The 247,501-nt window shown below is 35.5% G+C and overlaps 5 protein-coding genes and 4 pseudogenes across 22 annotated transcripts; 6 read left to right on the top strand and 3 right to left on the bottom strand.

Annotated features, from left to right (window-relative positions):
• Positions 1-33,222: 33,222 nt before the first annotated feature.
• Positions 33,223-33,340, bottom strand: LOC118606044 (annotated as a pseudogene).
• Positions 33,341-56,487: 23,147 nt separating this feature from the next.
• Positions 56,488-90,978, top strand: REL (REL proto-oncogene, NF-kB subunit). Of its 4 annotated transcripts, none has more exons than XM_016129643.2 (10): positions 56,488-56,630; positions 65,985-66,127; positions 68,279-68,427; positions 72,748-72,839; positions 79,804-79,944; positions 81,041-81,145; positions 81,253-81,465; positions 82,010-82,078; positions 82,205-82,276; positions 83,376-90,978. In XM_016129643.2, exons 2-10 carry the CDS (start codon positions 66,035-66,037, stop codon positions 84,152-84,154), a joined length of 1,713 nt encoding a protein of 570 aa, XP_015985129.1. In that variant the 5' UTR covers positions 56,488-56,630; positions 65,985-66,034; the 3' UTR covers positions 84,155-90,978. The 4 variants fall into 4 exon arrangements, with proteins under 4 accessions (XP_015985129.1, XP_015985128.1, XP_015985126.1 ...); XM_016129642.2 differs by having other exon boundaries at positions 56,619-56,841; XM_016129640.2 differs by lacking the exon at positions 56,488-56,630 and having other exon boundaries at positions 61,207-66,127.
• On the bottom strand, positions 60,039-149,308 carry PUS10 (pseudouridine synthase 10). Of its 7 annotated transcripts, XM_036224160.1 has the most exons (19): positions 148,873-148,893; positions 147,098-147,141; positions 145,861-146,001; positions 143,202-143,465; positions 142,390-142,476; positions 119,941-119,975; positions 116,648-116,759; positions 114,363-114,424; positions 114,026-114,071; positions 111,835-111,899; positions 110,370-110,455; positions 109,170-109,295; positions 104,625-104,681; positions 103,690-103,766; positions 103,541-103,596; positions 102,435-102,552; positions 98,319-98,461; positions 95,832-95,931; positions 60,039-61,211 (listed from the first exon to the last, which is right to left on the bottom strand). In XM_036224160.1, the coding sequence occupies exons 3-19, from the start codon at positions 145,984-145,986 to the stop codon at positions 61,065-61,067; spliced, it is 1,707 nt and encodes a 568-aa protein (XP_036080053.1). In that variant the 5' UTR covers positions 145,987-146,001; positions 147,098-147,141; positions 148,873-148,893; the 3' UTR covers positions 60,039-61,064. The 7 variants fall into 7 exon arrangements, 6 of the variants coding, with proteins under 6 accessions (XP_036080053.1, XP_036080054.1, XP_036080051.1 ...); XM_036224161.1 differs by lacking the exons at positions 147,098-147,141; positions 148,873-148,893 and adding an exon at positions 149,223-149,308; XM_036224158.1 differs by lacking the exons at positions 147,098-147,141; positions 148,873-148,893 and adding an exon at positions 149,026-149,182.
• Positions 149,309-149,393: 85 nt separating this feature from the next.
• Positions 149,394-166,594, top strand: PEX13 (peroxisomal biogenesis factor 13). 2 transcript variants are annotated; one of them, XM_016129647.2, is made up of 4 exons: positions 149,394-149,554; positions 159,057-159,751; positions 162,583-162,708; positions 164,851-166,594. In XM_016129647.2, exons 1-4 carry the CDS (start codon positions 149,463-149,465, stop codon positions 165,147-165,149), a joined length of 1,212 nt encoding a protein of 403 aa, XP_015985133.1. In that variant the 5' UTR covers positions 149,394-149,462; the 3' UTR covers positions 165,150-166,594. The 2 variants fall into 2 exon arrangements, with proteins under 2 accessions (XP_015985133.1, XP_036080055.1); XM_036224162.1 differs by lacking the exon at positions 149,394-149,554 and adding an exon at positions 150,831-151,102.
• Positions 166,595-167,183: 589 nt separating this feature from the next.
• Positions 167,184-229,302, top strand: KIAA1841 (KIAA1841 ortholog). Of its 5 annotated transcripts, none has more exons than XM_036224154.1 (22): positions 167,184-173,205; positions 181,090-181,248; positions 186,988-187,171; positions 187,929-188,022; positions 190,130-190,368; positions 193,238-193,296; positions 198,136-198,296; positions 200,754-200,840; positions 200,948-201,058; positions 203,084-203,207; positions 205,587-205,739; positions 206,574-206,618; positions 212,345-212,490; positions 213,242-213,341; positions 214,280-214,312; positions 215,163-215,262; positions 222,872-222,963; positions 224,009-224,037; positions 224,116-224,189; positions 224,634-224,722; positions 226,485-226,576; positions 227,442-229,302. In XM_036224154.1, the coding sequence occupies exons 2-22, from the start codon at positions 181,099-181,101 to the stop codon at positions 227,476-227,478; spliced, it is 2,199 nt and encodes a 732-aa protein (XP_036080047.1). In that variant the 5' UTR covers positions 167,184-173,205; positions 181,090-181,098; the 3' UTR covers positions 227,479-229,302. The 5 variants fall into 5 exon arrangements, with proteins under 5 accessions (XP_036080047.1, XP_036080046.1, XP_036080049.1 ...); XM_036224153.1 differs by lacking the exon at positions 167,184-173,205 and adding an exon at positions 176,437-176,615; XM_016129634.2 differs by lacking the exons at positions 167,184-173,205; positions 206,574-206,618 and adding an exon at positions 176,438-176,615.
• On the top strand, positions 185,837-185,955 carry LOC118605633 (annotated as a pseudogene).
• LOC118605619 lies at positions 196,583-196,698 on the top strand (annotated as a pseudogene).
• Positions 224,796-224,915, bottom strand: LOC118606028 (annotated as a pseudogene).
• A 3,289-nt stretch (positions 229,303-232,591) lies between the features above and the next one.
• On the top strand, positions 232,592-243,541 carry CUNH2orf74 (chromosome unknown C2orf74 homolog). 4 transcript variants are annotated; one of them, XM_036224165.1, is made up of 5 exons: positions 232,592-233,075; positions 241,445-241,509; positions 241,870-241,971; positions 242,072-242,234; positions 243,073-243,541. In XM_036224165.1, the coding sequence occupies exons 3-5, from the start codon at positions 241,940-241,942 to the stop codon at positions 243,241-243,243; spliced, it is 366 nt and encodes a 121-aa protein (XP_036080058.1). In that variant the 5' UTR covers positions 232,592-233,075; positions 241,445-241,509; positions 241,870-241,939; the 3' UTR covers positions 243,244-243,541. The 4 variants fall into 4 exon arrangements, with proteins under 4 accessions (XP_036080058.1, XP_015985136.1, XP_036080057.1 ...); XM_016129650.2 differs by lacking the exon at positions 241,445-241,509 and having other exon boundaries at positions 232,592-232,884; positions 232,974-233,075; XM_036224164.1 differs by having other exon boundaries at positions 241,445-241,971.
• Positions 243,542-247,501: the final 3,960 nt, after the last annotated feature.

Raw genomic sequence — 247,501 nt, forward strand, 5'->3', positions numbered from 1 at the left:
TTCCCACCTGCCCGTGTGGCATCTCTTACAGACCTCTCGGACTTCACATAGTCAAAAACGGACTCCCCCAAATGTGTTGCTTTCACAGTTGTCTTCATCCTAGCAAACGGCAACTCCACTCTACAGTTAGGACTAAAAAATTTTGATTCCTCTCTTTCACCCAGTTGTCTTATCAGCACCTCCTGTCAGTTTCACCATCATAGGGTGTCTAAATTCAACTCACCAGCTTCCAGCACCTCCTGGAAGACACCTGCACCTCTCACCTGGATTATCACAAGAGGCTCTTTATCATCTCCCTGCTTCCACACCTGCCCACCTCCAGCCAGTTCTCCTGACAGCAGCAGAGAGGGTCTTTTCAAATGTAAACCAGATCATTTCCCTCTTCTGTTTTAAAACTTCCCTGTAATGCCCACCTCAGAGTAAAAGCACAAATCCTGACTATGACCCACCAGGCCCTGCGTGATTCAGTCTCCTGTCAGTGACTGCTCTGATTTTTAAAATCGCTTTTTTGGATAGAATTCACATAGCATATCATTTACCTAAAATGTACAATTGTGTGGCTTTTAGCATATTCAGAGTTGTGCAGGCATCATCTTAAAAAACTTCAGAACAAGTTCATCATTTCAGAAAGAAATCCTGCACCCCCTAGCCACCACTCTCCAGTCTTTCCCTCCTAGTCCTAAACCACCTGCCTTCTGTCTCCATAGATCAACCTGTTGTGGATATTTCCTATAAACCTCTCTGATTTTATCTCCTGAAAACCCCTTTTCCTCCCCCACCCACACTCCCTCTTGACCCCTCCCCTAACCCTCCCAGCGCACTCCCCTCAGGGCCTTTGCACTCCATTGCCCTCCCCCGAGACCCATTCTCCCCAGATCTCTGCACAGCCATGCTCTCCCCTTTTCCCCTCTTCATGTCTCTCCTCAAATGCCACCTTCTCAGGGAAGCCTTCCCTGACTTCCACACAAAACAGCACTCCCATTCTTCCCTTACCCTCATGCTCTGCTTAAATTTTTCCATGTCATTAATCATTATGTATAATATATATTACAATATAAATCATAATTATATACATTATATATGTTAAATTGTGTGTGTGTATGTACACACACACACACACATTATTTTTTAATTATCAGTGTTCCCCTGCAACCCATGAAATATAAATTCTAAAGGCTGGGGTGTTACCACTTTTGTACCCTTGTAGCCTTGAACAGTACCTGAAAATATACCCTATAAATATCGTCAAGTGAATGACAGAAATAGGATTTGAATATGAGTGTGTCAGACTCAAATCCTATACCCTTGATCTCTGCAGATGTCAGAGAACAGGAATGATGTGAACAGGTGGCAAAAGGCAGAAAGGTCCAACGACAGTGTCAGTGTGGTGGATGCTGAGGTACGTTGCTCAGGTCTCCCCTGAGGACAGTGTGCTCATTACCCAGCTGCTGGGAGTGCTGTCAGCCAGTGGCTCATGGCTGCATCTGCAGGGCTTGCCCTGGCCTAAAGAGAGCTGCCTTGCCCAAGCCCGCTGGCCCTTTCCAGAGCAGCCTGTAACTAATGGTCAGTGAGGGTATAAAGCCTGCCCAGGCTCCAATTTTAAAGGGCCACCCTGGCTGCAGAGCTCCCTGTGGCATTTGCCGAAGCCTTCGTTGTGACAGCATCAAAGTTGAAGTTTCCTCTCTGTCCATTCTGCTTCCTCCCCCCCCCCACCCGCCCCCACCACCTGTTGATCGAAGGAGCACTCCCCAATATACTTTGTCTACACAAATCTCTATTGCAGAGCCTGCTGCTTGAGGAACTCAACCCCATACTCAGAATAAATCATCCAATGGCTTTCAGAAAGGTCAAAGGATCTTGGGGAAATTGGACACAGAATAAGCTGGCCCTCTGAAAGTCACACCTACAACCCAATGAACTAGCCCATCCTGTGTTAGAATGAGCCTGGCTCATCATATCCCTTTTAACAAAATGGGAAGGAAGAGAATATGGTGTGTATGGCTCTTGTTCACCTCCACGGCTCTGGAGCATCCCTCATGTGAAAGCAGCTCAATTTCTTGGCCAAGCAGACCAGAGCTTGGGCTCCCTGTCTGTGCTGTGACCTCACCCGGTTGAGTTCATGAGTCATCTGCTCAATCAAAATTTCCTCTTAGCTCTGTACCCTGCCCCCACCCCCAAGGACAGTGGTTATCACCACCTCCCCCTTCTGGAGCATGGCTGCTGAGTGGGAGGGAAGGGGAAAGCAAGTGAATCAAGAAATGACAACCCCAAGGGGGCAGCAATATCCCTGCCTGAAGTCTAGAGAGGAACAGGCAAGAATTACTCAAATTATACTTGCCTGTTATGTTAGCCTTTTAGTTGAATCAGGAAATAGAAAGTGGTACCCTTCCTCATATGGGAGCGGCTTGAGGGCAGGGATCAGCTATAAGTAATATTAAAGGCCAATGCTCAGAGGAGACTCTCCAAGCTCTGTTCTGAGCACTTTGTATTTATTCACTAGTTTATGAAGTAGCTACAATTATTATCACCCCCATTTTGCAGATGAGAAGACTGAGGCACAGAGAGCTTCAGAAAAGGCATAAAACTTATGAAGACCACACACATTTTAAGTGATTTTGGCTATTGTACTACACTGCCAGTGTGTGTGATTCAGGACTGAAGTCAATGCCTGGTGCTTGGTGGGGTACATGGTCCTGGTGACCCTTCTCACACTGACCACATACCCCAGGAGCAAGCAGAGGTGAACTGCACACCAGAAAACTGGGTACAGAGAACACAGGTTAGGGAGAACGGCAGGGGCTTTTCTCAGAACCCCCCTTCTTCCTGCCTGGTGTCCAGAGCCCGTGTGTATCTCCCCTTGGCTTGATTCATGGTGTCTGCTTTCTCTTTGATGCATTCATTCTTTCCAGATTTTTTACTTTCTTTCCATTTGCTCACAAGGGAAGGTCTGCTGGGGCGGAAACATCACGCATGAGTTAAAGGAGAACAATTGGTGTTGAGGTGCTGAGGAAGCCTTGAGTGTGGTGGCTGTATTGTGGTTCCTGAGCTTCCTCCATGCAAGATCTGATCTGACATGACGCCCAGCAAGGCCGGAGACGACATTCATCACTTCCTCCCTCAACAAAAGGTTCTAATAAAAGAAACTTTTCCTCTCATGGGCCAGCTGGCCACTGAGTTTATTGGAGCAAGATTTCTATAGTCTGGTGAATTACTTGTCTTTTCAGAGTATGATCATGTCCTCGTATCTACAAGCCCCGGGCCCTCCCGACACACAGGAATTTAGCTATGTTTTCCCTTGGGCATCTCTGGATAGTATTGCAGACTCCCAAGTTAACCTCCTTGACCAGAAGGCAAGGTGATACCCTTAGGGTCCAGATTTTGGAGATATAAGAACATCTGTATTTAGCTGGACCAATGTTTCTCAAGTTGTTTTCATTACCAACCCCTAAGGAGACTTGTCAGATACTGTTTTCCTAATAAATCGCCCTTCTCCCCATGATGTTACGGTATCTCAGCATATCTCAGAGCCACAAACCATGGTAATGGCTATTTTTCACACACCTAACATCACCCGTTGAGAATACATGAGCTACAACAAGCAACTGAGTTCCCTGGTTTGACACCTTCTTCCTTTTGAGTAGGGACTGCTTGCAAAAACCCTGCCTCACACTGCATTTCTTGCTCATGGTTGTATATAAACTCCCATCTACTTCTCATTGTCAAACCTTAAGCCTGAAGCAATTTCATACCTAGGTAATTATACAAGAGAAATTAGTGTCTATGTCCACCAAAGGACCAGCACAAGAATGCTGATAGCAGCTTCAATTCATAATGGCCAAAAGCTGGAAATAACCAAAGTGGTCTTAAAAAAACAGGTCAGTAAGTTAGGATGTATTCATACAATAGAATATCATCAGCAACAAAAAGGAACAAACTACTGCTATGCATAAATTACAAAAACAATGTGAATGAAAGAAAACAGACACTATCTGATTCCATATCTAAGAGATTCAAGAACAGCCAAAACTAGTTCATTGTAATAGAACAGTAGTTACCTCTAGGAACACTTAAAGGGAAATTTTCTCTATCCTGATATGAGTGATTAATACACAGATGTACTCAGGTTAAAATGTGAATATTTTCATAAAAATTCTAGCTATACATTTAAGATTTGGACACTTAAGTCTATGTAAATTATACCTTAAATTTTAAGCAAGTATTTGAAAACCCCCCCAAAATATTCAGCCAGGTATGTGCCTGGTTAAGATGCAAATTTCAGGGTTTCATCCAGAAACTTACTCCATGGAGCGGGGCTGAGAAACAATCTTATCCAACACCCCATGTAATTCTGATGCAAGTTGTCCTGGAACTACACTCTAAAGACCCACTGGTCACGAGGTTCAGCAGAAGGTGTTTACTGGCTCCATTAGCTTCTTGGTACCTACCTGTTCCAGTTCCATAAACCTAAAGAACTTGGAGCGAATGGTATAAATGTAGCAAAATGTTCCTCAAAAGCTGTGAGGAATGCAACAGAAATAGACATGTATGTCCTATCAGCTTAAATTGAATCAACATGCAGATCAGCTGGCCCTAGAAGTAAAGGCTGTAATGCTGGAGGTGAGGGAAAAAGGCAAAGAAAGAGATCCTTAGACTAAACAGTACTCAATTGCTACAGTTGAGTACTCTGGTCCCACCCAGCTCAGCCTAAATCACTGTGTAGTGGAAGGCAGAGAATAATATTTGGACCCCGCTACTATCTCCTCCTGTGGTGAGCTGTGCGACTATGGGTAAATTACTTAACAGCTCTGACCTTCAGTTCCTTCTCTATAAAATGGGTATAAAAAGATTTACGTCATTGGGTTGTTGCAAGGATTAAAAGAGAGAACAAAGATAAGAACATGGTACCATACGTAGGAGAGGAAAAAATATTTCCTTTTACCCTCTTAGGTTCTTTAATTGAGGCCTCAAAAATTTGAATAATGAATGACAGATTAACAAGAGAAAAACAGTTTATTAATATGTGCATTGCATATATACATGGGAGCACCCAGTGATGAGGAACTCAAGGGGGTGGTTAGAACTTGGGGTTATATAGCATCCTAATGAAAGAACAATACACTTTTAGAGAAATGACAGGAAAAGGAAAAAGACTTAGTTTCTAGGGCAGCAAATTGTGAGAAGGCAAATATAAGGGGTAGTTAATGGAAGATACAGGCTTGTTAGTAAAATTTGTTATGTAGTTTCCTCTGGTGCCATTTCTGGGCTGATAAGTGTCTAGAATTGTCTCCAGTGATTAAACTTCTGTCCTTCCTGGTAGAGAGGGGAGGAGGGCACCTTTAGTTATTTCTGTCCTGCTTTTAGGCAAATAGGAGACACAGAGAGCTTTTCTTGTATCTGCTTCTTTTCAATTGTTATCAGCTCAAAATAATCCTTATGTCAATGTGGCATATTTTGGGGTGGCATATTCTGCTACCATTCATTCATGTCTGGCATACAGAAGGAGCTTGATTTTCTATTAGTTTCAGGTGTACGGTATATTGGTTAGACATTTATATAATTTATGAAGTGATTGCCCCCAATTACTCTATCACCCATCTGGCACTACACATAGCCATTACAATACTGTTGACTATATCCTCCATGCTGTACTCTACATCCCCGTGACTATTTTTTAACTACTAATTGGTACTTCTTCATCCTCCATCTTTTTCTCCCAGTCTCCCAACCACCCTCCTCTCTGGCCATCACCAGATTGTCTTCTGTATCTGTGAGTCTGTTTTCATTTAGTTTGTCCCTTTGTTCCTTAGATTCCACATGTAAGTGAAATCATCAGAAGGAGCTCCTTAAGTGTGGCTTTTTTCTAATCTTTCCTGAAATTTAAAATTCCTATTTAAACTAGCTTCAGCCCCTTGTGCAGACATTAAATATTTATTGGGCACTTATTTTGTGCCAAACATTGTGCCAGGGGCTGGGGCTGGAGGGAAGAATGAGATGTAGACACTCATAGTATGGGGTGGGTTAAATAACCTGGGATGACGAGTACTGGGGATATACCCTGCACAGTGCAGCATCCCCTGACCCCAGTCTTCAGGGACTGGGACAGCTGCTTAGAGTTTCCCCAAGAAGAGTTTAGGCAGAAGAAATAGAACTTGCTAGAAAAGGAAGTGATGAGGAAAAATAAAGCCCTGGGGTGAAGAGTGGTCTAGCTGTGTAAACTCTGTGGGTTCTCTTTCATGAGGCACGTTAATTCAAAAGACAGCATCTGGCAAGTCTCTCTGTGTCAGGTCCTGGATCAGAAACAGTGAGAATACGAGGATGACTAAGACAGTCTGTGCTCACAGGAGACTGAATCAAGCCCTCCCCAATCACTAGGGTGGTGGAAAGCAGGGGATTTGAATCACACACACAATCTGTACCTGTCCTATGGTGCCGACCAACTGCTGGTTCTCAGAGGGGAGGGACAAGGTCTTGGTTGCCTTTACTATTTGTCCCCAGTGCCTGGTAATAGTCTCTGACGATGGCAGGGTCAGCTAGCAGTGCTGTTCAGCCAAGTCCATCTACCTCTAACACCCTTAAATTACATCATTCATGAGGTTCTGCTTCTTGAAAAGTAATTGCCAGGAAACATTCATGAGTGGCGGAAATCACACTCCATCTCAGGTGGATTGGCAGCATCTTTTTCCAGCTACCTCAGGCAGGATTCAAAGGCCACCATGTCATTTATTTTTTTCAAGAAAACTTGTGATTCTCTGTGAAACTGGGTAGCTTCTCTAGGGCTATGAGAATTGGTTCCTGCTCAGTGTGGCATGGCAGTAAATGTTTTAAATTGGCACTCTAAGAAAAAGACGAGCCTCGATTTGTTTGCCAATTTCTCTGACATAAATACTCCCACTATGACCAATTTTAAGCTGCCAATGTGATGTCACCGAATGTGGAGCTGGGAAGAGGTGTGTACAGTCAGCTCTGAAAGCGGAAAGGAGCTTGCTCTGACACACCACTAAGTTGTATTTGACTTGCACCCTGAAAAATGACTTACCAGAATGACCTATGAGTGTTATCGCAGTGATGAATGACAGTGTGTTCTTAAAAGCCAAAAAGCATTGTTTGAAACACCTTGGGTACTAGAGAGATCTGCACTCAGAGCTGGGACCAGGCCCTGGGAACTGGACTCTATTCTTCTCTGGACCAGGCCACCTTCCACATCAAGTCCCATCCTTTCTCTGTCCAATCACCTCCTACCCATCCTTCCATTCTCAGCTTGAGACACTTCTTCAAGAAAGTCTTCATAACAACCCCTCACCACTCCCTAGGTCAAATCCTCCTACCATGAGCCCTCAAAGCTCCACCCATCTCTCCTTCCTGGGCTTGTCAGAGGTTAATGTTAAATGATGTTGGTGTGGTTATTTGCTTTGTACCTCTTTCCCTCTAGACTAATCTGCTGTAGGGCAGAGCCTGCTCACCACTAATCTCTCCCGAGCACATGATAGGAGCTCAGAATATACTTGTAGGACAATGAAATGCATGATGTGATGAAGTAACTAAACCAAAAGAGCACTAACACAGGGCAGAGCCAGAAACTACCTTTCAGGATCACCCCATGGCACTCGATCTCCCACCTTCAGTTTCCAGGTTTTCATCTCCAGTGTCAATTTAGCCACAGGGTCACCATCTAGTAGAAGAGAAAACTTTCCAGCTCAGATGAGGAGGCCCTCTAGCCATGGGCCACCATTAGTGCTTCACGGCTTGTGTATAAATTAGATAAAGATCTTTCCTTTGGCCAGATGCAGCCCCAAGGACTCTTTGATTGGCTAGAGGATGCTTTCTGGTGAAGAAAAATGCCCTTCTCCCTCAGACCACACAGCTTGGTGGGCAGCACCGGGACTGAATTTCAGCCCTCAGCCCAGCATCTTCGTGTAGTGCACAAACTGCAAAAGTGTTCATAGTATCCCTTCTGGCTTAGCTTCCTCAGGAGCCAGCCTGGGCAAGATCTAAGAGCAGAGTTCCAGGCAGAGGAAACAGCAGCGCCAAGTCTCTGAGACAGGACTGAACTCAGACATTGAGAAATAGGAGGCCAAGGTGGCTGAAATGCAATGAAGGCCGGAAAGAATGAGAGGGTTGCGAGGGAGAGAAGGGAATCAGAGAGGCAGCAGGGACCAGAAATGGAGAGGCTTTGAGTTAAGTGAAGAGTGTATATTTTAAGTGCTTGTTGAATCAAATGGAAATCATAAAATTGGATAAAACATGGTTTTTCATCCTTATTGTCATTATCTATTGACAATGAATAGAGAACAGACCCTAAAGGACTGTACCAAAGGTCATCCCCTTATCAACTCAGGTTTGGGAATCAAGTCCTCTCCCAGGGCATGCAGGACCTGAGAGAACCCTCCTTCCTCCACTGTCCCCTCCAAGGAAGATCAGGTTATAATAAACTTCAAGGACGGCCTTAGAGGGGTAGACATTTGTTACATGTATGTATCTCCTTGTCCTTCTTTTGGGATTGTTCCTTCTCCTACTCCAATCATGTGATTTTAATGGGAGCTGCCATGTTCTTATAGACTCTGCTCTTGGCCACAGTCCAGAGGTAGAAAATTGGTCCTAAGTTGTATGGATGGGAAAGAGAGGTTCTATAGAAAGAACTGTATGGGGTGATCTGATCATAAATTTCTAACTGGGCAGGTCACAGTGTGCAGTCACGCACCAGGCATATAAATTTTTAGTAAGAGTTTTATCTGTACCTTAAGCAAGTCCTGTCCATGTCTCTGTACAGCTAGTTAATACACCTTTGAAATGCTTCTTTTCAGACCCTTTTCTAAGACATAACCACCCTTTAGAACACATTATCTTGTTCCCATTTTTCTCGCCTGCCCTCCTTAACTTCAAAAGCATAAAAGAAACTGCAAAATTATTATTCTCTAGAGCCTTTGAGATCTTGCTCCCCAACATATGTCATCAGATTGGCTCAAGTAAATTTATAAACACTGTCTACAGGGTTGGATGTTTTTTTTTGTTTTTGTTTTTTTACATTGATGGTAGGAAGCTAAACCAGTCAGAATTCTCTCCTAGGATTTTAAAAATATGGACCAGAGGCCTAGTTCATTCAGTCAACATTTTTCTTTTTAGGGTGAACACTTCTTACAAAACTGTCTAGGTGTTAAGGATACAACGTAACAAGAGAGGAGGACACAGTCGCTGCCTGCATGGAGCTTACAACCAAGGAGGGACAGATAAAAGTCCCTCCCACTAGATTGTAAAATTCCTATAAGGACAGTTACTACAAAGAAGAGGCTGGTGGTGCTTCAAGAACCTGTGATGGGGAAACTGACTTGGTGAAATAGGTCAAGGATGGCTTTCCTGCTGCAGTGATGACTGAGCTGAGATCCAGGCACTGGAAATGGCGTGTGAGACAAGTGGCAGGAGAAGCATGGTGAATATGTGCAGAGAAGACGGTGTGACTAGAGATAAGAAAGAAGGGTGGAGCCGGGTCTAGTACCAGATGATGACGGAGGTACAGGTCATGATGTGTTAGGATTTGTGTTTGAGTCTAGTTATAGAGACCTAAAATAGGAGTGGCTTCAAAAAGACAGAAATTTATCATTTCTCACTTAAAAGTTGTCTACAGATAGAAATTAGGCATCTTTATTCCAGGCTCCTTCCACCAGTACTCTGCCATTTTTCGTGCTATTTTCGATCTTCAAATTGTCCTCATATTCTCAAGATGACCACTGCAGCACTATCATATCCATATTCCAGGCAGAAGGAGCAAGGCATAAAGGCAAAAATGGCAAAACTTCCAGCTGAGTCTGCCCTTTGTAAAGAACTTCCCTAGAAGCCCAACTTAATTCCTTCTATGTCTAATCTATATCCATCCCTGGCAGTAAGAAAAGCTGGAAATATAGCCTTTTCACTGGGTACATTGCTATTTCCAACAACTTGGGGATTTGATTAGTAAGAAGGGGCAAGTTTCAGATGCCTTTGAGATATCCAAGAGTAGATGATAGGTAGGCACTTGGATATACAGGCCTAGATCTTGGGGAAAGGTCTGTGGTAAAGAACAAATCTGTGAATCCTCAAAATAGAGATGGTGATTAAAGCTGTGGGCATGATTGAGATCTCTGGGGAAGGGGGACTAAGAGGACCTAGGAAATAGCCTTGAGAAACTCCAACACGTGATGGCCAGTGGGGGCTGAGCCTTCCAAAGAGACAGAGAGGGATGGAAACAGACATGAGGCTGTGGGGAGAACCCTTATCTTCAGGGAAAAAGCAAGCCTCCATGCAGAGGGTCAGCCAGAGAGAAGGACTGTAGGATGGAAAAGAGGGAGGAGGGAGAAATGGATTCATTGGTTCCTTCACATCTGATGTCCTGCCCTACCTCCGACTGAATTTTTAAACCTTCTTTGTTAAGTGAGACTTCCAATAAACCCCCCTTTTTTTCTATGTCATTTTGAGTCTGTCCCTTGATAGTTTATTAGTATAGGCAAATTGAGGCCTAAGGGGAGTGGAAAACAATTCAATCTACTGTATCATATGAAAGGGGGAGCAGCTCTTGATTTTAAATGAGCCTCAGGTCTCTTCGGCACTTTTGCTGGGCCCACTTTGGAGTGAGTCCCAAACATGAGTTTTCAAGGTCAGATCTTGTGTCTTCTTAATGCGTGGCTCATAAAAGGCTTAATTTGTCTGAATAAATACATATTGTTTGAATGAATAAATATTAGAACCACATGGCATGCTCATTATTCTAGTACTCTGGAAGTCCTTGGCTTGGTCAGCATTGTGTTCATTTAGTCATTCGATTGGTGAAAGTTGGGTTTGTTTAGTCACTCACCCCCCTTCTTCTCCTCCATGCAATCACCCTCTTAATGACCCCAAGGCAGAAGCACTACATCATACATTTTCAAGTTACTGTGACAAGTAGACCCAATGGCAACAGAGAAACAAGCAAGGATAAAGGCTCATTGTTAACGTTTCTGATGACAATATGTACTTGAGGGTAGGAACAGCCTATGTTCCTCCCCAAAAAAGTATTATATAAATGACATTCCTTAATATTCAAGGTGATGAATCAACGAATTATCTATATGATAATTCGACAAACATAAGTTGTTAACCAAGCTCTTTACCTACATACCCAAGAGGAATAGCAAAATCTGATCTGGCCAAGTAGAAGGAGGAGTTTTAAGTAGCAGGGAAAGGGCAAATAAATCTATTGTCCATTTTTTGGTAGGGGGATGGGGAACTGATAAAACATATCCAACTTCCACAGACTCTGAGTCCTCTAGGTACTGGTATAAACAAGAATATGAAACACACACACATCTTTTCTATGAGGCAACTAACTAATCCAATATGTGCACATTCACATTAGCCATAAGTTCTCCAAAGTTCCTTCTCCAATCCAATTGTACATACAGAAACCATAGTCTCTACCAGTATTTGAAACAAACATGGAAAATAACCCAGTCCTCACCCATTTCACAACAGGAGGTCTTAGAGATGGGCATTTTAACTCAGGCCAGTCTCAGCCACTGAAATATTACCTGTCTTTGCTTTTTCTCTTGAGAAAGAACTAGGAGGAAACAGGAAAATGAGCATTTGATTCAGGAAGGGCAATATACAGTACTTGTCAAACTGAAACATTTTTATTCTAGGAAGAATCAGTCAAGAACAAATGTTAGATTTCAAACTGGATCAAGGTTTAATATAACTGGTGGGTAATTGTCAATGAGAGATTTTCTGGTTTTGAGAAGTCTTATCACCATGCATCATGCTTGAGTGAAATGTCCACACACTTCGAAGTCTTCATTTGCAAAGTTTTGACATTAAACCCTTTTTTACTTCTCCCTTAAGGGATATGAAGCTGTTGTTTGCTCTAGATCAGTCACTGAGTTACGTAAAACTTATCTACCTCTGAATAAGCCACCTTACTCCTTAGTCATCCTGAGTAATTTTGTTTTATGTTAGCAGTATATTAGTAATTTGGAGGGGGGAAAACCTAACATACAACTTTCAAGAGCCTAAATCATTCCCCGATAGTAAATTGGGTTCAGTAATTCATTCATATCAACCTTTCTATGCCGAAAGGATACATCTGATTATATGACTAGGTAGTCCCTTAAACACTACCTACTTTTTCCCCTGGGAGGCACAGCTGGGCTTCTACCCCAAAATGTCTCCCTCCATCCCTTTCTACCAGTTTGGGTGCTCAGAACTTGCTCCCTCCCCTGTTTAAATAATAACTCCTCTCAGAAGAACCTTTACCTTAATTTGATTTAAAGAGGGGAGGAGGTGGAGAGGACAGGCTTTCTTTGGTTAATATTTCCACTCAGACTTCCTGCTAAATACAAAATCACTGCCTCAATCTCCTCTTTTCTCCTGAGGCCTCCAAACCTTTGCTTGGAGGGAGCTTGCAAAATTATCTCAAAAGCAGGATGGGAAGCACTATTGTATCAGTTAAGGGCACAGATACCAACTGGGTGGCCCTGGGTAAGTTACTTTAATCTCTCAGTGCCTCAGTTTCCATATCTGCAAGATAAGGATACTAATGGCACTCACTCTATGTACCTAAGGTATTAGCTATGATAATAGTTATGATTAACTGTCTTCATTCTTCTCTCTTCTGATCCAGTGAGAATGAACTTTTCAGTTCCCTAAAACTCTCTCCTGTGTATCTCTATGTCTCTCCCTCATCATGAGCCTTTGAGAATGCTATTCTCAATTCCTCCCCACAATTTCACGTTTACCTAACAGTCAGGTTTTACCCTTAGATATTAGCTTTCTCCCGGAAACTGTCTTTGGCCAGCCTAGGGTGAGTGCATAAGTATTCCAGCCACACCCTACATTTCTCTTATCCAGCACCTATCACACTGAATTCTAAGCGCCAGGTTAGACTAAAATCCTGAGGTCAGGCATTGTATCTATCTTGTCCAAAGAGTTGGCATACAGTTTTGGTAAATATTTGCTGAATGGTAGGGAAGCAAAATATGCCACTCCAAAATGTGTCTCTCTGGCATGAGGATTATCTTATTTTTAAGAAACAAAAGACTCAAGTAGAAACTTTGACCTTCCCCCTTACTAAAAGAATTTAGATGGAGGACATGCTCCAGGAAGAGAACTAATACCATAGGTAACTGTAGTATAATATAAACTACACATGGTGGGGGAACTCGGCCGGCCCTGAAGATCAGCATCCACTGCGTCCTTCAGCCTTGGCACAACGTAGCAAACATTTGTTTACCAAACATTTGCTTTTCCATCTCCATTTGACTTGTTTTTCTTCCCTTTGACGTCCCAAAACACTACCCTCTTCTCCTTAGCTCAAGATAGCATATAAACCTCAACTGCTTACCTTGCCCTTGGGCCCCATATTCTTATGGGAACCCTCATATGTACACACCTGATTAAATGTGATTTTCTCCTGTTAATCTGTCTCATGTCAATTTAATTCTTATATTGGTCATAGGAACCTAGAATAATAGAGGAAAATGTCTTCTAAATGCATGGGTGGCACCTGATGTGGGGCAAACTTAACCGAAAGGTCCTGGCCACCTGACAAACAGCAGCAGCAAGGCAGAGTCTTACCACATCCACCTCCTGGATTTCTGCCTGCAGGGTCTGTTGGAAGTCAGAGCAGTGATTCTTGGACCAGCCAGAAGAACCTAGAAGGGGAGAGGAAAATGTTTTCTTCCCTGACAGAATTAATGAACCAATAGATGGATGGATAATGTCAGACAAAGGCTTATTAATAATACCAGCTTATGGAAATTCCTACAGACGTATGAGTAGAGAGGGTATGAAAATGGAATTACCCAGAGAAGGGATCCCTGCCATCAAACATAGATTAGTGCTCAAATGTTACCTTTTAAAAATTGATGGCATTTGATGACAGCTCAAATCTATTGTTTCATTTAACTTTATCTCCACAGATGTAATAGTAAAATACTGTCAGGACAACAATACCAAGAAGTTTCTTTTAGGTATTTTTTTTTTTTTTTTAATTTTAGCAGAGGACAAACAGGAAGGAAAAACAGGAATTGAATCCCCTAGCATGTAGTCATGTGTTTCTGTTTCTCAGAGCCTTGGTTACAGTGAAGAGGTAAATGACATTTAGATATGAAGCTAGTGACTTTGACTCAGTCTCTGGTGAAAGAGGGTATTTCCATTTGGTAATCATTGCTCTAGAAAGGACAATTGTGTGTCGTCATTCTGCTGAACAGAACTCCAGCCCGAAGGAATTTCCCTAGGAGCCCTGCTTCAGCCATGTCCCTGGCCCCTGGGAAGTATTTGTCTGGTCTCTGCCCAGTCCTGAATGTGAGGTCATCGCCATCACCCTTACTATTCAGGGCACTGTGCCAGGCACCGAGAAACAAAAGCGTAAGAGGTGGACATGGTGCCCATTCAGGATGGAGCAGAGGGGACTCCAGGACACAAGGTCAGGGAAGGGAGCAAGGCTTTGCTCATAGATTAGGTGACTGGAGAGGCCATGAGGGAGAAGAGATGGCCAAACTGAGGCAGTCTCTCTTTTAACAAGCTGACAGCGAAGTGAAGGAGGCAGATGAATCATAAGTGTGTTAGTGATGCAGGGTGGACCAAATGCATTTGTAGGGGAAGGAGGCAGGAAGGAGGGAAGGCCGAGTTATATAACCCGGGAGGGGATCATTAACAGAGTAAAGTGCAGTGGAAAACAGAAGGAAATCAAGATGGAAGAGAAAACTTGGTTGAAAGGACTTTTTTTTTTTTTTTTTTTAATCTCCAAGACCCAAGGATCAAAACAGAGAGAGATTTCCAGGGACAAGAGAAGCATCGGGAATTCATGCTGGAGATGGGCAGTCCTGGGACCAAATGCGGCACTGTGACTTGGAAGACGTTAGAGGCCTCTTTATACTCTGGTTTCATCATCTGCAAAACAGGGTTATTGATACTCACCCCGCAGACGAAGCTTGTATATTGCATCAGCCCTGTGCGTGTGGCGGCTGCATAAATGATAGCTATGATTATTTTGTTACTCATCTCAAGAAAGCAGGAGGCAAGGGCAGAAGGGAAACTGGAAGAGGTTCAGGGAAAGTGAGCCATCATAAGAATAAGACACATACACAACCAAGAGGTAACTGGAAAAAAGGCCAAGAGGCAGTGAGGGGCAGGCTGAGGTCAGAGGGCTGGAATTTGGGGCAGCCTATTGGTAACTCTTGGACTTAGACTCGTAGAGCTCAGCAGCCTGAGAGTGGGATCAGCATTTTCAAGGTGTGGATACCTCCACCAACATTCCTTTGACATTCCTGATGTTAAAGGAAGTGGCTGATTATTTTAGTTTTAGGGAAGCTTTTGATCAGGATTTGCACAACAGTGTTTCTCTCCAGTGCCTGCAATCCTCCTGCAGTGTTGAGGCCATTTCCGGCCCCCTCTTTGCGCTGTTTCTCACACAGTGGCCCCAGAACCAGGGTTTCACCACTGTTTTAGTTAGAGCCACTACTTGCCTTTGCAGGTGTGGGGAGATGGGAGTAGAAGTTACTAAGGAAGGAAGAGCCAGGTCTATGCCAAACAATGGTTTATGGGGGAGACCAAAACTATAAAGTGCCTTTGAGAAATTACCTTATACTGTTTGCTAATCATTTCATTTTGACAACTGGAGCTGTCAGTGACCTGAAGTAAAAGGAGTATCCAAGAACAGGATTTCTCAACAACAGTACTACTGAAATCTGAGGCCAGATACTTCTTTGTTGGGCGAAAGGGGTGGGGCTGTCCAGTATATTGTAGGATATTTAGCAACATCCTACTACTAGATGCCAGTGGCAGCCCTCACCACTCCAGCCCACTTATGACAACCAAAAATGTCTCCAAGACATTGCTAAATGTCTTTTGTTATGGAAAATTATCTGTGGCTGAGAATCATTACCCTAGAAGGACAATGATAATCCTGAAGTAAAACATCCTAGTACCTACATTTCACCACTTTGAACTCAGCTGTGGTGATCTCTCCTAACAGTTCTCCAGGGACCTTCTTCATTATCAAATCCCCTAGCTGTTGCATCCCTTCGTCTGGCAAGGCAGAGCTAAATGATCACCAAAAAGTAAATCTGAAAAGCAAGAGCTACAGAAAGAGAGAGGCATTTCATCAGGAGCAGTTCTAGTTTTATAGAGCCTGAAACTTCTATAATTTGGGAAGACCATTTATGAACATTAATGCAAAATTATAAATACGAAATTGCTAGGGTTCTTCTTGGAGGTTTGGAAGAGGCTGGGGCTACATGAGGGGCCCTGAATCTCGGGCTTCATCAGTTTCACCACGAATCTGCTTCTACACATCACACAAACATGATTCTTTGCTCAGTTTTCTTCTGTTGCCTGAACTTTCTCCCCCATATTATGTCAGATAACCCCACATATAACAACCAATGTGTTTTTCTCTTGTAAATAAATTGTTAAGACATTGTCCCTTTTCCTTTTTATTTTTTTTTTCAGTGATTGAAGGTGAAACCATACTGCTTTCTTTCAAGGAGGTGTAAAGTTGACTGAGACTATGTAAAAGAAGTCATCTAGATCTTAATTTCCTAGCTATATGGAAAATGAAATTGTTCTTATTAAAATAGCCTTTCTTCAAATTCTTGTGACTTACTAAAAATGATCATTAACATTTCCAGTTGGTTCCATTTTAGTTTTGGTCAGAGTTTCTTCTGAACTGAGTTTCACTCACAACTTTGGTGACATTTATCCTTCACTTCCTTTTTCTGATACCTTTTGGGACTGAGGCTAAGGGATATGTTACTCTTGTTGGCACAAGTTTCTCTCTTTGGGTAAGACTGGCTGAGACCCAATGTTCCAATAATGTCAATAAATCATGTTTTCCTTTTCAAAGCACTTTTATATTTACTCTCATTAATGTTATGTGTAACAACCTCTTGTGAGTGCAATATAAACCAGGCTTACTTGGGAATTCAACAATAAATAAAGCCCTCTCCTCACCCCAAAGAGGCTTATAGTCTAGTAGGAAGAACACATAAATCTATATAAACAATAATAATAGTAATGGTAATAATAAAAATTTGAGCTTGTGCTATGTTTCTATACTGTTTAAGAACTGTACTAACATTAATTCACAAAATATTAGGCAATACCTGATATATGTTGTAATGACAAATAACAAATAATGTGATCTGAGGTCAAATTGATTACAGCTGTGGTAGAGGGCTGCCAGAAAAACTTCATGGAGCACGAGGAATTTGAACTGAGCCCTTGAAATCACTGTGCTTTATATAGGCAGAGATGATCCGAGACCCTTATCAACCCCTTATCACACAATATTCAAGGCTATTTACAATAAAACACACAAACAGCCACAAGAGAATTGTTAAAAAACATAATTAAATTAAAAAGATCACTTAAGGAGAAGGGATTTCTGCAGGAGAGAATCTAGCCTAAGAATATTTCTTAGAATTCAGGTCAAATCTAAGTGTCCTGGTAACTGAGGTATAATGAGTTTCATAACTTCAACTTCTTTTTAAAAACCTGACAAGACACATGCACTTGCTCTAAACTCTAAGAAAATTGACAGGATAAAACTTGAATTTAGGGGGTGGTGAATAGCAGTAGAAATTGTTTTCCGCAGATACAGAAAGGTCTCTTATGTACTTGTTTCTCATGCTTAAAATATTGTCTTGTGATGGCATTTCTGTGGGGAGCTGAGAAACTGCAAACTAAAAATGCACCTTTCTGGTGTTCTAATTCGAAAAAATCAGGGGAGAGAGCCTGGAACAGTGCTTTTCAAGCTCTCCTATGCATCCCAGTGGCCTGGGGATTTTCATGCAGCTGGCCTGGGTTGGGGCCTGAGGTTCTGCATTTCTAACCATCAAGAGGCAAGGACTTACAGTTCTCAAAAGTGAGCAGGCATCAGAATCACACACAGATGGCTGGGCCCCACCTCCTGAGTTCTGATATAGAAGTTCTGGGGTGAGGACCAACAGTTTGCATTTCTTTCTTTTTAAAACCACCTTATGGAGGTATGACTGACATACAAATTTAACATATACAACTTGATGAGTCTGGAGATAAGTATACATCTGTGGACCCATCACCACAATCTACGCCATAAACATACCCATCACTTCCAAAAGTTTCCTCCTGCTCTTTATTATAATTGATTTCTTTGGTAATAGAAGTTTGCATTTCTACTAAGTTCTTAGATGATACTCACGCTGCTGACACCTCCCTCTCCCACCTTACCACCACATTTTAAGAACCACTGGCGTAGAACATTTCTCATTGAATGTGAGTGGTCCCTCCTGGACCTTGCTAGAAAGTTGGGAGGCGGGGGTAGAGAATTCAAGATGAAACCAAGATGGGCCTGCCAAGCAGGTATTTTGTGAGCGTAAATGAAAAGGAATCCGTATGCTTTAGATAGTGAAGATAACGACAGCTAGCATATACTGACATTTTCTATGTGCACTCAACTAAGGGTTTAACTCACATTAGCTCACTCAGCATCTGGTACGAGCAGCAGAGTTGGTATCTGATGTGTAGCTGAAGAACTGGCCTTCAGGCTGTATGTGTGCCAGGGGGTAGGGTCCCATCTCTGCGCTGCTGTGGTCTGCAGAGGTACCTGCATGCTAGGCCAAGCCATCTCTCAGGAAACACCTTTAGATCTGGACAAGCAGTCACCAGAGGCCTGAGTTCTGCTTCATAAGGCTTGCAGGAAACAACCAAAAGAATTTGGGGGCAGGTGTTAACAATTATCAATCTCAACCACAAAAGTACCTGAATATAGAACAGAGTTTATCAGGCCTGGCCCACATCAGAAGCACCTGGATGATCAGGACCCATCTGGAGGGAGACATTTTTAAAAGTTCCTCATCCAGGGTTGAGAACTACTGGTATAGGTTAGATTTGGGGCAAGATAAATGGGGGACAAAAACCAAAATTATCGAGCAAATCATCTATTCCCAGAATGGATCTCTTTATGGAGATTATGATTGACACATAATTGACACGCAAAGCGTTTGCCATATTGGCCAAATTGGTTTCTGTGCTATTCTTCAGAGAAATTTCAGGACATCAGAATCATCTGGAGGGTTTGTTAAAGCAGACTGCTGGCCCCAACCCCAGAGTTTCTAATTCAGCAAGTCTGAGGTGGGCCCAAGAATTTGCATTTCTGACACATTCCCAGGTGATGCTGATTCTACTAGTTCCAGAACTTTAGTTTCTTTGCTATTAAGACCTAACATATAGAGAAGGATGCCTGTATTTCATATTTTCTACCTTGTCTCAGCCTTCTTTTTTTTTTTACTGGAGCTAAAAAAAAAAAAAAAAGGCAAACAATGAAAACACTGAAATCACTCATAATCTAAAGAGAAACCACAATAAGCAGCAGCTTTTTTCCCTATACAATAGATATGTATATTTATAGATTTTCTTTCAGAAATTATGACAGTCATATTAAGAACATTTTGCATCTATATATTTATGCATTCTATGTTTCAATGTCCCTTATATCAAAATCCAGCCAATGAATTTTGCCTTGAGTTTACAGCTACAACGAAATTTATTTCTTTTGATAATACCTTGAATATTTTTAATAAAAATAGTTTCAGAAAAGCTACATCTAACTATTGAAATAAAAGTTAAAGCAACTATAGCTGCGTTAAAATGCTATTTAGGTTGAATTCTAGAATTATTCTTTTGGTAAAGCCACTGAAGAAATGTTAAAGTGTAGGGTTTCTACCTACAGAGCTTGGCCCATAAATGTATTCTGTTTAAAACTCAGAGTCATGATCAAGAGATATTAAAGGTTTTTATTATTTATAACCCTTTTCTCAATTGTGTAAAGTCAAGAAAAGCAAAGATTAAGAGTGGAGTGCATGTAGAATTTGCTTGTCCTTCACATGTGGGACAAAAGTTAGAAAATCAGCCTAGACCTCTGGGAAGGGGATGGCACAGCTCTCAGATGATGCTGTATCAATTGTGGGCTAAAATACGATCTATTAAAAAGAAGGGAAAGAATTAAAATAACAACTTAGGTCACGAAAATACAAATGAAGAGGCAAAAATCTCCACAATGGGACAGGCAAATAAAAATAATGAAAAGATGCAGGAACTGTTCTTCAATAGTGAACTTGAAATTAAATTCAGGAATCACTTCGTAAGGGAGGGTGGCTGCAGGCAGTCCCTGAAGGCTGGTGTTCTTGGTGGGTCTCCAGTCACTGCAGGTGAGCAGCCTCGTCCTCACCCCCAGAGGGCCATTCTTGCTGTCAGTCATCTGCACACAGGATCCTCCAACCTTCTTTTCACCAGACGGCAGCGTCCTGCCCACAGCTCTGAGGCACACGTGGTAAGCACCCAGACACACAGCCATAGGTCTTCCTTCCTGAAGGAAACACAGCAACAAAGGTGAAGGGCAGTGTCTTCAACCCTGGGTGCACTCCTGAAAATGCCCCTGCCAGGGCTTCACCCCCAGGGATTCTGATGTAAATGGTCTCAGACAGGAACTGGCGGCAGTTTTGTTTTTGAATTGTAGTGAAATACATAGACAAAAAGTACACAGATCATTAGTGTGAAGCTCAGTGAAGTATCCCCAAAATGTATTTTTTATTTGTATAAACATCATTGAAGTAAACACACATGCAAACATTACCAGTAACCTAGAAGTCCTCCTGCGCTCTCCCTATATCTACCCATTCCCTCATCTCCAAAAGCAACTTCTATACAGGCTGTGACATCAGAGAGATAAAAGATGTTCATGATTTTCTAATATCTTATGTTTTGAGGAAAATCTTTTATGTCAGGCTCCTTTTACTAAACATTGTATCTGTGAGATTCATCCATGTGGTTGGATCCATAGTTTGCAAAATTTCAATACTGTTCAGTATTCCATTATACAGATGTACCACAATTTATTAATTTACTTACTGTTGATGGGCATTTGTGCTGTTTGTAGTTCGAGCCATTGCAAATAATACTGCTGCAAACATGCTTGTACACGTCTCGGTATAAATTGCACACATTTCTCTTGGGTATAAACTAGGCGTGCAATCGCTGGATCATACGGAGGTGCTGGTTCAGCTTCAACAGATGCTACCAAACTGCTTTCCAAAGTGGTTGCACCAGTTTACACTCCTGTCAGCAACATTCGTGAATTTCAGTTGCTGGACATCCTAGCAGGAGAGCGGTACTTGAAAAGTGCCCTGCTGGACATCGGGTTGAGAACCACTGCTGCCATCTATGTCTCACACTTTGGAAACAGCATATGGTACACATATGGCTGGAGTACCGGGCGCATGGGGGATGTGGGGTAATGTTTTCACAACCACTCAAGCAGCAGACAGGACAGATATTTTTATTCCCATTTTGCTAATGAGGACACTAAGACTCAACATACATTGACTTGCCAGAAGTAACAGCCATACAGCAACAGTCAGGACTAAAACTCAGGACTTCATATTTCCATCCCTTTGTATGTCCCAACATACAATATACCATCATTCATTAGATGTCCAATGTATAGAGATTTGGGGCAAACAAGACACCAAGGCCCCTTCTCTATTGCTCTTGTCCAAGGGTTTAAGAAACAAAGACAGCAGAATGAATCAGGCTTTGCCCACAACTGAAGTCTATGGTCATGGCTGTGAGAAGCACACACACTCTTCCTTCGAGCAGGGATGGAGGAATGGTCAGTGCCCCCTGGAGCAATATGGCTTGAGCTTATTCCAGACAGACAAGGCTCTGACTGTTCACTCTTCACTACCCTCATCATTGGGTGACCTTGGACAAGGACTCAATTTCTCTGAGTCTCAATTTCCTCAATGGTAAAATGGGAACAAGACACTATTCAAGTAGAGCATTCCTATAAAAGTTTTTATAAACCAAAATGGTGTAAAAGGAAGAAGCAATTACCATTAATTTATATGAAAACATTTTTGAGCATTCCTAGACCATAAATTCAACGCATGCCCAATGTCTTTATTTCTTTACTATGATAAAAATGCTTAATTACATCCAGTTTTACATTAAGTGTAACACTCTTACAAGCTCTCTTAGGCTTTTCTGATATCTTAGCCCTTAGACACAGGTCAAAGATACAGTAGCTTGATGTTGAGTGCGGTTACCAGAGAAGGATCTTGGTAGTGCCACTGTTGCTGCTTGGAGTGAGCCTTTTATTCATAAAAGCAAACATCTTTGGATTTCTTTTGGGTAGCATAAACAGGTACAGCACTAATGTAGGTCTTTCATAATAGCAAAATGGTGGAACTTAGGAAAGCAGTGAATACCTATAATATGTACCCCACATTTTAAAGCAGGGGTCTCCAACTTCTGGGCTACAGACTGGTACTGGTTCATGGACTGTTAGGAACCAGGATGCACAGCAGGAGGTGAATGACAGGAAAGCGAACCAGAGAAGTTTCATCCATATTTGCAGCCAGTCCCCAGAGCAAGCATCACCACCTCAGCTCCACCTCAGATCATCAGGCATTAGATTCTCATAGGGGCACCGGTCCCTGGTGCAAAAAAGTTTGGGAACCATTGTTTTAAAGAATGAAAAGCATATATAAAAACCTAATAAATGTAAATATTCAATACAATGTAGATACTCTTAATATTATCACATATAGCCCATTAGCCCCGAATCTTCAGTTTTTCTCTTTCTACTGAATGTTTTTCAAAAAGATATTTGTACATTGATGTTCACAGCAGTATTATTCACAGTTGCCAGGACATAGAAGCAACCCAAGTATCCTACGATAGATGGTGGGATAAAGAAGCTGTGGTACATATATACAACGGAATATTACTCAGCCATCAGAAGAGATGAAATACTGCCATTTGTGACATGGATGGACCTCGAGATTATCATGCTAAGTGAAATAAGCCAGAGAGAAAAAATCAAAAACCACATGACATCACTTATATGTGAGATAAAAACAACAAACGAACAGGACAAACAGAGACTTACAGACATGGACAACAGACTAGTAGTTACCAGAGAGTGGAGGGGAGCAGGTAGGAGGGAGGTAGATGGGGTAAAGAGGGTCAAATATGTGGTGATAGAAAGAAATCTAACTATGTAAGGTGAACATAAATGCTATATGTGTGTGTGTGTGTGTGTGTGTGTATGCCTTACTGTTAAAATTGTACACCTGAAACTTACTGGATTTTGTTTACCATCGCCATAAAAAAATAAACAAACAAATAAATAAAACTAATGGTCTTCAAAGCATTGTTTGGACCCACTGACTGCAATTCTTCCTCTTCATTTGTTCTTGAACCTTTCCAACAAGTCTTTCACTCCCATCACTCCACTGACAGAATGCTTTTCAAGGTCATCAATGACTCTGGTTTTGGAGGACTGTCAGTCTCACCTTACTTGCTCTACCAGCAACAATGAGCATGGTCAATTTCTCACTCCTCCTTGACATATCTTCTTCATTTGCCCTCCGGGACAGGCACCACACTTCTTCTAATTCTCCTCCTATCTCATTGGCTGGCCCTTCTGTATGTTTAACTTGTTTCCCCTATTACCTCCACCCAGTCATAAATACTAGAATAGTGGTCCCTAACATTCTGGTGTCAGGGACAGGTGCTCCTATGAGAATCTAATGCCTGATGACCTGAGCTAGAGCTGAGGCAGTGATGCTGATGCTCTGGGGAGCAGCTGCATATACAGATGAATCTTCTTTGCATGCCTGCCGCTCACCTCCTGCTGTGCAGCTCAGTTCCCAACAGGCCACAAACTGGTACCAGTCCATAGTCTGGGGTTTGGAGACCCCTTCACTAGACTGTTCCCAGGACTCATGTCTTGGATTTCTGTTTTCCATATACTATAATTTCCTCAAAAACTTCACCATGTCTTGGCTTTAAATGCCACCTATTCATTGATAATTCCCAAAAGTTTATCTCCAGCCCTACCTCTACCCTGAATTTCAAACACAGATCTGACTGCTACCTGGCCTCTCCACTTGGATATACAAAAATAATTAGAATGTAAATTCCTACAACTGAATTCCTGATCTTCTCCCCATCCTGCACTCCTGAAGGCCTCCTTCTCAATTCACAGCAACTCCTTTTTTCTAGCTGCTCACGTTCAAAAACCTTGATGTTCTACTTGACTGCTTGCTTTCTCATACCCAACAGCCAATCCATTAGCAAATCTTTTTTGACTCTATTTTCAAAATATATCCAGAATCTCACCACTCCTCACCACCTCTATTATTACTACCCTGGTCTAAGACACTTTCATCTTTTCCTTGGATTATTTCAGTAGCCTCCTAACTGGTTTTCGTCTTGTCCTTCACAGCTTATTCTCAATACAGCAAACCAGATCATGTCACTGCTAGGTTTAAACTATACAGTGGTTTCCCATCTTGTTCAAAGTCAATCAAAGTACTCATAAAGGTCCCCTACAATTCCCCACCCACACCTTTCTCCTGCCTTTGGCCTTTGATATTTGCTCTTCTCTATGCCAAGAATGCTTCTACTTCAGATATCCCATGCCTCTTCTCCAAATCCTTCAAGGCTTTATTTAACTATTACCATCTCAGTGAGAACTTCCCTAACCACCTACTTTATATTGCATGTGCGTGTGGGTGCACACATACACAACTGTTGTTATTTATCTTGTTTATTGCTTGTTTTCCCTGGTAGAATATACAGGGCACAAGGACAGGATTTTTGTCATTTCAGTTCACTCCAATATCTCCAGCACCTGGAATGGTGCTAGCTTATAATACAAGCTCAGTAAATATTGACATAATGAATAAGTTAGTCCCTACTCACAAACAATAAAACAAACAGCCTTGGTAAACAAGATCCTGATGGAAACCTCCATTACTTCTTTGGCATGAGAGAAATATAACTTATTTGAAGGGGGAAATAGCAGTGGTTTTCTCTTTTATTTTGAAAAGTTCTATTTAACAAAGACTAGCCATGTTTGCCCAGTCATCCTTTTCTAATCTTTAATATGCCTTAATGAAAATGAGAACATAGAGAAGAATGGGGAGTGGGAGCCTAGGAGAGGAAAGGGGTAGGAGAGGAGAAGATAACAAATGAAGGGTAGACGGCTCCATGGAATGCATGACCCATAGGACCTGGACTTGCCTTGGGTCTTTTCTGTCTCAACTAGGTCCTGAAGCAGGTTTTCCACCTGCATCTCTGCTCTCCAGTCCCTCCCAGATTCATCACTCCTCCTAACCAAAGAATCCTTCTGACTGGTTGCATCACTAATGAAGCTTTTAGTATCCTAGCCTCCCCATTTAAAATTTCCATCGTACAATGGTATGAGATAAGAAAGAATACTGAACTATTTTCAGCCAGCATAAATACCATTTCTCCCATTAGAGGTGGGAGAGGATGGAAGGGGTGCTGACCCCCCCGATGCCTGACAGGGAGGGGACAGTTTGCTTTTCTTAATAGCATACTTCGGTGATAACCAAAGGGCCAACTACAGTTCCCCAGCAGGAGCAGTTGGAAAAAGCCAAAAGATGAGGCAGCCACTCACCTGCTGCAACATTTGCTCTACTCTGATTAGGGCAGCTCTTCCTTGGATTAAGGTGCTGTGTCTTTAGCAGTTGCCTATAGAAGTCCCAAATGTCCTGTAGAAGGGAGAGTCCAATCCAAGACAATCGTCTACACTTTCCAGGGCAGGAATACAAACGGAAGCCTACAATATGTATGTTTAAATATTTAAAAGTTATAAATCAAGCCAACGTACTGATAAAATATCATCCTCCTACCCTGAAAACAACCTGGAAGGCTGGATTCAAATTCAGAATTCTCAGATTCTTTGGACTTCTCTGCCAGAAGTGATGGCACATGAAGAGCCAGCCCCTGGCCCCCAACCCAGATCTAGGCTCCTTTCCCTTCCTAGCCTGGCTCCACCCACAAGAACCTCCTTGCATGTTCATGTGCTTACCCCAGGATGCACCTCCAAGATCTGTTCACCTCCCCAAACAGTTGCCCTTTGGCCACCTCGGGCTTTTGAGTACACTCTTCCATCAAGAGGACCAACACTGGGAATAGGCCTGAAGGAGAGCTGGGGCTCTTTGGGGTCTGAGGTTCTCAAAATATGAAGACGACCATGGGACCTGGGATGGGTCAAGAGGGCATGTTCTCTTGGCCATAAGGACTTCTCGCTCCCCTAAGAGAGACATAGCAGGAGCAGCCTTTTAAAGCGCAGTGCTTCCCAGTTCTAGGAAGTAAAGCAGAGGAATGAAAAGTACCAAGGGAGAGAGAAAGGAGGAATAGGTAGCCAGCATGAGATGCTGCCTGGGCAGGGGCTCACAGCGAGGAGTCCCTGGGTAGCCAGGGGCCCAGCCCAAGAGTCGGGGAAAGAAAAGCCAAGAGAGAAGAAATGGGAAAAAAGGTGAGTGGAAAGTGAAAAGGCACCAAAAACAAGCTTACTTTAGAATTAACATTGGGTTTATTTCTGTATGATGTATTTTGTTTATTTTAATTAGTTTCAAGTATACAGTACATTGGTTAGGCATCTATATAGTTCATAAAATGATCCCGATTGCTCCCCCCCTCCCCTGACCCTCCACCTACCAATGTATTCACGCTAACTGCATTCCCTATGCCATGCTCCCCATCCCCGTGACCATCCATCAGCTACTAATTTCTACTTCTTTAGCCCTTTACTCCATTCTCCCATTCTCTCAGCCCCCCGAAACCCCTTCCCCTGTGTCCATCACCAAATTGTCCACTATATTTATGAGTCCGTTTTTGATTAGTTTGTTCTTTTTATTCCTTAGATTCTGCATATAAGTGAAATCATAAAGTGCTTATCTTTTTCTCTGTCTGACATAAATACCTTCTAGGTCCATCAAAGCAATATCTTTTTCCATCTCCTTCCTTTGAGTCTGTGTGTGTCTTTTAATCTGAAGTGAGTCTCTTGCAGGTAACATATGTAGGGGTCTTGGTTTCCTTTCCATTCATACACTCTTTTAGTTGGAACACTTAATTCTTTTCCATTTTGAGGTACTTATTGATAGGAATGTAGTTGTTACCATTCTTTATTCCTGTTTTTATACATGTTTTTTCTTCTTAAAGAAGTCTCTCCAACATTTCCTGTAATACTGGATTGGTGGTGATAAATTCCTTTAGCTTATTTTTGTCTGGGAAGTTCTTAATCTGCCCTTCAACTCCAAATGATAGCTTTGCTGGATAAATTATTCTCGGTTGTAGATCCCGGGTCATCCTGTTGAATATTTTGTGCCAAGCCCTTCTGCCCTGCATAGTTTCTTTTGAGAAATCAGCTGCCAGTGTTCTGGGTGTTCCCTTATAAGTAACTATCTGTTTTTTCTATCTGTTTACTGCTTTTAAGATTCTTTCTTTGTATTTAACCTTTGACATTTTAATGATGATGTGTCCTGGTTGGGCCTCTTTGGATCCCTGAGTTTTGGAATTCTCTGAGCTTCCTGGGGTTTTATGTCCATTTCCTTCACAGGATTAGGGAAGTTTTCCATCATTATTTCTTCAAACAGCTGTTCAGCATCTCGTTTTCCTTCAGGCACGCTGATCAGGAGATATTTTGACCCTTAATAGTGTCCCATGTGCTCCTTAAATTATTTTAATAGTCTTGGCATCTTATTTCTTGCCATTTGCTTGCATGTCCTTGGCTTTCCCATCCTCTACATAGGGCATTAGATCCTTTTCTTTATTCACTTTGTTTATTCCATTTAATATACTTCTCATCTCAGATAACATGTCCTCCTTTTACAATTTCCATTTTTATGTTTATCTCTTTGTTGCAGTTCTCTACACTTCCCAAAAGTTTATTGAGCATCTTTATAACCAGTGTTTTGAACTCTGCATCTTTTAGATTTCTTGACTCCATTACATTTGGATCTCTGTTCGGTTCTCTCATCTAGTTTCTGCTTCTCTGTCTTCCCATTTGGCTGCTTTTTCATGTTTGTTTCTACGTACTCAACAAAGCTCCTAAGTTTCCCGGTCTTATTAGTATGGATTTGTGAAGTAGGTGTCCAGTAGCACAGCCCCGAGAGGGGTTCAACTGCAGGCCAAATTTATCCCAAGTCTCTACCCTTCCAGAGCCAACTATTAAGATTCAGCAAGCAATCCATAGATGCCGTGCTTATAGTTGCCTCAAAAGGCCACACTAGAAACTGAGGCCAGCTGCCTCCAGTGTGAGTCTAGGTGCTGCTCAGCAAGTAGCACCTGACTGTCTGAGGATATACCAGGATGTGGCTTGGGTGGGTCTGAGAGTTGGGAGGGGAGGAGTTTCAGGAAATCCTCTGGACAGAGCGATCTCTGGTATCCAGTTTGATGACATCACAGCTACTATGGCACTGTGTCCAGCTCTCTAGTAGGAGGGAGGGCTCAACAGGGAACAATGAATACTGCTGGCATTTGTATTCCGAGCAAGTCTCGCCTTGGCTCTCACTCCAACAATGTCTCCCTGTAAGTCCCTTGTGCCCCCTGCGCACAGCCGAATAGGCAGAGTGAGCAGGTCCATCACCACGAAAATCTGCCTGCGGACGCAGTCCCTTTAAGAGACTTCTGCCGTGGCTGCTGCCACGCCTCTGTTTCACTCAGCTGCTCAAGACCGGGCAGCCCCGCATCCTTGCCCCATCCTACCCTTCTGCCTTTGCAGGGTGATTCCTTGGACTTCTCCCTAAGTTGTATGGCTTGTTCATCTAGATCCCAGGTGATTTCTCCTTGTTGCTTGCTCCTTGTTTCTGTCGCAACTTTGAAATGGTCACCAAAGGAATGAACAGACCCTCTATCATCTACATTATTTGGGTTCACTGGTCTGTATGATATATTTTTTATTGAACTATTAATGTTACTCCCAGTTCATGGTACATTATCATCATATCATTAGGTAGTAAAAGGTCACTCTTGTTTTATTTATGTATTTATTTCCTTTCCTTTCCATCCTCCTCCTACCCCATTCCCATTGGCAACTACTCTAATATATTAAACAGTATTTTATATGTAGAGAGGGCCATCCTGGTTCTGCTCTTTTCATCTCTGGGTGTTAATAGCCCTGTATCTCCACCATGCTTGAACCAGAAAATCATTCTTCTGCATCGACCTACTAAGTGTCTTTGAAGTGGCATGTGTACTCTTTGTCTAGTACAAGACCTAGTTAGCTCCCTCCTAGGCCTCAGAAGAAGAACAGAACCATATTAAAACTGTCACGAGACTCTGCAATCCTAGATGCAAAGATCACTCCACCTTGGACTCCATACAAAGGAAATGCCAAAATCTCATTAGAAGTTATTTTCATCTATAAATAAGTCCCTGCTGTGTTTTGTTGTCATCAGGTTGTTTTGAAGCTTATTACATCCCAGTGTAATATTCTGTTTGCTAAAGAAGAGTTTGGCATAAATGTTATATGGTAGACAGAGTAATGTTTCTGTACTAATTTATTCTCAGGAAACAGTCTGTTTTAAGTTTCTGGCTACCACATGTATAATAATTTTGATTACCATACTTTCTCTTACACATATTATTTATCTCCTCTACCTAATCATTTCCTAACAAATCTTTGTCATTTCACTTACCTTTGAATACTAAAAACATGAGCAGATTTTCATTAACTTAAAGTTGTTGATTAATTGACTCCTAATTATAGTATTCAAAATTTAAATTTTTAAAATCTGGTTGATAGGGGTGTGTGTGTGTGTGGTGTGTATGTTTAAAAAATAACTTACATCTCTAAGTTTTTCAGAGGTCAATTTAAAATAAACTTTTAGCATCAACCCTACTAATTTTCCTTCAACAACAGATTTAATTCTTAATATAAACTTAACATACCTTTGCAGTAGTATGTTTTCATTTATGGAATTTGATTCCTATTATAAGAAAACACATTAAGAAGGAAAACAAACACCGAGAGACCTATGAGATCCTTAGCAAAATTGCCAAACACTCTCCCCTGTCCACTTCTTTTAGTTTTCCAGATATGAAGACATATGATAAGTGGTTTAGGAAATTGGAAGAGTGTGCTACCAGCAGGAGAAACCTTGATATTAACAAGTCTCTGATGGTAATAGTTCTATGGGATCGGTCAGAAAAGATTTAATTATAAATAAGATACTGTAAATAAGGGTTAAGTCTACAGGTATAAAAACTGTGTTCAAAGACCAGCTCTTGGAGAATATGAGCTCTGAGACTAATGATAGACGGTAGTGAGAGACCACTAACTGCTCTAGAGAAACACTCTCCCATCCTGAGAATCAGAGGCCAGTCTGTTACACTTTGAGGCCCCCTCACCATTAACCTAAAGCATGATTCTCCAGTGAACTAAAGGCCTGTCATTAGGGGATGGGTGGAACCACCGGATCCTGGTCAACTTATCAGATCAGGACTGAAAATACTTTGTCAATTGGTACTAAAATAATTTTGGCAGTGACTGTCAGAAATACAGGCAAACTCTTTCGGTGAAGAAGAGCCTTTGTCGTTTCTGCCCTAAGCGGGGTGTGGAGCTATCTCTGAACTTAAAACCAGAGCCTTCAGCTTCTTGTCCCAGCTTTGTAGGTGAATATATGACCTACTATCCTTCATTCTCTCTCTTGGGTACGAGCATCCTCCCATCCAGGGCTGCTGTTAATTCACACTGCATCTTTGTGCAAATTAGGAAAAGTATTCCAGACAGACAAAGCCCAAGGTACCCATCCTAGAGAATGGGGCGCGAGCTACCTACCCCTGCGACAACCTTCACAAACACATGCAGCTGTTCTTCTCCATCAGTTTTCAAATAAGCTTTGTCCTCCTTAAAAGCCTCTCACCCTGGACACCCTCCAGGGACTACCCCAAAGCTTGGCCCCACTTCCCAACCTTTAGTAAGGTCACCAGTAGTTTCAAGTGGCTAAATCTAAGGAACAGTTATTGTTCCTTGTTTTACTATTATCTCAAGAAACTCTGATCCTGTCAATCACTCTCTCCTTAAAATGCTCTTCCCCTGGCCTCTGTGGCACAACATGCTCCTGGTCTTCCACCTCCTCTCTTTCCCCTCTCCTTTCAGTTTCTTTGCCTGGGGCTTCCTCCTTAAAACCACATTTAAATTAGAGCCTTCCTCAAGCCTCAGCTCTGACCTTTTCATTGGTGCCAATGATCTTAAAACTATTCCCACAGCTAGAGAAAACCTTATGCTATCCTCATATCCTCCCCGGGAAGAAACGGTACCAGAGTACCTCTCCTGGTTGTCTCACCACAACTGACCACTCTTCTCTGAAGACCAAATAAATGAGCTGATTGGAAAGATTGGGGAAACATGGTAGTAGCTCTAGTGACAACCCAGCTGGCATGTTCTCCAGCAGACCAGCAGCTGGGGTGGAGAGGTTCAATTCAGCAAGAAGGTGTGAGGAATCCCAATAATGGCTGAAAATTCCAAGCTGCATTTTCCAATTCAACTTTATCATCAATAAAATTAATATACTGACCCCTAGAAGTGGTCTCATCCTTCCTCGTTGTTTCTAAATTCAGAGGAGGGGAGTTTGATTTGTTTCATCTCTACCCCCAAACTCCATACATGGCCCACAAACCAGGAAAGCTCAAGGAATAGGCACAAAGATAGGACTTTGGAAATTTAAAATACATCCCAAGAGAAAGATGTTTCAGGTGTGACTGGGATAGGAGGTGTCAGCATTTTAGTAAACACAGGACTTCTAGGTCCTTGACTGCTTTAAGACCTAGCAGTTTAATAAGATAGGTGTCGCAGGGCCTCAGCAAACCCAGGCCTTTGCAACCTCAACATACACAGGCTGTGCAGGCTTTTGCAAATTACAGATCTAAGCAGGTGTGCCCAACACGGGGATTAGCTGAGTCTTTCCATCATTTAAAACATGCAGAACTTCAGTGAACAAATTCTTTAGGTATTAGTAGTTGAGGAAATTTCTTCCTGCTCCTACCGTATTTCTCAGGCAGGAACAATCCAAAGGAAGCTAAGTTTCACATGAAACTTCCTGCAAAGGGAGTTCAGCTCCATCTGAGCGAGAACTGTGGTTCTCAAACTAAAACATTCAACAAAATCATCTAGTGAGGTTGGTATAAGTTTTCTGGGCTCCCGTCCTCAGATTCAGTAGGTCTGGGTTAAGTCCTATGAATTTGCTTTTCTAACAAGTTCCTAGGTAATGTAGATTGCTGCTGGTCTGAGGACTGCTTCACAACCGCTGGGTAAGTTGTGTGGTTTTAGCTTTAAGTACATTAGATCAACTACCTCAAACTTTCTTCCTCTTCATGTTATGTTGAACTGAATCCAGTTTGAGAGCCAAAGAGTGGAATCACCCTCAAATCCCACCACATGGATCAAAGTTCTCTCTAGATTTGTCTCTTAAGCCTGGCCATGACTTTGATCAAAGAATTGTAGATGGAGGTTCAGCAAGAGAGGGTGATGGCTTTTTATCAATGAACAAATACAGGAAAAGGGGCTCTTATTTGATAGGTGACAGGCCACCTTTTGAGGCATTAACGAAAATATTAGTAATCCAAAGACTAGAAAGGAATAGTAAAAAGCCTGTGCTGGGAACATACAAAGAAGAGCTGGACGGTTTAAAAACTAACAATTTTTTTTCCTTGACCAAACTAGCCAGACTCTTCTGAATTCTCTTCTCAACTCTACCCTGACTTTTGGGCTTCCATGTTCACTTCTGTATTTGTCCAGTTTTAGCAAGAAATCTGCTAATTTAGTTTAGCCAGAGCCCCCCATCCTTAATATCTGATTGGGTTCCTCACCGTCCATCATCTCCGAGGTGATGTCTGCTCTCTTTGGCCTGCTTTTAGTGAAAATCCTGTTAGGATGGTTTAGCTAGAATTCCCCGTTACCCCTGATGTTTCAGTAATTTGTCCATCCACTGACCGCACACCCCACTCTTTGGTTATACATTCCCATATTTCCTTGTTGTATCTGGAGTTGAGCCCGATCTCTCTCACCCACTGCAAATCCCCATTGCAGTAGTCCCTACACCTACCACAACGGTCCTGAATAAAGTCTGCCTAGTGTTCCTTAACAAGAGCCATGAATAATTTTTTCTTTAACAAAACTTTGATCTTGAAGTCAGAATGAGAGCCGCTAGAGAGAGAGAAAGATAAAGAGTCAGGCTGATATTTCAGGGGGTTGGTCGGCAGGGAAGCCCAGGGTTCAGCCAGAGATACGCTTTGTTGGTGGCTAGTGTCCATCCTAATTAGCCAGCACTAGGTCTTTCCACCACTGCCACATAGTGAGGAGGTTCTTTAAGAGACAGGTTTTTTTGTTTTTTTGTTTTTTGTTTTTTAATTTTTTCAAAATGCCTACAGCACCTCGTCTTCCTAGGTGGTCTCCCATCCAAGTACTAACCAGGCCCAACCCTGCTTAGCTTCCGAGATCGGACAAGATTGGGCATGTTCAGGGTGGCATGCCATAGACAATAGACAGGTTTTGACTGTGGAGGCCTGGCTAGTCCAATCTGAAAGGCAAAAGGAGATGTGCTCTGGCCTAACTGCTCTCAAGGAAGATACCTCTTTGTTTATTTTATTACTAGACTAGAAAGGGTGACTGAGATCCAAAAAACTCTAATAAAGGAAAATGAGATTTCCGAGAATAGACTGGAATGATCTACACCCTGCCACCCGACAGCCAGGGAGTGCAGTTCCAGGAAGCTCTTTGAGAAGTACCTTCTTCAAAGGTTAAAGAGTCAACAATAAGTTTAATTGGGGAATCACCCTTTAAAGACTACAACTGTTATACCAAGTAGTCACGCAACTATGGCCAGGTTTGGCAGGGAGGGTCTGGGAAGATGGGCATAGAATGTTTCCAGCATTACTAGTGAGTTTCGAGGTGGCTCAATTGCTATAGGAGAGAATGCAGGCATGGCATATGCCTTGAGGGAACATACCCAGGAAACTTTAGGAGTAGGACTTTCAAGGAAAATACAAAAAGAGGAAATGAATTGCAGGCAAACCAGGCAGGACAGTGGTAGAGCCCAGGCCTGGAGTAGCTGTTGGCCCAGCAGGACAACACCATCCATGAAGCTCACTCAACCCAGGGAGATAAACTAAGGTGGACAACATCTGTCAACAGCAATGTTTTTGGCATGCTCAAAACTTTATAACTTCACCTTGCTCACTGACGCCCACAAGACAGACTATAAGAAGTACATCAAAAAACAAGTGCTGACTCAAAAGAAAAGGGAAATAAAGAGGAAAACACTAATCAGTACAGCAAATGGCTCTGGCTGATGTGATAAAAAAGGAAATGATCAATTTAAGAAGTCAAAATGTTAAAAATGTGCCAGAGTCTTTCTAAAAAGAGAAGTGGAACAATGGAGGCAAACAGATAATCAATGTCCCACTCCAGTGGAAAAGATGGGACATAAGGATGGCCTCTGCTGCCTTTGACTCAGCTTTAATACCCAAGAGAAAGGCAGTGCTCTGAGGACTAGCATATAGCAAAGGTGGCTGTCCTCACCAGCCCCAGGGAAGAGCCTCAGAGACACCAGCACAAACAAATAAGTACTAAGAACCTTCCACTTGTCAGGTACTAGTCTAGGCACTGGGAGTTCAGCAGTGAACAAAGACCTCTGCCCTCATGGAACGTATATTCCACAGCAGCTTTAGCTGAGGAATCCACTATGAGTCATTTTCTAGATTAAACAAGTGAGAAAACTGCTTTAAAAGGCAGGCCTTACAGGCCTAAGACATTCCGGGTAAGAGGCAATGGCTCTTAGAGGGACTCAGAAACGCTTATAGTTAAATATTCAGGGGGTTTCAGCCACAACTTTGGTTGCTTGACATCTTCCACGGTGGGAGTATTTATATCAAAGAAACAGGCAAATTCTATAAATCAGGGCTTATTTCTTCCCCTCAGAAAGCCAGCACACCATTGCAATGACTGCACACAAGAGGAAATGTGAGTATGTCCTTGATTTGACAGAGACACAGGGGAAATAGATAGTAAAGGGTTTTAAATATACAGAATGAGGAAGAAAGGAGCTTTTAGTAAATCCTGGAGCACCATTAAAAATTTCTGAATTTTGAAAGAGGCAGGGAAGGTTTCAATTTTCAGATATGATGATAAACCTAGGCCATAATTAACCTCTTGATGAAAGACCGTGTAAAGTTCACAGGTCAAAACTATAGAAAACTAACATATAGGCTGAGATGTATTCGGACAAGGTGGATATCAACAAGATTTTCTTTCATGTTTTCTCAGTCCTCCCTCCTTCCTTTAAATTCTGCTAGGCCTCCACCAGGGTCTTCACTGGCAGATGCCCATTTCGTGTGTATGTCCTAGAATTCCAAGAACTTTTATTTTGATCAAAGTAGACATTCATCATGATTTTGGGCTGCTGATCATGTGAACTTCTCCCTCCTTAAGTGTCTTGGTGGGAGGCAGAGTCTACCTCCTGTTATAAAAGCAAAAAATGCCACTTACTTTCCCAGTTTCCCTCACAGCCAGCTATGTGACAGATACGCAGCCACGTGACCAAGGCTCAGTCAGTGAGACACACCCAGCCTGGACTTTGAATCAGGACTCAGGGATGCTCAAATGCAGGCCCAGGAGAGAATTCCCCATGACAATGGGCCCACAGCCTGGATGCTGACCACAGTGTCTTCGGGGGACCAGTTTATAGGTTATTCTACTCAAAGCCAGATTTTCCAGCCTTCTCTGCAATTTCCCCAACTGCCCAAAAGAACTATCAATAAATTCCTTCTCTGCTGAAATTATGTCAAGTTGGTTTCTAAAGCTCACAACCTAGGGTCAGTACCGATATAACTGGTCTAAATGCCCAAGAAGGCAGCAGATTTACTCAGGGTTTCTGAGTTTCTTGGGGTGGAGCTGGTGCTGGGTAATCCTCTATGTCCTGTTAACCCTTTGGACTCTAAAAGTAGAACAAAAAAGAGATTGTGGCTGTAACTGCTGAGGTCCCCACTCTTCCCAGGCACCGAGTGGGACCCCTGGGCTGAGGCTGAACAGGATGAGAGCTTGTGGAGGAGATATCTGCTGACACACATTCTGACAGCATCGATGCATGTAGCAGGCAATGACACCTCCATCCTAACAGCTGCCTGGCTGCTGGGATTGTAATATGAATCCCAATTTTAGAAAGGTTAACACATGAAAAAAAAATTCACATCTTAAAATTAATGAAATACTGTAATAGAAGGTAATTTGGGACACTTCAATTTTATTACCGTTGCATCATTGCCAAACATTGTATTGTCATATGTTTATATTGTCATTTGATCCTTTGTTTATCTTCTGGTAAACTAGTTGGACAACACAGCTGAGCAAATATAACCAAGAAAGAGGATAGTGATGAGTTTTCATCCTAGGGTGCAGTGAGTACTGATAATTTAAAGAACTGTTCCACTCCCTTTTCAGAGCCTTCTTGGAGCCAAGGCTAAACTACCCATCAGTGGTTGAAAGAGGGACTCAAAGGAGCAGTGGATGGCAGGGGATGAAGTGTGGAGGTTAGCCTCATAAAGGCAGGAGCAAGACAGCAGGCATCTGACCCTCACTTCAGGGAAGTTCACTGCCAGGACAGTAGAGTGACCTCTTTCCCTCTCTCCATCCCTTACTAACCATGTACCAGGCATGTTCTGATTGCCCATTCCCCACCCTTTTCTGACTGCTACAGATAGCATTCTCTGGCTTCCTGTGGGTTTGGTCCATGGGAGGGAGTTCAGAAGGTGGGAAGAGCAAGTAGGCAGGATATTCATCCACCCCCGGCACAGACTGCCCCCACCTCCAGGAAGTGAGGGCCATAGTTTTGACACTGGCTCCTTTCCTCTGCCACATTCTTGTTGGGCAGTGCCCGTACCTGGGCTACAGCTCTCACTAAGTGCTGATAAGAGCTCCCTCCACCTCTCCCTATTAGAATGTCCCTGTATGTAGTTCCTGGATGCTTGTACATTCCTTGTGGGTACCCTTGACCTTGCCCATGCCTCTGCAAATAATCCCTTTGCCACATTCCCTTAAATTACCTCTTTGAGTACACTATTTGTTTCCTGATGAAACACTCAGTCCTTTCCCCAGGAGCAGTGACTTACAGATAGCTTGGGTGCCTTTCTCATCTCTTTCTTTCTGGATCCGTGTCCCCTGCAGCAGCCACTCAGTCTTCTCTCCTATGTGACACAATCTTATTGTGCCAGGCTCAGTTTCTGCAATAGGGAGGCCTGCAGTGGGGATCAATAGGTTAAATTCAGGAAGAAGATATTAAAAAGTCTAGTTTTGTCTACAGATCAAAGCTGTATTCTACAATCCAGTTTAACTGATAAAAATGTTGACATTTTGATCCCTAAGATCGATTTCTCAGTTGGTTCTGAACCCAGAAGATAGGGGGCATTATTCATTGGTCTCCTTAAATCCCAACAACCACTCTCAAATTTGTATCTTCAGTTTCAAACCCATATAAGATCCATCTTATCGTTTCTTGAGCTGCTCAAATAGATCATCCACCCAAATGTGCCCTATTTTATTCCACTGCACTGCTTTCTACCCAACTGCTCATGCCAGAAACCTGAAAGCCATTCTTGACACCATCTTTTTCACCCTTACATATGCACATGAATACTGTAGAGCCTGTCTGTAAACAAATTTTAGACCATTCACAGGTCCATCATCACTGTTATAACCTCTGTACAAGCCACCATTAACTCTTGCTTGGCTCATAGAAACAACTTTCTAGAAAGTTTTAAGGTGGAAGCAAACTAAAGAGACAAAAATTAGCCCATTTTTTATAGTCTCAGATGTGTCCTGAAGCTTCCAGTAAGTCTAAAATACCTTAGAAACATTCATTCTAGTTTAAAAAAGCTAGAATCTAGCCCTTTTCTAACAGTAAGTGACATTTTTAAATGTCAGCACCTAACTAACGTATACAGGCCTTAAACCAACAAAAAAATACGTGTCTAAGTGTTTGGAGCCTTGGGAACCATATAGAGTGATGCTCTCTATTTGCTCCAGAGTTGAAAGTGTTCCCTAGGCTGAAGAATGAGCTAAACCTGGTGGCTGTAAATAACACATCCCTGTCCTAAGATAACATAATAAGGAGAACACCTTTGGGCCAAGTATCCTTCAGGGCCCTCTGCCCCAAGTAATTGCTATTCCAGGTTGAACTGTGTACCCCCAAAAGATATGTTCAAGTCTTTATCTTCAAGTCTTAACCCCCGGTACCAATAAACGGGATCTTATTTGGAAACGGGCTCATTGCAAATGTATTATTAAGATGAGGTCATACTGAATTAGGATTTGACTTGTATTCTTATAAGAAAAGGAGAAGAAACACAGACACAGATACAGAGGAAGACAGCCATAAGAAGACAGAAGCAGTGGTTGGAGTTATGCTGCCACAAGCCAAAGAACACCTAGGACTACCAGAAGCTAAAAGAGGCAAAGAAGAATTCTCTCCCAGCAGCTCTGGAAGGAACATGGCACCGCAGCGTCTTGCCTTCAGATTTCTGGCCTTTAAAACTGTGAGAGGATACATTTATATTGTCTTAAGCTACCCAGTTTGTGGTGCTTCGTTACGGAAGCTCTACAAAACTAATAAACCAGACTTTAGGAATTTAGTCCTCTACAGCAGACAAACTATGGTCCACAGGCGACATCCAGCCCGCTGTTTTTTTCAAATCTGCATATGATGTTTTCATGAGGCCTGTGAACTAGGAACTCTTTTTTTTTTTTCAGAAGAACTTTTGAAATCAATTTGAGTATCCAGAACATTAACTTGAAACAAAAGTGAAATGTTACCTCCCCAAAAAGAATTCCATTCTTCTCATTAGCATATCTGTATTACAAAAAAGCATCACAGTCAATTATTACTATATTTTAAATTTCATCATTTAAAAATGTGTGGAAATTTATTTTCTTGTTATATAAGTACCTATAGAACATCTATGAGTTTGCCTCTTACAAAACCTAAAATATTGTCTACTTGGCCTCTTATAGAAAAAGTTTGCTAAATTCTGCCCTAGAGGAATCTCAGCATTATCTTCTCATTAAGCATCAGTGAAAACATTTTAATTATGATAAAGAGGCTTGGTTTTTATGTTTTCATTTTACATTAACTTTTTTCTCATGTTACTATTTGAAATAACAGCTTTAACAAGATATAATTCACACACCATACAATTCACCCACGTAAAGCAAACAATTCAGTGATTTTTAGTATATTCAGAATTTTATGATCATCATCACAATCAACTTCAGAACATTTTCAGGACTCCATAAAGAAGTTTCATACTCACTGTACTCATTAGTTCCCAAGCTCCTCCAGCCCTAGGCAACTACTAATCTATTTGCTATAAAAGTGTTTATTCTAAACATTTTCATATAGAGTTGACCCTTGAACAATGCAGGGGTTAGGGGTACAGTCGAAAATCTGCATATGATGTTTGACTCCCCCAAATCTTAACTACTAATAATCTACTGTTGACCAGAAGCCTTGATAACATAGTCAATTAACACACATTTTATATGTTGTATGTATTATGTACGTTATTCTTATAATAAAGTAGACTAGTAAAAAGAAAATGTTAAGAAAATCATAAAATATATAGTATTTATTTTAAAAAAGTGTGTGTATGTGAACCCGCGCACTTCAAACCCGTGTTGTTCAAGGGCCAGCTGTACATTTTTCGTGTTACTTTTCTACGTTTGCTTTGGTTGATCTTAATTTTTATTCATTTTCGTTCCATATTTTATGACAAAAACAAAAAAATACCAGACGTGTGAGTTGTAGAAGGCTTAGATTTCTCTGAAATCCCTTTCCCATCATGAAATTGAGCCCACAGATATGACTCCTCTAGCTGCATGTCCTATATAAACAAAAAAATGTCCTGGACTTTCCTTTACAGAAATGTGACATGACTGAATGTCCTAAGGTCAGGACACTGTAACCTAGTGCACAGGGATCCTAAACCTCCCAGTTTGTAATTTTTGTAATTGTGATGTCAGAAATAAGCCCAAATACCTGTCATAGATTGTTGGTAATACGAATCTCTGAAATAGGAAGAAAAAGTGGTAAAAAGAAAATTACTTATACAAATTACCCTTGAGAAATACGGCATAATCTTTAAATATTTCACATTAACTAAAGTGAAGTTCTTTCAGTATCAAGTTTTAAAAATCTTATTTGGCCTCATCCACTAATGATTTGCTTTTATTATTGGTAATAAGTCCTCTGACTGGAAAGCACCTCTTCACCTTGCTTGTCATTGTAATTAGCTATAATGACTCCTAATGGGCCCTTGGGTTTTTTTCCTTACTCATTAAAGAGCCATAGCATTTAAATCGCCACATCCATTGTTCCGGTTATCTACTGCTGCATAACAAACCACCCCAAAGCTCACTGGCTTAAAATAACAAGGATGAATTTATTATCTCTCATGGTTTCTGTGGGTCAGGAATTCAGGAAGAGCTCCACTGGGTGGTTCTGCCTTTGGATATCTCATGTAGGTGCAGTCAGTGGCAGGAGCTAGAAGAGTGGGCACTGAGTGAGCTTGGAGTGGCTGGGCAACTCTCTCCATGTCAAGGGGCCTCAATACATGGTCTGTCTGTATGGGTTAGCTTACGCTTCCTCACAGCATGCTGGTCTCAAGGTGGTAATACTTCTTACATAGTGGTTCATGGCTCTAAAGCAGCATCCAGCAAAGCAGGCAGAATGTGCACCACCTTTTATGACCGAGTCTGGAAAGTCACATAATGTCATTTCCGCCATACTTTACTGGTCAAACAGTCACTAAGATCTGGCCCAGATTCAAAAAGAGGGGTCATGGAATTCACCTCTTCATGGAAGGAGGGTCAACGAATTTATAGAAAGTTCTTACAACTGCTGTTATTTATGCAGAAGACATTCTTTGGTTTATGCAATAATTACTTCGGTGAGAGACATTATTTCTCTCTTCCTTTTACTTCCTGTTTTCTCCTCTTTCCTGATCCCCTTAAAATGTTTGTAAATTAAAGATTTCAGCTCTAAATAGTTTACTTGGTACTTGTGTGTTCTGTAGATAAATTCTTACGCCAGACCCAAATATTTTCAGTTGTTCTTTTCTACTCTGCTTACTTCCTGTTTGGTTGACTTATTTCCTGTACTCTTGTCAAAGGGCTTTGTCAAAGTTGTAAACTTCCATTTTGGCCTAGGCACTGTGTTCTATTTCTGAATCTGCCAGTGGTCTTGAGCAACAGAATGCATAGAGTAACTGTTATAATACAGGAAGTGAAAATTAAAATACACCTTAATATTAATAGAATGCTCATTTTAAGGAAATACATATTTTAGTAGAGACCATTTTCCAGGAGCTGAGAACTCAGTCAATTCACCTTCTCAGTGGTCAACTAATCTGGGCCACTGGTTGGACCACTGAGGATCTAGCCCCAAATATCTTATTTCCAAGTGATTATAAGCCTAGCTAGAATTCTCTCTTTTAGGGACAGTTCTATCTCTCTTAAATTGTTTTGGGCTGCAAACAACACTAACCACAACTAAACTGGTTGAAACCATGAGGGACTATTTATTATCTCATATAACAAAGAGTCTGAAGTGAGATAGTTCCAACTTAGCAGCTAACCATGTCATCAAAAACTCAGATTCCTTCTAAATCTTTCTGCTTTAGTATCTCAGCATGTTGGCTTTATTTTTAACTCATGGTCCTAAAATGGCTTTTATAGTTCTATTGTTACATGCAGATACAGCAGTCCAGTGAATTCTTGGGTGTCTCTTCTTATGAATTAAAACATCTTTATTCTAGGATCTCCCCAGCAAACTTCCCCTCCTATTACATCGGTCAGAATTGTATCATTCCTAAACCATTCTCTGGCTGGAGAACAGGATTACCATGATTGACTTAAAAATGCACTTAGAATTTATAGCAGGATAGACTACCCAAACAAAATCATTCTATTAAAAGGGGGAAAGGGGAGAAAGAATGATAAACAGGGGGCCTTTTAATATTTGGATTTACTGTAATACAGAGAGAAATTCCCATCCCCTGAAGTTTCTAGATCATTAAATGGCACCACAATTAATATAGTTGCTTAAAGCAGAAACCTAACGTTTCTCCTTACCTGCATCTCCCATTTGTCAATTGCCCAAAGCCACTGATTAATTCAAGTACTTATCTTCTCTCTCCTCTATTACAATTATTTTCCCTACTAGTTGCCTGCCTCTAGTTTTGCAGTTCCCCCAATCCATCTTTTACAGTTGAGAGGGTAAGATTTCTCTCATGGATTAACAGGGTGTTGTTCTCACTGGAGCACAAATGCTATAAATGGAGTTGGATGCCACTTTTACTGTCTACTTCCTCCAACACGTGAAATTTGTTTTCTGGCTGCCCAAGTATGAAAGAGCTCTAGTGCAAGGGGGTTCAAGAGACAGATGTGAAACTAAGGCCAGTAGAGGAGATGGGATGACATCTGTTGCTACCATCAGCCTGATGACAGTTTAGAGTCATAGTAGAAAAAGTGTTAGAGCCCAAAGATGAAGGAATTGTATTCCTGATAACATCTGTTAGGGGCTTTGAGCACAGGCAGTCCTTTTAGAAGTCTCAGTGATAAAGTGTGACATAGTGTTAAATGAACGGGAGGTCTTCTGGACTCAGCAGAGCAGGAGAGAAGATTCCATGAGCTATTGTGTTCTGTCCCTCCTATTTCAGCACTACCTACCTTATCCTGAAAAGACAGATCTGTGTCTCCACTATACTCCTTGATACTGGGACATAATTTCTCCAATTTCTCCTTTATATATCTAGTGCTCAGTAGTGTTAGGAACGTGGTAAGTACTTAATCACTAATTCAACATTTATTAAGTTTAATTTTCATTTATATATAAAGCAGCCAATAACCACTTAGAGAAGTGATGTGTTTAAGATCATATCAAACGTCTGAGGCAAAAAAATGTATTAAACATATAACCAGTAATATGAAAGTATAATTTCATAATTTATAATATTGTTCTATAACTTTTAATAAGCACTAAATAAATGTGCAGGTTTATTATGAAAAAGTTCCATTCAGACTATGCAAAATTTGTTTACTATATTTTTAAATCAATTATAGTTTGCTGTAAAGATTAGATGAAATATTTAGATTATTATTAAAGTTAGGCTTGTCCTCAATCTCAGTTGTTAGATAACAAAACATGCCTTTTTTTCCCCATGCAGTAATTTAGAAAGCCCAATCTGCTCATAATTTCCTTTTTTTTTCTAACTTTCTCACTCCATGGTCACACAAAATCTGTTTTTTAACCTCATTAAGACCTACTTGGAACTATTCCCAGTTTCCTGGGATATCCATTCTCTAGCCAACTTCCTTCCTTAAAGAGGTACGAAAACTATGTAGCCACACAGGAAAATGTGAATAGTATAATATAAAGTTAAAAAAAAAAAGGCTACCAAATTTTATGTATGTACAGTATTTATGCTGTAGCCATATAAAATATGCAATAAAAATTATATGAGGATATACTCCAAACCATTACTCTTGGATATTTTTTGCACAGGGTTCGAGGGTGATATCATTTTAATTGAGTCTCATTTTCTCTGCTTCAATTTTTTATCATGATCAAATAATTGTAGAATAAATCAAAGCCTGCATATGGTAAAGCTCTGGAAGGGAAAATACACACACATACACTTATGTATGCACACAGGTGATATCTGTATTAATGAGGTAGAATTATAGGTCCATTTTCTTTTCTCCAATATTCCTTTAATATTTTATATGTGTACTTTTGATGCTATAATTTTAAAATAAAAATTTTATTAAAAAATTAAGGACTTTGAATATTAGTAAAGAACTTGTAAACTGGTTGGCTTGGCTTACTTTCTGATATTAAATTTATGATTTTTGTTTTTGTCTTAACATAATCATATTCTCTCTCTGCAGGCATAGTTATTTACCTCTTTTGGGGAGAGAGTTGTTAGACTTTGTACTTTTTTTTTTTTTTTTTTTTAGTAGTAGTATCTAATGCCCAATGGTGATATATTATCACTCATATCAGTACTGGAGTGATTCGATGTATAACAATTTATATTTCATTAGCTACTAACTGAGCATCTACAATACTCAGGGCAGTGTACTAACCACTATAGAGAATAAAAGATGAATAAGACACACTCAGTGCCTTTAACAAAAAAAAAGTGGAAGGACTGATTTTGACTTTTTCCAGAGATGCTGAATTGAGCACTTTTGGGAAAAGGGATTAAAAGATACAGAGCTTGTGAACGCTAAGCACTCCAGTTCTTAATAATATTCAAAGTCCTTAATTTTTTAGTATTTTTATAAGATTATGGCTGCTCGATCATATTTAGAAATGCAGTGTGGTATAGGGAGAAAAAATCCAAACTAAGAGTTTGGAGGTTTGGTTTCAAGTCCCAGCTCAACAACTACCTACCAGTTTGAATGTGGGCAAAGTACTTATATTTTTTGAGCCTCCACGTCTTCATGTGTAAAATGAAAGAGTGAACTAAATGATTTGTAGGGGTCCTTCCAACCTTAAGCTGAACATCTCTCTGTTGAGGCACATCAGAAACGTCATATGATTTTACGGTAATGATGACTTTATTACCAGTTCTGAAAAATGCTAATTCTAAATCCATACTTGTAAGTATTGGATTTCATGTTTGCGAAGCATCCGCTATTGTTATCACAGACACCTAGTACACCGTGTCATACTTCCAAGCAGTGCTATACATGCAAAACTAACATATAATACCATAGGACCCAATGTAAACATAACGATTAAAATGAAAAAGGCATTGTAAAAATGAATGTTTGATAACAAACAGCTTTTTAAGAGTTTTCATGTACGTTTTAGAGTTTTCATGAAATCTCTACTTTTTAGAGATTTCATTTCTCTGAGTGTTCACGAACCTAAAGTTTCAGTTCCTTAAATGAAAATAGGTGAGTGGGGGCAGATTTCTTCACAGCTATAGTTCATACATTAGGGACTGTCCCTTTCCCCTAAAATTTGCTTTAAAAATGGTGGTACATGGACTGGTGTTGGTGTTGGAGGGGAAAAAGGCAAAATTGATGATGGCATGATCTGGGTCTGCTGCCACACTACACTACTTATGAATTTTTGAAGTTAATCTATATATTTCAATTTTCCTGATAACAATTCCTGCTGTATCAGGAGTTTTGCAGATTGGAAATCTGGGACTTTTCTTTGACACTTGGTTCTCCTAAATTCCCTAATCTGGTTGGTCAACAAGGCCTGTAACTTCTCTGTAATATCTGTTGATTGCTACCCTTCTTCATTTTCACTTCATTTCCATGTTCAATATATCCTGGTCTGTTTCAGGCTCACATCTGTTTTACTGCAATAACCTCTTAATGGAGGCATTTTATGCTACCAGTCTGATTTTCCTGAAACACTTGCCTCCATCATAGCACTAAAGAACATGCAATATAAAACTAAACTACTCCCAGCATTCTAACCCCTTCATTGCCAGATTTTAACCTTATTTCTCTCTTTTTCTTAACATATACTCTTTTCAGGTAATATAATGCTAGCTGCTGTAACAGAGAGACTCAAAGACAATGGCTCAAAAAGAAATTCAAATTTTAATTCAATATGAGTTCCAGACTACTCCATGCAATCACATAGTTTCCTTCCATCTTTTTTCTCAATCATAACTTCTAGGACATTGTCCTCAATAACTAAGTTGAATATGCATCACAGGACATCTTTTTTAGCCCGAGGGAAGGCAAAAAAAGAAGCAGGCTCGCAGTATGAAAGTCTCTGCCTTGGAATGGGTGGGCACATATCTCTACTCAAGGGAAAGAGAGATAAAATGCAGTTGAGCAACTATTTATCAAGCTACAATTAATACAGAAAAAGAAGAGAAGTCAGCTAGCACTGTCTGCCTGCCACACATCCTCTGCTTCAATTGTCCGGGTCTCTCCAACGGTCAGTTTTTCTTTTTTTTTTCCACTTAACCAATGACTCCCGCCCTGCTTAAGTATTACCTCTTTCTGTGAGTTATACAGTCAATTTCAAAGAATGCTTCAGTATGCTGAAGAAAGTGGAAATGATTCCAGGACTCTTCAAAATTGATTTAGAGGTCCTAATTCTTGTTCTTTAGAGCTATCTTCCCCCCAACTTTTGTCTATTACAACCTCTTCAATTCAAGTGAATTTCAGGGGTCTCAAACAATACTCATACAGTAGGTAAGTGCAGGCATACCGCATTTTAGTGTGCTTTGCTTTATTGTGCTTTGCAGATACATTTTTTTACAAATTGAAGGCAAGACCCTCCACCTGCAAAAAATTATGAACCACTGAAGGCCCAGATACTGATTAGCATTTTTTAGCAATAAAGTATTTTTTTTATTAAGGTATATACATGGCTTTTTTAGACATAATGCTATTTCACACATAATCTCCTACAGTATAGTATAAAGATAACTTTTACATGACTGGGAAAACAAAAAATTTGTGACTCTCTTTATTGCAATATTCACTTTACTGTGGCGGTCTGGAACGGAACCCACAATTTCTCCAAGGTATGCCTGTAAACAGGAGAGTGGCAGTAGCAGGTACAGACAAAACCCAGTCTTAACAGTTGAGTCCGGCTATTGCAACCATTTGTCCTGACTTGCAGTAAGTACACTAATTGGGACTAGGCTGTTGTCTCGATAAGCCTTAATTTCTTGCAAAACAATGTTGTGGCCTAAACTGATGTAAAATATCTGCAAAACTGTGTAGCAGAGGGAAAGGGACATAGATAAAAGGAGTATCAAAGAGAAGCATTTGGCAGTGTTCATCTAGAATTCTCTGAGAGACACAATGAGTGAATCTGACCGACAGGATCACTCTGTTTATTAGAGAAGTGTGAAATAACTGCTTATGCACGTGGAATTGTTTAGGGAGAAGTGTACCAGTGTCTAGAATTTATTTTGAAATACATAAAAAAATAAATGGACGAAGTATAAAAAAAAGGCTAGATATGTGATAAGGAAAGTATAGTTAATTATTAATGATAGAATCTAGTCAGTGGGTATGTAATTGTTCTCTACAAAATTCTTTCAACTTTGCTGCATGTTTGAAAGCTTTTATAATAAAAGCGAGGCAGGGGAGGCCTGCTAACATTTTTTAATGCTTTCCATGTGTCAGACACTTTACATTAACGATTCCATTTAGTCCTCATTACAAGCCTGTGAGATGGTTACTACATTTCTATCCCCATTTTACAGATGGGCTAAACAAGCACAGAGAAGTTAAGTGACTTGCTCTATACCCACGTTTAAAAAGTGGCAGAGCTAAGATTCAAATCCAGGTCCATGTGGTTTGCAAAGCCAAATCCATTAGTCATGGCACAGGGAAATTCAATGGACTGTCACAGCCTCCATTAAGTATTACTCGAGATTTAATTTTAAAATTAATTAATTAATTAAAAGATTCTCTCACTCATTTTGCCTGACTCCTTATCAGTCTTCCTAGTTTTTCTGAAACAACTTACACCTGGGTAAGAAGTGCTCTAGGCCTAGCAGATGAACTACTACATACTTTGCTCACAAGAAAAGCTAGAATAGCAAGAATATACCCAACAGTATTATTCTAATTTTCAACTACTAATGGAATATTTACTTTCTTTGGTGTTATAAAGTGACAGCAATCAAATTTATTGCCAACAATACCACCATAATTTATATAACTTTAAAACATAAGTATACTAAATGAATATCTCTAAAGGTTCTTATTGGTCCCCTGCTGTCATTTAAGATTTTTTACTGGAACATGGTAAGCTGAGTATCATCACTCTAAAGTCAAGCTTGTCAAAATGAGTTCTGAGGGAAAGAACTCTTGGGATAGTCAATAAAAATGTGGATTCCAGGGCCCTTCCCCTACCTACTGAATCAGAAATTCTGGGAGTGGGATCAAAGAATGTGTATTCCAAACAAGCTCCCCAAATGATTTATGATGATCGAAATTTAAAAACAACCGTTCTAGATCACTGGGGATATTTTAGAAATCTGTGACCAAAAAGTTGGTTGTCACAAAGATTTGAAAGCATCTCTGGCATTTACTGCAGAGGTGGTTAGGGATGCTAGATGCCCTGCAAGGGCTAGTCTAGCAAAGCCAAGAGTTGTCCCCCATCCTCAAGACTTTCTAATGTTTCACCAGACATTCACATTCACATAGATGAAAAGTATGTTATAATAATATAAGCCTAAAACACAACTATGTTTTACACATAAACACAAAATACTTTTTGTGTGGATTTAATTAACATCAAATTTCCAAAGAATGCAACTACTATGTAAATCAAAGGAAGACTGTTTTATTAGAAAACTTTTTAAAAGTCGTAAAATCTCAACTCAGACAGCTTACCAATACAACACATCAGTATCAGGGTGCACTGGAGCACTTGCATTCAGTGATTCTATGTATAGGCACAAACATTTGAAAACTTCATTATGCCTTTTAACGCAGTCATGCCCAAGTGTGTAAGGAAAAACTCAGTTCTCTTATGTTTCAACTTTACTCTCACACTGCTACCAAAAGCACTGTTGATACCAGATGTGTGTTTTGTTTTATTTTCTCACTACCTGTGACACTACCTGGGTGTCTTACAATTTAATTCAATTCTGACACTATCTACCTGGAGGTAGCATCAGTTCCCACATATTACGGACTCAGTCCCAGACTGCCCCCCACTTCAGATGCCAGTCTCAAGTGGTAGGTGCCGAGGTTACTGACAACTTCTGTCTAACTTGGCTACAAGGTTCTCATAGCTGCCTTCCCTTTGGATTTGAATAATTTCTAGAACATGTAAGATAGATTATATCTATGAATTTCACTTCAGGATAGTAAACAGGATGTTACAAATACAAGTTATAAACGGTGGACACTGATCTGACAAGGCAGAGAACTACTGCTCTTGATACTAAAAAACATGTCTTAAACATAAAAAATCTTTTTTTTTTTTTTTAATAGTGCAGCGATGAAGACATTACATTCTTCAAGAAACAAACAAATCTGATTAGTCAATGTATATGTTCTGGGTCTATGACCTGAGAATACTAAAGAGTAAGAGTGATAAATAAAAAGTGAAATTGCTCTTTAAGAGATTTTTTTGTTGTTGAAAGAATTAAAAAGACATCTGTCATCAAATTAAATAGAAATAGTTATAACAAAATTTCAGAATAAAATCAATCACTGCGGTCCCCTATAGGCTCAGAAGGGCTAACCAAATGCAAAGTGTACAATATACCATACACAAAAGACAAGACATGGTGGTACGACATTCAATAATGCAACCAGACTCAAGGAACAAAGGCACTGATCTTTAGTCAGGATAATCCATTCAGCAAATATTGAACATCTGCCATGTGCCAGCCATCAGAAAGAAGAGAGTCCCTGCTTTCAAGGATTTTATAGTTTAGTAAGGGAGCCAGACACACAACCTGTAATTCAGTTGGTAAACAGGATAATAGATAAAATGCTGTTTTTTATGTTGCATAGACACTGGAGGTCACTGAGAGGGTTTAACCACTGGCTGACCCTCAAACGGGGCAATCGGAAGCTCCTTACCCCAATTCTGTCCTTGGAATGTATGACTAGCTCACCATTCCCACAACAGAAGCCGTTTCAAGAATGTGGCCTTGAGAAATAGGGTGTTGGTGAGACCATCTGGATGGTGTATGTGAGTGAACCATGTTACGGCCTCTATATAGACTTTTAAGATTCTGAGAGGTAGGTGCAGAGATCTTGCCTTGTGGCTGCCCAAGACAAGCCTCTTAAGTTCTTTTGCTTTTTAAACCTGCCACCTATCAATCTAGAGTGTTCTGCCTCTTTAGTCTCTCCTTGCCCTCTATGTACAGAGGCCAGTTCTGAATTTCACCTGGGGAACTCCAGAAGTTGCTAACTAACAACAGAGAAGGAACAGCCTATCTGGACAGGGAAATTTTAAAAGGATGAGTAGGAATGAACCAATTAAAGAAATGTGTGTTAGGCAGGGAGAAGGAGGGAAGTGGTGAGCAGGGTCTCAAGGTATGGCTGTGTAAGTTGTGTGCCCCTCAGGGATATAGTTATTCAAAAAGCTTTTCAAATATTTTTAAAAATTGAGATATATAACATAAAGTGCATCAGTCTTTATACACCAGTATAGCTCAATTTTTAAATATATGTATCACATGCCAAAGATAAATAAAGCTAGGCACTAAAGTGATAAAGATGAATTTTACTCAGTAACTATTTAAATGGAGAAGAGAACATAGTATAAACTGAACTTGACTTTGATTTATACTGAAATGACTGTGTGTTTTCAAGGGAGGAGGGTATAGAGGAGGGGATGAGTAGTCAATGAAGTAGAAATTTATAAAAAATGGGAAGGGGAGTTAGTCAATGTAATTAGGCTATCTGCATTTGTTAACTGGCATTTACTGAATGTAGGCTCCCACCCTCCTACAGAGACTGGGAGATAGGGGTCCTGTCTTTAGATTTTGGCTGGAACAGTAAATTCTTTTGGCAGCCTTGAGCTTTCCCAAACAGCAATCTAAAGGGGCTGAAGTCATCTTCTTAGGGATGTGGCCTCGAGCTGTTAGGAACTTTGCTAGTGTTTGTTCAACTCTCAGTATAGGGGTGGGCAAAAATAATTTGTACTGAGTCTACATTTGTTGTAGGTCAAAGATGAGGCCTAGTGGAGAAGAGGCTCAGAGAAGCCTGACTATAATTTAATCAAGGAGAAAGTCTTTGTCACCCACCAGCCAGATCAAGATATAAAATGTTTCTAGCAACTCAGAAGGCTCCTTTGGGCCACTCTCATCAATATCCTCCCCCAAAGGTACCTAATACTCTGCTCTCCATCGCAATTAGCTTTAGCTGTTTTTTGAACTTGATATAAATGTATTCACACAGTCTTTTCTGTATGGCTTTTTCACTTATGTTTATAAAATTTACCCATATTGTTGTGTGGCAATAATATATTCTTTTCATAACTGGGAAGAAATCCATAATATGAATTTACTGCAGTTTATTTACCTATTTTGCTGTTGATGAACATTTGTTTTCCTGTTGTTGGGTAATATGCATAAAGGTGCCTTAAACATTCTTGCCTCTCTTTTGGTGGAGATAAACACCTTTTTTGTGTTTGGTATATACACGAGTAGAGGCAGTCCTCGACTTATAATAACTTACAATTTTTTGATATTACAATGGTGTGAAAACGATGTGAATTCCATAGAAACCGTTCTTCAAATTTTGAATTTTGATCTTTTCTCAGGCTAGCAATGTGCAGCATGATATTCTTTTTTGATGCTGAACAGCAATAGAGAAATGACTTTGCCCAACTGTAGGCTAATATAAGTGTTCTGACAAAATTTAAGGTAGGCTAGGCTAAGCTATGAAGCTATGATATTCGCTAAGTTAGGTGTACAAAACGCATTTTCAACTTAAGATATTTTCAACTTACAGTGGGTTTATTGGGACATAACCCACCATAAGTCCAGGAGCATCTGTACTGTTGGATCATAGGCTATGTATATTTTAGGTTTACTAGATACTACCAATTTTCCAAGGTTATTGTACCAATTTATATTTCCACAAAAAAATTTTACAACCTCAGTAACATCTGGGATCGCCCTTTTAATTTTAGTCATTCTGATGAAGTCATGGCAATATTTCATTGCGGTTTTTACACACATTTCCCTGATGACTAGAGATGTTAAGCATCTTTTTATATGTTTATTAGTCACTTGGCTATCCTCCTTTGTAAAGTACCCGTTTAAGTCTTTTGCCCACTTAAAAAATTGGATGGTCTCTTTTTCTCATTAATTTGTGGGGTGGATATGAGTGTACCAACTGTGCCCTCTGGGAAGCAGATGCCAAAATGAAATGAGCATTGCAAGAGAGTTACTGGGAATAACATCTATGAAAGATAAAAAGGGAGAGTAAGAAGGAATAGGCAGGGAAAGTCTTCAGCTACAGGTCTGACACTTGTGAAAAGAAAGGGGGAAGTAAGGAGAATTGAATAGGAACAGGGTCAGATTGAGATGTATCTCTGAGAAAGCCTCGGCCAGCCCAATGGGGAGCTCTGACAGAGATTATCCACAGAAGACCTGCGCTGGCCAGAGACAGCGAGCCCTTGTACTACCGCTGTGCTCATAATTGGCAAGGTGCTTCCAAGGAAATGTGGCATTGGTTTAAAAGTTGAGGGAGATTCTCTCTAGAAGAGATCTGCGCAGAGTATCTTCAAGGATGCCACAGACGTATGTACTACAAGAAACCTCTTCAAATATATGGCCTGCCTTTTTTATTCTCTTAGTGGTGTTTTTTAGTTTATTTTAATTAAGTCCGATATATCTTTTCTGTAGTAGTTCTTAGTATGTAATGCTCAAGAAGTTGTTGCCTATCCCAAAGTCATGAAGGTTTTCTCCTATGTTTTCCCCTAGAAGTTTTATTATTTTACTTTTAACACTTAATGCCTATGATCTATTTTAAGTAATATTTTGGTTCTGGTGTAAGGTTTTCCAGAGTGATGTTTTCCATATTGATGACAAATTTGTCCCAGCATCAGTTAATGAAAAGATCTTTCCCCACAAAGAACTGCAGGGGAGACTACTATAAGCAAGTGAATGTTATAAACAAGGGTTTGTTTCTGGATTTTCTAGCCCATTGTTATATTTGTCTAAATTTGTGTAACTATCACACTATATTTATGTACTTTTATAATAAATCTGGATATATGGTACATTCTCCAGTTTTATTTTTCAATATTAGCTTAGCTTTTTTAGGATCGTTGCATTTCTGTATACATTTAAGAATCACTTTGTCAATTCCAACAAAAAATACACTGGGGCTTCAATTGGGATTCATTAAATCTATACAGATTAATTTGAGGAGAACTGACATTTTGATAATATTGAGTCTTTCAATCCACAAACATAGCATGCCTCTAGGAAGGAGCAGTCTAGGCAGAGGGGAAAGCATGAACAAGGGCATAGAGACAAGAAATTGCATGGCTTCTGGAATATAAGAGGCTACGAAACAGTTGACTTAGTTGTAAAGTACAAGGCATGGAGTGCAGAAGATAAGGCTGATGATAGAGGCGGAGGCCAGATTATGGAGGAACTTGTCAGTCATGTCCAAGAGTTTGGATCTAAGGCTAAAGGTTGGTTTTAAAGCACAAAAGTGTCATGGTCTGATGTGTAGTCATCATTCTGATTCATCAATCAGAAAAGGGTGTGAATAGGTTTGAATGGCTTTCAATAGGGACAAAAGTGTAGACAGGCATAACAGGAGACCATTCAAGTAGTTACGGTTAAATATGATGATCTGAACAAGAATAGTAGCACTCAAGATGGAAAAGGAAGAAATTCACATTTGATTTATAAAATCACTCGGACTTGGTGATTAGATATTTTGGGTTTGGTGGGAGATGGTGAGAAAGAGTCAAAGACAGTTCTCAATTTTCTAACCTGTATATCGGTAGATGGAGGTACAATACAGGAGTAAGAGTAAACTTGGGAAGAGATGTTGAGTAGGTTGAATCTGGGATGCCTATGATTCTCCCCATGGAGGTGGAGATATAGGTCTGAAAACAAGTGGACATATAGGTCTGAAGCCCAGGGAAAGATTCAGAATGGATATATGGTCCTGGGACCATGGGTAAAATCATGAGAATGGATGAGATTACCCAAGGAGTATGTGTTACGTATTTCTCCTCCACATTCCTACTCAGACTTAAATTTTCCTAGTTCTTTGTCTTATTTTTCATATTACCCATTGATATCCCCTGGGTTAAAAATCATATCAGAAATACTATTTACTGGTCTAAAATTACATTTACATTTATGACCACAAATTTCAAATGGACATTCAGTATAGCCAGATATACCTTATAAAGTTCCACTTTCATAGACCATATTTTCAGCTTCTCCTCTTCCTTGAACCTACCATTCCCTTGCTGCCCTCAACTCTGTTGAACTTTACCTTATACTTCACTATAAATATACGTAATATATATACACACACACGCATACACACACATTAGTATGTGTGTGTATGCGTGTGTGTGTGTGTGTATTTATATTTATAGCAGTTTGACTACCTCATTTTCATACCATCAAGTCTATCAGGTCCTCTGCATCTGCTGTCTTCCTTCCTGTTACTGCAAAAGTATCCCCATTCCAATCAACATCCAGGCCCATAACCTGTGCTCTAGATTTCTTCCTTTCTCCCTTCCTCTATCATCATCCATTTCTCCTCCACTACTGAGTCAGTCTCATTTTTACAAAAACGAAAGAAAATTTCAGTGCTAAAGACTGCTAGTGCTGATACCCACTTTCTTCTCTTCTTCCTGGGCAGACAGCTTAATTACATTTCTCAAATTATATTTCTCAGCCCCCTTGTGGAGGCCATATGGAAAGAGACTGTGACCAGAAATAATGTATTCCACTTTCAGACCTGGCCCATACAAATTTCCCATTCGTGGTTCTCTACTCTCTTTCCTTTTCCAAGGTGACTTTGAAGACCACATATTGGTGCTACAAGATTGGAAGCAGCTGGGTCTCTGGGTTACTCCTGGAAGAAAGCCATTTAACTCACATTGGAATGTGACTCAAATGATGAACTTTAGTCATGTTAACCTGTTGGGATTGCAGTTGTCAGTGATAGACCTTAGCCTAATAAAACTTCACATTCCCCTCCAGCTATTCCCCACTTATTTCTTTTAACACTCTTTGAAGAGTTGTCTATATACATTTCCATCATTCTCTTCTCAATTTCCTCCATTTCAGCCCTCATTCCCATCATTCCACGGATATGGCTCTTATCAAGGTCATTAACAACCCTCATCTTGCCAAATCCAAGGTCATCTCTTTATTCTCATCTTTTCCAATCTCTCAGCATCATTTAACACAGCTGACCACTTCTATTCTTTTTAAAACATTGAGACACCACAGTCTTCATTTTCCTCCTACTTTACTGGTAGCTCCTTTTTTTTTTTTTTTTTTTTAACCAGTTCTCTAAGACTTGGAAGATCTCAAGGCTCTTTTAAACTTTTTTTTTCTTTATCTGCACACTTCCTTTAGGTGGTATTATCATAAATGAAATGCTACTGACTCCCAAGTCTTTATTTTGACCTGGTTGCTCAGGCCAAAAATGTGGGCGTTTCCCTGATTCCTTTTTCCCCTCACGCCTATATCTATCTAATCCATCAACAAGTCGTTTTGGCTGTTACTAAAATATCTTACTAAATCTGACCTCTTTTAACCATCTCCTCCACAAAAATATTAGTTGAAACCACTTTTACTTCTCAACTACTGAAACCTCTTAACTGGTCTGCCTTCACCCCTGCCCCTAGTTTGCGAATACCAATTAAACATCAGTTGGAGTAAACATCTCAAAATGTAATCATACATCAATCACACTTAAAACTCTCAATAACTTTCTGTCTGCAACTGGAATAAAATCCATCCTTCTTACCAAGTGAGATTTCTTGTCTTCGCAATCTCTTTCGTACGGTTTAATACTTCTTCAATACTTTCATTCTTTTCTACTTTTCTACATTTTGTGGAAGATATTTTGGGTTGGTAGGAGATTTCAGGGTCCTCTTGTTTCTGCACTTGCAAGGCAAGCTAATTGTCCCCCACCTCATTTTAGACAGCAAGGGACAGTGGAAAGAGCATGGAGCTTTGGGGTCAGTCAACCCTCGGTTTAAACTGCTTTTCTTTTTACCAGCATTCTGAATTATGAACTTATCTTCTCTGAAGTATTACTTAACTTCTCTGAACCATGATTACTTCATCTACAAAATGATAATATGTCATATATGAGGTAAAGTGACATATATGAGGTTCTTAGCACATGAAGTAAACAAAGTTATAGATTAACATACTAAACTTTCGTTTCATTCCCCCTTTCCTCGTGGGTATCTCTGTCAAACCCCACGAAGTGTCTGCCCCACTAATCTTGAGCACACTGCATTAATGAGGCAACGAACTCGCAGTGTGGACCTTTAAGAGTTTAAAAAGTTTAACAGGTAAAGTACGTAAAGTTGACTGAGCCCTCGCAATTTAGGCATACAGAGGGAAAATGAGACTGCGGGGGTCCCCTATGCAAATACATGAATTACACAGGAATACTGGCGACAGCCGCTTCAGCACTTCCTCTCCAGAAGCACCGCGATGGTCGCCGGGCGCCGCCCGACGGCGCGGGGGCGGAGATTTGCATGTATGAAATCGGGAAGAGGGGGAACCACCCATCGAAAACCCCGTGTCTTAGCCCCCCCATCCGGAGAGGGCCGGCGTCACTTTGCCGCCCGGCCCGCCCCCAAGTACTCCCGAGCGGCCGACCCTCTCGACGTCACCGCACCCTCCTACCTGCTTCTGAACTTTAAACCACGCGCCGAAGAACAACCTGGAGGAGGGGGATTTCTCAGGAGCCCGAGGCTTTTGCACGCTGGGGACCATCACCTCCCGGCTCCCCGTGTTCCCTGCGCTCCCGAAGATCCCGCACTTCAGCTCCGCCGACTGGCCCCAAGCCCGCCGCAGCAACGGGGGCGACTGCGGGGGCGGGCCACGGGCGGGGAGCGCGCGCCCGCCGCGAGCACGCTCCGCCCCCCGCTCCCGGAGGAGACGGCGGGGTGCAGCGACGTCAGCCGTGGGAAATCCCCCTCCCTCCGGGCGCCGGTCTCCGCGTCCAGCAGGCGCTCGGCTCTCGCCGCGCTCCGCCCCCTGCTCCTGGCTCCCGTACCCTGGACCGGCAACGCCGGGTAATCCGAAGCGCGAGAATTAAGGGGGTGGGAAGGTGTGAGCCACAAACCAGAGGAGGGCGGGAAGGAGGAGGAGGCCCCGGGGGTGGTCTGGGGGACAGGGGGTCCCGCTGGCAGAGGACCGACGGGCGGGCTGACTGACGGCGGCGGCCTCCGGTCCAGACGCGCGGAGCCGAGCGGGGCGGCGCGGCGAGCAGAGCCATGGCCTCCGGTGAGTGTTCCAGGCGCCGCGGGCCGGGCCGGGCCGGGCCGGGCCGGGCCGGGGGGGAGCGAGGGCGGAGCTCGTCGGGGGTCTCGCTGCTCAGTTTCGGGGGCTCGATTTTGAAGGGGGGGGGGGGTGGGTAGTCTGTCTTTAAAGTCTTCTTTCTCATCTGGCAGATTGTCAAACTCTTCACCAGTAATCTGGTTCAGGGTTTGCGTGCAAAATCAGAGTCACGCTCTGTAATTTGATGCTGTTGTAATAGCCGGAACCTTAGAAATTCCCAACGACTTGGTTTTAGGATAGGGAAGAATCTGAATGAAGGAGGTCGAAGAATTCTCGTATTTCAAAGTTGATTTATATCGAATTGGTGGTTTTATATTTTAGATGGTTTTATGTTTTAGATCAGGAATGAGGAACCTTCAGACCTCAAAAAGAACTCTGCGTTTTTTAGTTTAATTTCATCAAATGCCAAGAGGTGATCGTCGTACAAAATGTGTGGCATTAAAAGTCACCTACCGGTCTTTTAATAGCTCTTAAGTGGAAATGTTGCTTCAACAAAGTGGGTAATTTTTACAGTACAGTCGGTACCTTCTCGTTTAGGGAGCAAAAATCGAGTGTTTTTGTTTTTGTTTTCCCTCCTCTTTGGAAAGAAGAGGAAAAGAGGAGTTTTAGAATATCCGTGTTTAAAATATGGATACTAATAAAAACAGCTTTCTATCACTTGATGTACGTATTTATTTTCAGTTAATGAGTGAATCTCTTGTTTTGGGAGTAAACCAGTTTACCAAATAACAACTTAGAGGGCTAGAGGGGGTGGAGTCTCATATATACAGCCATGGGTTAGGTCAAAAGGGAAATAAAGTACTGAGTTTGAGTAGGACCTTTACGGGATTCTGGCAAAGTTATTCATAGGCAGTGATGCTTACAAATTACTCCTTAACGCTGTGCTAGGAACCTGAAGAGGGGGACTTGTTTACGCTTGACCCGCATCCTCCCAACTCCCTGGTACTGTGACCTCTGTAGAAGATTGATGTCTAGCAGAGAAGAGGAAGTAGAAAGCTTAGAGGACTTTTTAAAGGGGTTGAGCAGAACAATGCTACAGCTACTGCTTGCTGTAGGCTGAAAAGGAAATTGGGGTGGTTCACATGACATTTGATTTCAGTTTGTCTGTGGTTTTTATGTGCGAATACAAATGGAGTTTAAAATATTACAACTTTCTCTTTACCCACTTCATTGACCCCCAAACTTTCAGATAATCTTTTAAATTCATAAATTCAAAGCTCGTTTAGATTAAAAGTGCAAAAATGACTTGAATTATTTGGTTAATTTATTGGTTACAGAAAGAGATTTTGTGAAAGTATTAAAGAATGGCAAGCATTATAAGAAAAAAAGGTCAGCCTGCTGGCAATTTAACCAAATTTTATTAATATATGGCATGAATGTAATACTAATTCTTTCAAAAGAGAGAAAAGAATTGACCATTCATATAGAGATTTGTAAGACCTACATCATTTTAAAATGTGACACAATTTAAACTTGTTTAATGACACTGTATTTTGTGCTGTTGTGAGGACTGATTTTCTAAATTGAAGGGGAAGAAGTTTTAAGGAATGGAAACTTTTATAATAATCATAAAAAGTTATTTAAATTGTAATTCAGTTGTTTGAGAACTGCTAAGCACAGTTTTAAAAAAGAGTCTCAGTGTACTTAAATGCTTGTAAAAACCTCAGAGAAAACGAATCACTAAATTATAAATTCCCACCCTATTTTGAAACAGTAATTTAACCAAGTCACAGAAAAAAGAAATGTGCTAAATTAGTTTATCATCGTCTAGTTTAGGTTCTTTTGTAGTAAGGTAGTATTAAAACCTCAAAAAGTATTTTTATTGATTACTAAGCCCTTAAGGCCATTTCTTCATTTCTCCCCGGATGTCATATGTAAATAGGTATGTGTAGTTGAATATGTGATCTGTATAACGTAAAAAGTAACCTCACAATCTCATAAGCAAATTACATAAGTACCATGAGTAACCGAGACTTTGAGAGAGGTGTGTGTGTGTGTGTGTGTGTGTGTATAATTTTAAATTATGTTCAGGTAAATCATCAGATTATTTAGGATTTCACAGTTTTGGTTTTATTAAAATGTCTTTATTGCTTTTTAAATTACATCTAATTCCAGCCTTTTGGCATGATTAATTAGAACATTTATGAAGAAAAATATTCCTAGACCCATCTAGGGTACGCATAGTTAGGCAATCACTACTCTTGTATATTTTAGTAAAATTAGTTATTTTGTGTTTGAATTTAAAACTTCTTATTGTTCCAGTAAAAAGTGCAAAAATGTTCTTGTGTGCACATAGCACTGTTTACTACTAAATCGCACTGTCTGTGGTAAAATGTGTTTTAAAATTTAGATAATTTATTACTAATTTTCTTTAGTATAGTTCTGCTATGTCACATAGTAGTAAGTACACAAAGAAATAGGTTTTGTAAACCTTACGCTACTTACCAACTTTGTAGTGTGAATTTCAAGAGAACTATTTCTCTTGAGTAAGGAGAAAATAAATTAATGTGTGATGCAACTTAAATTTTTAGTGGTAGAACTGGAAGCTGGAATTGATAGCTAAAGCAAATGACTTCTTTTTTTTTTTTAAGTAGAAGGCTACACACGTAAACATGAAGGCTGTTTCGGAAGTTCAACGCATGAAAATGTAGAGATAACAGTGGTATAAAGGAATGAAGGTGATATGATAGACACAGAGTGAAGAGAATAAGTGAATAAAATGACTAGTGAGGAATCAGATGCTGATTCATGATTGGGAGCACCTGGGGTGTGTGTAGTATTTCAAATACAATTTAAAGGACTCAGCATTTCCTTTTGTTCCATCTTTCTCTCATCGGTGTTCTCTGCAAGTGATTGTGTTTGTAGATAAATAGCCCAAATAGCTGCATGGGATTTACTTATACTAGAAAGTTATTTGTTTAATTCATATTTAAATAGGCATCTTGTAATATTTATTTATTTATATTTTATATTTTTAATGGTGCCATTGGTTTACGAAATCCAATAAGTTTCAGCTGTACATTTTAACTGTAAAGCATATATATATTTACACTGTGTGTTCACCTTTCATAGTTAGATTTCTTTTGGTCACCACATATTTGACCCCCTTTACCCTGCCTACCTCCCCTCTCTTCCCTCTGTAATATTTATTTTAAAATCTGGCAGTCTTGATTAAGTCAGATGATATGGCTTTGCCATCTGTTTGTAATTATTTAAATACCTGAAAAATCTAGGACAGATTTTAAATATTTCTTTACTTTTTCACTCTGGAAGTTAAAATTTTTCAACACTTATTCTTTATACTCACAGCAATGGAACACCTAGTAGTGGAATCTCTATTGCCAAAATCTTTTAAATTTTTTCTTTACTACCTTGTGATGCATATATCAGATACTCATCTGAAAATTTTCTTACTTGATTTTTAAGACCCAGTTGAGAGTCAGCCTGATATATTGGAATAAACCTGGACTTGAGCCAATGATGGACCTGGGTTAGTTTCATTCCAGTTCTGCTATTCTGCAATATAAAAATGGGACTAGCTACTGCAGCGTCTTGTGAGGAACAGATGAGATAATGCATGCCCATAAATGTTAGTTTTCTTTTGAGGTGGAACACTTTGGGGACACAAACCTCTAGGAAACAGGAACAACTAGAGACACTTGGCATTTACTGTTTAAATATCTTGATGATTCTAGAATTTTATGGAACCTTAAAACCTATATTAATAGACTAGGCGCTAGATAGAAAATGTGTCTTTCAAGAATATATAAAAAAAGAATGCTCGTTTACCTTTAAACAGTTTGAAATGGTTTTGTGTATGTTTAAACTAGGGGTGTAGAATTTGACAGTGACGTTTGGTTGCAGTATATTTTTTCTCCACTTAAATAATAGTAAGCATTCAGGGGAAAAAAAGTAAACCAAAAAATTACTTGGTAGATAAACCATGTGTCCTGCTGCTAACTTGATTGATACAACATCCTCCATTTGATTTCTTTTATACCGTCTATGTTAGTTGTTTTCTGTCCTTATAGGAGTAGGCTTAAGTTTTCTTTGCCCCTTTGTTAATTGCATTTAATTCTAGCTATGTTTGAAGTGGTAATTGTAAATTTTGATCATATTTAAGAAGAAATGGAAAACTCACCTCTGTCTTAAGTTAAAGAAGATCATCACTATGATTCAGTTGAGTTTCTAGGTTTAAGGAAAGAAGAGTAGATATAGTTTTCTTTTTCTCCAAAGTGAGTACAGCTGATATTTGGAAAAGTGCTGCCGGCTCCATTTGCTCCTTTGGGTGTCAGGCAGTCTGCTATCCAGTACCTCTGTGAGGGAGATACAGTCTCTAGTCAGTTATTCTCAGCTGTGGTATTGACACATTGGATTGTTATGATCATTTGTGTTTTAAGAAATGTTTTTGATAATGGTTAAATATTAATTTTGCAAACGATTTACCTTTTAAGTAAGAGTAATTGGAGGCTATAGTGTTTTGCCTCCTGCTTGCATTTGAATAAATTCTTTAAAGTAGGTGAAAAAGAGGAGTTACAAGTAGTCAGAATTCCTCTGCCTAGTTCATCCATCACCCAGCCCATACTTGTATGAATTTTTGGATTGCTTCTCTACATGTGTGCGTCATTGTTTCCACTTTGTGTTTTAGGGCAATGATTCTTAATCAGGAGTGTATTAGAATTACTTGGAATGCTTTTTCAGAAACATGTCTGGGCTTTAGATAGATCTGTGTTCCTATTCAGCAGGTCTCAGGTGGGGTCAGGGCATGTATGTTTTGAAAAAGCTACCTAGGTGATTCCAATATACAACCCTAGTATGAACTCTGTTGCAGGAATTTCACTGGATCTACATAGTCACTTGTTTATAACAACATGCATATTTTCTTTAACTAAATTACATTTATTTTAGGTTATTTACTGTATCAGTTTGTATTATATCGTGACTTTACCCTCAGATCCTTTTAAATTGTTGTTCTTTGAATTTGACACCATGGGATCCCAGCTGTCATATTTGCTAATGTCATGTATAATTTCATATAATTTTGAAATTTAGTTTTATTATCTGTAAAATGGGATAATAATTCCTGTTCTGTTTTTATGAAGATTAAAGTTAAGAGGATGAGAAATGAGAAAGTGCTTTCGAACAGTGTTATAATTACTCTAAGATTTTTTTCACTGTATAATTAATGCTGGTTCCCAATTCTAGCTATAAGGTTTTAGTTTATAATGTGCCTATTTCTGACAATTGATGATCTATTTTTGACTTTTATTTCAGTGTAATTTTATATTTATCTTTAAAACTTTTATTAGATAGGCACTATGTTTTAAAGTAACACTTTCACATAAATGTAAATAAAAACATAAATATATCTTTCAGACATTTTGCCTGTATTTCAAGTGTTGCTCTGGTCTGTACTGGCTTTTTATAATACTATTCAAAATATAGGTGCCAATCTAAACTTGCATAGTCTTAGTTAAAGAAAAGTACAGTAATTAACTTGTTTAGAACTGGTTCTGAAGACTTTCAATGCTTTTCAAAACTAGTGATTTGAAATAGTCTAATTTAAGAGTACTCATTTTCCCTCAAGTACCTGATTTATATTTTACCTTTTTCCATTCCATAGATGACAACATTTCAGCACTTTTTATCTTTAGGAAGAATCGCAGTTCAACATAGGGTACTGAGGAAGGAAGTAACTGGTACATTGTACTGATACATGATATAAATGATTTATAACTGGGAAGTTTTTATAAAACATAAATACAGATAAAGGGATCAGAATGTGAATGAATATGAGGAGTGTAAAGATGTAGCAATTCTAGTACCTACAAAGCACTATTTTTTTTTCCATAGTAGTGGAATCTGATAAGGAAAATTTGATTAATCATGAATATAGTTCTTCAGTGTTTGCATAACTTAAACAAAATTATCTGTATACAAGGCACTGATAAGTAAGATACAATTCCTGCCTTCCAAGTAGCTTGAAGAAATAAAATATGTAGCTTTTTTTCAAGAAGAAGTAGTTTTCCCTAACTTATAATTATTTGGAATAATTACCATAAACAAAATATGGTAGTTTAGAGGAAGTGGAGATTATTTCCAGCTGGGGGAATGTACACTATGACAATAAACTCCGTTACTTGGTTTAAGACTTTATACTAATAAAGGGCTTCTACAATAGGAAGAATAGATTTCAAGGTTTTTTTAAAGTACTTAATGTTATGTGATAACTAATATTTATGTCATTTTTATAATTTAAAATCTTTTTAAAATGTTTTATTTAAACTTTCAACAATTTTTTCTGTTTTCTTGTCTGTGGACTTTTTTTTATAAACACACATTCTAGTTTAAGGAAGTATTATGTAACCAATGAAATTATTTGAATTCTCACTATGAACCTGGCACTTTTATTCACACTCCTCCCCCAAAAGTTAGCCACTTACCACTAATGATGTCATTCTATATCAACTTCCCACCAAGACACCTTTAAATAAGTAGTGGGCAGGGATTTGTTTGACCTTTAGTTAAAACACATAAATGATTTAATATATCACTTAAAAAATACTGTTGAGTATTTTGAGCCACTGAGAGGAAAATGTACTTTCTTTTAAATATTCCTACAAGGATGTATAAGCATGTAAAATATTGAAACTGAAATGTGGATTTGGATTATTTGAAATATACAAAGATATATAAGGATGTGAAATTGAAAGTATTTATCTGCATGCCTTACATTTTTCAATAAAATTGAAATATTATGAACTTGATTGGGTTAAAGTCAGTTTTTTTTTCTGACTCTTTGTCTTTTGAATAAACAAATAGGTAATAGCTTCAAACACAAGAGTCTAAACTAAATAGAATAAAATTAAAGATGACAGGCATACTTAGTAACCCAAAGTAGAAACTATGGAGCCATCAGTGATGCTTTCTTGTAACCCTCATGTTCAGTCAGTCATCAACTACTGTCAGTTTCACCTTTTAAATAATCCTTCGTTCCTATTATCCCTACCGTATTCCAGACATACCCTTATCATTGCTCATGTTATTGCAACAGCCTCTAAAACTGATCACTTTGCTTCCTCTTTTCTCTTTGATCTGTTTATTGCCACCAGAATTCTTACTCAAAAATTCCAATCTGATTTTGTGATTCCCCTGCACGTGACCATTCACTGATTCTCTGTCACTCATAGAATGAAATCCAAATTGCCTAATGTACTCTGGCTTTTGGTTCTCTTTCTAAGGGTGGAAATGTACTCCTCTTCCATTGGGACTGTATTGTTGATTCTTAAACTCTTCTTGTCCGTTGAGGCTGTATCTCTGTACCGGCACAGCTTTGGACACCCTGTTCCCTTTCCCTACAATGCCTACTTATTTCCCTTCTCCTTCCCCACCTTTTTGCTTCATTAATTCTTTTTTTCCTTTGGTATATAGTTAGGCATTCCTGACTCTTTTGCTTTTATTGTCATTTTATGCAGAATATTGTTAGCATAAAAATTCAACAACTGTTTTTCTATAATCTAATAATTTCTGTTGTTTGCCTCACTGTTCTGTGAAATTCTTGAAAGAAGCAGTTGTGATACCATCATGGTATCACTATAAATCAAGAAAGCATCTGAAATAATAGACACCATTTATTTGTTATATGCATGACACTTGCTAGAACTTAACGTGTTATTTATAATCCTTAAAACAACCCAGTGATGTAGTACTGTTATATCCGTATTTTATAAAGTGGGAGATTTAAGAGATTTAATAACATTTCTAAGGTTTTCATTGTTAAGATTTGACTGGGTAGGGTTCAAAAGGCCTCTTCCTTATAAAACTGATAGGACCTACTGTTACTCTTTCTGAAGATTTGCTTGCATTCTAACAGAAGATAAGCCTATAGTCAAAAGAATTCATATCTAACTGTGGCAATTTAGAAATAACTAAAGTGATTGAGGGAGAGTCACCTGCCCCCATGGAAGTTCTCTTTAGATTTCTGAATTAAAGATACATTGTTAAGTACCCTATTTGTAAGCACACTTGAGTGTCTTTATTGAACTTTTTTCCACAATTTGGATGAGTGAATAAAGGTATATTTGTTTTAGACGGCTTTATTGACATATAATGATGTACAGTAAATTGCACATGTTTAAAGTATGCATTTTGATAAGTTTTGACATATACAATCTTGAAATCATCACCGCAGTCAAGATAATTTACATATCCCTCATTCCACAGAGTTTCTCCATCTACTCCACACTCCAGTTCTCAGGCAACCAGTGATCTGTTTTCTTTCATTGTACATTAGTTTACATATTCTAGAGTTTTATGTATATGCAGTCATACAGTATGTGATCTTTTTGGTCTGGCTTCTTTTACTCAGCAAAGTTATTTTGAAATTCATCGATGTTGTATATATCAGTTGTTCTTTCTAAAGATGAACATTTTGAATTGTATTTGTTATGGAAAGTAAGTAATTATTTTTTGTCCTCTGTTGTATCTTTAGAAAAAGTTTGGATGGGACTGAATGAAAATTCTGTGAGCCTAAAGTCCCTTCTGGAACTTGTTTTGATACACTATGTACAAATTTGTTAATATTCCAATGGAGATAGAAAAAATTTACATATCCTTCTGCAAGGATTTAAATGCATTTTCATTTTCAATTAGTAGCCTTTTAGTCCACTGTTAAGAGTTTAATGTAAAATCAAGCAGTTAAACCCACTTTTGGAGTATAATAATGTACTTCTGAAGACTTTCTTCTTTACTCCTCTGGGGGAACCCTTGGGGAAACTCTTCTGCTTGGTGTCACGTGAGAAGTGGATATATCTGAAGTGACTATCTCAGAACTTCACACTGGCATTAGTTATAGATATTAAGTGGTAAAGTGCTAACCAATGTATATAATTTGAATGACGTGGGTGAACAATGTATAGGAGCTCAATTAGATGGAAGAAAAAAGTGTCTTTACCACCCAATCTTGGATAATTATATTTTAACCTTGGGAGGGAAAATCTTTTACTCTGTTGTTTTGAAAAAATAAAATAAAATGGTTAAAATCTATTATTATTGCTATCCTAATCTCACCTCCTTTTTTACAATTTCAGGTGGGTATAACCCATATGTAGAGATAACTGAACAACCCAGGCAGAGGGGAATGCGTTTTAGGTACAAATGTGAAGGGCGATCAGCAGGCAGCATTCCAGGGGAGCACAGCACAGAGAACAATCGAACATACCCTTCTATTCAGGTAATTGACCTTTTTCCTCTGTGTGTCTCACTCTTGGTTGCTTCATTTTTTAGGTGTAGAAGTTACATTAAAGACCTAGTCTTTACACGGTCATCTCTGTTGGCTTTTCTTTTCTTTTTAGTTGATCTGTACTAGATAAATGTCTAGCACCATTTTTTTTTATAAATATAGTATGGGTTCTTTATCTCTGCGCATAGCTATACATTATTTGTTTGTTGTTAATCTAAGAGAGATTCACAGAGCTGGGTGTACATTGGCAGCTTTGGGATGACGGTTCCTTTCATGGAACACAGAACTAATGAGAAAAAGCATTGTCCCCTTCCAGCAGTGAGCAAAATTGTACTGTACGGTAAAAACATGGATCTGGGAACTCAATTAGAATTCTTCTTCCTACAATCACTTGGCTAATCTAAGTGCTATGGGAAAGGAGAATGAATATTTTTGCCTCTCTTTTCCCTACCTTATTGCCTAGCCTTGATTCCCTGGGTTCCTTTTTGTAAATATCGTTTTTTCATATTAGCATAAGGTTTGAATGTAGTTTGTGATCCAAAATGACTTTGGTGCTATACTGTTTATTTATAAAATATACTATGTTTATATTTGATATTAATATACTGTATTTCATTTGATTTTTAATGAATTTTTAAAAACTTTCAATGCCAATTAAAAATCTTAATGGCAGAGTGGATTTTGAAAAGTCATTTAACCTTTCATCAACAGATCATAATTCACTGTTTTATAACTAGATTATCTACAAGATTTATTCTATTGAACTTAAAAGGAATGCTAAAAAAAAAAAAAAAGAAATAAAAAGAAAATATGGTCTGTAAATAGTGCCACAGTCTTTCCTGATGATCCATAGTGTGTGTGATGGCAAATGCTTAGTATGTGTGGAGGGAGTAGCCCTCTTACACACATGGTAAAAATCAGTAACCAAAAGCAACACAGTGTTCCACGGCCTAAATGATCAAAATCAAAGTATGTGATAAAACTAATAGAAAAGTAAAATAAAACGGAAAATAAAAAATAAAAGGAATGCTAAATTATAGAATAAGGCAATGGCAAATTATGGAATTCCAGGCTCCTAATTTTCATCACATTTTTGGACAGCAATATGGATTTGAATTATCTAAATCCTTTTATTTAAATGTTAAAATGGGAATAAAAGGTAAATAAATAAACACTGTTCTTCTAATCTTTTAAGAGCAATTGTTAACTCTTTTCCATAAGTTAGCTTGTTCTATACATTCTTCAAACTATTTCTAAGATCTGTGTTCTTACCATTCTAGTAGGTTCCAGACACTTTACAGCTTGAATTCTACATTATCCTATCTTGCAGTTTTAAGTGGTTACCCTCTCTTTTATTCAGAAAGGCAATAAATACTTTCTGGTTAAGTTTAAATTCAAAATTATAGATTTTAGCACCCTCATACCTATAAAGCTACCCATTCTTACTTAACCACCTTGCTCTCTTGTCTGCCCTACACTGGTTTTTGTATTCCCTGCTTTGTGCTAGCTTCCAAACTAGACATTAGCTCCTCCTCATGCTCGGAATGTCCTTCCTTTCCCATGCTTAACTCTCCTCTTTTTTCTCATTGTTCTAGATATACTTATTATGGGAAAATTTGGTTTTGTGAACCTCAACCTGATTTGTTGCCTATTATACAGTGAACACTTGGGATATGCTTACTGCTTAACAAATATTTTTATGAAATGAAATGTAGTATATTAAATACAATTTTCATATGTATTGGTGTGGTGTCATTTCTACTATGGCTTAAGTATATACTTTGAAAAGATGTTTATGATATGACAGTGACTCTAAGAGCATGGCATTTAGTAACTTAACGTCTGTTTCCTTATGCTCTGTGATAATATTTTGGTATAATTTTACTTCTTTTTAAAAGGGAAATTAGCAGAATCAGATAATATCGCAAATTGAAATTAGGACAGAAAATAATATGCCCAGGAGCTGAGAGGTAGATACTTCCCCACTGGTTTTCTCTGGAAGGTTTCATCCAGACTGCAATTGCCAGCCAGTTGGACTTTACCCAGTGCTAGCTACATTATGTAAATTGAACTCTCATTTAGTATATCAGTTTTTAATGAAAAATATTTATGGATCATCTCTTTAATTTCCTCCCTTTTCAGATTATGAACTTTTATGGAAAAGGAAAAGTGAGAATTACATTAGTAACAAAGAATGAGCCATACAAACCTCATCCTCATGATTTAGTAGGAAAAGACTGCAGAGATGGCTACTATGAAGCAGAATTTGGACAAGAACGCAGACCTTTATTGTAAGTATACAGTCACAGACATCTTCAGGAACAGGATAAGCATAGGATGCTGTTTTCCTGTGTACACCTGTTATTTTTTAGTAGAATAAACTTAATTCCTCATTCTACTTAATGTACATTTAAATTTTCTTACTATTTGCATTAGAGGTACCCTTTTATTCTGAATTAGTATACATAAGTCATGATGGCAGTAGAAATACTTCTTTATTGTTACCTAAAGTAAACAAATTATGCTGTGATTTTTTTTTTTTAGTTTGGACAATTTATGAAAGGTTTTCTTAAAATTTTACTCTTTTCATTAATAGTTAAATTTAAAATTGCCAAATTTTAAGATCAACTGGAAAACTGAAATTATTACTTAGAAAAGGGCAAGTTATAAAATTAATATACAACAGTAGTTTTAGGATTTTTAAAAAAGTATGTAACACTTTTGGTGAGGCTGCCGGAAATAGGTCCATTCATCATGTTGGTGAGAGAGTAAATTAACAAAATCTTTCTGGTAGGCATTTTAACAACTATATAGCAGAAGTCTAAAAAATATGAATGTCTCTTAAACCAGCAATTCTACTTCTAGGGATTTATCCCCAGGAAAACAATTAAGCATGTTCAGACACTTAGCTATGGCGAAGTTCATTGCAGCTCTGTTTATAATGGCAAAAAGTTTGAAGCAATCCAAATAATAAACAAAGGAGGATTAGGATAAGTTAAATAGACTAGCACATCCGTGCAATGTATACCTATATAACCTTAAAAATAATATTGCAAATATCTTTGTGTAGAAAGATATTCACAATATGTTAAATAACAGGTTTAAAACAATATGTGATAATCTTTTTGTTTAGAATAAAATGTGTACATACACATGGTAATATATATACTAAGGTATTAATAGTAATTGTTTCTGAGGAGATAGGGTTGTGGGGTTTCATATTTTTCTTTTAACTTATGTTTACTTTATAACTCATTTTTTTTGTAATGAACATGCATAGCATTTAGGGAAAAATTAAGATAATTACAACAGGAAAAGAATAGTAGCCCCCATATATATTAATAGCAACCATTTAGAAAATATACTTTAAAATATTCCTCTTACAGTAGGAACACAAAACATAAACTATCAGTAGTATAAACTTGGTAAGAAATGTTTCTGTTTATATTATTTGACCTCCCTACAACATTTTATACCGTAGATCACTCCTGTCTTGAAAACAAACTTTCCTGCTTTCCTACTTTTCTGGCTGTTCTCTTTCCATCTTAGTTATAGGCAGTTAAATTTTTGGACTACCTGAATTATGTCGAATAATGTCCCACTAGTGTCCTTCTTGGCTGTCCTGCCTCTGCCCCCAATCTGAGATCTCATTAAGGATCACACATTGTATTTCATTTTCATGCTTATTTAATCTCCTTTAATTCAGAACAGTTGCCCAGCCTTTTGTGGTCTTTCATGACATTAATATTTTTGAAGAGTCTACATTGTTGTTTTGAAGATCATTGTTCAATATGGATTAGTCTGAATGGTTGCTCATGATGATGTTCATGTTACCATGAATAACACGAAGGTATTTTCATATTAACATGGAACATTTTGGATAAGAAATCTACAGAGGTGATGCTGCATTGTTCTCAGAGTACCTCTTCAGGAGCCATTTGATATTAGTTTTTTACATTAATGATATTGTAAAGAAAAATTTTTCCTTTTTTCCCCCTCCATTTAAAAAAAATACCACTAGAGACCCATAGATTCTTATATTCAATATTGACATTATTATTTTTATTTTCAAATTGACCCAAATTTGACCAATGCAAGCCCCTTCAAACTATTATCTGTCTTTTTGACATGTCCTTATATTTCCTTGAACACGTATTTACTTTCTGACACAACAAAGTGTTCAACACTTGAACTTTTCTTGCCCCAGCCCTGAAATCAAAAATTTTTACAGGGGCATACCTCTTTCCTCTAAAAATTGATCTTCCAGTGTACCTTATCTAATTGTTACTATAAAAGCCCTAAACATTGGTGTTATCTTTGACACTACTCACAGGTGCACACATTGAAATCACTAACAAGTACCTCTTAAATAGTTCTTGAATCTATCCACTTCTCTCAGTGACTTCCATCACTACCACATTACTACTATTGAGGTCTAAATGCCAGTTGCAAGAATAGCCTTCTGGCTGGTTTTTCATCAACTGTTTTTGTGCTGCTTCCTCCCCAGTATGTCTTCCATTTTGGCCAAAGTGATCTTTTTGTTTTTAATTTAACTTAATTATTTTATTTATTTAGACAGAGTGATCTGTTTAAATACAAATCTGATTGTCACATCCCTGCTTAAAACATTTCAATGGCTTTATGTGACTCTTGGAATAAGGACAACATTCCTTATACAGCCCACATGACCAACTTGTATTTTAAACCTTCTGTTATCCTGTGTTCTCCTTCAACTCTGTACTCTAGTCACAGAGGCCTTTCTTTGGGTTCTTGTGCTCAGTGTTCTTCTGTAGGGACCTTTGCATGTTCTTTTCCTTCTGCCTGAAGTCTCCTTAGTCTCCTCTTCCCCTAGTTTATTTCTGTTCATCATGTCACTTTCTACAAGAGAACTGATCAACTCTCTCTCATTATAGGGCTCCTATGACATCATGTATATCTCCTTTATAAAAGTTGTTATGATTTCAGTTTAGCATTTTGTGCATGTGTGATTACTTAGTGTCTGTTTCACTAGACTAAAGATTAGCAAATTTTGTTCTATAAAGGGCCAGATAGTAAATATTTAACACTTTTCAGGCCATATGGTCTCGGTTACAACTTCTCGATTCTGCTGTTGCAGCATGAAATCATTCTTAGACAATATATGAACAAATCAGTTTAGCTTTGCTCCAGGAAAATTTTACTTCAACGGGTAGTAGGCCAGATTTGATACATGGGCTGTAGTTGGCCAACCCCTGTACTAGACTGTGAGCTCCATGAGGGGAAGGATTATATATCCTCATTACTTTCCAGAGTTTTTGTTGTTTGGTAGAACTTGTCAAATGACTATTAATGAATGAATAATTGATTCAAGTAATGTCTATAATCCTTGGTTTCCTCATGTCGGAATTTCAAAATTCCCCACTACTTCTAATATTCTGAGACTAGTAGTCAAATATGATGATTCAGATGAATCAAAATCAAGTAGTATATAAATATATTAAAATAAAAGATTCTTTAAAAACTTTTGTCAAAAAAAAGAGAACCAAGCTAAGAATCTTTCAAAGAAATGGAATACTTTTGAGGAATAAGATTGTGGTCAGGATTTCAAGAAAAGATTATGAGTTCCAGATTTGTTTTTTAATTATTGGAGACAGAGGAAGGAAATGTCTAAGATATTTTAGGTGCCAGCAAAATCACAAGTGAATGTGAAGAGGATGAACATATGACAGCATGAGCATGGAGAGGGGCACAGAAGGCAGCAGCCTCCTGTGGCAAAGTGCCATGTGAAATTTGAACAACTAATTTATAATAATCAGTTTTGCTTCCTTATTCACACCCACCCAACTCTAATGATGTCATGGTTTTTCCATGTGGGAACAAGTATGACTGGTGGTGACAAGGGAGTTCCCCCAATCATCATCTGTACTACACATGCAAATTAGTAATATTTGTAGCTATTGAGAAGTTTTCCATAAATGACATTTTGAAACTTTCGTTAAATATTATTGTTAGTATCAAACATCTAATTTAAAAAAAACACTATTCAGTGCTTTGTTATGATGAGTGATTATTATAACTTTATTTAATATAGCATAAAATATCCTACTCCTACTAACAGTGAAGTCAGGCCTATGAGCATTTTTTTAAATGTAGACAAAACTTTTATGGGCTCAGCAAAACATACCTGGGCGCCTCAGCCTGTGGGCATGTTTTTACAACTTTAGCTTGACTTATCAAATATATAGACTTTATTGATTTGATAATGATTTTTTTTGGAGGTGAATTTTAGCTTTTTGGTGTCACTCTTCTGTTAATCTTCATTTACTTTAGTATATTTGACATAGGCATTTTAGAAAGATGTAATTATAAGATACTATATGCAAAAATCATGTAGTGGATATTACTTTTCTTTTAACAATTCTCTTAGAACTACAACCCCACTCTTTTTACCCTCACATCTCTATCATAGCAATTGGAAATGTATTTCATGCTTTACTATCTCCATCTGACAGTATAACTCTTCTTTGTTGGATATACGCTTGATACTTAAAGTATTCTTTAGTAAAAACCTCAGTTATGTGCTCTTGTGTTTAACTGTAATGCAGTTTGAAAGTTCTGTGTTTTTCTTCTAGTTTTCAAAACTTGGGTATTCGATGTGTAAAGAAAAAAGAAGTAAAAGAAGCTATTATTTCAAGAATAAGGGCGGGAATCAATCCTTTCGCAGGTGAGTATGTTTGATATAATCATTTTTATTATTTGGATATTGACTCATTTGTTTCTTAAACCTGTGTTTTAAAAGCTACCTTAAGTTCTGTGTTCTCCTTCTACTTGATGACTTATACCTATAGCTGAGGAATGAATTATATTTAAAATCTTTCACACTGTTGAAAAAAAGGATTCTCATGCAGATAAGGCTTTCTTATACCAGTGGAGAATGTCATTATTTTCTATGAAGAAACCTCCTCAGAAATATTCTGATTCTATTTCAATGTGGCCTTCCCTTTGCCAATCTGGCAGACAATATATACTCCCCTTTCCGAATATTGAGCAAGCACTGTGGTTATAAGGTATTAGAGTGCATGTAACTCAAGGGCATATTCAGCAGTGAAACTTAATCCCAATATGGAAGAAGAATAGCAATAGTAGAAACTATACAAAATATTTTCATATTATATTTGTTTATATGGATAGATATATAGTGTTTAGTGGATTTTGTTGGGGATGGCACTATCTGGTGTAGCACCTGGCAGCTATAAACACTGTATATTGTTTTTATAGCTAAAGGACTGCCGAGTTAAATGCTAACATCCTACACTGCAGTAGTCTCCTCGTAATGTCTTCTGCAGCTACTGAAGTATGTATAATACAGGAATTGAACAACTATAAAATTTTCAAGAATAGATTTTTATGTTATATCCTTATTTTTGTTTATTTGTGTTTTTCCTTGATATATAAAAATAATTTAAGGGGTATATGATAATTTAAGGAATATGCTTATAGACAAGTACTGTATTTTTATGAACCATAAGGTCTGTATCTTTCTCTAGGTCTCTATTTTTTATACTATTTAGTATAATGCAAAAAGCAAAAGTCTCCTACTTCTTCAGTCTTAACTCGCCAGAGGAGACTATTAAGTTTGATGTATATTTTTCTAGAATTTCCTTGACATATGTATAGCCATTTATACATATATTTTTTATATAAATGGAATTAAACTAATTTCCTATTCGACTACTTTTTTTTCCACTCAGGACTAAACATCTTTCCATGTTAGTACTTATAAATTTGTTATACTTTTTAACAGAGTATTCTATTGTTTTGGTAGACCATAATCTTTTTCTCTAGTCATCTATTAATGAACATTTATTTTCATCTTATTACAAAAACTCCACTAAGTATGTACTTTGAACTCTTTTGTGCGATTTTTTCCTTAGGATAAATTTGCAGAAATTCCTAGGTCAAGAATGCTCATTTAAAATTTTGATTCATTGCTTAAGTAAAAGGCTAAACAAGTCCATCTAAGTCTAGTTGCAGAGTCAAACAGGAATGGTGTAGTGTTAAACAAGATTATAAATAATAGCTACCATTAAGTACTTTCTGCATGTCAAGGAGTAAATTTTAAGTGTTTTATGTGTGCAGTTTTATTTTTCATTAACAACAGCACTGCTTCACAGAAGGGAAAACCAAAGGTTCGGTTACGTATGTTTCCCAAGGCGGGTACAAGTGACAGAGCTAGAATTCAAATCCAGATCTCCTGACTCTAGTGGAAAAGGCATTAAAAAGGAAGATGCAGGAATCAAGACGAAGTTTTGGGGGCTTTTTTGGGGGGTAGGGAGGAGTGTTTGTTTTACCAGTCCAGAACCAGGCATGATGTTAATAACAAACACTCATATAAGCACTTAGACTATTTCCTAATACATAATAGTTGTTTACATATTTTACTCCATTTAATTCTCTAACAACCTGTGAGGAAGTACTTTTATTATCTCTATTTTATAAATAAGGATATGAAAACATAGAAAATAGAAATAATTTGCTAACGGTCTTATAGCTAGCTGGTAAGTGGTAGAGCTAGAATTTGGACACAGCCTGGCTCCTAAGCTTCATGGTCTTATCTCTCCTATGTTACCTGAAATACAGATTTGGGGAAGAAACAATCCTGCCATTTGATCCTTCATAGTATTTGTGTTTTCTGTTGTTGTTCAGTTGTTTGTTTTTTTTAACATCTGTTCCTTCCCCTACCCCTTTTACTATATCCCTACTTTAGGAATTGATCTCATAATTTGAGTTGTAGTAGTTTTTCCTTTCATTAGAATAATCTTCCAGGAACAGTGCTTTCATATATTATTGTGATTAAAAAGTGGCTTCCTTAGTTTAAAAACTAAATGATCTTGAATTCAAAGTCTTCCACATGTAGCTTCAATGGATTTTTCATATCTCAGTCCATCTTCTCCATTTTTCTCACTACCATTGTAGGAATGTAAGCTTACATCATTTTTAGCCTGGACTATTGTTGATAGCCTCTTAACTTGTGTTCCTGTGTCTATTCTTGATCACTGTCCAAGAAGTTTATTCCAAAATCATTATGAATCATTTCAGAATTCTGTCATCCTTCAGTGGCTCCAAATAATCTTCAGCAGTGGTTCTCAATTTGAATGTGCATAGGAATTCCTTAGTACATTATTAAAAATGTGGATTCCAGGCTACATTCTCACTTAATTGATAGGTCTGGTATGGGGCTTGCAACTCTGCATTTTAACAAGCACCTAGATCCATGGTTCTTATTTGACTATGACTCAGACTAGGAAATAGATTTTATTCCTCTGTTCAATACATACACATAAACACAAAGATAAAAACCAATACTCTTACTACATATGATATACTCTGTTCTATTCCATAGTTTTCTATTTTTTTTAAGAAAATGCTTAAAATTAATTTTATGACCAATGAATCCCAAACTACAATTTGAAAATCTCTGCCCTATGTGATACCAATGCAAGTGATCCATGGACCATACTTTAAGAAACTCTGATCTACTTGCTGAGTTCAACTTCTCAAGCATGGCATTCAAAGCCCTTCATAATCTGATCCTTGTTTTCTATTTTAACTTTATCTCCATCTTTCATCCTCTGCCTCAACTTACTATCCCTCCTTTCCCTGATATGGAGTGCACACATGCACACTTTGTTTTTGCCATCTGAACTATTTGCCATGTTAAAAGAACCATGGTCTTTCTTGCCACTGTGCCTTTATACATGCATTTCCCTTGCATGGAGTGCCCCGATCTTCTTAGTGAATTATTTCTGCTTAGGCTTCCAGGTTAATGGTCGCCTCTTTCAAGCTTTCCTTGACCTTCCCAAGCAGAGTGAAGTATTCTCTCTCTTTTCCAAAAATGCTGTACGTATTTCTAATATGGTTTGCTCTAACTTTGTTTACTCTGACTTTGTTTATTTGTTTCTTCTTCACTAAATCCTGAGACTCTGGAGGGCAGGGACTGTCCTATATGCATCTTTGACACTTAGCTCACGTCTGGCACATGGTAGAGGCTTAATTAGAAATTTTCGAAAGAATAAATGAACAAATGAATGAACATACCTTGTTAGTACTTGTCTATCAAAAATATTCAAGTTGTTTTCCTTACTTGAAATGTCCTGAAAGCCTTTTTAGTTCTTTCATCCCAGGGCAATATCTTTTTAATTATACCATTCACTCACTCATGAAAAGCCTAGTGACATCTATTGGATTATTTAATTCTTCAGCATTTGCCTTCTGAGATGAATTTCATGTTCATTGTGGACAGGGACTATAATGGAACTTGTTTATATTTCACTTTGGCACCTAAACAATGTATTCTTATTACTGTTATATTAAATATCTATCTTCACAACTAAGTGTCTTGAGGCAATGAGTTTCCTACCTGTATACAGTAGAATACCCGTCTTAACTACTTTTGTGTTCATTTATTCTACAGGAAGGGGTGGGGCTGGAGGTTGAATTAATCACCAGTGTCCAATAATTTAATTAATCATCCCTATAAAATGAAGCTTCCATAAAAATCTTCACTGAAGGAGTTCAGAGAGCTTCTGGGTTGGTTAACATGCTGGGAGGGTGACATTCTCAGAGAATGCGTGAAAGCTCAGTGCCACTTCTACATACCTTTCCTTAGGCGTCTTTTCTATCTGGCTGTTCCTGAGTTGTTTCCTTTTATGATAAACTGATAATTCAGTATATAAAATGTTTTCCTGAGTTCTGTGAGGATTCTAACAAGTTATTAAACCCAAGGAGTGCGTTATGGAACCTTTAATTTATAGCCACTCAGTTGGAAGCATAGGTGACAACCTGGACTTGTGATTGATGTCTAAAGTGTGTGTGGGGAGGAACAGTCTTGTGGGATTGAGCCGTTGCACGTGGGATCTGGGCTAACCCCAGGTGGTTAGTGTCAGAGTTGAGTTAAATCATAGGACACCCAGTTGGTGTCCTTAGAGTTGGAGAATTGCTATGTATGAAAAGGCATACACATCAGAAGTGTTGGTGAGTAGAGAGTAGAGAGAAAAAGGAATGTTTTTCTTAGAGTTTCTTTCATCCATATCCTGGCCCCATGATTCTTCATGATCTTAGTAGTTTTCTGATGCCTTTAGAAGATTTTGGTTTCATATTTTGTGTACCTTTTTTAGTTCTTATGGTAGAGTTGGTCCCACTTACATGTGGGACCTTGCCATTACCAAAAGTAGAAACTCCCTTTGTCGATTTATACTTTACAGTTTTCTTCAGCAACTTATGAAGTGTCTAAATATTTGGTTGTTCAAATGCCTTTTCTTAATTCTTCAGTCAGGAAATGTTTAACGGATATTTATTATATGTAAGCTACTGTGTTCTATACTTAACAGAAATGCAAAGATGCATCTGACACCCATTCTACCTTCATGAAACTTAGCCTAATAGGGTAGAAGAGGCATGCATAAACATGTAGGATTAAAAAAAAAATACCTTTAAGTGTGTAAGAGAGATACATAGGTCAAGTGCTGCACTGACTTAGAGATATTCTTTCTATTTCAAAGGATGAGGTTAGGCTTTGTAGAAAAGAAGAAACTACGAGCTGGGTTTTTGTCTTCACACTGAATCCTGCTTTGCGTAAAAACAAGTATCAGTCATTCCTTCTGGTCAGCGATTTTTAAGCATGTGCAGCGATGTATATGGTGACTATATTACCATACATTGAAAAAATTCAAGATAAAATGCAATAAAAATTGATTTTTGAAGACCCAGATTGAATTTTCTTTTTAACGGAACAATTGTATGACTCAATGTTTTTCAACTTTGGTATGTTAACCAGTTTAGTTTTCTTTTATATGCTATTTTAAGAGATTTTAAATAAACTTTTATTGAGGTCTAATTTTTATGCAATTAGATCCACCCAAACATAGATGCCCATGAAACACCACCACAGTCCAGATAAGGAATGTTTTCACTACTGCCACAACCACTCCCACATTTCCTCTGTTCCCTTCTCAGTCAATTCTCTGGCCCCAGTCAACTATTAATTTGCCTTTTGTCACCAATTAATCTTTTCTAGAATTTTATATAAATGGAAGCATACTACATATTTTATATCTGGTTCTTTTTGCTCAGAATATTTTTGAGATACATTCATCATGTTGGGGTATATATCCATAATTGTATTACATGGCTGTCACAATTTATCATTTACATAGGTTTGTTTTAAAACTTGTCAGAAATACTTAGCTACTAATTTATTTTTTGTGTGTATTGGTTGCGTACCTTTGGAATTGAAAAACATTAATGTCTTTAAATTTATAATGCTATAAAAAAATTGATTTTGAAGACATAAACCTCTCATTGCCTACATAATTGTGCCAGTAGAGTATGCTGCTGTAATACAGGTGCTTGTATCATAACATTTGACTTCCTAGTTGTACAAATATGTTCTTATAGACTTCCTTCAAATGCTAAGTTTAAGAATGCTGACTGGGGAGGTGGGGGGGGGCCTGGTTAGTACTTGGATGGAATACCAGGTACTGTAGGTGTTAAAGAGAAAAAGAATACTGATGATGGGATAATTTTAGATCTAGTGGTAGCTGAGACTATGAATGTAATTTAAAAACAAAATTACTTTGTAGTTTTTAGTTATTGTCTGTACAACTAAAAAGTCTGAGTTTTAGCTTTTCAAATTTAGTATTTCAAATTTTAATATTTATTGACATAAAAATTTCCATGTAATTTAATATGTATATTTCACGCTTTGCAAATAATGGCTGTGTTACCATTTATTACTACAGCTCATGATAGGTATTCTTTGAAAAGGCAGTAATATTTTCCTTTGGACCTGGATTTCTTTCCAAATATCAATTTAACAACTCATTATATTATGTTCTTTGATAAAGAATGGGTTTTTATATTTTTTTATAACTAAAATTTTCCTGCTGTGGGGTTTGTTTTTTTAAAGCATACCAAATTTGTTTGTAAAATTTCTTATGGAAACTAGTTACTTTATATCATCTAGTATCCTCTTGGTATTTAATCCCTAAAATATTGATCTGAATTTTAGTAGATATCCCTTTTGTCATTTTTATGTAAAAGATATGTAAAATTTTCTAATAGAGCTCAGTTTTTAAGAGCATAGGCTCAAGATTTAATGACCTGAGTTTGAATTCCTACTCTATCACTTCTTAGCTGTGAAGTTCTGGACAAGTAATTTCATCTCCTTAAAATCAGTTGCTCATCTGTAAAATGGAGATGATAGTCATTCTTGTACAGGTTTAGTAGATAATCTACGGAGTTCTTAACGCAATGACTGGACTAAATACATTCTTGCTGAATTAATCAATGAATGCCTGTTCTCTGTTGTAGATAACCTGCAACCATTTTTGTATAAATTTGGTATTAGTGTTATTTGGGATTCTGCTCTAAGTTCTCGGTAACTGAGATAGTTACTTCCTGACCATGGCCATAACTTAGTGAATACTGTTAGGTAGTGACTACACGATAGATTAATGATAAAAGGCATTCTTGAGATTGTGTACCATTATATTTTTGTTAGTGCAGATTTGAATGCTACTCAAGGTTATTGGATATATTGGGCAGGGAGGAGGACCTAGTAGGATTTTAGGTCTATATGAATATTCTACATTCCTTTTATTTATTTATTTTTTTAATGCACCATTCAGTCCCTGAACCACAGCTACTTGACACTGAAGATTGTGACCTCAATGTAGTAAGATTATGTTTTCAAGTTTTCCTCTATGATGAACATGGTAATTTGACAACTACTCTACCACCCGTTGTTTCTAACCCAATTTATGACAATCGTAAGTACTTTATTTGCTTGTATTTGTAGCCTTAGCTTGATTTTTTATAGTTTAATTTTTTAAGTATTTTGGTAATTAGAAAACCAGTATATCATAGGAAAGATTCAAACATTCCTGAAGTAAATAACAAGAGTTATTTTCCTTCAGTAAATCTCCTCTAATGTGATTCTCCAAAGATAATCACTGTCCTCAGATACATTTTCACCAGTTTCTTCTTCATAAATATACAAACACATCATCATCATCATTCACACAATATATTTTTGGCAACTTTAAAAAAATCATCACTGATCTTTTTTTAAACTTTTTTTTCCTCTTAGCAGTGTATCTTGAATCCTTATATACCTTATTCTTTTCAGTAGCTGCATATTTCCTTACACAGCTATATCATAACTTTATTAAATAATTACCCCATTACAAGTCATTGTTTGTTTCCTTCTCAACTTTTTTTTTTTGCTCTATCAAATTGTACTGCAGTAAATATCTTGTATGTGCATATCTTGTGCAAATAGATCCCTAGCAGAAGTAGAAATTTTGGCAAGTGCTAGATCAAAGGATACAGAATGTTATGGTTTTAAAAAATTATGAAATTGCCTTTATATCGTGTGTCTACTCTTATGTATGATCACCAATGACATATGAATATACTTGTTTTGCATATAAAAGGATAGTGGGGCATAGGGCTCTAAAGATAGATTAGAGTATTCTTATCATAGAGAGCTTTGAATGCCAGGGAGAATTACTGGAATAATATTGGCCAGATAATAAGAATGAAAACTGCATTATTTAGGAAGATTAATCTGATAACGTTGAGTAGGATGGATTTGAAAAATCCGAATTTAGAAGCAGGAAGATTTAATGAGAGGACATGCCATTGCCTAGAAATGAAGTCGTAAGGCTTTGTAAAAACAGGTTGGGCAATGAAGTGTTAGAGAGGAAAGGGACAGATGTGAATGATTAATGTGTTTAGCATCCTTAATTCATACATTAAAGTTTTTATCTATTCTATAAATTGTTTTCCTAAAATTCTCTCCATCAAAAAGGAATAAAATACGTTACTAAGGTAGCAACCCATTAAAATATTTTTTATGTTTAGGTGCTCCTAATACTGCAGAATTAAGGATTTGTCGTGTAAACAAGAACTGTGGAAGTGTCAGAGGAGGAGATGAAATATTTCTACTCTGTGACAAAGTTCAGAAAGGTATTTATTTTTTTGTTTGTTTCATTGAATTCAGCATGTATTTTAGATCAATAGATACATTTTACTTTTTTTTTCCGTTCTTGTTTCTTTGATTTCATATTCACTAGATGATATAGAAGTTCGGTTTGCATTGAATGACTGGGAAGCAAAAGGTATCTTTTCACAAGCTGATGTGCACCGTCAAGTAGCCATTGTTTTCAAGACACCACCATACTGCAAAGCTATAACAGAACCAGTAACAGTAAAAATGCAATTGCGGAGACCGTCTGACCAGGAAGTTAGTGAATCTATGGATTTTAGATATCTGCCGGATGAAAAAGGTACTTCTTGGTGGTAATTTTTGATAATATTTCCTAACGTCAGTTCTGCTAATAACATTTTCTTGTAAGATAAAATACAGTTATGTTTTTTTCATAATTTGTTTCTTTTTCTGAAAGTTTTTAGTTGATTTTTGACTAATTTGTTTGCATCTCTGGATGCATCTGGAATAATTTCAAAGCTTCTAAACTGTTTATCAAAATTTGTTTCATATTTTGAGGGGTTTTTTTGGTCTTTATTGTGCCCTTTTTATAGATGGCAAACTTGCCAATCAGAGAGTGGTCTCCTTTTCTGCCCTTACTGCCTTAGTTGATGTTGTTGACTTATAGGTGTTAAAAGAAGGCGAGAGGAATATCAAACTTTTTTAACTAAGAGAAAATATTCTTAACTACTAACTTAGGACACACTCTGTAACACTTATTAAATCCATATTATATACATTTATTTAAAGCATTTTCTATATAGAAATAAAATATCTACTTATTAAAGGAGAAGAAGCATAATCCTATGGTGATTTACATGCTTTCCTGGTTTCTTTCTAACCAGATGCTTATGGCAACAAAGCAAAGAAACAAAAAACAACTCTACTTTTCCAGAAACTATGGCAGGATTGTGGTAAGAATATTTTGAATTGATTTGTATTTAAATAGATTTGGGTTTTTTTTGTTTATTCAGTTTTTCAAATTTTAACTGATGTTATTTTTCACATTATATTTAATAATGGAAAAACTTTTATCACAGCAGTTAATTTTCCTGAAAGAACTAGACCTGGTCCCTTAGGATCAACTGGAGAAGGAAGGTTCATCAAAAAAGGTATTTTATTCCCTATAGAGTATTCCTTGTGATCTGAAAAACCAGTGCTTGCCACGGTACATTGGAATCCATGCTTGGGAATAAACTGTTTCTCTGATGTTTTTTACTCCTACACATTTTTTCATCCTTTGAATATTGAATGACTGGATCTCAATTTCCAAAAGTCCTGTTGAGAATGGAGGGTTTGGGGGTTTATTGTTTGAGAAATCACATTTTGTTCATATGGTGATAATTTTACTAATTATAGTATGTCATGAAAGAAACAGTTTAGATCTGGCCAGTAGTCTGTCTTTATAAATAAAGTTTTTACTGGAATATATCCGTGTTCATTTGATTAGATACTGCCTATGGTTGCTTTTTTTGCACCACAGCAGCAGTTGAGTAGTTCCGATAGAGGCTATATAGCCCACATACAGCCTAATATATTTACTATCTGGCCCTTTATAGAAAAAAAGTTGCCAACTTCTGGTTGAGATTATTTAACCAGAGTTAATTAGAAGTCTTTTCCCCTTACATTCTTAAATCAGTGCTTTTTCCTGGTTGTATATATATAGCTAGCAGTCATATAATGTGTAAATAAACACAGAATCTTTAATTTTTTTTTCTGACTGGGAATTTGTAGTACCTACCTTAGTGTTATATCTTAATATATCTTAGGAAGTTAAATGGATTTTTCAATGATTGAAAAACAACCTTAATGAATGTTAACTGAAACCTTTAATTTTTTCCTAAAAGTGAAAAATATGAAGTGATTTTTGCCTATTTAGAGTCTCATTAACTTAAATTCTGCTATTTATCTTTCACTTTTAAAAATACCTTTATAGGGCCTCAGAAGCTAGATTTTTCATATTTAACTGGAATGAAATTATCTATGTTAAAATAACTTACCAAAATTATTTTATAGGTATTTGTAAAACAGTGGGTATCACAGAATTCCATTTGGGGCTCATGTAATAATTTTAGTGCTACTTAACATTTTAATTTGAAATGTTACATCAGTTTCCTTGAAACATTTATTAGTGTGTTTATGCAGTTTTTAGAATTAGTACTTTTTATAATTTTATTTCAGTTTTATAATAATGCATTTTCTCCCCCACAGAATCAAACTTGTTTTCTCCTGGTGCAGTTTTAACAGAAATGTCTGGGCCTTCAGGAGTTTCAAGTCAAGCAGAACCCTACTATTCCTCCTCTGTGTCCGGCTCAGGTACATTGTCCCATCATGCTCCAGCCATATCCTTGGGGATACCTCAGACTTCGTCAAGCTGGTCCTCGGCAGCCCACTCCACCTCATGCTCAGCCAGTGCAGATCCACTGAACAGTTTCTCAACAGGGACATTTTCCTCTAATTCACAGGGTATCCCATTTCTGGCAATGCGTGTCAGGAATGATTTGGATGCTTCTAATGCTTGCATTTTTAACAATACTAATGACATAGGCAGAATAGAAGCGTCTTCCATGTCACCAGCTGCCTTATATGGTATTTCTGATGCCAATATGCTGCCTAATTGCCCTGTGAATATGCTATCCAGTAATGATAGCATGAGGGACAGCAATAATTCGAGACTTATGAGTGTGGATCTTGAAAACCCCTCATGTAATTCAATGTTAGACCCAACAGACTTCAGACAGCTCCATCAAATGTCCTCTTCCAGTATGGCAGCAGGCGCCAGTTCCAGTACTACTGCTTTCAGTTCACAATCAAATGCATTTGAGGGATCTGACTTCATTTGTGCAGATAATGGCATGATGAATGAGTCAGGACCGTCAGACAGTACTAGTCCCAACAGTCATGGTTTTGTTCAAAGTAGTCAGTATTCAGGTATTGACACTATGCAGAATGAGCAATGGAACGACTTTGAATTTCAAGTTAACTTGTAAGATGTAAATGGTGATTCAAGATTTAAATCCTTTTGAGATGTTTGTAACCATTTATTACCTATATAGATAGTGCATTTTATATTTCTCTGAGAATTTACATAGGTTTTTTTGAGGGGGGCGGGGGGGCGGGGTAGTTGACGGGTGATAGTCCAAAAACTATCTGGGAGAACTGTAAAACCTTGAATATGTAGTGGATTTCTCTACCAGGAAGTCTTGGCTCTGGAGCTCCTCATTTAGCTGGCAGAGAATTGGTCAGGATATAATAAATGACAAATGCTCAGAGCTGAAGCCACCACTGAGAGGGATGAACTCATATCCCAACTTCCAAAAGGGCTGGAAAAAGTCCAGTATTTACAGAAGACATCTGCTTCAAAAGTAGATAAATGCACACAAACTGAACTTCTGGGCTATGATAACCTGTGGGATTCTACATGCACCAATTTAACCTCGTATGTATTTCAGCCTAGGTTAAATCATCGTTTGACCATAGGAGTGCATAATGAATCTGTGACATGTTAAATATTGAAATAATCAATTTTTCCATTGGAGAAAAAAACAACTTTGAATATGTAGAATACAAAGTTGGAAACTGTCAGAAAAGGATAATTCCAAAATAGAAATTTAAAAGAGTTTTACAGTTTTTTCCTTTGAAACATGGGGCCAGACTCTGTATGCGGTGGGGATACTGTCTTTAGATTCCCACACATTTCCCAGAACAGTGAACAGAACAGTAGAGCACAGCTCTAGTTTTTACAATTATGCTTTTTTATATTTCTTTTGTAATGTATTAATGTATTCTTAAATGAATTAACTGATATTTGCTATTAAGCAAATTTAAGGTGAAACCTGTAATGGCTATGTCATTGGAAAAATAAATTCCTTATTATTTTTGAGACCCATGGCCAAGGTGACCCCTAAGGGGTTTTCTGAGGCTTCCTGGAGTTTCTTAGATTTATATGTAAATCAGAATTTCTTTAAAATGCTAAATGAAACAATATGCTTCAAGGTATGGGATGTTCTCTATATTTTGGGCTATTTAAAACCATACCTTTAAAATTGCTTACAATTTTTAGTTCATGCTCATGTTTTTAAGGGGAAGAAGTTTCCTTGGACCACTCCTCTTTCTTCAGTGTCCTCAATCACGGTGCGCTCATCCAATTCCATGCAGTCAGCTGAAATTTTACCCCTAGCTTAGAACTGTCCCCAAACCCCAGATATGGAGTTTACACATGCATGTAAACCTGCCTATTTGACATCTCTACCTAGAAATCTAATTAAAGCTCATACTCAATGCATGATTGATCTTCTATCCCAAAGTGGCTTCTTTTCAGTCTTCCCCCAACTCAGTAAATGGCAATGCCATGCTTCTAGTTGCTGAGGTTCAAAACCATAGAGTCATCCTCTATTCTTTTCTTTCTTTTATCTCAGATAAAATGCATCAGCAAACCTGATAGACCCTACTTTCAAAAGATATCCAAAGTCGACCACCTCTTTTAACCACTACTATTAGCATCCTATTCCAAGCCACCAGCAACTCTTGCCTGGATTGAAGCAATAGCCTCCAAAAAACGCTCTTTATATCCTTATGCTCCTCCAATCTGTTCTCCCTAAGGTAGCCAGGTGATTATTTTTAAGGCAAGTCAAATAATATTCATCTGCTTAGAATCATTCAGTGCTCCCTGTCTCACTCAGAGTAAAGCCCAAATTCCTTAAAATTAGCAGGTCCTCACTCCCGCTCCTACCTCATCTACTACCATTTTCCCCTCTTCATTCAGCTCCAGGTACTCTGGCCTGTGCTTCACTTCAAAAACACTCTGCTGCCTCAGAGTCTTTGTACTTGGTGTTTTCTCTACTTGGAATGTTTTTCTCTCAGATATATACATAGCCCACTCCTTACATCCTCAGTCACACTCAACTGTTACCTGATCAAGGCATTTCTTGACTATATATATATAAAAATAATCACTCCATGCCCTCCCTCCTTTATATTTGTCCATAGTACTTATCTCAGCATTCATTTGTTCACTATTTGTTTTTCTACACTGGAATATAAGCTCCATGAGGGCAGAAATATTTGTTTTGTTCGTTGCATCCCTAGATTGTAGAACCGTGTCTGTCTCATATAAGCACTTAGTAAATATTTATTGAGCATTCAAAGTACTACTGATACGCCTTTGTTTTTTGAAAGAAAAAATAGCTTTAATTATTAGATGTTTATGATTTTTATAGTTCTGTTTAATGTGACATTGGGTTTATATCAGAATAATGTACATTCAGGGTAAGCACTAATAATAGTAATCCAAACTGTTTGAAAGCAGAGTAATCCTCGTAGCAAAATGATGGTAGAATTTGGGCAAAACTTAATTGTGATGGGATTGTCATGATGCTAAGTAATTTATTAAAGACCTAGTTTATTTTACAGCTAGATTTAGTAGAATTTACTAGGGAGCAAGAAAAACTTGAAGGCATAGTTTCTTGTTCAAAATATAAACCCAAGGGAAGGGGGAGGTAGATGGGGTATAAGGGGTCAAATATGTGGTGACAGAAATAAATCTATGGGTGATGAACACACAATGCCATATATATATTTTACTGTTGAATTGTGTACCTGAAACACTGGCTTTCATTAACCAATGTCACCATAATACAAATTTTTACAACCCGAGTTTCAGAGGAAGGAGCTTTTAGGGAAGTCACTTTTAAATATATATATTGAATTTTTTAATATTTAATTGATATCACAAAATTCACTTGTTTAAAATATTTTCTAACTTTTGTTAACTTCTTATTTTGAAAAGTAAAAATGTATGGTTAAATTATTAAAAAATACATAAACCCAAGATATTTCTAGATAGCAGTTGATAATTGGTACATTTTTTAAAAAGAATACAGAATCCTATAATTTTTATCAGTTTAAACACTTAGAAAATCTAAACGAATTTTTTTAAAATTAATAATCAGTTGGCTTGTTTTTTCTGTGTAAGCCGAATTAAGGTACTGCTACATCTGTTAAGAGTATTTCCAATGGATTTTTCATTTTTCAGGTGCTATTTACTGATCATAGAATTTATTTTATAATTTAAAATGATTTTGTCAACCTGCTTCTCTTCTGTCTCTAAATATGTTTCACTTTCACCTGTCCTTATAACACCCTACTCTTAGTTTCTGAGGAAAAGGTGACCTTATGATTTGTTCCCTGGATTCCCCTTTCCTTTCTCTTTCATCTTGTTTCTGTATCAGCATTTAGTGCCTCTTTTTTTTTTTTTTCCATAAACATGGTAGTGTCTTCTTTAGCTTAAAAAGAAAGGAAAACACCTCCCCTTTCATCCTCATATTCCTTCTCTTCACATGCAGACTTATGAAGTGCTTTCAGTGTCCATTTCCTCACTTCCCAGTCATTCTTTACCAGAGCTTCTCTCTCTTTACTTCCTACTACTTCCTTATGATATTCTGGTAAAAGTGACCAGAGACACCCTCTCTTGTCAAATCTTAGTATCTTTTTATTAGTCCTCACCCTGCTTGACCTGTCTGTAATCTTCTATCCCGTTGACCACCCTCCTTGAAGACTCCTCCAGGGCTTCTGTGATAGACAACATTCATCGCTCAGGTTGATTTTTCACCCAGTCCCAACCCCAGCTCTCAGTTGGTGCTATTTTTTCCCCTGGATGACCTTATCGGTGCCCACAGCTTCAGCTTTCTCTCATAATATCTGATTGCCTTTATAAATGGCTCCTCCTTTTATATGCTCTTATATTAATGGCATTACCATTTACCCTGCCACCCAAAAATATTTAAAAGAAACCTCACAGTCATACTTAGTCTCAGGTCCTTTTGAGTCTGCCTCCTAAAAATCTCTTGCATTAGTCCCTCCTTCATTCCTGCTGCATTCTTAGTATAGGCCTTGGTTCTTTTTCCCTCAATAAGAATGTCTTTTCCATATGCTCCAATTAAAAATAATACCCCATTCCCCCTTATACTCTATTACATAATTAGCATTCCTTGAAAAAACTTTCTCAGGACTCTGGGCCTTCATGCCTTCAACTCTACCTCTCTCTCCTACAACCACAACACATACATAGCCTTATAGACTGGGCTTCTCCATGAAACCTGATCCTGCCTCCCTAGTTGAGGTACAGCTTTGTACATGCACCTATTGCAGAACTTCTCTCAATAAATTAGTCATTTAAGGTTTTTCTTGTTCATCTTTAAGACTCCGTCCCTTAACACAATCCCTGGCATAGTTGGCGCTAAATAAATGGTAGCTATTATTAGAGAGTCCAGGGTGAAATTGGCACTTGATTATACAAATATGGACAAGGATATGGTTCTTAAAGGGAAAGGCAATTCTTAACCTGGCAGGAAAAGTAGTGATGTCAAGACTATCAAGCTTGTAAAATACTTTACCCTGTGCCTCCTGTAGTGTCAGCTATATTACATAGAAATTTTACAGTCACTAGGATCATTTCACATGTCTGACCTTGCTGCTTCTCTCTACTATATGTGGCAGGTTTAATCTCAGTTCTCTTTCAACACCTCACCCTTAAACAGACACTGGAGTATTCATATGGTCTAATTTTAAGTGTACAGCCTGATGAATTCTTACATATGTAAACAATCATTCCCAGCACCCTCGAAGTTTCCTTTATGCCCATCGCCAACGTACCTGCTCCCCAAAAATCCCTATTTTGATTTCCTATCATCAGAACTTACTATCTTAATAGCTTCTTAAATTGTAATTGGTCTTCCCTAACTCAAAGCCTAAGTGAACAGCAACAATTGGGTTGTCGATTTCTAACCTAATACTTCAGAAAACTAATTATACTGTCCATTTTAAGAAGGACTTGGAATTGATGATCCAGGCTGCCTAGTAGCACCAAATAATTTGTTATACCATAAATTGATTTGTTGAGGGATTAAAGAAATTATATGAGATGTTAAATAGCATGAAGAAATGGAAAGGATAGGGAATTTTTAGTCAGAACATCTGGGTTTGAATTTTCTGCTCTGCCACTTAGAAATTAGTTGTGTGATATTTTAGCAGATCACACCTTGTGTGGGCCTCTTTTCAGATATAAAATGCAGATAATACTCAGCCTACCTACCTCACAAGGTATGTGTCAAATAATGCATAAGAATAAACACTGTAAATTGTATAGTTCTAATCAAATACTGTTAATAAACCAACATGTGTATATGTTCTGTCACCTTGATTAATCTCTAATTCAAACATTACTAGTTGTCTAATACACGGCAGTGAGAGAAATCAATATAGATTAGATTCTTTAGTAAGAATCCTGAGATAGGTTTTTCTTTAGAGTTGCTAGCTAGTGCCCAAATCTGGAGGACCTTCATTTGGCCTTATTTTTTCCTGAACCTTTTCCAATCGCATAGCTAGGTCAAATTAATGCCTTCCACTTCTGAAATTCTGTGACTCAGTTTCTTAGGCAAAATTGATTATGAATCAGGAGTATTATGACTATCTTCCTAAAGAGGGATCTAATAGCTAATGAAGTTGCCACTGGAATATTTCTTATCTAGTTTATTTTCAGAGGTTGAGTATGAAAGGGGAAAAATAAGGAATTTTGTATCATATATAAAATTTCATGCTATTTAACATTATAAGTCCAGGAGTGGGTAGCTCATTAGAAATAAATGTATGAGTTGTTGGTCTCTAATTTTATGCCATTGTTTATCTAAGACTTAGTCAAATTAATATTTTAATACATCTTAGAATTTAGTTAAAGCACAAACATAAGTTGATAGGATCAAATCTCAAAAGTAATTGCATCTATAATTTTTTTCATGCAAACTAAAGCATAGACTCCTCCCCCGCCCCCCAAAAAACCCAACATGTCTCCACTACCTTCATTCTATAGATAAAATTTATTTAAAATTATCTTTTTCTAAATATTTCTGAAAATTGTTTTCTATTCTAAATGCCTATGGCTTCAGGGGAAAAAAATACCACCTGCTAGTAATTATTTATTTAAAGGGGTAGAATTTATCATACTCTAAGATTCTTACCATCTGCTTCCACAATTTCAGTTTAATATTAGACTTTCAAAAACTTAAAGAATTACCAAAAAAATTCTTTAAACACTTCTGTGTGAATAGTAATGTACACTAAATCGTACAAAATGCTGATAACTTCAACAAATTGAGTTTTCAGGGATATCAGCAAGTAAAATAAGTTTTTGATGAAGTAGCAAACATTCATTTTTCCTGTTTTTCTTCTTAAACTTTGTTACCCAATCAAAACATAGCCTTATGTAAAATGTAGTAAGAATTAGACCAAATTGGAATATTTTGGGATCCATTTGTAAAATTCAATCTCAGGAGACTTCATTGATGACACACTTGATTTTATTAGACAATTAGCTGAAAATGTTGGTCACTGGTGCACAGTTCACGTAGCTTAAAAATGAGATGCAAAGGAAAACAAAACAAAGGTTTCAGGTAATGGGCATTCTTAAATGCGTGGTTTAGACCAGATGAATGAACTCTTTAGAAATGATTTGTTTTAAAAGAATGTACTTAAAAATACTGTTGCCTGTGATGAATCCAGATCCCTGTGGAATGGCACTATCATATTTTTTGACTCTTCTATGTATTTTTATATGCTTCTTAGTGACTAACAAATTTGGAGGCACTGAAGAGATTTTTAAAAGTTCTCAGATACTGTTCAGTTATTTAATTGTTAAGTGTGGTATCAAGGTGCAAGTGTTTAAAATGTCAAAATGCCTTTTATTGTACAGAATATTGCCTTTGTAATATCTTTGTATACAATGATTTTTTTCTTGTAATAAATGGAAAAAATTCTAAAACCTTTAGTAAAATTTTGTTGCTATTTGATTTAAAAAATATCAGTGAGATTTTCTTTGTATTTATAGCATCTTCCTTCAGGGAAAGGTAGCTTCGGTTGCTTAGAAACATTAGGCATTATAATGGAACCCCATAGCTGAATATACTTGCATATGTAACTGTCCTTTGAAATGATTATTTCGTAGAGTACTAAAATGTTTTTTTAAAATATTTTTATTTTCTGCCTCCCTGACTTATTTCCTATCTCTCTCCCTTCCTGAGTAAATGAAGACAAAAGTCATTCACTTATTTTGGGCAAGGTACAGGTAGGCTTTGCCACAGGAGGTGAAGGTGGTGGCCCAGTATGGGATTACAATGTCTAGAGTCTAAGGAGAACATGTGAGGGTGATCAGGAGGGGAGTCTCAGTGATCTGGAATAAGGATGCAGCGATAGGCAAATTATTTAAGAGAGAGACTGATCTATTCAGTAAATACATTAAGGCTAATGAGAGTCAGATTTCTCACTGTCAGAGGAAGAAATTACAACTATGTCAATGGAGAGAAAACCAGAATAGGGTTGGAATTAGAAGTACTTGTATAACTCATAGTTTTCAATACACGTAAAGAAATAAATATATAAAGATAAGCATGTGTGCGCATGCACATGCCGCAAGAGGGCTTGAGAAGCAATGCCACAATAGCAGTGAGCATAGCTAATGTCCAGATATTGGTTTTTAAATATCATTTTCCACTAAAAGGAACTAGTTCCTTTTAAATTAAGACCCACTCCAGGGCTGGTGCTGATGAAATACGAGATGAGACTGGAGTGTCTTTTTGTATTAGAAAGTGAGAACATTCTCCAAGAATGATGGAGACAGGTCCAAAGGACACATGAGCCAGCTTGAAGGGGCACCCACTAGCCAAATCAATGTATTTTCAGCTGTTTACTTTCTGCTTGAAATTTTGTATGGCTTTAGGAATAGAAATTTAAGAAATAGAAGTCTTTTAAGTCGGCTAAGGAGGCTCTGAATTCGTGCATTTTGCATATCCATTGAATTCAAAGCTGAGCCAAAAAGAAACATGCAAGAGACTATCTTCCCAAATTATTTAAACCTATTTTGTAGAAAAATTTCCCCAGAAACTGAGAATTTCACACAAAAGTTCTTATGTTTTTATCAAGTTTATTTCTATTATCCCTTTCTCATCTCTGGCATTGAAAATAGTGAAAAAATTATTTGCTATTATTCACATGATGTCATGTCCATTAACCTATTTTCCTGATTCTGAAGTGATAATACATCTTAGTATCTATGTTGAATGTAGAGATGGGAGAGGAGACTGAGTAATTGAATTCTATCCAAGTGCGTCCTAAAATAAGCTCAGCTGAATCAGGGTGATGGAAATTACACTTAAGTCTGAAATTTTAATGAGACTTCTTTCTGAAAGTTTTAATGACTCATCCATTACTTTAGGTTTTGTTTATTTAATGTTTTTCCTCGTCATAGTACCAACTGATGATTAACTTATTAACAAGTGGTAATCATATGAGATCATATGAAATATACTTGGGCTATTTTTTGGTAACATCCTTAACTGTCTCCTTCACATAGTAGGTGCTCAATAATAAGGTTTATTAGAAAGGACTGTAGAGATCAGGAAACTTCAGTTCTAATCTTAAATATGGTAGTAACTAATGATTTTAGATAAATTTAACTTCTTTGGTTTTCATATTTATAAAATGGAGATGATAAATATCCTTCCTACCCGATGAGGATGCTTGAAGTTAGAAAACTTCATTAAAGCACTCTGGAATAATATCAGCTTACCTTCTTTGTTTGGCAATCTTAATTTTTCAAAATCTTATCCCTGGCATTGAAGTTATTGAAGGCACTTGTGTCTCTTATTTAAAAGATTTATGAATGTCTCTCTTACCGTGGTATACCTCAGTTCCTAAGGTTTTGCTTTCCCTCCCTGGGAAATGTGTCGACAATTTTAGATTGTCAAAATAGTAACTTAAAGTCATTAACTTTTGTAACAAATCACACCAAAAGTACTTCTATTGGTAGTAGCTTGCTAGAAGCTTACTGAGAAAAATATTAATGGTGTCAGATTTACATTTGACATCTTATTATAAGATACTGTACTGCATAAATATAGGTATAACTTCTATCAAGATCGTTTTTAAAATTTATAACATGATTTTAAAGTTGGTAATTCTCTTCTAGAGGGAAATTTTGCTAAAAGTATAGCTTCTCAGATTATCAGAGAATGTATTCTGTTTGTGTACCTCTCTAAATGAAAGAATTAAGAGAATGGTTTCATTATTCATAGTTTGGCTTGTGGGGGTTGGAGAGGGAATGGGGAAAATCATAAAACATCCTTAGAACAATTTAACAAAATATACTGTGTATAGATCCTGAGATGTTACAACAAATTTGAAAATAAATAGATCAACATGATCCAAATAGTTTTCAAGACACCATTATGGTGAGCAAACAGCCATAATACAGTGTACACTGAAGAAAGTCCCCATCGTGCCGTGTAAACCCTATTCTTTGTTTCCAAATTTGAGAGCTAGTCATCCAGAGCAGGGGGCCAGTCAACATCTACAGACTAGAAGGAAGAAAACAAGTCATTAAAACATATTACTGTTCTAGGAAGCATTGCTGGTAATGGCATATCGATCTAATAGTTTTAATATACTATAAGAGGAAACTGCATTTGAAGAGAAGAGCCATTAAATAGAACAATTGAACTCTCTAAAACCCATTCTAGGACTTGAGAATTCTTAAGCCTGAGGTCTGTTGCAGAATTCATTGAGTATTTGGTTACTGAACTGGTTATTCATTGTGCCTTTTGACTGATAAGAAACTAGAGTATGTTTACAATTTTTTTAATGTTATTAATGGATAAAGTAGCAAACAAATTCAGGTGGCAACACAAACTTTCCCTCAGAAGTCTCAGCAACTTCTATTCTTCTGATCATTTTCATTTTCCCGTATCTCTACTTTAAGTATTCACCCTGATCTGGTTCCTCTAAAACAAAACCTTGATCTTCAAGTCATAATGAAATTACAGTGCCAGACTATTTTGTGCCACATTCTAGGCCTTAAAAGTATGAAATTTCTCTTCATCTTAACTACCCTAGGGGGCCTAATTTAAGAGAAAGTTTTAAAAATCCACTGTACCCATGTTTTTTGAGTCTTAGAGTTTATAACCTGAACTAATTTTTTTTTAAAAAAATTTTTTGTTTTAAATATCTGAGTCACTTCACATGCCAGATTCAGAAAAATTTTATTAGAAAAGCCTAACTAACCACTGCATACGTGCATGTGCATATATCTTTTATAGATCCCAAGGAAATACTTTGGTTCTTTTTCAGAATATAGGTACATATCAAACACCCATATATATGTTAATGAGTGGTTTCTCAAGTCTGAAAACTAAATATTGCTAATCACAGTCTTGTATGTGTTGAGGGCAGGGGAGGATAGGCATGTTATAGTGTTTAAAATGCTGTACAGGTGATTCCATTGGACAATCAGGGTGAGAAAAATTGGCCTGTGATGTGACTTCTTGACACTTGTAAGCTGTTCTAAGAATTAAGGTAAAGAAGGTGAATGCAGTTGGGATTCTCTTTAACAAAGGGTTGTCTTCATCAAAATGATAGTCTTAACTGAGGAGGGTTCCTGCAACCTTGACTGGCTGAGCTGCATAAAAATCTAATCTGAAAGCACTCAAGAGAACTGTTGGTAAGGTAATAATGCTCCAGTGACCATTTCCTTACCATAGCTGTTTTCACACTAGGAAACTATACCCATTTCTTTTTATGATGGATATTATTCCCAAGTGCAAAATGTTAGCCTCTTCTAAAATTTTCTTTGTTGGAGGCAGGAATTGGGGAGGGACTCTGAATGGATATTCATCAAGGAGCACAACTTGTGTCTGAATACCTACTGATGTTCGAATGAGAAAAAATTTTATGGAGAATTGCCTGAAAGATCCATTCTATCAATTTTTTAATTAAGATTTTAACCTTGTTTAAATTCATATTGTAAGTGGAGAATTTGGACCTTATAGAACTGCTTTTATTAATAACCATTGGCTCATCCCATTTTCTACCCCTGTCCTGAATATACATTTCTGAGTTGGCTGCCTTAAATTCTTTGTAAGACAATTGGTATGAAAATGAACTCTATAGAGTCCAAAGGACATATGAGGGGTCCTTACAACTTCAAATCTTTGCTTGGTTTAAGGGTTTTGATCTCATGCCATATGTAAAGGACAATTAATAAATTAGCTATATATGTGCAAAGATCATAAATGAGACCTTGTATTTTTTTTAAAGAAATAAAAATTCCAAGATAGTCGCTCCCTTCAACATGATGCTACTATGAGATTTTGACTGTTTTCAACACCACTTAACCCTTTTCCCATTTAGGAAAAAAAAAGTGCATCTCACAGCCAGTGTTAATTTAACATGAGTAGTAATGCTAGGTTTTCTAGGATTTGACATTTTTGTGATCAAGAATTACTACATTTTATAAATGGAAATACCACTACTAAAAACAGAATGCTATAAATAGGAAGATGTCATTTGTTTCTAAAGACTACTAATATTCTCGAGCGATGAGAAAATAATAAAAAGATATTTTGTGGTAAATTTGGGGGGGTAAGGTTAGGACTGTAATCCGCGAGTTATCCTAGGGTAAACGCTAAGGCCACCAACGAGAGTTCTCAAGGCAAATGGAAATGGGAAATGGGTTAAGGTGAGTAGTACTATTTGGCTTAATGCAAAAAAAAAAAAAAAAAAAAAAAAAAGGCATAACTTTGAATTCAAAATGTAGATGGGCATTTCCACAATAAAATGGTTTACCTCAACATCCAGCTCAAGAATGTCTGCAGTCATGTTCATCAGAGAGCCAATGTTCGGCTTGGTTCTCCCAAAGTCTCCATGTACAAATTCTTTAATGTAGCTGGGGTTCATTTAAGGAAAAAGTAAGATAGCCATGCAGTACCCACTGTTTGATGAGATTTGATAGCTGAAAGAGAAATAAAAGCAGATATGTTATAGTAGAGAGCTATAACTTGTGATGTGTGTCTTAGAAAATAAGCTACAGCAGACTGGTTCCTACCAGCCTGGCAACTAACATTAGGACATAGGACCTGTGCTTACATCAGACTTACCAAGAATCATGATCTTCTGTTTTCTTTAGCTCATCTCCAAGTGCCAAGGTTTGGATATGGATTTTCAAAATTTGCTGTAGTTCAATGTAATATATACATATAAAAAAAAATCTCAGCTGTTTTTTCTTTGTACAGCTTTCATTTTGACATCTTCCTGGTCCCATTTTTCAATAATGGCAGCCAGTATCTGCCAGATGGTAGGTTTCCACAGGCTCACACAGAGTGACCTCAGTGATGGATTTATTTGCAACATGACCCATTGACACAATGGCAATAGGATGGGAGGGACAATGAGACCATTAACTTAGTCTTGATGAAGGCCTTTCCAAAGGATTATCAAAGGACCTAAGATTTAGTTGTTTGGAAAACATGGTTAACAAGAGAACTAACTTAATTCTCTTTTTTAAAGAGGTAACCTTGTGTTTCCCTCATAGGTCTTAAAATTTTGAAGTCAGTTACCAATCCTAGAATTAGTTATTCATAAGATTACATTAACATTCTTTACACAGGACTCTACTGCAGCCTTGACAATATTTATCTGAAAGGTATTTTCGCCAGCATCCAGTAAAAACTCATTCAACATTATGTTGTGGTCTATAAACCAGCACTTAATATAAAAATTTTTAATAATTTGAATAGAAAAGTAAGTTTATTTTCAGATACATAAAAATTAATACCATAATATGCTGATATTATATCTTCCTCACTGTCTTAAGGTTTATTCACTATTTTCATTAAATGTTTTGACTCAAGCATAAGACGTGATTATCTAGTAACTCTTCTTGGCTAAATTCATAATTACTCAAGTGTCATTCTTGTTCTCTCACTTTCTTTAGAGACTGCTACTTTTGAGTAGCAATGATGAGGGAAGATGACTAAAAAGCTCCAGAATAACCAGTTAAAATGTCCAGAATGGTTCTTATTCATAGCCAGAGGGATGAGGTATAAGTCAGATAAATTAGTTCAGTATACTAAGTAATATGAAAAATTCACATATTTCTGTGTATAACCACATGGTATCTAAAGTTTAACCAAACAGTTTGTCTTGGCTAATATCTTAAGTTACACATACGTGGTTGGTCCTGAAAAAAATTAAATGAGACTGAAAATACATTAGCTTCTCTAAAAGACCACTGCATTTCTCTCTAGTACATCAAAACTAAAGCTGGGATTAGGTTAAAGGATTTTTTTTTTAATCTGATTTCTTTGAAATCTTACCACATTCCATCTATAATAGGCAAATGTGTTCCAAACAACACAGATAGAAAGATCTGCCCACCGCTGTCTAAAAAGACCATCCTTTATTCCAAATGGTAAAATTTAGGAGACTTTAGGAGTAAGTGACCTATACCTGTTTTAAGGGGAAAAATGCTGGTCAGAGGAAGTCGGTGGGGAAGGAGAGGCATACCAATTACAGCAATATAGTGAGAATGCTATTTGGTGATTAAAACTTGACATTTTTTCCCCTTATATCCACAAGTATATTATTAGTTTTATACTAGTTAGAAGATATTTTGTCACTTCATGCTATTGGATCACAAAATAATATAAAACCAAAAACAAAAAGTAGCAGCACCTTTGAAAAGTAAACTAAAGCTAAGACTAAGGCAATTAATTCCCTGTTATATTTTAACCAGCAACCCATATCTAAAAAAAAAAAAAATGCAAGCCAAGGTAGGTTATGAACAAGTGATCAGCCTTAGAGTAGTCTCTTGTTCTAGGCCAGTGGCCAAATAAAGTGAGGATCAATATGTAAAGCAGTATCAGTATCAGTATCCCATCTAGTATCGGTATTTAATCATTTAGGGAAAATGACGAAAGGACCCAATGGTGGTCATGAATATGTGACTGGCAAAATGTGTAAAAACAGCAAACAAATCAATCAAAAGTGTTTCCTGAGTACTTACTATGTGCTCAGCATTGTGTGATACACTAAATATTTTAAAGTTCATATTGAACTGACTCCCTCATGGTTTAAAATGTCATTTTGAAAAATACAAATTTAATAGGAAAAAACACCCAAACAAAAAAAGAAAAAAAAAAATGGATTCTTCTCTTCTCCAACTAATTCCTTTCCCTACCCTTCTAAATCAGCTGAACCTGTTTTCTAGGGCAGCATGAACTCTTCCAGTGGGGTCCTGGTCAGATCATTGCAGTGCAGGAGGTAAAAGGATACGTTCCAGCTTGCGTCTTCAGATAGAGGCGGAAATGATGTTCATCCACGTAGCATGTCTCCATGGAGTGAATGAGGCGGGTTCTCACAGCCAGGGGCCTCCGGTGTAGGACCCGGAGAGGCGTTTTCTGGTCGATCTTTAAGTCCTAGCAGAGGATATGATATACAACCATGGAGTCAAGTTTACCGCTCTTTGAAGTTTATCTTAGCACTTCCTTTGTCATCCATGGCTCAGCACAGATGTTTTATTTAGAGGACCCCAGCTATCACTGTCAGGGTAGAAACTAAGACTATAATAAGCTCTATCCCCTAAGATTCACACTCTGTGGGACTTCTTATAACCTAGACCATAATTAATCATTTTATAGGCCCCAGTAACATAAAAAAAGCTTCCAAGTAAATGATCCCAAGGTCTCTTTTGTTCTAATATTTAACAAATTGATTAGGACTCGAATTCTATCCTGCCCTTTAACAGCTCTTCCAAAAGACATGTTCCTACCTTTTAAAAAAATTTTACGACTCAACAAAGTGACTAAATAGTGGGGATTTCAGGCTGATGTGACAAATGGCCGTTTGTAGAAAGTGGGACATTTGCATCACGTACATATGGGTAGTGTTCATGTCTTAGAACCATATAGTCACAGGTTTGTGGGGGTTTTTTTTGTTATACAAAAGGATATATCTGGGAAATAAGCAGTTAAATCATAGTTTTACGGTAGTGTTTCAACATAATAATTACAAGTAAGTGTGTACAATAAACCCGGACATCTCAATATTTGTTAGCCCAGTTCAAGTTACTTGAGAATAATAATACTGCATGTCTTTTTCCAATTCAGATTTTATAGGGACACAGGCTTATTTTCCTCACAATTAGAGATTTCCTTTTATGTCATAAGATATAAATTAAGAAATGAGGTTAGTATTGTAAAAAGCTAACTAATTCCAAGCTTTAAAAATAGACATTGGGTATATCCAGAAATGTAGGTTCATAAGAACTCTGAATCCTCTGCAGTTTCTTGTTAGAACAACTCTTTTCTAATTTACATGATCAGTGAGTGCCTGAAGCCATACTAAGAAAAAAAAAAAAAAAAGATTTCTCTCTAGTCTCTCCTCTATCTAGTCCTCCACCAAGAAAGAAAGAACAAGTTCTGACACAGACTACTTGAAATAGTGTGACTGCTTTTATCAGAGTGGTGAGTCAATGGCCCCTCCTAACTCATCAGTTTTATGGTTCTATAATTCTTTGATTTTAGAACCACTTTGTTCTGATGAGATAAGCTGTCTCTATAAGGTTTAACATTTCACTGGCCAAAAAAGACCAAAAGAAGGACAAAGCTGAACTGTTAAAGAATCCATCAAGATGTGGCCTCACTTTAGAGTGCAGAAAAAGCAGGCCTTTAAATGAGGAACTATTTAAGGAGTGCTTGTCTCTCTTGTTTCCTTTAGCTCTGGCTACCCCCAGGACTTCTGACCCACAAGCCAGTCAATAGAAGTACCATCTGAGCTAGTAGACCCACCAGTGCTTCCGACATTACAGTCCGATTAACACATGCTAGTGTGTCTTTTTTAGTCTGCTCATTTTTAGCAGACAAAAGGAAACCACTTCATTTACTGTAACATTTCACTTCAACATCCCTATACTGCTAAACTTTCAGAAACACATATAAACACACACAAATGATTTTTTTCCCTTAGAAGTATATTGGCCTTAAAAAAGGAGACAAGTAATAAATCTGAAGTGACTTCTTAGAATGGGGCAGAAACTCAGTTTTTATATTTTTATACCAATAATAATATTTGAAAAGTGTTTTATCCCTAACACTTAAAAAATGATTAGAAGTCAAGTAGTTTCCACAGTCCACTTGGGCTATGGACCATTAAAATAGATCTTTTCACTACTTAGGCTGTACCTATAAAAATCGCCTTTCAGCATTATTTCTGAATTAGCTCTACAGCTAACCCTAGACTGTGAATCTATTTTCTAAATGAGTTTATTTTCCCCACAGCACTCTGAATGATTTATATACGTGTGATGGAATAGAAGTTTAGAAATTTATTTTGCAATCTTAAAGATATCTGTCTTTAGTATAACTATCATCCTAAGGGCAAAAGCCAAAGAGCCTTAGATAGAGAAGCACAGAACTGGAGGGCCCCTAGGGATGAGCTACGCCATCCCTCATTTTAGAGATAAACTTCTGTAAGCAAGTGAGCTATCTGTATGTTTTCACCAAAACATTCATACTATGAACATTACTCTGTACTTCAGTTTTTCTCATACTGTCATGGGTGTTCCTACAAGTCATAGATGTAGACCTACCTCTATTTTCTAACAAGTTTAGGTGTATATATACGCAAGAACAAATTAAATGGGATCGCATGCTGTTTTAGTTTCTTTTAATAGTCGTATAATATTCCAACTTGTTAAAGGAAATTCATTTTGTTTCCAGTTTTATTGTTCGTTTTGCCACTTTGAACAAAGTCATTAAACATTCTTGTGCATATATCCTTATGCACTGGAGTTTTATTTCTTAAGGACAGATTGGCAGCAGTGGAAACACCAAGTAGAAGACCAGTGTATTTTTAATTTTTATAGTCATTGCCACATGGTTTTCTAATAAGGCTGAAATACCTTACATTTCTACTGAATGCATGCAACTGGCCTTCTTCTCTACTCCAACCAATAGGTGCTATTAGTCTCAGAGGAATAAAGTGATGGTCTTATTGTTACTTCAGTCTGGAGGTAGAACGTCTTTTCAAATGATACTTTACCTACCAGAGTTGCTCTTTTTTCAGCTGCCTGTTCATATCCTTTGTCTATTTTTCTTTATTAGGTGTTTGTACTTTTCATAAGTATAAATCCTACTTACAGTATCTTTTGCCATATAATTTGTTTTCTACGTAGTCATATATATGTGTACCCACACACCTGTGTATGTGTTTAAATCACAATGTATCATCCTCTGTATATTCTTATAGCTTGTTGTTTTCCCCTTAGCACTTATAAGGAACATTTTCCTTTGTCAATAAATATTCACCTACCATATAATTTTCGACAGCAGGCTAGTAATAGTCTATTATACAGATAAACCATGAGATTAAACCCATCCCCTCTAATAAGTCATCCAGATTATTTCAAAATACTGCCCATTTAAACAATGATGTGATAGCTATACATGAATATATTCGTGCCCATTTATACTCATTCCTTGCATTCGAAAGTAAATTACCTTTACAGGAAGAAGTGGGAGCAGATGGGAAGAAATATGCAAACGAATGGGCAGACCCCTCTATAATGACACGCTCACATGAAGGAAAACCTAGAATGTGCCAAAATATGCGTGCTCTATACATATTGTTTTTACTTATTTTTTTTTTACTTATTATTGTTTTCTTTCTGAACTTAATTTTAGCAGCAGTTCTCTAAGTCCTATCTTATACTTCTTTTGTACAGATGGTCAAATACAACAGTAGCACTGCTGAATGTTTTCTATGTGCCAGATACTATACCCAGCGGTTTATACCAGGAGTCCCCAAACCCTGGGCCGCGGGCTGGTACTGTTAGAAACTGGGCCACACCACAGAAAGTGAGCAGTGGGCAAGCAAGCAAAGCTGCACCTATATTTGCAGCCACTCCCCAGTGCTAGCATCACCACCTCAGCTCCACCTCAGCTCCACCTCAGATCATCAGGCATTAGATTCTCACAGGAGAACCAACCCCTGGTGCCAAAAGGGTTGGGGACCACTGGTTTATAGGACTAAACTCACTTAATTCTTCTAATTTTATCGATGAAGAAACTGAAGCATAAAGAAGCTAAGTAACTTATCTACTTATCTAAAATCACACAGTTAAGAAATTCAGATCGAGGGTTTATACCCAGGCAATCTGTCCTCAGAGGAGAGGCAAGCACTTAATCACTAGCAACACTGCCTCTCAGACAGGTTAGATGAATTGCCCAGCCATTCAACTAGTAAATAGGAGAGCCAGGATTTGAAACCACATCTCACAGTCACCAGTACCCATGCTCTATGACTTGCTGGCGATAACCTAGAAGACAAAGGGCTCTTTTATAGGCGGTAGAAAAATAAAATTAAATTAAAAGAATTAGGGCACTTAACTACCTTTATGTCATTTAGGAATTCAATATCTTTCTTCTGTATTGCTTTATTTGTCCATATTAAGGCACTGTAGGTCTTGGTCTTTTCTTCTTCGCCTTCTTTCATATGTCCTATTGCCTCTCTAAACAAAAACAACAAAAAAAAGTTAGTCTGAACATATAAAATACACACAAGCCTTGCCCAAACTTCCTTTTCTTTAAAAATAGTTTGAGATAGAATTTACATAACACTTTCCTGTTCTAACTGTATAATTCAGTGATTTTTAGTATGTTTACAGAGTTGTGCAGCAATCACCACTATCTAATTTTAGAATGCTTTTATTACCCCCAAAAAGAAATTTCACACCTATTTGCTGTCACTTCCCATTCCCCATTTTCCCCAGCCCTTGGCAACCACTAATCAACTTTCTATCTCTATAGATTTCCCTATTCTGAACACTTTATATAAAATGGAATCATTCGATGTGTGGTGTTTGGTATCTGGCTTCTTTCATGTCATAATGTTTTCAAGGTTTATCTACGTTGTAGCATTTATCAGTGCTTTGTTCTTTATTACTGAATAATATTCCATCGTAGGGATGGATATACATTTTGTTTATCCATGGACATTCGGGTTGTTTCTACTTTGTTTACGATTATGAATAATGCTACTATAAACATTCACGTAGATTTTTGTTTGAATGTACATTTCCATTTCTCTTGGGTATATATCTAGAAGTAGAATTGCTGGGTCACATGTTAACCTTTTGAGAAACTGCCAAACTATGTTCCAAAGTGGCCACACAGTGAATAAGGGTTCCAATTTCTCCACATTCTTATTTTCTTTTTGACTACAGCCATCTTAGTGAGTGTGAAGCAGGATCTCATGGTTTTGATTTGCATTTCCCTAATGACTAAAAATATCAAGCATTTTTAATGTATTCATTGGTTATTCATATATTCTCTTTGGAGAAAGGTCCACTTAATCATATCCCCATTATTAATTGGGTTGTTTTCTTATTTTTGAGTTGTAAGAGTTCTTTATATATCTGAAAACAATTCCCTTATTAGATATGTAGTCTACAACCAAAACTTCCCTTTTGAAATTACCTCCAGTGAGCCTACCCTTACCTTGTGACAAGCTGCAAGTCACGGACTTGGATTTTGTTAGATGAGTTATTTATTTTCTGTAGTAGCAGAAAAAGAAAAACAATTAGCAACTCTAGTTCAATTACAGAGATGCAGAAACATGACGATTTCCATGTCATGAAGTGGTTTACCTGCTGAAGTTCCTTAATTTCTTGTGATGTGAAATGTACTCTATGAGGATTCACCAGCTCAATTGCAAAGGGCCTTCCTGGCAGCACACACCCAGTCATGAAACAGAAACGTGTTGATGGAGTTAACATTTGGGCTAATGCAAGAGGGTGTGAAAAAACGAATTGAGCTCTAGAGGACCGAAAGTTTAGTGACATGACTACATCTGGGGGAGGGAAGAATGTGTGAAAAGAATCAAGGGGATTTTGAGGGGGGGTGCTAAACCCTAGTACAGGCAATATGTGAAAATGACTGTTTTCCCAAAGGTCCATAAACAAGCCTGTGTTAATTACAAAATAAAATCCAAACAATTGCTAATTGACTTGGTTACACTAGTGTAATATTGTCACATGCAGCAGTACCCAAGTCTATATCAACTTGAAATCCATCCTCCTAGCCTAATCCACTAGTAATCAAAAGCTGTGATTCCATGAGAGGAAGGAACTATAAATCTCAAATAGCTCAGGATTAACTCTCTCAATTTTCTTGTAAAACAACAATGTAAAAGGAGAAAAATGAAGGCTAAAAGAGTAGAATCACTTTTTAAATGAAGATGTACATTTTAAAAACTGTATTGGTCCTGCTGAAATGTTATTAAATGGAACAATTAATAATCAAACTTTTGGGGGGAAAAAGAGGCATCTCCTTTTTAATGCACATAAATATCCTTTATAACTTATAGGTGTGCAATAGGATGTCTCTGAAGAAATGATTCCTGTTAAAACATAATCATACACTGTATAAAGGTAGTTCCATAATCCACAAAGCTTCCTCACTTAGAGAAGTTCTGGGATCTTCCTACTTTGATTTTAACTAAGTGACTACAGTAAACCTGCTGTCTGAAAAGGGCGACAATCTGAAAGTTAATTCTAGTCAAGTGATGCCATCACAATCTTACCATTTCCTAATGTTCTCACATCTACATCTTCTCTTCCAGAGGATGAAAAATTAAAACCTTTGGAAAGCATAAAAAGAAAAAAAATCAGAGGCATAATAGTCCCTTGACTTTGGTTCTCACCCTTTGGTAGAAACTCAATTCATTTTGAATAATTTACAGGAGAATCTCAAGAGATAGTCATCATCCCAACTCTAGTCCCAATCTCTCCTAAAAATAGCAATGATAATAATAAATACCATTTATTGAGTACTTATTATATGTTAGGCACTGAGCTAAAAACTTTGCATACATTATTTCATTTAATTCTTATTATAACCTTATGAGGTAGGTATTAAATAAAAGAACACCAAGCTTCTGAAAGGTTAAATGCTTTTCCCAAGGTCACATAATTAAATGGCAGAACTAGGTGTTTCTAATGTCAAAGCCAGACCTTAACTATCATCGCATGCTGCCATCCCATGGCAGGCCCCATGACTGCCCTGGTCACAAGCTTATGGTGAAATATCTATCATCTACTTTCTTCTTTTTATTAAAACAGAACAAAAACATTTATTCGAGAATTAAATTCTGTGAAAGAAAGAGGAGGGGAAAAAAAGTTTGACTCTAAAAGCAAACTCATTACATAAGGAAACCTAAGCTGGAACCATGACAAAACTAGTGTTCATTCTAAGATGGATGGCTCCCCACAGGCTAAAACCTGCAAATGTTGGAATGGGAAATGATTTTTAAAAAGGCGGGGGGCGGGGGAGAGAGTGTTGTTACATGACAACTTTCTTAGATACAGAACGACTGATGATTTCACCACAGCCAACATTACCATGAGCAGATAATATTCTAAATGCTTTATATATGTTAACACTATGAGGTAGGTACTATCATTATCTCCATTTTACTTTTAAGGAAGTTGAGACAGAGACAGGACAAGTAACTTGTTTAAAATCACATCATTGGTAAATGGTATGGTCAGGATTTGAACCACGCAGGCTGGCTCCGGAGTTTCTTAACCACCATCTATTCTGTACCACAATAGAGAGAGGCAGAAATACTCAGACTCATGCCCACAGGGAAAGCAAGATGAGTCTTCTTGGACCAAGGATTTGGAAAGGTTGGGATATTTTGGGAAACCTGGTCAGTCATAAGAGTGGTAAAGTTTAAAGTCTCTGAACATAAAGGTTGAAGGATAGAACTCTGGCTCACTCCCTAATGTATTCATTTAGGAACAAATATCTACAGGATGTACCTGCAAGGCACTGTGCTGGATTCTAGGAGATGAAGGCAAACAAGATGGACATAGTCTTTATCCTCACAGAGCTCACTGTTTATAGAGAGATGTGGACTACAGTTGGTAGGACTAGGAAACGTACAGGAACATTCCTGCACTTAGAGCATAATTGCAACATGAGCTCTGAGGCCAATATTTATTCCTCAATCAATAGTCAAAAATTTCGGAGAGCACAATATGAGAAAGAATAAGACCACTGGATAGAACAGATGGGAAAGGTAGAAGGAGGGTAAATACCATTTTGACTGCCATTTCTCTCCCAGGAAAGATTTATATGCAAAGTTTCCGTGTAGATTTCAGGGAAAGGACAGCTAAAAGGCTTTAAAAGTCCTATGAAAATTACACTAAAGATTAGCCTTCCTTTCTAGGATGTTTACCTGGGAAGAAAGTAGGATTTCACCCTTCCTTCACCTTTAAGAGATTCCATTAGCAAGCCATGGCCAACACTTGTTGTAAACATAGGCTCCGAGCTGTTGTGTGACACACACTGCCACAGTGAAGCAGGCTCCTCTCTGTCCTACAAGGCCCAAAGTTGTGGGTCTCACAGAGAGAAACAATCCAGGGCTGGTTAAGTAAGTACTAGATATCCTATGTCTAGAATTCAAGCTGCTAGTTAGGCTCATAAGTCTGAGTAACCTGTGCTATATTTTACCTGAGGACTGGCCAAATGGGCAGCAGTGAGGGGCACAAGGTCAGGCTCTTCTCCAGGTGGAGAATCTAGGCCAGATAGGGAGTAGGATTCTGTGGACCATTAAGTCCTAATGAATCCTCTATTCAATATTTATACTCCATTGTCAAGCTACTAATAAACCCACAGCAACATTAGTAGCTTCCAGTCAGAGTCAACAGACTCAAGAGTAGCACTAACTAGGGATGGAGAACTAAATGGAGAGTTCAAAATGTCATCTGGGAAGCTGAAAAATACTGACTCTCTGGATCCTACATTGAGAAATACTTTTGGGAGCAAACTTTAAAACTTTATTCGTATGCAATTATGAATAACAGCTGACAAAAAAAAAAAAAGCGAGAGAAAGAGAGAGAGAGAGAGAGAGAGAGAAACAGAGCCACTGCTTTAACTGTTAGAAACTAAATGTTTAAAACTTAGTTGAATTTTCTAAATCTCATGAGTTCTTTGAGCCTTCTGATCAAAGAAACAGATATATCAACAACAAATATAAAACCAAGGGTAAGAATCATCAGGAACTATAAAAGTGGTTCAGCTAGGCTACAGTGGCCCTCACACGCAGAGGCAGACAATGGGACTGAAAGATGGGCAGAGGCCAGATGATGAAGGCCTTAGCATATCAAGTTAAGTAGCTTGGATTTTATCCTGTAACTAGTCATTGACCAGTTTTCTACAGAGAATTGACATGGCAAATATTTACTTAATGAGTGAAGTAATACATATATTAGGGGAAAATTTCTTAGACACATTGATTTTAAGAGCATGTCAAAGTTTATTACTCATTAACTAGAGAATTAGCAAGTACATAATAAGACGTGCAAGTCTGAAGTGACTGAGAAACAAGTTTGTACTCCCATTTAGGGGAAAGAATCTTTATATAAGTAACTAGGCTGCTTCATGCAATACTGGTTTATTTTCAGAGAGCTGTAATACTTGGAGGTACAATAGTCAGAACCATCTCCCTAGAGTTGTCAGATGTGAACCACAGAAATAACAAGTAATACATTTGAGAAGCACAGGTTTAGCAAATTGGTGCTATTAATCAAATATTTCAAATAACAAGGGTTTATGCCCTGACAAGGAGTCAGTGAGCACAGAGACCCAGAGGTCTGCTTTTTCTCAAAAAGCTTTCAATAAATTTCTTCAGCACACAACTATAGACGCTAAACACAGTTTTATTTATTTTTAGTTTGGGGACAATGTTTCCCCCTCAAATGGAAAATAACAACAAACTACCTTCATGAAAGATTGCAAAAGGGAAACATATAGCTGATTCAGAGACCCCAGCAGCCCTATTTATGATGGGGGCTTCCTTAGGACCCAAATAATCAGAACTGAATGTTTCTTGAATCTTCTTATAGAAAGAAGTAAGGTGGCCCCAAAAAGAGTTTGAAAGAGACTTTTGGTGCCAAAGCTTTATTTTCACTTCTTAACATCAAAGAAAGGGGGAAAAAAAGTGCTTTTCTTTCCTCTTGATAAGCTAGAGAGCTGAAAGGGACAGCCATATCTCATCTCAGTCATCTGCTTGCCATTCCTAAAGCAGGTTTGTCTAAAGGGTTTTCAGAGAGAAGCATGGATGTCTCACTTGGTTCCTTAAAAAAAGGTGTTCTGATTATGCTAGCAGATCCACATCAAGAGTTATCTATGGGGTAGCTCTATAGTGTAGATGGTTAGCACATCTGCTTTACATGCAGAAGGTCCTGGGTTCATGCCCCAGGTGGAGTCATTGACCATCCCCCTGGTGCGCCAAGGCCCTGGGTACACTCCGTGAATGCGTGAATGCATGAGGTTGGTGGGGAAGGAGATGCCCCACCTTCAGAGGGCCACTTCCACAGGCCAGGGGTGGAAGTAGTGGGGAGGGGGAATTAAAAGAGGGAAAAGAAAAGAGTTACTTACATACTCACTACAGTTATTCCTAACATACAACATGATTTCCTGCAATTGAAATCTAAGCCCTTTCCTGTAGTCTAATCCTAGGTAAAATCACATGCCTTTTATGCGGCTTTTGACCTTAGATGCCTATTGAGACAAAAAAAAAACATAAACCTGACAAGCTCTGACTCATCTCACAAACCCGGGCTCATTAATAAGTAGGAAATTAAAACACACACAACTCCCATTAAGTCTTTGTGAAAAGGCAGCTATTGCTCTATTTTTCTCTAGGCTTCAAATTTATCCCAGGACATTTTAGTGGTTACGATAAAAGTCAGGCATTTGCCAAAGATTACTCTTGAACAGGCACTGCATGTGGAAGTTGTATTTTGATTTCCTCATATTCACCAAAAGAGGTCAAGGCTGAAGAGCTTAAGCGAATTCATTTAAAGCAGTTTTGATTGTTTTGAATTTGCCCAGAAAGAGCAATCACCTTGAAAGAGAAAAGAAATCCTTGGACACCTTGGCTCAAATTCAGCCCATGTCAGAGGAGCTCAAGACATGGCAATGCTTACTCTGGGAAGCTGCCAAGCAAGAAGCCCAGACTTGGTGGTTATTTACAAAATACAGAAATCGTTCCTGCCACTTACAATAGATCTATTCATGAATGACAATGTATTTAAAATATGAATATTATAACACTTACTCTCCGCTTTAAATACTGTCAAAAGATGACCTGAAATTAATTCTCCCACTGAAGACTCCAGCTTCCTTTCTCCATCAATTATCCAAGGAGTTTGTGGTAGAGTCCTGGAATATTTATTATATCTCCCTGCCAAAGAAATGTAAGGTAGCCTGGATGAAATGATGTGATTAATAGGATAAAAAGAAAAGCAACAACTATTTATAGAGTGCTAATATCCTACATCCTATGATATAAAACAAAGCTTAGCTTTCAGCTAATTTACAGTCTAATTTGGGGAGCCAGTCAAAAGGCAGATAGTTTATTAAATGAAAATATTTAAGATAACAATAGAAGAGATAGCTAAAGACATGACATGAATCATTAAATGAGTTATAAAGAAATGTTCGATGTATTTATTAATCTGATTGGCTGATGGAACAAATTATAATATTATAGAACACACCAAGGATCTCTTTAAAAAAAAAAAAAAGAGTAACTACTGCTTTTAAACCTGATTAATAGTAGTTTCAATGTAATAGTCATTGGTGATGGTATATTTTAAAGGGTTCAAATACAGGGAATTTTGAAGTTTTTGTAATTAAAAAGAAAAAACCTTAACATAATATGACTCATTGCTTTATGAATAAAGCTACCTGAAGGCAGGTAGTTTTCATTACTCAGGAAAGGGTATTATAGTCAAGACAAAAGATCAATTTCATTTCAGCTATTACTATAAAATAGCTGTTGCTTTCAAAACAAAAACTGTCTTCGAGATTACCTATTGGGAAAGTGAATGGAAAAATTTTTTTTTTCAGGCAGAAGCCAAGTGTTTAGTTATTTTGCAGATAATAAAGTTATTTTTTCCAAGTTTGCTTTCACATTATAAAAAAAAATTCTCTCCGCGGCAATGTTTCTCCTAAACAGTTATGGGTCTCTACATCTACCCATATTTCCACTTGGCCATCTCTGATGAAAACTACTTAAACCTAGGAAATGTCATTTCCCTTTGGCATAGCATTTTAAATAATAGGTCTCCTCGGTGAACTTAAGAATGCCTGTGGAACCTAAAATGAGCTTGGCTATTAGTTTTAGTTCTCAAAAGTGTTAACTAATCACAACCTAGTAACAACAGTAGGAAAGAAACACAGGAGGAGTCAGTTGAGTTTTTCAGAAAGGACAGTAAGTTGACAGTATAAATAAATTCTAGACTAAATATTTTACCAGCCACAAAAACAGCCCCATGAGCACATTCAATTTCAAGAACAGTGCATACAGCCTTTGGTGAATTTGGAGGACAAGGAAACTGCCTGCAAAACAAAATAAATTTTATAGCTACCATTTTCCAGACATGATATTGAACCACATAACTACAACGGTCAGCATTGTCAGAGACACACACAGAGCCTGAGTCTCTCAAGGACTAAGTGTCTTCCTAACTTTAAGTTTCAAAACCATAAGGGTCTTTAGGGCTCTAGGGTATCTTTTTAATACACAAGAGTAGCACTGAGTAAATCAGTACTCTGCTACTACCTTTCATGCTCAGGAGATCTCATGTTCCCAGATGATCATTTCCAACAGCCTTGAGATTTGGGACAAAAATCCATCTATCTGAAATGGAAGCCTTTCCATTTAGCCATTTTGCTATCCATGATCACTTGCTGCTGGCTTACAAAAATCCTCAATCATTTGGGTAAAACTGGTGTGCAGTGAAATTGGACACATAAATTTCACCTGTGGGGAGAGTACTACTCTATTTTGCTTTTTTCCCCCTTCTCATTCAATCTACGACCCTGGGAATCAGACCACAGAGCCAGAAAAAGTGGAATGTGGCAGACTCTGCCCTTTTAGTTAAGAAACTTCAACTGAGGACAGATAGGAAAGAGCAATGTATAGCTTTATTCTCTGTCCACCATCCAGAAACCTCCAAAGCCATGGATGGGAGTATATCTGTAAATGACTAGATGTGAACTTAATCCAAAATGCTTGGCTTAAAAATTTTATAGTTTGCCAAGATGTCTCAACAAAGAAATCACTTAGGAACTCAGGAACTATTGTTCATGGAGAGTAACTGTCTTTACTTTCTAAAATTTAATAAAAATATTTCCATTCTGAGACTCATTTTTAGTCAGGAGAATATAAGAAAACTTCCTCATAATTTTATTGTTTGAAATTTATTCGAGGATATTCTAGGATAAGTATGATATTTTGTCAAATAAAACTAACACATTGAAAATTAAAACATAAAGCTTATTGTATTTCAGCATATCTTAACAAGTGAGGATAACTCCTGAGCCTTTTTCTCCCTCTTCTGGAGATGGATAATACTACAATGGATTAGGGATGTAATAGGACTATCGCTGGACTAGAGACACAGGAAAACTGGTTCTAAATTCACTTCTATTTCCAATCTTAAGCAAGTCAATTCCCTCTTTGAATCTCAATATCCTCTTCTAAAAGAAAGAAATTGAACTTGATTCATAAATTTGAATATTAACTTGACAAACATTTATTGAACTCACTGCATGCCAGATACTGAGCCAGAAATTGGGGATATAATGATGATGAAGGCAGAATATTGGGCCCTGAAATACATCTTGTTTTGTCTTAGAGATAATGCAGATTATTGCTAACATTCCCTTTTTTCTAAAATTCCATGCTGCTTCCTTATTTCTATACTTTTACTTACCTGCAGAAATCCTCTTCTTTTATCTTATTCAAAGCTTTCATAACTGCCATTCTAGTGAATACTGACTATATAGGGTAAAATGAAAACAAAAGACATTTATCACCAGGATAAGAAAACATCAGAAGTGAAACATAGAACATGTTTGGAGAAATTATCCATTTTAAACCATACTTAAAAGGGAGACATACTTAATAGTTTTAAGAAAATAAATAAAATGTAAGAAATCATAGTGTCAGTTCTGCAATTGGTACACCCCTACATACTCCCTTCCCTTCAATCTAGTCTACATCCATAATATCAGGTAGACCTAGTAGAACAGATCTTCACTTCACTGGTCTACTCCCTCAAAATGTATTCTTCAAACACAAAAACAATGACAGTACAAGAAATGTGCTTTGAATATTTATTCCCCAGACCTCAAAAGGAATTTACATTGATTCATCTACTTTTTCTTCCCTACATCCCTTCAGGGGCCACAGTATATAATTTGGGAGTTGGTTGCCAGGGTAAGGGGTAAAACTGAGCCAATCAGCCTGTCCTGGCATCTAGCAACTCAACATCACTCAGCAGCCACAAAGTAAACAGATCCACTATACTGAATAGAAGGGCATCTACAATAAATGTTCTGCTTTGGAGTTTTTAAAATAATAAAAGTCAAACTGCATGGTAGACATACTAGAAATAATTGGTGCACATATACATGGCTTACTATGATAAATCACAATTATTCCTTTTGTTATAAGAAATTACACTTGACTGAAAAAGGACACAATGTTGGCATCTCGATAGTTTATCATCAAAGCAATGATTTTTCTAAACCATATTCTGGGGAACCCCAAGGTATTATAGACTTAGAACAAAAAATTAAGTGCCTGTGTCTTAAGATTTGAAATCTTAGGCCTGAAAGAATCTCGAAAGGTCATTCAATTTATTCCCAGCTGTAAGGCAGGAAAACTACAGTTAATATAAGCTACTGGCCAGATGGTGTGGTGTCTATGATGCTTTGACGAAATTCCTTTATCATATTATTTGATTATGGTATTTGTATAGTTACTCAGAGATAAAAAATAAAACTAGATCTTCAATATAAATATGGCTTACAGGTCACTAGGGCAGAGATTTCTAACTGAAATGACAAAGCATTGAGCTATAGTTGTGCCAAGATATCAATCCCTTTAGTTCACAAGGGCTGAGGGGCAGGGCCTGGGACAGTGGCAAACCCCAGGCCTAGTGCTTCCAACTGAGAGCAACTTTATCTGTTAACCTCAGGGTACTGAACAAACATGGCAATGTTCTAGGTGCACCATGATGTGAGAAAAGTAGGGAAGCACTGCTTTAGGCTTGGTCTACATTTCTAATTATTTCTGCACAGGGCATTCAGCAAATGTCACAACCTCCCAACCCGCACCAGTTCTAAAAGGCACAGCAATTAGTCAAAGCAAGAGGAAAGATCAAATGAAGTAACTTTTTAACAACCAGAACAGTAAAAAATGATGTCAGGAAAACTAGGAATGCCTGAGTCTCTGCACAAAACCAGTTAAGTAACTGGGGCATGAAAGCTTGCCAATATTGTGCCATGCCATTCTATCCTGGCATAATTGAAACTGAAAGCACTAATTAATTTGCTGATAAACATGAAGATCAGATCACATCAGACAGTAAAGGAGAATTTGAATAAGATGCTCTTTTTTATAAATATATCTTGAAATAGGCTTTATTAATTCAGGAATATCTTAAATAAACTACTTTACTTAGGATTATATTTTTAAAATATCAGTTACTAAAAAATGAATATTAGACAAAAATTTGGAATGCTGCTACCATGAATTTTCCTAGATGATGTAATTTTGGGAATTAAAATCTAAAAGTCAAATTTCCCCAAATAGGTAACAGAAACATCATTAATGCACTGGTTCTAAATTCAACAACATCAGAACAACCCAGACAGTGACATGAAAACATGAGCATGTTTTTGTGTTATGGTTTCCCAGCCAGAGGCAAAGATGTTCACAGTTGGAAAAATAAATTAATTAATTAATGTAGCAAATGAAAAGATTTAAAAACTGATAAAAGATTTAAAACTGATTCTTAGTATAATAGATTGCTACATTTCTAATGCATATCTTTTTTGTTAATTTGAATATTCAGCTCAAGCAAAACACACTAAAGAGTAAGAAGCAGGAATCCTTACCTGTTTGTTTTTGGCTGGCTTGAAACAATCTGGGCATATTGCACGTCTAAGTAAAATTCAAGTTAATGTAAAAAGTTAATGAGTTTATTTTGGGGTGGATATAATTCAAATATGTTTTATACAACATAGTTGCTAAACGCAGGATATAGAAGCAGACAAAATAAGTCCCTATACAAGCTGCATTGATTTGCCTAGACTCTTACATTACTACATTTTTTAAACGACTATGACAAGTTCTGATATACTTATTAGAAAGAGGAGTAATACTATTTTCATGAAAACCAAAGAGCTTTAACAGTGTTACATGATTGACATTGCTGTTTACATGGCAACTTACAAGAAGTGGCAATCCTCAACTGTTTCTGGGTGAGCAAAGACCACACTCACTTCAAACAAGCTCTAAAAATTATAAAGACAGTTTTAAAATGAGTAAAAAGAAAGCAACATCTAGCAACTTATGAATGGAAATAAAAATTAACTCTCAAAGATTGGCTCAGAAAAAGAGTAATAAGGAAAACTAGAAATACTATTTTCAAATGAGTTCGTTCACAGGACGGCTATAAAGGAAATAGTCTTTTTTTTTTTTTTTTTAACTTCTAAAGTTCAATCACTAGTGATCCTACCAAAAAACAAGTTTAAAAAATTTTTTTAAATAAATTTGTAGGATTTTTGTACATGTATATAAATTAGATGTAAAGATGAATGAAAATCAGAACATTGGAAAGATAACTGAAAGAAATAAATTGTTCCAGTCAATACTATCATTAGAATAGCAAAGCAAAATGCATTTTATTCCAATGCTTAAAACATTTTATGAGACTTTTTTTTAGTGCTCAAACTTCTTAATGGATTTGAGTTTTAAAAGAAAAATCTTAATTTTTTGTTTTATTATAAAAACAATACATACAAATTATAAAATAATCAAATACATGATGGATTTTCAATCCCACTTCCTGAGGCAGAACTAATAACAGTTTTGTATGTTTCCTTCAAGTCAATTTTATGAATGTACACATAAATGTACAGTACATACTTCTTGGGATATTAAACATGCTTTTGGATAATTGCTTTATTCAATTAATATTATGGCATACACATCTTTTCAATTCTAGGGACCATTGGACATTTAAGTTATAAGTTTTCTGTTATGAAAAATGCTATCATGGCCTTTTGAGCCACGCTTCTCTTGCTCAGGCCTGCTTCCATGTCTGGAAGTATACTTTCCCTTCTAATAAAGCTTTTCTTTTCTATTGTAAAATAAATAGATAGAGAGATAGATATAAAAATGTTACTTGAACATCCTTGTACACACACGCAAAAAGCATGATTTCATACTCTGTGTACATTAGCCTCCACAGAGAATATATAAAATTCAACATTGAGAAAAAGATATAAATGTCATATTGTATAACAATTTTATCTTTTTTATTCAGTTCTGTATTTACTGATTGCATTAGATTGCCAGTAAGCCTATTAGCTTACTCTAAAATCACAAAGGTGAAGTTTTTTCTCTCTATTCTAATCTACAAAATAAAATTAAAATTAGAGCACATTCTTTTTACTCCTCCCAATTGTATTAGAAAACTTATCCTAAATCTATTAGAACATTATCACCTCTTTTATTTTCTATTCTCTGTTCTGCTTCAACATGTAAAAACTTATTTGTGCTTCAAAACTAAAATTCGAGGTAAAAATATTTTGCATCAATGACTTTTCTAATTTCCAAAGTACTTTCATTACCTCATTTCCTCTTCATACTATCTGTGGTGGTTTTATTTTCTTTTCTCTCAGTATTCAGTTTAAAGGACAGTCATAGTTTATTTTTACTAACAGAGACAAAGAGCTATGTAATGCAGAATAGTGAAAATTTTTTTTTTAACTGTTTAGCTTTGAAAGATGGTTTCATGATTTTACTTGAAGAGGGGAGTGTCTGATATTCAGGAACTTCCTTCAAGAAAAATATTAAAGCAATGAAGCCATACTATAAAATTCTAAGTTAAGATGAGCTGGGAATATGTCCTATTTCTACATCTGGAGATTTGTTGAGCTCTTTCCTAAATTGCCAGAGCGTGAGACAAGGTCTGCTTTGGAACAGGAGAGATGGCTAACTATTCTGGTTCAAAGGCAGTATCTGCCTAAAATTAAACAGAGGGACCTGAGACACAAGCAAGATGGAATAGACTGAGCCCCTGCTCACTGTAGTTGAGTGGATTCTGTCTGCATATTTGAAAACGAGATAAGCCACAGATAACCAAATTTAAATAATTCAGAGTTGACTCTAGAGTTGCTCAGTTATTTATGAATTGCTTTATATCAGTAAATCTGTCTCTCCAATTCAAATATAAATATATTAAAGGCACAAATTCATTTCTAACCCTTTAAGATCAGTTAGGTACACTGTACCTGTTGTATGCATAAGTGTCTTAGAGCACAAAGAAGTCTTTCAAAAAAGAAAAATTTTAACCTCAATTTAAGACTATAAACCAATATTTTAAAATCTTAAAAATCCTTCATTGGCTTATGTAGAGAGAAGATTCTGTTGGCTAACGAAAACTCTGCCATATAATGAAATAAAACTAGTAAAAGCAGACAACAAAATTAACAATGCTGATGACCCAATACCTTTCCATCAATGGGAACACCCAGTTCCTCTGTAAACAAGGGGTGAGTTATCCATTTGTAGGCTTCTTTTAGTTGAACTACATCATTTCTTCCCAGTGACAGACTCTGTTTTCTGAATAACATAAAAATTAATGCACTTACATGAAAAACTTTATTTTTTCTACTAAAGGCAAGAGTTTTGCACATTAAGTAAAAAGAAGAGAACAAAGCGGACACAATTCATCAGTTCATGGACCCTACATTCTAATAGAATCAAAAAACTGCTTTTTAAATGGCACATAAGATGGTTTTTAAAACTTCAAAGATAAAAGCACACCAATGAGTTTTTCTGAGCTAGAATGCAGATTCCAGAATTAATACATCAGAAGACAGAAAGGTGGAATAGAGAGAATTGTTTATTGCCCAGAAACTACAAAACTGAATATTACAAATACTCCCATTCAGACTAAAAATGTTTGCATCTACTTTCTTCCTGATAATGGGGCTTACTTTTGGGAAACTGATGTAAAAGCTGTACTTTTCTTTACTGCTGAAGAAGAAATATTAAATCCTAAAGTATCAGTGTTCTGAAATGCTCATCAACTTAATATGAGATAAATGTCTGAATAAATGACATTCCCCCCAAATCTACTCATGAGCCAATAAAAAGGTTTGGGGAAGTCCCATTTATGATTTCTAACATTTAGTGTGAAAATTAAAGTTGTGGTAGAAAGGAACTGAGGTAAGAGGGAAAAAAAACATGGTATACTATGAAAACTGCTCTAAACCACTGAAAATACTACAATATCTCTAATAAACTAATAAGCCCAAATCATTCAAATAATTGAAACTTCAAATCAGTCTTATAATTATTCACCAGGCTACTTTTAACAACAACAACAACAACAACAAAAGATATTAAGGGCCAATTTGTGAATAATTTCTTTAAATGTTCAATTTTAACTGATAGAAATGACAACTTATAGTCAATATCTATTATTTTAATTCTTCAAGACTAAAAGACACTACTAACTGCAAGTAGAAAACAAAAAAAAATAACTTAGCTAATGGTAAATATTTATATATTATATATATATATATCAATTAAACACATACACCATCGTTCCTCTAAATTGCAAATTAAGAAAGAGTCAATCTAACCTATTCTGTATCCAGCTGAGAATATAATTGGTTATACTTTCATATGCTTTGGGATTGTGGTTTAACAATGAAATCTCAGAAAAGCCCTACATTTGACAAATAAATAATTTCTCTACATTCAAGAATTTATTCAAACACTGTTCAGGCTTCTTTAACTGTTTCTAGTTCTCTAAATATCTGAAACATTTTAGGCATTTTAAAAGACTACCTCAATATTGCATCTTAAATAATATTTGTATAAAATAGCATCGCAGTTGAAAAGTAAATAATGAATGGATGAGAATACATTTTAAAGGATAGAAAGTTAAAACAGAAAACACAAGACCTGAAAACTATTTAAAAATTGTTTAGACTCTAGAGTACAAAGGATTGCAGCAATAGCCAATCCTAAAAATGGGTTAAAACATTATTCTTCGTGTATTTAAGAAAACTGGTATTTCAAATCCTTCATAATATTTAAGTATATTTATAGCTTCTTGGTCCAGTTTAAAAAGTTCAACTACAGGTATTTTTTTCCTTCCAGACTAAAGAGCTAGAGGAAAGCGTTAACGAACATCTTGGAAACCGTAACCTTATATATAAGATAAAAATTCAATACCTAAAAAAGCCACATTTTCAATCATGCAAGTTGAATGTGGCTAGTAACTTTTCTAACATGATTTAGGGTAAATGTTTTCACAGAGGTCCTTAGTGATGGTCCTTTAAAATAATTAGTAGTCTTAAAGGTAAATTTAAAGTACTTAGTAAAATTAGTACTTAGTAACTCCATTGCCCTCTTTTCTCTGTCAGGTAAACTTCTGATGAGCATGTCAATTGCAATCACTTTTGCTATAGATACACTGTGACAACCACATAGGGCAAAGATGAACCAAAATATCCAATACAATTAATTTTTTCTTAATTCCTTGAATCAATTCTTTAGTGGCAATTCCTCCACAATCTTTTAAATATAGAATGAATTAGGGACACTGAAGAAAAAAATTAGTGTTCTACAGTTTTTCTGTGCCAGTTTCCCTATATTGTGTAAGATCTTTTGGAAAAAAATTAGCTTATTTTAAAATCCTTCAATAAGAAATAACAACAATTCATGAGAAAGGTGGATAGAAATGAAATATCTAAAAAATAGCTTGCTCTGACTACACTCAAAAATTTCTCAAACATATGATCAAATTTTATATGTCAGAATCACAAACATTTGAGACCAATTTGACATACCCTACTAGCTAAACTCCAAACTCCTTTGATAAATATGTGGTCATCACCCTTCTAAAAATGCAGTTGTGAATATAAAACAAACTTTAAAAAGCCAAACCAACTATTTTTTATAAGTCACTTAATCAAGTATGAGATTCTAATACAGAAATCTATATTTCACTCTGTATTTTTCTCTCCAGAGTATACAGAAACCTCTAGCTCTTTTTATTTTGGTATAAAATTTTTAGTTTCAAAATCCAAAAAGCTCTGGAAAATTAAATATTTTTTCTTAACTGAGTTGGCAACCAAGCCCTGACTTGAACATGTGAGGCTATTTAGAAACTTGGTTTATCAAACTTACTGTGACTATTCATATGTTTCACTGTAGAAATATTGTGTTTCTTATATAGAACTACTCCAGATCCTGGAGGGAAAAGGTATGTTATATATGGTATTTAACACCATATTACATTTCCAAAATTTAAAAATTCTAAATTCCAAAACACATTTGGCCCCAAAGTGTTTCAGATTAAGGACAGTCGACCTATGTTTTCTATGTCTTATCTATGTAGTTAAGGCAGAACAACTCACTTTTGTTCTGCCTTAACTACAATTTTACTTTGTATCTTTATAGCATAGTTTCATAATTTAGTTTCTAAGATCAGTATAAAATTTATTTTTAAAAAAACTTCTAAATTACATTATATAAGTGATAATAAATATAAAATGCATTTACATTCATGTTAAATCTACAAAAAAATGAATCTGCTTTCATAGACTACTAACATGCCATGTAAATAAACCAATTAAACAAGGTTGACACCTAAATTTATACAATAAAGATTTTCTTTGTGTCATTTTCTCTAGTAGCTAGTGAACTCACTCAATTGCAGTAAACTTTAAGAATCAGGTAGCTTATATTTAAATGGTAGTAAAAATTCCCTGCCTAAATTACTTACCCCATTTCCTGTTTTACCAGCAACCATGCAGCATGCTGTAGGCAATTTAGTCACACCCAGAAAGAAAAGGGAAGAAATTTTTATTGAAATTAAGTTCCAATATCATTACTAAAGTGCTTAACTAATTTGCTAATCAAACTCCCCTTTTTGGAAGAGTAGTGTTCAGAACGTGGCAGTGACCTCAACCTATTTAAAATCAGAAATGAGGTAAGATGCCACTTTGCAATACTGGCTTTCTGTGGCTTAGGAATTCAACAGGGGTATCCCCCACCTCCCTACAGATTTCTATTTCTCATTAATGAGGCACAAGTGTTTTTTAACATGGGTGGCTTACATTTTTTCTTAAAATATCATTCTATCTCATAGGGAAAGGCCCAAAGTGACTGAGTACCTACTATGTCCCTAAAACATAGGGCTCAGGGCATTTTTGTTTGTTTTTATTTTTTGAATAGGGCTAACACATTGTTAACTCTATCTAAGAAATGATATATACAATGTAAGTGTTTAGGAGTAAAATGTACTAATGTCTGTAACTCATTTTGGAATACAATAAAAACTCAGATGGGTGGATAGACCGATGGCTAGATATATAATAAAGCAAGTATAAAAAATAGTAACAATTGTAGAATCCAGGTAGATATATGGATGTTCACTGTACTATTCTTTCGATTTTACCATATGTTTGAAAATTCTCATAATAAAATGTTAGGGAGTATGTTCTGGGAAAGATGAACAGAAACCTGAAAAATTTGCTAAAATGAAGAAATAACATTCATAATCATAGTCATTATGAAGATTAAATGAAATTCATGTAAAATGCTTTGCATAGTAAGTGTGTGACACTAAGATTATTCAGTTTGCCATTAGACTCTCGCAGCTTTCACATTAAAAAAAGGTAATGACATGCCCTTTTTCAGTATGGCATTTTGTGACAATAACAGAAGCATGCATGTATAAGTCAATAAAAGACATGTAGTCTCTGCTTCTATATGTTACAACATGGCAAGTTATCATTCACCTCCACCACAAGACCTAGCTATAACTATCTACTTATTGACCTATCTACTTATCAACACACACACACACACACACACACACACACACACGGTTTAAAAGTTGAACCCTGTCCTTTTAAACTTCAAATGACTAGCAGGGCACTATATACTTAATTTAGAAACATTAGATGCACTAAATCCTTCAGACATGAGCCAAACAAAATCAATTAATCACTAGCTAGGTAAGAATTAGAACTGTTCTCAATTGTTAGTTTCCTTAGTTTGTTAGCTCAACCTAATACCATTTATAGTACTTATAGACCTCTCCTATCTTTCCTTCCATTTACTCAAGCCCTCTTTGAAAGTGTATGGGCATGGTATAATAATATATAAATTACCAGCAGTCAGAAGACCTGGCTTTGGGCTTTACTAAATTTCTGGCACTCAATTTCTAATGTGTAAAATGAGAGTTAGACGACTGTAATTTAAACTTTTGGGGATGGCTAAAGACATTAGTTAGTATACTGTTTTCTAATAGAGGGTATTAAGACTTACAGGACTTGGAGATTACTTCTCAAGATGAAACCTTGTAGTCAGTGTTGCCCCACCTTCCTTCAGCCTCTCTACTTCAAGAAATTAATAAATACTTGTTTCACCGCCTGTAAGGGAATATTAATACTCCCCTTGCAGAAACACTATAAGGACTTAATGAAGCTGTGTATAGAACGAACCAAATAAGAATCATAGCATGTACTTAATAAATGCTATTGCCATTTTTAAATTATAACCTTATCTGCAATTCATTAATAAGATCATCATCTCTTAAAATATTTACAACACTTGATTCCTTTCCCTTAGATCCCAAACTGTTCTACTCTAGGTAGTTCTGGAACTTCCCTCATTAATGTAATTCTCTTAGGTATCTATCTGAGCTATGGAAAACTGTCTATCACTTCTTCAAGGGGACTCGGACTCTTCTGTCCCTTTTTAGTAACATTTTATCCTCCTCTTTTGAGGTATAAACTCTCTTCTCAACAGTCACTTCTAGATGATGCCATCAAGTCTGCAAGGCTTCCTGTCATCCTCTATTTATAAAGTAGGGCAGAACTGGAGGTTGCCAAGGGAAACCAGATTACCACATGTAATATTAAATGTCTTTAGTACCTAAAATCTGCTAAAGGATTCTTCCTTCCTAATCCTCTGCAGGCTCCCTGCTCAAGCAAACCAGCAGATTGGACAGAACTAATCATACACAGCAGGGGCTGGAAGGCTGAATCCCACAGAAGTCAGTGTTGCTCAATTATTCAAGTTTTACCATGTGCTAATAATGCCCTGGACCTCTGTCTGCTGAGGAAAAAAGTACACCTCAACCTTTCAGGTCACCACGATAATTTTAATAAATGTTCTTTCTATTCCTTAGTCAATGGGAAAAATTCATTCTCTGAAGTAAGCAGTTTAATTGCTCCTCCCCAACAGAACCAAATGGCATTAAAGTTATCAAGTTTAATAAAATTTGATATGAAGGTAGTATATCACCTCCTGAAAATTCAGGAACCTGCTTTAACTTTATTAGAGAATTCTAAGCAAGTCCTAAATATGGCAGTTGAATAACATGCTTACTAAAGTGCTTGTGTACTCCAAACACACACACACACACACCCGTGGAAAATCTGTGCACGGGAATGGCTTTTGAACTTGGAGTTCTGAGGTGGGGGTTCATCCAGCATCAACGAGAGAATGGTGATGTAGGGCCAAGGATTGAGGCTGATTCAAATGGAGGTGACAGAAAGGAAGAACAGAGAGAGAAAGAGGGGCATTAAAAATGGCATGTTGGGGAACTATGATTCAATGAAGTTAGAGTTTAGGGCATGTATGTGTGTGCATAAATGTGAGCAGGAGCTCACCAACCAGAAATCAACCTGGAAAGGTTAGCAGGTTTTGAGTACCGAGCTAGGGTATGAATCCAAAGACTGAAACCATAACATGAGAAATGTCTCATTGACATATCTAGAAAGTCCCATGGCAGCACAAAATAGAAACATTGATCTTCTATAATTCATCAAGTCACAATATAATAATCATTTTTATACTATCATTTTTCTTATGTGGTAGTTTAAGAGGAAAATAAATATTTCTTAATCAAAATATTTATCATACTTGGGAAAATATAGTGTGAAAAAGGCATATGTTCTAGAAAAATGGCAGAATGATTGTAAAAAAGTCCACTTTTGTCATATTTGTTGCTTATCTGGTCCTTACAGACACCTGGGTCTGTACTTACTGTTAAAGGAAAACAAACACTAGACTAAAAGGCAGGCTCTTCCTCTAAATATGGGATCACTTGCAAGGTGGCTTATCTCTCTGCACCTTGGTTTCTCAACTATAACATGAAGAGACTCGATACTTCATTATTTTGAGGGTACCTCCTATATGGTGAGATCATTACTGAGAATACAGAAATGAAGGACCAGTCTGCCCATAAGGGAACCCATGAGCTAGGAGAGAATAAGGAGAGTAAAATGATAATAAACATTAATAATAAAAATTAACAATATTGGTAAAAATAATAAAAATACAGAATGGAGATAACTATGACAGGGATATATTTCAAGGGAACATGTAAGGCACCCTCAGCTCAGTCTTATAGGAGAAGTGACACCTAATCTGAGCTCTGAAAGGTCAGTTACTTAGGATTAACTGATAGAATGGAGAAAGTGTGTTCCAAAACAAAACAAAGCAAAACAAAACAAAAAAACAAACAAAAAACCCTATGATGCAAAAACCAGGGACAGGAAGGTTCTGGGGACCTTCTAAAGAGCTGAGGACATGTGGCTGGGAAGTGCAAATGAGGAAGCTGGACTTAGATCATAGAACTACTATACTCACGCTAAATGGGTTACATTTTACACGTAAAGCAATACAGTGCCACAGAAGTATTTTAAGCAATGGAGTGGCATAATCATATTTATCTTCAGGAATGCTCTCTGGTTGAAGTGTGAAATAGAGAAAGAAGATGAGAACTGAGGGAAATGAAGACATCTGTAAACTAAAGCAGTAATTCAAGCAATAAATAGTATATTACTGCAGTGCTGATAGGGATGGAGAAGAGTAGGCACCTTTAAGCAATAATGAAGACACAGACCAACAAAACTTGGTGATTAGCAATGATGTTGGGGTTTCTAAATTACCATTAATGCCCTTTTAAAGGTCTTTTGAATCTAGCATATCTCTTGTACTCATTTATAATAACAAGATAATACAAATATAGATTTGTACCAATAGGAAAATGACAAGTTGTTTGGGCAGCTAGAGGTATTACACCCCATTCCCTCTTGTCCCAACACACACACATACTACATATACATGCTTATCCATTTTTTCTTGCTCAAAAATAGCCAATTGGGAACTAGGCTCAATAACGTAGTAATAGAAACTTCTTACCTCTTCTCACCAAGCAAGACTTCCTAAAATTTCCTTCTCCTCCTCTTCCCCACACCCCAGTCCACTACAACCTTGAACATCTGTCTCACCAGGGCCCACTCCTCCCCTTGTCTCAGGCTTGGTGTCAAGCATAGTGGCAGAAAAAGAAAGGTAGGAGAAAAGCAATAATTTACTCCCATAACCACTGTTGGACTCTGCCACTTAGCTGAGGTAAAAAAAACTCCTCTCCTACATCTTACCTCTAGTCTCCTCACATCCATATCTCCTCACCTCCATCACCTCCCTGCCTCAATCTCACTCTTCTTTTCCTCAGAACCTCTGATTTCAGACCCATAATGTAATGACTAACAGATTGAGTCTGGGTGTCTCTTTTGATGAATAAAACTTATGTCAGCTATGTATAAAAACCTCTACAAATCCTCTACATTATCTTTCCCTACAGGGCTGAGAAAAAAAAAAATGAAATGAGACATAAGATCTTTTTACTCCAGCTTTTCTTACTACTGTTGGCAATAAAATTCTTTAGCTAGCATTAAAAAGGTTGAAGATTTTATTTTTGACAAGGCATGAGGGGAAAAGCAAGGATAAATCAGCAAAGACAGACTGAATATGCAGGTCCAAATTAGGTTGTACAGCTATACTGACCAGATTCCAGTAGAAATGCTATTTCTGTGGTATGAATTTTAAAAAGGAGAATTTCCATCACATTTTCCAATACTCTAGGTGCAGATGTTTGTCTAGCTAAAATGATTTGATTGGAAATAATCACAAGACAAAATTCTATGGTGGTGGTGGGGGAGGGGGGTGTCTCCATAATGTGGTGGTTAGCACGTCTGCTTTACATGCAGAAGGTTCTGGGTTCGTGCCCCAGGTGGAGCCACGGACCATACCCCAGGTGTGCCAGATCCCAAGTGCGCCAGGCTCCAGGTACACCAGGCCCCCCTGAGTGCGCCAGGGGTGCCAGGCTTCTGGTGCACCAGGCTCCGGGTGCACACCTCAAGCGTCTGGGAGGAGATACTCCACCTTCAGAGATCCAGCCCTTAAGGGGAAATGGCAACATCCATAGGTCAGGGATGGAAGTGGGGTGGGGGCGGATTAAAGAGGAGAAAAAAAAATTCTATGGGGGTAGAGAGTTGGGGTAGGAGTATAGGTGAGGAGAGGATCAGAAAAGACAGATCAGCTGCAATGAACGAAAGGCTCTGGGATAGACATAAAGACAAATATGGCTCAGTCTTGTTCTTTAGTGTCATATGCTAATGAGGGGATAACGTGGCAACTAAATTTCACATTATTCTCAAGTTAATAATCAGTGAAGCAAAGACATCTTAACAAATATCTGTTAGCAACTTGGTGTGGCTTTGAGGGTGCAAATGTATTCCCTCATAGAATCTGATTTTAAAGAACTAGTCTCCTCATTGAAATACCAATAAATGTAAAGTGAACTTGCAGCATACACGTAAGGGTGTCATTTTCTTATTCATTCAGCCACCTTATGTCTTTTGATTGCAGCACTTAATCCATTTACATTTAAAGTATTTGTTGATAGATATGTGCTATTACCCCTTTAGCCTTTTCTTGTCTGGGACAGACTTTAAAATTTAAGTAATGTTGAAGACATCCAGGAAAATAAAATATTATTTTATGTCAATTACATCTCAGTAAAACTAGAATTAAATAAATGAGAATATTGAACACTTTGGCAGAGAACTATTAATAGACATTACATAAGTTAAACAAATGGAAGCTATGGAAATAAAAAACTCAATGACAAGAAATAAAAACTCTGGAGAGAGATTTAACAACAATTAGACATAGCTGAAGAGAGAATCAGTGAACTGGAAGACACATTAGAAGACAGTACTCAAAATGACATGAGAAGTAAAAGAATGAAATATTACCAAACTGAAAAAAAAAGAAAAGAAAAGAAAAGAAAGAGAATAGAAGAGTCATAATAGACTCAAAGAAGAGGCCTAACATAGGTAATTGGAATCTCAGGAGAAGAAAAAAGAGAATAGAGCTGAAACATATTTAAAGAAATAATAGAGAATTTTCCAAAACTGACAAAGATTTGTTAGCTAGGACACAAATAACATGAAACATAAGAATAAAAAGTTAATGAATTGGACTTTATTGAAAGTAAAAATTTCTCTTTGACACATCATTTAAAAAATTAAAGAGCAAGCTACAGTATGGGAGAAAATATTGGCAATACATGTACATAATAAGAATTTGTATTTGGAATCTATTAAGAGCTCTTACAACTCAACGAAAAGAAGACAAACCACCCAATTTTTAAAAAAATGGGCAAAGTTTTGACAAAGTCAAGTGTGAAGATATGTCACAGGATAAATGAATAGCAAGCACATGAAAAGATGCTCAACATCATTAGTCATTAAGAAAATAAATACATAACCTCTGCACATCTACTAGAATGGCTCAAATAAAAGAGAATGACAATACCAAGTGTTGGCAAGGGTGTGAAGCAACTAGAACGCTCATATGCTGCTGGTGGAATATAAACTTAAACTTCTTAGTCCACTTAGGAAAATTGTTTCTCATAAGGTTAAACATATATTTACTCTGTGACCCAGAGATTCTACTCCAAGGTATTTACTCCCCCAAAATAAAAACATATAATTCATACAAAGAATTGTATTAAAAAGTTCATACCAGCTTTATTCATAAAAGCCAAAAACTGGGACACCAATATGTCTAGCAATTGCTGAATGGACAAGTTATGGTATATTCATACAATGGAACTCTATTGAGCAATAAAAAGGAATTAAGTACTGATATACACAACATAAGTGGATCTCAAAATCATTATGCTGTATCAAAGAAACCAGATTCAAAAGAACACATAATGTCTGAGTCCAATTATAAAATTCTAAAAATATGCAAACTAATGCATAATATCTGAAAGTAAATCAGTAGTTACTTAGAGCTGGGAGTGAAAGCACTGCAACTGGCAAAAGAAAACTTTGGAAGCGATGGAAATGTTCTACATCTTGATTGCAGTGACAGTTACTTGGGTATACGTATCTGTCAAAACTCGAAAAACCATATCCTTTAAATGGGCACAGTTTATTGTTCATAATTATAACTCACAAATTTAAAACATATACATACAATAAGATATCATTAATGCCCACTGAAATACTAAAATTAAAGAGATTCTCAATACTAAGAGTCAGTGATGATGCAAAATAACTGCAACTCTCATACACTGTTGGTGTATTTTCCACTTTGGAAAATAGTATGGTATAATCTAGTGAGGTCAAAGAAATTTTTTCCTCATGACTTAACAATTCCACTCATAGGCTTACATATATCCTAGATAAACTCTTGCACATGTGCACTAGTATACAGCTACAAAAATGTTTATGGTTTCAGGAGGGAAAAAAATGGCGTAGATGATAGAGGCTCTGTTCATCCCTCTGGCAACCAAATCAAAATTGTGACAGAAACAAGGAGCAAGCAGCAAGGAAAAATCGCCTAAGATCTAGATGAACAAGCCACACAACTAGGAAGAAATCCAAGAAATCACCCTGCAACAGCACAAGGTAGGATGGGGTAAGGACACAGGACTGCCCAGTCTCAGGTGGCTAAGACAGAAGTTGCAATAGCAGCAGACGTCTCTTAAAGGGGCCACATCTGCAAGTGGATTTTCACGGTGACAGACCTGCTCACTTGTGAGCACCAGTGCAGATGCAGCTGCACACAGGAGGCACCAGGGACTTACAGAGAGACATTGTCAGAGTGAAGGCTAAAACAAGACTCACTCTGTACAGATATGCAGTGGTATCCATTGTTTCTTGTTGAGCCCTCCCCACTCCCAGTGCACGGACACACAGCACTGACAGAGTTGAGCCATCATCAAACTGGATAACAGAGGTCTTTCCGCCCAAAGGATTCCCTGAAACCCTACCTCCCCCAACTCACGGCCCCACCCAAGCCACATCCAGGTATATCCTCAGCGAGTCAGGTGCTCCTTGCTGAGCAGCACCTAGACTCACACTGGAGGCAGCTGGCCTCAGTTTCCAGTGTGGCCTTTTGTAAGCACAGCATCTGTGGATTGCTTGCTGAATCTCAACAGGTAGCCCCAGAGGGGTAGAGGCTTAGGCTAAATTTGGCCTGCAGTTAACCCCTCTCAAGACTGTGCCACTGGACACCTACTTCACAAATCCACACTAATAAGACCGAAAGACTTAGAAGTTTTGCTTAGTACATAGAAACACATGGAAAGGCAGCCAAAATTGAAGACAAAGAAGCAGAAACTATATGAGAGAACAGAACAGATATGCAGATATAATGGAGTCAAGAAATCTAATAGATGCGGAGTTTAAAACATTGGTTATAAAGATGCTCAATGAACTTTTGGGAAATGTAGAACTTCAACAAAGAGATAAAAAAACAAAAAAGGAAAAACACATTATCTGAGATGAGAAGTATATTAAATGGAATAAACAAAGTGAATAAAGAAAAGGATCTAATGCCCTATGTAGAGGATGGGAAAGCCAAGGACATGCAAGCAAATGGCAAGAGATAAGATGCCAAGACTATAAAAATAATTTAAGGAGCACATGGGACACTATTAAGGGTCAAAATATCTCCTGATCAGCGTGCCTGAAGGAAAACAAGATGCTGAACAGCTGTTTGAAGAAATAATGATGGAAAACTTCCCTAATCCCGTGAAGGAAATGGACATAAAACCCCAGGAAGCTCAGAGAATTCCAAAACTCAGGGATCCAAAGAGGCCCAACCAGGACACATCATCATTAAAATATCAAAGGTTAAATACAAGAAAGAATCTTAAAAGCAGCAAACAGATAGAAAAAACAGATAGTTACTTATAAGGGAACACCCAGAACACTGGCAGCTAATTTCTCAAAAGAAACTATGCAGGGCAGAAGGGCTTGGCACAAAATATTCGACAGGATGACCCAGGATCTACAACTGAGAATAATTTATCCAGCAAAGCTATCATTTAGAGTTGAAGGACAGATAAAGAGCTTCCCAGACAAAAATAAGCTAAAGGAATTTATCACCACCAATCCAGTATTACAGGAAATGTTGGAGAGACTTCTTTAAGAAGAAAAAACATGTATCAAAAACAGGAATAAAGAATGGTAACAACTACATTCCTATCAATAAGTACCTCAAAATGGAAAAGAATTAAGTGCTCCAACTAAAAGATAGAGTGGCTGAATGGATAGGAAAACAAGACCCCTAAATTTTGCCTACAAGAGACTCACTTCAGATTAAAAGACACACACCAACTAAAAGGAAGGGGATAGAAAAAGATATTGTTTTAATGGACCTAGAAGGTATTTAAGTTAGACAGAAAGAGATAAACACTGTATGATTTCACTTACATGTGGAATCTAAGGAACAAAAAGAACAAACTAATCAAAAACAGACTCACAAATACAGTGGGCAATTTGGTGATGGACAGAGGGGAGGGAAGATTGGGGGGACTTGGAGAATGGGGTGAAAGGTGAAAGAAGTACAAATTAGTGGCTGATGGTCACGGGGATGGGGAGCATAGCACAGGGAATGCAGTTAGTGTGAATTCGTTGGTAGGTGGAGGGTCAAGGGAGGGAGGGAGCAATTGGGGGGATCATTTTATGAACTATATAGATGTCTAACCAATGTACTGTATACTTGGAAATAATTAAATAAATAACATTATGGGAGGCTTAAACACTAAAGTTTATGGTTTCATTACTGAAAGTAGCCCAAAGCTAGAAATGATCTTAATATCCATTAATAGTAGTATGAATAAACTGCAGTATATTCATACAACTGAATACTGTAAAGCAATGAAAACAAATTATAAAACACAGTCATATAGATGAAACTCTTAAAAATAATATCAAATGACAAAAGCCAGTCTCAAAAGATTTATAATTTTATGATTCCATTTTTCAAGAACAGGACCAGTTAAACTCCAGTTTTAGGAGTAAAGACAATGATTGATTACCCATGAGTCAAAGGAAAGGGTTAACCCTTTCTGGTGAATACAAAAACAAAAACATTACAAAGAAAATGAAGATATTTCTATTCTAGGATATATTTCAACTTTAAGAACTCACATCATGAAATCTGTTTTTATAAGGCAATTACTTAAAATATGAGAAATATAAATGACTGAACAAACTGGAATAAGACTTTACTGAAAATATCCAACATGCTAACCAACTGACAAACTATATCACAAGTTCAGGGAAAAAAAGAGCCTCTGTGCTAAAGGAATATTGTTTGTCTGAACATTCACCTGTAGTGAGTGTGCTTAATATCTCTTCAGAAGACATATATGGGACATTTAAATCTTAATCTTACTATTAAAATAAAATTCTTCGTAATATTTTTGCAATTTGAGTTACACCATGAATAAAAATATTATTCCACGAAAGGTGCCCTGAAAATATGTCTGCATTAAAAAAAAAAAAATCTTTTGGAATGCCAATTTAGCATTCTGCTTGTCTACTAATTTGCTCAATAGGTCAGAAGTGCACATGCTCACTTCCTTAATTGGTAGAAGACTTCTGTGATGTTTTTACAAATATAACCCAAATTCTTACTAAAATCACTGTCTCATGGCTTCTAATACAAATTTATAGTGATAATGCCAAATATCACATGGCCAATACACATCATAACACCCTAGCTTCACAGAAAATTAAAATTCTAGATGTGAACTGAATTATAAACAGAAACCATTTTATATTACGATTTTTAACATAATAAAAGGGCTACCTGAGTTGATACCTTTGTATCAATTTTATTATCTTCACACTTATTAAATTATTATTCTTATTAAAATATTATAAGAATTCTGGTTCCGTGTGTGTGTGAGTGTGTGTGTGTGTGTGTGTGTAATTTTTCTTTTTTACCAAAGATTCTTTCCCTAACTTTGAAGATATTGCACCATCTGAAAAAAGAGAATATCAGTAAAGGAAAGAAACACAATAACCCACTTTTGAAATGTGACCGAATCACAAAGTATAGCATAGCAATAATCAAAAGTATAAACTTTGGAGTTGAATAGATGAGCATTTAAATCCTAGCTGTGTTATTTATTAGCAAGGTGACCTTGAGTTCCAATTTCATTATCTGTAAAATAAGGATAACAGATTATAATACCACCTACTTCAAGAAACTGTTATGTTTAAATGAGAGAACACATGCAGCACACTGTCATACAAATAATATATGGTGGCATACTACACTGTTTTCCTATAAAATGGGTTTAAGCTTGCTGCTCCTAAAACATAAGTACACATCATGGTGGTTTGGCCATTTCTCATAAAAGCTATCACTTTGTATACATATATAATAAATGTCACATATAAAATATTACTTTATATACATATACACTTATTTTTAGATACATTTTTTCTATCATTATGAATGATTTTTCTAAAGCAATAATAACTTAGTAGGTTAGACTAAGTTTAAAACATGGTGGTGAAATCAGGAAAAAGGATAATTGAGATGACTTATCCATGCAACAAGAAAAATCCAAATCTGAAATAGGCAGTCTAAATTAAAGTTCTCTTTTTCTTCTACTAAGCTACACAGTCCTAAAAATTAATTTACAATAAAGTTTGATAAGAACTCAACAGTTAGTAAGCAGCAATGTGATGATATGTAGCATTTGATGGAGAAATAGTTTTTAAGAAAAAGGATTTGCTTCATCTTGTATTCCTATTAATTGTTATATTACCATTTATTATTGTAAATTTTAAAAATGCAAAATGTACCAATTCACAAAATACAATCACACATATTAAAACAATAAACATCATAATTTTAAGGCTGCCTCATGATCTTAACACACCCAGCTACCTCTCAGCTACCAACGCTGGTGGATTAGCCACAGCAACCTCTTCTTTCTTGATGCCTCCACCCATACTTAGCTGGTTCGGGCCAAGGGGAAAAAAGCAAAGCTAGAAAGTAAACAGATGCATCTTTAAGTATTTAAACATGTATCTGAATACCTTGCCAACTACATTCCTGAATCCAATATACATTATATTGTTGTGGCGGTCTTTTCAATTAGCCTGGCTTCTAATGCTGCTGTACCATGGCAACTCAGTCCGAGGAATATAATTCTTTCGTTTTTCCTACATACCTCAGTAACCTCAGGGATAGATTCCTGTTTTATATGTTGGGTTTCCTGAGCCTGTACCCCTAATAATGGGTTATTAGAGCTCTTCAAAACTTGCTCTAACTACTTAACAACTGGATTTCTGGTTGTCCATCCTAACCAGGGTTCTATACAAACTTTGGCTAAATGTACGTCACTCATTCTTTCTCCCTTGGAATGCAAATCCCAGTTGTGTACTGAGTAACAGAATCCTGAAGCTGCTCTCATGTTTGGTCCCATGTTCCCCATGATGTAGCAGGTCTGCCTGAATCCATCATTCTTGTGTCCATAGATCCTTAGTTATGTTCTTGAGTGTATGGCTTAATAGGTGGAGTAGTTAAGAAAAGGTAATGCTTATAGAGCCAAGGTAGTTAGGTAAATAAAGCATACATACATATATGTGTGTGTGTGTGTGTGTGTGTATACACACACACACATACATACATACATACATAAATATATGATGGGGAGATGATGTGGTTTAAAAAAAAAAAAGGAGCACGAAGTAGGGGTAGGGGACAAATTCCAATAAATGTGACAGAATGGCCAAGCTTCAGTTTTCATCTCTTCAAATGAGGATGAGTGAGATCATTAGTGAAGTGGTCCTCATCTATGAGACTGAAAAAAAATCATCCAAGCATGTCTATCATCCAATTCACAGATAATGGGGATCCATTAAATTCAGAGATTAAAAGGGGATTAATTTACATGCAAAGATTGGGAACTCTTGGACTCTTTACCAGAGATTTTCATATCTCAGAGATATGAATGGCTTTACACCTGGGGTAGTGGTGTGGCCAGAGCACTGACAAATCACAACCATATACATATATCATCATTTTTCAATGAGTGCCATAAAAAGCTAGGATCCCTGTTTTAAATAACCACTGAGATCTATGATTCTGTGATTCCAATAATCCACTTGTCTTGTACTCACAGGGGCATGCTATTGGAGTTACCTTTTATAAGGAACATAGGTTTGAGTTGCTGCATGTCCTCTGAAGTTGCAGCCTTTTTATCTAAAACATTAGCAAGGTCACTATCCTCTCATCCCCAATTCATGAAGAATCCATTGAAAGATCCTTAAAGACAATGATCTCTTTAAATCTGCATGCTTTTCAGTGCCTTATTCAGCAACCTTGTAAAAATGTATTTTGCATGGCTAAGTGGACCATACAGGGAGTGAAGCAAGTTCTAATCAACTGACCCAACCAAAAACAGGGCTACAAATTCTGAAGATTCCTTAGTAAGCTCAGAAAAAGTTTTTTGATTGAAATGAAACTTGAGTTGGTCTTAAATAATGGGTGAGAAAGAACAAAAACTGATTTGGGCATAGTGCTTGTCATACAAAATAAAAATTGAGAAGTCATGGAAAATGAACAAAAAGTAGAAAATACACGTGCTAAATCACAGAGTTGAGTTGAGCCAGCTCAGATCTGCACTTATAATATGAACTTTAAAGTGTAGCTCTCTGTACTTGAAGCCAAAGCAATTTCATCCTATTCTGTTCTATGAGTTAAACATAATTATAAAAACCACTGCTCTTTACAAAAAGTAAGTACATCAATCAATTACGCAGGGAGGAAATTAGTGGAGTACCCAATTAAGAAAGATCTTAGATTACTGGCTGAGAATTTAAGAGGCCCCTAGAAGTACTTGCAAAATGTTTTAATATGTGCATTTTTAGGACAAGAGTTTCATTACTTTAATTCTTTTTTAAAAAATAAATTTATTTATTTAAATTAGTTTCAAGTATACAGTACATTGGTTAGACATCTATAATGTTCATAAAATGATCCTCCCAATTGCTCTCTTCCTCCCCTGGCCCTTCACTTAGCTATCATATTAATGCTAACTGCATTCCCTCTTCCATTCTCCCCATGCCCAACTATCAACTACTAATTTGTATTTCTTTAACCCTTCACTCCAGTCTTTAATTCTTAATGAGATGATCCCAAACTGATTAAGAACCCACAGATTTAAGTAAAAATCCAGTCTTTTGAATATCCATTTGTCAGAATTTAAGAAAAATAATTTTGTAAATATTAATTGCTACCTCAGAAATGGTACTGCTTTTATTTTTGGCTACTTTTCCAGGGCTGTAAATTACAGTACTTAGCATAGCACAGAGATATTACAAAGTAGGACAAATGAAAAAAAGGTTCGATTTGACAAATAAGACATCAACCATATCAATTTGTACATCAGAAAATAGGTATTTTATACAACCACACTAACATTTAAGAGACATTTATGCATTTAAAGTCTATAGAGTGAACAAATTATTCTCTACTCCCCCACCTCCCTCCACATACACATACACTACCTCCAGGGACCAATAAGCTAAACTGATAGTACAATATTGCCCTCTACTGGACTCCATAGTAAAGAACCTAAAAGAAAGAAGGACTTTAAAATGTTTACTTTTAAAAGGACTTAATGGAATCCTCTTTTCCCATAAATTCAAGTTTAGCCTAATATTAGCATAAGTCTAAGTTATTCATTTTGTAAGAATTTTAGTGTGGCACTAACTTAATGTGGTATAGAAGTTTAGAGGAAGCAGTCATGAATAGAAGATAACAAAAAAACAACTGCTGTAGTAAACATTTTTCTTAAAACTATATAGGATCTTGGAGTTGAACAGGCTGAACAGTCTCTAGTCCAACCAACTATATGGTGTACATCTTCCTTCCATCTATCTGCCAAGTAGTTGCCCAGCCTTGGCTTAAACATTCTGGTGGTAGAAAACTCAACATCCCTAAAAACAAGTCTATCCTATTCTGAATAATTCCTTATAACTGAAAATTATTGTCCTTCTAATTCTACCTCTGTGGTAGAAAACCCCTCAAATATTTAAAAAAAGTAAATTCATCCCACTAAATCATCTATTCTCCAAATTAACCCAGTTTCCTTCTGTTGGCTCCTGTTACCAGGTTTCAGGTATCTCCACCATTTTGAATGCAATCCTCTAAATGTATATTCATTTTCTACTGCTGCTATAACAAATTACTGCAAACTTAGTGGTTTTAAAGAACACAAGTTTATTTCACAGTTCTTTAGGTCAGAAGTCCAACATGGGTCTCACCAAACTAAAAAGTGTCAGCAGGGATATCTTCCTTTCTGGAAGTTCTGGACAAGAGAACCTATTTCCTTGCCTTTTCTAGCTTCTGGAGGTCACCCATATTCCTTGATTCATGATTCCCTTTCATCATCTTCAAAGTGGGCAACATTGTATCTCTCTGACCATTTTTCCAAATCACATCTTCCTCTGACCCTGACCTCAGCATGGAAGGTAACTTTTGAGGATTCATGTGACTAGGTTGAGCCCATCAGATAGTTCAGGATAATCTCTCCATCTCAGCAACCTTAATCTTAATTACTCACAATCCTCCCCCCTCCCTTTTTTTTCCATCGATGGTAACAGATTCACAAATTTCAGGGATGAGGATGTCTTCCCATTTGTTCCCTGTAAGGTAGAATGTTCGTTCTGAATATGGCACTCTAGAAATGGCCAGCAATGATAAAACAGGATTGTTACTTTCATCTTTCGAGACACTATAGTACTAATATCTGGACTAAAATCCAAAGAGGTTATCTACATCACACCCTTAATTCTTATTGGACTATTAACTAAGACCCCCAAGCCTTGTCTATAAACACAGTTTTTAAACCACTCCTGCCTCATCCTTTATTTGGCAATTGTTTTTCTAAACCCAAGTATAAGCATTTGTTTATCCCTATTAAATTTCATCTCATTAGGTTTTCTCTATTAAGATATTTTTGGACCTCAATTCTAACTCAACCTATCTACTATACTCTCAACTCTTGTCATGTGCACCTTCAGTGAGTGTTCCCATTATATTATCACTGATAGAAATCATGACGAGGACAAGGTATGCAAAGAGTCCTGTGGCACTTCAGAAATCTCCCTGAAGTTTCATGATTCTTAAATTTCAATGTGTACATGAATCATCGAGGGGCTTCTATCCCCTATACCTAGAAATTCCAGTTTAGGAGGTCTGAGACAATGCCCAACAATCAAGATCTATCCCCAAGTAGATTTCAGGTGGTCGATCTGCAGAATACATTTGGAGAACAATATCCAGTTCCATGCCAATCATTATCAGCTCCTTTTGGGTCTAGCTAGTCAGGGGCAATCCACCCAACTGTCTTCACATCTTGCTCATGTTTCCTGCCGTTTTCGGGAGGTTATCATGAGAATATAGTCGATGACTAGCTGAATTGCAATCACACTGGTCCTACTGTATTTCCCTGTTTTACCAGTCCTGCTACTTGTAAAAGAAATGATGCAAACATGATTTGTTCTTAGCGAACCTGTTCAGTGTGTTGACAATCAAGTTTTCCTTATTCTCAGCGCCCACAATTTAGTTCCGAGAGATGTAGAATCTTGCCAGGGTTTTAGTGTCAAGCTCACCAGTTGATAGTTAACAGAACCACCTTTCTTTACCTTTGGAAAATTAGAACTGCCCTTATCTGTCTTCAGTTACTTGTAAAATGTGCTATCTTGTAAAAGGTGTCAAAGATCATGGACAGCTGGAAGTTCTTTCTGAATCTAGCCTATAATGTAACTTATCTAGGCCCAAACACCTGAAGACATTTAAGAAATGTCATCATGTGGAGCTTTCATTTTTCCTTACCAAAGATTGTTCTACCCTTTTCAGTTGATCATTTTCCTTGACAGGAAGGAAAGAAGCAAATATGATTTTCAGAGTTCTGCTTTCTCTATCATTCCTCGGCAGTATACTATTAGTTCAAAATAGCAGATCCACCCCTTTTAACCTGTTTGTTGCTCTAAACATAACTTTAGGTGCACCAAGTCCTCCTTAGCAATTCTTGCAAGTCTCTACTCATTAGATTTTATTTTCCAATTGCTATTCTTATAGATCTAAGCCTTCTTTTTATATTTACATTAATTTGACTTAACCTTTTATCCATCTCTTTTTTTTGAAATTGATCTCAGGTTAGCAAAAAATTTAACTGTTGGAGTTGGATAATACACACATAGGTATTATTAGGCTAGTCTTACTACATTAAACTTTTTCCAAAATAAAAAGTCAAATATGTCTAAATATATAGATACGAATTAAACACAAATGTTTATGTAAATAGAAGGGAAGGAGAAAGAGGGGAGGGAAAGAGAGGGAGAAAAGGAGGGGAGGGGTATTCTCTATCTTGCATTCATTGGGAAATATTTTTTCCCCTAAACTTTTATCACTGGGGATGATTTGGTTTTAATTAAAGTCTGAATTTCACTTTCTCTGTACTCCCTAATCTTTTTACCTTCCGGCCCAGATTCCTATGCTATTTTTCTTTGCCTTTTCTTTGGACTGCTTGAAATCCACCTATCAAAAGTCTATGAGATACTGTGCCTGTTTCTCCCTTCTTATCATCAATACAAATTTTAAAAGGTTGTCAATTTTTATTTAGGACTATATTAGCTCCCCCACTATCTTTTAGAACAGTGGTTGCTCTAAGTGTGTTCCTTATACCAGCAACAACAATTATCACCCCTGAACTTGTTAGAAACACAAATTCATAGACCCACTGACCTACTTTGACAGTACCTCTAAGGATGGAGACTGGAAAACTCTTCAAATGAGTCCTATGTATATTAAAGTTTCAGAACCATTACTTTAGGAGAAGAAACTGTTCCAATTTAAACGCTGTCAGACAATGTGCTTTTAACCAAATGTGATTTCTATCAAGAGCCTAAATACCAGGAGTCCCTCATGGTACTGTATACATTAACCTTTGTGACGATTTTATGTCTGCAACTCATCATCTCTTCCCTTGGCCAAGGGCCACATTGCAGACTTTGACTTCTGTATCTACTTTATTTCTCTTTTTCTAAATTCTACTCTAGATGATGTTCAGCATCTTTCCACTCAAATAATCTTGGATATCAATGCAGGTATATAATTTCTTGCCCTATCACACTATTATATTTATCTTTTAACAAACCCGAGTCTCTTCCCAGACAAGAAAAAGCTAAAGAAGTTAATCACCACCAAACCAGTATTATAAGAAACGTCAAAAGGACCTCTTTAAGAAGGAAAAAAACAACATAAATATGTATAAAATGGCAATAATTATATACCTGTCAATAATCATTTTAATTGTAAATAGATTAAATACTCCAATAAATTACATGGGTCTAAGACTACACCTAAGAATGTTGTAACTGACACATAAGGTAAGATGTTGAAATCAGAAATGACAGATCTGTTGCCAGCACAAACAAGTTAAAGAGCTTTTTAAAAATCTATGATATTCATTTATAACATAATATAAAAATTTTAAAAACGGCCATTATTTTGAAGCATTTTGTTAGAAAAGAAATCCAACTGATCAGTTGTATCAGTTTGGGTAATTATGTCTTTAATTAATTTAGAAGAAAATATATATACTAAACCAATTTTATTTTTAATTATAGAAAACAGGCTTATCTTTTTTGTTTTGATAAAGGTTAAAATGATCCAGTCTTAAAATATTGTCTGAAGTTCAAATACTAGGATTAAATACACAAACTAAAGTAAGAAAGAAATAATAATTAAAAAGCCAGATAGTGAAAAACAAATACCGTATGATTTCACTTATATATGAAATTATAAAAAAAAAAGTAAACGAGAAATTCGCAGATTCAGAGAACATTTTAATGGTTTCCATTAAATGGGACAGAGGTTGGGGGAAGGATAAAAAGGGGAAGGGATTAAGATGTGCGAATTGCCAGTTATAAAAACAGTCATGGGATGTAAAATACATACAGCACAGAGAATATAGTCAATAATATTGTAATAATTACATATAGTGTCAGATGAGTACTTGACTTATTGGGGTGATCGCTTTGTAAGTTACAGAAATGTTTAATCACTGTGTTGTACACCTGAAACTAATATAATATTGTATGTCAACTGTAATCGAAAAAATTTTTTAATTATTTTTTAAAATTTAAGTCTCATAAAAAAGACATCCTTGCATTCTTATATTCAAATGGTAAATCCAATCCAGCAAATTAAGATAGTCATGAGATATTTATTACTCTCCCTTATAATCTCAACTTTATTTTATCATTCAAATTTTTTATGCTCTTATGAAGATTTTTGAAGCCTTTAAGTACTATATCCAGCTAAGTTTCCATATTCTTGTCTTTTGTGAATCCCTGGATACTGCCTCCATTTATTCTGCTTACTACGTCTTACTTGATGTCTAACACCGTTTCATCAATTAAATTACTCATTTGTCTCCTCTTCAGTAATATTCACTCTAAAACTGTCCTAACCAGATCAGCTGGTTCCTAGGAAAGCACACACAGGAGATATACTCCATTCCTCCCTTCATATTCTCTGAAACTCAGTAGAAGATTATGATAATTATACTAACTGCAAGCTTTTCTTCTTAAGCTCTTAAATCAGTGTGTTTATAATAACGATAAATAAAAACTATAGATGTAGTCAGAAAGAGATTTATAGGGCCAGGAATATGAGGGGGATTAATATAAACTTAATAGTTTGATGTTTCAAAAATGCTTTACTTGAGGTCATCCCTTTCCTTGGTTCTTTTGTAAGCAGAAATATAGTACTAATATGATGATAAAAACTATTTATTTGCAAACCAATATATTTGTGATTATATTTTTCCTCTTTAGAAGTGGAAAAAAGTTGACTCAAATGTATATTCCACTCTGAATTATGAGATAACTAGCACCAATCAATTCCATGTATAAATTAATATTTTTATTCTACACACAGATGAATAAGGTCCAAGTTTCACAAGTTTTGAGTTTAAAAACCACAATGTAGAGGAAACATACCATTAATGAAGTTATAGAATTTATATTCTAAGTGCAAGATTATTTTGAAAATATATAATTTATTTAAGTTGGGATGTTTAGTAAATAAGTTAACTAATCTGAAAATAAATTTATATCCAGTCTGGCTCATAACATATCTCAACTCCAAAGAAGTAATAAAAGATAGCAATAAAAGAAAATGACAAAACATAATAATAAAAGATCACAAAGTAAAACAGAAGCACAATTTGCTGAGAAATCTGGGTTGTGAAACTAGTATACTGCATATAAAACTGCCTACTTTTTAAAATAATTATTTTTAAAAAATAAGTGGGTAAAAATTTACTACTAATTAACAAAAAGGAAAACAATGAGTCATTTAACACCTAAACTGTAGAAAGTATTAATTCTTCAATAATTAAATAGCCACTTATTTCTGCTAAATAGTAAGTTGTTAAATCAATTATAAAAAGTAAGCAGAGTTTAAGCAGAATAATTCTATTTTTTAAAACGTCATCTTCTAGTTCTCATATAGAATATAAATACTTCATAAGTATTCAATAAATATTAAATTAATATTGTCAAAATCATTACATAAGTGATAAATATGGACAAGACAAATTTTAATGTAAAAATATTAACTTTGAGAGGAGTTTGGTAGTAAGATGTATAACCATACTTAGAAAATATACAGGTAACACTTGAACAACTCAGAGGTAAAAGGCACCCATCCTTCCCCTATACAATCAAAAATCTGAATATAACTTTTGACTCCCTGAAAACATAACTGTTGACCAGAAGCCTTACCAATAACAAACAATTAATTAACACATATTTGCATATTACATACTGTATTCTTACAATGAAGCTAGAGAAAATAAAATATTAAGAAAATCATAAATAAAATACATTTACAGTATTTATGAAAAAAATTTTAAAAATATCTGTGTATAAGTGGACCCTCACAGTTCTAACCTGTGTTGTTCAAGGGTCAAATGTACTTCTTATTTTTGTTACCCAAACCCTGCAACTTTTTGAGTTACTGAGCTTTTGGAAGTCTGTTTCTCTCTACCATAACTGGACCCTAAAGATGACCTATTAGTGATAAATGCTTTGATAATCGACTACAAAATGACTTCAAGTGTTTATAAACCTCAGTATATCATAATTGTCCCCTTTATTCTTCCATTTGCTTTGTTATATTGTTCTCAACAGAGGTACTTAAAATCATTCTATTTTTTTCACTTCTCAGCTCTTATCTATATTCAACTTTCAGTCTTAGATCAATCTTTAGTTTTTAGGGGCTAATAAACATGTTCACCCAAAGAAAGTGCCAGTATAGGACACAATACTCTGGTGTTGCTTCGGGATTCTTAAGGAAAAGACACCATATACATATAAATAAATGGATATGTTTAGAATTCATTGTTATAATTTGAGATTACAGAAGTCATTCTCCCTATACTTTTTAAAACAGTATTAACAAAGATAGTTTTATCTTTTCATGTTAGTTTTGACACATAAGAATGTTACAGGAATGACTACTATTATTTTTTTTTTTCACCAAGAAAAGAAAAAAGTAAAACAAACATAAGGCTATTTCCCTTTTATACCATTGACTAAAAGAGGTGCCACCGTTTTATATTTTACTCCGGAAAACAAGAAGGTTCTTCATAATCGAAATGACCCTATCCTAGGACTACTATAAAATGCATACATATGCCCCAGAAGATCTGGAATCTCGATCAGATCTCTTTCTCTGACTAATGTGCCTCACACAGAGCTAATTCTCAATGAATGTCTGCTACTGAATGACCTTTAAAAGAGATGGCAGCCTGCGATGAATAAACTAACTTGAATCAGTAATTCCTTTTTTCATCCATTCACTCAACATTATCAAGCAGCTATAATCACATATTGCTTTCGATCATTCAATAAGTATGCAAAATGTGAAAAATATAATATAGTAAGGAATATTTCTATGTCCTTATTTTTTGAGAAACTTCAAGTGTGTACTTCACATGTAGTTTCATAGGTGTAAATGACCTTACCTCTCTTACAGATAACTGTGGTGGGAAGGAGACTGAAAATACCAAGTTGTTGAATTCAAATCCAGAGGCCTCAACCTTTTGGCACACCTAAAAAAGTATCACATAAAAATTATTTTATTACATAAAAAAGTATTATATAAATTCCCAGGAATTACTACAAATTTTATACTAATCTTCATGACATAAATTTTTGGTCCAGGAGATGACACTGCAAAACTTCCAAACTTTCACCTTTCAATAAGAGAATTCTCACAAACATCCTGAATTCGAACATTTGCTAACAATGACCCTGAAGACCGATATCACCAAAATAGCCAGGACTCACCTGCAGAACAATCTGTTGAATACCCAAATAGTTTTCTATTAGGTTACCCCATAATTTAAAAAAGATTTTAAACAAAATAAAGGTAATGTGATACTCTCGACAGTTGGAAATTAAAAGCAATCCCACATTCAATTATGTACCTTCCAAAGTGCTGAAACATCTGTCTTTTCTAGACACTAATAGGTTAATTCTAACTCCTTAGCTATGTAAAATAGCAAAGGGAAAACTGCTATAATTTTTCTTCAACTGAATAGCACTCATGACCAAAATACATGGATGGGTACATATTTCATTAATTTGTAGATATCATGTTGATATAAAGGTAATTTGAGATAGTCTTTTTTTTTTAAGAAAATGTTTTAATGATCCATTGGTGTGAAACAAGTTGAAATGAATGGCATCATTCCTTCAGATACAAGAATTCTAGCCTTAAGATCGAAAATCTCTACATAATTGCACATATAATAACCAAAAACAGATTATTTACCTTTTTAATAAAATCTTTCTCACAGAATCTTTGAAGAATTCCTAGGCATACATTGCATACATTTAAACTTGAGTTTTTGGAAGCAATGCTTCCATCTTCAATAATGGAGACCCTTCCCTTTCCATTTTGGCTCAGATTATCAATCCCATCAATCCCATCTTCTAGTTCTTGTAGTCGAATTTTCTTGGGAGGTGGATTTGAAACTTCCAAAACTAATTCATCTTTTTCAGTTTCCAGAAATTTCTGTAGTTCATTGAGCAACTCCTGGAAAGTTAATTTTAAAAAAAAGTAATAACCCTAAGGGTAAGACGAAGCATGAAAACAGGAGTGAAAATTATGATAGATCACAGATTTATACAATGTTGATTTATATCAATTCTGGAGCAACAAACTAATTTTATTAGCCAGTGTTGGCTTTCTGGGGAATTTAAAAGAGAATTACCCAATTCTTATAATAAACATGTGAATATTGTTCCACTAGATCAGTGAAGCTAAAGTCCTGAATCTGAGGCAAAAAGTTTCCATTAAGAAATTTATTTATTTGGTTTATAGTTAGTTGTGGGGTCATTCACTTGCTAATATCAATAAACACACACACACACACTTCGATTCTATTAACAAGTAGAAATACAAACTGAATTTCCATCATTTAATAAGATATTTAATAATCTCACAATCACTAAAGATATTTAATAATCTCACAATCTCTAAAACTTCATAGATACAATATTTATTTAATGTAAAATCTGAAAAATTAGAGATTAGAAGTCTAATAAGTGAAAGTAATTTTAAGACAATTTACTACACAAAGTAAACAGATGCTGGCGACATTGCAATTTGGCAACTTAATTACAAACCACTTATATGCATTAGTTAAAAGAAGCCCTCTACTACATTCTAGTTTGCCCAGTTTCTGTCAGAATGTTAGAAGTAGCATTCCTTCGAAACCATTCTCATTTTTCACACATTTCATTCATCCAAATACTCAGAGGACTTTGCTAAATTAAACAGGCTTTATTATTCAGTGTTGAATAAATATCCTTTTGAAATTCACTCAGATTACAATTTAGTGACTCTAAAGGGAAAAATCTATCACTCAAACAAATTTAATTCAGTTTATTAAGACATTATTAGCTCTACTTTATCTTTAACAGAGAAATACTCATACATACATACACATGCAGGTATATTATAACCCACACAAATGTTTATTATGTAAAATCTATGTCAGTATAACACAGTACATATATATGTATGTGTAGATAGTTATATGAATAGAACATATCAAAATTTAAGTACATTTACCAAAAAAATTGTCTTCAAATAGTTTCATGTTTATTTACATTAAATGATACAAACAAAAGTTGGTAACACTGTCTCTTTATATATTTTATATCTTACAACATGTATAGAATAATAAATTATAATATGTTTGGAAAAAATGTGCAAGGAGAGTTACATATAACCAATCTTATTACTTTAGTCATAGTGTGTATAAATGAATACACACACATATATTAATCATCACAGTATATGTACCATTTCCAGTTTTCAAAGTGTTTTCACATACTTTATTAGATATTGTCCCTTAAAATTCTGTGAGGTGGATGTTATCATCATTCCCATTTACAGAGGAGAAAACTGAAGATGGAAAGTGGTGGAACTGGGATTCAAATCCATGTCTTCTAGCTCCAAATTCTAGGCTTTGGATTCAGACAGACAGTTCATATCCTAGCTTGCTCACTTAATAGCTGTGTAACTTTGGGCAGGTTGCTTAACCTCTCTGTGCCTCAGTTTCTTCATCTGAAAATAGAGACAATCATAGTATGTACTTACCTAATAGGTTACTATGAAGAGTATATGAGAGCCTGACATATAATAATGCCTTATGAATGTTAGATATAATTATTTCCAAAATAATAGAAACAAATAATACATAGGAAAAATGACTGTTGTAAAAAACTTTAAGTGACTGTGCATGAGTGTGTTTGTATTATTCATATAGCGATATATATATATATATACACACACACACACATACATACATATACATAATTACTATCTGCCTCTGAAAAGAACACCACTACTAGAATTAAATATATTTCATGAAATGTTATATATTTTATGTGAAAGTATTCTATTAAATGTCAAAGCTCTTTGTACATTACCAAAAATTTCAAAGATCTCTGTATATTTTGTTGTTATTAATAGCAGTAAATGATTTTAATAGCATTTACTTTTAGAGGGTTGCAAACACCTATCTATAAGTAATATAGAAAGCAGGAAAAAAAAGGCAATCAAATCCACAATGCTTCCACTTAATAGAAGATCTCAGGGCTATCAACCCCTCTTGATATATCTGATGAGAAGCACTATTTTGTGATATTCTGTCTAGATACTCTTTGGGAAAGATCTATAGAAACATTAAATGCACCAGTGAATTGATCCGCAAAGATCCCCCTATATTAAATACTAGATACAATCACTTAAGAAGGAACTTACATTTTTATGGTAATGGAGATTCCAAAATTAGCATTAGCACTAATTATTTTATTATAGTTTTTTAAATTTAATAAGTTATGAATACATACTTGCCCTCAAATATGCAGATATTCATTTAAAATTAAAGAAACTTTCTTAACTTAAAAAAACAAAATACCTCATAGGAAAGTTTGTAAGGTGCATGAAAATCCACACCACAGAATCTGAAGATACATCTTGGACATGTACCAGTACTGAACAACAACTGGGCCACATGCTTGTTTTCCTCAGTCAGTGGAAACATAATGAATAATTACAACTAGAAAGAAATAAAAGATAAAACTAATGAGCATCTTTTGTGTTTTACCTTCACAGACAAATATGTCATCGCCTGTAGGGATAGAAATGAGCTTTTATTTATTTAAAAAAAAAAAAAAACTTTCATACTCTCTAATAATGTCCCTTTCATTATATGCATATTGAAATATAAACTTGAAGATCTATTACGAGGAATCAGGTAAAAGTTTCTAATTGTCAAGGAATTTAGTTTAGCATTCTGGATTATTATAAAGTACATTAATATAATTAAATCAATCAAAAGAAATAAAAATAATAAAGAATGGTTGTTTCTGAGAAGGGTAATGAAAATAAAAGTACAGAGTAAAATTTTGCTTTTTATTTTCTACCATTCTGTATTGAGAAAACGGAGCAGTAAATTCAATAAACTTTTCCTATTAAAAATCAAAAATTAGTTTGCTACAAAAAATAATCAGATAAATCTTCGTAATACTTATCTAACCTTAATGATAGTTAAGCAGTCAAATATTTAAAACAAGTTGATCAGTAGATCCAAAACTGTCAATTTTACTTTGATTGAAACTTAAATGACAGCCATTAGTAAAATGAGAAAATTTTACTTCTTTCATGCACAAGTAAAACCTCCAACAAAAACAAATTAAATACAAAATATTTTAGAGTAATTATTGTTTGAAACAAGTTGTTATTCTTTGCAATTTGAATAAACTCAGAAATAAATACCACATAGAGAAGCAGGAGGAGGGGGAGATCCACTTAACTCTCTTGTGGCCAGGAAGGAGGAGTACTAAAAATTAAATTACCTAATCAGTCTGTTTGGCAAAAATAGATGTTCTTCTGATTAATGAATCAGTCTACATTACTTTAAAATGAGTAACTAGAAAATGTTTTATAAAACAATGATTATATGGCAATGCTGTGGTATGGTATAACTGTGGTTACGCCAATACAAGACAGTGGTATCTTTTAATTTGTGCCGTTTAATAATTAAAATAAACTTACTTAAAATTTATGGGAGGGTGATCTTACCAACTGCTTACTGTGAAAATATGTTTCTTAGATTTAGTTTGTTTTCCAGCCCTTTAAAACCCACCACTTACTTGCAAGTTTCTAAATGTTTGTAGCCACTTATCAAGAGTAGATCCTTAAGACAAAATAATGAGGAAGACAGTTATATAATTATACAGAACTCTTCACCATAAAAATCTGTTCCACAGAGGACTACAAAAAACAGATTGTCTTCAGCTGGGTTCTAATTCAGGTGAATACGTGAGTTGGCAGGGAGCGGAAGAGAAGAAAATTAGGCTTCTCTGGACACATAAGAGAGAACTTCCAGAAACCCAGAGTAGGAAACACTAATTTTGGGTTGCTTAAGTAAATTTGGACTCCATGGCATTTTCATGAAAGTACACCGAATATGCAGACAACACCCTCTACATAATGAAACTCTGTGTGGTCATTATTATTGACAAATGATCTAAATCTTCCCAGTCCTCTTAACCTGCTACTCTGATGCTGAGAAAAGGTAGAGATTTTTTGAGGGGCTGATTAACAGCCTTTAAAGTTCATCCCTGGGACTGCATTCCCTTCACGGAGAAACTGTTGCTGCCTCACCTTTTATTTTATCTCTCCCCTTGCATTAGTTAAGGTTAAGGATTTAATTCAATTCAGAATTAACCTTTTAATGCAGAGAAACAAATAACTCCTCCTCTCAAAGAATTAAGTGGATAAATGTTTAGAAAATACACTTTGTATCAAAGATTTCCCTGAATAGTTTTATTTAAATGTATACTTTCTTTCCTTTGGCTTAAAGACAATGTTTATTTCTCCAATAGGTTCACTAAAAGAAAGGTATCATGCAAAGTCAATAAATGATACATTACAATCTCTCAGCTCTGAGAAGTTCCCAAACCTGTAGAGAATTAGGGAACCGCCCCCCGCCCCCCAAATCCGGACTAATTTGAAAAAGTCTTAAAATAAAAATAAAACAAAACCTTGAATGTGTATGATATTGAACGAACTTACTAACCTCTCAAGATCATTTTTACCTAGCAACAATCTAGCAACTCCTCTAACACGTTAACATTAAAAGGAAATGCCTTATCCCTTAAATTTGGTTGTTTAATCTTAATTACAGCACTGAAATGATAAGATTTCATAAGACATTAGAAATCAGTTGTTCCATATGAGGTGTATTATTTTTGAAACCAAGCCCTTGAAAAACTTATCCTATATAGTAAGGTCTTCATTGTTGGTTGCTTTTGCTAAGATGTTTGCTTTTCGTTTATGTGTTTGTTTTACGGAAGGAACTGGAGCAAGTCACTGTAACACGTGTCATGAACCCTAAAAGGACAGAGTCCCTTCTCCACAAACCAATGGTAACTAGCCTAGTCTGGTTTACTGGAGGAGAGGATGGACTTTCTTTACGCCTCTCGGAATATTACAGAAACCATTTACTGAAAACAGAGAAGCAGCAAGGCATTTGAAAAACCACCAAAATGACCAGGCTGTCTCACATCCCTTTATCTTTTAAAACTCATTCCATAATGAAGGGTGTCATTTGTCTCGTGGGGGTGGATGTGGGGTGTGGATTTCCAAAGGAGGAGGCACTTACAACTGCATTTCGCTATAGATGCGCACAGCTGTAGAATCTACTCTAGACTCTTGGGAATTCACCCAAGATCTAACCTCAAGTCTTTTTTGGCCAAGCAAGACCTTCCTCCCCTTCAGTCAACTCCAAGAAACTTCCCACTCACTCCTCCTTGCTAACAAAGCCTCTCCGCAGGAAAAACAAAAACAGAAAACGATCCCCTCAACCCACACTCCTCTTCTGCACCCAGTCCGCACTCCCTCACTTCAAACCTCCCTACCTCACCTTCTCCCACGACGCCGGAGCCTGAGATTTAACCCCTTACGGAGGGAACGGGGAAGACTAAAGACAACGCACCAATTGCGTCTAGCAATTATGTTCCCCGAGGAAACGAGAGCTTTAGAACGAAAGTACCAGCCCCTTCTGCAGAGGACTGACCGAACTGTCGCCTGCTTGTTTGTAGAAAAATCACTAAAACTGCTTGGTTTGCCACCACGCGCCACGCCTCTCTCGCGAGTGTAGCAGTGAGTAAAACTTCACTCCCGGCCTGATCAGGACTAGTTCAGAGAAGCCTCCACGGGACTACGACGTCTAAGGCATTGTAGCCGCTGCCAGAAATGTCGATGAGCCCTTACATGGAAATTCTTTCCAGAGCAAATAAAATGAGAGCGTTCCTCCTCCAAGAGTTAGTGGCGTCCTCCTATCCTATGGTCCTGGCTGGCAAAGCACCACAACCACAACCTACGTCCTAACTGGACGAGTGGGCGGGGTGGAGAGCTCGGTGTTCTGCCCATTGTGCCTGGCGCGCGATATGCTGGTGCCCCCGGACTTGCAGAGTCCCGGCAACCAGCGGCAGCCGAGTGGAGGCGGAGGAGATGGCGTCCCAGCCGCCTCCTCCTCCTAAGCCATGGGAGACCCGCCGAATTGCAGGGACCGGGCCAGGCCCAGGACCCGGCTCCACTTTCCAGTAAGTGTGAGATACTATAGACCGTGAGTGTGATGGGCCGGAGCGGAGACTTGCCAGTAGGCGGTTGAGGCCGTTGTAGGAGAGAGGTTACCCCTCCCCCTCAACCAGCCCCCAACTTTATGCGGGTAGAGGTGGGGCCGGGGCGGGGAGGCTACAAGGGGAATTTTGATGTCTGACAGCAGTTTGTGACCCCACTTCTCTAGGTAGCGAAGTTCTCCAGGGGGTGCCTCTCTGGGTCACGCTGTTTGGAATAAAGGGGGGCGGCTTTTTGCCTCTTTTTTTTTTTGCGGAACACCTTGACCCTACGTACCGCTTGATTCCTGGTAAAGCGTTAGACTTTGGTCTTTAATGGACAGGAGTTTGCCCAGTTCTAGCTCAATGGGTAGCAAAGTCTCTCAAAAGTTTTAACAATCTCTCGAGGAGCTGGCGTAAGCCCAAAAGGTCTCCTTTACGCATCTGGAACCTAAGCGTTCTTTTTTGGCATAACTCAGCAATGTTTCGGGCAGAGATTTTTAGAAGCAACTTTAAAGCGGGAGTTATGAATCTGAGGCCTGTGAGTGGCCTTTGTGTGCAAAATAGTGTGTTGTTTTTCTAAGGTCTGTGTTTGTTTTTAATCCGTATTAAACGTAAATACGACTCAAAAATGATAAAATAGAATAAAAGTTTTACAGCCTTTTGTGTTTTGTGTTGAATGTATCTAGACATCTTAATTCAGTTGAAGAGACTCAGTGTCACGTCACCTAACACGCAAAATTCCCAACGCACTGGAATGTGTTTCTGCTGTGTTCCAAAATCTTGTAATCTTTTATTTAAATGCTAAGATACTTGAACACAACAGCTACTTAATTTAATAATAATATATATTAAACAAGTAATAAGCTTTAATTATGCTGTTAAGCTGGGGTGACACTTTCTACTACCGTTTTTATGAGTTATTTGACTTGTTAAAAATATTTGGACTTCTCTTTGGAAGAGAGGTTTTATTCTTGCATCTGTTAAAGTTCTATTTATGTAAAATTAACTATTTTCCAATTTTTTTCATTGTTTTTTAAACACATAGAGACCGGTAGAGAGTAAGATAATGAATACTTGTGTATTCACTCCCAGTTATAAGAAATAATAAGATATTACCGGATTTGCCTCAGATTTTTTAAAAAATAAAAATCACTCAAACAGATAAACCCTCCCATTCTTTTTACCTGCAGTAACTACTGTCCCTATTTGGTTTTTAGTGTACCCAATAGTTTTTATACTTTATTTTAAAATTTAGTACCTAGGTTTGTATGTACAATAAACAGATAAATTCAAACTGTATTATTTTGCAAACTGTTTCCAGTAAATTTTTTTTGAGATTATCTTGTTCATACATAGAGCTATTGTTCATTTTAATTGCTGTAGGACAAATTATTTGCCTTGTTGTAGGTCGTAGTGTATTAGTTGTTACATATTAAAAACTGCTACAGTGAACATTCTTGTGCTTTTCTCTTTGTCCAGATTTCTAAGAGATTTTCTGATGTGTTTCTGGGAATGGAATTGCTTGATGGAAGAGTATGCTTATCTTCAAGTACTAGCTATTGCCCCACAGTGGTTGTATACCAATTTTTACTTTTCGCTAGAGGATTTTCTGTTTTTCTACATTCTTTCCAGCACTTGATACTGTGAAGGTGTAAAAAATAACTTTTCCTACCACCTTTTTAAGTTCTTCAGGGTGGGCTAATAATCCAATTAACAGAAAAAGATTAACAGGAAAAAATATCTAAAATTTTTATGGATGTATATGTGGAGGTGCCATAAGAATATGAAACCTAAAGACACATTGGGTAATTGAAGGTTTTATGCCATTTTGGACTAAGAAAGGCTTGGGGAGTGTGGTTTGAATCTTCTAAAGGGGAAGAAGGCAATTGACATGGAAATGGAAAAGCAAATGTCTGGTAAATAAATGTTTGCTGGACCATCTTTAACAATGCTGAACTGAGAGGATTTAGAACTTCTAGGCCTTGCTAGATTCCTCCCTGTCTCACACATTAGTTTATATTAAACTATACCTATCTATGATATGTCCCTTCTTGGAGCAGGTCCACAATCTAAATTCCTTCTAGGCATTTATGGGGAAGGTTAAAGATTCAGAGTCTTTTGTTCCTTAACAGCTTAAACCATGTCCCAAAAGGAACATTTTGGGGTGGCAAAATTTTGGTCTCCCTCAGTGATGCTATTTTTTAGTACTGTATTTGCCAATCTAATGGATATGAATTATTTCATCTTTAATTTGCACTTCTCTCATTAGTAATAAGATTGAGCACCTTTTTAAATGTTTATTATGCCATTTGAGTTTTTCTGTTGATATCTTTGCCCACTTTTCTATTGGTATTATCTTTGCTTATCAGTTTGTATGAGTACTTTGTTGTTCATACTAATCCTGTTTTCCTTGTATGTTTTTAATATCTTTCAGTCCGTGACTTGTCTATTTATATTCATGTTCATTTTTGTTGTACAGATACTTTTAATTTTAATATGGTCAAAAATTTTATATTTTCTTGTTTATACTTTTTGTGTCTTGGTTAGGAAATCCTTTCTTCTCATATGAGGGAAAACTTCTCTATTTAAAACATTCCGCGTTTCACATTCATATCTTAATCCACCTGAAACCGCCTGTGTTGTACAAAATCAGTGCGAAATAGGCAATTAATTTTTCCATGTTGATAACTAATTGTCTCAGTACCATTTATTTCTCTATTCCGTACTAGTTTATAAAGCCATCTGTATAGCATTTTAAGTTTTCCTAAATATATGGTTCTGTTTAGGGACTTTTTGATATGTTCTATTGGTCTGTCTATTCTTATGCTAGCACCACACTGTCTTTATAATAAGTTTTGATACCTGATATGTCAAGAGCCTTCACACATTACTATTCTTCAAAATTGCCTTTGTCACATTTAGCCTTTATTAAAAGACTGGGATTTTTATTGGAACTTTCTATTTTATTGGAAATTTTATTTAATGATCAAGTAAGTCTTTCTGTCTATAAATATCGTATAAGGTACAATTGGAGAAAATTTGACATTTTTTGCCTTAAATAATGTTTGGTAATTATCTCCATAAAGTCTTTTCCTATCTTTTATGGTGTGTGTGTGTGTGTGTGTGTGTGTGTGTGTGTGTATGTATGTGTATTATATCTAGCATAATTCAGACTTAATTTGTTCTGGTGGTTTGGTTGCATTTCTCTCATGCTCCATTTTGACAATCTTATCATTTACAAATAAGCCAGCATAGATACCCAGCATCCTTATATTGGTCCTTTCACTGGAATGCTTCTCATGTCTCACAAGTATAATGTTTGCTTTTTGTTTTTGATGGGTTTCCTATTGAACTTCTAGCTCTCTACCTTTCTCAGATTTTTATTATGAAGGAGTATTAAATTTTATGAATGACTTTTCTGCATCTATTGAGGTCATATTTATTTTCTAATATGAAAATGTGATTTATTGCATTATCTTTCTAATATTGAATCATGCATGCATGCATTTATGGGTGAACTTGCTTAATTGTGATTATTTTGTAAAATAGAATGCTGAATTCTCTTCTGCTCTTCTCAGATCCTTGCATATATATTCCTAAATGATTTACTCTGCTCTGGATTATTAAGATAGTTATTGTTTAGTTAACCAGAAGTATATAGATCTGTTAACATTGTCATCAAGGGATCTACATTTTTTCTGGCTTCCTTTTTTTTTTTGCTGTCAGCTTTCTGACAGTTTCAGTCATCTCTATCTTATTCTTACTCTTTCTAAAGGAATCTCTTTCTCCTTCTAGCTGCTTTCAAAATTTTCTTTTTTTGGTTTTCAGCAGTTATACTTTGTTAAGCCTCACTTTGGTTTTCTTTGTGTTATTTTGGGTGGGATTCATAGAGACTGAATCTGACTTGATTTCTTTCATTAATTTCAGAGGAGTCTCAACCACTATCTATTTAAGTATTAATTCTGCCCATCTTTTCTCTCCTTTGACTCAAATTACATATATTCACTGTATACCATATCTGACACTGTATTTTGTGTGTATCCTTTTGTTACTCATGCTTCATTCTGGGTGTTCTGAACGCTCTTGTAGTTCACTGATATTTTCCTTTTAGTGTGTCTAAACTGGTATATTAGCAGTCATTTTCACATATTTATTTTTTTAGTTTTAGAATTTTCATTTATTTCTGCTTTATAATGTCTACTCTGTGCTGAAATTTTTCAATCTTGTCTTTTTTTTTTTTTAATATATTGATCATAGTTGTTTAAAGTCTTTGCCTAATAACTCCCTTATCTATATCCCTTATGGATCTCTGTATTTTCTGATGTTGCTCTTTTTTTTTTTTAACATGTACTTTTGTTATCATATAGGCCCAGTTATTTTTTAATGAGAGCTGGACATTATATATAGAGAATTTAAGATAATTTGAGGCTGAGGGTGGTACCTTCCTCCAGAGAGTTTTACTTTTGACAGACACTTTGGGCCACTAGCAATCTAGGGTCATTTGAATGAAGATTTGAGCTGATTTGAAACTGTGGTTTTAGTTCCTACCAGGGCTAGTCTATTTTCTGTAAATCTTCTAACCCTTACTTGTAGCATATTTCCCTTTCAGGTCCTAGTCTGAATTGTGAGGGTTTACCTTGGCCCTCCTCTTTGGGGGTTCTGAAATCTAGTTTTTGTTTCTTTTGCCCAAGGAGTTTATTAAAAGTTCTGCTCAGCTTCTCATTCTGTCAGCCAACTCTTCCAGGATTGGCCCTTGCCCTTTGAGAAACATTTCAAAATGGGCTCTTTGGGTTTTCTCTTTTTCCTGGATCTTGGCTCCATAATTCCTCAGTGCCTTGTTTTCTCATGCCTTAAACAGATAATTTTATATTTTTTCTAGCTTTTTAGTTATATCAGTGCAACGGTTAGTCTCATTACCTGAAATGCCACTACTTGAGGTGGAATTCCCCAAGTTCCATTTTTCCACTTTGTACCTTAGTGTATAACAACTAATTTTTTTCTTTCCTCGTAGTTGCAAGATAACCCCTGGGGCTGTGGACATTTTCTAAGATTTGTAATGAAATTCTTTTCACATTCACATATTTTTATTTCATGTCAATTTTTATTTCAAAGATAGAATCTTCATCAAGCTGTGTGTGTGTGTGTGTGTGTGTACTTTTTCCTTGTGTATAATTTTTCCTTGAATGAGTTTTCATTCTCATGTTGATTTTTGTTAGTTTGATTTCTTTGTGGGGTTTTTTTTTTCATGTGTGTGACATTTTTGAAATATTCATTTCAAGTAGGAATTTTTGAGTTCTGTTTTCTCTCCTTTCCCTTCATCTACATTCCCCTCTATCTGTCTAGTAGGTTTCCTGTTGCCACTACCTGCTCCCTCAGTACTTGCCTCTCTATAAGAATCATATAAAAATGGTACCTTTTATTAAGGATATCAGAGATTAAGTCAGGGAGTTAACTTGTTTCATTTTCTAGGCTTGAGGCCTTATCAGAGTCCTCCCCCATTCTTAGTTCTGTAACTTTCTAAAAATCCTAAACTATTCTCAGCATATTTTATAATCTCTTTTTAGGAGCCAAGGTGGTACATCCCAGCTCCCAACCTCAAGCAATGAAATAGTTTCATTTGAGTGGAGCACTTTTAGTTTTTGTTATTGCCCGGAAGCCTAAGTCCTGACTGTCACTGCCTGCTTCTAGACCCAGAATTGAGTTGGTCCATAGTGTCCTCATCATTTTACATTTTTGTTTAGTTTCTGTTCCATAAATTTAGATGTGCCTGTTTGTTCTTTGTTTTATCTATTATCACTCCTACTTTAGAACTAGCTGCTTTATTATAACCTGAATATACTACTACAGTATGTTTGCTGATTCTTTTTAAAGTTTTGTTTCATCTTATGATAAATTGTAAACAGTATCACCCATAAATTATTCTTGCCAAACATGTTAACCTGATTCTAATCAAACATTTAGATACAATCTTTAATTTAACTGGAAATATAGATGATAGAGGTACATTTAGACAACATTTTGGGGAAACAGATCCAGAATACAGGACATTCTAGAAAACTGGCTGGACTCTTTAAAAAGTCAAGGACATTTTCTTAAAATGGATTGTTTTAGTTTGTCAGATAAGGAGACAAATAACCAAATGCGATGTATAGGCCTTTATTGAATTTTTAATTAAAAAAAAAAACAACTAAAAGACATTTTAACCCTTACCACTCACGGAGAAAAAGGCAAGTTACCTAATCTTTTAAATGAGCAAAGTATGTGAGTGGACATTTCTCCACAGAAGATCTGAAACTGGCCAATAGCACATGAAAAGATACTCAACATCATCAAACATCAGGAAAATACAAATCAAAACCACAGTGAGATACCAATTCACATCCACCAGAATGGATGTAATCAAACACAAGTGTCGGCAAAGATGTGGAAAAATTCAAATCTTCATTCACTGCTGATAAGAATGTAAAATGATGCAGTTGCTTTGGAAAACAATCTAGCAGTTCCACAGAAGGTTAAACATAGAGTTACCATATGACCCAGCAATTCCACACATGGATATATACACCCAAGAGATCGGAAAGTATATGTCCACAAAAAACTTGTATATAAATGTTCATAACAACATTAGTCACAATAACCAAAAAGTGGAAACAACCCAAATGTCCATCGAGTGATATATGGATAAATATAATTCAGCAATAAAAAGGAATGAAGTATTTATACCTGCTGAGGTTGACAAATCAGTACTCTGGCTTCTCATTTCGGCTCATAATGTAAACAAAGATACTTTTTACAATCTATTTAGTGCCACATTTTTTACATTTTTGTTGGTGATTTTGCTCTTTTAAATGGCCTCTAAGTGCTGAAGTGCTGTCTAGTGTTCCCAGGAGTAGTGATTCCATGTTTGTTAATTCAATGTTTGCAGCAACTTCATAGACTATAACTATAGCAAATAACAATAATTGACAATCTATGAAATGTCCAGAATAGACAAACTTATAGAGACAAAGTAAAGTAGTGGTTGCCTAGGATTGGGTGTGGACCAGGAAATGGGGAGTGACTTCTAATGAGTATGGAATGAGTATGAGATTTCTTTTGGAGATGATGAAAATGTTCTGGAATTACATATGGTGATAATTGTACACCTCTATGAATATACAAAAAAATTAAATTTTGAACTTTAAATGGGTGAATTTTATGGTACATGAACTTTATCTCTGTTTAAATAAAGACATTTGAGGGTAATGAATATGAATATCAATAGGATAATAGATATGGAATTGTTAATTTTCAAAAATGGAAAAATGGTATTATGGTTTTGTATGAAATATCATTCTTAGGAAATGCATGCTAGGGTATTTAGGAGTAATATATCAAGTCTACAAGTTAATTTCAAATAGTTCAAGAATTTTTAAAAGACTAGAAAGGGGAAAAGAAAGCAAATGTGATAATAGCAGTTGTTGATTCTAGATAGAATGTGTATGGATATTTATTTTGCTTTTCTTTCAGGTATTTTTTCTATTTGAATTTTTTCAAAATTAAAAGTTGATGGGGAACACTTTTTGCCCTTTCAGCACTGAGAATACATCTTTCGTTATTCTAAGTCATAGGCCCATTTAATTCTTATTTTGCTGGTGGTAACAGAAAGCAGGACTACACATGCACACTGAATATACTTGTGTATGCCAGAAATAGCTTTAAAACAAGAGAAGAGGAAGAGGAAAACTTTTTTTCTTATTAAATATTTACATTTAATTCTCTATAATTTTAAAAGTAATATATTCATTGCAATTTATGAAACAACACAAAACTAAGAAAAAATAATCTCTGTAATAGTCTGTGTGAAATATGTGTATTAAATAATCCACTGATGAGAGACTCCAGCATAGTATTTTTATCAGTACCTATTATATAGTAAGCACTATAGTAGGTAATGAAGAAATGGGGAAAACTGAATCTTTGAGGAGCTTACCTTGTAGAAGAGGCAGACATGTAGACAGATATGATACTGTATAAGTATGGACAAAGAATTGTGAGAAGGACTTCTGATGATGGCAAAATAAGTAATTAAAAACAAACAAACAAACAAACAAAATACCCTACTGGGGACAAGTAGCAAAGCTAAGCAGAATATAAAAACATCTGCTCGGAGACATTATAGAGCAGATAAGATAAAAGATTTATGGAGCCCAGATCCAGGAAAGATGGACATTTACAAAGGTGAGCAAGTAAATTTCCCGTATAAGCTTCTGCTTATTCCAGAAAAAGCAGCTTAGATGATGAGAAGCTAGTTGAATAGAACTTTTGACAAACTCTTGAAGCATGATTGGAGTTCAGAGGTCCTTTAAGAAGAGATGCTGATAAATTACCTAAACTTTGCATTAGGACCTTGAAAAGATACATCTGGATATGAGGGTATAAAAGAAGTAGATAGGCCCTTACAGAAACAGAAGCCTAGTTTCAAATCATTTCAGTTTCTGAAATTAGATTAAAGACATCATGGATTGATAGTAGCCTTAGAAGCCTTCATGTCCTAGGTGCAAAACCTTAACCATCAAAGGTGTAAGAATTGAAAAAGAAGAAATAAACCTGTCAACATTCACATACAGTATGATTGCAAATTCTCAAAATTCTAGAAAATCCAAAAGAAGAATCCAAAACAAGGTTATTGATTACAAAGACCATATTTTTTTAATCAATTGTTTCTACATAACAGCAACAAGTGAAATTTTTAGAAAGACACCATTTACAAAAACATCAAAAATTTAAAAAAAAACCTAATATGTAGGAATAAATCTAAAGACTTCCATATAGTGAACTATAAAACATTATTAAGACTTAAAAAGTTATTTTTAAAACCATTTTTTCAGAAAAATCTTTGAAATACCTAAGTAAATGAAATGTATATTGTATTTGTGGGTTTAAACTCTCTATTATAAAGATGTTGATTACCTCAAATTAACCTGCATACTCAGTGTAATACAAAACAGAATCTCAGGGTTTTGGGAGAAGAAGAGGGTTACAGAACTTCAAGCTCTGATTCTAAAATGAATATGGAAATTCAAAGAGTAAAATAGTCATGACACTCTTGAAGACAAAGAACATTGTGAGAGGACTTGTTTTATTGGATATTAAGATCTATTATAAAACTATATTAATTATGATAGTTTCATTTAGGTGCAAGGATGGATAAATATCTAGCAACCGACACTGAGAACATAGACAAGTGTCTTAAAAAGAAACCACAGGTTGAAGATAGTACTAATAATGCCAGCATAAATAAGCAAGAAAATAGAGTTAAGATAAAATTATTAATTTTGTCTTAAGACTGAAATGCTAAGCACTGGATGTTAGAAGCTATTCCTTACTCTTAACACATCTTCAGTAGAATCTATCATAACTGTAGATATAAGAAGTGTTTAATAGTTTATTCGAATTGAGTCTATTGTGTGTTTACGTTACTACTTTGAATCTTTTTTGGTTTTAGATCTGCTGACTTGGGTCCTACTTTATTGACAAGACCTGGACAACCAACACTTACCAGAGTGCCTCCACCTATTCTTCCAAGGCCATCACAGCAGACAGGAAGTAGCAATGTGAACACTTTCAGACCTGCTTACAGCTCATTTTCATCAGGATATGGTGCCTATGGAAATTCGTTTTATGGAAGCTATAGCCCTTATAGTTATGGATATAATGGGTTAAGCTATAACCGCCTCCGTGTAGATGATCTTCCACCTAGTAGATTTGTTCAGCAGGCTGAAGAAAGCAGCAGAGGTGCATTTCAGTCCATTGAAAGTATTGTGCATGCATTTGCCTCTGTCAGTATGATGATGGATGCTACCTTTTCAGCTGTCTATAACAGTTTTAGGGCTGTATTGGATGTAGCAAATCATTTTTCTCGATTAAAAATACACTTCACAAAGGTTTTTTCAGCTTTTGCATTAGTTAGGACTATAAGGTATCTTTACAGACGGTTACAGTGGATGATAGGCTTAAGAAGGGGCTCTGAGAATGAGGACCTATGGGCAGAAAGTGAAAGAACTGTGGCTTGCCTTAGTGCCGAGGATAGAGCAGCTAACTCAGCAAAATCTTGGCCGATATTCTTGTTCTTTGCTGTTATCCTTGGTGGTCCTTACCTCATCTGGAAACTGCTATCTACCTACAGTGATGAAATATCAGGTAAGAGTAAGAGAATGGGTTCAGAAACCACATAACAAATTTCAAGAATAGATTTTTTAAAGTAGCATTCTTTATATGTATTTATATTTAACATTTTGCTCCAGTTATATTTTTAGTTAAGAGCTTCAGAACTGGAAGAGGAATGTATAGCAACAACAGGCTTATTGATTTATTCATTGTTCATTCAGTATAACAGTATACATTTTCCAACTCCTGTTTACAGGGTACTGAACTTGATGCTGTAGAAGATATAAAGATGCATAGAACATAATCCCCCTATCTTTCTAAAACTTATTGGTGGGGAGATGGGTAAGACATATACAGGTAATTGTAAAGAAGCAGAAAGAGTATGATAAGGAATATGACAGTTGGGGAGAGATGTGAGGTTTATTGAGCATTTTTTTTACATGCAAGACATTGGTAGGTATTTTGTGTGTTTTATATCATTTAATTATTAAAACAATCCTAAGAGATAGGAATTTTTCTTCTTTTTACAAGGGACAAAACAGAGAAGTCACTTACCCAAGGTCATGTTTTTAATAAGGAGGAACCAGAAACAAAACCAGGCCCATTTAAGCTTCTCTGTCAAGTTGCACAGTGCTATCTCAATTTAGAAAAGTGGAGTTAATTTTGTTTTTCGGTTATTGGTATTCAGGAAGAAATTAAGTTAGATGTTTGGAGGAAAGGTAACATTTCATCAGTTCGGTAGGGGAAATAAAAGACCAAGTAGATGGAACAGCCTGAACAGAAGTACATAGAACTACGAGAGTTGTGCTGTAGTACAGAATAAAAGGATAATAAATACTAGGCTGAGAAATTAGAGTGAAGGCTAATAATGGAAGGTCTTAACCTTCATTTGGTAAGGAAAGGATAGTTTGTGTGTGTGTGTGTGTGTGTGTGTGTGTGTGTGTTTAACCAGGTTTATGACATACGTATAAACAGTGTTCTAAAGAGAGAAGTCTGTCTCAAGTGTTTTGGATAGGTCAGTGTAGGTCAAAACAGGTTGAAATTGGTAAGAATATTAGGTCATGTTTATCTTTGTATCCTGAAAGTTAACCTACTTGGCACATAGAAAGTGCTTAATAAACATTTATTAATTTGGGGGTATCAGTTAGGATGCTTTGCGTTTAACTGGATGAGGAATAATGATGTGCCGAACTAGGGTGTGTGGAAAGCAGAATAGATAAAATAGATTCAACAGATTTAGTTACTGGCTAGATGTATATAAAGGGAAAGGAGGATTCAAAATACCCTAGGTCTTTAAATCTGAGTTATTAGAGAAATAATATTTTATTCAGTAAAAATCGTTTGAGGCCTGCTATGTGCCAGACACTGTTCTAGGAGCTAAGGATATAGCAGTGAATAAAACATTAAAAATCCCTGCCCATATGATTCTAGTCGGGAGAGACAGCAATAAGCAATTATATAAAATATACCCATGACCCATGAACAACACAGGTTTGAATTTTAGGATCCACTTATGTGCAGATTTTTTTTTTTAATAAATACAGTTGGCCATTCATATCTGCAGGCTTCACATCCACAGATTCAGTTAACCACAGATTGAAAACAGTATTTTCACACTCCCAATCACAGCTAGAAGAATACTGTTTTTCATTCACAGCTGATTGATAAATCTGCAGATGTGGAGGGCTGACTATAGAGTCAAAAGCTGTACATGGATTTTGGACTGTGCAGGGGTTAGCACTCTTAACCCTCATGTTCAAGGGTCAACTGTATTAAGTCAGAAGGTACAAAGTGTCATAGGAAAATAATAAAGCAAGGAAGAGTGTTGCAGAGTCAAGGGTAGGAGTGGGGTTATAGTGCTGCACCAGTCAGGGAAGGCCTCCCTGAAGGATATAAGAGAGTAAGGCCTGCAGCTATTCAAGGGAAGTATTTGAAGCATAAGAAACAGCAAAAGTGCAAAGGTATTTAGATGATAGTGTGCCTGGCATGTCACATGAACAGCAAGAACGCCTATGTGAATGGAGCTAAGTGAGAGTAGCAGGAGACGAAGGAGGGAAGAGTACAGTGTTTGGGGAACTTCATTCAGGTATAGAGGAAATTCCCATATTTCCAAGTCCATTGAACTGTACAGTTAAGAAGCTTCCACTTAATCTTCATTTGGAAGTGATTAATCTCTAATGACATGGTAAAATGTAAATCACAAGAAGTCTATTCTCTAGTCTCATGGATGAATATGCTCAATTAAAACCACAAGTTCAGTGGATTGATAGCAGGAATTGTCAGTACTATCTGTGAAAAAATTTTCAAAGATGAAATACCTAAAATTTCAGTATGAATGAGCATTAATAGAGAAACATTTGCAGTTGATATCGATGATAGAAAACACTGCCTTTGAACTCAATTAAGGGAGATGATATCTTACCCCCAAAATAGTGAATTATTCTTAGTAGTAGACCTGTATTATTTTTTAAAAATATTACATTTTGAGTTTTGTTAAACTTATGGAAAAGTTTTTTTCTATCTTTGTTATATAAATAAACTGTACAATATCTTCAATTTGCCTTATGACTTGCAAAGTCTAAAATATTTTCTATCTGACCCTTTATAGAAAAAAGTTTGCCCACCCTTGGCTTAAAGTAGGGGAGCTGAAATTTTGAGCTTGAAGAAAAGGAAAAAGTTCATAATAGATATCCTAGTGAACATATTGTTGATTTTACATATTGTTAATTATGGAATTTGCTTTGGGGAGTGACTTTTCTCTGTCAATGAATTTATGTAGTTTACAAACCATAGCCAGTGAAATATCTATATTTTCCTGCTTTAAATTTTACTAACTTAATTTTCATTTTTAATTTGGTTTATAGATAACACCAACTGGGCAAGTGGTGAGGATGACCATGTAGTTGCTAGAGCAGAATATGATTTTACTGCTGTATCTGAAGAAGAAATTTCTTTCCGTGCTGGTGATATGTTGAACTTAGCTCTCAAAGGTAATAAAACATGAATAAATTGGAATTATCTGTGAATTTTTAGAATTTGTAAATGTAGAATTAAAAACTGTAACAAAGTATATTGCTCATTGTTAGTTAAGTCAGAAGTAGTTACTAGGATCTCTTCTGTTTGTATTTAGAACTTCCAAATCTGGGGAGTGGGGGAGCAATGCCCCAGCAGAGTTGTTCCAGTAATATTTCACTGGGATAAGGAAAGATATTATTTATGCAATTTCTTCTAAACTCTAAACACTTGAATTCCAATCCCACACAAAAACATAAGGTAAACACTAAATTTAACACGTCTAACAAACCAAAGAAATTATCTGTTGTCATTTAAGGATCCCTATTGGTCTTTGATTGCTGGGGCTGGTATTCCTTTTTTTTCTACTTGAATAGTGTTCACTTTAGAAATTCCAACATGAATATTTTAGGAATTATGGTCATGAAATATAAAAGAACCTTAGCATGAAATTTATATGTATCTCAGGTTTACCTTTGGACCAGGTCACTAATAGTTTTTGATGGCTCCAGGCAAAATGGCCTTTTCTTTTCTTTTCTTTCTTTTTTTTTTTTTTCAGCTTTCCCTAGTAACAATCAGAATTTCTGTGGATTTACAAAAAAAAAAAAAAGAAAAGAAAAAGATCTTTTGTGTGTTTGAAGAGATTCAGGTTTGCTATGAAAAGTCACATTTTGTTGGTAAAGATACTAGTAAAATAATAACCACTGATACTTACTATGTAGAAGGCAGTTTACATATTTCATTTAACTCTCCTTTTGAAGTAGGGTCTGTTTTAGGCATGAGAAAACTAAGAATTCTGAGTAAATTGTTTAGTTCACAAAATTGAGATGTAGTGGAGCTGAACTATGAACCCAGGTTTATCTGATTTCAGAAACTACTTTTAGCCACTTTGGCTATTTTTCATGTGATCTACTAATGGAAGCTTTAGTCTTTAATAGGTTTTAGTCACTCTCTACATAAGGAAAAAATACCTTCAATGTTCAAATTGTTAATAATGTATAAATAAGTGAATATTTTACATCAAATTTGCTAAATTTCTGCCCCTTATCCCCTCATACACAAAACCTAGGCTTCTGGGTATTCTTGTTTTATTTCTAATGGAAGTAGCATCTTATTGTTTTGGATTTAAAAAGAATAACTTCTTTTTAAGATTTATTGTTAGAGACCAATACAGATAATTAGTTTTAATTAAATACATAATAAAGAAGATCAAGTGTGGTTTTTTCAATTACATTATAATAATTCAGAAAAAAAAAGTTATATCAGATTATTAGTCTTCTAATTATATAGCCTCTTAACACTTTGGCTTTGCTTCTTCCAATTGCTAAAGTATGCATACTTAGAACAAAATCAGTCACAGACATGGTTAATTTAAGCGTTTCATTTTTGTATAGCATATTCAACATAAAAATGTCATATTGTGCCTAAATGATAATGTTGAACTAAAACTCTGACAGTTAAACCACTTTTAAAGGCATCGGTAAAATAGGTGGGAGAATACCAAAATACAAAATTGAATATGTTAAGTAATCTTTCCTACTTTAAGCTTAGATTCTTGCCTTTAACTTTTTGTCAGATGGCTAAAGATAATGGAGGTCTTCATTTTTGCCTATCTTAGATTAAAATTAACATTCACTGTCTTTAGAATTATTCATCACAATCACAAAGAATGAATTTTATATTTTGGCCAAAAGTATATAAAGAAAGCTGGCTTATCTGAAGGTATATATTTATTTTCTATTATTACTCTTAATCCTATTGAGAAGGAATAAGAAATTAATTTTCTTAATTTCCATTTTAAAATATGAAATATGTTAGTTTTTAGCTTTTGGGAAAGCTGAATCTCTTTTCCCTATGAATGGACCAATTAATATAAACTTATGTTCTTCAAGGTTGAAAAAAATATCCAGCAAGTATAAAATAAAAAGTATAAAGTATAAAGAACCTAGAACTGCTAAGCCTGTCATTATTTGATTTTGAATATATGTATATATACTAAAATATGTTTGTTTATATATTGTGTAAGTTTAACACAAGTTTCACTTATTAATTTTACTATCAATATTCTATGGAACCTCCAAAGTATGTTATAATTACAAAGCTATCTTTTCTTTCATCAGAACAGCAGCCCAAAGTGCGTGGTTGGCTTCTGGCTAGTCTTGATGGTCAAACAACAGGACTTATACCTGCTAATTATGTCAAAATTCTTGGTAAAAGAAGAGGTAGAAAAACAGTGGAATCCAGTAAAATTTCTAAGCAGCAACAATCTTTGACCAACACAACACTAATTAAAGGAGCCACAGCTGCTGATTCTTTGGATGAACAGGAAGCTGCCTTTGAATCTGTTTTTGTTGAAAATAGTAAGATGCCAGTTGCACCTGATTCTACTGGAAAAAATGGAGATAAACAAGACCTTTGATATCTTTCTTGTTTGCGTACAGTTGAACTATACTTTTTAAAAATTACTTCTTACAAAGACAATATTCTACAATCCATTGAACACATTTATTCATGGCTCATCCAGGTGTTTTGCTGCTAGAAATTATTAAAATTGTACACTAGTATGTTGGTCTAATGACCTGGTTGCATTTTACAAGTTATTAGACCACAACGATGTTTGTTTCACCTAGATTTTAAGATTATGTTTACTGCTATCATTTTTATCTTAATTAAAATCCTATGTTTATTGAAGGAGGAAGATTGATGAACTATATAGAATACACTGTTGTTACAGTAGAGATCATTAATCTTTTTTAAAATTCTAGATGAATTGTCTTGGAATCCTCAGAAATTGAGTGATAACATACAAGAAAAGGCAAAAAGGCTAATGTTTTTACAACTTTAAATTGAATAATAAAAGTTTTCTGATCTGTATTACATCCAGTCTAGGGTTTGCTTTAGGCAGTAATATGTTTTCACCCACCAACAATTGATAATATCTTTCATTGTATTTTTTAAAATTTATCTTGAAAAAGTTATTAGAAGCGTTGTGAAGGAGATGGTTTTAGAGTGATATTTACCCCTTAATTGTTTTTCCTGCTAGTAAAAAAATGTAATCTTTCTTAAAGATTATTTTCATTTCTTTTGAGGATCAAAGAACTTTTTATCCTTTTACAATAGGACTAGTTTTCATCCTGGATGACTCAGAATATATGAAAGATTTTCTCCAACTAAGTCAAGTCCTTTGAGTTTGTGCTTAATAATAATCAGTTCTAGCAGTAATGACTTAAAATCTTTTCATAGATTCTTTGCTTCTAACTAGTATAATTTTTTAAAGTCTATATACAAGCTGTTCATTAAAAATATACATATTTTTAGGTTTAGTTTTTACTACTTGAGACTAAATAAAATACTGAATTGTCCATTGAGCATATGATAATGCTATTTGATTTGTTTTATGTTTAACAATGACTTTAAATGCAGTTAAATTTCAGTACACTGAGTATTTCCTCACAGAATTGGGAAATTTGTATACTTGCTGTGATCATACTACAAAATGATACTGTCGGGGCCATAAGTGTACAAGAATACATTCACAGATGCTGTTGAAAACTTGTCATTATTTGATATTGATTTAGTATTTTTTCTGTTTTATAGACTTTCTATTCACCAAATAAGTAATTCTAGAACAGTTCAGACTAAAACAGATAGAAACCAAATATATACTCAGCATAGAACTTTACTAAAGGCTTCTGGGGAACCTCTCTTGAAATAACAGAATAATAAGTAACATTTAAAATACAAATTTTGACCATGTGCAGAAAAAAGTAATAAGATAATAAAATTTACTTATCTTAAGCCTATTTTTCTAACACCCAGGTATTACTTAGTCTTCATGTTGAAATAAAGTTTCTTACGTGTTACTTTCTATTTTTGTTCTATAATTAGACGTTCTGCATTGTTTTCTTATAGAGTAACTTGTGGAAATTTTGTTCTTGAAACATTTTTGATAAAACAAATTACTATATTTGGTATTGAGACATCTGAATTGAATGCTGTAATTGAAGTAGAGGTGAAATGTTGAGTCAGCTCTAGTTAGGTTACATAAGGTGAGTCTTTATGATAGAAATTGTAACTGCTATTAAAGATATGTAGGGAGAAGAGTATAGCACAGAATGAATACAAAACAGCTTCACTTCTTTTTTTTTCTGGTTAAGTATGCTAAATTGTAATATACATTATCTGACTACTAACTATTTGTGTTTGAAAATTCCTTTTTTATTAAAATTCTAGAAAAGGAATTTAGGACTGGAATAAGAAATTTTATAACCTTTTTTATTATGCCAGTTTTAGTATAATTTTGTGAGATGAGATTAAATGTAATGTTCAAGGCTCCAATATGTTATTTTTAGAAATTTATTTAAGGAGTACTATTTTACAGAAATTACTAACTAAAACCAAAATATTTTTTATTAAATAAAATAATAAGTCACATGTTACAATAAAAAAACAGGTTTTCTTTACAGATTTTTTTCTTATTTTATCAGTTTAGAAAGGAAAAAGTAAGAGAACTATGTATTTTCTTGTTGACATTTTATTTAGATACTTGATTTTGTCTGTCACTGTGTCATAATTATACATTTACTTGACTATAGCTGTCCTTTATCTTGTGTTTTCTTTAATGGAAAAAAGAACATAAATTGAATGCAGTGAAAATTTTATTTTTAACAGATTGTGAAGTTCCTTTTACTGGACAAATAAAAGTACGTTAAACTTGATTGACTTTTTGAAGATAAACTTATCTCTTTTTTCAGAATTGGAATTGCTATAAAAAAAAAGTCTCTATTTTTCTTCATATCATCGTATATATTAACTACTGCAAACCAGTGTATCTGTTCTATTTCCTTGTGATTTAAAGAAAAATATTAGACTTACATCTATATAAAAGTTATCTAGAAGGTGAGTTAAATAAAAATAAGACCACAAACCTAGAGTCTAATCTGGACACCACCACTGCTTACTGTAAGACTTAACTCACATTATTGTTTAATTTCCTCATTGATAATGTTGGGGAAAATCTGCCTCACGGGAGTGTTTTTAAAAATATAAAGCACAATCAGAAGTAAGATGTTATGGTAGTTACATGTTTTGTAAATTTTTCCATGTATATTTAACTTCTTACATCCTGTGAAAGTATCCTGTGAAAGTATCATACAAGTATGTATCTCAGTCTAGAATTTCCAATTCATACACAAAATTAATTAAAAATTAAAATTAGTTTACTTGTATATATGACTTTGCCAAATGTAGTTTTAAATTATTTTGCTGAATATCAAAACAGCCTAACTTAGAAAAACACAGTGGAATATTTATACAGCACAAAGATTTGTTTTTGCAGCATTGTCTTGAAATATCCTTTCATATTATATAGTTTTTATATTTATCTTATTTGAGAAAATGAACTGTTTCATTTAAAGTCAGCTAACTTACAGATCATATGGGGTACTTACTATATTATGGCCCATGAACAATTTTCCACATTTAAATAATGTTTAAATAATCTAAGTCTTAATGTTTCTGCTCATGTAAAATAAATGTTTTGTTTTAATTTTTAAGGATATCAGATGCTCAGACTTGAGTCAGTCATCAATCATACTTTTTATCAATGATACTAATGTCACTGATCTAGAAAGGCTACATTTTTGTACTATTTTATTTTACTCTATTCATTTCCTGCCTGCAAATCAATACTCCCCTTTCTTACTGTATTTAATATTTATCTTTCCAAGCCATCTTCCAAATTTTGAGTATGTTTCCATGAAAAAATTATCTAATAATATTTCTTGTATAAGTTTTAAATCTTTAAAATTAATATAGTATAAATCTCATTTTCTAACTTTCATAAAATATTAGATTTTTAAGACCTATTCCTGTTACTGCTATAACACGCTTCTTTCTGACTGACACGTTTATTGCATTCACATGGCAGTAGTTTATCTTTTCCTCTAGTGATAGATACTTAGGTTGTTTCCAGCTGTTCCCACTTCTACAAATTTGTACATATCTTGTTATGAACCTGCCCTGTATTTTCTGTGGTAGTATATATGTCCTAGAGTAGAATGGCTGGGGTTTTGGATGTATACATATTTAATTTTAGTTAAGTAACGCTGGCTGCTTCCTAGAAATGGTTCTCCCAGTTTACACTTGACCAGCAAGATATAAGGGTTTCATTTTCTCTAAAGTCTTTAGCAGCACTTAATATTTCCTGATTTTTGTTAATCTGATATGTGTAAAACTGTATTTTGGCTTAATATGCGTTATCTGATTACTAATGAGGCTGAGCATTTGCTTTTTAGACATTCTGGTTTTCTATTCTGTGGAAAATACTATGCTTGTAGTTTGCCCGTTTTTCTGTTAGGTTTTTCTCTTACCGATTATAGCACAAGACTTTTTTTATAGATTCTAAATGTTCAGATGTTGGAAATAACTTAGTCTTATTTGTTAATTCTTGTCTTGATATCCTTCATAGAATGGACATCTTTAATTTTCTCCCTAATTGTTTGTGTTTTTTAGGTCTGTTGTTCTGTCAGTTTTATAGTTTTACTATTTAGGTCTTTAACTTTAATTGGAATTATTTTTGGATATAGTATGAGATACGAATCCAACTTTTTCTCCAAATAGTCATTAAGGGGAAAGGGTTAACTAAACCTCTTCTCTCTCTGTCTATGGGGAAATTATCTTGGGTTTACTTTTTCTTTAGCACAATTTTTTGGGAGAAATCTGCTGGGTTTAGATAAATATGGTGTTATGATAAATAAGGTAAATATGCTATTTATCCAGCAAAATTTTTTAACTGTAAAATGAAAAAGCACAGGCCTTGAGACTTCTGAATAAGGTACGACTCGTAACTGATAGGTCCTGTGGCACATGAGGCTTCTCTAAGAAGGATGCTTTCCTCTGTCCGTGCTGTGTTTACTGTGCTGTACTATCCTGCCGAACTAAGTGACCTTGGTGCCAAGTTATATTCTTTTGGTCTTATGAGTGTGAATGTCTGCTGGGCATGCTGAGAAGGATTGTCGCAGTTTTTCTAACACCATCTGCTAAATATCTGTATTTTCCCCATTTTATTACATACCAATTTCCCATAAACATGAAACTGCTTGGGGCTTTCTGTTTTATTGATATATGTCAGTTCTTTTTCCTGTATAATATTTTAATTAATGTAACTTTGTAATATGTCTTAATATCTGCTAGGTGAATCTATTTTGTCCTTTATTAAAATAAGCTTTTTGTGAATTTATGTTCTTCTGTATAAACTTTCATATCAACTTACCAGTTTCCCTAAAACAAGATGTTGAGATTTTGATTGGAATTGCATTGAATTTATAAGTTAGTTTAGAGAGAATTAACATAATTTACAATAGCAAATCATCTCATTCATGAATATAATTTCTCCATTTAGGATATCATGTATTTTTTTTTTTTGGCTAATTCCTGGGTTCTTTGTCATTTTTGTTGCCATTGAAAATGGTATTCTATTATTTCTGTTACAGAGGAATATATCGAACTTGGTATATTTATCTTGTATTTACAGCTTTAAAGAAATGCTTATTCTAAATTTTTTAGGAATCAAAATGTTATTTTAATCTGTTTTGGCTTGATGTAAATAGCTATAGTCAGTAACTGAAATAAACTTGCATTTTTAACCTTTAACTGGTTTTCTGCTCAAGATAGTATAGATTATACACATATTAGGAAGTTCACATAAAGCATTGTGAGTTAAACACCATTATTATCTTGCATCAAAATAGTTTGCTACTTCATAACAAGAAAAGAGGACTTTCCAAAAATGAGCCCTAGACCCTGAATAGGCCACAAAATGAACCACAGATTTGGAATTAGTGTTAGCTTGATTGAGGAAAGTATTTTAATTTTATGGCCTTTTGATTCTTCAACCTTCAAAACTGTAGTTGGAGTTGAGAATTTTATTTCCTTCCAGCTCTAAAATTATTCTTCCATACTTGCCAATCAGCTAACTCACTCCTCCCATGAAAAGCAGTAAGCGAAGAAGAGGAGGGAGAAAAAGGCACCAGAGTTATTCTAGAGAAATACTTCCATGAGGAAATGTGAGGTAGGAATTATGTTAGATTAAACTGTATGATAGATTTAATTCATATTTTAAATTTTTCTCTATATTTGCTTATTTTTTGATCTTAGATGTTTCTAAAAAGAATGTATTTAAAATCTCCAGTTGTTGATAGCTTCTTATTGTTTTATGAGTTATTTCATACTTATATCACCTTATTACAAGTTTTGTACTTATGCCTTCTGCTTTTTTTATACATCAGATTTTCCTCTGTAGGTTTAAAAGCTATACAGGCTATTCATGCTATTTTTATTCTTGTTGTGGTTATGTTTATTTTTTTCCACCAGTGTTTGAAATTCCCAATATTGGAGTCATAACAACACAAGAATGCTGGCACACTCTCATCCTCCCTGCTTTCTTCTCCAGACACTTCTCCCTGTTGTCTTCCTACCTCTTTTCATTCAGCAATGTTGGTATCACTTGAAGTTTTTATTCTAGATTGTTATGGTTAGTTTTTTATTGTTAGTATTTTCCTAGTTGAACAAATAACTTTTCTGAAGTTATTTTTCCATACTTCGTATATATGTTTTATCTGTTCATTTACATTTTTAAGTATCAAATTAATACAGTCACATGGTTTTAAAAATACAAATTGTGATTTAAAAAACAAGGAAGTAAAGTAGTTCCCTGCCTCACACCAGAGACCTGATCCAAAAGGAACCACATTTAACTTTTTTGCTGTTACGTGTTTACCTTGTTTCTAAATAATATGCTCATCTGGCTTTTTCTCAACTTACCAATTTTAGAGGTTATCTATTAACCTGCTTTCTTCTCCCAACCCCATATAGTATTTGACTGCCCTGCACTACTATCTCACATTTCCTCTTACCCCATCTTCCCAGTAAAATAATATTTTAACTCTGAGTCAAGTCAGTGAAAATGTTTGCATTACCATGTAAATATTGTTTCCCCTTTTCATTTCTTATATAACATTTTGGTTTTCTTGGCATTGATATTGCCTTTTTTATTTGCCTAGTTTCTGTGTACTGTATCTGGCTACGAGGATTAAAATATGTAGAATAAAGTAAGCCCCAGATAAAAGACAACTCATTTAAGTAGCATGCCTTTTACGTGGCAAATTAGAATTGATATTTTAATTGCCCCCAGCAATACATTACAAATGTGTTTGTAATACATTTGCTTCCAGGATCTGTGGATCTTTGGAGTCATCTTTTTAATCCTGGAAATTTCGCAATTATCTTCATTCTGTCTGTTCTCTTTGGGATTCAAATTAGACAAATCTTAAACCTCATTCTGCCCTCCATATCTTTCTCTTTCATATTTTCCATCTCTTTGTGTGCTGAAATCTGGGTAATTTTTTAATGTATGTTTGTATATTCACTCCAGCTATTTCTAACTTACCATTTAACTCATTCACTGAGGCATCTTTAAATTTCCATAATGATATTTCAAATTTAAAGTTACATTTCAATAATTATATCTAGAAGTTCTGCCTTATTGTTCAGTCTCCTTGTTCATTACTGGTAACTTGTCATGCCCTGTATCTAAGAGTGCCATGTTAATGGCTAAAAGAACTCCAGTATCTGCAGTCTTTGGAGGTTAAAATGTTTGTCGTTCTGACTTTCACAATAGTGTCTGGCCTCTTCACAGTTATGGTGATCTTGATTAGCTTCTCACTTGTTAAAATCTGAGTTCTGAAGGCCAAAACCAGGGAAGGCTTGACTCCACAGAGGATTCACTTCTGCCTTCACTGGTAGTAGGATGGAGGCATCATCATCATTCTGGGACCACTTCAGTCTTCACTTGAAGGTCTCAAGTAGGAGACCAGGATAGACCCAAAGATCAGAATCCTGACAACTTTGGGCAGCCACCCTCAGGGCACCTGCACCCTTCCCTTCTGCCTGCAGTTTCTCAGCTGACTGGTTTTAATGGATTTTACATGCCCCCATATTTTTATGATCCAGCAGTGCTTTAATGTGTGTGTATCTCTGCCAGCATGTTGTTCAGCAGGAGAGCCTCACATGTGGCCCACTACAGTGCCAAAAGTAGAACTTCTCTCCAATTTCCAGACACAGCCTATTATAACAAATTTTACATTATAAAATGTCAATAAATATCTTTTTGCTTCTTTGAGACATTTTGTTTAATATTTACTTCATAAAAAGTCTTAGTTTGAAATTAACTGGGAAACTCAATATGTGCAATGGGATATGAGGAGAAACCAGAAATGAAGAAGATATTAACACCAGAAAGTAGAAAAGGCATAATTTCTATTAGTAAATTTAATAAGGAAACACATTTCATCTTGTTTTTCTCATTTACCATAGATCCTCACACTTCCTTAAACTAAGACAGACATTTGGGAACTTCTGCTTTAAGATTTAGGAAGATTCCTAAGTGCCTTCTGACTGACCAGAGAAAAAAGCAGGTAATAGCATAGTTTTATGTATTTTTTGTACTCTATGGCAGTATTCTTTGAAAATAGTTCATATATGGTACATGACAACTAAACTCATAAGCTATTTGCAAAAACCTACTCAATGGTCTTAATGATTAAACATACAATACTTTACAAATTTTTAAAAGCCAACCGAAATGAATTTCTTAATAAATATTAACACATTTTCCATTTGAAACTTGTTAATATTCATTAAGTTCAAAATATCTACTTCACTGAGTTGTTGAGAGTATACTGTGTATTAAGCACTTAGCAGAGGACCTAGCATATAGTAAAGGTTCTCGTTAAAGTTGATAAGCACTTGATAATGGTCAGGTTATCAAGATGTGGTTTCGAATCAGGAGCTGTCTTTAAGGACTAAAGACCTGCTTCAGGGGACAAGAGGAAAAGTTATTGTTCAGGAATAAGCAGCCAAGATTCTTCAATTTGGGCATAGAACTGCCACACAAACACGTGTGGTGATGACACCACGTAGGACTTGTAGTCTGGATATGTGGTATATCAATTTAAGTGGGTATTGTGAACAGGGACCTCCACTCTTTGCTGGGGAATACAGCTCCACACTGAGATATAGTAACCATCAGAGACTTTGGGGGAGTGAACATGCCTCCAATACCTTTTCGATTTTCCAGACTTTGAAGCAGCATGAAGAAAATGTGCTTATTGACATCTACTACTATGCCACATTATTTTTGTTTTTATTGTTTTGCCGTGTCATGAAGAAAGTCATGTTTAGTTTTAAATCTTGTTTTGCAGTAATGTTTGGTAGTAGCTGGAGCCCGAAAGGCATTGCATTTATTTTTATTGCCGTTTATTTCTAAACATTTTTGTGTGTGTATATATATATTTTTTGCAGTAATAATGGAGTTCCTTTTTTAGTTTCCCATTTCACTGTAGTTAAAAATGTTTAAAAAACAATTTATTCTAATTAAGTCAATAGTAGGGATCTGGATAGCTTATAATCCTGAAACTAGACTTGTGTAGAGACTGCTGATTGACCACCAATATTCACTCTCCCACAATTTAAAAGTGGAACTCCCATTACCAGTCAGTTGGGTTACACAGGTGCTCAAAGGAGCCTACATTAGCTTCCTTCTTTATGGTAAGTTGTAGCCGATGGGATGTAAGTGGAAGTGATACATGTGATTTTTGGATCAGGCTTTTAAAAGTCCTAGGGCATTTCTTGCCCTGTCTCCCATTCCTTCTTTGAGGTGTGGAACATAAGAGTGAGCATTCTGCAGCCATTTCAAAGGCCACGATGGAAGTTGCATGTCAAGGATAGCAAAGCAACCATGCCAGTCCTGAACTATGGTCTCTATTTCAATTTGAGAAACTTTTTATCATGTTCGAGCCACTGTATTTTGAGTTTCTTTGTTAAAGCAACTTAGTCTGTACTAAATCTAATAGAGGGATAGATGAACTTATGAACACAAAAGGGTTAGACTTGATGAAGAGGGGGAAGTAGATGGAAGTCTTAGGTGAAACAATGCTAAAGAAAGATTCTTCCTTGGGCAAGGTTATTGAATCTAATGAGTTGGCTATTTCACCTTGGATAAGTCTCTTATACTCACTCTGACTTTAAAATGAAAAGATTGAAGAAGTTGATCTTTCAAGGATCCTTTCTAGCTCTATCATTTTGTAAATGAATATCGTTCTAGAAAAGAGGAGAGATGAAAATCTTCAAATGTAATGTACCTGAATTGATTCCTCGTTGATGCATAGTAGTATGTGGATTAACAGCAGGAGTAAATATTATGGATGCGATCCAGAGCTCTATTCTGTTTCTGCTTGCGAACTGGTTAATTCTTAACTGACTTAATTTCTTTTGGTTGAACCTTGCTAAAAGCAGGGAGTGGTAGCCAACATAAACTTACTTTCTGACCTTTTCTCAACCACTTGCCTCCGAATTACAGGCTTGATAATCTGCCTTCCAAGTTAACACAGATGACACTTCCCAATACATTTGGAAAGAGTCACCACTCTTCCAGCCAACAATATGTTTCTACCTGACAATGCCATATAGATCTTTGATCTTTGTTATTGTGACACACCATTTTCAGGGACCAACTTTCCCTTTTAGGGACTTCACTAAATTTCTTTAACAAATAGGCCAAAAAATAACAGTAGCTAAAACAAGATAGACATTTTTCTCATGTAATAGTCCAAAAGTAGACAGTCAGTCTAGAGCCTGTTAGGGAGCTTTCCTTCACAAGATAATTCAGGGGCCAGGGTCCTTCTATATAATTGCTTTGCCGTCCCTGAGGGGTCCTTCCTATGATGGCTCACCACCGTCATAACTGGGTTCCAGCCTATGTGAAAAGAGAAAGAGGATGTAGAGAGCAGAAAGCCTCTCTTTAAGAATTTACCTGATATCTTTGTGGTATAAAACTTGCCCAATATTAATATCATTGTGGGACAAAATTAGAAGATTTGCTGAAAATCATAGGAGATAAAATTGGAAAATACTGACATAATGTACAGTTAGCCACTTAATCATCAGATCTCATTATAGTAATTATTCATTTGGATAGGGCTTTACTTCTGTCCTTTCTGATCCTAACATTTAGTTTTGGTTCTCAGAATAGACATGTTCCAAGTGGAAATTTAAAATTTAATATTGACATGTAGCATTTACCCTACAAGACTGAGCTTTACATATTTACTAGTTCCCCAGTGGTAATATTCACAATAACACACTCATGCTGAACCTATTAATGTGAATGAAAAGTGAATTTGTAACCCAGCGCTACTTATATTTTTCAAGAGGTGCCTCTTGATAAAGACAATGCTTAACTCAAGATACTTTTGGTGTCCCTCAGATTGTACAATTTTCCCATTCTACCTAACTCAAGCAGCTATATACCAAAGTGACTTGCATTGCCAACCATTTTATCCATTTCTGAGTTTTCTTTCTCCTGTATTCCCCTTTCTTCTGGACTCAAGAGTTGGTCACCTAAGATCCGGCTTGGAAGATCTGGTTGCTAAGAGACAAGACGCTGGGAGGGTGGGGACGCTGCACTGCGACAAACCTTGGAGTCAGTGCAAGAGAGGGTAGGGGAAGGCAAAGGCGAGGAGAGGCGGCCGCTTGCCGCAGCCGCGAGTTCGGCTCCCTCCCGCCCGGCAGGAGCTCGTCGCTCATTGGTTCTGCCGCTGTGGTGCTGGCCTGTGATTGGAGGGGCGTGTTGGGCCCGGCGGTACTCCGCCCCCGGGCGCTAGTCCCGAGCCGCTTACCAGCGGGCGGGCAGACGTGTGAGGGCCTCATGTGAGGTCCGTGAGCCGGACTGCGGGCCGGGTCGCGGGAGGTTCATGGCTCGAGAGCGGGCAGAGCTGGCTACCTCAGGTGACGGAGGCTCAGCGCGGTCCGCAGCGGCCCTGTGGAGGTAAGCAACATGCCGAGGGGCCTTACGCAGGAAGTGCGGCGAGGGGCGGCACCGCTGGCAGCCAGCGCGTTCTCGCCGCGGCCTCCTTCCCTGGCCACCCGGCGCGGCCCGGCTTCCGCAGCCCAAACTCCTGCGGACGTCCCCACGCGTAGCCTGCCGCCTGCCGGTCCTGCATGCCGCGGATCCGCGTAGCCCGCGCACCAGCTGAGGGAAGCCCAGCTTCTGCCGACGCGGCCGCGCCCCACTGCCCGACGCCTTTGTCCGCCCGTATGCCTGCGTGCGGGGAGAGTTTCTGCCCCAACGCGGGCTGTACAGGGGACGACACCCCGCGCAGTGAGCCTCTAGGCGGAAGGTTTGCAGGGCTCTGATCTATTCATCCTGGATTTCGGATATGATTATACTTTCTTCACGATGAAAGCCAACTGGTTCCATTCTTGTTTGAGGTCAGGAAACCTGGACACCAGTCTTCTCCCCTGGTGCAGGATGACTCAGTGTTACCTCCCATCCCCTGACCTGCCCTGCTGGCCCCCTCTTGCTTACCAACTTAACGCTAAGAAAAAAAGCTTGTCTACAAGAGTTTTTTTCTATTTCAAAAAAGGAAAAAAATAAGATGCCAGTCGTGGACCTCTGTTTGTTCTTAGTTAGATTGGTCTAATTAATACATTTAAATAAATCAATACTGTAGGAATAAGATGTGATATTAATACATTTAAATAAATCAATACTGTAGGAATAAGATGTGATATTAAAAACTGTATTAAACAAATATAATTTTCGTTTCTGGTAAATAACACGATTCACCTTAAACTAACTTTTTAAATGTATTTTATCACAAATGGGAGTAGATTCAGTAGTAGTGTAATTTGAGCTTCAGACTTTTATGTCACCGTTTTTGATAAGTCTACACTGTTTTCCCAAAATGAGGTGCACTGTGACAACTATTCCAAGAGAATTCTGTGTTATTAAGGGTTATCTATCAGTGCTATGCCTGTCACACTTACATTCAGACTTCTAAGGGATACTTTCTTTAACATTCCTTTGACTGGAATTAATACTATGTAGTCTTCCCTTGATTGGGATGATTCAGTTTTGTAAAGAAAATGTCAACAGGAAAAATTTTTTCCTATCTAGATTATTTAAATTATTCTTAAACAGGTATACTATGAGTATCATATTTGAAATATACATATAAGTATTTAATCTGGACAGTATTTTTGATTAGCCAACAGGTGCATGCACATTGTAGGCCACAATAAATATTTTAGAAACTTTTAGGAAATGAAAAAAACAGCACCCAGGTTCTTACCCTGGATTACATTTTAGACAACTTTCTACTGAGACCCAAACAAATTATAATAGAATACCCCATGCCCTAACATATATCTCAAATTTCGTGGTATGACAAATGCGTGGTATGACAAATGATGATGTGCTAGGCACACAAGTGGAGAACAATGAAGTTCTGTAAAATCTATTTTCAACTAGACTCAAGACAATGTTTTACAGTTATTAAACTAATTCTTAGAAACTTTTAATACCAATAATGGCCAAAATAAGAAGAGGAAAAATAATAATAATAAATACCTTTTGTGTGCCAGGTAGTGTACTGGGTGCTTTATATATATTACTATTTAATTCTTAACCCCAAAAGTAGATATTATTTTTTTATAGCTGAGAATTAAAAATGGTAAAGCTGGATAAGAATCTAGATCTGACTTTTTATTCATTTTGTTGAAGACATACTTCATTTAAAAGTTGCTGTCTCTCTTTTTGTCTGTCACATTTATCTTTATGAATTTGTTTAATCTCAGGATATCTGGAACAGTAATGTAGTTTACTACTACCAACATATAGTCCTTCCTGTGTACCAAGTAGCTCTGTCCATATCCTCAAAAGTATTGGGGCTAGCTACTATTCTTTGTTTTACAGATGAGGAAATTGAGTGATAGAGATAAGTAATCTCAACCAGATGGTACCTTAATGGTAAAACTGGGATGAAGATTTGGGCAGTCTGGCTCCAGAGTCTATACACTTATCCACAACAGGATTCTGGCCTATCTATACCTCTCTGGTTGCTAGGAAGCTACGCTATTAGAGTGTATAATATTTTTATTTGTTTCTTTTTAATGTACATGCAGACACATGTAAGATAACTTTATGATGTCTATCACCTGTTGTCCTATACCAGTGTTTTTTGTAAACAATTACATAGTACTAATCATTGTTAACACTTATTGAGAACTTCTACATTCCAGTTCCACATTCCAACATTTAAACATCTCACATAATCTTCGACACAATCTAGGAGGTGTATACTATTTATGCTGCATCACCTTTGTAAGGAGCTTTTATTGTCTTTAAGTGCTTCCATAAAATTATCATTTCTATTTTATTATATCAGACGTATTATCATTGCTTAATTATATTGCTTAGGTTCAAATGACTTACCTTGACTAGCGTATATGGAGTTAAAACTCAAACCAGAGCCGTAGACTCCCATGTACATGGCATTTTACATTGTACCGGTCTGGCAGTAGACTTTTGCTTTGTACTTCTTGTCTTAAAATAGATGGCATTTTCCATGCGAACAGCTTCTATTTGGAAATTATATTCCGAAACAAAAATTCATCATCAATTAAACCATAGATAGGAGGAGCCACAGACCCTTGTCATTATTTCTTCTGTAAATTTATGTTCTAACTTCAGATACAATGCCTGGCATGTAGTGGCGGCTCAGTAAAGGTTTGAATAAAATAAGAAATATCTCATATACATTGATACAAAAAGAGTCTTAAAATTCTTTTGTTTTTAAATTTTAGTTTCATTGAAGTATAATTGATATAAATTCTTAAAATTTTTTAAGTTTTAGTGGTGTAGCTTCTTTTTCTGTTTGACACCACAGCCTGCACCCTCCCCTGCCTCATCAACAGAAGCTTCTTAAATTGTTTCACTAAATCATAACTAACTTTAAAAATATGCTAGTCTCTTTGCCCTAAGCCATCATTTCCAACCTACTGTTTCCCCTGTTATATACCTCTTATGTATAATGGAAACAGCATGGATGTGAGTCAGTTTAACTTCGCTCTGCCTCTTATTAACTCTATAGCCTTGTACAAATGACTTATCTGAATATGTTTCATCTCTTGTAAAATTGGGGGGAAGCACCTATTTTCTAGGAGTGAAATAACTTATGTATAGACTTAGCATTGTTCCTTGCTACTAGTAAATATTCAACAAATAACGGCTATTATGTGCCTCTCCTCCTCCCCTTCATGGCTCCCCTTTGCTTTGACTCTCAGTAGTTGATTTTCAAATGATCTGCTTGTCTGCTGGTACTCCTCACTGGACCATAAACTCTTTGAGGACAGAGACTGTGCCATGTTTATTTTTGTATCCCTGATGTTTGGGATGTAGTTGAGATTCACTAAATGTTTATTGAACTACATTCGTTTGAAAAGTCATCTAGCGCTTTTTCCTTGGTGATCTTTGCCTGAAGATTTTGGACACCATTGGTCACTGGGTTTGTTATTCAAGGGCTCCTGGATTGAACTAGAGGATGTGATGTGAGCAGAGATGGGTGGAGAGCCAAGTGAAGAAGCAACAGAAGCTTCCATTCTGCAGGAGTGAGTGGGTGTGTGCATGTGTGTGGAGGTGTCTTAGCTTTTTATATATGAGTGGCAGGATGTGTGTCTGAGTGTGTATATAAGGAACATTATTAGACTAATTGTCACATTGCTACTTACAAGGAAGAAGAGAAGAACTTTCCCAAAAAAGTTGTTTCGAACAAATAAAAATACTAATTACAGCTGTTGATAATAATCTCCCTGTCATTTATAGCTAATAATTACATGGCACAATAACAATGATTATAGTTATTCTAAAATGTCAGATGAACTTGGTTTTAAGTTTCATTTAATTGATCAGTAAAAAATCAAGTATACTCAGCCTTCCTTGTTTGTAGCATGTCATTCACTCACAGAAAAAATAAACATTGTTTAGGGCTAAAATAAAATTATAATTTTTTATAACCAGCTATTTTTTTTACAGTTTAATTCCACCATCCACACATTGCTAATCAAAGTGTAAACTAGGCACACTTAAGGATTTTTTTTAGGAAGATATATTCAACTTTTACCTCCAATGTTTTATTATAAAAAAAAGTTGAAACATACAGCAAAGTCAAAAGAATTTTACAATGAACACTTGTATATCTTATATTCTACCATTAATATTTTATTTTACTTTTTTATCATGTATTTATCAGTCCATCCTTCATCCATCCACCAATCCATAGTCTTGAAATGCTATTATATATGAAGAGCTTGAGCTGTATATTCTGAGTTTATTTTAAGTCAGTTTTATTTTTCCTTTACATAGTAGCAGGTAGTTCTTAGGAATGAATTATTACTGATTTATAATGTTCTGAAAACATTTGGATATCAAACGTGAATAAATTTGTCGTCTTCATCTCCAGTTCCAAAAGATGAGTCGTGGATATTCAGAAAACAACAATTTCCTGAACAATAACAGCCAAATGGTGTTGGACATGATCCTTTATCCATTAATTGGAATTCATCAGACCATCAACTGGGAAACTGTGGCAAGGCTTGTGCCTGGATTAACACCCAAAGAGGTAAATAACAGTCCCACAGATATTTCCTGAAAAAATCAGGAAAAGTGATCAATTTTAAAGAACAATTAGTAAGAGGGAAAAAAAGTTCGAGTTTTATATATTATATACGCAAGTATAAATACTGAATGTGCACATGATATAATTTGACTAGATAAAAACTATATAAATTTTATAATAAATTAACCCACCTGGTATGTTTAAATTCAGCCTTACTTTACATGTTTACACAACTGAAAATTCACTAACAATATCTTAATTTAAGCAGTAGAAGTATTGCTATAAAATTATGGGTAGAAAGAATTTTTGTAAATAAGATTTCATGGTATTAAATCCCTAATGCTATGAGTAATGTACAGAAAAAAATTAAAAATTTCTAGTGTTGACTCATTATTTTTCTCATAATGTAAATTAAATGAGCACTAACAATGCTAGGAGGTATAAACTCACCTATACCACCATAAACCTCATTTTCATATAGATACAAATGAAAACTAAAACTAACACAATTCAAACTAATGTGATAATAGTGTTTTGCTGAAATTAGATGCCGATTATAAACACAAAATTATGCTGTCTATTGTGGCATGAAATATTTTGTATTCAGCCAGCTCTGCCATGTGCCTTGCAAAGCCTTCATTCGTCCTCCACTTTTCTCTCTTTAACCTATTATGAAGCCTTAGGTTACAACATGACATTACTTGTCTTCCCTTGGTGCTAATACATCTCTCCTCTACCAAGTTCCTTCCCTACCTTTGTCCTTTATAAAAATTACCCTTGGACACTTTAAATATTTCTTAGTATAGAAATTACTTAATTGTAAACAGATAGTCAAATAGGCACTGAAATATTCTTTTATCCTGATAATCTAGATGATTTTATTAATGTTATTATACTCAGAATCTAAACTTAAAGTCTAAAAATTCTTATAGGGAACTCTTAGATTTCTGGTAATTCATCCATGAAACCCTAGTTTAAGAAACCTATTTCTGCTGTTATAAGGACTCCTAAAGTGGGATTCATCTAAGTTCTAGAAGTAGATAATGACATTAATGATTTTCTCCAGTAGGTTTTAATCATTTTCACCTCTGCCTGGCCCACTGAATACATTCAGTAAATCCTTGTGAAATTAGTGAATGAACCAAATTCCACTTTTCTTTTTTATAGTTGAGAAAAACAATACCCACAGAGATTACTTACTCTCAGTTATGTTATAGGTCTTTGTGAAATGATGAAGAAACTTAAGTTTTAATGTATATTATCACTCTCTAATTTATACATTTTCACCTTTTAGACTTTAAAACATGTTACACTTTAAAACAGGGCAAACCTGTGAATTCAACTATTTTTCCAACTTTTTATTGTCAGCATCCCTGTATCTTTTATATAGATTCAGCAATTCTAGGTATTTGCTTGATCTCTTAATGTATATTTTTCTGTGACATTTAAAAGTTTCAGCATCATAACACTTCATTTCATAGGCTGCTACATATGTCTCCTTAAGATAAAGACATTATTATATAACCACAGTACCATAATCAAACCTAAGAAAATTAACAACAGCTCCATCACATCATGCTGCTATCCACTGCATATTTAAATTCACTCAATTGAGGAAATTTTTATAATCAACATACAGCTAAATAGTGAATCAGACTTTTTAAGTAGTGTTAACTACTAAGTAATATTTTATAATGAAGCAAAACATGTTGTTGAAGTACATACATACAAAGGAAACAGCGAAAATTCAGAATTATAAATCTGATCCTACCTAAAGTAAGATATATACTTTGTGTATATCCTTCTAGGTGTTTTCTGTATGTATATAAACTGTTAAAGTGGACATATAACAAATGTACTGTTTGCTACTTGCTTTTTACTTAACATGTTGTAAACATCTTTATCAGCTAATAGATTTCTATAACATTGAATGGCGATATATTATTTTTTGAGGTATATCATAATTTACTGAACTAGTTCCTTTTATTGGATATTTAGGCTATTGTTTTCAGCTATCGACTACTAAAATACCACTGCACTAAATATCTTATTCTCCTTTCCTTAGAGGGTAATCTCAGAAGCATAATTGCTTGATCAGAGAGCTTGTGCATTTTTAAGACTTTTGTTACATATTGCCTACTAGAAGGGTCATCCATGATATGATCCAGTTATCCTGAGTGCCTAGTCCTTGCACTTTCTTTATCAAGTATTTATGTGTCTTTTCAAAATTCTCATTTTGTATATAGATGTTATCTCATTGCAGTTTTAATTTACCTTTCTTTAAATCACAAAGAGGTTGAACATTTTACATTTTATTGTTCCATGTCCTTTTTCTATTTGTGAATTTGTTGTTTTGTTACTATTGTAATAACAGTTTTGTATATGTTAAATATATTAACCTTTGATCTAGCATATTTTTGTTTGTTTTCAGCCTATTAAGATATTAGTGATATATAAATGTTTAAGTTTGCTAAAATCTGTGTATCTTTTACTTCGCTATCTGCCTTTTTTGTCATGTTTAGAAAATTCTCACCTGAAAGTTATGTATAATGCATAGTCACATATATTTTCCTGATTACTTTTATTTTTAACATGTAAATTTTCACTCTGCCTGGAGTTTATGTTAGTATTAACTTTATCACAAATGACTGGATAATTGCTCAGTCTTTGTTGAATATTTAATTCTTTATTACAGATTTAAAATTCCACCTTCATATCTATTTCTGGATTTACTATTCTAATCCATTGACTTCTTTTTCTAATCCTTTTGACAGTTGCATATTGATTTCCTTAAGTTTTTTGAATGTTCTCTCCCTTAATCTTCTGGATTATAATATTTTATGCATTTTGAATGACCTTCTGGTATATCAAAAGTGGAGAAAGGATGAATTAAGATATTTTAGATAAATGTTTAATTTAGCTGAAATAATGAAACTTATTTTTCCAGAATGATTGTACCATTTTACATTTCCACCAGCAATGTATGAAGTTTCTAATTTTTCCACATCTTTGCCAACATTTTTATTATCTAGCTTTTTTATTATAGCCATCCTAGTGGATGTGAAGTGGTAACTTACTAAGATTTTGATTTGCATTTTTCTGAAGGCTAATGATGTTGAGCATCTTTTCATATGCATATTGGCCCTTTATAGATCTTTGGAGAAATGTCTATTCACATCCTTTACCCATTTTTTAATTGAGTCATCTGTCTTTTATTATCGAATAGTAAGGGTTCTTTATATATTCTATATGCAAGTCCCTTGTCAGATATATGATTTGCAAATATTTTCGCCTGTTTCTTAGGTTGTCTCTTCATTTCCTTGATGGTGTCCTTTGAAACACAAAGTTTAAAATTTTTTTTTACCATTTTATTTTATGTTATGATTAGTTTCAAGCATACAGTACATCGGTTAGACATTTATATAGTTTATGAAACAATCCCCCCAGTTACTCTATCTTCCCTCTGGCTCTACGCATAGCCATTACATTGCTGCTGATTGCATTCTCTATGCTGTGCTCCCCATCCCTATTACCATCTATCAGCTACTAATTTGTACTTCTTTAACCCTTCACCCCATTCTCCCAGCACCCCCAAATCCCCTCTGCCCACCCATCACCAGATTGTCCTTCATATTTGTGAGTCTGTTTTTCATGTTCGTTCCTTTCGTTTCTTAGATTATAAGTGAAATCATATGGTATTTATCTTTCTTTGCCTGATATATTTTGCTCAGCATAATAACCTCTAGGTCCATCTAATTTTTCTCTGTTTTTTGTGCTTTTAGTGTCATAATCTAAAAAACTGTCACCTAATCCAGGCTCACAACGATTTATACCTGTATTTTTTTTTTTTGAGTCTTCTAGTTTTAGCTCTTATATTTAGTCTTTGATCTCTTAGAGTTAATTTTTGTATGTGGTGTGAGTAGGATGTCCGCCTCATTCTTTGCTTATGGTTATCATGTAATTTTTGCTTAAAAACTAAAAACAATTTAATAATATAGTTTAAATTATTTACAGTTTACTTGCTTTTTGTTTAAGCAATCATACTCATTTCAAATATTCACATTCATAATTTTCTTGTTTTTTAACTATTAGAAATCACGGTAAGCTTTGTAAAATAAGAGAAATCTACATTCAACTTTTAATAAAGCTATAAACTTTACCTGAAAGATCTCAGAAGAAACTATGTTTTAACGGTCTACTTACCACTTTCTTTGTGTTACAAAAAATAAACTCATTTTGTAGGAAAAATGAATTTGGCTAAACCATTTATATTCTTTATCTTATATATGTATATGTGAACCTATACATTTTTATAATGTTGTAGCATTTTTTTCTTTGCCCACACTTTCACCATTTTTTTCAATACTCATACAAAAATATATTGTTTCTCATTTATCATATTAATTATTTTTATTTAATTTTAAGACTTTAAAGAGACGAGCATATTGATTACATAGATTTCATTCTATACTTACATATCTTTTAAGTGTCTTTTTTAAAAAAGCATTACTTCACTTTTCAAAGCCTTGATTAGACATTTCTTTGTAGTACTGGTAACTGTATAAACAATTGTTGCTGAAAATGGTGCTTAGTCTACTGCCCTGCCACCCTGAGCAAGCCCAATCCCGTCTGATCTCAGAAGCTAAACAGGGTAAGGCCTGGTTAGTACTTGGATGGGAGACCACCTAGGAAGACCAGGTGCTATAGGTGTAAAAAAAAAAAAAAAAAAAAAAAATTTTAAATGATGCTTAATATCTAGTGGATACTTGTTAAATATTTGATGCTTAATATCTAGTGGATACTTGTTAAATATTTGTGTAACAGTAAATGATGCCATACCCAATGCATTATTCATTTAACATATACACATCTATGTGGGATACATTTTTCTCCTTTTACACCTCCCAGATTACTTGGCGTGCTCTGGAATTTGCTATCCATGTTGATGTTAATGAAGATTTAAAAGCAGATGCTATAGCAATGTTGTTTGACCAAGACCCACAGTAGGAAGGCATTTTATGGTGTGACCTAGTACACACATAGAAATGACATTTTCATGATGTAATATTAAGCCTTACAATGCTTAACACAGTCTTGATATTTTCTAATCTGTTCTATTTTATTTAATCTCAATTGTTAATCTGAACCTTCTAAATTGATTTCATGACTGACTAATGGGTGAAGGTAAAACACTGTGCTAGAAAAACCTGCCCAAATATGTGGCTGTGAAATGTTACTACAGTATTTTCTGCAAGGTAAACCTCACTGTTAGTAGGGACAAAGTCTTTATTATATTAATAAGGAAAATGTAGTGTCACAAATCAGATATTTTTTGGTTTACTTTCCACTGAAGATTAGAATTGGGTCTTAGTCTGGTGGTAAAAATATAAACCAAATTTTTAACTAAATTATTAAAATTGTCAGTTGATAATAGGTGCAGACCACAGAGAAATATGGTTGATAAAGTTATTCTTCATTTTTCTATAAGAGGATAAACATTATGCCTTTGAGTTAAAGCATATTAAAAAAAATATTCTATCCTGAATTTAAAAAAAAAAATTTAAGCCAGAGTCTTTTGTGTATCGAAATGTGTGCTAGTTTTCTAGCTGTTACCCAAATGGATTAATATTTACTTAAAAAATAATTATAGAAAAGTATCTTCCAATAGTAGGCAAGAGAATATCTGCTCATTTTTTAATTAAAAACAAAAACAAAAACCAGACCTACATTTACTGATTACAGTGTGCAAAAAGGTTTGATGAACTGAAGAGCTGTGGAAACTCACCTGTTGACAACCAGTATAGTCTTCTCATGGCGGGAGAGAGTCCTGTGGACACTTTAGCTACCTATATCAAATCCTCGCTACTTGACATACTGGGAGAATTTCAAGAGCCTCCAGTTGGTCAGGGTGCAGTTTCCAAAACAGGTAAGGTGTTAAACAAAATACAGGATTTGTCCTTATAATAGAGAGATTTATTTGCATTTGTATTTTTCCGAATTTTAGAAATTTGTGTCTGTTATATTTGAAAAATTTTTAAGTGTTAATATACAGGTCAAACACTATTACCCCCCAAAATTCTTTACTATATCAAAATTTATTACTCCAGTCTTTTAGCCTAGTTATGTCTAGTTATGTCATAAATTTTAAAGGGTTTTGACTTATACCTTTAATTAATTTTTATTGAGACAATCTCGTTTATCTCTCGTGTTATCTTCTTTACAGCTGTCCTTTATTGTAGTCAGCAGTATCTTCAAATGACACAGTGGAAGGGTAGAAGAGATGTTTTCTGCAATGAGTTAGGAAATAACTGGTTTTAGAAATCCTCAGAGTATAGTGAATTATTTTAATCTCAGCAGCAGTAGAGAGTATTCATGTAAAATTTTACTTCAGAAAGAAAAAACTATATTGTTGGATTTTGAGCATTTGACCCTTATCTGTACACAGAATATCAGGTTTTTAAAATCTTCAGTGTAACATTAGCAATTCGTAATCCCTTTTTTGGACTGTTTTTTCTATATACCTGTAGAAATTTTAAGGGAAATGCCACCTGCAAAGTACCATCTTTAACTAGTCTTGGAAACTATGCATTTACAGTATAACCATTCAATAAGTAAAAACCCGTTCTGAGCTAGAAATGCTAACCTCCCCCCTTTGTTTTTGTATGTTTGTTTCTGTATTTAAGGAAGACATAGTGTAGCTTCCACAAGGAATTGTTCTTCAGAAAGTGAAAATTGTACTACTCGTAATGGTGGAGAAAAGACTGAAGAATCTGAAGGGTAGGAGGCTGGTTCTTTGCTAGATAAGACTTAATATGAATATCAACTTTAAATTATAAACTATATGATTGGTGATTGTATATATCAGTTACCATATTTTAGGAAATTTCATATTACACAATTTCTGAAACAATTGAAATCGGGTTATAGCATGTGTTGAACTATAAATACCTGCTTGATAGCTAAACATAAGGCTTATTTGTATTATTTATAAATTGGACTAATTTTCTATTTAAAAATTCATTTTCATTTTGTAAATATTAGAAATAACATTTACATAAAATTTTGAAAAGTATATTTTAAAATGCAAAGAAAAATCTCTGCCATTCTTCGATTTCATTAAAGAAATTGGATATATATTTTAGACATAAGTATTTGAATATAATTACTCATTATTGAAACATTTAAAAATTAGAATATGTCTTTTAATATATTGCAAGTTTTTATAGTTTTTCTATGGTTTGTATATTTTACATACAATGAACAGATATTTTAAATGTTCACTTTGATGAGTTTTAACAAATGTGTTCACCATGTAACCATCATCCAAATGAAGATATAGAACATTTCACTGTCTCTGAAAGATCCTTTGTGTATCAGTTTTGGTAGGTGGTGGTGGTTGTTGTTGTTGTTGTTGTTGTTTTTATGGTGACATTGGTTAACTAATCCAATAAGTTTCACCTGTACACTTTAACAGTAAGGCATATGTATATTTACATTGTGTGTTTACCTCCTGTATTAGAATTCTTTCTGTCACCACATATTTGATCCATTTTTTTAAATAATAGCTTTATTACTATATAATTCATATACCATAAAATTTACCTCTGAAATAGTTCTAGAGATGGATGGTAATGATACATAACAATATGAATGTACTTAATGCCACTGAACTGTATATTTAAAAATGACTAAAATTTTATGTTATGTGTATTTTACCAGAATAAAAAAATTCCCCCTTTTAAAATGTATAATTCAGTGATTTTTAGTTTATTCACAAAGATTTTTAACTGGTAGGTTTGTTTGTATGGTACAAAAGTTTTATCAGGTAATTTTTTTTTTTTAACTGGAATTATCTAGTATTTCATATTGTGGTCCAGAAAACCACAGGAACTTTATGCTTCCTTATATCAGTCATTCCCTGTTTATATTTTGACCATAATTTCTTTGGAAGAATAATTTGTGAAGTTATTTAAGTTTCTTTGACTTTGACAGAGTATTGATTAATAATCCTTTTTCTGGTAGCCCAATTTTATTTCAACTGTAATTTTTTTGTATTGGAAATGTATGAAGTAGAGTTAAACATACATTAGATTCATTTTATAGGACACTATCTCTTCCTATTTCATTTTTCCTTTTGTAATGACATGAAAGCAGTTGTGGATCACACTGTTTCTATGTGAGATAATATAATTTTCATGAAAGTAAATTCAGGATTATTTAATTTTGAAGCAAACTTTCTGATGGATTAGCTAAACTTATTAAATTATTTTAAACATGTATAAATAAGTATATTTTAGTCTTAAAATTCTTTGAACTACATTTACTAATTTATATTTAATGAATGCCTAAAGACAAACTTTCTTGCTGTCAAAAATAACTAAGTAACCATGCTAATTTTTCGATTCTTAAATGAATAATTTTAACTTTTTTTCCTACTCATTACTAGTAAGAAAATTTTAGTATTTAATCTTTATCTCCTTCCTATACCCATAGCTATGTAAAATTGCTGTTTTATGTTCATCACAAGAATTAGAATGTAATACTTAATTTTTCTTTGTGAATTGGTATTATTTTTAAAACTTTATAAGTTACTTATAACTTGAAAACAATAAATTAAAACCCTGTAAATTATGAGTCCCATAGTAAAAATATTTTTATTTGTTTTATTAAGTCAATAGCTTAACTAAAATTAGTCATAATCTGAGATACAGATCAGGTTAACAAGACACTTATGAAAAATTCTGAATGTCAAATCCTATAAAACTAAATTGTGGTCAAAACCTTCAAAAACACCGTGTTCTCATACTTCCAATAAATGTCAGTATTCTTGGCTCCTCTTCTAAAACTCTAATAATTTCATTTCTGTGTAACATTTTTTACAAAGGCCAAACATGGTGATCCATGTATGTGATGAAGCAAAAAACTTGAAAGAAGATTTTATTTGTCCACGAGATCTTTTGATATCAGAAATGAAGTACTTTGCTGAATATTTATCTATGGATGCCCAGCGCTGGGAAGAGGTGGACATTTCAGTTCATTGTGACGTTCACATTTTCAACTGGTTGATAAAATATGTTAAAAGGAACACTAAGGAGAATAAAGATTGTGTGATGCCTGCTTTAGGTAAAAGACAATCTATTGCTTATTTTATAGTGAAATTTGTGTGTTGCCTAGTAGTTGCTTCAGGTCAAACATGAAATGTGGAAAATTTTTTGAACATTAATACTGTGTTCAGATTGGTAACTGTCCTTTAGGAAACTGATAGCTCATCTTTTTTAGTAAATTATAATAAATTTATGGCAGACGAAAAGGCCTATAGATCAGCAGTTCTCATGTTATGGTGCGTCGGATCCACTGGAGTCCCGAAGATCCTTTTAGAAGATCCAGCAGGTCAATACAATTTGCATAATAATACCAAGATCTTATTTACCTTTTTATGTTGACATTTGTTCAAGTGGTACAGAAGTAAAGGAGGGTAAAACTGTTGGAGCTTTATTTAGCACACATCAAGGCTGGGGCACCAAACTACTAGTAGTCATATTTTTCAGCAATATGTGCTCGTAGTTAAAAGGAAAAAAAGAAAAAATCCAATTTCACTTAAGAATGTCTTTGATTGAAGCAGTAAAAATTACTAATTTTATTAACTTGACACTTGAGTATACATCTTTTAAATGTTCTATGAGATGACATGAGAAGTACACTTCTGTCACACACCAAAAAGTCTGATGGTTGTCTTGAGGAAGGACATCGTGCAGTTGTTTGAGTTTCAGGCTAAACTAGCTGTTTTTTAAAAAAATAGAAAACAGTTTTTACTTGGAAGAATGACTGACAGACAAATTATGATTATTCAGATTTAGGCACATGGCAGATATTTTCTTGAAAATGAATTAAATGAGCTATCAGTTAAAGGGAAACAATTGACAGTATTTGTTGCCAATGATAAAATTTAAGCTTTTAAGTGAGAATTGGTGTTTAGAAAACTTGTATCTTCTTTTATGTGCTTTACAGCTTCTCAATATTTAAAGACTTTTCTGATGACACTTGTAGTCATATTAATGAATGTGATTTTTTAATATGTTGTACAATGAAACGTTTTGACATTTGGAAGATCTACATAACTCAGTGAGCCAATATTTTCCAAATGACTAATGCATAATGTTAAAAAAAAATCATGCATGGCTTAAGGATTCATTCAAAGCACGGGGCAAGTCAGGGGATTTTGAAATAACAGAATAGGAAAAGCTGATTGATATTATTTCGGATCCCGTTGCAACTAACCTGTAAGAAACTACCATTTGCAAAGTTTTGATGTAACATCAAAGATAACCCACAAATTGAATGTAGAAACAGGAGAATCAAGCTGTCTTCTATTAGGTCAGATATCGTAGAAATTTGCAAAAAATGTCAAACAGTGTTATTCTTGCTAAATTTGTTTTTCACTTTGGAAATTATATTTTTTATAAAAATAAGTTAACGTAATGAGTTTTTTTATTTTTAAATGGATAAATATTTAATTTTTTTGTTCTAATTTCTATTGTGGTAAATACTGATAGGTATAATCCATATAATTAAAAGCTCCTTAGGATTCTCAGTTTTTAAGATTGCAAAAAGGAGTCTTGAGAGCAGAAGTTTGAGAACCAGTTTCCTAGATGACAGGAAGAATAATGACTAAGTAATTTTTCACTAGGCATAGACTTGTATAGGAAATCACACTTGCGATTTAACAGTCTTTATGTGTACTAGAATTGTTATTTATAGCACTACCAAAATATTTCTAAACTCTTATTAGTAAGTAAATCTGTACTGACAACATAAAAGTTTTCTAAGGAAGTTTATAATTTATTTTATTTTAGTGACCAAATTAATAGGAAAGTTTTCTAGTGATCCTTAAATAAAAATTACAAGATTGCTAAATTAAAATTTTCATCCAGAGTCCAGAAATTCCAGACCACCCAGATATGATATGTATATGTGAAATAAAAATCAGAATATGTAGAGAGAAAGAAAACTATTAGTTGATCCAGCATATTTATGTGTATAGCATACAAAAGTATATTGTTTAATAGTGAAAGAAGTAGAGCAAAACTAGTCACTTTGTAATCTTTGACCTTAAGTCAGTTACTAGGAATGTAAATTTTTATAAAAGCAATCTTTATTCTAACCAGGAAATGACCAAAATGCTCAGTTAAATCTCTGATAATCCAAACATTGGGTGTTAATTAGAATAGGTCATACTACAGTTTCCTGAGGAACAACTTCTACAAGCTAATTCCTCCCTTCGCCATTTCTATTTGAGAACCTTTATGCAAGAATTATTATTTCAAGAAAGATTGGGATTATTTATTTTAACAATTATCTGAATAGTTCTTTATTTAGAAGGATTATCTTAGTACTATCACTGTAAAAATCACAGTTTTTTTCTTTTCAATATACCTCATGGGAGACAATTTAGGATTACTAAAACAATAGCATCACCCAGCACCCCACTTTCACTGGGTATGCCTCTAAAAGCTCACTCACTCTGCTTTTAGAAAATAATTTAGCACTTCTACAGTAGTAAAGTTTATATTATCCTTTTAGAATCTTTTTCATTAAGTATTCATAACAAGCATTGAAATGCTTTCGAAATAACTTCACTAATAACAAGTGCTCTGATTAATCATTTAAAATTTTTCTCACTGATTTTTGTGTGATGAATTACAAACTCTTTTTCCCTAGTTTAGTTAAGGAAAACTTTGCATGTGTTGCATCTTTAGCTGGAGTTTTTTTCCTTGATATGACTCTAATTCCAGAGCAAATTTACTGTTTGTTTTCTCTATACCCTAAGTTTTAACATTGCATTTTCTTTATTTCACATATATAAGCCATAGTAGATTATGTTAAATTATTCTTGTGAAAATAACATCCTCTTTTAAGGTGAGAAGGAGCCTGTTCTAAGGAGGTTGAGGTACAAAGCAAAAGAATTTAATTTTTTTTCTCTCTTTTTTCTTAGAGCCAGGAAATGTCATTTCAATTCTTATTTCTTCAGAGTTTTTGAAAATGGATTCATTGGTAAGTATTAATAAAAGCTCTTCTGTTCGCCCATGCTCAATTTAACATATAACTTGATTTTTCCTTCAAGTGTCTAGAAAATCTAAGATATCTTTCTGAAATAGTACTTAATTCAAGAGTGTGATTCCAGTAGAATTAACTGCTCACATTTGGAAGTACTCTGTTCTGTTGGGAAAGATTGTTAAGGCTACCACGTGTCATTTGTATATGATGCCTATAAAGCAAGCTATTTATCTTCAAGAAGAAGCTCTCTGTTTTATTAGATGAAATTGAACAAAATTAACTTTACCCTAAAAGGGAATTTCCTCTAAAACCAAATTAAATGAAAATGAATTAGAATATATGTTCCACTATTTAAAAAATTTCTTGAAGCATTTTTTCCTTGTCTTTCATTTATAATTCAACAAATTAAGAATGATTACCCAACTATTAAACAGTATACTTTTGTATGTGTAAATCAGATGCTCATGTCTACTGTTTAAGAATAGTTGGTGAAACATAAAAGCATAATATATACATATGCATGTCAATATCTAACATTAAATATACTTGTTTTTCTTCTTTTTAATGAATGTCTTTATCATTCAAATATCTTTATATGTTTTTGTGGTTTTATTTTAAATAAATATTTGCTTCTAGCCCCTGATAAAACTACACAGAGCAAAACACACCTTTGCTTAATTAACGGATGTGAAGTTTGATTATTTGGAGTTTTACTAGTTCTTTCTACTTTACTAGTTTTACTAGTTCTTTCTACTTCTTAGTCCTTCCCCCATTTAGTTGCTGGTATTGCTTTCAAGAAGGGTTACAGAAAAAAAAGCAGAAACTAAGAGTTTTTAACCGTTGAATTTTGAAATCTAAGTCCTAAAGGATAATTTTTATGCCATAAGCAAAATATATGGAAGAATACATGATTAGCCAGTGCTAGTTTTCCCCAGAACCCAAATCTACCTCAAAAAGTAATGAGTAGGCACCTAAAAATGGCAAAGATGGCAAAGATAGAGGCTTCGTTCATACCTCTTGCAACCACATCAAAGTTGGGATGGAAAAATGGAGCAAACAGCAAGCAAAGTCACCTGGGATCTAGGTGAACAGAAGAACTACAACTAGGGAGAAAAATAATTAATCAACGTACAATGGTAGAAAGAAGGAGGGGGTGAAGACGTGAGGCTGCCTAGTCCCAGTGGCTGAGAAAGACAGAGGCTGTGGCAATAGCAGCCAGCAGCTTCAGACGCCTCTTAAAGGGGCTGTGTCCACACCTGGACTTTGGCGGTGATGGACTTCCTCACTCTGAGCACCAGCACCAGGTCTGCAACTCTGAGAGACTTAGAGGGGTACACAAAGTTGTTGGAGCGAGGGCCAGAGGTGAGGCTTTCTCCTGGGCAGAAGTGCGGGCAGTATCCATTGTTCCTCTGGTGAGCCCTCCCCTCTTCCAGTGCGGGGATATAGTGCTGTCACAGCTGAGACATCATTGAACTTGATAACAGAAGTCACTCTGCCCAGAGGATTCCCTGAAACTCTGCCACTCCAAACTCACGGCCTCATCCAAGCCACATCCAGTTGTATTCTAGGTGAGTCTGCTGTTCCTTACTAAACCAACCCCAAGACCCACACTGGTGGCAGCTGGCTTCGATTTCTGGCATGGCCTCTTGAGGCAACTATAAGCACAGCATCTGTAGATTGCTTGCTGAATCTTAACAGGTGGCCCTGGAGGGGTAGAAGCTTGGGCTAAATTTAGCCTGCAGGTGACCCCCTCTCAGGACTGTGCCACTGGATACCTACTTCACAAATTCACACTAATAAGACCAGGAGACTTAGAAGTTTTGCTTAGTCATACAGACAGACACATAAAGGCAGCCAAAATGGGAAGACAGAGAAGGAGAAACCATGTGAGAGAACAGAACAGAGATCCAGGAATAATGGAGTCAAGTAATCTAACAGATGCAGAGTTCAAAACACTGGTTATAAAGATGCTAAGTGAACTTAGGGGAAGTGTAGATGAATTCAGTGAGAACTTTAACAAAGAAATAAAAAACATAAAAATGGAAATCAAAATTTAAAAAGGGAACCAGTCAGAAATTATGAACACATTATCTGAGGTGAAGAGTATATTAGAGGGAATCAACAGTGGATAAAGAAGAGGATCAAACCACCGATATAGAAGATGGAAAAGCCAAGGACACCCAATCAGAATGGCAAGAAAAAAAGCCAAGACAATACAAATTCAAGGAGCCTATGGGATAAAATTAAATGTCAAAACATCTGGGTCATAGGAATACCTGAAGGGGAACAAGAAGTTGAAGAGCTATTTGAAGAAATAATGATGGAAAACTTCCCTAACCTAGTGAAGGAAATAGATATACAACCCCAGGAAGCTCAGAGAGTCCTAAAAAAGATAAATGCAAAGAGGCCCACACCAAGGCACATTATAATTAAAATGCCAAAGGTTAAATACAAATAGAAAATCTTAAAAGCAGCAAGAGAAAAGCATTTTGTTACCGACAAGGGAGCACCCATAAGACTGACAGCTTATTTCTCAAAAGAAACTATCCAGGACAGAAGGGCTTGGCACAAAATATTCAACGTGATAAAAACCCAGGATCTACAACCAAGAATTCTTTATCTAGCAAAGCAATCATTTAGAGTTGAAGGATAGATAAAGGGCTTCTCAAACAAAAATAAGCTAAAAAATTTTATCAACACCAAGCCAGTATGACAGGAAATGTTGGAGGGACTTCTTTAAGAAGAAAAAACATGTATCGAAAATAGGAATAAAGAATGGTAACAACTACATTCCTATCAACAAGTACCTCAAATGGAAAAGAAATAAGTGCTCCAACCAAAAGATAGAGTGGCTGAATGTGTAGGAAAACAAGACCCCTATATATGCTGTCTACGAAAGACATTATAGATGAAAAGACAAGCTAAAAGGAAGGGGATGGAAAAAGATATTGCTTTGATGGAACTAGAGGGTATTGCACTCAATGAAAGTCAGATAGAGAAAGACAAATATCACATGATTGCATATATGTGTATAATCTAAATGACGAAATAAACAACAACAAAAACGGAAACAAACTCATAGATACAGAGAATATTTTGAGGGCTACAAGATGGGAGAGGGGTTGGGGAGGACAGTGAAAAAGGGCAAAGGTATTAAGAAGTATACTCAAATGGATAGTTAAAAAATAGACATAGTGAACATACATTCATAGTTGTAGCAGTTGGCACGTCTGCTTTACACACAAGGTCCTGGGTTCACGCCCCAGTGGAGCTATAGTCCACGGTCTCTGGCCATGCCACCCTGAACAAGCCCGATGAATGATCTCGGAAGTTAAACAGGGTTGGGCCTGGTTAGTACTTGGATGGGAGACCACCTAGGAAGGCCAGTTGCTGTAGACATAAATAAATAAATAAATAAATAAATAAATAAATAAATAATAAATAAATAAAAATAGACATGGAGCTATAAAGTATAGCATAAGGAAAATAGTTAATAATGTTATAATATGTAGGGGGGAAGAGAGGTTCTAGATTTAATGGAATAATCACTATGTGAGTTATGTAGATCTCTAATAACTGTGCTGTATGACCGAAGCTAATATATCATTGTATGCCAACTCTAATTGAAAAATACTTATTGAATTGTACAACATCAGTACGAGCAACTAATTGTCTATTATATTTCATTAAAGCCTGGGAAAAAATGTGGCAGATAAAAAAACAAAATTAACATTTAGAAATATATTTTAAATATCAAAAATTATAACGAATGTAAATTATTTAATAAAAATTACTTGATCTATGTAAAAGGCACCTTAATAATAAAAAATGGTATACTTTAGGTTGAAGAAAGGGAGTCAGAGAGCAAGTACAACACAACTGAGAACGCCCTGAAGTGGAAGAAATTATGTTTCTGCTACTCAGAAATGGAGACAAAATTTTTATTAAGTTTATTATAGGAGGTCACATACTTGAGTTTGTGGACCAAGATTTATACCTGCCACAACCATGAAAGATGTGTATTGCATTATTTTTGAAATATTCCAAGAAAGTTGATTTTTCTAGCTATGTATGTATGTTTGTACAAATTTGACCTGCTGGACCGAAGTGTCCTACGATAGATGATTGGCTAAAGAAGCTGTGGTACATATATACAATGGAATATTACTCAGCCATAAGAAGAGATGAAATACTGCCATTTGTGACAATATGGATAGACCTTGAGATAATCATGCTAAGTAAAATAAGCCAGACAAAAAAACTTGAAAATCGCATGATATCTCTTATATGTGTGATATAAACCTAAAAGCAACAAATGAGCAAGAGACTCATGGACATGGACTATAGGCTAGTGGTTACTAGTAGGGTGAGGGAGGAGGGGGGAAGGTAGACAGGGTAAAGGGAGTCAAACACAGGGTTTAGGGGGGAGTGAAGTGGGTAAGGGGGAAGGTAGACAGGGTAAAGGGAGTCAAATACAGGGTTTAGGGGAGAGTGAAGTGGGTAAAGAAGATCAAATATATGGTAGCTGAAGGAAACTGGACTTTGAGTGGTGAACACAATAGAATATACAGATGTCAAATGATAATGTACACTTGAAAACTATATAATTGTATTAACCAATATTACCCCAATAAACTTAATTTAAAAAAAAAAAATTGACTTGCTGAACCACTTTGGAACAATGTCTGTTAACCCAAATAGGTAAAACCCAGTTAGTGCCTAGCAATATGGATAAGGCTTTTAATGAATGTTATCTTTGAAAGGTATTGATATAACATTATCCTTCATGCTACCATTTTCAACATTCATTTTCTATTCTGTTTTTTTTTTTTTTAGGTTGAACAATGTATTCAGTATTGCCACAAAAATATGAATGCCATAGTAGCTACTCCATGCAACATGAACTGTATTAATGCAAATCTTCTTACACGTATAGCTGACCTGTTCACACACAATGAGGTTGATGATTTAAAGGACAAGAAAGATAAGTTTAGGAGGTAATTTTTAATTTGAAATCTAGTGTTCCTATTAGAAGAAATATATTTATTTTATTTTAGTAAAATATTCTATATTTATAAATATATTTTCATTTCATTTTAAATGAAGTAAAATTTTTTCAGAACCCTTGGCTCAAGATAAAAATTAGCGATTAAATTTGTTATTTTGTGTAATGTACATCTGAGCTTATTGTGGTAATGAATTATATGAAAAATTATTAAGACAGGCCTTAGAATAAAGGTGAAGAGTGAGTGGTATGAGATGAGGTCAGCACTGGTTATATCACTTAGGGCCATTTAGGTCATAGCAAGGAGTGTATACTTTATTCTAAGTGTGAATGGAAGCAGCGAAGTGGCATCATCTGATTTGTTTTTAAGTGATCATTTTGGTTACTATGTAGAGAATAGACTGTAAGGTTTAAAGAAGCAGGGAGACTTATTAGGAGGGTAACAGTAGTCTAATGAGAGACAAAAGGGTTTGGACTAGAGTAGAAGAAGTGGAGCTGGAAAGAGGTAGATAAATTCAGAGTAGATTATTAGAAAGGTTTGACAGATTTTCAGATGGACTAATGTAGAAAGATAGAGACTGTTCTAGGGTAATTACTAAGTTTTAAGATTGAGCACCTTAGTGAATGGTAGTGTCATTCACAGAGAGAATGGGAAGATTGGGGTGAGGGGAATCAAGAGGTAGATTTGGATTATTTAATATATGATTCGTAAGCATCCAAGTACAATGGCCAAAGTTAGGTCAAAGGTCAGGGCTTAAAAAAGAAACATCAGAGTAGATAAGATTTGAAATCAAGGAACTGGATGAAATTTTCTAGCAAGCCCATCTTTTCTCCAGTGGATTGCAGTGGCGCCTTTATTATAAATGAAGTAAACATATGTGTGAGGTTTCCAAATTCTCTATTTTCTATTGATTTCTTTGTCTATACTTGTATCAAAGAGCACCCTGTCCTAATTATAGTAACTTTATAATGTTTTTTGGTATCTGGTAATCTAAATTCTCCAGCTTTGCCTCTCTTCAAGATTGCTGTCTTAGTGTTTTAGGTCCCTTGCATTTCCATGTAAGTTTTATAATCAGCCTACCCATTTTCTCTTCTTCCTCCCTCTCACTCCCCTTCCCTTGCTCCCTCCCTCCTTCCCACTCTCTCTCACACACATACACACATACAACTGCAAGAATTTGGGATTAATATAGATCTGTGAAGATTTGACATCTTATTGTTGAATCTTTCAGTTCTTGAACATTGTATAGCCTTTCATTTATTTTAGCAATGTTTTATAGTTTTTAGCATAGAGGTATTTTCCCTTTTTTATTAAATTTATTCCTGGGTATTTAATTTTTTTGGTGCTGTTGAAAATGCTATTTTTATTTATTTTATAATTGTTAGCAAGAGAGTATTGATAAAGACTATCCAAAATTTATAGGATCAAGTGAGGATCCAAAGAAGGAGGAGCCAATGGGTTGAAGTAAAGAGGATTTCAAACAGAAGGAAGTGACTAAGTGATCAAATGTTTGGAATGATGCTACCATGTAGAGTAAGATGAGGATAGAAATATAGCCAGTTTGATTTAGATAACTTTTCTCCAGATGTTTTGCTCTGAATGTTGAAAAATTTAGCAGTAGCTATTAAGGATAAGTAAGCTCAAGAAAAAAAAAATCGTTTTAAAAAGGAAATATTAGATTATGTTTATTTGCTGACTGGAATGATTTGTTAAAGCGGAAGAAATAGATAATGTAGGGGATTATCCAAAAGTTTAGTCCTTAAAGGGAATAAGACAGGGGAATTATCCAAGAGGTAAATCTTGGACAGTAGGATCAGGATCCTAAATCTGGATCTGGCCTTTAATATCGATATTACATGAAGGAAAATGGAGACAGAATGTACACTTGGCATTAATGACAAATAGTTTAATTGGAATTAATTAGAAGACTTAAAGTTCAGTCATATTATGCATAATAACAAAGTATTAACATTTGTTTAATGATCATGCTATATCTGGCACTCTAAAAAACACCTCATTTAACCCTCCTAAAAACTTGTGAGCTTGGAATTATTAACCCCAGTCTATAGATGAGAAAATAAGGTTCAGAGAGGTTAAGTAAAATGCCAAAGATTACATACTAAATTATTGGTAGACCCAGAATAGTTAAATTTCCAAAATCTTCAATCTTGAATATTCCAATAACAAAGGACTAAAAAAGAAGGATTCATCAGTCTCATTTTTCTTGTGAAAATAGATTCTTGATCAAGCAGATCTCATTGGGAGATTTATTTACTAAGAACACTAAAACCATAGTATAAATTCCCAAAGAGAGGCTCTCTAAGGATTTATTAATCTTTTCTTCTTGTGCAGATAGGTCAGTGTTTGTTTTTATCACTATTAAAATTTTATCACTTTTCAGTAAACTAGATAAAGAAAATTGATTTGTTGGTGATTTGTTTTTAACAGTAAACTTTTTTGTAAGAAGATTGAGAGACTGTTTGATCCTGAGTACTTGAATCCAGATTCTCAGAATAATGCAGTGACATTGTACAGGTATGGTGATGGTCTTTCTTTGGTATGTTATATAATGCAGCTAAATTCTTTAATTTTACTACATTTAAAATTTTCTCATATGTTGTATCTTTTTTTGTGTGTTATAGATGCTTTTTGTGTAAGAAACTTTTAACAAAAGAAACAGAAAGAAGAATTCCTTGCATTCCTGGAAAAATTAACGTGGATCGACATGGAAATATTGTTTACATTCACATAAGGTGTAGTGAAAATGAAATACAGCTTTTAAAATGTGAATTACTGAGGGTGACATCAGAAGCATGGCGGAGCGAGAGATATCCCTGGATTTCTCTCCTTAAAATGTGAATTACTAGTGTATTTATAAAAACATCACTGTTTCTATAAGGAATACAGTAGTGTCTTTTCTGCATATGATCCAGCTTTGATTTAGAAAGATGCAACTTTCAAAACAAAGTTGTTTTAAAGGGTATGTTTTATTCATTGGATAAATTTCATTATGTTTTTCAATTTTAAGATAGTATAATTTTTGTATATTTATCTCGAAAGTCTTATCAGTGTCATTAAATGATTTATTTCCACTAACAGATTTTAGCTAGCTCTATTAATGTTATATTGAATTCAACAAGAGAACCAAATTTCCTTTCAGGTGAATTTTGGTGAATGAGGAAAACTATCTTTAATATCGTATTTTACACAATCTATTCTTTACACTTTGTCAGTATTCTATTAATGTATAGTCTTTTTTTTGCCCCCTGTAAGTTCAAAACTAGTTCTCATTCTGAGTTGGAGGGAGAGTGTTGTAAAATGGTATAATGTCTCAAGAAAGTAGAAACTCTGAAATGTGTGTTCCCTGACAATATTCTACTGTTAGGAATTTATCCAAAGAAATAATGTTGGATTTATAAAAGCACTTAATGCTATTTATTGGTATATTGTTTAAATTAAAAAAGGAAACACCCAAATGATTAAACAAACTAAAATATATCCAGACAATAGCATATCTATATAAAACACATCTAATCAAATCTTAACGTGCAGCCTTTGAGAATAATGTTGTGAAAGAATATATACTTACATAGAAAATTGTTAGTGGTAAATTAAGTGAAAAAAACAGGTTATAAAAACTAGAAATATGTTTACTAAAATGCTAGTTGTGTTACCTTTGATAGTATTATGAATGGTTTTAACTTTCTTTGTGCTTGTTCTTTTTTCAGTATTAAAAATGTACAGTGCTTTTATTAAAGAAAGAAACCTACGTATGTTAGATTTCGTATTTTAAGCATTAAAACAAAGTACAGAGAAACACACTTGATCCTACAGTGAATAACACAGTCAACTTTAAAATGTTTTGTTTTTCCTCTCTGTACAATAATCAGAGAATCTTCACTAGTTATTATAATAATTAACTCTTCAATATTGTATTTAATACTTTTTTGTCTTAAGATAATTCACCTTTTGAAAATTATGTCCATTCTGACAGCAATAAGTATTATATACATTCTATATATTTTCTGACAGTGATAACTGTGTGAAAAAATTGATATTAACTTCAACATCCATTTTTGTTGTTTTACACAAAGTATTTTCCTGCAAGGCAGCTCTTGATGATATTTTAAAAATTCTCTTTAAATAACTTAAAGCAGATGTGTCAGTGTGATTTGTAATAACATGATGGCCTTTTGTTATTTGTTGAACTAAGAACAAAAATATCTAAACTTTGAAAAGATTAAGGAAGATTAGAAAAAAATAGAAATTTGAATTACGTGTGACCATAAAGATAAAATTTTAAGCCTTTGCAATTTTAAAAGTTTAACTTAAAAATGTGTTATCAATACCTGATTATATATTATTATATTACTCAATTACTAGAAAATATGAAGAATTAATACATTAATGAAATGTTTAGTCACCAATAATTAAAAGCAACTTATTTTATAATATGTAAAATTAGAATAAAGCAATGTATGCCTAAGTCCCAAATGTTAGCCTACTCAAACTATATTTAGTTTATGACCCTATATCTCACTTAGCAAAATAATTTGACATTCAACCTTTAATACCTTTTCCTGTTATCCACAGAAAAAGAAAGAATAAACAAAACTCCCAGATGAAATTTTATCTGTTGTTCATTGTAGTCTATCCCACAGCCATTAGTTGGGGAATGTTCTTGGAAATAAGCCACACATTTAAAAACATTTGCTCTAACCAATTGTTTGTATTGCTTGCTTGTAAAATAGTGTAACATTTGAGGATCTTTTCCCCAGAGATAAGACTTGGGATGTTCATGAGTATTTGAATAGTCTTTTTGAAGAATTAAAATCTTGGAGAGATGTATATTGGCGCTTGTGGGGAACAGTCAACTGGCTTACTTGTTCAAGATGTTATCAGGTAACTTTAATTTTTTTTTTTTTAATATCCTGTTCTACAAACATCGAGAGCAGACTCTTTTGATATATGCTGTTTAATTAGTATGTTTGAATGTTTGAACAGTATTTGACATCTTTTTAAAAAACTAGTGGCGAAAACGATGGTGCTATTAAACATTGCTTATATCTGACTTAATTTCTTATATTTTTTTTCCTCGTTTCATTACTGAAACATTCATGACTTGCTGAATTTTTAGAAAACCAACATATTGTAAGTGACCAATACATTTTTTCAATGCAAAGAAAAACAGTCCTTTATTGCCTTTAATTATTTCCATCAAAACTGTTTCTCTGTTGGCACATAAATTTCTTTAGAAATCCAGACCCACCTTTGTAGATAGAGTGCTATTGATATATGCCCTTCTTTTATAACAAGTTGTATTCTCAAAAAGACTTTGTTCATTTTTTAATAAATGAAGCCTATATAATAAAAGCACAAGAAGGCTTGCTCTTTGAAAGTACCTATGATAAATCCTTTTATGGAATCAGTAGATTTTTATAGGTCACAATCATTCTTAATTAGTCTTATATATAACTCCAGAGTCTTCTACATTAAGTTTTTAGTGAATCCCTAGTGTCTCCCTGCTCCCAGTAATTTTTCTTTCACTTGGGTAATGATTTTCAGTAGAGAGAAGAAAGAACTGCTTATTAAAACCTTCAGAGTAAAAATTTTAAAACTGTTTAAGTTTGTACCCAACAGACTCCTTACATCCCCACAATTTTTAAAAATTGGATTTATTGAAGTAAAATTTATATACAGTAAAAGTTACCCTTATACAGTAAACTTAATTCCTTATATGAGGTTTGACAAACACATACAGTTAAGTACCACCACAATCAAAGCATAGATAGCTTTCATCACCCTAAAAACTTGCCTCGTGGCCCTTTTTAGTCAGTTGCTTCTTCCACCCTAGACTCCAGCAACCACTGACCTGTTTAAGTGTCTTTATAATGTTGACTTTTCCAGAATGTCATACGAATAAAATTATACCATATTTCACTTTTTGAGTGCAGCTACTCTTGCTTAGCAAAATGAACTTGAAATTTATTCATGTCGTTTTATCTATCAGTTTGTTCCTCTTTAGTGCTAAGTAGTACTCCACTGTATGAATGTATCAGTATGTTTATCCTGACTCATCAGTGAAGAATTTCATAGGTGTTTCTAGTTTGGGGTCATTATGAAGAAAGCAACTATAAACATTTCCATACAGGCTTTCATGTGACTCTAGGATTTTATTTCTCTTGGGTAATAGCCTAGAAGTAGGATTATTGGATTGTATGGTAAATGTAAGCCTAACTGTTTTCTAAAGCCCCTGAACTTGCTTGCATTCCTCCCAGCTATGTATGAGAGCTCTAGTTGTTCCACATCTTCAATAGTACTTGATATTGTCAAGTTTGTTTGGTTTTTTAAACTTAATTGGTATGTAGTGGTCTTTCCTACAATGGAGTATCACTTATAATCAAGGATATCAGGCTTCTAAAACCTGACTTGTTTAGCAGATCAGAACACAGAAAACTTGAGGGATTTTTTTTTCCTCTTTTTTTATAGCAAATTGAATATTGATTTGACTTATAATATTTAACATTTATTATGGAAAGTTTACAAACTCAAAATCGTTTGTATGCAAAATACTTTGTGTATGAGTGTGCACCTTATAGCTTTTATCAGACTCAAAAATTTTTAATTAAAAACCATTTGCAAATCACAATTGGAACTAACAACTAAGAAATCTGAATTATAGACTCCTTTTTTGCTTTCATGTTCAAAATCAGTGCTTAAAATCATTAATTTTGTTATTTTTAAAATTATTTTACCAACTCATAAACCTATCTGAACATTACTATTTATTTTATAATTAAACCTTGATAAGTTTAAAGAATAGTCAAGTTAGACACAATTTTATTTTATTTTTTCATTAGAAAACTTTTCATGTGATTGGCCAATTATTAAATTAGATGTACATCAAGATCAATTTAATTCATCTGAATTTTGAGTAAAGTGTTTTTGTTTTTGCTTTTTAATAGCTTTATTAAGTTATAATTACCTGTCATAAAATTCATTTATTTTAGTGTAAAATTCACTGATTTTTAGTAAATTTACAGAGTTGTGCAACCATCACCACCATCCAATTTTAGTACATTTCCATCACCCCAGCTAACACTTCCAGTTTCACTTTCCACCCTAGACAACCAAAATCTACTTTGTGTCTCTAGAGATTTGCCTTTTCTGTACATTTTATGTAAATGAAACATACAATATGTGGTCTTCAGTAAAGTATTTTTAAGATGTTTAATTGCATTATGGGAATAATAATTGATTTTATATATTTCTTTTATTCAGGCTTTTCTCTGTATAGAATTTTCACATTGTCAATATCACTCAGAAACAGTGGTTTATCCTCCTGCTGCAAGTTCACTGAGTACTGTGGGGACTGGAATTTTCCCCTGCTGTAACCAAAAGGTTCTTCGGTTTGATCCGACTCAGCTTACAAAGGTAAATATTGAATGTTGCCCTTTTGTAGTTATAGTTCTCACTAATACTTTTTTATTTAAATCTTTTCCTTTTTATTGTTTTTAAAGTCTAAAGGTAATACATTCATGTAGGATTGATGGTATTATAGTGTTGCACATATATCTTGGGGTAATATGTGACTATTGCTGTACATTAGAGTCCTTGACACTAACACTTTTGAAAATGTTTTGTAATTAAATTTTATGAGTGATTCATTCATACAACAAATATTTGTAAACCACCAAAATTGTATTATAGCTGAGCAAGCCAAAGAGTATCGTGTAAAATTAAATAGTTTCTGCCTTCATGGAACTTACAGTTCAGGCAGTAATATCAAAATGGAAATAAAAGAATGCAAAGAAATGTTTGAAAAAGTGTGAGGGCCATAAATGTCTGCAATAGACTAGTCAGACTTGGGCTTTGAAGTCAAGGAAAGCCTCCTTAAGGAGCTGGCATTAGGTTGAGATCTGAGTGTGGGAAGGAGTCTGTGTGGTGAGAAGAAAGAGAAAGAGCCCTGTTATAAAAAACAGGCATAGTTCAAGACAAGACTGGAGAGGTAAGTAGATGTCAGGCCATGTAGGGGCAGGACCTTTTAGACCATGTTTGAGTTTTCTCTTTATTTCAGTTTTTGAAAATATTGGTTGCAATGTGGAAAATGGCTTAGGGGAAAGTCAGTAGAGTCAGGTTCATGAGGAAGTTATTACAGTAGTCTTAGAGAAAGGAAGTGGTAGCTTGGACTATGGTAGTAGAGATGAAGAGAAATGGATGAATTCAATATTTAGGGATGACTCATTTCCTGCTTTTGCTACTTGATAGATGGTGATACTACTCACTGAGGATGAAACAACTGAAGGGGATCAGGTTTGGAGAGAAGTTCTAATTTGGACATTTTGGGTTTGAGATGCTTTATGAGGTGACTAGGCAAAGAGTATTAAATATATTGGCTGGAGTGCTCAGAGAATTAGCTAGACTAGGAATGATAATTTGTAAGTCTTCTTGCAAGTAAATGATAATTGAAGCCACTAGACATAGATGAACATAAAAGCGGAGGGCCTACAATGGAACCTAGAGAAATTCCAGCATTTAATGGCTGGATAAGGAAGCATGAGCCTGCCAAGGAGAATAATCAGGAGCAACCAGAATAATAGGAAGGAAACCAAGAACATTATCATGAAAGTTAAGGGAGTAGTGTTTAAAGAGAGAGTGGTCCACGATATCAAATATTGGTAAGAGGTCAAATAATGAAACAAATGTGTCCTTTGGCTATGATGACCTGGAATTCATAGATGTGAAGAACTGTTGATGGAGTGCTAGATCCAGATCAGATTGGTATGGGCTGAGGCAGTGTGAATAACAACTCGTATGGGAAATTGGAAAAAGGGAGTTGTATCAGTAATTAGGTTATAGGTATTTGTTTATTGTTTCTGTTTTATTTTATTTTTTGAGAGGAGAGACCTTTTTCAAAAAATTGTCAGTGGAAGGATCTAGTTGAGGAGAGGTTAATAGTATAAAGTTTATGAGGAGGCAGGGGAGGATGGGCTCGTAAGCACAAATGGAAGTATTTGTTTAGATAGGAGAAAGGGCATCTTCTCTATTATGACATGAGAGAAAAGCAGGATGGTTTTAGGTATTAATAAAATTGTGTTTTGCCATTGAATGATAAGTTATTTCAAGCTAATTCCTTTCCTGTTTTATAAAAGTAGAAGGTAAAGCTATCTGCTAAGAGTGAGGGAGAAGAGAGAAGTTTCCAAGGTTTGGAGGAAGTATTAAAGGTTTGACATAGTCTTTTTGGGAAACAGGACAGTGGATTTTCCAGAGAAATATCATAGGTTACTAGGCTCATTGGAGATTTGTGATCATAAATTTATAGTGAAATCTAACATGCCTTATTATCACTCTCTCCAGCAGTTTTTGGCCGCTTGAGTGCACGTGTGGAGAAAATGGGTTGTTGAGCTCCTCCACAGTTAGGGTTTTACCAGATGGGTATGATGAAATTTAGGGGCAAGGAATTTAGGTTATTAACATGAATGTTACTAAAATGATAAATCATGGAATTTAAGTTGAATTAGGACATTTGTTATATTTATAATTAATTACCAATTTTGATTATCGGAAATTTTATTAGTGAGGTAATAGGTTACTATTATAATATTCACATTTAAAGATTTAGGTAATACTTTTCATACAAAGCTATTTAAATGGGGCATAAGACTTTAAGCAAAATGGGATTAGCTTTAATTGGTCCAAGATATTTCATTAATTCATGACTACTGTTATGTTTTTGCAGTAACATGATTTTTAGTCATTATATTTCTTTATGATTATGGTGTTTCTACTTAACTGTCATATTCACATTGTTTTGAACAATACTTTTAAAAGTTGTAACTCTATAGCTTGTTATGTCTACTTGTTGTATTAATTACTAATATTATTGTGAGAGGATTCAGGAATAAATAGTAATTAAACTGTGTGATAAGTGTTATATGTGACATGGATGTTGATGAAAGTGATTTCTTGGACTAAGAGAAATCTAGATAGCTCAGTGGTGATTTGTAGTTCCTGTAATAACTAAGTAATTCAGACCAATCTTCCCACCAAAAGGCAACTAAAAAATGGTGGACGAAATATAAAGATTATATTGAAAGCATCAACAAATTAATGGGGAATTAGTGTTAGGATACAGGAGATTATGAGAACTCAAAGAAGTGAGCTGGCACTCAGGACCATTTTTATCCTAGAGACAATTACCAGGCTGAAAGAGGTGACTGAGAAGTTGAGCTGAGCTTTTTGGTCCCCTATCAGGGTTTAAGGTCTGTCAAGAATGGGGACATTAATGAGTAACATCCCTTCCTTTGCACTTTGAGTTGGGGTCCCAACAAAAATAGGAGCAAATCAGAAATAAACCATCCCTTGCCTGGATAACAGCCTGGCTTTGATTTATTCGGGTGGCCTAGGAAATTTCAAATCTGAACTTGGATTAAGGTAATCCTGGATTGCCAATGTCCCCAGGCATCTGAAAAAAGCAGTAAAAATTCTCTTTGTAGAACAGTAACATTATTCTACACCTCAAATTATTTCTAAATTATTCGGCACACAAAGATAATCTGGCATAGATGAAAAGAAGTTACCAAGAATGGGAACAAAAGAACTTTGACAACGAAAACAAACCACAGAATTATTGACACAGACCATTACTAATTTAAGTTGATAGAAGACAAGCTTGGAAATTTTTGGCAGGGAATTATAAACTAAGAAAAGTAGCAAATATGGTTTAAATGAAAACAAATAGAAATGCTAGAACTGAAAAATGTAATAATACAAAATTTTAAGCACAGTGGCAAACTTAACACCAGATTACCTACAGCTGAAAAATTAGTGAATTGAAAGATAAAAGTCAGAAGAAAGGATCCAAAGTGAAGCTCAGAGAGACAAAATGATGAGAAATATAAAAGAAAGACCGAGAGAGTATATGTCTAACTTTTTTCTTGTTTCTGTATTTTTTATTTAGTCATTATCTTCTAACATGATTTAAATATTTTAGAAAATTTATTTTTCTCTGACTATAACTGTTTTTTTAAATGTAAACATAAAATTTGCCATCTTAACCACTTGTTTTAAATGTACAGTTCAGTAGTGTTAAATATATTCACATCGTTGTGCAACCAGTGTCCAGAACTCTTTCTTCTTCCAGAACTGAAACTATATTGATCATCAGTTCCCCACTCCCCCTCTTGTCAGCCCTTGGTAACTACCATTCTACTTTCTGACCACATTTGACTACTCTAGGTACCTCATATAGTGAACTCATACAGTTTTTGCCTTTTTCTGTAATATCCAACTTCCTAATGAGGTTCCCAATAGAAGAGTAAGAGATTGGATCAGAGACAAAATTTGAAGAGATAATGGCTGAGATATTTCAGAATTATTGAAAGATATTAATTTATAGATGTGAAAATTCCAGTGACTCCCAATAAGATAATAAATCCATACCTTTACATATCATAGTGAAACTGCAGAAAGCAAAAAAGTAAAGAGAGCATTTTAAAAGCAGCCAGAGGGAAAAAGTACAGAATCCCTTCAAAACATCAGTAATTAGAATTCACATCTTAGCAGTAGCAATGGAAAGCAGGTCTTCAGTGTGCCAAAAGAAATAGTTAACAATCTGGAAATCTCTGCCTTCTTTAAATATCCTTTAAGAATGAAAGCAAAATAAAGATATTTTTAGGCAAAAAAAAAATTGAAGGAATTTGCAATCAGAAAACTGCTTTAAAGGAAACACTACAGATGTTCTTGAGATACAGGAAGGAGTGAAGGCCAAAGAAAGAAATTAATATATTGAGAAATCTAAATGAATATTGACTGTATAAAATAATGATGGTAATGCTTTGTGGGTGTGTATGTGTTTGTGATAAATATATAATTACATTAATAATATAGACAATTTAAAATATATAATTAATATATACTATACATTTTAATATATTTTAAAAACTCACAACAATAGCCGTTAAGTTGGAAGAGTAGTGAAATAGAGTTTAAAAGGTCTTTGAGAGGGAGGGTATTAACAAATTAGACCTTGATAAGTCAAGGATACATCTTACAAATTCTAGGATAACTATTAAAAGGATTGAAGAATGCGTAACTTCTAATTAATTTGTGTGAATGGAATGATTATAAAAATCAAAAAATAAACAATTCTTACCAAATTTAGAAATAGAAGGAAAATGACATAATTCAGTAAAAGATAGATAACATAAAACTTGCAACAAATATCACAATAGCAAAATGTAGAAAGCTTTTCTTTGAAATTGGGAACATGATAAGGATTAGAATATACTTCTATTCTAATTAAACCAGAAGTCCTGGACAGTATATTAATGAAATAAAAAGAATAAGGCGTAAGAACTGAAAAGGAACTGTCATAATTTGCAGATGATTTTGTGAACATAGGAAACCCTGATGAATCTACAGATAAATTATTTAAATTAATAAGAATTTACGATTAATCTATTAAAAATCATATACAAAAATCAATTATACTTTTATAAATCGACAATGTTAGAAAATGAAATTTGAAAAAAGAAAGCACTTACAGTAGCCTTAGAAATATCAGGTACCTCAGAATAAATCTGACAAAATATATGGAAGACTCTATATAGAAAACATATAATGTTTTTGAGAGGAAATAAAGAAAACTAAAAAATGGGTTATTGTACCATGTTCATATATAAATGTTCCCTAAACTGATCTGTATAGATCACTACAATCTCAATGAAAATCCTGATGGTCTTTTAGGGGGAACTTTGCTAAGCTGATTCTAAAATATATATGGGAATGCAGAGGGCCAAGAATAGCTAAAATTCTCTCAAAGAAAACAAAGGTAGAAAGTACTTGCTCTATCCAATATCAAAATTTATTATAAAGCTTTGATAATTAAGAGAGGGTGATACTGGTAAAGAGTAGATGGATGGATCAATAGAAAAAATAGAGTACTCAGCCACTTGGATATTTGACTGTGACATATGTGGCATTACAGAGCAATGGGCAAAGGATTGACTTTCCAATAAGAGGTACTATGACATTGGGATATCTGTATGAGGAAAAAAATGAAATTAAGTCCCAGCCCAAACTGTTTACAAAAAAAAAGTCCTATGTGTGAAAGGAAAACTAATAAAGCTATTAAAAGGTAATACCATAAAGAAAGAGATTTTAAATTAAAGTACATCAGCTACATTAAATAAACAAACTGAAGAGACAAACTCACAGGTGGGACCATATTTTAGCAACACATCCATAAAAGGATCATATTAAGAAAAAGAATGGGAACTCTTGTTGTTGTCCGGTGAACATGAAAAGGAGCTCAACCTCATTTGTAATTGGGAAAATGCAAATTAAAACCACAATGAGATACCACTGCACACTCATTAGAATGACTACAATTAAAATGTCTTACCAAGTGTTAGTGAGGAGATAGAGTAATTTATTTTGGTACACATGAGCACTTGTGCTCCAGGAAACATGTAAAAGAATGTTCATAATAGTATTATTTGTAATAGCTCCAAACTGGAAATAACCCATCCATCAACTGTAGAATAAACAAATTTTGTATATTCATAAAATAGAATACTATACATTAAAGCAATGTTAGTTACATACAACGACATGGCTGAATCATAGAAACAATGTCGAAAAAAACTGAGTGAGGCAAAACTAAACTATAGTATTTAGGGATGCATCCTTAAGTGATAAAAGGATAAAAGCAAGGAAGTAAGTGCCATAAAAGTCAGGATAGAGGTTATCTTTTGGGAAGCAGTTATGGGCCTGTGGGGACTCCCAGAGTGTTGGAAATATTCTACTTCTTAATGTGGATGGTGGTTATATGGATATTATTGGATATTTTTTAAGATATACATTTTTTTCATGCACTCTTCTGAATGAGTTTTTTTTTTCCCCTTGAGTAAAAGTTGTGATACAATTGAGACATGATGATATGACTGAACAAAGAAAAACAAAAACATCCTGTCGTTTTTAAAAGAATATTTCTGTAATGTATCAACCTTTCTAATTTAGTGTCTCTTATACAACAGGGTTGTAAAGTGAGGGACCACATGGTTGTCCTTCGTGATCTGGGTGAAGGTGGAGATTTATTGTCCTCTTCAGCTGCTAGAATACTGGATGATCTGCACAAACACAAAGATGTCATTGTTGTGCCTTTTTCTAAAGACACAGTTTGGTGAGGCAGTGGGAAGGGAGGTGGCGGGGAGGATGCTGTACTGCAGCTTTATCCAGTGATTTCCATCTCAAAATCCTCTCTCCCCTAGTGTTTCCCCAATTACTGAAGTCAGTCCTCGAATAGTTTACATTATTTCAGAAAGCTTCATTGAAATTATGTTAGCTTACAGTAAGAGCAAGCAGGTGTTTATTTGATAGGAAAAGCACTTCAAAGTATTGGAGATCCAGGGGGAGAAAAACTAATAAAGGGAGCCCTTCGTGATTGAAAGGTTCACATTTTGGAGTGTATTTTTTCTTTTCCCAAGTTACTTAAGCCCACTTTAAATGCTTGATGGACACAACTAGAAAAATAGTTGATGGTTGAGGTCATCTTTGCATAAATTTGAACTCCTTGAATTCAATTATTTCTGCAGTCACTTCCATCATTTTGCAGTTGCAACAGGCTGTCATGGTGGAGCTAGGAGGATCCTTTAATAAAGGCTGTTCTCAAAGCAGTACCCATTATAGAAGTTCGTTTACCATTCTACAAGTATGGTGTCTCAAGTTCAATGATGCTGTCCCTATATGGAGTGACTTCTGCTAAGAGAATCACTAGATGAATTAAAAAATGTAAATGTTGAAGTGGCATACCTTATACTCATGAATTATTTTCCTAAAGAGTGACTTTAGGAACATTTGCAATAAAAAGATATCATTTGGATTTAAGTTCTTAAGAAATTGAGCACTTTTCCATAAAATGTTTTTCTTTCAAGCGATTCTGGGGTTGGTCCCTGTGATGAGAAGGGTCTAGACTGTGATGTTTTACTGGAGCCAAATACACCATGGGGCCCTAAAAGTGGGGAGCTCAATGCTGTGAGTAGCTTCTTTCATGTATTCTTTATTTATATAAACAATTAATGACAATAAAAATTAGTACATTTAATCTTTGACAGAAAACTAAGTGGTTTAAATTGAATTTAAAATTTCTAGTTAATAAGCATTTACTAACTACCTAATCGTAAGGTATTATGCTGAGTTAATAGGACTATAAGGGTAACAGGACATGTTCTTTGCCCTCAAAGAATTAAATAAATAATTGACTTAAATTTGAGGAAAAATTATAACATGGTCTTGAAGGTGCTATAAACATTTTTCAGTATGACATTCTTTTTTTGAAAAAAATTATGATCGGGAATGCATTTAGTTTTTCCCAAGGTTTCAAAATTGAAACGTTTTTAAGGTGACTAGAAAGCTTTGATTTCTTTGATTCTTGTTGCTAACAGTTTGCCTGTGAAATTCCTGCCTTTGTGTTGGTTCAGGTAGTATTTACTTGAGAAAGGGAAGTATTCCATGTAAAATGCATTATAAACTCCAAATGCTGTAAGAGCTCAATTATTAACATTTATTTATGAATTATATGCAAAATAGCTAATTAGATTTCTTCACTATTCATGTAAAATCTGGTTCCTTAACTTATAAGAAAAAGTAAGCATTTAAAAAGTGATTGAAAATACTTCAAACAGTAAAATTATATTATCTTTAAGTGTGATTTACTTGTCCTTTAGAAATGACACTGGGAAATTTTTATGTTTCGGATAAACATATACATCTTCATTAGACAGGATTTAAATATTATAGTATATCATTTTCATCCTGAGTTTAAAGTTATGTTTCAATCTAGAAGGGAACTACTGTACTCGTAACTTTTGCAACTCTTCTATAATATCCATATGAAAAAAAGAAGCTGCTATCTGGGTAGATGCAGATTTATTAATCTCTCTTTTTTTTTTTTTTTTTAATCTTTTTTTTAGTTCTTGTCACTGAAAAACTGGACTTTGCAACTGGTAAGTGAACAACTATATACTCTACTTCCGTGGATCTCTTCTTAAATTAAAGTTTAGTTTAATAAACTCTTTATTAGTGTCTTATTTTATAGATTTTAGTTAAATGTGTATCATTTTCAGTGTCTACAATTTTGTACTTACTAAAAATTGTTATTGTTTAAAACAGACACATACTCCATTATCTGACTGCATAAGTCTCCTTAAGTGACTTTTTAAAAGTCACTTTTAAGCACGTTTGGGTCATTGAACAAAGCAACGAATGTATTAAGTTCCAATAAATATTTGGTTGTTTGGTTGTTGGTTGACTTTTTTTTTTACCTGTTTGCCATTACTATGCTATTGCCATCAGTATTCACAAAAATGGAGTTAGAATTTGAATCAGGGATGACAAACAGCAGGGTGGGTAGATGTTAAAAATTGATGTAGATATGTTTAATTAACACAGGGCCATGTATATCTAAAGAATGTACATATGTGCTTCTTTATGAGACTTCTGTGTTGTTGGCAATTATTATATTTTAATTTAATCTTAATATCAAGGAACATACATTCAGTCGAGTAATAGAGGTGCAATTCAACAAATACAGAGTGCCTATTAGGTGCCTATCAGTCTGCTAGAATCTGCAAAGGAAATAAATAAAAACATAAATTACATATAATATGATCCTGTCCTAAATGCAGAAATTCTTATCTGTTTCCTGAATGTTGTGCTAGGCAGTGGTTATTTTATCAGCTCTCTTTTGGCTCATTCATCTAAAATAAATTTAGATAAATGTGTTTGAAAAAAATACGTTCAAGATATGACAGTACAACATTTTTAATAGGGTGTGTTTTGTTTCTTTAAATTCAGAAACAACAGTCATTATTTTCAGAAGAAGAAGAATATACCACTGGATCTGAGGTCACTGAAGATGAAGTTGGAGATGAAGAAGAAGTATCCAAGAAACAAAGTACATTAATTTCTAAGTTCAAATCATTTTACTTTTATGAAAGAGTTGCATTCTAAAGGCTTTAATGCAAAGGATGAGGAATTGGCCTTATAAGTCTACATGATAGGATACAACATAAGAAAAAAAATAAATTAAGGAAGCTGCATGAAGATTTCCTAACCCTAACACTAACACAGAATACTTATAAAGTTATATAGAAAGAGCAGCATACTGTGAAATAATCCTCACAAGTTTTCATTTCAAGTGTAACCTAATGGGTTTCTCAAAATGTATGACTCACATCAATGTACCTGAGATGATTTGAAATGACACTCAAATGAAACATTGAATCATAGTCATCAGAGTATGAGTTTAAAAAAATTACTAAAAGCAACAAACAAACAAGACAAACAACAAAATCTCATAGACACAGACAAGAGTTTAGTGATTATCAGAGGGAAAGGAAGAGGAGAGGGGGTAGAGAAGGGTAAAGGGAGTCAAATATATGGCGACAGAAGGAAATTTAACTTTGGGTGGTGAATACAATGCAATATAATGCAAAATGATGTATTATTGAATTGTACACATGAAACTTATGTGATTTTATTAACCAATGCCACCCCAATAAATTTAATGAAAAAATTTAGTTCACAATTTTTAAAAACATGATTTTATATGACTAGAGAATGAATTTATGTCAAAATTTTTCAGCTCCTTAGAGAAATAGCAGAGAAAATTTGTTCAAAAAGCATTTGAAGATTTAGGTATATATTGGGATATGAAAAAAAAGTGTTAAAAAATATTGCAAGTTAGATACAAAACTGATTAATGTCCCACAAAGCAATAAACCTATAACCTTTGGGGTTATCTTTTCAACTAGACAAGTCATTTGTATTTCTATTAGACACAAAAATCTGCAAGTTAACATGAAACTTCACAGCATCTGGGCCTTTAATCAATAGTAGATGGGAAAGTCAAACAAGGACATTCTCTTAGGGACTTAAATTATTCTTGGGTGGGCATGTTAAACAGTCCTCTGGTATGCCACTGAAAGGACATGCGATCCTCCCTTTGGCTTATTTCCAAGTTTTATACAATTTTTCTTTAAATGTTGAATCGCCAAGTGAAAAAATTAGTCCTTTTTCAATTATTTTTCAATCCTAATTAGTCAAGAAAATGCTGTTATATGAGTTTTTTCACAGTTAACTGAGGTATAATTTATGTGCAATAAAATTCTCTCATTTTTGAGTGTACACATTGATGAATTTTGGCATAGAGTTGTATAACCACCACCAAAATCAAGACCTAGAAAATCACTCTAAAACGTTACCTCTTGCCCCTTTACATTCAGTTCCCTTTCCCCACTCCCACCCCTGAGCAACTGCTAATCTGCTTCTTATCACCTTTTCTCATCTCATATAAATGAAATCAGGAGCAGTCTTTTGTGTCTTGCTTCTTTCACTCAATATGATGTTTTTGAGACTCATCCATATGGTGTATATCAGTAGTTTGTTCCTTTTTATTGTAAGATAGTATTCCATTGTATGAATATACCGTAATTTGCTTATCCATTCACCATTTCATGGACATTTGTGTTATTTCCATCCAGTTCTTGACTATTTTGAATAATGCTGCTGTGAATATTTGCATACAAGTCTGTGTGGCCATCTGTTTTGATTTTTCTTGGGTAGCTAGATGCCTAGGAGTGGAATTTCTGGGTAAGTGTATGTTTAACTTTATAAGATACTGCCAAACTATTTTGCAAAGTGAATGTGCCATTTTGCACCCCAGCAGCAATGTACGAGAGTTCCAGTTGCTATACATTTGTACCAATACTTGGTATTATTGTTGTGTTTTTTTTAACTTTAGCCATTTTAGTTCTAAGCATATATTATATGCTTATTGACGGTTTATCCTTTTTGTGAAGTATCTGCTTAAATCTTTTGCCTATTTTTTAATTGTATTATTTGCCTTATTATTAAATTGTAAGAGTTCTTTATATATGTTTGGATGCAAGTCCATATATTTTGCAGCTTTTATCCTCTAATCATCGACTTGCCTTTTAATTACATTAATGGTGTCTTTTGAAGAGCAAAAGTTTTTATTTTGTAAATTCTAGTTTTTTAGCTTTCCTTTTATGTTTCATACTTCAATAGCTAAGGAATTTTTGCCTATTCCAAGGTCACAGAGATTTTCTTCTGTGTTTTCTTCTAGAAGTTGTATGATTTTGAGTTGCGTCAAGCTTCCCACTTCCTTTTTTTTAATTTAAATACCATAAGCATAGCCAGTTCTTCTAGAATCATTTGTCGAAAAGATTGTTCTTTCCTCGTTGGGTTACTTTGACACCTTTGCCAAAAAAATCAGTTGACCATTACATATGGATCTATTTCTGAACCCCATTCTCTTCCCTTGTATCTTATGTCTGTCTATACATGAGTATATCAATACCACTTGTCTTAATTTTTATAATTTTTAGTGAGTCTTGAAATCTGGTGCTGTCATTCCTCCAAAAATGTTCTTTTGTTCTAGATTATTTTGGTATTTCTGGGTGCTTTGCATTTCCTATACATTTTAGAATGAGTGCAGATAGTTGTACAAAAATACTGCTGGGCTTTTATTGGGATTGTGTTGAACCTATATATTATCAATTTGTGAGAATTGCATTTTTTTTTACAATGGCATGTCTTCCAATCCATGAACAGGAAATATCGCTCCATTTATTTAAGTTATCTTTAATGATTCTCAACAGTGTTTTGTAGTTCAGTATGCAGATGTTGAACATCTTTTTAAAAATTTATTCTTAAGTATTTTTAGTGCTGTTATAAATGGAAGTAGATTTTTAAATTTTTTCCAATTGTTTATTGATAGTAATATTGAAATGCAATTGATCTTTGTATATTGACCATGTGATCTATAACCTTGCTAATAAATTCACTTAATTTTTCTTCACTTTCTGATATATATTCCTTTTATTTCTTTATCTCGTCTTTTTGCACTGGTTAGACCTGATGTTAAATAGAAGACATCGTCATCCTCTCCCCTGTCTTAGGAGGAAAGCATTCAGTCTTTAATCATTAAGTATGTAATGTTCATTGTTGGTTTTTCATGAATGCCTTTTCTCAGGTTGAGGAATTTTCTTTCTATTTCTAGTTTGCTGAGTTATTATAGTAAATGGATGTTGAGTTTTGTCAAATGCTTTTTCTCCACTTATTGATCTATAGTTTTTCTCCTTTTTTATATCAATATGGTATATTACATTGATTTTTTAAAAGTGTTATACCAATCTTCACTTGGTCATGAGGTATTTTTCTTTTTATATATTACTGTATTTGACTTGCTCATATTTTGTTAAAGATTTTTTGTGTTCATGAGGGATATTTGTAGCTTTTTAAATGATATTTTCTTCAAGTTTTGGTATCAGAGTAATACTGACCTCATAAAATGAGCTGGAAAGTATTCCCTTCATTCTCTTTTTCTGAAAGAATTTGTATAGTATTATTTCTCCCTTAAATATATGATAAAAATCAACAATGAAATCATCTGGGCCTGGAATTTTCTTTATAGGAAGGTTTTTAAATATGAATTCAGTGTCTTTAATTAATAGAGTGCTTTCTTCTTGAATCTGTTTTTGATAATTTCTGTCTTTCAAAGGAATTCGTTCATTTAATCCAAGTTGTCAAATTTATTGGCATAAATTTTTATTATCTTTTGTCCGAAAGATCTATAGTGATGTCCCTGTCTCTTTCCGATATTGGTAATTAGTGTTTTATCCTCTTTTTTTCTTTATCAGTTTAGCTAGAGGTTTATTAATTTTATTGCTCTTTTCAAAGAAACAGCTTTTTAAAATATCATTGATTTTCTCTATAGCTTGTCTATTTTATATTTCATTGATTTGTTCACCCTTATATTTAGTATTTCCTTCCTTGTAATTAATTTCATCTTAATTTCCTCTTTTTTTTTTAGCTCCTTAAGGTGGAAACTTAAATCATTGTTTTTACTTTTCTAATATAAGCATTTAAAGCTGTAAGATTCACACTAAACACTGCTTCAAGTGTTTCCCATAGACTTTGATATATCTTGTTTCATATATATTCAATACAGAATATTTCCTAATTTCTCTTATGATTTTTCTTTGACCCATGTGTCGTTCAGTATTATGTTGTTAACTTCCGAATATTTTCAGATTTTCTGGATACTTTTCAGTTATAGGTTTCTAATTTAATTTCATCATAGTCAGAGAACATACTCTTTGTGGTTTCATCCCTTCAATTGTATAGAGAATTGTTCCAGATATGCATGAAAAGAATGTAAATTCTGCTGTTATTGGTGGAGTAGTCTATAAATGTCAAGTCAGGTTGGTTTGACTGATTGGTACAAGTCTTCTATAATGGTGCTCATTTTCACTTGTTCTATCAATAAGAGAGTGGTGTTGAAATTTCCATACCGATGAGTCAATACACTATAAATGTATATCAGTATGATATATTCCTCTTCATCTATAGTAGAACTGCTTGTCTTGATCTCTCTTGTGTTCAGTATTAATATAATCACTCTAAACTTTTGTTTAAAGTTTAGATGACATATCTTTTTTATTCTTTCATTTTATTCATCCTTTTTGTGTTTCTTAATTTAAAGTGTATGTCCTGCAGATGGCATATTGTTGGAAATTGCTTTTTTTATCCAGTTTGACAATCTCTGTCTTTTGATTGGAGTATTTATTTCATTTATATTTAATGTGTTAATTGATATGGTTGTATAAGATCTGCCATTTTGCTATTCATTTCCTAATTGCCTCAGATGATTTTGTTTCTGTTTCTCCTTTCCTGCTTTTTTGTGCTAAGAAAATAATTTTATTATATCATTTAATTATTTTATTGGCTTTGTAATTATATTTCTTTGCACTGATTTTTCTAGAGATTACAACATGCATCTTTAACCTATTACAGTCTACTTAAAGCTAATACGAATTAATTCAGGTAAAATATAAGAGCCTTAAAATAATATAGTTCCATTTGCCTCCCCCTTTTTGTGCTGTTGTTGTCATATATATTTACATACATTATAAACCCAACAGGTGTTACGATTTTTACTTTAAACACTTTTATATCATTTAAAGAATGTAAAGGAATAAAAGAAAAAAATACTCATTTAGGCTTTTATATTTACCCACATATTTACCTTTTTAGTCTTTTATCTGTGTTACCATCTGATACTTTCTTTTATTCTGAAGGAATTTTTCATTATTTCCTGTAGTGTAGACATACTAGCAATGAATTCTTTCATTGTTATTTATCTGAAAATGTCTTTATTTCACTTTTGTTTTTGAAGTACACTTTTCTTAATATAAAATTCTTGGTTAACTATTTTTTCTTTCAGCACTTTGAATATGTTATTCCAATATCTTCTGGCCTCCATCGTTTCTTATGAGAAGTCAGTCATTGATGTAATTGTTCTCCTGTATGTAATGTGCCCTTGTAATCTTACTGCTTTAAAGATTTTTTTTTAATCTTTGACTTTCAGAAGACTGATATGCCTAGATGTGACTTTATTTGTGTATATATTACTTTGGATTTGTTGAGCTTCTTGGATCCGTAAATTAATGTTTTTCACAAAATTTGGGGTGCTTATGGTCATTACTTAAGTATCTTTTTCTGCCCTCCTCTCATTCATCTCGAGGAACTCCAATATGCATATGTTAGACCTTTGATATTGGCCCACAGATTGCTGAGGTTTTGCTTCATTTTCTTCAGTTTTTTCTGTTTTCGGGATTGGATAATTTCTAGTACTTAATTTCACATTCCTTGATTCATTCTTCTGCCATTTCAGATTTCCTCTTGAATCCATCTAGCACATTTGTTTTCATTTCATTTATTGTGTTTTTCAGCTGACGTTTCCATTTATTTGTTGTGATTCTCCATTATTTACTCGATAATATCATTTTTCCTTTGAAGATATTTATAATAGCTGCTTTGAAGTCATTATCTGTTAAATCCAACATGCAGGCTCTCACAGAATTCGTTTCTGTTGAATGTTTCACTTTCTAAGTGGATTGTACTTTTGAGTTTGGTTACCTCCTAACTTTTAGGTGAAAAATGAACATTGTAGATTATCTCTGTACAACTCCGAAATCTGTTTCGTTTTTCTGAGGATTATTGATTTTTCGTTCTAGTAGGCATTTAACTTGCCTGACCCAAACTGCAAAGTCAGTCTTCCCCATAGGATGCAGTGGATGGTGTCTCTGCACAGGTTTGTTTTTGGTTGTTTGTTTTGTTTTTGTTTTTTGTTGTTTTTTCAGCTGTCAACTGCTGCTTCTTTAGATTGCTACCCAGGGATCACAACCACCTATGCAGTTTAGTAGTCAGCCAAGGATTCAGACAGAATTTATATTCAGATTGGGAACTTACTTGCTTAGTGGTTCCCTTCCTTTATGGGTTTCTTTTAGGTTTCTAGTTCTTTTTCCAGTCCCACATCTAACCTTCAGTAAACCTTCAGCTGTCAGAAGCTCAAGCTGTGTGTAGTTTGGGGAAACTATTCAGTCAAATGTACTAGAAACTCCCACATCTCACCTAGAGCAGTTCTGTCTTGCAAGAGTTGATGATACCCCACTCTGTTTTTTGCTTGCCTTTTTAGCTGAACTTCCTAGGGTCTTTCATACACTTATATAATTTAACACTTAGGTAGGAATTTGGGCAGAGTGTATACTCACATTTTAGATCTCAGGTCTAAATTTCTCCTTTAAATTTCCAGCTTCTCTGTTTCTTTGAACTCTATGCCCTCAGGCAAGAAGGCCATAAACAGTTTTTACCTCATGCATCTTTCAAAAGTAAACATTCAATTTCTACTTGCCTTTAATTATTTGCCAGTGCCTGGAAATGGTTGTTTATAATATCTTTGTTCTGTTTTCATCATAGTTTTCTTTGGAAGGAATTGTGTAACCTACCGTAATTGATGTTTAAGAAATAGCGATCCACTGTATAGTATCCTTATCCTTAAACATTGTTTTTAGAAAAATGCTTCTTTCCCTTCTTCTTTTCTGGCCCTTTCCTTTTTCTACTAAACTGTCAGCCAGAACAAAAGTTCAGAATACTGACTGTGGGAATGCCCAAGTCCAGGATAAATTTGTTTCAAATCTCCTTCCCAATATCATTTCTGTCCTACTTCCATTTTTATCTTCATAGTTCCACCTAGTGCCTGAGCAAAAAACATTATAAAGATTTTTTTGAGTTCTTCTGTCCTCTAATTCTCAAATTATATTTTTCTGGCTTATAGTTATTTTTTACATAAAAATTTTAGAATTAGGAGATGACTTCACTTTCAGAGTAGATTCAGAGAAATAAATATGTATAGTTTTCCTTAACATTTTTCTATATTTAATTTCATTGGAACTTTGAATTCATTGTCCTCATTTTTTCCTCCAGAAGTTTACACCAAGTAGAAAGAAGAAAAGTAATTAAAATGAACCCCTATTAAGCACTTTCAGTTTGACTTCCCCACATATTTACTTTTTATTCAGAGGTAATTTATTAGTTTTAAAAAACAATTTTTTTAATGTTTTTATTGTTTGGAAGTAACAAGTACATTGGAGAAATATATGGGACTTATGTTCATAACATTAATTTTCTGTTATTAGGGAAAAAGGAGAAGCCAAAGAAGTTCACTAAACCACCAAAAAAGCAGATGTCTTCACCCTGTGGTCATAAAAAAGAAAAAGCATTGGAGAAGGTAACTCTAAATTATCTGTTACTATTCTAAAGTTTATATTGAGAAATAAGCAAGCAAGTATAGCCAGGACAAATCTGAAAAAAAAAAAAAAAAAAAGAGTAACGAATACCACAATGGAATACTAGCAGTGTAAAATGAATGAAGAAGTTCTATAAAGACTGATTTTAAAGATCTCTAAGATATATTGACAGGTGAAAAAAGGAAAGTGCAGAACAGTATGTATAGTGGCATATTATGCTGCCATTTGTGTAGAATAGAAGAAGGAATATATATGAATTTCATTGTATATACATAAAATATCTCTGGAAAGCTACACAAGAAATTGATAAGATTGGTTTCCTCTAAGGAAGGGAACTGAATGTCTGGGAACAGGCTTTTTACTATATGTGTTATTTATGCCTTTTGAATTTGAACCAATATTTATTCAAAAAATGGCATATATAATTTAAAATAAGATAAATAGACTATAAAATAAGTACATTTTTAAATAATATAGACTGTAAGATTTTTTAAAGTAAATTGTATTTTATGATCTTTTAAAATAATTCTTATTTTCCTATAATTTCAAAGGAAGGGGTAAAAAGCAAGGTAGAAATAAGAGGACAGTAATAACCACTGTTGGCTAAAAGAGAAACCATGGATTCCAAAAATGTATGAAAGCCTGGAGTTGAGACAAGTTTCACACAATTACATTGAACAGGTTGTTCATTTACCTTCATGTTAAGTACTACAGACACACAAATGGGTAAATTCTAAAAGGTTGCATAAGTGGGGCTTCCATGGCAGACAAATAAAACTGGGTTCAAATTCTAGGTTTCTTTCTCTTCAGACAAGTTTCTTAACTTCTCTGAACTTGTGTTATTATAGAGATAATAACAGCACCTGTCTCACATGGTTGTTGCCAAGACTTAAATGAAGTAATACTTGTAATGCTCTTGGTATAGTATCTTGCACTCCATAAGTGTAAACTCTTTTTATTATTAACTATAACATTAAGCAGTAAATATGTTCTAACTGGGCCTTACTGTTGTCAACTTTTTTTCAGTCAACATCTAGAGATGTGTCTCCTTTCATGTGAGTATGACTCTTTACCCCAATCAGATGTCCACTCTTAAAGCATCAGTGCTGACTTTCCTTTAATTTTTTCAATAGTGTAAGTATGCAGAAGAATAAATGGGATGTCACAAGATCTTTGAGATTCAACCAGGATGCACAAAGAGAAGACGGTAAGTTTTATTATTTGGGTAATGTACAAATTAGGTCTAAATAATAATAAAAATCTTTTAAGAAGCAAGCCGAATCACTTTAAAGATTTCAACTGGAATAAGGTCCAGAATTAGCACATTCCCTTAGGCATCAATTAGAGCTTCATTACGAGATAATGTATTGTTTTATGCACTGACTTTTGCCTACTACTTTCACTCCAAAGATGACAGAATGTGTTTTAGGCCGATTTACAATAATCTTAAACACAGAACAATTTTCCATGTAGTATGAGCCATTTTGCCACTTGTTGCCTAAAATTCTTCAAAGATAAATAGATGTGTGTGCCTGTAAAATGACATTTAGTGATAGTTTCATAAACTCTTGATGATTGCAATCCTTTTGAAGAAATAAGAGTTATAAATCATCCTTATAAAAAAATGAGGTTTATTATTTTTTATCTTCAGATCAGCGACGGATGTCTGAAATTACAGGGCACCTAATAAAGATGAGATTGGGTGATCTGGACCGAGTCAAGTCAAAGGAAGCAAAAGAAGTAAGGCTTGTGTACCTAGAGTATTGTGCTTGCTTAGATATACCTTCCTACTTATTTATTTATTTATTTTTAATGCCTATAGCACCTGGTATTTCTAGGTGGCCTCCCAATCCAAGTACTAACCAGGCCCAATCCTGCTTAGCTTCCAAGATCAGATGAGATCAGGCACATTCAGGGTGGCATGGCCATAGACCCTACTTTATTTTTATCGTGAGGAGTGTAAAGATGTTTTAGGCAGAATTTTTTTAAAATAATTTAAATATTTGTATATATTTTATATTCTGTCCCAGTTAACCAGTTTATTCATGTAAAAGTTTTCTACCACCTCCAGTTATCCCTGGTCCATGGATAATACACAAAGTAAAGTACATTATCACTGAAAGTGTAATGACACACCAAGGGAGGATTAATTGCAGCTGACTTAATACCAGCTATCCAGAGGGCAGCTTTCTAGAAGTTGCTGATTTCGATCAACCCTGAATGCAGTGCTTAGATGTTATCTCTAAAATAAGATGTTATCTTGTTGAAAATGATGACTAGAAATACCTGTACTTTTACTAGAATTATATACTAGTCATAACATATATTATCATTACTATTGATATTATGTAATTATAATAACTTTTGCCCCTAATTTAAAAAAATTTGGTTCCCTATAAAACTCCTAAAACAGAACATAAGAAAAAATCTTTATGACTTTGGACTAGGCAAATATTTCTTAGCTACAACCCCAAAACCATGATTTATAAAAGAAAAATATTCATCAAAATTTGAAAGTTGTTCTGTTTGAAAAACTGTTGATAGAATGAAAATACAAGCTGTAAACTAGGAGAAAATATGTATAAAACACTTATCTGGTAAAGGATTTGTGTCTAGAATATATCAAGAACTCTGAAAACTCAATAAAATAATTCAATAAAAAGAAATGGGCAAAAGATTAACTACACACCTCTTGAAAGAAGGATACAGGGGCAAATAAGCACCTGAAAAGATGCCACATCATTAGTCATTAGAGAAATGTAAATTAAAACTTCAGTGACATATCACTATACACCAAAGAGAATATCTAAAAAAAAATTTTTTAAACATGTAGTAAATAGGGATGCAAAAGGAATATATAGTAAATAGGGATGCAAAAGGAATGGTCACTTTGGAAAAACAGTTTGGCAGTTGCTTATAACATTACATATTTTCTCACCATACAGATCAATTCATACATGTTTATAGTGGCTTTATTCAAAGTCATCAAAAACTAGAAACAACCCAAATGTCCTTCACCTGGAAAATGATTAGAACTGTGGTATATATAAAAAAGAACAAACCACTGATACATGCCTCAACATCAGTAAGTCTCTTCTATATTAGGCTAAGTAAAAGAAGACAGATTCAAAAGGCTACAGACTGTATGATTCTAGTTCTGTAATGTTCTGGAAAATGCAAAACTGTAGGATATAAAATAGATCAGCAGTTACCAAGTAGTGGTAGTGTCAAGTCATTTGACTTAAAAAGACGCACAAGGGGATTTTCCTGGGGTGATGGAACTGTTCTGTCTTCATTGTAACATTGGTTACACAATTGTATGCATTTGTCAAAATTCAGACATGTTTACTAAAAAAGGGTGAATTTTAATGTTTGTAAAATTATACATGTAATTTATAAGTCAAAGAGCCTGAATTTTAAGTTAAAAAGTAATGTCATTTTAGTAAAGCACAACTGTTATTGATTCTGTAAAGATAACTGAATTTGCTCCTTTATTTTGCAGTTTGCAGGAGGTATTTATTCCAGGCTCGAAGCGCAAATCAAGGCCTCAGTGCCAGTAAGTGCACGTCAGGGCAGCACAGAGAAAAACACAAGGTAAATAAGCATAAACAAATTCAGAATGCCATTGACTTTGATCCTTTTTTAGGGACAATTATATACTAGAAGCACATAATTTGAGTTTGGTTTTGTTTCGTTTCAAGGATTAGATCAAGACATCAATAAGAATCAGATTTCAACTTAAAAGTTAAGACTTAAAAAGATCATAAGCACAAAATTTAATGAAAGTATAGTTTTTTAAAAAGTTTTCTGTTTATTGATTAGGCTCTGTTCTGACCCAACTGCTGATAGAAATGCAAGCTATAGCGCTACTGTGAATTAGACTTTTTATCCTGTTTATTGGTTATATATTACTTTAGATAAATCATTGAAGTCTTTCTCATTTCTTGTTTTATTTTATTCTTTCCATAAAATCTAACTTGTGGGTCCTGCGTCATTTTATATCACAAATTTTCTTTTAAAGGTTAAGAGTTCCTCAGATTTTATCATTACTACTACAGATCCAAATGGCATATCTGCAATTCTGAAATCCAGAAAGCTTTGAAACCCACAAGATTTTTTCATAATGTCTGTGTCAGCTCAAACCTAAACTGAGCTACTATGATGCTGTTTATAGTTTTTGTTTATCTCACTTGTTACTGAAGAAACATTAATGTGTTTGATTATTGGGGTACTGCTCCAGATCTATAATGTACAATATATGTACCATATTATCTGCCCCAAATCAAAAAATATCCGAATCCCAAAATACATCTGATTCCAAGAGTTTTTAAAAATGGATTATGGAGCTAAATGAAGTTTCATTACATTTGATACTGTCAAGCAAGCATAACCTAAGCAACAGCAACTTTCTATTATTTTAGAAGCACCTCTAACCTTCTTTTCTGTTTAAAAACTCTAGGTCTAAAAGCCGTTGGGGTCCAGGGCGCCCTGCATAAAGCACCTTAACTAAAAAGACAGAAGCCACACCTTTGGACATCAGAAATCACTCACTTCTTCAAGATCTTCAGAACGATGACTTCTAAATGTTTTAAGTTATTTATTAATTATTCTTGCAAACCACACAAATCATAATGCTAAGGGAAGTATATAGTTAGGTCTTAAGAAATCTTATTGTCATTATGAAACTTAAATCTAATGTTCCTTTAATGTGATGCTAGGCTATGTAGAAAATTAATATTTACACATTTGCATTGTTAAGACTCCTAATATTTGTTATCCTTAATTTATTTATTTGAAAGAGAAGAAGCCTAAGCTCTCAAGTAGTTAGGAATTTTTAAGATCTTAGAAAATTAGGGGAACACAGCTGGTAGTGGTACCGTGCATGTGCACTGATTGTAGTATGTCTTTTGGGCTGTAAATCTTAGGATAGCATTGAGAAGTGCAATTTGTGTGATGGAACTCCCAATGATGCTAATTTTAAGTTTGCGTGAATATTAAGGAGTGACAGATCTCAAGACTTCATTAAATAAAGTTTCATGGTGAGGTATTTCCTGTGTTGGGCAGAAGGGTTAATTTTTTTTTCAGTGTTATTCTATGGAAAGCACAATGTTAATCCAACTTTTTTTTCTTTTGGTTTTTAATGCTTATCTGTTGGTCATCTGAGCTGGAATTCCCTCTTATTATACCTCTTTCCTCTGTGAAGCCAGTGCCATTCCAAATTTGTTAAAATAACCATTGATAGTGTTAGGATGGTAAATCATTTCAGTTGTATGAGACACTCACTATACAGTTCTCAGGGCTCCAAAACCCACCCATATTCCTATAGCCATTCAAATAGCCCTTTAAAACAGTTACAATTACTAACTACTTTGGAGATATCTGGAAGGAAAGATTCCCAAATACATCTGATAGATGAAAAATTGCATACATTCAAGAGAAATCAAAATTCTATTCTATAGATCGTGTTTTAATTTTCCTAACCAAGCAGAAAGAATACTCAGGGAAAATTTTTTCCAAAACATAAGCATATAAAAATTATGTTTGGAAATTATTTTATGTAGGTCTCTGAAAACTTTAAGATGCATTGCTTTTAATTTTAGTCTTCATTTGCCTTATAATTGAAATTTCTTCAAGTTATTTAGAGAACAGACTTTGATAATGTGTGGCAAAACAGCAATTTTTATTCAAATGTTGAAGTGTTACACTCAATATACACGTACAGAAATCATTATTTTTAGTGAGTGTTTTAGTTGATAAAACTACATGTTATTTAATGTTACATGTATGGCTCAGCCAAGGTTTTTGAACTTCTGTTTGGAAACTTTGTTGCAGTTTACATATTTTCAATTGATATTTTTGAAATAGATTATAAAATTTTTATTTTCAAAAGAAAATGTTTTATAGTACATGATCTGTAAACCCTGCTAATTACCAGTCTCGTTTAGTTTACTACATTCTCTGATTAAAAGGAATTAGGTTTGTACATGTTATCTAGTGCTGTGATGGGTCACAACCAGAAGAGGAAACATGGAAACATGCTCTTTTGACTTTTAACTGATGGTAACAAGGCAACTTGCTTCTCTCGGGGGGGCGCTGAACCAATGAATTGATTGATTTTTACAAACCAGAATTTATCAAAATTTGTTGTCTTCGGAATGTTCTTTTTATTTTGTTAATATCTGTAGTACAAAGCACAGGTACTATAAACATTTTAATCAGATTCTTAATAGCATTTCTTTTGCCACATACTTTAAGGTTTTACGTTACATTAATTCTGAATTCACATTTCTTTAATTGGAATAAACGTTAATGACAAAGTAGTTTGAAAAGTCCCTTGATCTGAATCATTCCATCTTCTCAGAAAGGTCTGGGTGGGCTCTAGAGCATAGGTTCTCATGGAAAAGGTGAGTTTTGTATATTTGAAGATTGTTTTAAATGAGATTATCCTGGTAAAGATTCAGTAAAACATTTAAAGGATAAAATACTATAGAAAAGATTATCTGATAAGAGTGCTGATTCCACCCATTGTATCATTTTGTTGTTTTCCTTCAGAAAGGTAGCTAGATATTGTGAGATGTGCTAATTCCTTTGGCTGAAGTCCTATCATGTTAACCTGTTAAAGGCAAATTTTAATATAAAAACAAACAAAAAATTCCTTTCATCTCCAGTACCTGGAATTAATTCTTTAGCCAACCTTCAACTGTTCGAGGAACTATTATAAATCTCACCTTCTCATACCTTTCAGTTAAAAGGCACTGGGATGCCTGGCCAGTCCAGTTTTAGTAAGTTAATTTTCCCCACCCTAATTTAAAGCTGATCTATTGGAGAAGATAATATAGGGATAATATTATTTCCACCCTTACAGGATTGTTAGGAGATTAAATGACATAGATCTATGACAATTATCACAACACTTTCTGACCAATAGGAAGCCCTTTATAAATGTTAACTATTATTGTCATTGCATTGTTATTTTAATATTAAAAAGTGGACAAATTCTTTAAGATGATAGTTTGATATCCTTCTTCCTATAACTTGAGCTGCTAAGACTTATGTATATTGTGTGTATCTCGTGCAAGAAAGAAAAGAGGCACCTAATACTTTGGTGGTTGTTATGACATTATTCATTACTTTATTATACTAAATGTCATGCCTTATATAGGCAGAGTAAATAGCATTTGTACAAAGAGGTAGGTTTCCTGATCTATGCTGTTTTCAAAGAGGTTAACTGAGGGAGAGAGTGAAGGCTACACCATAGCTCTTTATCTCTTTCCTTGAGAAAATGTAGCTAGTTTGGCTCTTACTACTTGTCTATGACAAGGTCAATTCTTATCAAACTAGAGATAGTGTAGAATAGCAGTTGCTAAACGTATATGCTGTGGATAGTGCTCTCTCTCTTATATGCCATAGCTCCTTTAGTCTCACAATGACCCCCTTCCTATCCCCTTCTCCCCCCACTCCACCCCCCACCCCCGCAAATAGGTATTATCCCCATTTTATAGGTGGAGAAGAAAGTTCAGAGAGGTAAAGTAATCCACACACTGGGATTGGAATCTGGGCCTAGCAGCACTTTCGAACCCCTTCTTGAAACAATTTAACCTTGGATTGCCTAGCTCGTTGTCATCTCCTTCAAGTTGAAAACAAGTGACCGCAGCTCACTTTTTGTAGTTCTTGTCTTGTTTATCCAACATGTCTACTTGACATCTAATTGGAATACCAGTGTCTACAGCTTAACCAAAACAGAACTTGTGATATATCTCCCCAGCACCCCCTACAACTCCCTGCTTGTTCAAGCTCAGTTTTCCCCAGTTAAATAAATGGCACTACTGCCCACCCATGTGCACAAGCCGCATACCTAGACATTATTCCTTATTCTTGTCTTCACTCCCCCACGTTCAATTCATTAACAAGTCCCATATATACCCTACATCTGTTTCCTTTACCCATTTCTATTATCACCACTCTGGATCATTAACATCTTTGACATAAAGTGCTACAAAAAAAGACTCCTAAGTGATTCCCTGGCTTCCATGCCAACCTTTCACAAAGCAACGTTAGTGATTTTGAAAAGTGAATCATATCATGTCACTCCCCTTTTTCACACTCTAGTAGCACTCCATCAAACCTAGAATAAAATCCAACATCCTTTGCTCAGGTTTATCAAATCCAACATGGCCTAACCCCTTACTGCCTCTGAGACCTCCTTTCCCTTCTTGCTTATTCCATTCCAGTCACATTAGCCTACCTGTTCCTCCAATAAGTAAGCTCATTCCCATCTTTTAGTTCCTTCACATGAGCTATCCTTACTGACTAGAAGACTCAGAATTCAGATTTTAGATTAGACGTCATTTCCCCACAGAAGGCATTTCCACGCACTCAAATCTAAAGTAGCTACCCAAGTCATCAGATCATAATTTATTTCCTTACAAATATAACACTATTACTCCAATATTTTATTGGTTTGCAATTTGTCTTTAATGCCAGAAAATGAAATTAAATGCATTCAAATTGGAAAAGAAGTAAAACTATATTCACAGATGACATGATCTTGGATGTAGAAAATCCCAAGAAATCCGCTAAAAAACTTATAGAACATATAATTAAGTTCAGCAAGATTTCAGGATACACAATCAATATACAAAAACAATTTATTTCTATACACTAGCAAGGAAATATTTGAAAATAAAATTAAGGAAACAATTTCTTTTACAATAGCATCAAAGAGAAGATACTTAAGAATATCTCTGGAAAACTTATTCTCTGGAAACTACAAAATCTCATTCAAAGAAATTAAGGTTTAAATAAATGGAAAGACTTCCATGTTCATAGATCACAAGACTTAATATTGTTAAGATGGTAATACTCAACTTGATCTACGGATTCACCAAATTCCTATCAGAATCCCAGTTGGCTGTGTAGAAATTGACAAGCTGATCCTAAAATTCGTATGGAAACTCAAGGGGCCCGGAATAGCCAAAACAAGTTTGAAAAAGAACACAGATGATTTACACTTCTGATCTCAAATCTTACTACAAAAGCTACAGTGATCAAGACAGCATTGTACAACAAGGAAAGATATCGATGAATGGAACAGAATTGAGAGTCCAGAAATAAACCCATTTATTTATGGCCAACTGATTTTCAGCAATATTGCCAAGACCGTTCAATGGGGAAAGAATAGTCTACAAATGGTGCTGGGACAACTGCCTCAGGCTAAAGAATGAAGTTGGACCCTTACTTCAGACTGTGTACAAAAAATTGACTCAAAATGAATCAAAAACCTAAATGTAAACTCAAACTATAGAACTCTTAGAAGAAAGCACAGGACTAAGTCTTCGTGACCTTAGATTTGGCAATAAATGCTTAGATATGACACTAAAAGCACAAGCAACAAAAGAAAAAATAGACCACCAAAATCAAAAATGTTTGTATTTAAAAAGATAAGAAAGTGAAAAGAGCCTACAGAATGGAAGAAAATGTTCATAAATCATATGTCTGATAAGAGATTTATATCCAAAATATATAAAGAACTCTTACAAATCAACAGTAAAAAGGTAAACCAGTTTTTAAAATGGTAGAGGATTTGAATAGGCTTTTCTCCAAAGATGATATGCAAATAGCTAATAACACTTGAAAAGATGCTCAACATCATTAGCCATCAGGTAAATGCAAATCAAAACCACAATGGGATACCACTGTACACCCAGTGGGATGACTGAAACCGAAAAGCTGCCTAATAATGTATTGCTGAGAATGTGGTGAAATTGGCGCCCTCGTCCATTGCTGGTGAGAATGTAAAATTATGCAGCCACTTTGGAAAGCAGTCTGGCAGTCCTTCAATAAATAAACAAACAAACAAATAAATAAAGTGTTACCATTTATCTACCAATTTATCCTAATAGGTATATCATTTTCTATTTAGTCCCTTCTGTATTTACCCATATGCATATATCCATGCACAAAACAATATTATACTGCTTTGTTTTAACAGATGGAGAAACTAAAACCCAGAGAGGGAACCTTGTCTAAGGGCAACAGAAAAGAATGATCTCAGTAGTGTGTTCTTGATGACAGTGTTGCTGTGTTAAACAAGGTAATATATGTATGTAAAGCACTATTCAAAGTGCTTTACATATAATAAGTGCTCAAAAAGTGTTAAGTGTTGTTATTAGACCATATGAAAGACTTTGAGAAAAAACTCTATTCTGCTCATTCCCATCTTTGGCCTTGGCTCCTGTTTTCCCACCTGGATTGCTTTCTTTTTGTTTTGCAGCTTACTGAAATTTTCCTCTAGCTTCAAGTTTTTGCTCAAATCTCAACTCCGCCATGAATTTGCTGGTCTCTCTCTTCTCTGAATTATATTGCACTCACAACATTGCCACTGTTTAGCAGTCACATGTTCTCATTGCTTTTTTTGTTAGCTTTGACTTCCCAACCAACTTTTATGCTCTACTAGTAATATTTTATATATAATTGATCCTTGAACAATGTGGGCAGTGGGGATGCCAACCCTCTGCACAGTCAAAAATATGCATATAACTTTTGACTCCCCAAAAAGATAACTACTTATAGCCACTGTTGACCAGAAGCCTAACTGGTAACAAAGTAGCTAAATACACATTTTGTATGTTGCATGCATTACATACTGCATTCTTACAATAAAGTAAGCTAGAGAAAAGAAAACATTATTGAGAAAATCATAAGGAAGAGAAAATACATTTACTGCATTTATTGAAAAAAATGAGAATGTAAGTGGACCTGTGCAGTTCAAATCTATGTTGTTCAAGGGTCAACTGTATACTATATAAAAATATATGTTATATATATATTTTATATATCTGTAGGTATTTTAAACTAACATGACAGTGTATACATTTGTTAATTTTGAGGGGTGAGTTGTTATTTTAGACTCTATGCTTGTCTGTGATTAATATATTTTCCCAAATTTAAAAAAATTAAACCAAGCAGAAGCAATTAACCACTAAAATGATGAATTTTTTTTTTAATTAAGAGAAAGCAAAGCTATAGCAAGAAATCTAGGCAACTGTCAGAATTATTCTACATCAGGTACAAATACTATAGGGGATCTCTAAAGTGTATTCATTTTTAACTATAAGTAGTCATTTTATAATGTGAGTATATGTAGTCATATAATCAGGGAAGGCAACTTTTTTTCCAGTGAGTAATGGAGCTGAATATTTGTTAAATGACATCTACTGTTGTCCAACAAATCAATGTTAGGCTTCTCCGACAGTGGTTCTGGAGTGAAGCCTAGTGTTGGCATTTTTTAAATGTCACTAGATGACTCTTGTGCAGAAAAGCTGAGAACCATACTGCTATGTAACGAGATATCTTTAAATGACTAACACAGTAACAGCCAGAAATGTTCAAGGGCATAAAAAAACAGAAACAAAAATAGGAAAGTATAGATGCTGACACCAGAACACTGCCATAAGGTGGCGCTAAAAGTGCAAGGAAATCATGGTTTAAATCAGAGCTTTATCTTAGCCTTTCTTACCAAGTGTTCATATGTATATTGTTAGTAGAAGAAAACAGAATAGTGGGACAAGAGCTAGTAAGAGAATTGTAGCTAAAATACATAAGGAATTCTAGAAGGCAAATGAGAAAAAGGAATAAAAGTAGGAAAAGAACAAGGAATACCACTTATGAGGTTTAAATTTGATGCCCATCTTCAATGCTAGAATTGTCTATTCTCATTAGCCATGCTTTTGTATATTTATTCTGTAGGTTCTATAAGCGTTTAGAAGGCTCTAATTCTGAAAAATTGAGAAAGTAAAAATGTTTAAATAGGTTAAATAAACCAAAATAAGTGATGGGAAGGGAGCTAATGCAAATTTTTAAATATTAAATAATGAAATGTTTCTCTTTTTGGTAATTTTAACTTAGCAAAATTATATCCTCTAGATGCATAAGTTAAGGTTCAGATTACCTAGCCTTCTAAGCTCTGCTAAAGCATTTTTTTCACTGAAGTTATCTGAAGATCTGCCACCTTGTCCCTCCCTATCCAGCTGGGCAAAGACACAGAGACACAGAAAAACATTGGACAGATTTACATCAGTATTTTAATAGAGGTTATTTCAGGAATGGGCAGGGGAGATATAGACTCTTTCTTTTCTTTTTTGCTTGCCAGTGTTTTCTTTTTAATTATTATTAAATATTTTAAATAGACAGAAAAGTATATAGGATAAACAACAAACATCCAGGTACCCACAACTCACCATTCTGACATAATAGCATGATATACATTTTTATAGGAAATGAAACATTCCAGATACCTTCACCCTATTATGATGATCCTGCTTCTAATTCTTCCTTTCCCAGAAGTAAACACTCCCCTGAATTTGATGGTTATTATGTTCCTGAACTTCTTATACTTTTACTACATATATTATTTATCTACAACATAATATACTGTTTAAACTTTAATGAACTCATACTGTACATCTCCATATATGATTGTTTTATACTCTAAATTACATTTTTGAGATGTATACATTTCAGTCTTTTTTTCCTTAAAAAAATGCTACAGTAAAACTTTTGATCATTACCCCCTGTATACATAGATTGAGGGGTATGTGCATCGTCAATTTAACTGAACATTTCCAAACTTTTCTCCAGAGTTGTTATACCAGCTTAGACTCCTACCAGCACCAGATGGTTGAGATCATGGGTGTTGTGACTTTCGTGGTCAAAGCCAGGAATGTGTTTACCCCATTGGGGGTGGTTATAATATTAAATTAACAGTATGCCATTTCTGACACTTTCTCAAAGAAATTTCAATTCCAGGTAAATAGATATTAGCTAGAAAGGCTTGCCAAATCTTCTGCAGTAAATTTGCAAACTCTTTGCTGAACTGTGGCATTTGGGGATTGGCATAGGGTAACCAGACTTGATCTTGGTGATCGAAAGAGGCTTTCTCCTTCCAGCTGCTACAGGGGACTGCAAAAATACAGCATACGATTGCATTACCAATTTCTGTTGGCCTAACACATTGAAACCCCATATCTAATTTTTCTGTCCACTATCCCACAGGTACTCTTCAGCATTTACCTCTTTCCAAATATCTTTCTCCCATTGAATATCTGTGTTTCAGATTATTTGTCCCCAGCTATACCATTTGGGGATTGATGCCCGTTTCCTTACTAAGAAAAGTGCTGTCTCAGTCAACACCCCTGCCAAGGGCAGTGTTTCCTGTTATATAGTGCTCAGGGTTAACTTGTTCCATGAGAAAAAATTCAGTGATAAATAAATTGCCTAAAAACCTTATCAAGCTGAAATGACTTTCTGAGGTTTTAAATGGCTTCTGCATGAAAAGTTAACTGTGAATCATATATAATGAAGGCTTTTCAACAGAACCTTTCTCTTGTATGGAAATTATATATAGTGAAATATTAGGCATTTATCTAAACATTAAATGTCATTTTTTTTCTTCCTCTAATGAAAACTGATAGGTTTGGGCCATTAATGTAGAAGAAAAAAAGTATTTCAATGCAAGTATGCTGTTAAATATCACAGCTTAATGTTGATAAGTTTCAGTAACTTACATTCAGCTTTCTAAAATCTAAAATAAGATATCCAAGCAGCCCTACTAGTCATGGTAGGGAAAAAGGCTGCACTAAATTGATGAAAGAGAAAAAGCACTCATTTCATTTCACTTGTTATTGGAGGCTAGAGGGAACCTGTGTAATGTCCAACAAAGTCAGGACATGGTGGACAGGCTCAAATGGCTCTCCATGTGAGAAATGGAGGGATCTCATTTTAGAGATCAAGGGCTCAGAAAGGAAAACAGAATGATGTTGTTACATGTGTTGATCAGGTATTTTGGATTGCAAGAGACATAAACCCCACTCAAACAAGCTTAAGCCAAAAAAGAGAGGCATTGACTCACACAACTGAAAATTCTGTTTTCAGTTTACACTTCTTCAGTCATGGTTAGGTCAAGCAAAGGCATTTGTAATTTGTCTCTCTCCTTATCTCCCGGCCCTGCTCTTTTCTGTGCTGGTCATTTCTGCACATGTCTTGACTTTGAAATAAGCTGAGATGATTTAGATCACATGTTGTGACTGGCCAGGCCTGGGTCCTGTGTTCATCCTCATTTTCAAATTGAGGCAGCTGTAACTTATGAGTTCTTTGAATGTCCTCATCTTGATCCTGCAATTCAGGGGTCAAGCTTTCATCAAAGGATCTCACCCAGTCAAATAGATCAAGGCCGTATGGAGGTGGTCGGGGATTCATATATACCCTGGACCCACCTGTATCACTAACAGACCCTGTCACCAGTAGTGCACACCTGCTGGCAGGAGGCAGGGAGGCAGGGCAGAACTACTCACCCTATGAGGAATCCACATCTGACCTCAATGTAGCAGATGCCAGGAGCACCAGAAAAGTTTCCCTGGCTCCAAAAATAATGCTCTGTCTGCTATCTGATGCTCAAAATTTTACGCGGTCTTGCTTTCTCTCTAAGCCCATGTTAAACTACAAATATCTTTGACAATGGCAATACTTTATGTTTATATCAGGCATTCTTGAGGTGATGGATTAGAAAGCAGGTTCTGATAACAGGAGGGAATGAAATTTTCAGGGTTCTCTGTGCATGAGTTTAAGTGATAAATGAGATGTGAGGTGAGAAACATGACAAAGAATGTGAAAGATGGCCATTTCCCAGCATGCCTGCAACTGGAGCTGGAGAGGGCAAGGGTTTGGGATGCGGGTAGGTGATTTGGTGTATCACTGAGCTGAAGCAAGGAAGGGAGGAAGCCTAGTGGATGGTGACAGCATCATGGAAGAGCTGCCCGAGACCAGGTCTTAGAAGATTTAGACATGGGGACAGGTAAACGGCTGATGTAGGGGTAGGACATTTACAATGGGGAAACAACTGAGCCAACAAATGAAGATTAAAATATCTCTGTGTACCGGTTTTATTTTTCCAATGCCTGCCATATATGAGGGTGCTTTATAGATGGTTTCCATTTCCTTTGTTCCACAAATAATTTTATTAATTGTAATAAAAACAGAGCACCAAATTTACCATTTTAACCATTTTTTAAGTGTATGGTTTAGTGGCATTAAGTATATGCACATCGTTGTACAAATATCACCACTATCCAACTCCAGAACTTTTTCATTATTCCAAACTGAAGCTCTGTATCCTGTATTAAACTCTGTATTAAACAAAAACTCACCATTTCCCCCTGACACCAGCACCAGGTAAGCACTCTTCTACTTTCTGCATCTATAAATTTGACTATTCTAGATACCTGATATAAGTGGAATCAGACAATTGTGTTCTTTTGTGTCTGCCTTACTTCACCCTGTGTTAATGCCTTCAAGGTTCATTTATGTGTAATGTGTCAGAGTCTTATTCTTTTTAAAAGCTGAATAACATTTCTTTGTATGTGTATACATTTTGTTTATCTGTTGACCTATTAATGGACACTTGGATTGTTTCCACCTTTTGGCTATTGTGAACAATGTTGCTATGAACATGGGTGTACAAATATCTTGAAACATCCCTGCTTTCAGTTCTTTTGTGTATATACTCGGAAGAGAAATTACTGGATAATATGGAATTCTATGTTTAATTTTTCAAGGAACTATACTGTTTTTCATAGCAATTGCACCATTTTACATTCTAATCAGCAATGCATAAGGGTTCCAATTTCTCTACATCCTTACCAACACTTGTCATTTTCTGTATGTGTGTGTGTGGTTTTTTTTAATGATAGCCTTTTTAATGGATATAAGGTGGTATCTTATGTGGCTTTGATTTACTCCTTAATGATTAGTGATGTTGAGCATCTTTTTATATGCTTATTGACCATTTGTATATCTTCTTTGGAGAAATGTCTATTCAAGTCCTTTGCCTATTTTTGAATTGGATTTTTTGTTGTTGAGTTTTAGGGGATCTTTATATATTCTGGATATTAATCTGTTATCTGATTTGTGATTTGTAAATATTTTCTCACCATTAAGTATAATGTTAACTGGGGGTTTCTCTATATGACTTTTATTATGTTCAGGTAGTTTCTTTCTATTCCTAGCTTGTTGAATTTTTTTTTTATTGTGGAAGGGTATTAAATTTTGTCAAATGCCTCTCCTGTGTCATTTGGAATAATCTTGTATATTTTCCCCCTTCATTCTGTTAATGTGGTGTATGATGTTGATTTTCATATGTTGAACCATCTTTGTATTCCATGAAGTAATCCCACTTGGTCATGGTCATATAATCTTTTAATATGCTACTAAATTCACTTTGCTAGTATTTTATTGAGGAGTTTTCGCTCATATTCATAAAGAATATTTGTATTTAGTTTTCTTTTTCTGTAGTGTCTTTGGCTTTGTTAGAGTAATGCTTGCCTTATAGGAGTTAGGAAGTGTTCCATTTTCTTCAATTTTTTGGAAGAGTTTGAGAAATATTGGTGTTAGTTCTTTAAACGTTTGATAGAATTACCCAGTGAAACCATCTGGTCCAGGACTTTTCTTTGTTGGGAGGTTTTTGACTATTGATTCAGTTTCCTTATTACAGTCTATTTGGATTTTTTATTTCTTCATGATTCTGTCTTGGTTGATTTTGTTTTTCCAGGAATTTTTTTCATTCATCTAGGTTATCCAGATTATTAGTATGCAATTGTTCATAGTACTCTCAGAATGTTTTTTTTTTTATTTCTGTAGAATTGGTAGTCATGTCCCACCACACATAATTTTTGAGTCACACCTGTGTGCAAGGCATACTGTGTTAGGCCCAGGAGACACATGTACAAATAAGACCCCATCACGTCACAGAGTTACAGTCCAGTGCATTCAAAATGTGACTTAGAAACCAAAGTTATATAATATGCCACTTTTCAGAATTATATTAACTGTATATATAAATTTAAAATATTGATTCTTGAGGCCCATTCAGTGAAAGATAGCCCTTAGATACAGTCTTATCAGCCCTTACTTGTTGCTACTACTGGATCCTTGCCAAAGATCTCTGGTCTCAGAATATGTGTGGCAAACAATCTTGGAGACAGGACCAAATAGCAGCGGTGCATCCTAGTCCAGCACTACTCTTGGCACCATGCACACACTCAAATTCAGGTGTGGGGATGGGGCCCTTTTTTCCTTTTTATTCAGGTACAATATCCACACAGTAGAGGGCATGAAGTGCAATAATCTTAAGTTTTTACATGTGTCTAGACCTGTGTAACCACCAGTAGATCAATATAAAATAGTCCCATGCCCAGAAAAATCTTTCGGTATATGAGACATGAGAAGATTTTAACTATTAAAGTCTCAGTCTGACAGCAGTGTAAAGAGGGTGAGATGGGGCTCTGTGTCTCTATCCAGAAGCTGTGGCTGGAGGAAGTGTCCAGGAATTGTGCTGACTGCCAGGAGTGACCCAGACATTTACATATTCTACAAGATCAGCCTTGACCTGAGCCCCCTAGCAATTTATACTTGTGCTTACACACACTTTTTTTCAACATTTATGGAATTTGCAAGTCCTGACTTGGTGGAGTATCCAAAAGCGAAGAAGCCACAGTCCCTGCCCTTCTGGAGGAGAGCCAGTGTCTCTGCAGCCCAGAGTCCCCAGGGCTCACCTTCTGACTTTTACAGACATGGATGGCAGCAGCTGCCATACTCTTTTGGAACCTCCTTCTCAGAAAATTCTAGCTCTTCCCTCTTCATCCTTGTCATGGGCAATCACTCACTCAGCTAAAGTTAGAGAGAGCCAGGGTTCAGCTTTAGTTTGATCATCTCATTCTGCTACAGTTTCCTCAGCCATGGGCTCTAGAGCTGCCAGTTTTCCTGTGTGTCCAGGAAGTAAGTCCAGAGATATGAGATTAGAAGGATATGGGCTATTAGAAAACACCAGTAAGAGGGAAGTTGATCGTAGGCCTTAGGGCTATAGAGAGGGTTTTTATAAGAAAGAAGTAGACTGATTGTTCATGGTCTGTGAAAGAAGCAGTAAGTTAATCAAGCTCAGGTTAAAGAAGGAAAGATGGTGTTTGGAAAAGAGGGAGAAAATCATCAAAGAGTGGCCAAGATGGTGCCAAGTGACCTCTGACCTACCCTCTCAGAGGAAAGGATAGATAGAGGGCAGCCCGGACTCCAGATGATGTGCGAAGTTGAGCTGGTGCTCTAGTCCCTTTAACTCAACGATTCCGTAATTCTGTGATGTCACTGAGGAGAGAAGAATGGGGAGCTGGGCTCATCACCAACTGCTGCAATTCCTCTCTCCTTTGGATTCTGATAGTTTTGGGGATGAGGGGAGGTGAGCTGAGTGATCACACGTGTCCCCAGCTCAGTCTCCCCTCTAGCCACCTCAGTCTCCACCACATTTATGGAGAAAAATTAGCCTGTGTGAGTCAACTCCACTGAAACAAGCAGAGCATCTTATCTGAAACTGGTCAAAAGAACAACAGTGAAAACAGCCTTTTATTCTTCTGTTTCTAGAAACAAAGAACAAGAGATCTACATTCCAACTGAGCTGGAAAAGAATAATTGGACAAACTGTGATTGTGAGAGTGGATGAGTCTTCTAGCTAACTCTATGAGCTTTGAAACCACAGCAATCACTTTCTACATCATCCTTCTAATTTGCTTCATTTGCATCCTCCTTTTATTGGTGGTTTTTTTATATAAATGGTATAAATCCATGCTGATAAATTGGGATCAGATTTCAGGTCACACTAGCTAATGTATCTAGAAATAGTATAAGACAATTTAAAATAGAGTAAATAATAATGTTGTAGCAATCTATTTTGTCATTTCAAGGTTTTAGAAATGCTAATTTTCTGTTTAAAAAATGAAGTTCCATGCCAAGTTTTAAAATCAAGACAATTCTTCCTTTTTCTGAATTTTTTGCTTGTTTGTTTTTAGTTCCCAAAGCAGGAAAGATAATGAGACAGAAAAAGGTCCTTGTGGAGGTAGAGATTGCTTGGCTGCTAACATGGAGATGAACAATTCAAAAGACCAAGAAAAGTAAGTCTGCATCACAGGATATTGTAGAAAGCCATTTTTGTGCGTGATAGTGCTGGCTAATATGCATGAATTTTAAAATCCTTGCTGATTGATTTTCTAGGACTATCATTAGGCAAATCATGAGGCCTGGCATTCTTGTTCAGAGACGGAGTAAAGAAATGGTGGCCACACACTTAGAAAATAGAGAGGACACAAAGGATGAAGAGGAGGGCAAAATAAAAGAGAAGCAAGATCCTGAGAATGCTGGAGAAAATAGTCAAAAGGTGATACACTTTTCAACTCTCAAGGGGCATTTTAGAATTTGTTTGATTGAAAAGGAGGTAAATTACTTTGTTAGGTATAATAAGGGATGGTCTTGCCTGTAATTTAGATTTGTAGATGAAAGGAGTGCAATGTCCACAGTCATGTAAACCATTCTTCTTAGCTCATTGATTCATGTTATCAAACCATTTACCTATGCCAAGCCTATACACTTGTTTATTCTACATCCTTACATCTGTGTTTTTCTCAATAGTTCCCATTTATTTTGCTGCTTTTCTCAGAATCTTAGAAACTTGGAGCTGGAGGAGGGCTTGGAGATTATCTAGGGATCCAGCCCTCGGATGTTACAAATGAGAAAATGACATGAATTGTTCAAGGTCATTCCTCCACTATGGCTGAGCTCAGTATCGGACTCTGTGTCTCTGCTTTAGTTCCAGGCTCCTTCCACAACAGCACACAAACATTGCCAGGGCCTTCCTGAGCAACATGTTTGGGGTTCCCTAATACGAACAATTCACATGCCCTCCCAACATAAGACCTATGCCCAGTTTAGAGACAGAATGATGGTCCAAGTGGCTCTTGGGTTTGACTGCTACATAGAAAGAATAATACATGTTACCAAATGCTATTTGAATATGTAAGTGTATGCTTTTATAACCATAGACATATGAAAATGATGGGTTAACACTGCTTTTCTATGTCATTTAGAAATACTTTTTCTGTTTATCACTAACATATAACATTATTGTTTATTTTTTATTTTTTACTTATATTTTTAAAAGCAGGACTTGTTGCATTCATAAATTGATCATTTATTCTGTTTGTCCCATTCTCTTGCAGGATGATGATTTGCAGAAACCACACATACCTGTCAATGGAACTCTTTCAGTTATTGATAACAAAAGACCTTTAAAAGGAGTGACATTTTCTAGAGAGGTAATTGTTGTGGATCTTGGGAAGGAATTCCCTACACCTCGAAGCTATACTCGAGAACATAAAGAAAGAAAATGAAGCTCAAAAAAGGCTGAGAGCGAAAGAAATGTAACCTTATACTAACAATGAAATGACTGGGGGTACAAAATCATGTTGAAACAGCAAAATAATGGAGAATTAAGAAAGTATAAATAGTATTTTACCTTTGTGCAAAAAGAAGTGGGCTACCTGCAAAATTCTGTAAAATATCCAGAGCTTGAATATAGTTTTTTTAAAACTCAAATCTGAGTTTAAGAAATTAATTGTATTAAGTGTCCTTAAAACTCAGTCTACTCGAACACTGTCTAGCATGTGAATAAAGTTATTTGTGTTTGTGTGGGTGTCTGTTAGGTAAATTGTATTCAAGGGGATTGGAAACAGCACATACTCTCGATGCTCTGATCACAGGTATTCATGACCAAATCATGGGAACCTCCAATAACTAGGACTAGGGCCTCCTATCGCATAATCCCCACTGAACTCAGTCCTGAAACTTTCCTTGTACTGACAACTGCTTTTTAAGATTGATACAAAATACTACTATTACCAGCGAAATATCGTGTTGTGTTAGGCAAGTCCCAAGATTATACTCTTCTTGATTTCAGTAGTTTAAAATTTGCTGTCTATATGTGGAATGATAGTACAGACCAGCACATCATCATCCAAACCACTGTAGGAAGCATTTGTGAAATGTATAAGGGTCTATGAGACAGATAAAAAGCAGAAAACATAGCTTTTGATTCAGGGGATTAACACATTGTCATGTGACGGCATACTCTCAATAAATGCTTGTGGAGTGATTGACAGAATAAGTGATAAAATATTTTAGAATATGTAACTAATGCTAAATGGGAAGTATTGACACCTGTTGATGGGGAAAAGTCTGTGACCACCCCATTATGAGCAGAAGGGACTTAACCAAATGAAAAGATTGGATAAAACAAGCAGAAGGAAGTGTGTATTTCAGATGGTGAAAGGTACAAGTGAAGGCAAAGGGGTGAGCATATGTGTTGAATTTGGTGGACACCAGTTAGTTGGAGTTGCAGGCTGGCATTGAGGAGAGTTGAGCAGTAACCTGTGAAGTGTAGTGAGAAGTCGGAGTAAGGTCACTCTTAGGATCCCAGCTACAGGTATAGGGTAGAGAACAAATTAAAGCAGTGTGGACTGCAGTGGTATACAAAAATATTCAAAGCCCATGGGTTTTCTACAAGTACTTAAATTTTTTTCTCTTTCACCTGATGATAATACTTAAACATTTTTAAATTATGGTAAAATACACATAATATAAAATTTACCATCTTAACCATTTTTAAGTGTATGATTCAGTAATGTTAAGTACGTTCATGTTGTACAACCATCAGCACATCCAAACATAGAACTCTTTTCATCTTGTAACACCAAAACTCTGTATCCATTAAACACTAACTCCTCATTCCCCCTGGATCCCAACCCTGACCCTGCCCCAGCCCCCGGTAACCACCAATATATTTTCTGTCTACGAATTTGATTGTTTTAAGGAACTTACATAAGTGATCATAGTATTTGTCCTTTTGTGATGGCATATTTCACTTAGAATAATATTCTCAAGGTTAATCTATGTATTAAGAAATTCCTTTTTAAGCTCAAATAATATTCTATTTGTATGTATAATATCACATTTTGTTTATCCATTCATTTACTGATGGATGCTTGGGTTGCTTCTTACCTTTTTTCTGTTGTGAATAATGCTGCTATGAATGTTTAAATTTTTCACTCTAAGAAAGCTCAGACCTATCTAGATGCCCATTTATAGCTCTATGTTTCCATATGATGTCATGGTTTCATTGCTCGTATCAGCATCTGTATTTACGAACCAAGTACCTTTGTCACAAACCAAGGAGAAAAGAGTTGAGGAAGAATTAATACATATATGATGCATCTATGTTCAAGTGAAGGCCAATTTCCTAGTGATAACTCTACTAAACAAGGTTTTATAGAAGTTCCAAGAGAAGAAAACAGTAGAAAATTGGCCATCGGTGCCCATGAGGCTGCAGGCACACGGAACTCCAGAAGGCCATAGGTGCCACAGCTGTGGAGTGAGCAGCAGTCAGCAGAACGGCGTCTGGCACTAAATGGTAATGTGAATTTTATTGGTTTTACACTTTTCTTTGTATTAGATTTGTGAATTTGTTTTGGTTTTAGAGGTGAATGGGAGCTTTAAGGATAAGAAGTTGATATCCAGTTTTATGTTTCTACATATTTTTAAATAACACTATATATAATAAACAGTTTAAGACACTAATGATAGGGTGAGATCCATTAGAACTTACCTCCACGGTTAGGTTATTGAAGAGTAGCAATCAGAAGATAAACGGAAATGGCTAAAGTGATGATTCATATTTGAGAGATGAAGATCTGGAATAGGGAGGTGACAAAACACAATGAGATTGCAGATAGTGTCAATTTCTGGTTAGATATGGGAAGAACAACAGGAAGATGCTAAGATAACCCCTGAGTTTGGATACGTGAGAGACTGACAGAAATAGGAAAGTCCAGAGAGGTGAGGGAAAAGATTGTCTGGGTTTTAGTTCTGTTGATTTTGATGTGTTTGCCAGAAATATAACTAAAGATACTCAGTGAGCAGTAAATCTGTAAAACTCGTTTCCATATTCTAAGCTATGGATCCAGTGAATAGTGATGTAAGTCTTTTTCTAAGCCCATTGTAGTTTCTCTTGCAGAAGTGAGGTGAAACTTGCCACTTTTCCTCTTAAACTAGCTGTTGACCTGGGGACTTTCTTCAAATGACTACCCCAAGCAGGACACATTACCCAAAAGCCAAGAGGGAAAAGCTTGATAAATTGGACTATTTTTTAAAAACTTCTGTTTTAGCAAAGAATAACAAAATCAAACACCAGCAATAAACTGGGAAGTCCTGTTTTTAAAAGAATATTTTATACTGAAATAATTTCAAATGTACAGAAAAGTTACAAGAATAGTACGAAACTGTGTGCATTCACTCAGATTTCCCAGCTAACAGTTAATACATTTATTTTATCATTCTCTCTCTCCATGTATACATATTCACATTTCGTAAGCATTTAAGAATAAGATGCAAAAACACTATATCATTCATCCTTAGTACTTTACACATATTTCCTAAAAATCGGGACATTCCCCCACATAACCACAGGTCAACCATCAATTAACATTGATCCACTATTGCCATCTAATCCACAAGCCTCATCCAAAATTTGCCAGTTGTCCAAATTTTATTCTCCATTTATTTAATATATCAGTATGAACTGATATATTTATTTATTTAGATGCTCAAATGTTCCTAGATATGGCCAGCAGGGTCCCTTTAAGTTGTGTCCTTTAGACATATCGCTAGTATTCATTGAGCACTTCCTTACTTCCTATTCAAGATGTTTCAAGCGCATCTTGTACTTTTTCTGGTCCCACCCTGGAATCAGCTATTTCTTTTAGGGGTGTTTGGTATTCTGAAACCAAGACCTGCATACTAGGTGCTCATTGCTCCTGGGTTCTCATTGTTTTTAGACTCAGTGGACAGAAGTAGGAAATGTATGTACGTATGGACACATAATACACATATATGCAGACATATATATGTATTATCTAATATTGCATAACTCATTACTCTCAAACTTAGTGCCTTAAATAATTAATAATTCTAGCTTTATGTGGGCTGGGAATTCAAACTAGGCACAGTAGGAATAGCTTGTCTTTGCTCCATCATCTTTGGGTCCTTCAGGCTGGAAGACTTGGATGCTGGGGTAGGAATCATCCAAAGGTTTGTTCACTGACATGTGTAGCAGTTGCTGCTGGCCACCAGCTAAAGAGCTGTCACAAGAACACCTACACATGGCCTGTCATTGTAACCTAGGCTTCCTCACACACTGGTGACTAGGTTCCAAGGTCAAGCATTGAGAGAAAAAGAGAGAATGACAACAAAGTGAATGCTGTATCTTTTTTATGACCGAGCCTTAAAAGTTGAGTAGTCACTAAGTACAGTCCATATTCAAGGGCAAGGGGATTATACCCTATCTTTTGAAGGAAAAAGCATCGACCTCCCCTCTACCCCAACCAACATACCAATAAAAAAAAAAACCCAACAGCAACTATGTGCCTATTTTAAAACCATCACAATATCCATTTCTATAGCTATTTATCCTTATAGAAGATTATGAACTCATATTCATACTTCTAATTCTGATCTAATAGGGTTTGTTTTAACTTTACCAGTTCCATTACTCCCTTTGCCAATAGTGAGAAGCCTGGCTCCCATTATGCTTAACTT

The sequence above is a fragment of the Rousettus aegyptiacus genome, unplaced genomic scaffold, assembly GCF_014176215.1.
Source record: "Rousettus aegyptiacus isolate mRouAeg1 unplaced genomic scaffold, mRouAeg1.p scaffold_m13_p_7, whole genome shotgun sequence".
In the NCBI taxonomy this organism is placed as follows: Eukaryota; Metazoa; Chordata; class Mammalia; order Chiroptera; family Pteropodidae; genus Rousettus; species Rousettus aegyptiacus.

Bases quoted from the DNA above. Each gene is read 5' to 3' on its own strand.
- PUS10 (XM_036224161.1), bottom strand. From the start codon at position 145,986: ATGTTTCCACTGACTGAGGAAAACAAGCATGTGGCCCAGTTGTTGTTC. The intron at 114,072-114,362 runs GTAAGTTGCCAT...AATTTTACTTAG, and splicing joins GTTGAGGATTGCCACTTCTT to ACGTGCAATATGCCCAGATT. The intron at 102,553-103,540 runs GTAAGGGTAGGC...GTTTTTGTTTAG, and splicing joins GACTTGCAGCTTGTCACAAG to AGAGGCAATAGGACATATGA.
- KIAA1841 (XM_036224154.1), top strand. From the start codon at position 181,099: ATGAGTCGTGGATATTCAGAAAACAACAATTTCCTGAACAATAACAGC. The intron at 203,208-205,586 runs GTAACTTTAATT...TCTTTTATTCAG, and splicing joins CTTGTTCAAGATGTTATCAG to GCTTTTCTCTGTATAGAATT. The intron at 214,313-215,162 runs GTAAGTGAACAA...CTTTAAATTCAG, and splicing joins AAAACTGGACTTTGCAACTG to AAACAACAGTCATTATTTTC.
- REL (XM_016129640.2), top strand. From the start codon at position 65,927: ATGGTTAAAATCTATTATTATTGCTATCCTAATCTCACCTCCTTTTTT. The intron at 68,428-72,747 runs GTAAGTATACAG...TTTTTCTTCTAG, and splicing joins CAAGAACGCAGACCTTTATT to TTTTCAAAACTTGGGTATTC. The intron at 79,945-81,040 runs GTAAGTACTTTA...TTTTATGTTTAG, and splicing joins TAACCCAATTTATGACAATC to GTGCTCCTAATACTGCAGAA.
- PEX13 (XM_016129647.2), top strand. From the start codon at position 149,463: ATGGCGTCCCAGCCGCCTCCTCCTCCTAAGCCATGGGAGACCCGCCGA. The intron at 149,555-159,056 runs GTAAGTGTGAGA...TTTTGGTTTTAG, and splicing joins GGACCCGGCTCCACTTTCCA to ATCTGCTGACTTGGGTCCTA. The intron at 159,752-162,582 runs GTAAGAGTAAGA...TTTGGTTTATAG, and splicing joins CTACAGTGATGAAATATCAG to ATAACACCAACTGGGCAAGT.
- CUNH2orf74 (XM_036224164.1), top strand. From the start codon at position 241,940: ATGGAGATGAACAATTCAAAAGACCAAGAAAA. The intron at 241,972-242,071 runs GTAAGTCTGCAT...TTGATTTTCTAG, and splicing joins AATTCAAAAGACCAAGAAAA to GACTATCATTAGGCAAATCA. The intron at 242,235-243,072 runs GTGATACACTTT...ATTCTCTTGCAG, and splicing joins CTGGAGAAAATAGTCAAAAG to GATGATGATTTGCAGAAACC.